Consider the following 288,358-nt stretch of genomic DNA (forward strand, 5'->3'; position numbering starts at 1 on the left):
TCCTCGATGCAGCAATGTCCAAACATAGGGCTTTTTGGAAGTGATTGGATCATGAGGACTGCAACTTCATCATTGGATCAATCCTTTTGATCAATTAATACTTTGGAGTACTGGGAACTTTATTGAGATAAAATGCATATATAGTTCACCACCACTATATATATGCTTCTTTATATATCCAGAATTGTAAAACTATCATCACCATCCATTTTTGAACATTTTCATAACCTCCAAAAAAACCCTCCACCCCTTACACATGAGCTCCAAATCTCCCTCTCTCTCTCAACCTCCAGCTTTAAGTAACCACCAATAAGCCTTACCTTCATAGGTTTGCCTACTCTGGACTTTTACTGTGCATAGAATAGTACAATATGTGGTCCTTTGTGAACTGGTTTCTTTCCCTTAACATAGTGCTTTCAAGGTCTATTCATGCTGTCATACGTATCATTTCTTTTTATTGCCAAATAATAGAAATCGTATGGATGTACTATATTTGATTTATCATTTCATCAGTTGATGGATGTTTGGACTATTTCCACATTTTGGCTACTATGAGTAAGGATACTATAAACTTTATTCATAGGCTAAGGTTTTGCATGGCTATATGTTTTCATTATGCTCAGGTATATATTTGAAGTGGGCTAGCTAGATCATGTAATCACCTGTTTAATCGCACAAGGAACTTCCAGAATGCCTTTGAAAGTGGCTGTACTATTTTACATTTCTACTATCAGTATATAAATATTCCAATTTCTCTATAGATTGCCAACATTTATATTTATCCTTTTTTATTCTAGCTATCCTAGTAGGTATGGAGTGATATCTCATTGTTTTGATTTAAATTTTCTAGATGAGTAATGAGGTTACATATCTTTTCATATGCTTATTGGTCATTTATATATGTTCTTTTGAGAATTATCTATTAAGATCCTTTTCCCATTTTAATTACATTATATTTTTTTTACTATCAATTGCTTGTGTTTTGGTATTACCTAAGAAACTATTACCTAATACAATGTATGAGGATATACCTCTGTGTTTTTTCCTAAAAGGTTTATAGTTTTAGCCCTTATACATAGGTCTTTGATCTATTTTAAGTTAATGCTTTGCAACATTTGAGTTGCATGTGGCTCTCTAGCTGTCCCAGCACCATGTGTTGGACATAGAGTTGTTCTCAGTGTCTATGGGGGATTGGTTCCAGGACACCCTGACACTGAAAGCCATGAGTGCTCAAGTCCCTTATCTAACAAAGTATAGTATTTGAATATAAACTAAGAATATCCTGCTATATATTTTAAATCATCTTAAGATTAATTATAATACCAGATACAATGCAGATGATATATAAATAGCTGTGTACTGTATTTTTTCAGGAACAATGGTAAGAAAAATATCTGTACCTTCAGATGCATTTTTTACGTGTGTGTGTGGGGGGCACTGAAAATTAGACCCAGGGGTCCTTACTGCGATACATACTTCCCCTTTTATTTTATTTTTAAAATAGGGTCTTGCAACATTTCCAAGGCTGGCCTCAAACTTGCAATACCCCGGCCACAACCTCCCCAGCATCTGAGACTATAGGTGTGCATTTTCATGCCCAATTCACAGGTGCATGTTTTTTTCTCCTATATTATCAGTCTGCGATTGATTAAATCCATAGAAGCAGAATCCATGAACAAAGATGGCCAACCCTACTATTTTCCCACACTGAACTATTTTGGCATCCCTGAAGATCAATAGACCGTGATGGTGAGAGTTTATTTCCAGGTTTTCAATTCAATTTCATTGATCTATTTTTCTATTATTATGCCAGAGTCAGCCTGTCCTGTTTACTATAGTTTTGCAGCAAGTTTTGAAGTGAAAAAGTGATTCCTTCAACAATTTTCTTTTGTTTCCAAGTTTGTTTTGCCTTGCTGGCTTCCTTGCATTTTGGGGTCAGATTGACAATATCTCCAAAGACGTCAGCTGGTAATTATCAGCGTGCCACTCTCTTCCTCTCTTACAAGACCTGAAAGTAGACTTCAAACTTAGACTTAAAACTTCAAATATATTTATCCCAAAACCTGGCCACATCAGTAAGTGGTATGCATAACTGAGTCTGGTCTAATACCTGAGTGCACTAAACCAGTGGTTTGTTTATGACCCCCTGCGTCTTTCTCTGCTGCACTGGCAATCTTCCTGCTTACACATGTCATTACCTAACAAAGTTTTCAAAGACCAGTTATCAGAACTCATCCCGAATCTTGTCAGAAGTTGAAAATGCTTCACAGCTGAAATACCAATTTCAAATATCATCCTCATTGAAAGCAAGCAATTCCTTGTTAATTTCCCTCATTGCTGTAATTCTTTGATCCCCAGCCTCTCACAGTGACTGTTTCCATGCTTAATGGATGACATCGCTTCAAGAATTATTGATTAAATAAAAAAAACCTGCATTCCTCACCTTCTTACACCTGCCTCTCCATCCATCTTCTCCTTCACCTCTGCTACTGTGGAGAAGTGTCCCCTCTCCTAGCACACAAAGAACTTTATGTTCTGCCTCTCATTTTCTCTTGTCATCTAAAGATCTAAATTTTCAGTGATTCTTTTCTCTCTCATTATCCTCTACTGTCCGTCTTTTTCTGCAGGGTCATTTCTAAGAGCCTACAAACACACTTCAATATCTTCCTGCCATATTTAAAAATAGACCCTCCTTTGGTAGCACTACCTCCTGGAGCTTCTATTCCAAGTCTTCTCCTGCAATCTCAGTCATATTCCTGGGCAAAGTTGCTACACACACTATCTCCACATCTGCTTCCTCTTCTGTCCAGTAGGACTTCTCCTTCCATTACATTGACAGTCATCCTAACACCAGTAACTGCCCCTGTTGGGAAACCCAATGGTCACACTTCTTCCTTCATTCTATAATATATATCAGAAGCCTTTAAAACAATTGACCATTTTCTCCTTCTTGAAATATTATTTTCTTCTGGTTTCTTGAAGAACACCCTGCCAAATATTTCTTCTCTTATCATTAATTTGCCATTTAATGAATGTAAGAAGATTTTTTTTTCAGTTGAAGTATACATTTGCTAAGGAAACACTACACTTGAGGACAGAGATAATGCTCAAGACTGAGGCAATAAAAGGGAAATAAATAGAGGTGACCTTCTGAAAAGCAGACTACTAGGGCCATTGATGGGCCACTGGAAGTTGTGTTGAGAAAGATGACCAAGGTGACTCTAGCTCTGTATGCTGCCAGCTGCTAAGAGGGTCTTTGGGGGTTCTTTGACTTTACATCTTTATAATAACATCATCACCTTAAATATCCTAAGCATGTCTCCTTTATAATTTAAGGGCCTAACATTGCCATAATTTGTCTATCTGTTAAATTACTTAGGAAGCATTTCTGGAAGCATAATGGCTGCATCAATAAGAATAAACAATTTTATGCTTCTTGACAGAGTATTTATGTATGTTTTCTGTAAGTAGTGAACCAATTCACATTGCTGCCAGCAAAGTGAATGCATCTGCAACCTCACCTCACATGCTTTGGTTATTAACAAAAAGAAAATATTTATTGTATGTTTATTGTGCCTCATGATGAAGGTATAAAGTGTGGTGACTGTTCTGGTTACCAAGCAAAAAGAAAGTGCTTTGTCTCTGGTCCTGGGATTGTTCTGCCAGGATTCTTTGTGAGACTTAATCTTTCATAAAAAGGGATTGTGTACAATGAATCAAAATGCATTCTGATATCATGTGAAACTAATTAGAACAAATACAAAGAATTTTTTAAAAGGGAGATTGGAAAATCACCCTCAGTCAAAGGTCCTGAATTCTGATGGTGTGGTTAAACATGCATGATAAAATGATTATGTGTGCTAACATTTAGTGGTATACAAAAATAGGGCAACTGTTTACTGTATTTATAGACTTACCCTGAAGTGATATGTAGTGTTATTTTTGATATGGTTTTTGTGGTATTTGTTAACAGAATACAGTCTCTAATGCTTTAGTAAAAAGAACATGTTATTGACTTCAGACAGACTTCAGTGAAAATTCATCAATTTCTAGGAGTTGGATTTGAACTGTTTTCCAACTTTATAAGTAAAATATTGCTATTCTTATAGTTTAATGTGATAAGTAAATAAAGTAATACATATACAAATGTTTGATACATTCTTGCTATTCTTATAGTTTAATGTGATAAGTAAATAAAGTAATACATATACAAATGTTTGATACATTCTTGCTCATTGATGGTCTTAGAGATTTTCTTTCCTTTTGGGTGCTCTGCTTTTTCAATATCAATGTTAGCCATTGGCTTATATGCGCATCCTGGCATTGTCTCTGAGTAGGTGAGAAAATAAGGATCATAAACTTTTCCTATTTCTAACTGGCAAAGCAAAACAACCCTGTACTTATATTTGCATATAGAGGGTTGTCAGCTATGCAATTTGTCAGCAAACTTCCTGTGATCCAGTAGCTTAGGTTAAATGTATTTATTCAACTGAAACGGATTTATAGACCATGAAAAATCCATCAATGATGAGCATTTTTTTTTTCAGACAGAGAAAAATGCAAGCATAGGTATCTTAGGAATAATATTTTCAAAACAATCTTAGATAAAAATAAAAGGAGCTAGAAAATAATTAAATATGACTTCCTCCCTCACTCTATTCAATAAGACCCATTCCATCTCAGATCATATTGACTTCAAAGGTTTTTTTTTTTTTGCTCTTGCAATGTGTAACTGTTTCTCCTTTGAATATTCTATTATCATATATGTCTTTCATAAAGTTTTGATGAAAAGTTAGTCTATAGTAGTTTTCTAAATTTCTTTCTTTCTCCAGATACATTGTCTGAAGAACAAGGATCACTTGTTTCTCTATCTTGCAATCCTGTGGTAACTACCATGGTGACTATGCTCACAGTAAATATGCAAATTCTACCGATGATCATATTACTCAAATCCAATACTTCATGAATGTTTGTAACAATGCCACAAAGCTATTCCTATAATTATTTTTAACAATTAAACTTTGGAATCCAAGCAAAAAAGACCGACATTAAAGAAACAGTGAAGTCATGAATGGTCCATATGTATATAATGCAGTTGTTAAAATCAGATTTCAAGAATTTTTAATATGGGAAAGACTTATACTGTTGAAAATAGAATACAAAAATTACATTTAAAGTATACCTCAATTAGTTTCAGAAAAACTACATAAAAAATAATTTGAAGACTTCTGATTTTGACTCTGAAAAATTAGTTTAGAGGACTTTCCTACCAAAAGCAAAAATTGGGGTGCAGAAAACAAGTTATACGAAGGCTTTGGAAAACCACCTTTATAGCCAGTATTCGATGACCCAAGATTCTGAAAGGGAAGAAAAACCCATTGGTATAAGCCTGTTCTTCTGAGCTATTTTATCCCCTCAGTTTTTACTTATTCTTGAAGAATAATAGGGCCAAATATCCAAAAAAAGCCAAGCAAATGGGGAGGCTAAGAGTCAAAGAAGCAAATAGAACTCATGGCAGCTGTCAAAGCTGAAAAGACCAAAAGCTCAGAGCAACCACATAGTCTAGACCTAGAGTGTCAGGATCTCAGAAAGAAGAGCGGAAGAGCACAGCTATAACATTCTGTACCCTCTCACAGCTCAGACCATTTGCTGAATTGTAAGCTTCACAGGTCACAAAAACTAAGTCAAAAGAAAGTGGCAGTTAACAAGTTAAAGAATCTGAGAGCTCTGGGAAGAATCAGTGCTGGGGAGACAAAAAAATGGAGATCTGTGTCTCCCCGTGAGGAGAGAACCTTGTTAAGATTCCATAATCTCAGTTGAACCTACTGAATCATAAACTCAGTTTGAAATGATTTCAATCCCAGAATGGATGCAAGGAACCTAGGCTGACATCTAAACTGCCTGCCAAAAGCAAAAGGAAATTGAACTGTGAAGGAGATAGCTTCCAGACCTTAGAATTATTCCATGATTAAGCCCAGTGTTGAATTAAACACACACACACACACACACACACACACACACACACACACCAAGATTAAGGGGAAAAAGATAACAGAGACAGTCCAAAAAGATATGTAGATATTGCAATTATTAAACACAAACTTTAAAAAAGTTTTCAGTTATCATGTTCCAAAGGATTATCTACATTCAAAACCAAGAAATGAAAATGGAAACTATCTTCTGTAAGAATGGTATCTATTAAAAACTTAATTGAGATAATTTTTTAAAAATTCCCTCAATTTAAAAACTCAATAATTATATTTAACCACAAGTAAAAGAAGAGAGAGTCTGGAAATTTTTATCAGAAGAAATTAGGTAGGCTCAGATACAAAAAATTATGGGTAATTTTTTTTAAATAAAATAAAGTTGTAGAAAGGGTCTCATATATGTGTAATTTAGAGTTACAAAAGAAAAGTAAAGTGAAGAGGACAGCAATAATAGAACTTTCAAAAATTTGATGATTGTATTCACACGCACTCTTCCACCATCAGGACAGGAGAGTTCCAGTTGTTCCCATTCCTTGTCAGCACTTGGTATCTGTCAGTGTTTTCATTTTTGCCAGTCTGGTGGGCGTATAGTGGTAACTTATTCTGGATTTAATTTGCATGTCCAATACTGTTGAGTGTAATTTGATATAATTTAATATCACTCCTGTCAAGAATGTCCTTGAACAAAATTAAATGAATAAATAATTCTCAAAGCAACAGCTTACAATTATTGGTTAAAAATTAACTAAGGGACACTTGAAAGTCAACCCCTGAAAAAAATGCCAACATTTATAGGTATGATACAGGAGACCCCCAAAGCAAACAAGACTTTTAAAAAGTAGCATGTGATGTAGAAGGAACACCTGGGGGTGGGGGGGCGGGGAGTGGGAGTTCTTTTAGAATTTAAGAAAAATTAATTTCTAGAAGCAGAAAATGCATGTTTTAAATATCTCTAAGAAATCAAATAAGATGAAGAAAGATGTGTGGTCATTGGATTTCTCAATAGGTGATCATAGATGTCTAGAATATGGAGGAGGGGCAGTCAGTGGAATAGAGAATATTAGAAAGAACTGGAGACAAAGAAAGCAAGTTTGTGTGTGCAGATTTTCTACCTACAAATTGGCCCATGAGAGAAAGTGGGGACTTGGAAAGGCAAATGGAAGAAATGGTATCAAAGAAAAGTCCTATTTTTATATATATATCAGTATCAAGATACAATATCAGCTGCAACAACCTTGAAGAAGAAATATAAAGTTGAAGACCTTGCCAGGTAACAAGACTTACAAAGCTAAGATAATTAATATAATATGGAATTAGCTCAAAGGTAGGAGAAAAAAATTCCAAAGTAACAGAACAGAGAATCTATTCCTTGTGAATAGAAATTAAATCTTGCCCTTTATGTTCTTGTGTATACAAAATTAATTTCCAAAGTGAAATAGAAATAATAATAAAAGTTTCTTGGAGATATCTTAGAAGAATGCTTCTATTACCCTAAGGTAGATATACTTTGTTAAAATTCAGAGTTCTATTTATCAATAGATACCATTAAGGAATTAAAAGAGCAGGCCAGAGAATGGGAAAGGATATTTGCCATACATGCAGCCGCTGAAGTATCTATACCCAGAGGACATAAAAAATTCAGAGAAATCAATGACATAAAGCATAGTTGAGAATTGAGCAAGATCTTTAACAGCATTTTACAAAAAGAGGGTATACAAATGGATAAGAGATATACCAAAAAGAGTTCAACAGTAGGAGACATGCAAATTAAGGCCACAATTAAATACCAGTATATACCTAACAAAATGGCTAAAATGTAAAACAATGTCACATATGTGTTGGCAAGGGTACAGAGCAACTGGGACTCTACTACCCACCCTGTGCATAGTGGAAGTATAAATTAGTACATCACTTTAGAAAAATGGTTGGAGTTGCAAGAATCTACTAAAGTTGCACATGTTCAAGGCTAATAACAACTACAGAGAAAAAGCCTCAGATTATAAGATGATAAAGGAAGGAAATGGAACCCCAGACACTAATAACATGCTTTCAAATTAGAATTTACAATGTCAGCTCTAGTCTAAAACCTACTAAAATATTAAGAGAATGGGAAAATATTAGAGAGCTGATGATACAATAACAACAATGATAAAACAACAATGATAATTTTAAAATCACCCCTAAAAATGAACCAGGCAAAGATGCTTTCAAAGAGAGTTCTTGACAACTTCACAAATATAGATAATTGTTATATTTCACTTGTCTCAGTCATAGAGAAAAATATTTAAGATTTTAATTATGGATTATGTATTAAATTTTTTAAAATTATGTTTTAAAAACAGGCAAGTACAGAAAAAAAAATGTTAAAACAGCCATTCTGTCTATATTTATGCTCAGAGTAGCAGATGTCAACATTTAGCCACATCTTTGTCAACACTTGGTATTCTCAGACTTCTATAAATTTTCCAATCTGCTTAGTGTTAGTTTTTCATTGTTATTTAAAGTTATATCACTGATTTTTACTGAATTTGAGCAACTTAAGTGGTTATCAGGTTCAAACTTTCTTTTTTGTGTGCTTTGCTACTATATAATCATTCATGCATAATTATATTTATTTTTATTTCCTGTGGATCTATAGAACACAAATTCCAGATAATATCCGTTGGCAGAGACACATGTAGCAATTATTATGCTTGTCATTTGCCTTTAGATTTTATTTATGGTATAGTTTTTAGCCAAAGCTATTAATAGTTTTATAATCAAATGTCAAAATATTTTCCTGTATAAAGTGTGCTTCTTATTTCTGCATTAAAAATTCTTAAATTGATTTTTCTAATCCTTTTATCTCATTTCTTAAATTTTATTTTTTTAAAATTCTAATTTCTAAGGAATTTTCGTTTTTATTTTTCAAACTTCCCATTATATATTTCATTTGAACTATCATGATTTTTTAATATTTAATAGTATTTACTTTTACTGTGGAAATGATCCTTATATAGCTTCCTCATGCATGCTTAGGATTCCAGAGTCATTTTTTAACCTTGATCTAGTGGATATATACAATAACAATGTATGTTTCTAGCTTGCCTGTTGTTTTCTTGTCTTCATTCCTTGTGTATGATAAAGCCAATAGGGGCTTTCTATGAAGATGTGCATTAACCGGTGTATATTGATTGACCGGTGACATGTGAAAGTTGACTTTTGAATGAAAACCTCTATTATTATACCACTATTGATGTCTTTAGTTTTGCTGAAATAAAATTTTAATTTTAAGGCCATTCCTCCAATGTCTGCCACTGCCGTGTCTCTCCACACATTTCCTATTATACTTCTGAAGGTGGTATGTTTTCTTGGAGCTACATTTAATATTTTCTTTTTATCTCCCATATTTACATTTCTACTTTGAGGTTTATAATTGATACTTACATTTATCCTTTATGTTACTAAGATGGTCCTTTTTGAAGTTAGTGCATTATAGTTATATATAATTGTGGGATTCATTTTGACATACTCATAAATGCATATAACATAATTTACTCCATCTCAACTCCCAGTAGAACCCTCTTTCCTTCCCTTCTCCCTCGATTGACTCCCTTCTTCTACTCTAATGGTCTTCCTTCTATTAACTTATTTTTAATTGGTTCATTCTAATTATAAATAAAAAGTGGAATTTGTTGTGATGCATTCATACATGCACATAGCATATTTTGGTCAATTTCATTCTATAATTCTTTGCCTTTCCCATCTCTCCTTTCTATGCATTAATCAACTCCATTGCTCTCCTCCACCATTCTTCCTTCTGGTTTCATGAGCTCCTACCATATTTTTAAATCCCTTATTTCTCTTTAGCTTCTGCATATGAGAGAAAACATTTCACCCTAGACTTTCTTCCAATAAGAGGTCTCATGACTTGCTTTAATTAAAATCTGTTTCTGAATTCACATTTCCTAGAAGAAGATCAGCACAAACAAAAATAAAACAAATGGGTTCCTGTTCAGCCAACTGAATTGACTCCCACAATGTCCATGGGTCCACCCTAAGAATTACCTTTACTTATCTAGACTTAGATCTTTGAAAAACTTCACAGTAACACAGGCAACAGGGCTCAGATATCACAAAAACTATCTTCACAGTAACACAGGCAACAGGGCTCAGATACCACAAAAACTATCTTCACAGTAACACAGGCAACAGGGCTCAGATACCACAGAAACTATCTACTATAAATAATATTGTGAATAATATTTGCAAATAATGCCATGATTCAGGGAATCCCTATACTGAAATCCATGTAATCCCTTAGGGTTTTAAGAAAGAAGATGCAGAAGCCCCTTGATATTTGCTACAAAATTTTCTATGCTTGGACATATATCCATTTTAAAAGTGCTCCATGATTGTCTAAAATGTAAAGAATTACAATTTGGATTTGTATCTATCTGTATGCAAAAAAATTATTTAACAATACCAGCAAATAACAAAACAGCTTGTGGAGTATGATTTAATAATGCATAAAGATTGAACTTAGGGCTCCACTAATGCTAGACAAGCACTCTACCAATAAACTTGCATATTGGTTCTGTGTCAAAAAGAAATGAGAAAAAACGTAATGTGAAGATGAATGATGATAATAATGATCCTGTTTTCTTGCAAGATAATCAAAGCAGATCTTTGGGGTTAAAATCTAGTCATATGTTGTCTTCAAAAACTAACTTCATAAACCAGACTAATGAACAACCTCATCAAGCGATATTACATCAACTGGAGTAATGCATTCAGCGTACTACCATTTTATTTTGGCTCCAAAATAAGTAATGCACAGGTATCATATATTTCCTGAGGAGATAAGTGATATCATCCAGATTTTAAAAGAGTCCATGCTAGGCAAGCAGAGCATTGTTACATAAAGTAGCCTCCCAGGACTCATTTCCATGTGCATAAAAGGGCATCAGGTGGAGAATCCCTATCCCCTGTAGTTCTGCCCCTTGTAAACCACAAATAAGCTGTCTCTGCAACGAAAATTGTAAGTTCTTAATGATGTGCCTGCCTAAGTTAGAAAGAAGGGGAATTTTGACTATTACAAAACAATTCTCATTGCTTCTGTGGGGTGATCAATAAACCAAATGAATGAAACAACATTGACCCACTTGACTTTATTTTCCTACCAATTAATTTTTCATAATTACTGACATCTCTTTATATGATTAAGATAGGAAAAAAAACAGAATGTGTTGAAGAACTAATAGCACAAATTAAGCTTGCCTTTATTCATTTATGTGATGAAACTTCTTTTCATTAAGGTGATTCCTTACACCTGAGCTTTGAGATGCATACATTGTGAGGGTGTACTGAGCCCACCAACTGTCCTCTCTGTCCCACCCATGCCCAGCCCATCCTAGCTTCCACCAGCATCCTCTAAGACATGGAACAAAACAACATCCTATCCCTGTGGAGTTATTTTTATCCTTTCAAATTATTAGGTGCTCACTCCAATAACTTCATATTTTAGTTTCTATTACATTACATATTATTTGTATGTAAGCTTTCACTATGATATTTTATTTATTTTTACATGATATTTTATTTTAGTATGTATTACATTATATTAGGTTTATTTATTATTCTGTCTCCTGTGAATTTCTTTCAAGCAAAGCCATTCCATTCCCATTTGAATTTTTGCTACTTTCAAAGAGCTCAATAGAGGCTTAATAGTGAAATGAAGAAATTGGAATGTGACCTTGGATGCCAGAGAGAGCTATATCTTTGTTCTTTTCACTTTTAAAGGTAGAGTACCTATATGCAGATGTAAGTAAATGTTAAGAGTTTAGGAGGCTTTCTTCCTGAAGCAGTAAGAATTAGTTCCCCTCATTGGGTGATGCTCCTGATTAACAGCAAGGGGAAGAGATTAGCATCTATATTCTCTTACATGGGCACATCGTACTTGACCCTCTACCCCTGAGTACTCAGAAAAAGGAACAACTTTTCCTATTCCAATCCAGTATTAAATTCCTTTTGAATTTCCTCGTGTTCTTCACATCCTATTTAAATTGCCTTGGTTTTTTCTTTCTGTTCTCCTTTCCTTTTTTCTTCTTTTCCAATCTTCTCTTCTATAATCCAACTTCTGAAGAAGAAAAGAAGGATGCTTTGGATTGTGAACAGCAAGAGACAGGAAGGAAAGTACGTAATTTACATTTTTTTTCTTATTACCCCATAAGCATCATTTCAAACTCATTATAAATTTTTATCTGCATAAGTGTCATTCAGAAAAATAAGAAAATGTTGGAGACAGGAACAATTCCCAAAAATCCATAGGTGATTTGTTCCAGGATGCACTCAGATACCAAAGTCCTGTGATGCTCAAGTCCCTTATTAAAAAAAAAATTGTAGAGCATTTTCATAGCACCTATATACATTATCCTTCCCATGTACTTTAGATTACCTACCATATTTAATACAATGAAAATTATATAGTATTTTTATACTCTATTGTTTATGGAATAATGACAAGAAATAGTTTGTACATATCCAGTGCAGATGCATTTTTCCAAATATTTTTGATCTACTACAGATGGAGAGGGCTGAGAATACACAGTTCAGCTTCAATTTTGTCAGTTACAAACAAAACTTGATTGTTTCATGCTTCTTATAGGGGAAAAAAGAAGTATACCAATTCAACAATACTATTTTTTTAAAGATTTTCTTTTCCTGGTGACAAATTGTCAAATAAATTTCTTCTCTAGGCAATATAAAGAAAGCACTCATTGCTATAATGCTCAAGGCTCATCTTCTTCTCACTCTGCAAAACAGGGAGATACCGGAGCTCACTGCTCCTCATAGTCCTGCGATCGCCCCTCAGGGTATGCTCCTTACAAAATTCCCTCTATTTAAGTGTGGCCGGAGATCAAGATAAAATAATACTATTATTATTAAGTTACATTATGAAATACTCTTAGTCAACTAGAAAGTCACTCCCATGGTAGCTTTGAAGAAATAATCTGCCGTAGCATGAGAGGGTCCTGTGGCTAGAACCTGAGAGTGTCTTCTAGCGGTTGAGAATAACCTCTGGCCAACAGTCAGCAAGAAAGCAGAGTCCTTAGTCCTACAACCACAAAGAACCAAACTCTGTCAATAGCTTGAATTATGTTGGAAGCACACTCCAAGCCTCAGATGAAATGGCATTCCTAGCTAACACCCTGACTGGTTTCCTGATGGACTGGTTTCCAGAAGACCTAGCTAACCCACACCCAGAGTGTTAACAAACAAAAATTATGAGATATTATACATATTACAGGTAGGTGATTTGAAGTTACTAGTCTATACTTTGTGGACAATAACAGAAAATGTATGCACACCTCCCACTAGAGTCCTCCACATCTATGTTGAGTGGGAAGGTTGATTTCAGCCCCTCCTTCCCTGTAGTCTGGTCTCAATTACAGTGCATGCAGAATCACATCACTACTTGTAGACTCTAGCTTGTGGAGTACATGCTTTCATAGGTTCCAGGGATGGCGCAAGTCTTTTTGCTTTCCTTTCTTTTTCGTTTTCCATTTTATGTTGTTGCATTTAATTTTATATTCCTTAAATAAGATGAGGGCAAGGAAGGCATATGAATAAACTCATGCTGTCATGGTACTTTGCTGCAGGGCCTGATTCTGGCATGTAGGCATGGAGGAATGCTTATCTTGCTCCTTGTGCAGCAGGGAAGCCCTAACAGAATGCTATGTTTTGGGACAGAGTGCCATCAGAAAACTGGCAAGTGCCATTTCCTTGCTCCTTTGATAAGGAGTTATTTCCCTGTTGGGGCAAGGTAGAGCTTTGTGGCAGTTTCTGAACTTTTGGTGCCTGGACTTCTGTAAGATGATATGTTGTGTATCACCTCTGGCCTGTCATGACTGTTGTATGTAAATTGGCACATATTCACTATAAAAGCTATTTTTGCTGCACAATAAAGCAGATGCTGTTCTCTGAAACTGTCTCTGAAGGGGTTTCTCCATGCTCTCAAGCTCCCCACAGTCGATGCTGGAAGGAGAGCACCCTCAGCAGTACTGAAAGTTCTGAATTTGTTTCCTGAAATCACTTCAATTTTTAAATTAGACAATGAGCTGCATTTTTAAAGGGGTAGGTATCCAAGTTAACAGAGTATGTAATTCTGTCATAATTGTAGCTAACAGTTAATGATCAGATAATAAATTATCTTAACAATGATTCCTTTTATAAAAAAAGAGGAAAATATAAATTGGGTCCATCATTGAAACAGAATGTGTGGTTGGACAGCTATTAGCTAATAGCAACTTTTTAAGAATTAATATTATGATATTTGAAATATTTTTTAAATAGATGATGTCACTTATAAAATTTTTCACAATATTTCTTAATTTATTAACTGAACAAATAATATTAACACAAGAATGAAAAAATATTAATATTGGATATGTAACATAGGGAAGAATTTCTAAAAGTACATTCTTAGGAATCCTGACTATGCTCCTGGTTAAAAGTTTGCACACACATAACACATTGCATAACATTTTATAATCAAATAATTTTGAGAGGTGGTGGCTTAACCAAAGTTAAAAAAAAATGTCATCTGAACTTTTTAGAGGCTTGTTATGCATTCAGATTCATTTACATTAAGAAATTTCTAGGAAACCATTTACATAGCATTTCTCAAACTTGTATTACCACAAAACATGAGCTGAGATGAAACAAAAACTGTTTCCAAGAAAAGTAGGAACAAATTTTCATCATGCTTCTGCTAATGCCTAAATGAGGTAATTTTTAATGCCATTTTTTGAGTAAAATAGGTTCTTCACAGTTTTCTTTCCTTATATTCTTTTCCAGAAATTAATAGGTTATTCAAAATAATTCTGATATCATGGAAAAAGTTCAGACACCATCTCCCCTACAGGATTTATATACTAACCATGTCATATTTATAGAGTTAGTTTATAGCTCATTTTTCCTGGATGCAACTTCTAACTTCAACCAAGCAACATTTTTAAAATTTATTTATTGGTTCTTTTTAGTTGTACATGACAGGAGAATCCATTTTGATATAATTATACAAACATGGAATATATCTTATTCTAGTAGGACACTATTCTTGCAGATATATATTATGATGGGATTCACTGTGATATTTTCATATATGTACATAGTAAAATTATGCTACATTAACTCCACTATCTTCTGTTTTCCTATCTCCCCTTCCTTCCTTCCATTTCTCATTGTCTAATCTACTGAACTTCTATTCTTCCTACCCCTCACCTTATTTAACTTAATGTATGTTTTAATCCATGTTAAAAAATAATAATCTGAAGTCTGTTAGATAAAAGAAGATCTAGATGGAAAGCCAAGACTTTAAAAATAATGCCAAATGTCACACCCTACAGTGTTGAAGTACATTATAAATAATTCAAAGCTCTAATAAAAACCATTTCCAGTGAAATTGTTTTCTGCTTTTTTTTTCTTGGAGGTAATAGAGGTTATTTTTTGACCATTATGCAAATTATTTTCTTTATCTCAATTTTGCTTTGTTTCTTGTATAAGAGTTTTTTTTAAACACTGACTCATTCATCCTGATTTGTAATCTTGTTTATTTACTTATCTGTGTTTTAATATCTGTTTCTTCCATTCAGTTTTTAAGCTTTGTGAGGGCAAGGAATAGGTATATTTTGTTCACTGTAAAATTCTCATAATCTGACACCTCTAGGGACAAAATTGTCTATAAACGTTTGCTGAAAACTTGCATTAATTATTTAGTAGAATAACTATTTATTAGAATAACTTTGAGATTTGTCACAAATATCACCCTAATCCAGTTTAGGGTAGTAGATTCACTTGTCACCAATGAGCTACCCTCCTCTATAAACTAAAACAGAATCTCTATATTTTGCACTTTTAGACTAGCTTGGATCTCCAGGTCAATCCCCAAGCTTCCAGAATGAAAAAAAAAAAAAAAGTGGTATGGAAAGACTGCCAGTGTGGCAGCCTACAAGGATTTCATCCTAGATTTAGGGGTTGATATTCAGTGATACCCATGGGCTGGACATTTGACTGAAGCTCCCATGCAGTAGGAGAACCAGCACCTCTTTGTGGAATGCTGTGCTGAAATTATAATGCATTTGTCTTCAACAACTGTTTTCTTTATCCTTGGGAAGCAGCAAAATGTTTACCAGCTCACTAGGGCTATTTGGATGGTAAAAGTTCTCACCAATAAATCAAAATCCCAGTTCCTTGTTGTCTATAGATATGGGTCCAAATTTATAATAGCTGCATGGTACAGAAACTGAAAACTGGGAACCTGACATAAAAACAATTCCAGGATTACTGACACTGATACATCCTCCTGAAAATGAAATATAGAAATTCTCTGCAGGATCACTTTCACAGTACTTTGGTCAGATAAGGATCTTACCCCATGGAGGGCTTGGTAACCCCTTATAAGAACTAGAGGAACTTTTCTGAGAATATACCCTGGGAAGCGGTATATATACTTGGATATGGGAGAGGCAGAAGGATACCAAAATAATCTAGAAGAGATTCAGCCAGGTAGTAATAATGGAGGTGATGAGAACTCATGGGATCAACAGAAATCACAAATTTAAATCAGACAGAAAATGCTGATATGATGTGGGATATGAAAGATTCTTGTGTCACGTCAGTGATCAAAGAGCAAGGAGAAATAATGATCTTGAAACTGGTTAGAGCCAATTACAAAACATCCAACTACAAAAAGAAAACAAAACTTGAGAGATTAGGAGAAATTTACACGCCTACAGTAAAAGTTCATAATTACATTGTTCTTGGAAATTAATAGAATTTGCAGGAAAAATTTATTTAGGCTGATAAAATATGAAGTTACAATATATAAGCCTGAATTAGACATAAACTAATGCCACATCTAACCAATATACAAAACCTATTTTTCTAAGCAATTGTGGAAAAAATTGATGTACCACAGAGGAAGTTTCAACAGATAAGATTTTCTGAGCATGATGCAATAAATTTTAAAATCAGTTCCACACACAAAAAAAGTTCAAATTATAGTGAACTCATATATTTGCTTTTTCTGATATCTAGAGTAGTATATATTATTTGATTATTGAGATATGAATCTTCATTGTGGGTTTGGGGCAACATATTTGGACATCACATTTAATGCTATTCTTCTAAGATGTCTCCAGTGAAAGATTGGTGGTAGTGCCAAGTTTATAGAGGAAAAAGTTCAGAAAAACTTAACTATACTTTCTAAGTGAAGCAAGCTCAGATATATTTTAAAAATCAAGTTATACATGCTTGATCTTATTTCTTATGTTTAAACTCTGTTGTCTCTATTAATACAATTCTAAATTTATACTTCACCACAACAGCCCTCTTGCTTCAGAAACCTTCAAATGGTTCCTAACACAATGATAGCATCAAACAATTGGCTGATATGAAAAACTTAAGAGAACGCATTGTTTATGTCTAGGACTTGGGAAAAGGAAGACCTTTTGACACTGACTTTTAAGAAAAAAAAATGTGAAATCACTTTTTTAGATTTTGTTTTGATGGTAGGGACTTCATTCTTCAAAGTTCCACAAAGTGACCTACAGGACACAAGAATCTTAGATGCAGAGCTGTTAGGAGCCTATAGTGGAAAGAGTTGACCCTATGCACACTGACTTCTGACACCCCATTGACACCATAGCTGACCTCTGCTCTTCTCATTACCAAATATATCTAAAGAATTTCCCCTTCTTTTCATTTTTCTCAATTTTTTTTCTGGAATAATCCATAAGAGACCAGTTAAAAATAACCTTTTCAACAGTAAATAGGCATGTTTCCTGAAATGAGGAAAAGTGATTTTCATAGATAAAAAAAAAAAACAATAACAAAAAAATCTCTCTAATGCAGAAACAAAAAGATAACAGGAGAGGAATGTGAAAACTTACCTTTTAAGACACTTGAAACCTGATCTTGAAGTTTCAAAACATTTCATCATAACACTGAGAAAACATAGTGAACTTAGTTTTTAATAATAATTAAACTATCTATGCTAAATAATTTTGAAATTATTTAAGTTGTTTAAGACACTTGTTGAAAGTGTACATTAATACACACTAAATGACTAGAACACTTTTATTTTAGAATGCCACCACATAAATCACAACTCCAGTTCAAATTTTCACTATCATAAAAATGGCAAAATATTTGATACTAAAGGTTTCCAGGGTCACAATTTTTCCCCCCACTTGTGAAACTACCAAAATAGAATTTTTGGCATGGCTAAGTAAATGCTATGGGGTCAAATCCAATATTCTTGCTGACTGAAATCTGTGAAGATGTCTGAATTATGTTGGAAATGAGAGAACTAGGTGGCATAAAATTTAAAATAATTGAGAGCAATTAAAAATGCAACACTTTGGGTTGGAGCTGCAGTTCAGTGGTAAATCACTTGCCTAGCACATGTGAGGTACTAGTTTTGATCCTCAGTACCACATAAATAAATAAAATAAAGATAAAAAAATGCAACAATTCTATTGATTTTCCAAAATCCTTAAATGTTTAGTTTGAGTAATTTCTTTGCCTACTGTATCAGTTATGGTGAAGAAGAAGGAAAAAATATACTTACAAGCACTTAGTAAAAGATAATAGAATGGACTATTTCTGGAAAAATAGACAAGCCCCCTATCGGGAGACTAATAGGATGATGAGGCAGGACAAAGGTTCTAGCAACAGATGAGTGATATCCCAAACTCTGAACCTGAAGCGGGAGTGAATAGTGTTGTCAGAGACAGAGAGCTGTAGCCGTGAAAAGAGGTTATGCTATGGACCTAATGCTTTGGTGTCCTGGACATCAAATAGATATTTCTGCATCATCAATACTATTACCAAAAAATGTATGCAAATTCTCAGGGTTCCAACAAACCCTCCAGTAACACTGAGGCACATTCAATTTTGAGAACTGCTATCTATAAAAACCAATACAGTAACTGAATCATGGTGAAGCAGAGAGGGAGGAGAATAATAATCCTGAAATTTTTCTCCTCTGTACATCATATCATCTGCTAGTTTTCCTCACTGGCCAATCTGACTGAACACCATAATCTAGGGAGCCCTGGAGACATAATTTAGATGCCAGCTTTCTGATGCACAGAGAGGACAGAGATAGGCAAGGAATGGAAGAAGGTGGAAAGATGGAATTAGAATATTATCAGTAGTCACATCACTCAGGAGAAGCTTGCCTTTTATATTATTTCTATGAGCCAAGCTTAATATTTTCATTAGGCAGTTGAAATCTGTGAGATTCTGTAGGGTTGAGCTAGAGTCTCTAAATTTTTCTTAATATTTCTTTAGCATATGACAATTTCTGAAAGCTTAGAACATAATCTATACCTCAAGCTGTATTTATCATTACTGCATTTGAGTTAATAATTACAGAAGTGTTTTAAGGGTGCCCATCTTAGAGATGAAGAAAACAAGGACCCAGAGTGTTTAAATAACTTGTTTGAAGTTCTTAGCTAGAAGGTGGAAGAGCATTCAGACATTTTTATGCCAGACCCATGCTCTATCCATGACAAAATAGTGCCACTTCCACAAAAATAACCAAGTTATACTACGCGTAATCAATTGATGCTCTTGTGTTCAAGAATTAAACTTGTTTTGCTTCATTCATAGGATGATTCCCGATTTTGTCAGAATTTCAATTTATGCATTGTCCTGAAATAGATAAAAAAGAGTTCAGGTTTCAATAAGGAACTATATGGTCACTCTCTTAATATGGCAGATCGATTTGGTTCCTCATAAAAATGCAATCCTGGATGTAAAGAGCAAAACCAACTGGATCCCTAGATGGAGAGACATTCCTCACTGCACTTAGCAATTCTAGCAGAAAAAACAAGTTAGACTCCAATTGCAAAAGGCACACTCTCTGAAAAATGTGTTAGAGGAAGAATTCCCCATGTTCCAGACCTAAGGCCATTTCTTGATAAGGTTGTAGAAATTTAAGGTGGCATTCTCTAAATTTTTTTAAATAAAAAGCTTTCTTATTATCATTACTTGGAATAGAACATTTATTACCAGCCCATGGTGCAGACAATCCTTGTGGAGAGTATGTAACATATGTAATTAAAAGTCTCTCTGCTCCGAGGTGCTCCGTGATTAATGCCTCAGGTAGGCATTTTGATTCCCGTACTAATAGAACCTGACTGGCTCTGAAACGCTGGTGTTGTTCAGGTACCTCAGGAGTAATAAAAGGTTGCTCTTGGCTTATTGCACAATTCCTTGAGTCATTAATTATAGCTGCCCAAAGTGGAAAGTTTATAATTAAACATATAATTTACTCTTCTACTTTTGGATGAAGTAAATTAAGGCAATTAGATTTCTTTTGATTAAGCATATGGAGCCATTTACAAAGTGCACAGGTGTGTACAAGCAGAAGGTGGGCTACAAAAAGATCTATGTTTCAAGTGTGTTTTGTCACTTTGTTGTCACTCTCTGGCTGAAGTAATTATGTTAATCCATTTGAAGTGGATTTCTTTGGTTTTCTGGTCTGCCGCTGCTTTGTTTATTGCTTTGCATCCTTAGGTGCTTAAATAGCAGCAAGTAATGATCAGGTGTAAGTACCAGCTAATCACAAAGATAATTTTGGCTAGCAACATCCATACAGTATCATTTTGGTAACACCCTCTGTGCCATTCAACCCACATAAGTCCCATAATGCATGTGATACCTAAAGAACTACAACTGGAGAACAATTAAGCATGTTAACAGTTTCATTGCATCAATATTCTTTTTCAATGTTTGCAATCTTCCAAAAAAAAATCACATCTATCTTCCTGCTGTTGTGCTATGTTATGTGTTTATAGTTCAAACTCAAGATATTTACTTTTGTCAGAGTTAATTTTCCTGGAAGGATATTTCTCCATGTCTCATTGAAGAAAATATTTCCATGTTTCAGAAAACTATCCCCTGAATATCAACAGAATTATCACAAGAAGAATCTACAAATCCATAAATGTTGCAACCGTGGTTTGTAAAATGAATAACAATGTCTTTTACATGAATGTGTCATTATTTTCTAAGGTATGTATATTCTATTATCCATAGTAAAATAAACATAGTTTTAAAAACACTATTGAATTTATAGACGTTTTCTCCTTGTGTATTTTACAAATCAATAACCAGAAATTGTGTAATTGCTATCTTGTATAAAATTATATAATTACTATCTGTATATACATCTAGTTTATATTTTTCAAACATTTTAATTGTCAAAAGAGTGAAAAGGACATCTCACTTCTCTGTGAGATTAACTACCTTTCTTCCTCTCATCACGTGTCTCAGCTACAGACAGTGACTATGAAAACTGCATGAAAAGATAATTTGCTTGATGGACAGACTTCAGGATGACTCTACAATATCTATCTTTTTGTATCATGTGTTTATGTGATCTCTCCCACTTGAGTGTGACCAAGACCTTTGACCCTACTACTATTTGGAAATAGAACATGGCAAAGGTGATTTCACTTCCATGATTACATTACATAGGTTTGTAACTCTCCTTTGAGAAGATTCTTTCCCTTACTATGTTTGAAGAAGCAAGTAGCCATGTTTGCATGACCAAGAACTAGGGACCACCTCCAACTGACAGCCAGCAACAAACTAAAACCCTCAGTCTTACAACTGTAAGAACGTGAATAATGCTGTAGCCAGGTAACCATGGAAATTGATCTTTTCCCCCTTTTACCTTGAAATTAGACCCAAACACTGTCCAATATCATGATTTGACTGCAGTCTTGTGAGACTCTAAGAGAATCAAGCTGTGCCCAAATTTCTGATGAACAAAAAACAGACAATAACAAGGGTCCTTTTAAGCCATTGACTTTGTTGTAATATTGTTACACATCCACAGAAAGCTAATATACTAGGTAAAGGCAAGTCATCAAGAAAAACAGCAAAAATGAACTCATTGTTGTGGAAACAACAACTTCCCCACCAATCAGACCTCCCTAGCTTAAAAGATTAAGATAATACGGTTTCATTCGGAGCAATAAATATAAGAAGAGAGAAATTCCTCCTAAGACCTCCTGGAGTTTGATATCTTAATCTTTATCCCATTCTAATCAAAGTCTTCCTGATGATGATCCAAAGGCTCCTTGATGAAAGCATTCCAAGCAGCTGGAATATCTTTTAAAATAGACTCTTGCTTCTCTGGGGCCTCACTGAAAAGATTCAATCTCAAGTTCATAATAGAAATTTGTGAAGATCCTAATAAGTGGCAAGTATTTCTAGAGCTAGAACTAAAATAAGTTCACCGTTCTGTTCTGCTTAGGAATACAATCGACGCAGAGTAAGCTGCACCAGATGCATTTTGTGCAACTCCTGTAATACATGACTCAACAAAATTCATGGCCTGGCATCTCTTTATGGAATCCAATAGTGAAGAAAGTCTTGCTGAATCACATTTCCCAAAGAAGTATTAGAATAGGTAAGATACCAGAATCAGAGTATTCTTTGCTACCACCGAAACACATGGATGACTTCCAGTTTTAGCTTTGACAGGTGAAAATGTTGGAACTTATTACTCCTGTCTTTACAACAAGAAAATTATTTTAAAAATTAAAAATTAAGAATTTTTCTCAGATCTGTCATAGAACCTAGATTGTAAAGTAAGTTACCATCCTACAATTTCTAGAGTTGTGTGAATGCAGAGTCACAACAAATATCTATTAACCTGAAGCATACACCCCTGGGGCCATAAACTGGTAGCAAAACAAATAATAATCTTGAAAAAAATGCAAAAATTGAATATGAGTTAGCATGGGATCAAAAAATTCCTAAGGGCCAAAACTGTAGGTTTTTACCTCCAGGAAATCTACTTGGTTGTCACCATGAAGAATTAAGAAAGATTGTTTCTATTTAGACATGGAGTGGGGAGAATTAACCATTGAACGCTCCATGGGAATATCTACACTCCAAGGAATAAGACTTTACCAGAGCCTTATCCCATTTGGAGGAAGGTAATTTTCCCAACTCTTAATTCTTTTAATTTTCCTGCCTTACTAAGGAGAGGGGGTACAATTAAGAAGCACCTAATAATGCTCACCACCTAGAGATGTAAGCTTACTAAAAAACTGATATTTAATCACTGTATATGCAAAAGAAAGCTTCTTCTTCCTTACAACTAACCATCAGACCAACAAGCAAAAGCATAATTAATAGCTGTGGATAACAGCTGAAAGAGGTGCAAAATTTGTGTGAGACGATGTTCTTAGAGAAGCCAAATACAATAGATAAAATCAAGGACACTAGAAAAATTTGAAGTTTCTGATGCCTGTGTTTCAGATAAACAATAAACATAGCCTTATTCCTAGAAAAACTAACCTAAAACCTCACACTAATGGCTTTTTACCTCAGTTCCTATCACTTAGTATAAAATGGGAAGCTTTCCAAAAACAAATTGAAAGAAAAAGACAAAAGACAAGAAAAACTCACAATCTAAAGAGATAAAGTATCATGGAAACCAGACTTAGATATAGTATATATTTTGAAATTCCCAGACAACAGAATTTCAAATAACTATGATTAATACATTAAAGGCATTCATGGAAACATGGAGACAATATGTGAGATCAGAAGTGTTGAGAAAAGCAGAGATAGTAATTCTAAGAAAAAAAAAGTAAAAAGAATACTAGAACAGAGGGCAATGAAGGGAAGGGAGGAGTGGGAAAGAGAAAGACAGTGGAATGAATCTGACCTAACTTTCCTATGTACATACATGAATGTACCACAGTGAATCTCATCATCATGTACATCCACAAGACACTAAGGAAAAAAAAAAAAAGAACTACAAGTAAATAGCAGAAAGACCAGTACAGTATAGGAGGGAAGGAAACAGAGGGAGGAAGGAAGGAAAGGAAAAGTACTGATGAGGACTGAATTAAAACAAATTATATTCCGTGCTTTTATAATTATGTCAGAATGAATTCCATTATCATGTCTAACTAAAATTTAAAAAAAAATAGTAGAACTAAAAAAATTCTGAGGCAGAAATGATAAATATCTTTGATGGGCTCACCATGGGTCAGGTGACACGGCCAAGAAAAGAAACATCGAACATGAAGAATATGTCAATGGAAACTTACAAACTGAAATGAAAAAAAAAAAGTATGAATAAAATGTAACAGAAATTCTAAGTAATTTTAAAAGACATAGCATAGGGCTGGGATTGTGGCTCAGCGGTAGAGCACTCACCTAGCAGGAGCAGGACCCAGGCTCGATCCTCAGCACCACATAAAAATAAAAGGCATTGTGTTGTGTCCATCTACACCTAAAAAAATAAATATTTTTTAAAAAATAAATAAATTAATTAATTAAATACATAACATAGGTAAAATTAGAATATCAGAAGGAAAAGGAAAAACGGAGAAGATAAAATATTAGAAACATAATGGCCAATAATTATACTAAGTTGATGACAGACTGCAGACAGCAGATCCAGAGTGCTCTGCAAATGCTAAGCAGGCTAAATACAAACAAACAAAAAGCAGAACCCATGTATATGCACATCAATCAAATTTCAGAAAGCAAAACCAAAAGGGAAAATCTTGAAGAAGCACTGGGAGAAAAAGACTTTACTACAGAGAAACAATGAAGAGAATGACATGAGACTTCCTGCAAGAAACCATGCAAACAAGAAGAGAATGGAGAAAACTATTTAAATTGTTAAAAGACTGAAACCTCCAACCTAGAATTACATATCCAGTGAAAGAATTGTTCAAAAATGAAGAAGAAATAAACACTTCTCAGAAGAAAAAAATGTTAAGGGAATTTATTGCCAGCATATCTGTTCTTCAAGAAATTTTAAAACTTCATGGTGAAGAAAAATTTTATTGCTCAGAAACCAGACCTGTTAAACAAAGAAAAATAGCAGAAAAAAATAAATGAAGGTAAAGTTTTTCTTATTAATATTTGAACTAAATGAAAAAATCAATTAAAGTAACAATAGCAGTGACACACTAAGTGATTATAGAATATGGATTACAGATAAATGAAGTGAATGACAGCACTGTAATAAGGAATAGGAAAGAAAACTTTGAAACAGTACATTATAAAATAATTAGACTAATGTAAAGTAGTAAATCAGTTGCTGTTGGCTTCTGTGACAAAATATCAGAGAGACTTAAAGAGAGACTTACATTCTCTCAGTACTGGAGGCTGAATATCCAATATGAAGGTTCCAGCCCATTTGATTTCTGGCAGAAACTCTTTTTCTGATTTGCAGATGGCAAATTTCTCCATTAAGTGCCCACACAGCCTTTCTTCTGTGCATGCATGTGGACAATGCAATGGGGCAGGCAAATGCAAAACCTCTCTAGTGCCCCTTCTTATAAAGACATTGATACTATAGGATTGGAGCTTCCCTATTGTACCTCATTTAACTCTTATTACTTCCTTAGAGGTTCCACATCCCAATAAAGCCAAAATCTATTAGGTGGAAGGAATAGGGGTCCAACATATGAAATTCCCCAGATGGAAACACAAACATTCAGTCCATAATAAGTGGACTGATTTCATTATATATATATATATATATATATATATATATATATATCTCACTCTGGGTAACAGCTAAATAAATTTGAAAAGAAGCAAAACTGATACGCTAGGAGAGGTCATAGTAAGGAATCATATAAAATGCTCAATGGAAACCAAAAAGGCAAACGGGTAGAAAGAAACAAGGAACAAGTATAACAAAAGTATAAAAACAGTATAACAAAAGAATTGCAAACATAGTAGATACTAATACAACCAAATCAATAATCACCTAGTAAGTTTAACTATGAATGGTCTTAACATAATAATTAAAAGGGAGATTATTTGAGGGGATGAAAAGAGGTATAACTATACATTCTACAAGAAATCTACTTTAAAGACTCATATAGGTTACAGTAAAGAAAGAAAGATATGCCATGCTAATATTATCAAAAGTAAAGAAAGAAGAGCAACTATATTAATTTCAATCAAAGTAAACTGCAAAACAAAGAAAATTATCCAGGATAAATAAAGGCATTCCTATTTATAAAGGGTTCAGTTCTCCAAGAGGATATAACAATTCCTAACCTGTATGCACTTAAAAGAGCATCCAAATTTGTGCAGTGAGAATTGATAGAACTAAAAAGAAAAAGACAAATCCACTTTGTAGTTGAAGACTTCAGCACCTAACTATCAAGAATCAACAAGACAGCATGAATATATATATATACACACACCATAATCAAATAGATCTAATTGTATTTTTAGAGTATTTCATCCCCAGACAACATGCTATACATCCTTCTCAAATTGTCATGTCATATCCATCAAGAAATACCACATTCTGTCCATAAAACACACCTTTATAGATGTAAAATTCTAGAAATAATATCAGTATGCTCTTATACCACAGGGAAATTAAACCAGAAATCAATAATAGAAAGACAGCTGGGAAATCCCAAAATATTTGGAGATTAAGCAAAACAATTCTAAATAACACATGGACCCATGAGGATGTCTAAAGAGAAAATTTCAAATATTTAATTAAATGAAAATGAAGCTTCAATTCACTAAATTTTGAAGAATGCAGCAAAAGTAGTGCCTAAAAAGAAATTTGTGGCAGTAAACACATATTAAGAAAGAAGAAAAAATATAAATTTAAAATCTAAATTATAGAAATAAGAACAATATAAGCCCAAAGCCAGGAGAATAAAAGAAATAATAAAAAAATTGTAAAGAAATCAATGAATTCTAAAACTGTAAAAATAGGGAAAATTGCAAAAGGTGTTTCTTTGAAAATATCAATCAAACTGATAATCCTCTGGAGAACGTAACCAGAACAAAGAGGGAAAGCATAAAAATTATCAATATCAGAAATGGAAAATGGTCACTAGTACTAATCCCATAGGTTTTAAAAGAATAGGATATAAAGAAGTTCTATTATTCCATATGCCAAAATTTGATAACAGAGATGAAATGGACCAATTCTTCAAGAAATAAACTACTAATACTTAGCAAAGAGAAATATGGGAATCAAAATATGTCTATATATATTGAAGAAGTTGAATTTGAAAAATTAATAACTAATAAGTAGATGGTTTCACTAATGAATTTACCAAAATTTAAGGCAGAAATGATACAATGTCTCCTTTATTACCTTCTAAAAAACAGAAGCAAACACTCCTATTTTATTTAGTGAGGTCTGAACTCTGTTAATAATAGAACAAGATAATGATATTACAAGAAATAAAAACTGGAGATCAATATATCTCTCTCATAACTATAGAAACACATTCTCAACACAATATTAACAAACTGAATCAAAAAATGGGATTTATCCCCAGTATACCAGTTTGGTCCAATCTTTGAACATCAGTTAACATAATCCATGTCATAACAGGTTAAAAAAATATTAAATGGGAAATTAATAGCTGTAGGAAATTATTGACAAATACCAAGATCCACTAATGAAAATAAACCTCTCAGCTAACTAGGAATAGAGGGAGATGTACTCAATTGATAAAGATGATCATTTAAGTACCTACAATTAACATCATACTTAATGGTGAGCAATTCAACACTTACAGACTAGCATCAAGAAATAGGCAGTGATTTCTTCTCTCACCACTCCTATTCAATATCATAATGGAAGTTCTAGATACCACAATAAGACATGAAAAGAAACTGGTCAGTGTATAGATTAGGAAGGAAGAAATAAATTCTTTGTTTTCAGATGGCATGAGAAAAAATGGTCTCTACATTTTTAACATGAAAAATCCCAAATATTTAAATTATACACACCCATAAACATGAAACTCCAGGACCTAATAAGAGAATATAGCAAACTTGTATGATGAAAGATTAATCAGCATTAATTAATGCTTTCCTTTATATACCTACAATGGTAAATTGTTATCTGAACTTTTAAAAATTATACAATTTTTTAGTAACAATAAAATAAAATATTTAAGTATAAGTCAAACAAAGTATATATGCAATTCATATGAAGGGAGCAACAAAATGTGATGAAAGAAATTTAAGATCTAAATAAAATGAAAGATAGTTCACATTCATGGACTGGAAGAATCATTATAAGAAAGTTGTAAATTGTTCCCTACTTGATTTAATTAATTTCCCTACTTAGATTTAATGCAATCCCAATAAAACCTTAGGGAGATATTTTGTGAATAATGATAAAATAATCCTGAATATTTTAAGAAAAAACAAAATACCTAGAATGGTCAACCTAACATTGAAGAAGAATGAAGTTGGAGGACTAATGTAACTGCATTCAAAACTTACATGTATGGTAATGGAGACAGCTATTGATGAAATAAAAAAACAAATTATTAATAAAAAATATTTAGAACCCATAAACTGACTGAGACAAATATACTCAATTGGTTATTACAAAGAACAAAAGCAATTCAATAGTGAAGTAATAATCCTTTCAACAATGCTTATTGAACAGATATCCCTATGCAAAACAAAAACAAACCATAAAATAAAATACACAATTTCTCTAAGTAGTCCTTTCACAAATCTTACCTCAAATTGGATTATAGGAATAAATGTAAAACAGAGAACAATAAAATTTCCAGGAAAAAAATACAAGGAAAAATTCACATGACCTGGAATGTAGTTTCAAGTTGTTAGATGTAACACCAAAGCACAATTCCTAAAAGAAAAAAAAACTAATTAGTTAAAATTTTTTAAAACTAAAACCTTCTGCTATGAAAATGACATTGTTAAAAGAATAAAAATCAAGTAACAGTCCAGAAGAAAATACTTATAAAAATAATGTCTTGGAAAAAAAAAATTGCTTTCAACACATGCTAAGAACTCAACAAGAAAACTCAACAAGAAAAACAAAAAACCCAAGTTAAAAATGGGCCAAAGATCTGAATGAAAACATCACCATAAAAGATGGCAAGTTAACTTAGGAAAATTTGCTCAACATCACTCTCATTAGGAAATTGTAAAGTGAAATAATGAAAGATTGGCTAAAGTCTAAAAAACTGACAATACCAATCATGAGTAAGGATATGGAACAACAGGAACTCTAATTCACTGCTGGTGAAATGCAAAATGGTGCTGGTATTTTTGAAAGGCAATATGGCCAGTTACTATAAAGAAAAGCATAGTGTTATCATATGGTCCATGAATGGCACTCCTAGATATTTACCTAACTGATTTGATAATTTCTATACACACAAAGCCTGTATGTAAATATTTATAGCATAAAAGTATTTGTAGTATATATCAAAGTATTTATAGTATATATCAGATAAATATTATTTATAAATACCAAAATCCGTATAAAATTAAATAATTACACATATACATATCTTGATCTACAAGTTAACACACACATATTATAATACTACATATACACACAAGTTATAAAATCATGCAATATTCTGAAAAAGGCAAATCTATACAGACAGTAAAAATATTAGTAGCTACCAGGATTTCAAGAGAAAAAATTAGCAAAGTTAAACATGTGATACAAAAGGGAACTTTTAATGTTGTGAAGCTATTCTCTATGAGATTTTAATTGTGGATAAATGACACTCTGCCATATCAAAATTCAAGAGTATTTACAACACAAAAAATAAAACCTAATGTACATAAATTTAAGTCATATGGATGGTCAGAGAAATGCCCAGATGAAATATAAAATGTGACAAAACAATCTTGCTGAATAAAAAAAAAATTGTGACAGAATCTCACTTAAGGTATCAGAGGACAAGGTTTTGACCTATGTAACTTTGGAAATGAGGAAGTCTGTAAAACTAAAGACAAAATATGCTGTGCAAAACTGTGTTCTAGCTAACAAGGTTATTCCCCATGGGTATACAGTTTAACAGTTCTGATTCTTTGAAGCACATATACTGAAATTGAACAGTTAAGTAAATCGATGGCAGATTGTAGGAGCCAGCTTCCTCCTCATTGTGGTGAGCATTTACAGATAATCAAGAGGACCATGGCTACAATTGTTCATGTATTCATGGATTAGAATCTGGACATTAGTATGAATTCATGTTTAACTTTATCAGATACAAATGTTTAATATAGAAGTGTGTGTGTATACTCATAAGTTTCCATGCTGTGTCAGCTAAGAGCAACTACACTCCAGTAGCAATGAGCATACACATATCTCGGTTTCTAATATCATTATCCCAACCAAAAGAAACCAAGCTTCTTGGAGAAATGGCTAATTCTAGAACACAGACAGAAAAAAATACAAGATGAGTGTAAGTCAGGAAAGTAAAGGAGTGCTGGAAAAATTTTTTTTAAAAAATGAAAAGGAAAGTGCTACAATGATGGGGTATGTCAAAGGGAAACAGAAGCCAGATGGAAGAGGTCACAATAGACATGGCTGAAACAATCTGAGCAAATATATTAAGCAAGATTGGATTTAAAATGAAAGTCTAGATCACTTTTAAGATGTTGAGATATGTTCCTGTTATCAATAGTTTTTCTAGTGTTTTGAATATGAAGGGGTGCTGTATTTTGTTGAATGCCTTTTCTACATCTATTGAGAAAAATCATATGGTTCTTATCTTTAAATCTATTGATGTGAGGAATAGCATTTATTGATTTCCTTATGTTGAACCAACCTTGAATCTCTAGGATGAATCCCAGTTGATAGTGGTGTACTATCTTTTTGATATGTTTTTATATTTGATTTGCCAGAATCTTATTGAGAATTTTTGCATTTATGTTTCATTAGAGGTATTGGTCTGAAGTTTTCACATTGGTGTCTTTGCTTGGTTTCGGAATGAGGGTGATATTGGCTTCATGGAATGAGTATGGAAGTGCTCCCTCTTTTTATATTTCTTGAAATAAATTAAAGAGTGTTGGTATTAGTTCTTCTTTAAAGGTCTTGTAGAACTTGGCTGTGTATCTATCCAGTACTGGGCTTTTCTTGGTTGGTAGGCTTCTAATGTGTCTTCTGTTTCATCACTTGGAATTGATCTGTTTATATTGCGTATATCATCCTGATTCAATTTGGGCAAATCATATGACTTTAGAAATTTTTTGATGACTTTGATATAATTTATTTTATTGGAGTACAAGTTTTCAAAATAATTTCTAATTATCTTCTGTATTTCTATAGTGTCTATAGTGATATTTTCTTTTTCATCATGTACGTTAGTAATTTGAGTTTTCTTTCTCCTTCTCTTTGTTTTCATGGCCAAGGGTCTGTCAGTTTTATTTATTTATTCAAAAAACCAACTTTTTGTTTTGTCAATTTTTTTCAATTGTGTCTTTTGTTTCAATTTCATTGATTTCAGCTCTAATTTTAATTATTTTCTGTCTTCCATTGCTTTGGGTGTTGATTTGTTCTTCTTTTTCTAGGGCTTTGAGATGTAATGTTAAGTCATTTATTTGCTGACTTTTTCTTCTTTTAAGAAATTAACTTTCCTCTTAGAACTGCTTTCATAGTGTCCCAGAGATTTTGATATGTCGTATCTGTGTTCTCATTCACCTCTAGAAACTTTTTAATCTCCTCGTTGATGTCTTCTATAACCCATTGTTCATTCAGTTCCATATTATTTAGTCTCCAGGTGTTGGACTGGAGTTTATTTCTTATTTTATCATTGATTTCTAATTTCATTTCATTATTATCTGATATAATGCAGGGTAGTAGCTCTACTTTTTTTATATTTGCTAAGAGTTGCTTTGTGGCAAACTATTTAGTATTTAGTCTATTTTAGAGAAGGATCCATGTGCTGCTGAGAAGAAAGTATATTCACTCCTTGGTAAGCCCCAGGCCAACATCATTCTAAATGGAGAAAAATTGAAGGCATTCCCTCTAAAAACTGGAACAAGACAGAGATTCCCTCTTTCACCACTTCTATTTAAGAGAGTTCTTGAAACACTGGCAAGAGCAATTAGATGACAGAAATTAAAGGGATATACATAGGTAAAGAAGAACTCAAATTAGCACTATTTGCTGACAATATGATTCTATACCTAGAAGACCCAGAAATCTCCACCAAAAAACTTCCAGAATTAAATGAATTCAGCAAAGTCAGGATATAAAATCAACACCCATAAATCAAAGGCATTTCTGTATATCAGTGACAAATCTTCTGAAAAGATAACAAGGAAAACCATTCCATTTACAATAGCCTCAAAAAATAAATAAAATAAAATATTGGGAATCAACTTAATGAAGGAGGTGAAAGACCTCTACAACAAAAACTACAGAATATTAAAGAGAAATATTAAAGAAGACCTAAGAAAATGGAAAGATCTACCTTGTTCTTGGATAGGCAGAATTAGTATTATCAAAATGACCATACTCCCAAAAGCAGTATACAGATTTAATGCAATTCCAATCAAAATCCCAAAGACATTCCTCATAGAATCAGAAATAACAGTCATGAAATTCACCTGGAAAAAATAAGAAACCCAGAAGAGCTAAAGCAATCCTTAGCAGGGAGAGTGAAGCAGGTGGCATCACTATACCAGACCTTAAACTATACTACAGAGCAATTATAACAAAAACAGCATGGTATTGGCACCAAAACAGACTGGTAGACCAATGATACAGATAATATAGAGGACCCAGAGACTAACCCACCTAATTTCAGTTATCTTATATTAGACAAAGTCACCAAAAAATACATTGGAGACAAGTTAGCCTTTTCAACAAAAAGTGCTGGGAAAACTGGAAATCCATATGCAACAAAATGAAATTAAACCACTATCTCTCACCATGCACAAAACTCAACTCAAAGTGGATCAAGGACTTAGGAATTAAATCAGAGACCCTGCACCTAATAGAAGAAAAAGTAGGCCCAAATCTTCATCATGTCAGATTAGGCCCTAATTTCCTTAATAAGACTCCTGTAGCACAAGAATTAAGACCAAGAATGAATAAATGGGATGGATTCAAACTAAAGAGTTTCTTCTCAGCAAAAGAAACAATCTGTGAAGTGAATAGAGAGGCTTCAATCTGGAAATAAATTTTTACACACACACATCAGACAGAGCACTAATCTTTAGGATATGTAAAGAACTCAAAAATCTTAACACCAAAAAAAAAAAAAAAAAAAAACAACAAATAACCCAGTCAATAAATGGGACAAGGAACCGAACAGACACCTCTCAGAAGATGATATACAATCAATCAACAAATATATGAAAAAATGTTCAACATCTCTAGCTTAGAGAAATGCAAATCAAAACTACTCTAAGATTTCCTCTCAATCCAGTCAGAATGGCAGCTATTATAAAGACGAACAACAATAAGTGTTGGTGGGGATGTGGGGGAAAAATATACACTCATATACTGCTGGTAGGATTGCAAATTGGTGCAGCCAATATGGAAAGCAGTATGGAGATTTCTTGGAAAATTGGGAATGGAATCACCATTTGAGCCAGCTACCCTTCTCCTCAGTCTATACCCAAAGGTATACTACAGGGACACTGCCACATCAATGTTTATAGCCACACAATTCACAATAGCTAACCTGTGGAACCAACCTAGATGCCCTTCAAATAGATGAATGGATTAAAAAATGGGCTATTATTCAGCAATAAAAGAGAATAAAATCATGGCATTTGCAGGTAAATGGATGGAGTTGGAGAATATAATGCTACGTGCAGTTAGCCAGTCCCAAAAAACCAAATGCCAAATGTTTTCCCTGATTTAAGGCTGCTGATTCATAATGTGGTTGAGGGGGCATGGGAGGATTAGATGAACTCCATGTAGGGCAAAGGGGAAAACGGGAGGGGTGGACAGGAGGGAGTATGGGGGTAGGAGGAGAATGAGATGGACATCATTACCCTAAGCACATGTATGAAGATATGAATGATGTGATTCTACTTGTGTACAACTAGAGATATGAAAACTTGTGCTCTAAATGTGTAATATAAATTGTAATGCATTCTGATGTCATATATAACAAATTAAAATTTAAAAAGTAAGAAATAGATAAAATTAAAGTATAAAATATCCATGATGTCATACAGATATAAATAAATGAGGGAGAACAGACAAATCATCCATGCAGAAGAATCCCAAATTATTCTATTTAGATGCTTTGCAAGGAGATGGAGCATACTTCCCTTTTTCTAAGTAGGCTGTGCATATTGACTTTTTTCAAAAGAGTTTAGAATAGCAAAAAGAAGAAGAAAAAAAAGTGGAAAAGCCATACACACACTAACTCGGGTTGTTGATCAAGATCAATGTCCACAAATATCATGTGGTGAAAATGGTGCTTCACTTTATGGTCTTCCTCCCCGAAACAACATTAATCATGAAAAAAAAAAAACATAAAATAAATATAAAACAAATCTCAATAGAAGGACAAGCTTACAAAGGAAAAAAAAACACAATAACACACACATTATCAGTACTGTTTAAAACTGTCAAGTTCACCAAATACAAGTAAAGTCTAAGAAACTCCCACAGCCAATTAATAGTCCATTAATTGCAACAAATATACCACACTAATATGTTGCTAATAGGGGAATCTGAGTGTGGGTACCTGGGAACTCTATGTACTATCTTGTAATTAATTTCTATGGAAACTTAAAACACATCTAAGAAGTTAAATTATTATTTTTTAATTGTACCTAATTGCTTTGTTTTAACAGAAGTAGCAGCTTCATTTAATTCTGGGCTTTTTGACAGTGCCTGAAAATGGAAGTATATTATAGTATAGGTCAGCCTTTCAATAAAAAGGGTGCTTCAGACTGTGTGGAATGTCCCACATTTGAGATGGAAACATATATCTTACCCATTTCCTCCTTATTGCAGTTTTAACCCAAGATTTTTCTAATGAGGACCACGTGAAAGGAATGAGTTGGAAAAGAATGACGGCCACACTGTCTGAGCAAGGAAGATTTTAAGATCATTTCTCTCTTTTCATCCTTTCTTTTCCTTTCCATCTCAGAACTTGTTATACTGCTTTTCTGTATGGATTGTGCAAGTGAAAAACTCCGATGTGTGAACTCACAATGTACGTGTTTAACTTTACTGTGGACTTTACCCAGAAGTAGAGAAACCAGATCTGAGCAGCATCTGGACAAAGCATTGCCAACTTAAAAGAGTGTCGGAGACATGAAACTAGCGCCTCTGAGAGAGTCTAATGGCTGCCATCCAATATCTTATTCCCTCTGTCATCCTTTCTATAGAATCCTCATTTCACTCAGGGTGGCCATGTGGATAGCCCAAAACAATTCCTCCGTCTCTGGGAGTAGTGGTTATCTATGTTCCAGTCACAGTTCTGTCCAAGGAGATGTGATCCGTAGGAAAGTGTTTTTAAAGGGAGTCTGGGAGAGCTGGCATGAGCCACTTTATCCATACCACTTTTCCCTTTCTCCTGCCTGGCACATGCTTGCAGAGCTGGCTAGAGAGGAGAAAAGAGCAAAAGTGGAGAAGAAAGCAGTGCCCGTGACTGAGACAATAGATAACATGCAACCATGGCTGACGAGAAGCAGACATCTGTGTTCTTAATGACATTGTGGAGCCAGACACAAGTCCAGGACAGCCATCTTGGACTTTTTTGCTATGTGGGAAAATAAGATTCTAATGTGTTTAAGTCATTGATGTAGGTCATATTGATTCATAGCTGAATATAATTCCAATCTTTTTTTCCCTCATGGCTGGTGGAAGAATTTTTAAGCTCAAGATGTCTGTAGAAAACAGGTCTCCTCTGCTGCCTTTCTCTGCATATGGTTAAAGCATCTTTCCTACTGACTTTGAGCAAAACTACACAGGCATGGTCGCAGCATGTAGTTATATTTGGGGGTGAGTGTTTTATTTTCTGTTAATCCATTTTCTTTCTGAATGACTGGGAGGATCAGAGTAAATATCGATTATCCCAGACAGTGTAATGGCATTGTTTCTCCCAGAATCAACCTCGGCAGATAAAAAACAAAGCTGCTTTTCTTAATGATCTTTCTAAGCCACATCAATTTTTTTTTCTCCCATCTCTGTAACTTTATCTCTGTTTATTTTTATAACATGACAAAGAAAATACCAGTGATCAAAGGCATACTGTAAGAGCATTCTAAAGGCACATACATTGGCCTTCAAGCTTATTCAAGTTAATTAAGGACAACCAACTATAGTGAAAGTGAAAGAATCTGTGTTTGCTTATTTCCCCTCCCTCAAAAACAGCTGGTAGTTTTTTTTTTTTTTTTAATTATCTCAATAGGTCTTGAGTAGCATAATTAATGAATGAAAGCCTAGAATATAGGTTTTTCACCTTGGCTCTGACTTCTCCACCATCTGGTTTTAGGTACCTGAATATAAAATCAGTATTATTTGAAAGGAAGCAAATTATTGGCCAGAGTGGGAGTGTATAAGTGTGGATCCTGCTCTTGGCCCAACAAAGAAAGGTGAGGGTTGATAAAAGGAATGGATGTTAATTCAGTCCACTATGATTGGACTAGTTCTGAGTTAATACAGATAGTTCATTTATATACTCCCTAAAATCTTAGAGGGATAATCTTCAGCTCATTTATCATACATTAAGACATCTTAACTGTAAAACTGAAGTAGGGGAAAAAAAAATCTAACAAGCTCTAAGCCGTTCAGATAGTCACTCCACTCATTTTCCCCCGAAGGAAATGCTGTAGAAACTCATTCTTAATGCTGGATCAAGTTACACTTTTAGAGTGACATATTATAGAGTTAACTACATTCACAAAAGGAATAATTTGACCCATAGTATTACAATATCTGCGGCATGGCAGGTTCTCTTGGATAATAATCATAATCCCTAGAATTTGCCTGTAGTGAGTTTTTTTTTTTTTAGAGCTATAAATGTGTTTCAAATCCATTATTCTGTTTTCTTGAAAAACTTTCTCATGAAAGTTGGCCATTTTCTGCCAGGCTTGGTGGTGCAACCTGTAATCCCAGCGGCTCAGGAGGCTGAGACAGGAGGATGCAAGCCAGCCTCATTGAGAACCTGTCTCTAAATAAAAGACTAGATAGGGCTGAGGATGTGGTTCAGTGGTTGAGTGTCCCTGAGTTCAATCCCCGGTACCCCACCCCACAAAAAGAGTTGGTCTTTTTTATATTTAATTGACCAGAGAATCAATGGACAACCAGACACACTAGATGAGAGACTGGAGGCTGTCACACAATAAACAGAAGTATGGCTCTCTTTTTATCCTGCTCAGTGATGAACCTCATGAACTGCCCTCCTGCCTTTCTTTTTCCTTTCATCATGAAATACATTGACTGTTCTTCTTTCACTTAAAATGACTATGGCTGTATCTTCTGTCGATGATTCCCGAATCTAAATCTTCTGTCATCATCTTGCATTCAAGTTACAAGCCAATAGTTCCAGCATCTTATTAAGCCATTTTTTTGAAGTTAATCTGTCACCTCAAGATCAATATGTAAAAGATTGAGCTCCCCTAAACTGGCTTTCTCTCCATCACCTCATGTCTGCCAATGACACCACAATTTTCTGAGTCACCCAGGCTTAAAAACTTGAAGTTGCCTTTGAAATAGATAAAGTGTAAGTATCCTATTTCCTTTAAAACGTATATCCTATAAACTGCAAAGAAAGTTTTTCTTTGGTGGAGGGTTTATGTCAACTATTTCTTCATGGTTACTTTCATGAGGATTTCTTTCCTCTTCAACTCCACTGACACTACCTTATGCTATAACTGATGTCAGCTAGCTTTTGCAAGCAAGAGCCAGAAGATATTTACTTCTCTGCAGGCTATTTAGTCTCTGTTGCAACACTTAACAATGACTTATTGCATTAAAAAAATGTATACAATATGTAAATTTATGGACATGGCTGTGTCCAAAATCTTTATTTATAAAACACAAAGCCATCAGAGTTTGGCCCACAGGCCAAACCCTTCCCTATCCTTGCCAGCATACAATGAGATCACCTGACACACACTTCCTGCCTGAAAAATGTCCCCCCCCTCAAACAGCAATTTGTGGGTCAGTAATCTTTAAGAATCATTTGTCTCCATTATATCATTTATCAACTAAACTTTCTCAAGTGGCCTTCAAACAGAGGTTTGCATAACCCTAGAGTCGGGAGCACAGGGTGGGCAAAACAATGTGCTCAATAAAACACAGTGAAAGTTCCTGTAGGGACATTTTGACTCAAGGATTTGGGAGAAATTAATAATTTTACAACAAAACTAACAAGGACACACTATGAGGTAGAATGTAAATATGATGTAAAATTTTAATATAAATAAGACACTGTTTTAGTTCAATTTTTTGCCACTGTGACCAAAAGATCTGACAAGAATAATTTTATAGGAGGAAAAGTTTATTTGGCACCCACAGTTTCAGAGGTCTCAGTCCATAAATAGCTAACTCCAGGTGAGGCAGAACATGTGGCGAAAGGGTGTGGAAAAGGAAAGCAGCTCATGACATGGCACCAGGAAGGAGCAAGAGCTCTACTCACCAGGGACAAAATATATACTCCAAAGGCACACCCCTACTATTCTAGCACCTCCACCCACACCCTATATCCCTACAGTTACCACCCAGTTAATCCATTCATGCAAATGAATTCACTGATTAACTTAAGGCTCTCATAATTCAATCATTTCACCCGTGAACTTTCTTGCATTATCTCACACATAAGCTTTTGGGGGACACCTCCAATCTAAGGCATTGCATAAAGTTATGGGTGTGGGGCTTACCAGTGTCCTTCAGGGATTTGTCCTTGGACTGCAGAAGCTGGCTCCCTTCATCCCTTGGTTATTAGAAATTCTTGATACAAAAAAATTGAAGAATCACCCTCAAGCCTGTTAAGTATAATATGGATTATTGGGTCTTCCATTTCCTGTGACCAGCCCTACCTCACCAACCCTATCATCAAGTTAATGTTTTATTGCCTATTATTCCCTTTTTACTGATCGTATCCTCCTCTTTTAGAATGCTTCCTCTTCTTTCTCCCTAATCCCACACAATTTGTTTCCCAATTCAATTCCTATTTCTTCCATGAACATTTCTCTATCAAATTCATCCATTCTTTGATTCAACAGATATTGACTGATCATTAATTTTATGTAAAGCACCACACTATGAGTACAAAGAAAGCACAGTTCTTGTCCTAAAACTCAAATGAGCGACTCACCCAAATAGAAGCATCACCTTAAAGACAAGCTAAGATCAAGTTCAGCTTGAAGTCTATGCCTGTTTTTGCATTTCAATGCCCTTTCAATTGCAATACATTGCCTAATCTACTTCTCATTTAATTCTTCTAGCTTTATGTTCTGTAGTACAGAATATCACACGGATACACACTCCAATATGTGCATAAACATTGAATATTCCATTTTACTTTTCTATACATTCATGAGCTCATGAGCATATATATCATTGCTTTGTATGTTTGTGTTTCATGCATATCAGTCATCTAAGTATACTTTATATTATCCCTAGAATATAAGAAGCCAATGCATATTTTTCCCCTTTTGAGAATTAAGAACACTCAATCCTTAACTATCAGGACTTAGAACTAAGGACATCTGTGTCAACATGCCTTTTCTATTTGTTCAAGACATTCTAGCCTGGAAAAAAAACAAAACAAAACAAAACTTCACCGTTTATTTCAGGAAATTCCTAAATACCAATGCATCCAGGTAAATAGTTTGTGCATTTAGGCAAACAGCCTCCTTCTCAAGAGTATGAATTGTTCACCTAGGCAAATAGCTGACTTACCAAGCAGGAGTTTATCAAGTTCTGTTTCCAGACATCTATTCATTCATATCTATTCATGAATAGATTATCTATGATGATTTCCTAATAGTAAACTATTTTGCTCTGCCCTCTGCATGAAAGACCCACTTTAAACCATGTGAGCTCAAACCTCAATGTATGATAAATGTCTTTCCAATGTCCTCCTACGATACAGATTCTGGTGTTTTGTTTTTGTTTTTTTGTTTGTCGTCGTCGTTGTTTAAATGCTTGAATCTTGGGCTCCAGTCGCAACAGTTGCCCTCCTTGAGCAGCTGATTAAGTTCATACACCAAGCACTTGTTTGCTGGGCGTTCCTGCTCCTGGTCCCTATCCATCTACCTGAATTATTCCATGGCTCAGTACCAGACAAGTAAAGACAGTCACCATGTGCCTGATCTCGGGGAATTATTTGAATTAGTCCATAGGAAGCCCGTGAAATCCAGCTGACTCCATGGCTCTTACCATACCAAAATTGTACGTTAAGCTCTAGCTTGATACTGTCCCATCCTGGCAGACCTCTCTTATATGGCTATAATCAACAAAAAGTTCTCCTTTTTTTTCCCTGAGTGTTATTTTACTGTATCCCGCCATCAAATGAAATTTAACTCTTATAAAATGTCCCCAAGATTCTACTAAGACTCTTTCAAGAAGGTACTGTCTCTTGCTACAATAAGTATAATAAACTTAGCATTGCTGATCAACAGCCTCTTCTAATGCCCTTTTTAGGAGTTCATAGCCAATACTCCTGTCTCCTAGATTAGATTACCGAAGAATGGAGAATCTGCTAATTGGTAGATGGTAGATTGAATATTCTTTCAATTTCTTTAATTCTTCTATTCTACAGATGCAATCGTTTCCCCTACAGAATAGCTATAGTCCAGAATATCTTGCCACTTACCAATGACTTACCATGGCATAATGGCTATTCATTACAAATCTAGTTCCTTATAAAATATTGGGTTTAAAAAATAACAAGGTACCATTAAAATGTTTCAAGAATTTAGAAATTTATTAACAAGAACAACAAAACATCAAGAAAACATCCATCCCCCAAACCTGTAGGCAAAGAGAAGGGGGAAAAAAAAAAGGCTTCACTTAGCACTTAGGATGAACCAGAGTCTGTGGGAGATACTTTCATGTGCTTTACTAATGTAATCCTGTCTACAACCCAGGAAATAGTCCTGACCCCTGATTCAACAGAAAAAGAAAAGGATTCTCAGGAAGGAATCTGTGGCTTCTTATTTGCATGAGCAGGTTTTACCTTTTCTTATTAACATTCAAATCATTTTCTTTTACTGAAGTCCTGCTCTACATCAGCACTTCACACAACAGTGCAAGACAGATATTATTATCTCCCATTGACAGTGGAGGAAGTAACATTCCAGGTGGGTAAAGTGGGAGGAGGGTGGTCATAGGAGCAACCTAATGGATTCTAAAGCTGTTCCTTGGTCTGAACCTCCTGCCAGACTCAGGGTAACACTTAAAAGCATCTGTTTTCAACTTCCTCCTGCCTGGATGGAGTTAGCAAAGCATATCCCATCTTGTGACCCTTGTCAGCCCAAGCACTCAAGTGACTCTGCCACCCCACCAAGTTGTTTTGCAAGTATAACTCAAAAAAGTTCTTCTTATTTTGTCTCCGGCTCTTCTTTTTCTCTTCTGCTTTTAAAAGGTATTTCTGTTGTTTCCCTTTCTTGAGATTTAACTTCAAAACCTGGTTCTGCTTGTGTTTCATTTTCCCCATGGACCAAAGGGGAAATAATGATGATGCACACTAACTGAAAGAAATGATCATGCACAGAGAATGATCTTATATTTTCAAAGCTTGGCACATTTTGAAATAACACATCCTGCTTACTAGGAAGAACAACAATTAAGAGCAAAAAAGATACAAACAGAAAGCAAGCGACATCAGTTGCTTGGATGCCTTTAGTCATTGACCATCTTAAACTCACCTTCATCTGTGATCATAATATACGAAGAACATTGAATTGGCGGCACCATCAGTAATTGAAATTCACCCATGTGTGATGATAATGCTTTCAGAAGATTCGGGAGTTCTTGTACAAACATTGAATATGTCCCCATTAAAATGTGACTAATACTTACAACGGAATGAGGTCATTTTTCAACACTGAGCAAGAAATTCTGTTCAGTCAAAGGGGCACATTTCCACATTCAGGGAACAATAAATACAAAAACACAAATCAATAAAGCACACTGACATTCTCACATTTAAAAAAAAGATAATATTTTCAGAAACTTTTCTATGAGAGTAATTTCTCATTTTGAATAGCGTTGGTGATAAGTGACCCTGTCTCTTTTATCATCATCCCATAATGCAAATTTTAGAGATCTATTCAATTGGATTCGTGAGGCTGAAGCTGGGGATCATTTAATACATTTTAATTGAACTTTTCAGAGCAATTGAGACCACAGTGACCTGTTCCTTCTTTAAACCCACAGTTTTATTATTGTCTGCATAATTTATTTGGCCATCCACTATGCATTGAGACATTTAGTGAATCATTATCTTGACTTTTTAAAAAAGATATTATTCTTCTCTCATCTACCAACATGGATTTTTTTTATATATATCCTTGAAGGTAACTTCAATACACTGAAGCAAAATTTGGTTTGTTTTTTGTTTTTGTTTTGTTTTTGCCTGCCCATAAATTTTAAAGACTGTTTTTCTTTAACCTTTAAAACTGCAGCTAAAACAATATTATTTATAAATCTAGTTATTTTGGAAATGGCATATTAGAGAATTTTAATTAAATAATTTTCTTTACTCCCTTTAAATTAAACTTATAAGTATAATCCACCTTATTTTTTGTACTCTCGTTGTCTACCTCATAAACAAAAGTTTGCCCCGTACTTAAGTAATTCTTATTACCAATTTTACTTATGACTTCACTCCTTTTAGCATGTCAATATTACTTATATTAGTCAAAGTACCTTATAGTTTCAACTTAAAATCACTAGTCCAAATAAACTACTCAAGTACATATTTTAAGGTTGGTATCAAAATAAATTGTCTAACATATCAACATTTGTCTAATTGTTATATTTTAAGTACTTGAGTATATACCTATTGTACCTAAAGTTAAAAGAAAGTATTCATACCAAGTTTTTAAAAAATTATCTTTACTATTTATGTCTTTAATTATAATGATCTCAAAGTTAAAGGGAATTTACCCACCAATTCATCACTTCTGGTAATCCAGGGTGACCTTCTCAACACTTGCAAAGGCCATGAACAAATGCAATTTTTCCTGAGCCCCAGAGGGAGCAGCTCAGACCTTTGTGTAGTTTTTTTGACCACAAAGACTTCATGCAGTCCTGTGTGTTTACCTAAGTTCCTATTTAGTCACAGATGTTTGAAATCTCCACTAAGATTATAGCTAACTTATTTTAGTCCTTAAATTTCACTGGCATTTTGCTTTATTAATATATTCTAAGTGTCCTCTCTGCTGGTTTTAAACTGGTAGAATGCTTTGTACCACACTACATAATTGATTTATAGGGTTTTTGAACTCTACATTATTTTCATATTTTCTTTGCTTGTGTGGCAAAGAGGATTATTCCAACTACTGAGAGAAGATCCAAATGGCTTGTGCTTATCTCTCAAGTCCTTGTCACACTCTGCAGTCCAGCTAATGGTAACTCTAAGGACCTGAGATGACCCCTGTAGGCATACCTCATGTGTTTCTTTATTTAGTTTCCCAAATGCTTTACATGCAGAACATCCTAAATAAATGTTATTGATTGGACTAATGACTCTATTCTAGTATAAGGTTGTTGGACAACAGTCTGGCTTAAATTTTCTCCAGGTGAAATGATATAAACATAATAGGTCAAAACTAAAATGGATGGAATGACAGATACATGTTTCTTACTTCCTTTTAGGAGCCTTCTGCTTATTTGCTAACTGCAGGGACAGGTGCTTCTTGGGTAAGTGTGGGTATAAGTGCTTGCTTGTAGGTGGGTCTAGAAACAACCCTTTTTTCCTCCCAGTGGTGGATTTGCAGAATTTTAAAAATCAAATTTCTCCTTGTTGATCTTTAAATTATTTGCTTAAGGGAAAATTACTTTTATGAAAAAGCTTTTCAGTCATAATGGTTATTATATAATATTTTGTTTTCTAATATAAAACCAAATGGGCCTTATTTTCTTGTTTAATCATGTATTTATAATTATACAATATATTTGATAATTTCTTTGACTTCAAATTCAGAATTTTTCCTTGACTTTGAAGGTACACTGGCCAAAAATGAATATTCCAAACTACAAATTTGCTTATTGATGACTTCTGGGCACCCTCGTTTGATTTCACAAATTATTAAATGCATCTGAAAAGAATCTTGCCTGCCAAATTATTTTCCCTATGAATATAATTAAATGTATTTTATTTTAATGGTACTTATTTTACCTTAACAAAGATAGAAATTTAAGTTCAAAAGTAAATTAGATCATCTCCCTCTCCAAATTCTTCTGCTTTTCCTGGTCCTTGATGGAAGGAACCCTCTCAGTAATCAATGTGGTGACACTTCTTTCTTTGGGGCTATCTTCAACCCAGAATGTTAAAATGTCCTCAGAATTTCCAAAATTAAAATATCTCAATCAAAATTTCTCATGCCCTACCCTTACAAAGATTTGGGTAAGTCAGCAGGACATATAAGTATGTCACATTTATCTTTCCCACACCTACAAAATTAACCCCCCCAAAATTTAAAACTTTAAGAAATATATGGTTTTCCTTAGCACTGGAAACAAATCCAAACACTTGGCCTCTACCAATTTCTAATGCTTTGCAAGAGATGTTTTCAACTAATCTTAAAACTCCATTCATAATCTGAGGTACTGAGTAAACCTGTCCTGGTTCTCTTCATAAATCTAAATCCCCACTAATGCCAGGTTGCATCTTCTATAGCTAAAACCACTGATCGAGAGCCTTGCCACCTTACAAGATTTCAGAACACATAAGCAGATGCTCCCACCAATGAAGTTGCTAAGTGGTTTTAACTGTAGAAAGGAAACTTATCCTTATTAATGTAGGATCCTGTCAACTCTAAACAGGACTAATTCTAGCAGTCCTCAATTGCACCTGCAGTTAAAATATAACCACTAACAGCTTGTCCCATTAGCTAAGTCCTTCTCTTTCCCATCCCTTTCCATTCACGAGTATTTAGCCAAATCTCAGTTTGCAAAATACATCAAAAGTTGGCTGCTTCCTAAGTGTGTGTGTAAAGTGATAAACAGCAGAAACACAATATCCCTAAAATTGAAACCCCATCCTTCTAAGCTCCATTCTATCACAACCATCCTCTGCTAGATTCCCAGGTTCATTCTAGGGAGCTATATGCAATAGGAATACAGCTCTGAATGCCAATGACATCTCCTAGAGAGAGTAATCACACATTCCAGTTTTCTTGGGAGTACTTCTATCCTAGTGAATTAATATATGCATGTCTCTTTAGCTCTCAGAAGTTTCTAGTTTTGAGATGACATATTTATGGTTTCTCTACTATTGATACATTGCGCTAGTCCACATTGAAATGCACTGTCAAATTTGCGTGAGCAGACAAGCTTATACATCAAAACTTCCTTCTTGGCCACTTTTTCTCTAGACCACACTCAAATCATTCCAGAAGTAAGAAAAGGTGTGTTCAGGGGAAAAAGTGCTTCCACTTTGACAGAGTTGTGAAATAGAGCAAAAATGGAGGACTTTGTAGGATAAAAGAGCAGTGAGCATCATCTATGTATAATAATATCTCACTTATCAGTTGCACAGTACAGCATCAGTTTAACCCATAATATTTGTCAAGATAATTGGGAAAAAGTGAGAGGAATAAACAAATCATTTTTCATCTAAAATTCTTTCTAATCTACGAAAATGTTTGTCTTTCCCCTGAGTCAATCATAATATTACTATGTATAGAATAAATACAAATGCATTAGAAATAAACTAAGGTTGTTTTTCAGGGTTATGTTTATCCTGTAAGATACCTTCCTAGTGGAAATCCTGTAGGATACTTTCACATGTTACTTATAATAACAGCCTAGATGGCTGAGTTGGCAATAGTGGTCTACCATTGCCCTTTATATGCTGTGAACTGCATGCATAATGGGTAAGTGACTGGCCCTGAACTGAGAACTCAAGAGCCATTCTTCTCTTGACACCAAATGGAATGGCATCCAATGTTCTGTAAGTTCTGTAAGTGAAAATGCTTATAAATTGAATTAAATTCCAGGCTAATTCTTCAGTAATACCATATCATACGTGCCAACCCTTAATTAGGGAAAAAAATAACCAGCCAATCCCCCCAACATCAAGCAAATCATTTGAATTTTTCTACAATAAGTCCTCAACATGATTATTTTATTTTACCTTGATTTAGGAAGATAACTTTTGCATTCCCTAAACATTAATTATAGCTGGATTTTCCTCTTCTCTGTGATAGCAAATAGGTAATTAGATGATCAATTCCAGCATCCTGCCACTTATCTCATTGGAGACATTTAAAACAATTAGCTCATCTATTTGTTCCCTTTAAAGAATACCAAGCATGGCTCCCTGTGTCTGTTTGGAGGAATTATCACTAAAAGTGCCAAATGTGGGAAATAAAGTGCAGTGTAGCACATAATGGGGTACAATTCACAGCCAACAAAATGTTAGATCTGAGGGAATACCCAATGGCTCCCAGCTTCTGTCCAAAACACCCCTCACAGGTGCAAGATTCCAGGAGAATAAAAAGATAACAAAAGATAAAAATATTTTTTTTCTTTAACAATTTGTCATTGATATTCTTGTTTAGCCTTTAAGGCTATAATTTTGTTCTATAAAATCTTGGCAAGATAATGTAACATAAAAACATATATTGAAAAAAAAAACCTTTTATAATTGAAACAAAACATGAAGGATATTTTTAAATTATAGAATCTGCCTCCATCTTCTCTGTATTCATTCCAGAGATCTGCAGATAATCCAGCCAATCACAATGAAGAGAGTACTGATAATAAAGTTAAATATTTGGGGAGTAAGAATAAATAATTTTGAAATTTTGTTTCTGTTGGTGTATTTTTATAAACACTGGATTGTTTGCAAGGATTTTTTTCAGGCATGGAGTTTCACGGGATACAGATAGAGAGCAAGTAACTGCCATTTTAAAACTGGTTTTCTTTGAGCATCCTTTAATTGCTAAGGGACCTATACAGAAATTGTCTTGCTTGAAAAAAAAAAAAAAAAAACCTCGTGTTTTCCTGGTATCATTGATGTAGAATTTAAAAGCTTCTACCTCTTCTCTCGGGTCAGTACATCAACTGAAAATACCTTTAAAGAGGACAGAGGCACACAGCAATTCATTTTTTAGAGTTGTAGAGAGAATGTGCTTGGGGAAAAACATATACGATGTTTGATAGGGTTTTCAAGAGTGGAAAAAAGATGACTGTGAACCATGTAAGAACTGAGTCAGGGTTGGGTTTACCCAACTCAGGGTCTCCATGGTATGATTGAAGTTCTAAAGAAAACCCCTCTGCCTCAAATTATTCTTTCCCAAATGCCAGGACCTTTACCTCTTAGAGTTTTGAATTATTTTGAACTTCAGAAATCCTGTAAAATATATTGAGCTATTAACAACAGAACATCCAAACTGTGGGCTATATTGCAGCTCAGTTGCTACTGGAAAGAGACAGGTCCTTAATGTGACAGAGGATTGGAGGGGAGAAATAAGACCCAACAAAGAAAAGGATAAACCTAAGGTGAATCTGGCCTATATTATCATCTTGCCTCATGATTCCTCAAGGTAAAGACTGTTCGAACTATTTAAACTAGATATTTGATTTGTTTTAGGTTTTCACCATGTATTAGTTTTCCTTATGGATCTTAAATAGAAGATGGGGAGTTCCCTATATGTATCATCAGTCCTTATGTAGCTTGGCTATGGCAATGGGACAGACTGATGGAGGCAGAGCAAATGTTTGAGCTTCTTTCCATGTCTGTGTGACTCAGAGAAGTCATTTAATACTTCTGATGTTAATTTAATTTCTAAGTGATTATGAGATTTGATAACCATATGCAAAGTACTTAGCCTGCACAAAGTAATCAGGAAGTGGTAATTAATATTCAGTAGTAGCAGAATATTTGCAGTAGCAGTTGTTTGGATGGAGATGCTCTTAGAAACGTACCTTTCCTTCAAACACTTGGAAATAGAACTGTATATCTATGATTCCTTGCAGGTCAAAGTTAGTGGTCTCATTCTCAAAATCAGAATTATACTCAAGCAAGTAATAGTTAGACAAATTTCTTGAACTAAAGGTCTATCCAGAGATTCGTGTTACCCAGAATTTTAGCTTAGAACTATCAATAGAACAGAGGACAGGGCGGGTGGGGGGGAATTGTGGTTTGGAGCAATCATCAACTGAATAGTATAATTGGAGATGGAGGTGCATTCCTCTACTAAATTTAAGATGTTCTTTGCAACTGTTCTTTAGGCTGTCCACTGTGTCAATTTCAAGTTTTAGAGTCTAGTAGCCTATTCTCAGTTTAAGTGTTAATTCTTATTTCTGTGTTTTATGATTCCCTCATTCCTCTCTCTATTCATTTCAGAGTTCTCAGTGATGGAACTTACTTGCTTTTATTTCTTCCACTCTTTAAAAACTATGTAATTTGAGGAAATTCCATATAGTTTTGCTCTTTTATCAGCACCTGGTCTACTCCTTTCTGGAAAAGAGATCAGTCACTTGTCTGTTAAAAATATTTTCCAGCCAGGATCCTCTTCTGTGATCTGCAAATTTCACTTTCATCTCATACTAATATCCACATTCTTTGGAGGAAAGCTTTTCATTTTTTGATCATACCCTTCCATTCAGTTTATAAATTGTTGACATTTTTTATCACATGTGAGCATGTAATAGAAACAAAATTTCTTCCCAACCATGTTACTTGTCTGCTTTCTCTGGCCTACAGTAAACTGTCCTTGTATAAGCCCCATGATGCCATACATATTTTCGATATCAATAAATATCATTTTAAATACTGCATCTTTCCAAAAAACATCTTATTTTCCTCTATCTTACAATTATTTCCCTGCTCTCTTTTCCTTGTTTCATAATGAGCATTCATAGTGTTGTTATAAATAGCTAATATTTAAATAAGATGAATTGAGCATGAGAACTAGTATGCATTTTGTTGTTTTTATCATCCTGTGGAGTTACTGTAGGAATTTGTTGGGTTATTTTAGTTTCCCAGTAACCAAATAATCTTTCAAGTCATTAAGTAGTAGTCTTGAAATTCTTTAGGGTCATAGACGACAAGTTTGAAAGACTATCTAAAAAAGTTTCCAGAGTTGGTCTGGTAACCACTGCTCTGCAACCCAATTCCTCTAAGAAAGCCCTGAGTTAGTTTCTCATATTATTTTGTTCTAAGGTAACTCTGCTTATGCCTTTGAGTCTGGATTAAATGAAGAATTTAGCTATTCTTCAAATTAATTACAGATAATAATCACTGATATTTTACCAACAGCAATGTCAAATTAGTCATTTGGAGAAAAAAAAATCAGATTTTTTGGCAGGAAAAAGCAGAAATGAGTTGGATAGAGCTGAGTCATTAATCCGAGTTTGGGACTTGAGGCCCACACAGGGCCTTCAACCATGACTAAACACAAAATGTGTCTGAAAGAAGAGTGATTTCCTTAATTTCATTTTAGATAAAATACTCTCCAGCCTAACCTCTTCCAACTCACTCCATGTTATGTCACTGAATATTAGATTGGCAAAAGGCCTTTAAGAAACGATCTTAAGAATATATCATTATAGCTTCATCTTAAATGGGATGAAATTCTTTAGAGTCACAGACGGCTATTTTTAGAATTGTACTTTTTCAATGTGTTATTGGCCACACTCCTTCTAGACAACTTCAATTTGAAATAACTAATTTTAAAATGCACCCTTATTACAGAATCATAACATTAGAAAGCAGATTTTATCTATTTTTCTCCATTGTTGTATTTAATAAGAGGATACTGAGCCTCACAAAGCATAAGTAATTTCTTTCAATAAACCTAGTGAATGACAGATTTGTGATCAAAAAAATATCAAGCTTTTTGACAACATGGTCACTATACCCACTCAGGTATAAAGATGAAATGATCTGCTTTTATTTCTTTTTTTTTTTTCAGGGTCGGGGAGGGGTGGTACTGGGAATTGAACTGAAGGGCACTCGACCACCAAGTCACATCCCCAGATCCCCAGCCCTATTTTATACTTTATTTAGAGACAGGGTCTCACTGAGTTGCTTAGCACCTTGCTTTTGCTGAGGATGCCTTTGAACTTGTGATCCTCCTGCCTCAGCCTCCCCAGCTTCTAGGATTCACTGAGAGACCTTTTAAACCACTACCTAGTTACTCAGGAGTATTTCCAAAGTTGTAAATTTTTATTCTTCATCACATTTTTACTTTCAATTGAAAGTGTCTTTAAATCCTTTTTTTCCCTATGTATAATTCATATAGATAACTCAGTACTAGGTTCTGACCTTTTGACAGATAACATCAGTGTTTTTCCCACTGTACTGTGGATATTTTTGCCATTGATTTCCAACTAGTGATGGGAACATTCAGCTCAGGAAATGGTCCTATTCTTTTTATTTAGCCAATTGCCACTCCACTCTCTCTTTGCTTATCATCATCATATACATAATGAGACACCACTTACCCAAGTTTCCATGTAATATACTGACACTGGGAACATGCTGGGCTGCCGTTCCCTCATCTGCCATTATAGTTCATCTTTCCAGAAATCTTCTGAAGCACCAGCATTTTCACAGTCATGAAAAAAATGGTCTTAATAAGAATGAAACTGTTCAATAAGTGCCTGTCCACCAAGTCCCAACTCACAGATTAACATCTTCCACTTCACCAACTTATTTTTAGAATTGTACTTTTTCAATGTATTATTGGCCACAAGTCTGAGAACAGCAGGGTTAATATAGCACATGGTAGAGTTAGCCCATCTGTTCAGGTTTCCATCCAACCATGTCATTTTATGAGCTCTCGCTAGGAGATTTTTGGTTATCCAATTTGTAGTACTCTCTAATATAAACAGCCTGGTATCACTTGAGAAGCTCAGTGAGCCAAGCCAAATGATGTGAAATTGCTAACAGCAAGTACAGTTAAATTAGAAATGCTTAAAAATATATGTATTACATATAATTTTCTCTTCCTTTTACATTTTGGACACAAGTAATACATGTTTATTATAGAAAAAGTTGAAAATAAAAATAAAGAGAAGAAAGACATAAAAATCATCCATAAGTCCACCTCCCAGAAAGAGCATTGTTATCATGCTGGTATATATTCTCCAAGATTTTATCCATTCATGTGTAGAAATATACAAAAAAGGATTTACAAGAATGCCTTAAATACATTTTTAAAATAAGTGTTTTTTTCACCTCACAATACAAGGTAGATATTGCCTACTATATGTGAATTTCTCCTCAAATATTGAATATGTATGTATTATATTTATATCCAGATGACATTTTTTAAGCTGTGAATAAGTTGAAATAACTGGGCATTTGATTAATATGTGCAGGTTATTGTCACCTACTTTAGACGAATTTTTTCTTAAGAAAATTTAAGTATAATAACATTTTAACTGGGTGCAGTGGCACACACGTGTAATTCCATCAGTTTGGGAGGCTGAGGCAGGAGGATTATGAGTTCAAAGTCAGCCTCAGCAAAAAGTGAGGCACTAAGCAACTCAGTGAAACCCTGTCTCTAAATAAAATACAAAATAGGGGTGGGGACTTGGCTCCATGATCGAGTTCCCCTGAGTTCAATCCCCAATACCAAAAAAAAAAAAAAAAGTCTTAAAAACTTAAATATAAATGGCTCTTTATAGTGTCTAATGTTGAAGACCAAAGTAGTTTTTTGTTTTGTGATTTAAATTTAAAAACAAATGAATGAGTTGACAGTGAGTTCCTTAGCATCACTGATTAGGCAAGTGATTTTATAGGTTTCCTAACTCTAAATGCCCCTCTTGCACACCAAGGGAAGTGCAAGCACACCTACCACAGAACTAGTGGGCCTCCCATTTAGCTGTGGGAAAGCTAAGGGATGCCCACACTGTATAAAACAGACTGTGTGGGGGAAGTGGAAACAGACAAGTCATATTGCATTACAAGTATATAAGACAGGTTCTGTCCTTTAAATTAAGGTTTATTAAAGGTCTCTTTACTTATAGTCGCAAGATCTTAACTAAAAGTGGAACCAGACCCTACAGAACCTTATTTCCCATTTAATTTCCAGCAAACCTTTTATGCCCGGGCCATACAGTCATGAAATTAGTTCTAAAAAAGTATTAAAAGCTTTTCTTCTGACAAGAGACATTTAATTAGAGCAGCAGAGATATAATGCCTCCAGCAATCCTAGCTCTCATCTCCACAATGCTCCATTTTTGATGGAAAATTTTGTGCTGATTTCATGGTGACTTCCTGGAAAAAGTTGACAAATTTTATGGTCATTTTCATGGATTGGAAAAAAATGCAAACAACAGTGATTTAATTATTATTTCATAATAAAATCTCAGTGTCCAAAAAGCTATCTCTGTGTGTCAAGATTGAGGTGGTCTCATCTGTTACATCACTGTGATTTCCATTTCCAGTAAACAGTTCCCAAAATGAATGCTTAGGACTGCTATCATTCACCCTACAGAGATAGCACACCCACTTCAAAAGGAATTATAGAGGCATTTCCTGGAACCATTGTGGCAGAGGAAATAGAATGTACTCCTTCTGCCACCATGATAATTGCCATTCTACCATGCCCAATAAAGGATAGAAGAAAACAAAAATACAATGTGTTATGGTTTATATATGAGGTGTTCCCCAAAGCTTATGTGTGGGAAATACAAGAACATTCAGAGGTGGAATTAGTAGATTGAGTTGTAACCTAAACCACTGATAGAGATTAACTGGGGCCGGGGGCACTGTAGGCAGGCAGGATGTGGCTGGAGGAGATAGGTTACTTGGGGCATGACTTTGGGGCTTATATTTTGTTCCTGATGAGTGAAACTCTCTCTTTCTCTCTCTGCTTCCTGGTACCTTGTCCTGAGCTGCTTTTCTTTGCCTTACATTTCAGTCATACTGTTCTGTCTCACCTCAGGCCCAAAGCAATGGATTCCACCATTCATGGACTGAGACCTCCGAAACCATGAACCCCAAAGAAAATGTTCATCCTCTAAAACTGTTCCCGTTGGGTCTTTTGGTCATACCAGCAAAAATGCCAACCACAACATAGAAACTGGGGTTAGAAATTCTTGAGCCCTGAAACTCAAATTCAAACTCAACCCACCACATGTTAGAGAATCTTGCCGTACAGAGTGAAAAATGAGACAGAATTGGAGGAGGTCACTACATGCCATATCATGCTCTACATGTTTTGGAGAATGCAGCATAGTGTTTCAAGAAAACATAATTAAAGAAAATAGTTTTTTCCCTAATGTATACTTCATATTGAGGCTCACTCTATGGATAAGCAGTGGAAGAAACAGCACCAGCTAATCTCAAGCAGTTTTCCCTAGGTCAATAGTATTTGTAGCAACTCTTCCAAGACTGGGAGTCTTGAATGCTGGAACTCACAAAGGAAAGTGTGCAAGCAGCAAGAATATTCCCTAACCTAGTTTTTCTCTAATGCGTTGGCTTGAAACACTGAGCTGAAACAGGTTGTGCTGCAATGAAGGGATACTCCTCTGGTGAGGCGGTACACACTCCACTCAGTAGGCGGTTAATCAGGGAAGAAATTGAGACTGACCATAGAGTACCAGAGTAATAAAGACCAGACAGAAAACTTCATCCCTATTGTATAAATTTTGCTAAAAATTGAGACAAACTTGTACAGAGGCTCTGTCCCTTGTTTAAACTTTGCATTGCTTAGTTTCCTGTTTTTAAAACTCAATCTACTAAGTTTGCTCTTTTTCTAATTCCTTGAGGTAGAACATCAGGTTGTTATTAGCGACCTTTCCTCCTTTTTGTTGTAGGCATTAATTACCATAAATTACCTTCTTGCTTCTGTTTTTTTGCTTACATCCCATACGTTTTAGTATTTTGTGTTCCTCTTTTTATTTATCTCAAGGTATTTTTTTCAATTTGTTTTTTATTTCTTCTGTGACCCTTAGGTTAAGAGCAGGTTATTTAATTTTCACATATTTATGTACTTTCCTCTTTCAATTTGTAGTTTCGTGCTGATATAATCTAAATAAATACTTGATACAATTCAAATACTCTTAAATTTGTTAAGATTTGCTTTGGAGACTATCATAGATCTATCCTGGCAAGTATTCCAGGTGTGCTTGAGCAGACTATATATTCTGTTGCTATGGGATGGAATGTTCTGTTAGGTTCATTTAGGTCCAAATTATAATTCAAGTCCAATGTTTCTTTATTAATTTTTTTTTGTCCAGATAATCAGTCCATGTTCAAAGTAGGGAGGGAAGTCCCCAATTACCATACTGCAGTCTGTTTCTCCTTTCAGAATACCTAATAATTCCTTTATGCATTTACATTCTCTGATATTTGGTGTATGTATATTGATAACTATGACATATTTTGGTAGATTTACACCTTTATCATTATGTAGTAATATTATTTATCTCATTTTACAGCTTTTTACTTGAAGTGTTTTGTCTGATAAAAAAATATATTGCCCTTGCTTTCTTTCAGTATCCATTTGAAGGGGATATTTTTTTTTACAATACCTTAATTTTCAGTCTATATGTGTCCCTACTAGTAAACTTGATGCAAGGAACTAGAAAAAGCAAAACAAACCAAGCCCAAATTAGCAGAAGGAAGGAAATAACAAAGAACAGAAATAAATGAAATAGAGAGTAGAAAAATAATACAAAAAGTCAATGATACATGTATGATTAAACCAGTGGTGTGACCCTATTTGGGTGCAACCAGAGAAGTTAAAAATTGTGCTGCATTTGTGTACAATGAATCAAAGAGCATTCTGATGTCAGGTGTAACTGATTAGAGCAAATAAATTAATTAAAAGTAAATAATTTAAAAAGTTATTGAAACTAAAACTTGTGATTTTTTTGAAATGATAAAATCAAAACAAAATCAAAAACCTAGGGCTGAAGGTGTTCCTCACTGACAGAGTAGTAGAGAGCTTGCCTGGCTTTCCTGAATTCAGTCCTCAGCACCCCTTAGCAAGATTAAGAAAAAAAAAAAAAAAGAGCAACTGAGAAATAAAAGAGGACATATTATCACTGATAACAATGAAATATAAAGGACCATAAGAGGCTGCTATGAACAATTATCTTCCAATAAATTGACTAACTTTGACATTCCTAGACACATACAACAAAGACTGAATAATGAAGAAACAGAAAACTTAAACAACCAATCATGACTAAGGATTGAATCAGCAATAAAAGCCTTTCATCACAAGGAAATGGTAGGTGTTTAAGGTAATGGGTATGCTAATTGCCCTAATTTGGACATTGCACAATGTGTACATATACCAAAACAATATGTTGTACCTCTTCAATACATACAACTATTATGTGAAATAAAAAATAAAATAAAGCCCATAGATAAAATTATAAAAGGGTTCATGCATTTTCAGAAAGGACATCAATGGCAAAAACTATAGGAAAGAATGAAAGAAAGAAAGAAAAAGAGAGAGAGAGAGAGAGAGAAAGAGAAAGGAAGGAAGAAAGAAAGATATTTTTCTCTCAAACAGTCCAGACCCAGACAGCTTCACTGCCAAATCCTGCCAAATATTTAAAGAACAAATACTAATTCTTCTCAGTCTTCCAAAAGTTGAAGTACAGGGAATATTTTCAAACTCATTTTATGAAGCTAACATTGCCCTGATAACAAAACTAGACAAGAGCAACACAGAAAGTAAAATAGATCAATATGGGTCAATATCTCTGATGAATATAGATACAAAATCCTCAATGAAACATTAACAAACTGAATTCAAGATCACATTAAAAGATTCATTTATCATGATTGGGTGTGATTAATCCCTGGGTGGTTTATCATATGCAAATTAATAAGTGTGATATACCACATTAATAAAATAAAGGATAAAAATATGGTCATCTGAGTAGATGCAGAAAAAGCATTTGACAAAATTCATCAACTTTTTTTGTGATAAAAACTCTCAGCAGATTATGTGTATTTTCAGCCAATTGATTTTGACAAAATTTCTAAGAACATACAATGAAGAAAGTACAGTATCTACAATATATGGACTTGAGAAAAATAAATCCACATGAATAAGAATAGAATTAGACCATTGTCTCAGACCATATGCAAAAGCAACTCAAAATACATTGAGGACTTAATATAAGAAATAAAACTATAAAACTACTTAAAGAAAACATTAAGGGAAAAGTGCCATTAAGGATGGAGGACAATCTGAGTCTACATATAGACTGAAAACCTTTGCCACATACCAGAAGAACCATGTGAATTATCACTATTGAGTAGTTTCTTACACACAGCTTCACTGAGCTTAACCTAAAAAAAAAGGCAATACTTAGTTATTCCCTAGAAGTTTGGTAATCTGAAGATAAAAATTCTTATATGCACCAATTTAAAATTGACTTATAATCAGTATTCCCCTTACATCTTTCATTACATAACAGAAAACAAATAGAGAAATATAAAAAAAATGACTGAGAAAATGCACAAAAAAAATGATGTTTACACATAAAACAATAGGTACACATTAATAGATATTTAAATATCCCTCAAATGTAGTTATCAAAGATCTTCTGAGCATTTGAAGAAGTCAACCAGGAAACTGAAAAAAAGGATCAAATAAAAACATTAGTGAAAGAAAAAAAGTACAAAATGAGTAATAAATTCATACAAACTTTAAATTCATAGGTAAATGTGAATAATTATATTATGTAGAATAAAAAAAAAAGGGTACCAATGTCAGAATTGTTTTCTTTTTGGTAAAAGTATGTATAATGTATGTGGTAATAAACTATAACAGAATCTCTGATTCCATTAGGAAAACAGGAAATACGAAGAGGGAAAGAAAAGAGAATGCACAATTTACTAGTGCCTTTTTTGAAGAATATTCAAGAATTTAAGTGTTTTTCTTGTTTTGGATTGTTAGATATGTGTGTGTGTGTATATACACATATAAAGGTATTTTTTACAAAATGATACTTTAAATAAATCAGCATTGGAATTTCAAGCATACTACATACTGTTCAAATTTCAAGGATTTTTTAAAAATGATAATCCATATAAAAAATGACAAAAAGCTTATATAACAAAAACACCAGGCAAGCAAAAGAGCTGCAAGTGTGGCTGTTTGACCACAAGTATAAATGGCATACGGTCATCTCCCCAAAACAAAAGTGTTTCACAAAAGAACACTGATTTATGAAGATGAGTGAAAGATACTCTTTTCTAAAGTGTCTCAGAAAGATTACAATAAAAGAAAGCGCAAAGATATGCCATATAATGGTGACATTAAAATACAGAAAATCCAATTTGAAGTGTATTCTATGATGGAAAAAAAAAACAAGTTATCATATTGATGCCAAACCCCAAAGATATAGCATCAAAATACCTAAAGGAAAAGCTGTTAAGGATATAATTTGAAATTGTAAGATGAGTAATGGAAGATTTTAAAACATTGTGGTGTTGTCACGTGGCAAAAGAATAAAGTTTCTTTAATGCAGGTGCAAGATGCAGGGAACCTGTATGTTCAACATGATTATGCCAAAGTGGATAACATATATCAGTAAAACTCAGGGAGTCATTCCATCTCCAGTCACATTGCCTCAGGCAATTCTCTTGTGTACCTCCTAACATGCACATTGTAGCACTGTTTCTAATGATAACAGCCTAAATGTCTATCATAAGAAGAATGGATATATAAAATATTGAATATTCATAGGAAGGGCACTTTTATCAGATAAAATAGATGAATTCATGCTATATACATCAGACAGAATAGATCTTAAAAGCATAATAAATAAATGAGAAAAAGGAATAACTGCATATAATGTATAATTCTGAATTGTGATACCTTTAAAATTAAAATACAACAATATATGTTGCTTACGGATATTTATATGAATGTTTAAATATAAAAATCAATGGACAAGAAGCATACATACAAAACTCTTTTGATGATTTTCATCTTGAAGAAAGAAAAATGGATTGCCAAGTTGATTAGTCATCAAAGATCTTCTGGGCATTCTAGGAGATTTTTTATATCATTCTATTTATTTAAAAATGTTGCATATTGGTTAAATGTTAGTGATCTGTTACTTACTGTAACAATGATTTACAGTACAATCTGTACTCAAGAAAACATCTTAAGTACTTTTATAACAAACAAGAAAGAGGAAGATAAACTAGTTCTAGATTCAGCTTGGAATATCTGTTCTACCACTTTAATTCTTTAGCAGAGAAATGGTTTTAAAAGCAAACAGTTAAAACAACAACAACAACAACAACAAACTGCACCTCTCCAGTTAAATTATGTCAACTATCATCCTAGTCATAGATTTTCTGAAAAAAAAAAATTGGATCAGGACAGAGGCTCTATTTGATGACTCTTCTGATCCTAACTACAGTTTGCTGGTTTTTAATGAGGAGAGACCCCCATATTGGATAGGAATGAACCATATTACAGCCTGCATTTGATCCCAATCCAATGAAAATCTGAAAGAAGACCATATTAAGAGAGGGAGAAGTAGAGTGAGGGAGAAGTAGAAGGAGGGAGAGAGGAAGGTAGGGGAGGGAGAGAGAGAAAGATAAACAGATATAATAGAGATGACAAATAGATGATATGGAAAAGATCTTAGAAGTGATATTCATCTTTATTTTTCTTTGCTTAACGAGCTATTTAGATAGTTTTTACTTATATAGAAAATAAAAAACAAAATGGATTTTTTTCATTTACTCTTTATTTCTGTCCTTAATCTCTAACATCCTGTTCTGAGCTAGAAAATTTTACTCTCTTATTAAACAACTCTTTAAAAAAAAAAAAAAAGAGGCTTTATTGGGCTGGGGATGTGGCTCAAGCGGTAGCGCGCTCGCCTGGCATGCGTGCAGCCCAGGTTCCATCCTCAGCACCACATACAACAAAGATGTTGTGTCCGCCAAGAACTAAAAAATAAATATTAAAAAATTCTCTCTCTCTCTCTCTCTCTCTCTCTCTCTCTCTCTCTCTCTCTCTCTCTCTCTCTTTTTAAAAAAAAAAGGCTAAACCTCCATAATCAAAATTCTGTCCAGTTACAATAAGTCTCAAGAAATATCCTAGGAAAGGACCTAGTATTATTTCCTTCCTCTGAAGGGAAAGATTCTTATTTCTTCAGCTGAGTACGATTTCTTAGCCCTTTTCTAGGGTGTTTGCTGGGGGAGCAGAATGGCCTGCACTATCTAAATTCATTTTTCTCCATTATTTTGTTATCTGTTCTCTTAAAGCATGGACTCTGTATAAATTAAATGGTTTCAATTTTGTTTTGCTTAACCATGTTATAGAGGTGTCTATATATTTATTTTGAAATCAGCTAAATTAAGATTGAATTTTGGTTAAACATGGAAGATTGAACATTGCTGTTTATCTGTCTATAAAGGAAAATGCTTTCAATTCTAGTGACATACTGAGAATAAATAAACAAGTCTAAAGGTGCAAGTACAAAAACAATGGGAATCCAGGTGACAGCAGATAGATACTTCAATATAGGGAAGCAGATGTAACAGTGGGGAACTCACTCAGTAGGAAGTGGAAAGCAGAAACCTAACTGCAGAAGACAGGGTCTGGTGAGCTAACCAGGAGCCATATGAGAAAACAGCAAATGTATTCATGTCACAGAGGGATTTGGCAAAGGAATCAACATAGGAAAACCATTTGAAAGCTTAAGTAAGGAGCACTTACAATTTCAAACCTCTGTCCCTTACAACACAGGGACTGTGCCTTCTCCCTTATTGTCACAGAAGACAGTGAGGGGGGCTGTGTTTTCCTTAGCACTTTGCCACTCTGAGGAGGCACACATACAGATCTATAAGCCCCACCCATGTCCCATCCAATAGGCTCTTTGGTTGCCTGAGTCAACTAGGAGCATGGTTAAGTGACAATCACCAACCATTTAAGGATATCTTCTATCCTGAAAGAGACAAAAACAAACAAAATAAAAAAGGAGCTCATAGAAAACAGAGATAATGCTGAAACAAGAAGAAAACCTATAATTGTCAACTATGTTTATATCATGGTGGCACTTACATTTAATATCCTCAAAGGGATGATAGAGAAATATTAAATAAAAGATGTCATTAAAAAAAAACAAAAAAATGTGATAGAAAAATGAGAAACGTTAATGCAGGCATTGACAGACAAAGAAGAAATCTCACACACACAAAAAAAATAGAAAATTAGAACTGACAGATGAAAAACAAGAACAAAAACTTATGATCTAAGAGATTCAGCAGCAAAATAATAATATTTACAAAAAGTAAGAACAGAGAAAATATTGAAGAAAAAAATTTAAGTTAAAATGTGTTTTCTATAGTTAAAAGTCTTCAAATTGAAAAGGTCCATAGAATATTCAGAAAAAAATAAATAAAATTTTTTAAAAATGCTTATCATTTTGAAATGTGAAAACTCCTGGACATATCAACAGTCACTAAAAGGGATATGAATCTTAATATCATAAGACTTCTCCAGAATAAAAAAGTATGTGAGAGAACAATGGAGCAATGTATTGAGCATTCTGAGTAAAAATTTCATTCATCCTAAAATTTCCAAGATGAACCAAATTATCATTCAATTGTGATGATATAATGAAATCACTTTAAGGTAAACAAATTCCAAAAAAATTTACTTCCTATGCATCTGTTCTGGGAATCTAATGAAGAATGTGCTCCAACAGATTGAAGGAGTTAACCAAGAATGAAATTCAGAACAGAAGTCAATGCCATGAAATTCTTTATATGAAAAGTACATAAAGAATGACAACAAGTAGAGCTCCCAGGAGGACTTCTGGATCTCTGAAGAAATAAGCATAGGTTGAAGCAAAGGTTAAGTTTGTTTCTCCAAGGTATTAAGATTAGCAGGCATGTTGCCATAGAAAGTTACAATACATAGTGCACAGTTATAATATATATCTATATACCCAATGGCTATGGATGAAATATGAATGAAAATTCAAATTAAAGTAGTTGCAAAATCAAGTCACTATTAAATGAAAAAACTATATGAAATGAAAATGTGATCATTATAATACGATACTTGCCTCAACTATAGACAATACTTACCTATCCACAAAAAAAAAATAGATGTGGAATATGGACTTAACCAAAAATAAATAATTATGTGAGAGAATAGAATAATGAAATTAAAAGGTTTGTGTGTAGGAGATAAAATATCTGATAAAACCTTATTTTACAAATTAATAAGTAAATAAATAATGTGTAAAATAGAACAATTAAGAAATATGATTACAAAGTTAAAAATAGACATATATACTTAAATATAAAAAGAAAACTGATGATTTGAAAATAGTTATGTCTGAGACAACAGACTGTAAGGTGAGGAGGTATTAGGTAGGCAAATGCTTATTGCTATAAGATATGCCTATGTTTATGTATTATCATAGTAAAAAGATTAAATTAAAAGTTAAGGGGGACATGAATTTTTTAACTATCATCATGATTTTTTTTTCTTTAACTAGTTGTTTCCATACAGGTGGTGAAAGAGTCCTGAGATAATAAAAATTGAGCTACTTTAGTTCCTTAATCATGTCTGATCCAGAGGTAGCAAATGTAGACCCATGGAGTCAACTAGCAAACATATCAAAGCAAATGGGCAGGAGCCAACCATTCTTTCCTCTTCTCCTCTTCTACTCTTCCCTTTCTTATGTAGTTCATCTTAAGACAATATTTATTGTATACTTACTCTCAGTGCTTCTTTCTTGTGACACCTCTCTGTTATTTCTTGATCTCATTATCTTTCACTAGTTGATTCAAAATATGATCATTTACCTCTGTTTTTTTTTAATCTCAAAAGGACCTCTCTAGTATAAGACCTTTTATCTTTCCATATCCCTTTACTTTAGCTGCCTGCATCTCTCTACCTGTTCATAGTCACATTCCTGAGTTGCACTTTGTCTCCTAAGAAAGGTCAATATTGCAATCTGGGTAGAATTCACTATTTTGAGAAAAGATCCTGTCCTAATATATATATATTATATGGATGTAATATTATACATATATAATATATACATGTATAATATATATTATGTCTACTTCAAACAATGAAAATATTGCTTAAAGAGAAGTTAAGCCAGGCATAGTGCCCTATGCCTGTAATCCCAGCGGTTCAAGAGGCTGAGGCAGGAGGATCATGAGTTCAAAGCCAGCCTCAGCAAAAGCAAGGTGCTAAGCATTCAGTGAGACCCTGTTTCTAAATAAAATACAAAATAGGGCTGGGGATGTAGGCTCAGTGGTCAAGTGCCCCTGATAAGTCCCTGGTACCAAAAGAAAAAAAGAGGGAGAGAGAGAGAGAAATTTGATGAGGACCCATTTAATGAGTCATGGTGAGATAACCATGAGCAGGCAAGTAGAAAATAGCATAATCAAATGATTATCACCATCTAACTTAGTATTTATATATTTGAGGTGGTATTTACAAAGCAGCTTATTCATTTTTCCTATGCATAAATGCCTTGAACTCATATCAATCTATAAGACTAAAATATAGCAAGTAGTATTGCCATCTTATTTGCTTTGTTTTTTTTTCTGAGCAAATATTCATTCTGATTAGTTACTAACTCTGTCACATTGTAAAATAATCTAAATATCACCCTGTCATGTTTCTGTAAATGTCTTTATGTTGAATGGTAACAGATAGACTGAGTTAGAAAGGGAAATTTTAACACATAATATCAATTTACTCAAGTCTGAAATGTTCTAGGTGAATTCTGTGTCTTTCCAACAAAGTGCATTCTCTATAGCTGGGTTTTTCAACCTTGTCTGTTAAGTACATTGCAGGATGTTTAACTACCATCCCTGCCCCTTTATCCACTAGACACTAGTAACACTTCCCAACTGTCACCACTGAAAATATGTCTAAAATTGCTAGATGTCCCATGAGAGCCAAAATCACTCCTGGCTGGGACTCACTGACCTACAGAAACAGATTGATCTCAAAACTTTCAATTAATTCATATCCCACTGCTTGTGTTCTCCTTCAAAAGCACAAAAGCATTATGAAGTCTTGCATTCATTTATTTCACATATACTTAATGAGCATCTATTATGTTGTAGACCCTTCTGGGCCTCCGAGATATGATAGTGAACAAACAAATAAAGTAACTGGAATGGTAACACAAATGTGTAAGTATAAACTATGGTAGGTCATGTGATGTAAGTAAAGGGAAATGGTGTTTTGATAAAAAACAAAAGCAAAGCCTCAGATATAACCTGGGATCAAGGAAACTTTAAATGACATTTCAGATAATAGCTAAAGGGTGTGAAGAATAAGAAAAAATGATGTTGTAGAAAAAAAGGAAATTGTAGGGACAAAATATCCTGAGATAGAAGTAAATATGGAAGATATTTTTTTTGGGGGGGGGAATCTAAAGTTCTGTGTGACAGAAATGCAGAAAGTATGAATGGACGAGGAGCAGGATGAAGCTGCAGAAGTAAACTGGCATCGAATCCCATGTTGATACACAGGCAGGATTAAAGATTGCTTATTTTAATAGCAATGAGATTCTGTTGAAGGATTTTAGTTAAACAGATGGTTGACACAATCCAGTTTACATTTTTAAAATATCACTCTCTCTTCAGGATTGGAAACAGATTTGAGAGGGTAAAAGTGCATTCAGAATGAGTTATGAGACCCACCACAATGGTTCAGGTGAGAGAAGGCAATAGCTTAAATGCATGCTACTGAGAGGATGCAGAGAGAGATTCAAAAAATGTTTAGGCAGTAAAACTGTGCTGCTGAGCTATGTACATTTGGTTCCAATGGGATGTGCTCAATGAAGCAAGCCCAGTACTCTATTATCCCAGGAACAACTATGTCTAAGGGGAAACCTTACTTTGGCTCAGGACTGTTGACAAGTGCCATCAATACTTTTTTATGACTTTATACGAAGTTGCAACAATGAAAATTATGATGATAATTAAATTTGAGTTGATCAGTTGTTATCTTTTGTCATACATTCAGAATGATTACTATAACATATGATCTAGTGAGTGAAACTCTTCACAGGGCCTAGAAAATGTTACCAGGGATACAAATGATATGTACAAAAAGATAAACAAATAAAGTACCCAGTCCCTGGCAGGCAAGTGGACCATTTGTATCAAAAACTTCACATTTTCATGTCTTTGACCAGTTAAACTATCTTTAAGGTAATTATTTAAAGAAGTGGGCGTGTTGGCAAAGAAATGTCATCAAGTACATTCTTCAGAAAAAATGACAATAGCACAGTTATGGGAATAATCAGTCTGAGTAAGTACGTGGTGGTTCTGGGCCATAGCAATGATCCTCAGGCCCTGGAAAACTAAGCCCTTTCTCCCTTGAGCCAGGAGAAAATAGGATCCACTCTGTGTAATATTGTCTATCCTCAGAGCTTCATTTTTAATCCCAGTGGTTTATAAGATACTCCTGGAAGTGATTTAACCAAAACCTACCAAAACTTTTAATCCATAATTATGGCAAAATTATATATCAGAGTAATTTCTAAAGTCTCAAACAACATTCCAATTTTTCTTTTCTTTCTTCTTCTTCTTCTTCTTTTTTTTTTTTTGTGTGTGTGTGTGTTTGTGTGTGTGTGTTTTTGTGAAGGAAATCCACCTGATTTTTCCAATTTCTCACTCCACTGGCAATCTTTCCAATCTTGGGCAAAATTTCACAGCCTTTAAAATTTTTTTTTGTACACAGTGGTTGCCAGAAGCATAAAATCATTGTTGTTCCAAAAAAAAAAAAAAAAAAAAGGAAGAGATACCATTTATCTTTGATTTCCAGCATCCTCATTTCTTAACTCTTTCCTCCTCAGTGGAGGTCAATGCATCATGATCTTTTTTTTACCATATCACCAGAAATCAGAAAAACATCGGAAACTTTTTATTCACATCACAGCATGTTAATCCTCCCAAGAAGCCTGTATATTCTAACAAGAATTAAAGTAATAAGTTTAAGTGCTTAAAATAAAATTTGGAATCCCAGTGGACTTATAGTGGGGGGAAAATGCCTACCTATTACAAGTGTAACCCATTTTCTTCTAATGAATATTTCAGTGGCCCTTATACATCAATTTCTTTTACTCAATGGCCTTCTATCGTTCTTCTGAGATGAAATTTAAGGTTAGTTTGGGGAGAGATTAACATTTTATAGAGTGTCTTGCAATATTCAAAACAGGAGTTATACCAAGTCTGAGTGAAACATCCTCAGGATAGAAGTACTGTCCTGTTCATTTGCTCAGAACTTTTTCTGTTTCCCATGTGTATACAAAGCCTTCCTGAATTTATTTATCCGTCTTGTTTTTCACATACATTAGCTTTACGAATGTTGAAGTATATGAAAATTTCAGCTATATTAGAATATAGAATATCATTCAGGATAACTTCCCAGTTTTAGGACAGCTGATCAGCAAAACTTAATTCTATATATAATCTTAATTACCCTAATTTACATGTTCTGGGGATTAGGATGAGGACACCTTTGGGAAGGGAGGACATTGTTCTACCTATCATAGGGGTTAAATTCAAATAAAGAACCTAACAGCCAAATGCTTACATCATGGCGACCACATCTCAGATCCACATTTACTTCCCTGATTGCATAAAAGAAATCTACTTCCAACCTGATGAAAGTGAAGGGATTCAGGGGAAATTATACAAATGTATGGAAGAAAATTCAGACCCAGACAGATGAGATGCAGATGAGTGTCAACATGAAAGCTCTAAAAATATTTAGAAAAAAAATAAAAGGATTGCTTAGTACAGTACTCAATAGGATGAGGAAAAGCTAGAGAAAGGGGGAGACTTATTACAGAAAACAAAAGTGCATTTTAAATAAGATCTACTTTGGCTTTTGCTCTCAAAAAAAAATTTAAAATATTAAATAAAAGATGGCAGATGAAATAAGTAAGCAAGCTGAGATAAAAGGGAACTTGATGTAATATGGGTAGGAATAAAAATATTAGATGGTTGAAAATATAAAATGTTTTCAATAGATTTTAAAATGCCATCACAATATTACAAAAGATACTAACAACAGGACTCAGATTTGCTTCTGATATTTGAATGAAAAGTCAAAACTTTTCCCACAATGTAAATGAATAGGAAAAAGTACACTTTTATAACCTAATGTAAAGCAGAAGCTGCTTCCCAGGAAAAAACAGCAGCACTTACAATTTTGCATAGAATTTTAAAGTTCATGGATTCCCCTAAATAACAAGTTAATTTATGGATCTCAGAGGAAGAATCTCTTTTCTAGTGAAAGAAAATGAACTATAGTTCAGGACTGGAATTAAATAGGATCTATAAATAACTCCTTTTAAAAAACAGTAGGAACACCTAGACCTAGAAATATCTACCTAAATCTTTTGAACCTTGCTGTTAAGCAAGTGAATCTTCTAAGTATCCAAGGATCAGGTTGGGGTAGAAGAGGTATTTCCAGAAGAAGAAAATTCAGCCTAGCCACTGCTATCTTCTATGCAATATTGAAACCTCATGGGAAAATAAGGGACGGGCCATTTTAGTTTGACCATCAGCCCCAGAAATTCAGCTTAACTCAGCCTTTCCTTTGTACAGTCACACTGTCCCTGAATGTGCTTTGATTAGACTTCTCTGGATTTGGGCCAAGTTAGATACAGAAGCTACCTCCCGAGGTAAGGAAAAAGCCCAAGTTATTTGGTTTTCTTTGGGCTTCCTGAACCACTCAAGCATGAAGAGGAGCAACTTTACCTCTTCCTTGACTTTCCAAGTTCCTTTTATGATCTACTAACCGTGAAGAAGCAGGCTTACCCTACTTAACTCATTCCTTTTCTTGATTATCTAGAATACCCTTCATATAATACTCTATCTTCTAATGTTTGGAAGCTAGTAGAGGCTAAATTGTGTGTCTCCAAAATTCATATGTTAAATTCCTAATCCCCAGTAACATAAAATATGACCGTAGTGGTAAATAGGGTCTTTGCAGAGGTAATCAAGTTAAAATGAGGTCAAGGGTAAGCTGCTATCCAAGATGACTACTGTCATAAAATAGAAAATGTTGATACAGAGACATGCATAGAGGGAAAATAACATAAATAGATCTAGGGGGAAAGACAGTCAAGGAGAAAAACCTAGAACAGATTCTATCTTTACAGTTCTCAGAAGAACCAACCCGGCCCACACCTTGACACCCAACTTCAGCCTTCAGAACTATAAGACAATTATTTCTGTTTATTTAAGTTACTCAGTCTGTGGTAATTTGTTATGACAGCTGTAGCAAACTAATGTAGAAACTAATATTATTTATAAAATCTTTTCTCTCTTGATAGTGATTTTTAAGACTACTGGCATGCTTTGGATACACAAATACAAAAACCCTAATTAGACAGTCAAAGCTAACCCCAGGATACTTTTTGTTACTGAGTGTTCACTGAATCCAATGATTCAATGGAAAAAAACTTGAAAATATTACAAATATATGAACCACTCACATTTAAGTTTGCATATTAAAGAAGCTGACCTCACACAAAAAAATTACCACCAAGATAGCTTCTAATAAAACTGTTTTATTTCAAGGATAAAAGAGGTTTACAAGCTTCTAAGGAAAATATGTGTGAATGTAAATATAAAATAATAGTATTAACTTTTGTTGTTGTTGTTGTTTAATCAGGGATTGAACCTAGAGGTACTTAACCACTGAGCCACAACTCCAGCATTTTTTATTTTTTTTATTTTTAGACAGGGTCTTGTTGAGTTACTTAGGGCATCAGGAAGTTGCTGAGGTTGGCTTTGAACTTGGGATTCACCTGCCTCAACTTCCTGAGCTGCTGAGGTTATAAGCATGTTCCCTGTGCCCAGCAATAGTACTAACTTTTACAAAGAAAGAACAATCTGATGGCCTTAAACATCTCTGCAAAACTAGAAGCTGGAATACAAAGAAGAAATATCTATCTAACCATAATTTGAGTAAAATGACAAAAACAATCACCAATAACACTGATAATTCTAAAAACTTTTAAATTTCATTATAGCCAAAATTAAAAGAATCTTGAAAATAAAAATCTCCCATATCAAAGAGAATGAGATATGGTTAAAGCAATGATCAAATAAAAATTCACAATTTAATCACTTATATATGTAAAAACCAGAGAATAAATGAATTATGCATTCAACCCAAGGATTTAGAAAAAGAACCAAAAACAACAAATCCAGTCTACTTTAGGCTGAATGTCTCTAACTTGGGGAGATAAACGATGGGAAAATGGAATTGCTGTATGGAGTAAGACTTCATGAACTGAACTGAGATTTCAAGAAGTATTGGATGGAATTTTCCAAAAGCATCTCTTTTTTATTTATTTATTTATTTTCATGTGGTTCTGAGGTTCAAACCCAGGGCCTTGCACGTGCTAGACAAGGGCTCTACCACTGAGCCACAACACCAACCCCTGGAAGGTGCTTGTGAGAGGGGTAAACTTAAGGACAGGCCAAGTGACATGGGGAAATAAGGTAAAGTCACTTTCCTTGTGAAAAGAGTTGACCCGTGAGAGATTTTCTTCTAGAACTTGGGAAATTACATATTTGTCAATGACTTTAACTCATCTGCCAATTTTTATTTTTCTTTTCTTCTGGGATGTTTTCATTATTAAAATGTATTTCAATTAGCAAGTATTAATTGTATACATTTATGGGGTACAATGTGGTACTTGAGTACATGTATTCAATGTGTAATGATGAGATCCGGCTAACTGGCATAACTATCACCTCAGATATATATTATTTCTTTGTGTGGTTATTCTTCAAATTCCTCTTTAATAGCTATTTTGAAATATTCAATTAATATCTCCTTTTTTTAAAACTGTTACATCTCTTAATAAACTGTGGGTATCTGTGTGTGGCAGAAGTCGGGAGAGGGTAAAGTACTCAAGAAAGAGAATACACAGGCTGAATAGCATCATGAAAAGGAAAGCTTGCCTCACCCTGACTCATTTTCATTAGTTCCAGGGGTGAAAAAAAACATCATTATTTTAAGAGAAGCAGGCTTAGACCAGAGGCACTGCTCAAAGGATAACAGGGAGAAAACTAAAGACCCTGAGGAGTGATTCTGTGCATATACAAGAACATATTAACCCAGAGTCTTAAAATCCTGATACATTATGTTAGGGAACATACACAATTATTTTTTTCATATTTGCTTAATGCCTAGTAAACTGTAAGTACTTCTAACAAAGGGAAGAATTATGTCTGTCACATTCTGTGCTATATGCAGCACAAAATGAAGACTTAGTAGACATTTAAAATCTTAAATGAAAGTGTACTAATTGTCTAGAGGTATCCCTGGACATATGCTTCAACATAAGCCATGAAGAGTGTGTTGGTCACCTTTTCTGTGCTCTGACTAAAACACCTGACAAGAACGACTTAGAGGAGGAAAAATTTATTCTAGGCTCATGGTTTCAGAAGTTTAGTTTAGTGCAAGGTTGGCCAGCTCCATTGCTCTGTGCCCAAAATGAGGCAGAACATCATGGCAGAAGGGCATAGCATGGCAGCTGGGGAGCAGAGAGAGAGAGCACAAAGAGCCAAGATCAAAACATACGGTACCCAAGGCACAGCACCAGTGTCTACTTCCATGTCTCACCTACCTACAGTTTCTAATCAGTAACCCATTCAAATTATTCCTCCATCAAACTGTTTAATCCACTGATAAGGTTCCAGATCTCCTAATCTAACCATTCCTCCTCCTGCATTAAACAGGAGCTTTAGGGGGACATTTCATAGTCAAACAATAACAAGGAGTAAGGTTTTTCTTTCCTCTCTGGTTGCTAAATCCAGACTAGTTTTAGGCTGTGTAATTTAGGATATATCAGCCCCACACCCTGGTCTGTGAAATCTGAACAGAAACCTAAGTATAAAGCTGGAAATAGCTAATTGAATTATTGCTCATGATTAATCATGGGAAATTTGGAAGCAGTCAAGACTGATTCTACTCTCAACCTTTTCTTAAGTGAGTGACAGATCCAATGGGAGTCTATTGCAGCCAAGTGGTGGTCTAGGAGTAACTGGCGGACCTGCCCACTATTCCAGTTCCTGGGGGTAAATTCTAATTATGTGCAAGTCCTGGGGACCCGGGAACAGGAAAGGAAGACCTCCAATTTGACAACTGGGCACCAGTAATGGGACTTCTCCTTGAGTAGCCTTTGCATAAAAATAAATAACTTCAATCAACTCACATGGGAAAAGAGTAAAGAGTAGCTGTCTCTCAGTTCCTTGGGAGCTCCACCTAAGCCTGGGCCCTGATTTTGGCTGAGACCAGGTACCATTCTTCTTGGTTCCTGTGGTATAGTTCTTATTAACAACTGTATTTCAGCGTTATTATTGACTGTGTCCCTTTTCACTCTAAAATTGCATAAATTACATGATAAATTATATGGCCATCTGTTTTGAGTTGAATTGCTTCCTTTTCTTCCTAAATATATTAGAATCCTAATACCTTGCACCTCAGAATATAACTATTTGGAAGCAGGGTTTTTATGGAGATAATTAAGATGAGACTGTTGGGGTAAGCCCTAATATGACTGTTGCTCTGAAGAAGGGAGAATTTTGCAAACATAAAAGGGTAACATTATAGAGACACAGGACGTGATAACCATCTACAACCCAAAGAGGGAGATTTGGAACAGATCCTTCCCTGCTAGCCCTCAAAAGGAACCCCCACTGACACCATCATATCTAGCTTCCTGCTTCCAGAACTCTAAGACAATATAGTTCTATTGCTTCAACCACTGAGCTTGTGGTAGTTATCACAGTTTTAGCAAATTAATGTAACACCCTGCCTATCCAAAACAGAAAAGACTTCAAAAAGGCCAAAAGTACAAATTTTGCTGCCAACCCTAAATTAGGGACTTTATGGAGTACCCAGAAATATCTATATTTGCTTCTTTAGGAGTCTATTCAATGCCAATGTGTTATATTAGTATTATTTTCAATTAGCAAGTTATTACTGTATAAAGTGTAGTTGACAAATGAGAATTTTATACATTTATGGAGTACAATGATATTGAATGAAAGAATTAGATTAAGCTGATTAACATATCAATCATCTCATTTACCTATCAATTTTATGAGACTTGAAGTTTCTCTTAGTTATTTTGAAATACACACTATTATTGACTATAGTCACCTTGCTGTGCAATAGGTCAAAAAATTTATTCATGCTATCTGTCTGAAACTGCATATCCTTTGACCAACAGCTCTGTATTCCCTCCCTCCTAATCCCATCTTCCATACATACTCAGTCTCTGGTAACCTTCATTATACTCTCTATTTCTATAAATTCACCTTTATTAAGCCACATATATGTGAGATAATGTGGTATTGTTCTTTCTGTGTCTGGCTTATTTCACTTAACACATGTCCTCTACAATCATGCACACTGTCACAGATAACAACATTTCCTTCCTAAAGAGTATTTTTTGCATATACATACCACATTTTATTTATCCATTCTTCCATGGATGGACACTTAGGGTCATTTAATATCTTGATCATTGATAATAATGTTTCAATGAATATTGGAGTTAAGATATTCCTTCAAGAGGACCCAAGGTTAAAATTGGGATAAAGAAGATGATTTCTTCCCAATTGTAGGGAATCCTTGTAGTGTTTTTATTTAAGGACTACTTTGCTATTTGTTTCTGAGTTAATCATCATTCTCTTAACTCTTTTCTGTGTGTGTGTTTCCAATTAATTACCCTGAAAATATGGGAAGCAAAGATGAAGTCTCCTTTATCTCTTTACTTCTCTATAACTTAAAACTATTTTTGGTAGATTCTACCTCTGAAAATAATAGCAAAATAGCAAAGCAGGTCAGTGATAAAAATCTCAGTAATCTATAGCTTTAGAACAATTAGAGTCTGGTTCTAGGCAAAGCAATAGGTGAAGCTCAATGTAGTAGTTAACTATTAACTTCTTCCACCCAGCAATTCTGTCTACCTTGAAGGCCTGTCTCCTTCCCCCTTGTATAATATTTTCACCTGGAATAATTAACAATCATAGTATATCTCTCCCTAATCTCAGAAATGTACAGGGACTATTCTATTCTGCAATTTTTATAAAAAAGTACAAAAGTACTGATATATATTACAATATGGATAAAACTTGAAAACACTGACAGGTGAAAGATTCCAGACACAAAAGGTTACATATAATCTGTATGAAATATCCAGAATAGGTAAATTCACAGAAACACAAAGCAGACCAGTGTTTATTAGGGGAAGGGAAAGAAGGGAATTGAGAGTAACTGCTTAATGGGTGCAAGTTTTACTTTGAGATGTTTGGAGACTAGATGGGGTTGATAGTTATACAACTTTGTGAAGGCAGTGACCGTCACTGAATTATTCATTTTGAAGGATAATGGGTTATGCTTTCATAAAGCTAAAGTTACTTACTAATAAATTCAGTATAGAACCTGGATCTCTCGGCTTCTCTTACGGAGTCTTAATAACAGGCTTTAGTAGTTTAGATTCAATAGACTTGGTAGAAAATGGGATGCCAATTGATATTTCTTAAGCAAATGAAAGAAAACTTATGTTGAGTTGTTTGTATGACTTTCCTTTCATATGTATTATTTGTTAATCTCCTGGAAACTCAGGGTCTTCAATCATAAACAAGAAATAACTACACATATTTGATAAAGGGGCTAAAAGCATGCAATGGAGGAAGGATAGCATCTTCAACAAATGGTGCTGGGAAAACTGGAAATCCATTTGCATCAAAATGAAACTGAATCCCTTTCTCTCGCCATGCACAAAAGTTAACTCAAAATGGATCAAGGAGCTCGATATTAAATCAGAGACACGGCGTCTGATAGAAGAAAAAGTCGGCTATGATCTACATACTGTGGGGTCAGGCCCCAAATTCCTCAATAGGACACCCATAGCGCAACAGTTAACAACCAGAATCAACAAATGGGACTTACTCAAACTAAGAAGTTTTCTCTCAACAAAAGAAACAATAAGAGAGATAAACAGGGAGCCTACATCCTGGGAACAAATCTTTACCCCACACACTTCAGATAGAGCCCTAATATCCAGAGTATACAAAGAACTCAAAAAATTAGATAATAAGATAACAAATAACCCAATAAACAAATGGGCCAAGGACCTGAACAGACACTTCTCAGAGGAGGACATACAATCAATCAACAAGTACATGAAAAAATGCTCAACATCGCTAGCAGTCAGAGAAATGCAAATCAAAACCACCCTAAGATACCATCTCACTCCAGTAAGATTGGCAGCCATTAAGAAATCCAACAACAACAAGTGCTGGCGAGGATGCGGGGAAATGGGTACACTTGTTCATTGTTGGTGGGACTGCAAAATGGTGCAGCCAATTTGGAAAGCAGTATGGAGATTTCTTGGAAAGTTGGGAATGGAACCACCATTTGACCCAGCTATTCCCCTCCTCGGTCTATTCCCTAAAGACCTAACAAGAGCATGCTACAGGGACACTGCTATATCGATGTTCATAGCAGCACAATTCATGATAGCAAGATTGTGGAACCAACCTAGAAGCCCTTCAATAGATGAATGGATTAAAAAAATGTGGCATTTATACACAATGGAGTATTACTCTGCAATAAGAAATGACAAAATCATAGAATTTGGAGGGAAATGGATGGCATTAGAGCAGATTATGCTAAGTGAAGCTAGCCAATCCTTAAAAAACAAATGTCAAATGTCTTCTTTGATATAAGGGGAGTAACCAAGGACAGGGTAGAGACGAAGAGCTGGAGAAGAAGAATAACATTAAACAGGGATGATAGGCGGGAGGGAAAGTGAGAGTTAAGGGAAATTGCATGGAACTGGAAGGTGAGCCTCAGGGTTATACACAATTACATATAAGAGGAAAGGAGGAGTAGGAGAAAAATTATATAAGTGGAAGAAACGATTTATAGTAGAGGGGATGGAGAGAGAGTAGGGGAGGGGAGGGGAGGGGAGGGGTGAGGGGACAGTGGAGAATGGGATAGACAGCAGAATACATCAGTCACTAGAAAGGCAATTTGTAAATCAATGGAAATGTAACTGATGTGACACAGCAATCTGTATACGGGGTAAAAATGGGAGTTCATAACCCACTTGAATCAATCTGTGAAATATGGTATAATAAGAACTATGTAATGTTTTGAACAACCAACAATAAAATAATTAAAAAAAAAAAGAAATAACTACACTTCTCAATTATTGAGAAGATCACACAAATAATTCATACATATCCAAAGACAATGTCTAACACTTGGCTTTCTTCTTTCTGGATTGTTTAAAACATACAGGTTTCATACTATAGAAATCTTTGCAATTTTTTTTTTAGTTATTTAATATAGATAAATCTTATCTTCCCAACAAAATCTCTAGTCTATTGGTTTACTTCTTGTAAACCAAGGTCAACTGTGGTCAACAATATTGAATGGAAAATTCCAAAAATTAACAATTCATTCAAATAATTAATTTTTTAAATTCCACTTTGTTCTGAGTAGTGTGATGAAATCTTGTACTTTACCACTCCATCTTACTCCATACTAAATACATGTGAATTATCCTTTTCTCCAATGTATCCATGCTATATATGCTACTTGCCCATAATAGCTATCTCAGTTACCAGATCAACTGGCAAGGTATTGCAGTGCTAGTGTACAAATAACCTTTATTTTACTTAATAATGGTCCCAATGCACAAAAGATGGATACTAGCAATTCAGATATGCCAAAGAGTAGCTTTAAAATTCTTCTTTTAAGATAATAGGAAAAAGTTATCAGCACAATAAGCTAAGAAAAAAGTTGTATGCTGATGTTCTGAAGTTCTAAAATATAAGATATACATTTAAATAAATTTTACCACAGTGTATTACAATTGTTTTATTTTATTATTTATTGTTTTTAAGCTCTTGCTCTGTTTAATTTATAAATTAAACTTTATCCTAAGAATGTATTTATAGGGTTTGGTACTATCTACAGCTTTAGGCATTCATTAGGGTATCATAACTTATTTATCATGTGTAAGTGGGGACTGATATAGTGACAAAATTAAGAACTAGAATCATGGCTTATACATTTTCAGGCTTTTGAATCCTTAGAATTAATAGTACTAAGTGAGTAGTTAATGATCATGTATTGCTTAATTTCTATCCTTAGTGTTTTCAATAGTGAATTTTATTCCAACTGATTTTATTCCTTCATATAAGGCAATTTTTCAGCTCATTTGGATTTTCTCCAACTCCATTGGTTCAAACAGTAAAGGTGAGGCAAATGAAAACATTTTCTGAATAATATAAAAGATTTGTTTCATCTTATTTTATTTCAACTCCACTTTTCTCTATTTCCATTTTTGTAGTCTCATTAATCACAAGGCACCAACAGTGTTCCTCATTTTTTTTTTTGCATTCTTTCAGCTGCAGACTGGATAATTTTAGGTGAGGTCATAGCATGCACACTTCTAGATTTCGTCTAGTATGCCCTTCTTTCACCCCTCCTTCTCTTCAGATCTGAGCAGAGTGAGTTCTGAGAGTCAAATCCCTGTACTTCAAGATTTTAAAGGTTGCAAGCTGTGTCCTCAGAGGAATGTCTTCTTTTACTGTATTGCTGTAGCATTTTATTGCCTCCAACCAGCCTGCTTTTTTACCCATAACCAGTTCAAGTCAACAAAAATATATTATAGGTTCAAATGTAAACCACATTCCTGGAGTGTCTTTACTGAAAAAATCAGAGTCTAAGAAGATACCCAATATAGAAAACTTAACACACTATAAGGAACAAACAACTCTGCTCAAGAAAAGGATGTGATGGGGTTCATTTTAAATTTTATTTTTTAGCTGATATAAAAAAAAACATGAAAATTATTTGGGGTTTATTTTTTTGGAGGGTGGAGGGATGTTTGTTTTTGTTTTTAGACCGGCAATTAAACCCAGAAGCTCTCAACCACTGAGACTCATCCTCAGCTCTTTTTCTAATATTTTATTTTGAGACATGGTCTCGCTAAGTTGCTTAAGGCCTTGCTAAGTTGCTGAAGCTGGTTTTGAACTCATAATCCTCCTGCCTCAGCCTCCCAAATCTCTGAGATTACAGGCATACACCACTGCACTGGGTTCTAAAACAGTAAAATTGTACATATTAATGGGGTACCAAGCACTATTTTGATACATGTATATATGTAATATTTAAATCAGGTTAAGTATGTGCATCACTCCAAACATTCATCTTTTTTTATAGTGAAAACATTCAAACTTTCTTCTTCTAGCTTTTAAAAATATAAAGTACATAATTATTACCTATAGTCACTCTACAGTGTAGTATCACAGACAAACTTCTAGCTACAAGTTGATACCCATTGATCAGCCACTTCTTATCACCCTTGGACCTACTCTTCCCAGCCTTTGATAACCACCATTCTGCTCTCAACCTCTGCAAGATCAATTTCTTTAGATTCTAAACATGAGTGAGGTCATAAAGCATTGTTTTTCTGTGTCTAATTTCACTTAACATAATAATCTCCAAGTTCATCTACCTTGTTAAAAATCACAGGACTCTTTTAATGGAGGAACAGTATTCTACTTTGTATATATACCGCATTTTCTTCATTGTTAGCACTTGTTCTCTTTTGGTTTTTTTGTTTTTTTTCATAATAGTCTTTCTTAATGGAGCGAGGTGATGTCTCAACTTGGTTTTAATTTTCATTTCCCTAATGGTTAGTGATGCTACACATTTTTCCATATATCTATTGGCCATTTGTATGTCTTCTTTAGAGAATTGTCTATTTGGGTATATTACAGATTTATCATTGGGTTGCTTTTATTTATTTATTTATGCTCTTAAGGGTTTTCTTGGGGGGGGGTTAGATATTATATATTCTAAATAGCAACCTATTATCAAATATTCTCTGTGCAAAATATTTTCTCTCATCCTCTAGGTTATCCCTTTCCTTTGCCAGATGTCTCCTTCACTCTGCAGAAGCTTTTAAAATTTGATGTAATCCTATTTGTCTATTTTTGCTTTTGTTTTCTCTATTTTGAGGTGCCTTGTCCAAAAATTCTTTGCACATTCCAATGTCCTGAAGTGTTTCCCCTGTTTTCTTCTAGTAGTTTCACAGTCTCAGGTTTTATATTTAAGTCAATCAATTCATTATGGGTTGATTTTTGTTAACTGGTGAGGGATAGTGCTCTAGTTTCATCCTTCTGCATGTGACATCAAATTTTTACAGCACCAATTATTGAAAAGACTGTTCTTTATTCCAATGATGTTCTTAGCATCTTTGTCAAATATCTGTAGACTATAGATGCCTGGGAATATTTTTAGACTTTTTATTCTCTTACTGGGATTCAAAGCCTAGACTTTTCACCTCTCTCTCTCTCTCTCTCTCTCTCTCTCTCTCTCTCTCTCTCTCTCTCTCTCTCTCCACTGCTTGGAGTTGGAAAAGGGGTGTTACAGGCAACTCTTTCCATCATTCTTTCTTACATTTCTTTCCTTTTTATTATACTAACACCAGACACTATTGTCTTTCAGTTGGCTTACTTTGATCTTGAGAAGGTAGTTTGGCGATTAAATAGCTGTTCAAACTGGTCTGTGGGGAGGTGATTGCCAGAGTTTCTTATTCAGCTACCATCTTCTGGTGAGGATCTTAGCCATGTTTAAGAAAATAAGAAAGTTGGGAATAGATTCCAAGACTCAGTGGACCCTCAGACAAATGGTTATGTTGGAATGCAAAGAGAGGGTACAGGAATGAACAATGGGTGAAAGGGAATGAGAGGGACAGAGGAGGTGAAATGCAAATGGCAGAAGGAAATGGGATTGGATTTCTGAGTGATACTTGCTTCACAGTGTGACTATATTAATGTGAAGACATTGTCATCTCATAGCTTTCCATGTGGTAAGTTAGGTGGTTCCCAATGCACTCACAGAAACTCCATTATCAGTCCTATGTGCACTCATAAAACCTAAAGCAGTCAAATATTGGCATTCCATTACGGTATTTAGATAGTAGTATTAAAATTGTTTTTCCTTTAAAATACAGTAATGTGCTTAAAAGTAAGAGTTAATATTTCCTTATGTACATGTGCTCTCTAAGTGATATTTATTTGGCACTTTGTTTCTGAAATTTTAAATTATATATGCTCATATACTATATGTGAGATGTGTACAATATATAACACTATGATGTATGACATAATGGACTTGTATGAAATATACATATAAAATAAAATATGCACATACATAAGTGTATATAATATGTATATATAATATGCTTTCTGTTTAATATGTGATGCATTACATACAGTGCATAATGTATATCACATATATGAATGTTTTATATAAGTATATATTATATATTTATATATAATATATAAAATTATGTTATAATCCTGCAGTAGTATTATCCTACAATTTGATTTTTTTTAAAAAAACACTATACTTTAAAATTTTATTCTTATTAACATGCATACTATGCTTCATTTATTTTTACCGCTGCTTACTATTCCACTATATGAATTACCACACAGGGTTTCAACTGTGTTTTTCATGTTTTATTACTCAAACTAGGTAGGTTATAAATAGGTTTAACTGTATTATTTATTACACTTCTTTGTAAGTGGTAAATATTTTCTAATAAAACAAAGTAGGTTATCTACTATGTAATTTGTTTCATCCTCTACACAGACAAAAACATAGACTGTGCAACTTTATAGAGGCCATCTCAGGCCTCTCTGCTTTATCCTAGAAGATATTCCATTAACTAACTGGGTTGTGAAAATCATTTTCCACAATATATATGTCTATCATATATCATATCATAACATTATACACCTTAAGTTTATTTTATTTATAAATAATGCCTCAATAAAGCTGAAATAAACAAAATTAAGTTTAAATTAACTTTTTTTAAAATGACAAGGCATGGTGGCACATGCCTGAATCCCAGCGGCTTGGGAGGCTGAGGCAGGAGGATCCTGAGTTCAAAGCCAGCCTCAGCAAAAGTGAGGCACTAAGCAACTCAGTGAGATTCTGTCTCTAAATAAAATACAAACTAGGACTGGGGATGTGGCTCAGTGGTCAAGTGCTCCCAATTACAATCCCTAGTACCCCCCACACACATACAAAAAAAAAAATTCCATATGCTCCTGATATTCCATGATGCTTGTTCTTGGGGGGTGTAGGCAGGGAAGAATCAAGGTAAACAAAAACCAAGACACAGCTGATTCCATCAAAGGCCTATCCTAACTCCTGTGCAACACTGAAAGGTTTTCCCAAACTGAATACTTCCTTCTTTTTCAACCTAAGTGAAGTTTGGTTTTATATGTTTGTCTATCAGAAAAATATCTAATTTTCTTAATTTGATGTTTGTTAGGGATTTCTTAAAGATGTATAAAGAAAAAAATTCAGTTCTACAATACTGAAATTTAACTAATTTTCATATGATTACAATTGCCACTTGTTTATAGAAGATCTTTTTATAAGATTAAATTTACCAGATACAATAAATGTATTTGTGATCTGTTAAGTCAAATACTTGCAGAACAAAACAGAGGGAAAGAAATAGGGCAGGAGTAAAAGATAAGTGAAAGAGGATTTAGCAATGCTCCCCTGAATTTGGATCTGCCTAGCTGATATTCCATCTGTTTATTTCTTGCTGAGGATATTACACAGTGCATATTATTTCATTCATTATTTGCCTGATCATTACTTTATTTTGCTTTACTTCCATAGTTTGCTGCAAAATTAAGCATTTGTCATGTTAATTTAATTTGCATGGTATTCTGTATCATTCTGAATATTTCCTGTTTCTTACGCTTCCTTTCACTGTATTCGAAACCAGGGTTATACTAAAAATCTCTACCCAACAAGAGAGACAGTTTTCTCCCTTGCCCTGGATTCCTAGCCAAAAATTAATTTCAAAGAACAGAAAAGGAGTAATACTTCTTTTTGGATTTCATCTTAATAGAATTTCATATCACAATCACATCTTAGTATGATGAAATTTTCTGCAAAGCCTTACACTCCACATTTTTAAAATGCTTCTCTGAGAATGTTTTATGGGTATTAAACTGCACCTAAAAATTTAATAACTCTATAGGTATATGTGTACATGTGTGTAAGCAAAAACTAAATGTCTATGTTTATGCTTTCAAAACAAGTCCCAGTATATCATAGAATGAACTCCTAATAATTACAAGAAATTTATTTTAGTCATTACAAAAAACAATCTCTTCCTTTCCTACAGTGGTGATTGAGTGTGTTCCACGGAGGACCAACAATTCCCCAGCTTATCTTCAGCCTTGTTTATGTTCTAAGCTAATATACATGGCAATACAGATGTCCCATTTCTTTGTACGATTTAATAATTTACTCATAATGGCTAATCAAAATAGACACTCCCTCAATGGGATTTCATCACAAACTGTGCTCATCTTCCTCTTAAATTAGACAGGCATTTTAAAATCACAGTTGGAAATGGATGCAGTAGATGAAATTTCAGAAACACTATCCTAAATCATGGAGTTCTGCCCAAAATCACAAGTCAAGAAATGATAAATACAGCAAGATCGGAAGCCCGATTTGTGGCAATACTCATCAAAAAGTCTTAAATGATGCATATGTTCTTTCATCTAGCAATTCCACTCCTAGAAATGTATTTTAAGGATATAATCCCAGATATATAGAAATACAACTATGGAGGTGCCATCACTGCCATCTTCACAGGCCTGAAGAACTTGAAATGACTAATGTCTAATGCAAGGCATTTAGTTAAATGATAGTGTCCACATCATTAGATAATAGACAGGCAAAAATGTGTTTGTGGAACAATATTTAATGGGAAATGGAAATAGCATAGAGACTTCCAATTATGAGTATCTGTGATTCTTTGTTCTCTTGTAATAGAACCTTGCTTTATTTGGGATTGCAAGAAGCCCAAAATAAATAAATAAATAAATAAAATAAAAGGATTTTAATGACTTATAAGTAAACATTGTTTGATGAGCATCCAGGAGAACTTTTTAAAAGATGGATATACTTTCTATCTGATATCCCTTTTGTCTATTATCTTTCTTCAAGCCTGGAAAGTAGACTCTGTTGCTGGGGTTATAGAAGCTCTCTTGGGACTGAGAGAATGTCAGTCACATGTAAAATATGGTAAAACAAAAAAGTAGAGGAAGTCTGGTCTCCTGAGAGTCTGTGGAGACATATTTTCCAGGCATGAAAAATGGAATTCTTCATATGAATGAAAATAACTCCTAAAGTGAGCAACTAATTATTAATAACAATTGAATGAAATTTGAACTGACACAACAAATTTTCCCCAAAAGTAAAAATAAAATTCAATTTTTATAAAATAGGATGTATATATATATAAATACATATTTATTATGCATATATATTACACATACACACTAAAATTAGGATTTACATCAAATTGTTGATAGGACTAAAGAGAATATAGGTAATTTTTATATTATAACTTTTGATTACTTAGAAAACAGCATAATGAAAGTTATTTTATATGTATAAAATGTAATACACATATATAAAAGTGACCATAATTTAAAAAAAAAAAAATAGGGTTCTTAGGGCTAGGGTTGTGGCTCAGCGGTAGAGCTCTTGCCTCATATGTGTGAGGCACTGGGTTCAATGCTCAGCACCACATATAAATAAATAAATAAAGGTATTTTGTCCATCTACAACTGAAAAATAAAATTAAAAATAAAATAAAATAATAGGATTCTTTAAAATACCTTATTGAGATTATTTAAAGAAATCACTCTTGGTGAAGGAAAATATAATTAGCCTGTGTTTGCATGGATGAAAGGAGGAGCTTGACTTCAGTTTAATACATAAAACCTTAAAGAAGCTCTACAGCATCACATCTATGGCTCATCAAAGAGAAGTCAAAAGAGAGAAATTGTACCTGGTAGGTTGTGGGTTGTTCCACTAACTTCTGTGATAAGTGGTCTGAATGGGTGGGATGCTCTTAAATAAGAATCCCAAAAGGGAATCCAAAATGGCAGGTCAGAAGGAGGCAGCATTGTGCATGTCTCTGAGGCCCGGACCTCACTTAGTGGGAATACTACTTCTCTGAGAGTGATAGAGGACCCCTATACAGCTGCTCTCATGCAGAAACCACCAGTGCTGTGCCCCTACACAGGACTCCTGGCTCCCAATACCTAACACCCAAAGTTCTAGCCAGTGCAGGGCTCATGAGCTCCTTAGCAGGATCATCTATCAGCACTGCTGTAGAACTCCAAGACACCATCTGCTCCTACACAGGTCACTCAGCTGCTACCTACTCTCAGCAAAATGCCATCGCTGGGCTCCCCCCACCCCACCTTACACCCCAGTGCTGGAAGCAGACTGCCTTCATCTTGACTTACCTTCCTTGCCTTATTTGGTGGGTGCAGCTCCCAGATTGGATCTTCAGCTGACCAGGTACCAGGTTTCCAACACCCTCTTTTCCCAGCACAGTAATCCAGAACAGTAGCTGCCCAACTCAAAACAGCTTTCAGTGGAACGGGTGTGTAGTGCAACCAGGGTGCCGCCCACAGGAGCACCACAGGAAAGAGTTCCCTCAGTTGGGAACTGCTAAGGGAGAGGGAAATGGGGCAAAAGTTTGGAGACTAACAGAGAGACCAGGAACTGGGAAATCTTTAGGCAAGACAGGGTAATAGGACCAGGCACTAAAGTCACACAAGCGGACCCAAAAAGAGATCCTTGAGGTATAGTCTCCCTGCAGGGACTGGTGGGTGCCACTCCTTACTTTCAGGCACCCTGCACCAGGATCAGACTTCTTACCTTGGTTACTTTCACCATCCTGAGGGCAGAGACACCAGCTAACAACAGACAACCCCACCTATTAGATGAGAAGGGAAGTAGGAAAGATATGGATCTCTATAACTAGCAACAATTCTGGTTTCTTCTTTGACAATATTTTTCTCTTTTTTCTCCCCCTCTACCCTCCCACCTTCACATCCCCAACATATATGAAACCAAGAACTTTGCATGAATTAGGATTTTGAGGACTGGGACATCTGAATATAATATATAGGTGTGTATATGACCTTTTTTTTCTTCTTTCATATTTCTTTTCCCCTCCAATTTTTACTATTTTTACATCCTTTATTTTTCTAAATATATATGTATGTTTGTTTAATGTACTCTACTGGCTTCCCACATACTTGTTGGCCCAAAACTACTTTTTGTATGTTCTCTTGCTACTAACCCTTTCCATAAGATTTTTCTTTCACATTTCCTAAGATATATTAACTCTATATCCTCACCTCCTACCCCCTCAGCATATCATCCTATGCCTCACCCTCACCCCCAGTTCATTGTCCACCCTCAGAAACTATAAAACTTTAAAAAATCTACTGATTATATTATAGATAATAATAAAATCCAACATTTCTGTACATTGTGATCAAACTGTAAACATCTTAATAGCAACGAGTTGTTTATAGGTAGTATATTATAATATTGGGACCTGTTAACATTGTTCTTCCTCACAAAAAATGTGGTTTTTGGAACCCTTCAGGAGCACTACAAACCTATAGGGTAAAAAAAAAATAACACCCCAGACACACAGAGCAAGAAGGAAAAACACATAAGCAACATGAAAAGACAAGGGAAGAAAGTACCCCAAACAAATCAAGACACTACATTATTGGAATCCATAGCTAGCATAACAGAAGAAATTATAGAGAAGGAGTTCAGGATGTACATGATTATAATGTTCTGTGAACTGAAGGAAGATATAAGAGAGTGAATACAGGCATCAAAAGATCATATCGACAAGGAGTTACATAAACACATACAGGAAATAGAGGTTCCAAAAAAAAAAAAAAAAAAAAAACCAAACAGCCAAACAGAAATCATTGAAATGAAAGAAAAAATAAACCAAATTTAAAGTTCAATTGAAATCATCACCAAAAGAGTAGACCACTTGGAAGACAGGACATCAGACAATGAAGACACAATTTATAATCTTGAAAAGAATGTAGACCACATAGTGAAAATGATAAGAAACTATGAGCAGAATATTCAAGAAATATAGGATACTATCAAAAGACCAAATTTAAGAGTTATTGGGATAGAGGAAGGCATAGAGGTCCAAACCAAAGAAATGAACAATCTATTCAACAAAATAATATCAGAAAACTTTTCAAACATGAAGAATGAATTAGAAAACCAAATTCAAGAAGCCTACAGAATGTCTAATGTACAAAATCAACAGATCCACACCAAGGCACATTATAATGAAAATCCCCAACATACAGAATAAGGAGAGAATATTAAAATCCATGAAAGAAAGGAATCAGATTACATATGGGGAAAAACAATTAGGATAACAGCAGATTTTTCAACACAGACCCTGAAAGCTAGAAGAACCTGGAATAACATATATTAAGCTCTGAAAGAAAATGGATGCTAACCAAGAATCTTGTATCCAGCAAAATTAAGCTTTAGATTCAATGATGAAATAAAAATCTTCCATGATAAACAAAAGTTAGAAGAATTTACAGCTAGAACACTGGCACTACAAAACATCCTTGGAAAAAATATTACATGAGGAGTAAATGAAAAACAATAATAAAAATCAGCAGAGGTAGGTAGTACTCTGAAGGAAAAAATAATCAAAGAAACAAACAAGTCAAGTTAAATAACAAAAATAAATATGACTGGGAATATAAACCATGTCTAAATAATAACCTTAAATGTTAATGGCCTAAACTCACCAATTAAAAGACATAGGCTAGCAGATTGGATTTAAAAAAAAAGACCCATCACTGTATAGATCTTCCAAACAAAAGTTGAAAAAGGAAACAATAGATCTCAATAATACAATCAATAACTGACTTAACTGGCATATATAGAATATTACATCTTTCATCAAGTGAATAAACTTTCTTCTCAGCAGCACATGGATTTTTCTCTAAAATATACCATATAATATGCCACAAAGCAAATCTTAGCAAATACAAAAATTAGCGATATTACCCCGCATTTTATAAGATCATAGTGGAATGAAATTAGAAATCAATGATAAAATAAAAAATAAAAATTATTCCAACACCTGGAGACTAAACAATATGCTACTGAATGAATAATGGGTTGCAAAAGACATCAAGGAGAAGATTAAATAATTCTTAGAGGTAAATGAGAACATAGACACAATGTACTGAAATCTCTGGGACACTATGAAAACAGTACTAACATGAAAGTTCATTGCATGGAGTTCATTCCTTAATAGAAGAAAAAGTCAACAAATAAATGACCTCACATTACATCTCAAAGCCCTAGAAAAAGAAGAACAAATCAGCAGCAAAAGCAGTAGAAGGCAGGAAATAATTAAGATTAGAGCTAAACTCGATGAAATTGAAGCAAAAAATTTTTGAAAAAATTGACAAAATAAAAGGTTGGTTCTTTGAAAAAATAAATAAAATTGACAGACCCTCAGCTATGTTAATGAAGAAAAGGAGAGAGAAAAATCAATTTACTACATACATGATGAAAAAGGAAATATCACAATAGGCAGTATAGAAATACAGAGGATAATTAGAAATTGTTCTGAAAACTTCTACTCCAATTAAATAGAAGATATCAAAGGCATGATAAGTTTCTTAAGTCAAATTGAATCAGGATGATTTACACAAATTAAATAGGCTAATATCAAGTGATGAAATAGAAGACACCATCAGAAGCCTACCAACTAAGAAAAGCCCAGGACTGGATGGATATATAACCAGGGTTTACAAGACCTTTAAAGAAGAGCTAATACCAATACTCTTCAATTTATTTCAGGAAATATAAAAAGAGGGAGAATTTCAAAATTCATTCTATGAGGTCAATATCACCCTGATTTGAAAATGAGGCAAAGACATATCAAAGATTGAAAACATCAGACCAATACCTCTAATAAACATAGTTGAAAAATTCTCAATAAAATTCTGGCAAATCGAATAGAGAAACATATCAAAAAAATAGTGCATCCACAATCAAGTGGGATTCATTCGAGGAATGCATGGTTGGTTCAACATATGGAAATCAATAAATGTAATTTGTCACATTAATAGACTCAGAGATAAGAATCATATGATCATCTCAATAGATGCAGAAAAGCATTTGACAAAATGCTGTTCAAAACACTACAAAAATTAGGGATAACAGGAACATATCTCAACATTGTAAAGGCTATCTATGCTAAGCCCCAAGCCAACATCATTCTAAATGGAGAAAAATAGAAGGCATTCCCTCTAAAAACTGGAACAAGACAGAGATTCCCTCTTTCACCACTTCTATTTAACAGAGTTATTGAAACACTGGCCAGAGCAATTAGATGACAGAAATTAAAAGGATACACATAGGAAAAGAAGAACTTAAATTAGCACTATTTGCTGACAATATGATTCTATACCTAGAATCCAAAAAGTTCCACCAAAAAACTTCTAGAATTAGTAAATGAATTCAGGATATAAAATCAACACCCATAAATCAAGGGCATTTCTGTATATCAGTGACAAATCCTCTGAGAGGAAAATGAGGAAAACTACAGCATTTACAATAGCCTCAAAAAAATAAAATAAAATACTTGAGAATCAATGTAATGAAGTGGGTGAAAGACCTCTACAACAAAAACTGCAAAAGACTAAAGAGAGAAATTAAAGAAGACATTAGAAGATGGAAAGATCTACCTTGTTCTTGGATAGGCAGAATTAGTATTATCAAAATGACCATACTACCAAAATCACTATACAGACTTAATGCAATTCCAATCAAAATCCCAATGAAATTCCTCATAGAAATAGAAATAGCAGTCATGCAATTCATCTGGAAAAATAAGAGACACAAAATAGTTAAAGCAATCCTTAGCAGGAAGAGTAAAGCAGGCGGCATCACTATACCAGACCTTAAACTATACTACAGAGCAATTATAACAAAAAACGGCATGGTATTGGCACCAAAACAGACTGGTAGACCAATGATACAGAATAGAGGACACAGAGACTAACGCACAAAACTACAATTATCTTATGTTAGAACAAAGGCACCAAAAAAATACATTGGAGAAAAGGTAGCCTCTTCAACAAATGATGCTGGGACAACTGGAAATCTATATACAACAAAATGAAATTAAACCACTATCTCTCACCATGCACAAAACTCAACTCAAAGTGGATTAAGGACCTAGGAATTAAACCAGAGACCCTGCACCTAATAGAAGAAAAAGTAGGCCCAAATCTTCATCATGTTGGATTAGGTCCCAACTTCCTTAATAAGATCTCTGTAGTACAAGAATTAAGATCAAGAATGAAAAAATGGGATGGATTCAAACTAAAAAGTTTCTTCTCAGCAAAAAACACAATCTGTGAGGTGAATAGAGAGCCTACATCTTGGGAGCAAATTTTAACTCCTTGAACTCAGATAGAGCACTAATCTCTAGGGTATATAAAGAACTCAGAAATCTAAACACCAAAAAACAAATAATCCAATCAATAAATGGGCCAAGGACCTCAACAGACACTTCTCAGAAGAGGATATACAATCAATCAACAAATATATGAAAAAAATGTTCATCATCTCTAGAAATTAGAAAAATGCAAATCAAACTACTCTAAGATTTCATCTCACTCCTATCAGAATGACAGGAATGATTTCTATTATGAAGACAAACAACAATAAGTGTTGGTGAGGATGTGGGGAAAAAGGTACACTCATACACTGCTGTTGGGACTGCAAATTGTTGAAGCCAATATAGAAAGCAGTATGGAGATTCCGTGGAAAACTGGGAAATGGAACGACCATTTGACCCAGCTATTCCTCTCCTCGGTCTATACCAAAAGGACTTAAAAACAGCGTACTACAGGGACACAGCCACATCAATGCTTATAGCAACAAATTCACAGTAGCTAAACTATGGAACCAACCTAGATGCCCTTCAGTAGAATGAATGGATAAAAATTAAAATGTATCATATATACACAATGGAATATTACTCAGCAATAAGAGAATAAAATCATGGCATTTGCAGGTAAATAAATGGCTTTGGAGAAGATAATGCTAAGTAAAGTTAGCCAATCCCAAAAATTCAAATGCTGAATGTTTTCTTTAAGGAAGCTGATTCATAGTGGAGTAGGGAGGGGGAGCATGGGAGGAATAGACAAACTCTAGAGGGGTGAGAAGGGAAGGGAGGGGGCAGGGGTTAGAAATGATAGTGGAATATAATAAACATCATTATTCAAAGTACATGTATGAAGACCCAGATTGGTGTGAATACACTTTATATACAACCAGAGATATGAAAAATGTGGTCTACATGTGTTATATGAATTGTAATGCATTGTGCGTCATAGATAAATAAAAAAATCAATTAAAAAAAATAAGGATCCCAAGGCAGATTGGAGACTATTTGTTAGAATTTTGGGTAAGTGCTTCTCTTCAAAGTTTATATTGAGATTTAAGCTCCGATAGAATAGTGTTAAGAGGTGGGGCCTTTGGGAATGATTAGCTAATGAGGGCTCCACTCTTGTGAATGGGATTAAGAGTCTTATAGAAGAGATTTTACACAGCATTCAGCCCTTTTGCCTTTCCACCTTCCACCATGTGAAAGTGCAGTAGTAGCAAGGTGCTATCTTAGGAGCAGTGATACTGGGCACTTACCAGGCAGTTGAACCTGACAGCTGCTTGACCTTAAAGGTCTAGCCTCCAGAACTATGAGAAATACATTTGTTGTGTATGAATTATCCAGTTAGAGTAATGTTTTTATAGCAGTACACAAAGACTGTAGAACATATATCAGAAAAATAGAATATGTGTCAGGAAAAATACTAACAGATCATTGTTCACAGGTTTCAGCCAATTGAAAAAGTCCAGAAAAATATAGAAAACAGACTTGTAAATATTGGAGAGGAAAAATAAAATTTAAATAACTTATAAAATATATGTTTATCTAGAGGAATATATTATGAATTTATATAATTTTACAGAATATTTGAATAAAATATACAGTTATACCAAACACACACAAACTTCTTTATCTTTTCTGTAAGCTGGAAACATTGAGACATCGAGTAAATTGGGGAAAAAAAGATTCCATTCATTATAACCACAAAATACAAAATAATGAGGTGTAAGCTAATAAAGCAAGCAGTACCTTTAAAAATAAAGCTGTGAACTTTTACTTACTTTTACATTTTTTTTTACTTAAAATAAGACCATAAAATGCTTATTTGTTTTTGGAGAGGAAATTCAATAGAAAAGAGTGTACATTTCACTGAAGTTTATATATAGAAATAGAATTTCAATCTAAATTATAAGTAAATATTATTATGTTCCTCTTGACATTAAAAATTAATTTCTGTCATATGAAAACAGAAATGGATAAAAGAAACCAGGAAATTTTAAAGAAAGGGAAACTACCAGATAGTAAAATGTTATAATATTAAAATATATCTTTATGTGTTTCAAATCAATAGATATATTCACACTAAATTTTTTTAAAAATCCTGAAATAGATGTTACTATTCAGGGCATGTTACATATGGCTTAACAAATCTTAAAAAAGGAATTGATTCATTATTAAATTGTGTTTAGATAAAACAAAGTTAAATGTCTACCGTCTTTCTTACATGTAAAATGTAAACAAATTTCAGGTCAACATAAATATTTAAATGAAAATTAAACTATAAACAAATTTAAGAAATATGGGTAAATGTTTTCTATTTTCATGAAACTCACAGCAGAAATCACAAATGAAAGATCAATGTATTTCTGCATGAAAACTGTACAGATAATATGAATATGTATGCAAACAAAACTGAAATAGAAATAAGCATTGAAAAGGTTGCAACCTATATAAGGCTATAAAAAACTTAAAACATAGCACATAAAAGAAGTTAAAACTGTAACATTAATAAGATGGCAGAATAGGAAGCCCCAAATCCTCTTTCCCCTAGGGAGACACCAATTCAACAACAATAAAGTTTCTTCTTGGAATGAATCATTAATTTTTCTTTAAATGTTTGATGTCACCAATGAAGCCATCTACTGTGGCTTTTTGTTAGGCAGTTTTGATTACTGACTCAATCTCTTACTAGTTATTGGTCAATATAGGTTTTCTATTTTTTTGTGATTCAGTTTTGATAGGTGGTGGCTTTTAGGAATTTACCCATTTTTTGTTCCTAATATCAGGAATAAAGCAAGGCTGCTTTGTTCTATTTCTAGATAACATAGCACAAGGAGTCTTAGCTAAAGTAATTAGGCAAATAATAATAATAATAATAATAATAATAATAATAATAATAATAATAAATTAGAAATGAGGATGAAAAAATATCTCTTACAAATGACATGATTTTATATGTAGACAACTCTAAAAATTCCACACCAAACAAAAAATAAAACCATGTTTGAGCTAATAAATTCAGCAAAGTTGCAGGATACAAAACCAACATACAAAAATAAGTTGCATTTCCAATGGAGTTTTATTTAGTTGTAAAGAATGAAATTACACTATTTACTAAAAAAATGGATGAAACTTGAGTAATTTATATTAAGCAAAATAAGCCAGACTCAGAATGTCAAATGTGATATGTTTTCTCTCAACTATGGAAACTACAAAGAAAAAAGAAAAAGGGGAGTTGTGGCATAGATTATTTGACAATAGAAGAAAAGCCAGTAGAGTCGAGGTGGAGACCAGAATAATGGAGGAATGGAGGCAAGGGGGAGGTACTGGAGATTGAAATTGATCAAATTATGTTATATGAATGTATAATAATGAATTCTACTATTATGTATGACTATACTGCCCTGATTAAAAATAATAATCAATTATATTTTTATATACTAACAATAAACAGGAAATTTTTTAAATGTCGTTTACAATAGCCTCAAAAATAATAACATGTTTAGGAATAAATTTAACCAAGAAGTAGAAAAATTTATATGCTGGAAAATATAAAGTATTGCTAAAAGAAATTAGATACAAATAAATGGAAGACATTTATTGTTCATGAATTGGAAGACTTGATACTGTTAGAAGCACACTACTCAAACAATCTTCAGATTAAACATAATTTCTATCAAACTCTCTATGGCATCTTTTGTAGAATTACACATAAAAAACCTTAAAATTCATGTGGAACCACAAAGGACTCCATATAACCAAAACAAGCATAAGAAAGTAAAAGCTGAAAGCATGACAACTTCTAACTTCAAAACAGATTATGGAGCTGCTGTAATCAAAACAACAGGGTTGGGCTGGGGATGTGGCTCAAGCAGTAAAGCGTTTGCCTGGCATGCGCGGGGCGCTGGGTTTGATCCTCAGCACCACATACAAATAAAATAAAGATGTTGTATCCACCGAAAACTAAAAAATAAATATAAAAAAATTCATTCTCTCTCTCTCTTTCTCTCTCTCTCTCTCTCTTAAAAAAAGGGGGGGTACTGGCATAAAAGATACATATAGGTCCATGGACCAAAATCAGGAGTCCGGAAATAAACCCCAAAATATATGCTCAAATTGTCTTTAACAAACATGCCAAGACTACACTAGTGGGGAAGAAATGTTTTGTTTTTTGTTGTTGTTGTTTTTAACAAATGATATTGGAAAAAACTGGATAGCTAATGAAAAAATGAAACTGGATCCTTACCTTGCACCAATGCACAAAATCAACTCCAAACAAATTAAAGACAATGTAAGACCTGAAACAGTAGAGCTATAGAAAACACAGGGGAAATTTTAAAACATCAGTCTTGGCAGGGAATTCCTACACATGATACCCAGGGCAAAAATAGATGAGCAGAACTACATCAAACTAAATAGTTCTGCACAACAAAGGGGAAAATGGGGTTAATATTCAAAATAATTAAGGAATTCCTATAATTTTATAACAAAATTAAAATGACTCAATTTAAAATTGGATAAAGAACTCAAATAGACATTTCTCCAAAGAAAACATGCAAACAGTGAACATGTAAAAAGATGCTCTAACATCAGTAATCAGCAGAGAAATGCAAACCCAAACCACAATCATATATCATTTCACACATTATGATGAACATCTTCTATCCAAAAGAAAAAAAAACTGAAAATAACAAATTTTGATAGGAATATGAGGACACTGGAATCAGTACACTTTGTGTTGCTTGGCATGTAAAATGATACACTAAGGAAAACAGTATAGAAGTTTCCCAAAATTTTGAAAATAGAGCTATCAATGATGCAACAATTATACTTATTGGTATTCGTTCAAAACAATTGAAAAAGGTTCTCAACAAGATAATTTGCATCTCTGTGTTCATTGAAGCATCATTTAAATAATCAAAATGTGGACACAACCTAAATGTCTATAGAAAAACTGAATGGGTAAAGAAAATGTGATATTTATGTAAATGGAATATTATCCAGTGTTTGTAAAAAAAAAAAGAATCTCTCATTATGATACAATATGAATGTAATGAGCACATCAGCTACGTGAAGTGAGTTGGTGATGGAAGGACTAGTACTGCATGATTCTACTTATACGAGTTATCTAAAGTAGTCAAACTTATAGAAGAAGATAATAGAATAATCGTTGCCAAGGGCTTGGGAAAAGGAAAGGGTAGAGTTGTTATGCAATGGGTATAGCGTTTTAGTCATGCCAGGTCAAAGAATTTAAGTACCCAGTACTTCAACAATGTGCATACAGTTAACAATATAGAACTATGGAATTTAAAGATGTGAGGATAGGGCAGATTCTACTTTATGTATTTTTATGCCAATTTTTTAAAAATTTAAAATTATATTGGAAAATTGATAAAAAATCATGAACAGTTAAGAAAAATGAATAGACTGAAAATAAATGACAAAGAAGTTCAGCCTTCATATTAATCAGAGTAAGTCATATTAAATTAACAGATGTATATCTCATAGTACAAATGATCAAAATTAGGAATAGTTGAAGTTAACGAACACATGAAGAATTGGGTACTCTCCAACAACACAGATGGGAGTTTAAATCAGCACAGGCTTTGTAGGGGACAATTTAGCATTATGCATCAAAATCATAAAATCATACAAATCCTTCCACCCAGAAACTTCTCTTAGCTTTTTATACTATCCTAAAGAAATACCTGCACATCATTTCTGGTAGTTTGCTATAGGGTTAAAATATTTACATTTTTTTAAAAAAATTGATTACATTAAAATTGGGCCAGGCATGGTGGGGCAAGCCTATAAGCTCAGTGGCTTGGGAGGCTGAGGTAGGAAGATGACAAGTTCTAAGCCAGCCTCAGCAACTTAGTGAAGCCCTAAGCAACTTAGCAAGACCCTGTCTCAAATTAAAAAAAAAAGGGGGGGGGTGCTGGAGATGTGGCACAGTGTTTAAATACCTCTGGGTTCAATCTTTGGTACAAAAAAAAATTGAAGTCATCGATAATGTAACAGCAGGTAGTTACTTAACCATGGAACATCCACACAATGAAATAGCATGGAATGATTTTAGACTGGTGCATAAAAAATATTTAAAGAAAATAGAAAATAATGACCTAAGTAGAATATGGAATTTTATATGGGATTTCATTTGAAAATTGCTTACTTTTGACTGATTTACACACATGAACAATTCAAATGATTAACCATGATTATTCTGAATGAGGAAACTACAAACTATTTTAATTTTCTTTTGGCTTATCTGATCTTCAGTATTTTACCATTAAAACACACTACCTTGGTAATAATCTTATAGTAAAATGATATAATAAGGAGAGGAATCTGAAAGGGAAGGCAAATCTTGTCTCTCATTTCTCACTTTTAGCATTTAATTTAGTTTATGAGAGTTAATAGTATCATTTCCCAAGTTGGCATTAATGAATTTGCACTGAAAGTTATTGTGATTATTTTCCTTCAATTTTGATGGATGTTTTCTTTTATCCTTGGTAATAAAAACAACAAGCAATCAAAAGTTATGTTTCCAAGCTGCTTGTATAATATCTAGGAATATATGTATCCATTTTACTTTGAAAAATTTTGCCTTGCTTCCTTTAGTCCTCAGGTATAAATCAGTGCCTTTCTCAAGTGGAACACAAAGGAAAAGAGAGCACCTTGATGGATGTTATCTCACCCAGCTACATATTTGATTTTAGTCCCCATCTTTGCATCATTTCATTGCAGACTCTGTGCATATTTTTTCATGTCTGTTATTACAGAGACATATAAGTTACTTTCACCTTCCATAATTTTGCTAGCATTTTAATTACCCATTGCCATCTGCCTACAAATTTCAGAACTGGTTTAAGATGAGAATATAATAAAAAAGGAGCTAAGTATAATGCATTTCTCCCCAATATCTTTCTTCTTGCTTTTGACAAATCTATCGTGTTCTATAGATATTGCAGCTTGCTTACTTTTGATGGATTTACCCACATGATCCATACGTTTAAAAATCTAATATTTAAAAGGAAGTTCGTGCTACAAACTTCCCCTTAAAGTTATGAAAAGCTGTGTAATCCAGGCTGATTTTCAATGATTCAAAGATAATGAATTCTCATTTTACTCATTAATTCAAATGATATAGCATCTTAGCAAAGTGTAGTTTTTCTAAAACTATCAAGTTATGTTCATAAATGATACGGAAAACATATTGCAGATAGCTGGGCACAATTTGCAGGGAGATGGGGTAGGGGTAAGTACTGACTGACTAAAGAAAGAATCTGTAAACTCAAACAACATCTTCCAAATACAGGTTATGTATCTGTCTTCATTTCCCACTTATTAATCTTCCTTGTTCCCATTCCTCCAGGTAAAGTATGTTAAGGTCCTCTAACTCATAAATCTCTTAATAACTTGCCCAGGGAAATGTTGATCTTGGATGCTGCCAAATTAGAACTTGTTTGCAATGATTAGTGGTTCACTTCATAAACTCAGGAGGGGAGAAATTGGAGAATGAAAGTGATTTTTTTTTAAATTTGCTCTGGATCCCAAAAGCCAATGGTGTGACCCCGGAGATCCAGGCTGTCTGATTCGCGCGGCCTGCCCCGAGGCTACAGAAGGCGTGGCGCCCCAGAGAAGGGGTTAACTAGTCAGCAGGGAATTAAGTGGCTGCCACACGGTGGTATCCCACCAGCCAAGCCCAAGCCCGCACTGACCCCCGGGCTGAGTTCGGGATTGTTGACGGGGACGGAAGCGGTACAGCCCCACCCCCCACAAGGGACACTCCACTAAGGTAACCAGCGGCCACCATCTTGGACAGCTGAAGTAACCACCGCCACTCGCCGACAGATTGCAACAACAAACAGGTGTGTGTCACCCAGCTCAGCCCCCATACATAGGGGGATTTCGCTTAAAATCTCTCCTAGACTTTCAGGGGGAGGGACTATCAGAGTGAGCCTGCATAAAGACTAAAGGAGAGCTAGAGGCACCTGACCCCCAACCCCCCCCTCCCATCAGCGGCCAAAACAAAACCTGTCTAGCCAGCGCTGGGGAGGGGCAAGCAGAAAAAATCAAAACCATAGAGTGCCGGGGATCCCAAAAGCCAACGGTGTGACCCCGGAGATCCAGGCTGTCTGATACGCGCGGCCTGCCCTGAGGCTACAGAAGGCGTGGCGCCCCAGAGAAGGGGTTAACTAGTCAGCAGGGAATTAAGTGGCTGCCACACGGTGGTATCCCACCAGCCAAGCCCAAGCCCGCACTGACCCCCGGGCTGAGTTCGGGATTGCTGACGGGGACGGAAGCGGTACAGCCCCACCCCCCACAAGGGACACTCCACTAAGGTAACCAGCGGCCACCATCTTGGACAGCTGAAGTATCCACCGCCACTGTCCGACAGATTGCAACAACAAAACAGGCACAGAGTACAGTTTGAACTGCCGAGAATCATCACTGAGGGGAAATCTGGTCTAGCAGGAGAAACCAAGGCTAGCAGGAGAAACCAGGAGCCTAGAGGCAAGGCCCTCGCGACTGGGCAGCTGTAAACTGCAGGCCCACTGGCGACAGTTCACCCACTGCCCGCGTAACTGGGCGGTAGGAGAACGCCCTCCCGTTGGTGACGGATCACCTGCCCGCGGCCTGTGATACTGGGCGGCTGGAGTCTACCTGCCTGCCACGACCGGGAGCTGAAACCACACAGAGACAGTCCAGTCACACCCCCCCATTAGGGCACCCCGGCAAGGAGACTGGGGCCCGTCATAGCAGAGTAGTGTCGTCACTGGAGCTCGAACGTCGGAATTCCTTCCCAGCGGAATCCACGTTAGCAGTCATACTTCAACAACACAAAGGAGAGACATCAGAGTAATACAGAAACAAAACAAATCTATAGAGGAGAGCAGAAACACGACAATCAAAAAGAGCTGGAAAGTAACGTGGACAACATGAGAAAACAAGGGAAAAAAGGATTACAAACAATGCAAGACTACTCAATTCTACAGGAGGACATAGAAACTTCAGAAACAGGTATAGGGAAAGAACTCAAGGCATACCTAACTCGAATGGAAAGGAATATTAGGGAAGACATGAGACAGCAAGTCCAAGAAATAAAAATATATTTTGAAAATGAATTAAACAAACAAATTCAAATGGCAAAGAACGAGCTCTACCAGGAGATAGAGATATTAAAAAAAAATCAAACAATAATCCTAGAATTACAGGAAACTATAAACCAAATTAAAAACTCAAACGAGAATATTACAAATAGACTTGATCAAGTAGAAGTCAGAACATCAGATAATGAAGACAAGGTTTATCAACTTGAAAAGAATATAGTCAACACAGAAAAGATGCTTAATTCCCATGAGCAATCTATTCAAGAGATATGGGATGTCATAAAAAAACCAAATCTGAGAGTCATAGGGATAGAAGAAGGCACAGAGATTCAAACCAAAGGAATGGACAGCATATTAAATGAAATAATTCTAGAAAACTTCCCAGAGATGAAAGATGGAATGGATTGCCAAATCCTGGAAGCCTACAGGACCCCAAACATTCAAAACCATAATAGACCAACCCCAAGACATATAATTATGAAGATAGCCAACGTACAGAACAAGGAGAGAATATTAAAAGCTACGAGAGAAAAGAGGCAGATTACTTTCAGGGGTAAACCAATTAGGTTAACGACAGATTTCTCATCACAAACTTTGAAAGCGAGAAGATCCTGGAATAACGTATTTCAAACGCTGAAAAATAATGGATTCCAACCAAGAATACTATATCCAGCAAAATTGAGCTTCAAATTTGACAATGAAATTAAAATCTTTCATGATAAACAAAAGCTAAAAGAATTTGCAGCAAGAAAACCAGCTCTGCAAAGCATTTTGAACAAAACACTACAAGAAGAGGATGTGAAAAATAGTGCCCAAAACTAACAGCAGGAAGTATCTCAGTAAAGGGGGAGGAAAATAACCAAAAAGCAAAACTAACCAAACTAAAATAAATAAATAAAGAAGCATGACTGGAAATACAAATCATATCTCAATTGTAACCTTAAATGTTAATGGCCTAAACTCACCAATCAAGAGACATAGGCTAGTAAACTGGATCAAAAAAACAAATCCAACAATATGCTGCCTTCAGGAGACTCATATGATAGGAAAAGACATACACAGGCTGAAGGTAAAAGGTTGGGAAAAATCATACCACTCACATGGCCCTCGGAAGCAAGCAGGAGTGGCCATACTCATATCGAATAAAATCAACTTCAAACCTAAGTTAATCAAGAAGGACAAAGAAGGTCACTATATACTGTTAAAAGGAACCATCCACCAACAAGACATAACAATCATCAGTTTGTATGCACCCAACAATGGAGCTGCAACGTTCATAAAACAAACTCTCCTCAAGTTCAAGAGTCAAATAGACCACAACACAATAATTATGGGTGACTTCAACACACCGCTCTCGCCATTAGACAGATCCTCTAGACAAAAACTGAATAAAGAAACTATAAAACTCAACAGCACAATCAATAATCTAGACTTAACCGACATATATAGAATATATCAACCATCATCAAGTGGATACACGTTCTTCTCAGCAGCACATGGATCCTACTCAAAGATAGACCATATATTATGCCATAAGACAACTCTTAGTAAATATAAAGGCGTGGAGATAATACCATGCACCATATCTGACCATAATGGAATGAAATTGGAAATCAATGATAAAAGAAGGAAGGAAAAATCCTACATCACATGGAAAATGAACAATATGTTATTGAATGATCAATGGGTTATAGAAGACATAAAGGAGGAGATGAAAAAATTCTTAGAGTCAAATGATAACACAGACACAACATACCGGAATTTATGGGACACAATGAAAGCAGTTTTAAGAGGGAAATTCATTTCTTGGAGTTCTTACCTCAAAAAAAGAAAAAACCAACAAATAAATGAACTCACACAACACCTCAAAAATCTAGAAAAGGAAGAGCAAAACAACAGCAAATGTAGTAGAAGACAAGAAATAATTAAAATTAGAGCAGAAATCAATGAAATTGAAACAAAAGAAACCATTGAAAAAATAGATAAAACTAAAAGTTGGTTCTTTGAAAAAATAAATAAGATAGACAAGCCCTTAGCCACGCTAACGAAAAGAAGAAGAGAGAGAACTCAAATTACTAACATACGGGATGAAAAAGACAATATCACAACAGACACTACAGAAATACAGAAGATAATTAGAAAGTATTTTGAAACCCTATATTCCAATAAAATAGAAGATAACGAAGATATCGATAAATTTCTTAAGGCATATGAATTGCCCAGATTGAGACAGGAAGACACACACAATTTAAACAGACCAATAACAAAAGAAGAAATAGAAGAAGCCATCAAAAGACTACCAACTAAGAAAAGCCCTGGACCAGATGGGTATACAGCGGAGTTCTACAAAACCTTCAAAGAAGAATTAATACCAATACTTTTCAAGCTATTTCAAGAAATAGAAAAAGAAGGAGCTCTTCCAAATTCATTCTATGAGGCCAACATCACTTTGATCCCAAAACCAGACAAAGATACTTCAAAGAAAGAAAACTACAGACCAATATCTCTAATGAACTTGGATGCAAAAATTCTCAATAAAATTCTGGCGAATCGAATACAAAAACATATCAGAAAACTTGTGCACCATGATCAAGTAGGATTCATTCCTGGGATGCAAGGATGGTTCAATATACGGAAATCAATAAATGCTATCCACCACATCAATAGACTTAAAGACAAGAACCACATGATCATCTCGATGGATGCAGAAAAAGCATTTGACAAAGTACAGCATCCCTTTATGTTCAAAACACTAGAAAAACTAGGGATAACAGGAACTTACCTCAACATTGTAAAAGCTATCTATGCTAAGCCTCAGGCTAGCATCATTCTGAATGGAGAAAAATTGAAGGCATTCCCTCTAAAATCTGGAACAAGACAGGGATGCCCTCTATCACCACTTCTATTCAATTTAGTTCTCGAAGTACTAGCCAGAGCAATTAGACAGACAAAAGAAATTAAAGGCATAAAAATAGGAAAAGAAGAAATTAAACTATCGCTATTTGCGGATGACATGATAATATACTTAACAGACCCAAAAGAGTCTACAAAGAAGCTGCTAGAGTTAATAAATGAATTCAGCAAAGTGGCAGGTTATAAAATCAACACGCATAAATCAAAGGCATTCCTATATATCAGCAACAAAACTTCTGAAATGGAAATAAGGAAAACCACTCCATTCACAATATCCTCAAAGAAAATAAGATACTTGGGTATCAACCTAACAAAAGAGGTGAAAGATTTATACAATGAAAACTACAGAACCCTAAAGAGAGAGATAGAAGAAGATCTCAGAAGATGGAAAAATGTACCCTGTTCATGGATAGGCAGAACTAACATCATCAAAATGGCGATATTACCCAAAGTTCTCTATAGGTTTAATGCGATGCCAATCAAAATACCAACGGCATTTCTTGTAGAAATAGACAAAGCAATCATGAAATTCATATGGAAAAACAAAAGACCCAGAATAGCAAAAGCAATTCTAAGCAGGAAGTGTGAATCTGGAGGTATAGCGATACCAGAGGTCAAACTGTACTACAAAGCAATAGTAACAAAAACAGCATGGTACTGGTACCAAAACAGGCGGGTGGACCAATGGTACAGAATAGAAGACACAGAGACTAATCCACAAAGTTACAACTATCTTATATTTGATAAAGGGGCTAAAAGCATGCAATGGAGGAAGGATAGCATCTTCAACAACTGGTGCTGGGAAAATTGGAAATCCATATGCAACAAAATGAAATTGAATCCCTTTCTCTCGCCATCCACAAAAATTAACTCAAAATGGATCAGGGAGCTAGATATCAAATCAGAGACACTGCGCCTGATAGAAGAAAAAGTTGGCTACGATCTACAAATTGTGGGGTGGGGCTCCAAATTCCTTAATAGGACACCCATAGCCCAAGAGTTAACAACCAGAATAAACAAATGGGACTTACTTAAACTAAAAAGTTTTTTCTCAGCAAGAGAAACAATAAAAGAGGTAAATAGAGAGCCTACATCCTGGGAACAAATCTTTACCCCCCACACCTCCGATAGAGCCCTAATATCCAGAATGTACAAAGAACTCAAAAAATTAAACAATAAGATAACAAATAACCCAATTAACAAATGGGCCAAGGACCTCAACAGACACTTCTCAGAGGAGGACATACAATCAATCAACAAGTTCATGAAAAAATGCTCACCATCTCTAGCAATCAGAGAAATGCAAATCAAAACCACCCTAAGATACCATCTCACTCCAGTAAGATTGGCAGCCATTATGAAGTCAAACAACAACAAGTGTTGGCGGGGATGTGGGGAAAAAGGTACACTTGTACACTGCTGGTGGGGCTGCAAAATGGTGAGGCCAATTTGGAAAGCAGTATGGAGATTCCTGGGAAAGCTGGGAATGGAACCACCATTTGACCCAGCTATTGCACTTCTCGGACTATTTCCTGAGGACCTTAAAAGAGCGCACTATAGGGATACGGCCACATCAATGATTATAGCGGCACAATTCACAATAGCTAGACTGTGGAACCAACCTAGATGCCCTTCAATAGATGAATGGATAAAAAAAAATGTGGCATCTATACACAATGGAATATTATGCAGCACTAAGAAATGACAAAATCATAGAATTTGCAGGGAAATGGATGGCATTAGAGCAGATTATGCTAAGTGAAGCTAGCCAAGCCCTAAAAAACAAATGCCAAATGTCTGCTTTGATATAAAGAGAACAACTAAGAACAGAACAGGAAGGAAGAACAGGAGGAAAAGACTACAGTAAACAAAGATGAATGGGGGGAGAGAAACGGAGAGAGAAGGGAAAGCATATGGAAATGGTAGGAGACCTTCAAGGATACATAAAATTATAAGAGGCTGTGAGGGGCAAGGGGGAGGGAAAAAAAGGGAGAGAATTGAACAACAGCAGGGGAGATAGAGAGGGAAGATGGGAGGGGAGGGGAGGGGAGGGGGGATAGTAGGGGTTAGGAAAGGTAGCAGAATACAACAGACACTAATATGGCATTATGTAAAAATGTGAATATGTAACAGATGTGATTCTGCAATCTATATTTGGGGTGAAAATGGGAGTTCAAAACACAATTTGAGTCTAATGTATGAAAGATGATATATCATGAGCTATGTAATGCTTTAAATAATCAATAAAAAATTAAAAAAAAAATTTGCTCTGATCTAAGCCAGAGGTAGCTACAAAATGATACATTTGATATTTGTTTAGCCCACACCAGGGTTTATTTAGTATTTAAATAATGTTTAAAATACAAAATTAGAAGATTCTCATGGATATTGAGATTTCTAACTATTCTTAAATTATCAAAGAGTCAACAGGCATAGCAATAGTGATCAAGATTTGATTAGTAGCTGTCATCTTTGGAACAAACAGTTGGCCACATTTTTCACTGGGCTTCTGTGACTACCTCTGTTATCACTCTGGAAACAGTATCTTTTGGATTTTTGCAACCCCAATTATAAGCCTTCAGGAACTCTCTAATAATAGGCTCCTGAATATATTTGTAATGAGGTAATTAACTGTCTCTTTATCTGAGAATGTGTTCTTGATTAGTTAAAAAAGTAGTACTACTTGGAAAACAGAATAATAGAAAATATGCAGGTGACCACATTGTCCAAAAACTACCAAAGAAAATATTTTTGTAAGTGTTGAACAAAAATAGAAATATCATAAAGTCATTAATGTAATTGTGATGCAAAAGGATATATTCTGAAAAATCACAAATTTTTTACTAATATAAATAATAAAAGTCATGAAAACTAATGCATGCTTTATTAGAACTGAATTGATGATGAAACCTTATTCATGCTGTTTCTCACCAGCTGGTTTTCTTATTGTCTAATATAAAAATATGAATAGATTTTTTTTTCTTCTCATGAATATCTCTTCATATTTAATGCTCACATTTTTTCTGATTTCTTCATCAATAACTAGAATTTCTTAGAAACTGAAATAGGGAAAATTTTATAATTTCCTCGAGTTCCTTCCAGTTAATAGTCTCATTATCTCTTCCCCCTCCCTCCTTCTCATTCCCTATTCTCTCCAACCCCCCTTCTTACTTAATTCAAAGTCCACAAGCATCTATCATACCTATGGAAAAGGCCTCATTCTGCTTTGGATATGAGGTGTTCCCCAAAAGCTCATCAGTGAGACAATGCAAGAAGGTTTGGAGAGGATATTATGGGGTCATGGCCTTAACCTAATCAGAAAATTGATTCCTGATGGAATTAACTGTGTGGTAACTGGAGGCAGGTCAGGTGTGGTTGGAGGAAGTGGTTCATTGAGGGCATGGCTATGGGGTATATATTTAAATCTGATGAGTGGAGTCTCTCTCTCTCTCTCTCTCTCTCTCTCTCTCTCTCTCTCTCTCTCTCTCTCGATCATGGGAGCTGCTTCCCTCCACCACACTCTTCCATCATGTTCTATCTCACCTTGAGCCCCAGGGAATGGACAGTGCTGTCTATGCATCAAGACCTCTGAAACCATTAGCTCCAAATAAGCTTCCTCCTTTGCAAAGATCTGGTCAGGTCTCACAGTTGCAACAGCAAAAAAAAGCTGACTAAAACAGGCCTCAAAAGTAGGTGACAGTAAATACATATTAAAAACAAACATTCCTAGGCTATACCCAAACCTATTAAATCAGAATCTTTGGGTGCAGGATTGGGCATCTGCCTACAGTGATTGATGCTCATGATATTTATACTGAAATCCCTGAGGTACAATGATTATTCAGCACCATGGTCAGAGTCACTTGCCCTATTAAGATATTTTAGTTGTTATTTCAATGATAGGGTATGTTTGGGGCAACTGTATACAGCAGAGATCAGAACACAAGGCAACTGTACGTGGCAGAAGGCAAAACAGAGGAGTGCTGTTCAGAAAAAAGCACTTGTCCCTACATCTAAAATCATGTATTTATCCTTCTTTCCAGTACTTTCTCCACAGAACTTGATAACCACTCAGGAGAGAAAATTATATAACTTCTGTGAAATTCTCAAGCTGGACTCTGGAAGATATGTGGTAAAAATATATACTTATTTTTCTGGTTAACAAGGAACACATTTTTTTTTAAAAAAGGCAAACTAGTAGAAAATTTTTAAAAACTCAAAAAAATGAATAAAATAAGTTACCTTTAATTGTGATTTTTAACATATTTCCCTTAATATTTTTTATGTATACAAAAATAAATTTTCTGCTTGTTTTGTAGTTGCTATTATTGTTGCTATTTTTATTCAACAGAGTGGGATTAGTATATAGGCAATTATATTATTGCTTTTCTCAATATTTCATTATTCATTTCTATCAATAGATGTAAACATATAAAATAATGTTCCCAAATACATTTAAATAACTATTCAGGTAATACTATGGCTTTTTAACATTTATTTTTATAAGTATAAATACTGCTGCAATTAACAAACTTAGAAATACATTTTGGCCAATGATATATTTTCTGAGATTAAAACTCAAAATACAGAGTTGCTGTGATTATAATTTATAATTATTATATGTTATAAAAAATGCTTCTAAAGTATAACCTTCTAAAGTATAATGCTTCTAAATTATATACTATGTATAACCCCTATACTAACAGCATATATCCATATCTGTCTCTTCTCATCTTCACAAACATTGAATACATTATTTTCATATATACATGAAAAGCAATTCATTGTTTAAATTTGCACCTTTGCAATTCCAATGATGATGACCATGTTTCCTATGTAAATTGCTATATTTTTATTTCTTTATTTTGAATTGGATCCTCATGTCCTTTGCTTTCCCTTACCCTTTGTGAGATTATTTTCTTGTTAATTTGTAAAACTCCATAAAATTGTCCTGGCATGTCCATTGTACACTTAACATAAATTGGTTTATGGAAATTTTTGTGGTAAAAAAAATTCAGTTTATTCAATACTCACATAAATCAACCATGTTGCTATAGTTTAGATATTAGATGCCTCCCAAAAGCTCATTTGTGAGACAATGCAAGAAAGTTTAGAGGCAAAATAATTGGGTTATGAAAGCCTTCACCTAGTCAGTGCATTAATTCCCTCACAGATTAACTGGATGCTAACTGTAGGCAGATAGGATGTGGCTGGAAGAGGTGGGCCATTGGGGGCAAGTCTTTGGGGTGTATGTTTTGTCCCTGATTAGCATAACTGGTTCTCTCTGCTTCCTAATTATCAAGTCCATTGTTTCCTTCATCACATCCTTCCACCACTATGTTCTGCCTTACCTTGGGCACAGAACAATGGAGTTGGCTGTCTGTAGACTGAGCCCTTGAAAACTATGAGCACCAACTAAACATTTCCACCTATAAAATTGTTCCTGTCAGGTATTTTGGTTGCAGCATCATAAAGTCTGATTAAAACACTTGTTATTTCTGGTTTATATTTTGCATCAGTTTAGAGCTCTTATCAATTTTTTATAAATTTTTAAAATATTCTATAATTTTGAAGTTATTTGGAGTAACATTTTTCCTAAGAAATAAATTATTTCACCCAGTGGTAGAATTTTAGAAAAATATATCTTTTTTATTTAAGAAGCAATTAAGAAATACAGTAGACCAGCAGAACTCTTTCTCTTTCTCTCACTCTTTCTTTCTTTCTTTCTTTTTTAGCAACTTAAAAGCACACATCTATTACTTCATGGTGTCTCTGGGTCCTGGGTCTGGGCACAGCTTAGCTGGATGCTTAGCATCAAAGTCTCTCACAAGACTGCAATTGTCAGCCAGGGCCAGGTCTCATTTGAAGTCTTGACTAGGAAAGGATCCTCTTTGAAGTTCACATATAACTTGTTGGTAGAATGAAATTCTTTAAGGGTTATTAAACTAGGGTCTCAGTTTCTAGTTGGTTGTTGGCCAGAGGCAACCCTCTTGTTCTACCATATGACCTCTCTCATACAGCCACTTGCTTTACCAGTATATAAGCCACAAAGGCAATAAAGACAGACAGAAGTTATAATCTTTTTATTTTTACAATGTTTTATTGGTGCATTATAGTTGTACCTATAGTGTAATTTGTTTTTACATATTCCTATATGCACAGAAGGTAACAATATAATTTGACCAATATTACTTTCCAGTATCCCACTCTCTCCCCTACCCTCCCTTTGGTATCTTTTCTCTACTATATGGCTATCCCTTTGATTTTTGTAATCACCCCACACTTTTTAAAGTTTTTGTTGTTGTTGTTTATTTGTTTAGGGTTTTTTTTGTTTGTTTTGTTTTGTTTTGTTTTTGCCTTTCGGCTCATTTTGCTTACAATAATGTTCTCAAGTTTCATCCACTTTCCTACAAATGACATGATTCCATTCTTCTTTATGGCTAAATAAAACTCCATTATGTAAATGTAACACATGTTCTTTATCCATTCATCCACTAATGGACATCTAGGCTGGACATCATAGTTTGGCTATTGTGAATTGTGCTACTATAAAAATGGGCATGCGTGTATCACTATAGCATTTGACTTTAATTCTTTAGGATAAACATTGAGGAGTGGTATGGCTGGATCATATGGTGATTTCATTCCTAGTCTTTTGAGGAACCTACATATATTACCATAGTGGTTTTACTAATTTACAATTATATCAACAGTATAAACTATTCTTTCTTTCTTCAGATCCACTCCAGCATTATTATTGTTCATATTCTTGATGGCTGCCATTCTGACTAGAGTGAGAGGAAATCTCAGTGAAATTTTGATTGCTTTTTCCCTAATTGCTAACAATATTGAACTTTTATATATATATTTGGTAGTCATTGCGTTTCTTCTTTTTAGAAGTACCTGTTTAGTTCATTTGCCCATTTATTAATTGGGTAATTTGTTATTTTGTGTTAGCTTTTTAATTTATTTATATATTCTGGACATTATTCCTCTGTTAGAAGTAAAGCTAGTGGCCAGGTGCAGTGGCACAGGCCTGTAATTTCAACGGCTCAGGAGGCTGAGACAGGAGGATTGTGAGTTCAAAGCCAGCCTCAGCAAAAGAGAGGCACTAAGCAAAAATCAGTGAGACCCTGTTTCTAAATAAAATACAAAATAGGGTTGCGGATGTGGCTTCGTGGTCAAGTGCCCCTACATTCAATCCCCAGTACCCCAAAAAATAAACAAGAGAAGCTAGCAATGATTTTCTCCCATTCTGTAGGTTCTATCTTACATTCTTCATTTTTCTTGTGCTGTGCAAAAACTTTGACTTCATACCATTTATTAACTCTTGTCATTATTTTCTGAGCTTTAGAGATCCTCCTATTGAAAGTCATTGCCTATGCCTATATGTTGGAGTATTGGTAGACATTTTCTTCTAGGATTTGCATAGTTTCTAGAATAATTCCTAGGACTTCAATACATTTTGAGTTGACTTTTGAGCAGAGTGAGAGATAAGGATCTCATCTCATTATTCTACATATGGATAATCAGTTTTGTCAACACCATTTGTTAAAAAGGTTGTATTTTCCCCAATGTATGTGTTTGGCACCTTTGTCAAAGATCAGATGACCATATCTGTATGGGTTTGTTTTTGTGTCTTCTATTCTGTTCAGTTGGCCTATGTATCATTTTTATGCCAGAACCAGGCAGTTTTTCTTACCAGAGCTCTATACTATAATTCGAAGTCAGGTATTGTGGTGTCTCCAACATTGGTTTTATGACTTATAATTACTTTGGTTATTCTGGGTCTTCTGTTTCAAACAAATTTTAGAACTGTTTGTGTTTTCAATTCTGTAAAGAATGTCATTGGTATTTTGGTGGAGATTGTTTACAATCTCAATATTGCTTTTGGTAATATGGCCATTTTAATGTTAATTCTGCCTATCCCTGATCATGGGAAATCTTTCCATCTTTTGAGAGTGTCTTCAATTTCTTTTTACATTTTTTTTTTTTTTTAGTTTTCATTATAGACATCTTTCAGTTTCTTGGTTTGAATTATTTCTGTGTGTGTGTGTGTGTGTGTGTGTGTGTGTGTGTTTTGAAGCTATTATGAATGAGATTGTTTTCCTGATTTCTCTTTCAGTCGATTTATTATTGCCATATAGAAAAGTTACCAATTTTTCTATGTTAATTTTGTAACATGCTACTTCGCTGAATTTGTTAGCTCTAGCAGTCTTCCGGTGAAGGTTTTAAAGTCTTCTAAGTATAGGATCATATCATCTTCAAAAAGTGATAATTTGACTTCTTCCTTTCCTAATTTTATCAATTTTATTTCTTTCTCTTGACTTAGTGCTCTGACTAGAATTTCTAGAACCACTGTGAATAGGAGTGATGAGAGTGGACATCCTTGTCTTGGTCCTAGTTTTAAAGAAAATGGTTTCAATTTTTTCCCATTCACCATAAAGTTGGATTTAGGATTTTTGTATACAGCATTTGATATTGAGGTAGGTTTCCTCTCTCCAGTGTTTCTTCTGTGTTTTTGTCTTGAATGGCTGCTAAATTTTGTTAAAGCCTTTCTATTGAGAAGACTAAGTGATTTCTGTCCTTAATTCCATTCATGTGATGAATTATATTTATTGATTTGCACGTTAAAACATTCTTGCAATCCTGAGACAAAATAAACGTGGTCACGATGTACAAGTTTCTTAATTTGTTGTTGAATATTATTTGCTAATATTTTGTTAAGGATTTGTGCATATAAGTCCATCAGGGATATTGGTCTATAATTTTTTTTCCTTGATGTGTTCTTACCTTGTTTTTGTATGAGTGTGATGTTACCTTCATACAATGAATTGAGAAGTGCTCTATACATTTATATTTTGTGGAATAATTTGAGAAGCATTTACATTATTTCTAGTAGAATTCAGCTGGGATTTTCTCCCTTAGAAGGCTTTTTATTACTGCTTCTATCTCATTGCAAATTATTGATCTACGTCCTAATCATTCAATTTGGGCAGATCATATGTATCTAGAAATGTATCCATTTCTTCTAGGTTTTCCAATTTATTGGAGTATAATTTTTCAAATCATTAGGGAATGATTCTCTGAAATTGTAATATCTATAACATTTTCTCCTTTTCATCTCTAATTTTATTATTTTTATCTTCCCTCTTTTTCTGTTCTTTATTTTGACTAAGGGCTTATCAATCTTGTTTATCTTGTCAAAAAACATCTCTTTGTTTCATTGATATTTTGTAATTTTTTATTCTCAATTTCATTGATCTCAGCTCTGATCTTACTTCCTTCATTCTACTAATTTTGGAATTAGTTTTTTATTTTTTTCTCAAGGACTTTGAGTTGCATTATTAGGTTGTTTATTGGGGATTTTTTTCTCCTGTAGGCACTCATAGCTATAAACTTTTCTCTTAGAACTTAGCCCCAGAGAGGGTTAGATAGTGATATCACTATTTTCATTTAAGATAAAGAATATTTAATTTTGTCCCTGATTTTTTTCTATCACTCAATCATGACATAAAAGTGTATTGCTTAATCTCCATGCATTTATGTAGTTTCTATAGGGTGCTTTGGTATTGGTTTCTTATTTAATTTCATTATGATCTAATAAGAAGAAACCATATAATTTTTTCACATTAGCTTATATTTTTTTGTGGCCTAAAATATGATCTCTTTTATAGAAGGTTTCATGAGCCACTGAGAAGAAAGTGTATTCAACTGTTGTTGGATGAAATAGTCTATATATGTCTGTTAAGTCCATTTGATTTGTAATGTTTTTTCAGGTCAAAAAAGTCTTTACTGAGCATATGTCTAAACATAACTATTGGTGAGAAAGGTGAGTTGAAATCACCCAGTATTATTATTGTACTGAGGTCTGAGTTCTTAATTTAATCACTGTTTATTCCATGTAGTTAGTTATACCATCATTTAGAGTATAAATAAATATACTATCATCATATTGTCTTGTTGGATTGTGTCCTTTACCAGTATGAAGTGACCTTCTTTGTTTCTTATGATTAATTTTGGATTAATGTCTGATTTTGAATATGAGGGCACCTACTGCTGCTTTTTCCAGGCTCCATTCATATTGCACATCAATTTCTGTCTTTTCACTTTCAGCCTGTGACTATCTTTCCTTGTCAGGTAAGTCTTTTGCAAACAAGATATAATTGGATCTTATTTTTTAATCCATTCTGCCAACTTTGTGACTGTGTCTTTTAACAGGAGAGTTGAAACCATTTGCATTCAATATTATTTAAAGAGATATTTATTAATTCCTCTCATTTTGATTTATTTCTCAGTTTGAATTTGTTTCTATTTCTCATCTCAACTACTCTTAAAATGAGATTTGTTCATGTGTGAACTCTATGGTTTGTGTTTGATTTGTTGTATGTGATGAATTTCTTTAAGTATTTTCAATAGTGTCAGCTTAGTACTCACAGATTCTTTTAGTTATTTTGGAAAGTTTTTATTTCTTCAACAATTTTGAAAGATATGTTTTCTGGATATAGCAATCTTGGTTGACAGTTACTTTCTTTCAAAACATGGAACACATCATTCCAAATCCTCCTGGCTCTTAAAGTTTATGGAAGTAATTCTGATCAACTTGCCTCTAAATGTGACCTGACATTTTTCTCTGGAGGCTTTTTAAAGACTGTCCTTTTTTGTATTAGGCATTTTAATGGTAAAGTGTTGTAGAGAGGTTCTTTTTTTATCTTGTTTGTGTGTAGTTTTGAATGCCTTATGTATCGTGATGTCCATCTCATTCTCAATGTTTGAAATTATTGTTATTACTTCCCTGAAAAGATTATTCATACTATTATTCTTACTATTAACCTGCATCTCACCATCATCTTCAATTCAGCAATTCTGAAATTTGGCCTCTTAATTTTATACCAGATTTCTTATATATGTTGATGATATATACTTTTCTTTTATTTAATACTATCTGTATGTTCAAGACCAGTCACTTTGTCTTCCACCTTTGAGATTCTGTCTTCAGCATGGTCTAGTCCATTAGCGAGACTTTCAACTGAACATTTTATTTGATTTATTGTGTCTTTCATTTTCTGGATATATGCTCATGAACCAATCAGTACAACATGAACACCAAAATAGAGGAGGAGGAAGAGATTATTAATGAAAAATAACAGAATCTTCTTCACTGTGGTGATCAAGAGAGTTAACAAGAATAAATGGTTAGTGCCTATGGTCAACTATCCTTCTTTATCTTCCTTCCTTCCTTCCTTCTTTCTTTCCTTTCTTCCTTTCAGAATTTTCTTATTTATTTGTTCTTATTCGGTCCTGAGGATTGAACCCAGGATCTCACTCATGCTAGGTAAATGCTTTACCACTGAGCTAGAATCCCAACCTTTACATTCCTGTGTACTGATAAAGAGAAGACAAGGGCTTGGAGTTGTTAACCCCTTCCTCCTTCTTTGTTGCTCACCAAGCTGCCAATTGGAGTGGCCTAAAACAAAAGCTGGTTAAATAGCTCTCAGTTTGTATTCTTAAGAGTATAAGGCAGGATGGAATGGGAAGTACTGTCCATTGGGGTTTTGTCTGTAAAGACCAATGTGATACACTCCTAGGGTGGGGATGCTTCAGAGTTCTATGAGGGGAGTTCCAGCAGCAGCTAGGGCTTAGATCTTTTCAGGCCTCAGTGATTTTGCTGGGTGGTATCTGTTTGAATACATTAAATCAAAACACTCATAGGGTCAGGCAGATGCCAATCTCTGTTGGGAGTCTGGATCTTAGGAGTCTCCCAAGAAATCTACTCCTGAGGCAAGGAATCAATCCTTTGCTACCCATAAATACAGTCTTCCCAATATTATTCCTGAGTGTTCAATATCCTCACCCTGTACAGGTGAGGTCACATGAGCCAACAGACTCACATTAGAGGAAATTTGGCTGTCCTTCATTTTCTGATTTGAATCTTCCTGGGTACTATCTTCTTTGTGCCTGCTGCATTCACATTCTAATAGGTACACTTTAGACCCCATGCTAGGTTCTTGCTGGGACAATATAGTACTATGATCTCCTGAGGTCCTGCAGAAGGAAGCTACAGTGTGGCCTCTTCAAGATGGCTCCCACCTCAGCTCTCCATTTGACAGTTGTGAAATACATAGCACTTTTCAAACACCAGTTCATTGGATCAGCCAAATTCAGGGTGATTTTCTGAGCCACTCATTTTTCCATGCCAAATCTGTCTATTGTGTTTCTTTCTCTTTCATCCCTCCCCTCGGTGGTGAAGCAGTGCTATTGCCACTGCCATACCAACTTGGCTCCAATGTACTCTTTCTTATTCTTTGTTCAATGCAACTAAATTTCTGAGTCTCTGAGATACTCCAACTGTACAATATTGAATTTTAGTGCTATCCTTCTTTCACCCACCTTGCTGAGAAGCAATACTCTTCCTGCTTGAATCTTAAGCCATGGAGCATCTGGAAGCACAGCCTACAACACTACTCTAGGGGATATATTATAAGACCTCCAGTGGATGCCTCAAATTGTGGGCACTACTAAATGATACATATTGTTTCCCCCATATATTATAATGTTTAATTTATAAATTAAGCACAATAAAAATGTATCAACAATAATTAATAATATAACAATTATAACAATATACTGTAAAAAAAGTCATGTGAATATGTTGTCCTCTCAAAATATCTTTTTATACTGTACTCACCCTTCTTTTGGTAATAATGCAAAATGATATAATATATGAAGAGATAAAGTTATGATGTAGCAGTAGGCTATTATATAATAGTTACTTGAGCACAGGCAGTATAATACTGCAGCAGCTGATATGATATCACAGATGATTACTAAGTTGATGAGCAGGTAGTATATATAGCATGGAAAAACTATACTAAAGGTTGATTCACATAGGGCAGGTGTGAGATTTCATCAGGCTTTTCAGAATAGCATGCAATTTAAAGCTTATGAGTGATTCATTTAATATTTTCAGGCCATGATGAACCACAGATAACTGAAACCATGCAAAGTGAAACCATGAATAAAGGGGAATTACTCTAGTACCAGAAGACAAATAGATGGACATCTACTAAGAGATGCTTTGGAGAGAAAAACTGGTTAGGTCACGTCGTGACTGCAGAAACAATGACCATTCTAATAATTCATCAGACTGAAAACTTTTAATAGAAAAATATCTGGAGGCTAAATAAATATTAATAACAGCTTATGACAGAAGGATATGGCTCATGAGCATCAGGTTTCTTTGGGGGATGAAAAAAATATTCTGAAGTTCAATAATGATGATGGTTACACAACTAAATATACTAACTACTAAATTGTACATTTTAGAAGGGTATGTTTTGCAGTATGTGGATTAAATCACAATAAATATCTTATTTGAAAAATTTGTCATTTAGATCTAGAAATATCTGTAGATCTCAAGCCTCCCATCATAGGTATAACACTCACTTCCTTAAACAAAGAGAGACAAGAAAGCACATATCCTCAAGCAGGCAGAAGAAAGTATGTATGTGGCAGGGTGTGCCTAGGATGAAGTAAGTACAGCATGTTTGCTTCTTCCTCCTAAACTTCTAGTTGGGAGAAATAATTTGCATCTCAAGGTAGAATTAAGAAGCAAGAGACACACCAATGTTCCTCTCCTGGAAGCCTGGAATTTTCGTTCTATTTAAACATGAGAATTTTCCCACCAAAATCTTGGTTTCTAAATTTATACAATGGAACACAACTAATGCTTCTAGAACAACTATTCTAATGCTTCTCTAAACTGTGTTGGTATCAAAATCACTTCAGAAGCCTTAGGAAAGTATTCATGCCTAGCTGAGTCTAGTGTCAGAGATTCTGATTTCAGCCCAAATGAAGGATCTCAGGGACCAACTTTTTGTGATCCTTACAAGAAAGAGAAGCACTGAAGTAATGCATTTCCTCTATTTCTGTGACTATTTACCTTATATAACTTTTTACTTCTTTGCTTTTTTTCCTTTTTCTCTTCATTTTTACTACATAGTTGTTTCTCTACCACAGAACTTCTCTATGTGTAACTCTTAGGTGCATCATTACCACCTTCATCTGGAAAATTGAATGAAGTTGGGCCCACCCAAATTCCACTAAATCCAAAGGCCTGAGATTCCCAATCATCTCTGTATGTACAAGAACTTCAGGAATTCAGAAGCATGCATGGGTTTGAAAACTTCAGCTCCATTTTATTTGTTGCTTAAATGGCTGTTTATTCCTCCCCTGTTTTCTAAAAACAAAACAAAACAAAAAATGAAAATTTAACTCATGGAATCTGAATTCCCTCACATGAATGTTAAGAATTTAGAGTTGCTTTTTTTCTATGTAATTATTTTTATTTTATTAATTTCTCCTTTCTGTTTTGTTGAGTCTTTAACTTTTTAATTTTTTAAAAAATTTCATTCTTTAGTAAATGCTTAAGATTATGAATTTTTCTCTGATCTTTGGCTTACCTATATCTACTGATTCACCTTTTCATTGTCATTTTCTGAATGAAAATGCTTAATACAGGGACATTGTTCATTCAAATAATTAATATTTTGATTTTTATTGTATTTTAATTTTATTGAATTGTATTCATAAATATGGTCAGCATTATTAATAGTTTTGCAATTTGCTTAAGATTTCTTTGTAGCTAAGTAACTTTTACAAATGTTTCTTAGATACTTAAAAAAGCTATAATCTGTTTTAAGAATAAATGCATATATATGTATGCTTATATATAGTCTACTTTATAAATTATAAATTTGCATGCTATATAGTCTTTTGTAACTTATTTAAGCTTACTCATGGCTTAGTAACTTTTGAAAATATTTCTTAGGTACTTTTAAAAGCCATAATCTGGGGCTTTTGGGTTATAACTCAGAGGTAGAGCACTTGCCCCTCATATGTGAGGCACTGGGTTCCATCCTCAGCACCATGTAAAAACAAATAAAGTAAATATATTTTTTTAAAAGTTATAATCTGTGTTTTATGAATATATGCATATATATGCATGCTTATATATATGCATATCTGTTTTATAAATTATAAATCTTTGTGCTATCTAGTTCATAAACATTCATAGTACAGCTTTATAATATAAAGACCTTCTTTACCATAAAAATTATTCTGCCTTGAATTCATCTCTCTTTTGTTTTGTTCCCTCTTTCTTTTTCTTTGTACCAGCAGGTATATATTTGCATATTGTCGTACTTGTAACATGTCCAAGGCACTTTATGTTGTATGCATTTCTGGAATATGCCATCTTCTGTGTTCTTTTGCAATTCCATCTACCTTCACCCAACAGAACTATTCCATGAAATACTTCAAATCCTCTCACAGGAGCCCCAGCTGCAGTGAACAGTTCCACACAGGCTTATAACATTTTTTTTTCTACAACTGCACCATGATAGTAATTTAAATTGTGCCTTTCACTTTCTGCCCTGAGGTTTCTCTGAAGTCAGACACCCCCTGCAATCTAATCAATTCATTCAGTGTTCACAATTGTGTAGAAGTGTAAGGGAGATGAAACAATTTGAGGCTACCCTTGATTGATTAAGTCAGGGGCTCATGGATAAAGTAGTTTCTTTCTTCCTGGGACAAATTAGAGACATATTCAGGGGTGAGCTTTATAAAGCATCCTTTGGTTGACTCCTCCTCTTTCTTTGTTTCATTCCTCATCCTTCATCACTGATCTCTGGGATACCAGTCCAAAATAAGCAATACACATCTAAGCAGTCTCAGGCTAGATCCCAGGCTAAGATATTCTAAAATCAATCTGCTATCACCCAAAACTACATTCACAGTAACCTTCTATTCTTCCAACACACCACATTCATTTCATACTCTATCTATGCACTTGTTCTTCTCTGCCTCATATACTCTTTCCTCAGTATCTGCAATACTCATGTTGTTTAGGTGCAATTTCAAACACTATTTCCCAAAGAAAACACTAAGATATATGGCTCAAGCAGTCATCTCTTCTTCCCCCAGATGTGTCCTCTAACCCATTTTCATTTTTAATTTCATGAGGTTACATATTATTTCTCTCTCCCATTTAGAGTAAAAGCACAATAAAGTGAGGGACTCTAGTTCCATGCCTTCTTCAAAGCTGTTGGAAATCCTTGTGCTGAAGCATTTTGTTGAATAAATAAAATTAGAAAAGTTTTTATTTTAATAAGAGAGTTTGTCGTTTTCATCGATTCTGATGTTACATATATACATATGCATATAGTGTTGGATTATCATCTATGTCGTTCTTCATTTTATATTTTTATAGTTATATATGGACACAATATTTTTATTTTGTTTATTTACTTTTATGTGGTGCTGAGGATAGAACCCAGTGCCTCACATGTGCTAGGCAAGTGCTCTGTCACTGAGCCACAACCCCAGCCCTTCATATATGTATGTGTATGTGTGTGTGTGTGTGTGTGTGTGTGTCTATATATATATATAAAATGACTTCTCCTCCTTCTCTGTTTCACTCCTCATCCTTCATCCCTGCTCTCTCTGGAATACCATTTCAATAAGCATTACACATCTAAGCAGTCTCAGGCTAGATCCCAGGCTAAGATACTCTAATGTATATATAATCAACAAATATATTTGTTGATGGACCTTTTATTTATTTATATGTGGTGCTGAAAATCGAACCCAGTACCTCATACATGCTAAGCAAGAGCTCTACTACTGAGCCACAACCCCAGCCCCAATGTCATTCTTTATTTTAAAGCTTCTTTGTTTTCTATATTTTCTTTATTTTATTTGTAGTTCATGTATTTCTTCTGATAAGTTGGAAAGCTTCTTGCCATGTTGTGTTACACTGATGTTCACTCTCAAAACTTTCAGTAACATATTTAAGCCCACATTTCTTGGATTCTTACCTTTACACATTACCTATTATCTTCCTACCACAACATGTAAGAAAATTACGACCCATACTTCCACCTTCTCCAGATTCTCCTGATTTTAGTTTGTTATATTGTGATTCTTCTTTTATTCTGATATTAACTGTAGGTGTAAAAATGGCTCTTCTACTATTTGAAATTCGTGGTTCATTTTTCCTAGAAAAATGAATTTCACAAATGTTCCATGTGTCTGGGAAAAAAAGTGTCATTTCTTGAGATTACAGAATTTAATATCTATTGAATTAATGAGCTTTTAAATTATATTTTGGATATTTTTCATACATTTTTTTATCTAATTTGTCAAATAAAAATTTAAATACATGTTTTTCAATGACAATGACATAATTGTCATTTCCCCCCAAACTTTATAAACTATATTAGATTTTTTTGCTTATAATTTTAAAAGACTATGATTTTTATGATTTTTGTTTCTTGATTTCATTCTATTAAGAATTTAATGCTATTTTCTTCCTATTAGGTTCGTTTGACAGTTTTTCCTAATTTATTAAATTTATTTTGCTACCTATCTTTAGATTTTGAAATTATTGGATTAGGATTTTGATTCTCATGGCAGGGGATAATGCACTAATCTTTGCATTTTAATATCTGTGCATTTATCCATATCTTATGTACTACTGCATCAGTTCCTCAGGCTTCCTTTCATTCCTCATGAAAACAAGTTAAAAATACCACTATGAACTGACAAAGTCCAATTGAGCAAAGGCTTTTGTGAGGGTAATTGCTTTGGGAGATTCCTCCTTCCTCACTTTCTTCCATCCCATGCAGCATCTGCATTAGAATAAGCCTAGAGCTTCTTCCCATCAGAAAAGGGATTTTTTTTAATTATTCTTTCTTACATACATCACAATAGAGGAGTGCATTACATTCATAATTTTTTGCATTGCAATTCTTAATACACCTTTATACCACAATTTATCAAATCTCAGTTTGCACACAAGGTATGTTGACACCAAATCCACATCTTCATACATGAATTTTGTATAATGATGACCGTCTACGATTTTTTATGATCTCAGACAAATTGGAATGAGCAGTTCTGACAAATTCTATGCCGTACCATGGAGGACAACATTTTCTAGCCTTTTATGTGTTTTATCTGTATGTTATATTTCAAGTTAGAAAAGAAACAAATTAATATATTTGGAAAATGGCCAGGATGAAAGAGCAGAATGAGGGAGTGAGCATGGTCTGTGTCCAGCTGAGATCTCAAAGACCTCTGACACTTCCACAATATTTTTTTTTTTTACCAAGTAGTTCAGCTCAGCTCAGTGTAAGGTTATTTTGGAATTTGGAGCCCAAATCTCCATAGAAGTTTAACTTTTCCCTTTTAGTTTCTTTTATAGACCTCTCAGAGTCTAGGTGACTGACTGAGGATGGCTTAAATTTTCCACTGCCATTTCTTCTTGTGTGTCTAACTCCCTTAAGAACATCATGATTAGAAGAGGTGATTGGTCAGGATTCATGATTCCCCAAGTTCTCTAGCAATTGCTACAAAACTGTCAAAATGTTACTCTGATCAACATTGTTAGTATTACATCAAATGGAAGAATGATTAGTTTTATGGCTGTCCTCAGGTTCAATTAACTTTTTGTGTTTGGGGATGCTGTGCATTACAATAATGAGAACAGTATTCTAAAAATGTTGTGCCAATAGATTTTAGATCTAAAGTCAAAACCAAAACTTTATCCATATAAATGTAATGTTGAACTGAAATAATGTTAATTCATCCTTTCTACAATAAAAGAAATTTAATTTTTATCAGAAGTTCTTTAAAGTTTAGTGTATCATCTTATCCTTTTTCTCCTAAATTTGGTGTGAAAGAAGACAGGGAAATACTAGTATCTCTACAATACTGTTCTCCCCTCCTTCTTTCCTTCTAAGTGTTGGTTTTAGAGAAGGTATGGAGAAAGAAAGAAGCCCTGAAATAAATGTGATCAGATTTTTTACAAATCAGATTTTTGATACACACACACACACACACACACACACACACACACAAACACCAAAAAAAAAAAAAAAAAAAAAAACAGGGATGCAGTCCTGGTGTTGACCTCCTTGTTTTCAAATCTCAACACCATCTCTTGCCAGATGGTCAAGGGACTGAGCCATACCTGTGTGGAAAGATCACATTGGCTGAAATGAGGAGGGCAAGGCAATCAAGCAGAGGAGGATGTGGGAAGATCCGCTGGAAGATAATGTCCAGGTGAGGGTTTACACGACCTTGACTGGATTGATGGCTTACAGAGAATGAAAGCATTCAAAGATTTTTAGAAAAGAAACTGACAGTTCTTGGGGATGGATTAGATCTAGGTTATAAGAGAACAATGTTTCAGTGATGACTCCTGGTTTTTGGTTTGTAGTGGTTTGGGGTTTACAAAGTTTTTTTTTTTAAAGTTTAAAATTTTAAAAAACCATTTACCAAAAGCACACTTTAAGTTAGACTTGAAATAATGCAGTAGCAATAGCAATTGAAAGTATGATAGACAAGTCTGGAACTCAAGGCATAGTTTGAGGTGAGCCCAAGAGCTTGAAAAGCAAGACTCATGAAGAGCAGAGGCTCATCATAGGATCACATGTTACTGAAAGCCTCAGCTAGGTAAGAGTTAAATTCCTTTGGATTTAATGATGTGAAAGTCATTAGTGATCAGCAAAAGCCCTTTCAAAAGAGCAATAGTACAAATACAAGATTGGAGAGAGTTTTGAGAAGAAAACAGGAAGAGGAAAATTAAGTAAAAGAATATAAACAACTCTACCAAGAATTTTAGATGTAAAGTTTACAAAAGATAGAGGCAAGGTATTTGTTGTCCTTAATTTTATAATAAATATAGACACCATATTAAGAATGTCAATATTTTATATATTTGAACCAAACAAACATGTACTTGTGTGATTTTTTTTTTAAATCTAAATGTGTCATTAATAGTTTGGAAAGAAGCATCACGCGTTCAACTAGTTACTTTTAAATATTTAACTCTAACATTAATTGAGAGATATTGGAGAAAAAAAGAGAAACACAGTTCATAATTTTTCTTTTTGTTTTAAATAAAAACACTGAGCTTTTCTATCACACAGATTCTGCATAGGCCTAAAACTTCTGCAAGATTCTTAACTGCCATCATAATGCTGGGGTAGCAGTTCTGCGTACTCTCTATTTTGATGTCGTTTATTTGGGTGACACCAAAAAGCTCCAGTGCCTTGATATTATTATTCAAGTAAAACTTCATCTAATTTAACATTTGATGCATTACATTAACTTACATTATTTATAAACACACGCTGCCTTGCTTAGCCCTAGCAGATATGCATAATATACATACTGAAGTTAACAGCCCATTGCACAAGAAACATGAGCTGTCCAAACACCCAGGCAAGTCCTCCACAGGCTGAGAGTATGAGAATTTTTATAAGAGATTTATTCTCCCTCAAAAAAATGGTAGAATTAAACTCATACAGTCACCTGCCTTTGCTCTGTACTACTTTTTCAGTCTAAAAAGTCAGACTTCTCTTTGTTCTGCCACTTTTATGTTTCTCTCTCTCTCTCTCTCTCTCTCTCTCTCTCTCTCTCTCTCTCTCTCTGTCTACATGAGTGTACAGGTACATGAGGCTTTAATCCATTCTTCCTTCTGTCTTCATCAAGTCTATTTTGGATTGAAGGAGAACACTGTGTCTTCCCAGGAAATCCCAGAAGTATTTATTTTCTTGCACGTAATAAATGTTTACAGCCATTTCAGTTGAGGACTAAAAGACTATTATTGTTAATAATGAGGCAAGTACTTAGAGCTACTCTTAACAGACTCTGATGGAAAAAGTAAATTCACTGAGAAAGAAGGGTGTTTTTTTTCAAGAAAGAATTAGAAACTAAAGCACAAAAAAATGTACTTCAGCTTTTACATCTGACAGGAATGAGTCCAAAGAAATATGATTGTTGATTATAACACTAATGGAGTGATGTTAATAACAACACTAGGTTCATGTTAATAACAACACTAGATTAGGCTAATGTTAGTAACTATCAATGTTTTTACCTCACTTTTTCTACTTTCCAGAAAAATAAAAATTTTACCCTTCTGAAATATGTTTCAAGTGATATCAAGAAATGAAGTAGAATCTATAAGAAATATCAATTTATCTAAAATGGAAATACTTTTCTGCACCATGAGCTCCTATCAAACATTATACAATCATTTAAGAATATTTCTGATCATTTTATAAGAGAGTATTAACAATTCATTTAAAGCTTTGGCCTCCCTATGTAAAATGTTACTGAGTGGTCAAAATGACTGCATATGATGATTGTTAACGACCCTCTTTACATGATTTGCTATTTCAGAATTATGATGAATTATGATGAATGAATTTTGACTTTTTTGTATTGATAAAATATGTACTTTAAAATTTTACATCTTATTTATTTTCTCCAAATTAATGGAAGATATGTGTTTTAGAAAATACTGAATATAAAAATCTAAGAAATCAAAATCATTATACAATATTTTCTTCACACCAAAAATGCATGGACCCAAAAGTGAAAAGTTATCTATTTTCTCTTTTTGGATTCTGATTCTTCTCATATAATTGACTAATGCTAATGGATTCTTTTAAAATTTTTGTTAATTCTATATCTACTCATTTGCATATTTGTACATATTGCTAAACAAATTTGCATATTTGTACATATTGCTAGACAAAAATATAGACCTTCAAGATTTTTTTTTTTTTGCGGGGGTACCAGGAATTGAACTCACAGTATAGTATTCTATATTATGGATCCTCTTATTTATTTAATTAGTTTCTCACTGATACACTAAAGGTTACTTTTAATTTTTACTGTTAAAAATGATGTCACGATTAACATTCCTGTACAATTACATATTTTATTCATTTCTTTAAAAATTATGACATCATTTAATTGGACTTTTAGTTATGTCTTTAATGTAGGAGTTAAATTTACTTACCCTTTTTATGATTAACTGTCTGATTGGATTTTTTTCTTTCATTTCATGTTTTATGTCAGTGACAATAAAAAAAAAAAACAAAAAACCTGAAAGATATAATCCCAAATGCCACACTTTCAAATGTTGAAATCATGAAAAAATCAAACTGGTCTACAAATCCCCAAATCACAATCCCAAAAGATTAAAATTCCAAATGTGGAAATTCTAAAAGCCAACACCCCAAAAGTGGAAATTCCCTTTGAAAAGAGATGGACATGAAGTAGGAAACTAAATAATTCTGGTCATGAAATGTATGCTTTTCGGATTTTACACAAGATACTTGCATTGTATTGGGTGAAATAAATATCTAAAAATATGGTAAAGCACAATTTGGGTGTGTTTGTGAGGGTGTTTATAGAGGAGATTAGTGTATGAATCTGAGATGACTAGACAGGGAAGATCTGCCACATATAAAATGAACGTGAATGTATTCTCAGACAACTCAGCCCTTAAAAAAAAAAAAAAAAAGACAACTACTCATCATGATGCAAGACTTCAAAATATAGTTAGTGATCATGAAAGCCAACCAGCTTTTATGAATTAAATCTATGCCAGTGCACATGATCTATCTTTATAAGACATTTTCATATGTCAACAGTTCATTTAGCTTTTTAGCTTTTGTTCTTTTAGTTTGTGTGTGTGTGTGTGGGGGGGGGGGGTGGCCTGTTTGTTTTGTTATCTTTTTTTTTAATTAATTTTCACTATTCTTAATTGTCAGTATTAGTTTTTATAACTTACTATGCTATGGATTTCATCTTCACATCATTTCTAATACTGGAGATATAAATTATGTAAAGACTCTCAAAGTGCTAATTATTTTATGCCATTTGAGTTCACAAAAGTGCATTCTTGGGCTGGAGTTGTAGGTCAGTGGTAGAGTGCTTGCCTAATACATGTGAGGCACTGGGTTTGGTCCTCAGCACCACAAAAAGTAAATAAATAAAATAAAATTATTGTGTCTATCTACAAATAAAATATATATTTTAAAATATTTTTAAAGTACATAACACAATCTTGATTTTTTGTATAAACTTCCCCCCCGCCCTCTTTATACCAGGGATTGAACCCAGGGGTGCTGAATCACTGAGCAATATCCCAGCCATTACTTTTTATCTTGAGACAATAGATAGACTCTAGACAATTTCACTAAATTGGTTAGGGCCTCACTAAGTTTCTGAAACATTTTACATAAACATAAAAATATTGACACTTCCTCAATAAATGAAGAGGTCCTTTTTGTATGTATACTATTGTGAAAGATAAAATTTCTGAAGACCTCGGCTCTCTGGTTGACTATATATGCTTTAATAACCCTTCACAGTTTTCATATCTTAACAAAATACATGTCGTCTGTTGTAATATTTAGATGAACACAATTATAAATCTGGGAGCACATACCACCCATAGTTATATGTGTGTAGACATTTTGATTTTTGACCTATTTATACATATGGTTAATTTGTACATAATTATTAAGCCCTGTCATTTGATTACCTTTGTTTTTGCTACAAAATTATGCATGTTACAATTGCCTATTTTCTTTAACAAAGTGGACAAAATAGGGTTCTCTTGTGTTTATGTTTCTTAAATAAATTCTTTTTAAAAAATCTAAATGAATGCCTCTTAAATATAACTATTATTTTTTTCAAGAATTACATTTTTGAAATATTTATCTTTCAGGAGTTTAGACTTGAGTCATTTTGACCTTTTGGCATTTCAACATCCAGGTTTATGGCATTCAGGATTTTATTTTTCAGAATTATGACTCAAACCCATTTTATTTATATTATGTTCATTCATTTATTTTTGTTTTTATTAAATTACTTTTAAGCATTTTTGTTCCATTTTTTCCCTTTCCTGTCTTGAAAACACATACAATTTTTATCTATTCTTTAGCAATTATTTTTTTACATATTTATCTATTCAATAAATATTAATTAGATTTCAACTATGTGCTAGCTATTGTATTTGTTCCTGGGGGTATATCAGTAAATAAATTGACAAAATTTTATGCTCTTGAAGTTTATATTATAGTAAAATAGAGACAGGCAATAAGAAAGGAGATATATATATATATATATATATAGTATTATATATAAAGGAGTATATATATATATATATATATATACGCACATACATATATGTATATATGCAAATGATGTGGTATATTAGATGGTGATAAGTGGTATGAAGTAATATAAATCATCAAGGAGTATACAAAGAATGAGGAGGACAGCAAGTTTAAATGACATTTACAAAGGAGGTCCAATACAACTGTGGGGGAGAGAACTTTCCAAGAGGAGGAAACCAGTGCAAAATCCCTAAGACGGACCAGGTCTAGCATATATAATAACAGCAAAGAGGCCATTGGGGCCAGAGAAAAGAGATGAGGGAATAGTGTCAGGAGACAAGGTCCAATAAGAAGCAGGGTGCCAGAATGATGAAGACTTCCTATTTCAGTGAATTTGAATTTGAAATTAAGCACCAAAGTGGTATAAAATATTTTTCATCAAATATAAGTTTATTATTTTTGGAACTACATTTTACTTTTATGCATTGCATCGTTCACCATGTTGTTGTGTCATAATGTGCATGCCAAACACATTCATTGACCTGCACACTATAATATACATGGAAACTCACCACCAAACTGGCCACTCTCCAAGTCCATTCAATTTGAATTATATTTTCTATATGTTAATGCAAATACTTATTAGCATATTTTAGACAGAGAATATAACTTATATAAAATGTAATTGGCAATCAAATTGAAATACTTATTACTGAAGAGGACCACTTGGTCTCTGTAGCAACCACTTGAGTTTGCCATGATAGCCCAAAAGCAACCATAGGTAATATGTTAATGAATGATTGTGACTGTGTTCTGATCAAGCTTTACTGATGAACACTGAAATTTGAATTTTACATAATTTTAACAGAATGAAACAAAGTTCTCTTGAATTTCTTTTTAATCTTAAGAAAAATATAAAATTGGAGATTCAACATGGTGGATTAGAGGAAGCTTGCATTTCTATTTGCTCCCTGGCTCAGGATTCTGAGGTGGTTGAAAGAGGAAATTAACTGAAATTCAATATCAGACAGTCAGAGTGTCTTAGAGATTAAGAAATGTGGATGCATGGAACAAAGAATAAGAGTACATTGGAGCCAAGCTGGTTATGGCAGTGTCAGTGGTGCTTGTTAACCTCAGAGGAAAGGGAACAGAGAGAAACACGACTAATGAATTTGGCACAGAAAAATCTGTACATGAGAAAAGCAGCCTGAACTTAAATGGTCAAGAGGAAGCACAATGAACTAGAGTTTGAAAAGTGCAAATGTCATCTTGAGAAGATGACACTGCAGCTTGTGGCCCTGGGAACCCAGGAGACCATAGCAAACATTGCTATACTGTGCCAGCAAGCACCTACCTGGTGGCCTAGGATGAACCTAACATAACATGAGTGAAAGAGGCAAAGAGAAGTGGGATTCAAGTCAGGAAAATGGAAGCGAGTGCAACTCACTTTCCCTTTGGGTCTGCTGGCTCACGTGACAAGCTGAAGACAGTTGGGTATAAATATACTCAGGGTCTAAGCCTGGAAAGACCATAACCATGAGCAGCAAATCTGTGGAGGTTTGGCTCCCCTGCTCCACAAGTAGAATTCTTAGAAGGCTCCTTAAATCCAAGTTTCCAGCAGAGATAAGCAACAACCTGGCCCTAGGGGTGGTGTCAATCTAATCTCTCTAGAGAAGATACCACCCAGCAAAGCCCCTAAGGCTTGATTAGACCTAAACTTAGCCCTAACCAGAACTGCCCTCATTGAACAATTCAGCAGTACCACTCTGGGAGTATACTGATCTGGTCAGTGAAGACGAAACTCCAGTCTACAGTACTTCAAATTCCATCCTACTCATACTGGTGAGGAGGGAAGTTGAGAGCTATTTCAGCTAGTTTCAGTTTTAGGCTACTGCAACTGGCAGCTCAGTTAACAATACAAAAAAAAAAAGTTTCTCTCTCTCTCTCTCTCTCTCTCTCTCTCTCTCTCTTTCTCCAGCTCAAAACAATATGCGCAGAAGAATGGTCAGGCTTTGGTGGTGATCATCCATCCTCACTGATGGTTTTGACCACCTCAGTGGAGAATTTTTTTTTTTTTCCATTAAGAATATTTTTGAGCATTTTTTTTAAAGGTGGCAGAGTACAAGAGGTCACATTCCTGGCTCCTCCATGTCATGAAACCAAGAAAGCAGACAGGCAGCTTCTCTGCAAGGTGCATGAATAAAAATAAAGGGGGGGGGGGGCTTTACTGAAATTTAAAACTGGACATTCAAAGCAGACCAGGGACACAGGAGGTTGGACATAATAAAATAAGAATCCCCAGTGGCATAGCCACTGGCCCAGACAGCTGGAATCACCAGCCAGAGTGGTCCCTCCCTGAGCACAGTATAGGGACAAAGGAATTAAGGAACTCAAAATTTGGGGAGGCATGAGGAGTGTCTGGGTATGGAGTGTTTAGAGATCGAGGACATTTCCCAACAAACCTGAGAAACACACTGCACAATATCCATGTACAGAGAAAGAAGCTGCCATTTCTTCAGGCAGTGTGCAGAGGACAAAGGAAGGAATCGTTACTGCCAAGGTGCAGGAGCTGGCAGCTGAGAAAGCCAATTCCTGGCAAACCTATGTTTGGCCCAAAACACAGGCCCCATAAGCACACACTGCAAAATATATAGTGTGCTTAATTGACCAAGAGAAAATCAAACATGGAGACAGGTTTACACAGAGTAAAAACTGGTTATGGATAACTACCCAGCTCTACCACTGCCCCTCCAATTTGACCTGCTATGAGAGGCTCATCTGGCTAGGAATTCTGAAGGGCAGAGGCCAGATAGATTGTTTAGAGACTGAACCCAAGGCCAGAAAATGTGGAGTCCGCAGGTGACTTAGAGGACTAAGAATTGGCTCCTCTCCATATGAGTGGAACCCAGGGAACATCCCTGGGGTAAAGTCTTCCAGCATTGACCAGCAAGTACTGAGCCCTGAAGGTGTGCTCATTTAAAATCTCCAGAGCAACCAGCCTTCTGCAAAGAGCCTGGAGCCTGCCAAAGCCTAAACCCTGTATCCAGAAATTCCACCTACAGATTACCTCTCTCACTCCAGCAATCCAGAGGGTGGTGCATCACACTCCAGAACATCCCACCTAAACTGCTGAGAAGCTGAAAATATTTTGAATTTAAACAGAAAAAAATCTTTAACTTTTCTTCATGATTTTTTCTTTATTTCCCTTATTTTTTATTATTTTTATCTATTTATATTGTAACCTTGATAATGCAACGTCATTTATACATTTTCATCTTTTTTTTCTCATTTCTAGCATTTTTGAAGCCAGTTGTTTTTCATGGATTAGTTTTTTTTGTAAACTAGGATGTTTGGATAGTATATTTTAGTTTTGTTTTTTGTTCTTTTATTTTTGTTTCTAATTTTTATTAAATTTTTACTTTAGATATATATATTTTTTTTCTCCTACAGATTTCCTTTCTCTCTTTCCTTTTGCTAATAATCTCTATTGTTTTCTTAACCATCACACCCTATATCACTTCTGTTTTCTCCCTGCACACCATTTGAAATTGTAAATCCTTTTGGAAACTTGCTGTTTTTATTGTAGACAATAACTGATCATATTATTTCTGTTTATTGTGATAATTAACAGTGTAGACATCATAGTACAAACTATTTGGTTTAATGCTGTATATTGTTTGCATTGGTTGTTGTTATTATTTGTCTCCCCCTAAACAATGAGGTACTGGAAACCTTCAGGGACACTATAAGTTCACAGGGTAGAAACTCTTCTGCCTCACATCCATACTGTTAGATGGGTAGACACACAAAAAACATGAAAAATAAGGAAACAAATCACCCCAAATGAACAAAGATAATCTAATAACAGTATCCATTGACACCACAGTGGAAGAAATGTCAGGTAAGGACTTTAGAATGTACATAGTTAAACTGATTTGCAAAGTAGAGTATAAGGAATGGAATCAGAGAGAATATACAGGAGTAAAAGATCACTTTGAGAAAGAGGCAGAGATTCTGAAAGAAAGACAAGTAGAAATCCTCAAAATGATGGAAACAATAAGCCAAATTAAAAATTCAATTGAAAGCATCACTAGACCACTGCGAAGACAGATCCTCAGGCAATGAAGACAAAATATATAATCTTGAAAATAAAGTTTACCATACAGAGAAGATGTTAAGAAACCATGAATGAACAGACCTTTCAAAAATTATGGGATAACATGAGAAGACTGGATTTAAGATTTATTGGTATAGATTAAAGTGTAGAGATACAAACCAAAGGATTGTACAAATTTTCAATGAAATAATATCAGAAAATTTCCCAAATCTGAAGAATGAAATGGGAATTCTATTACAAGAGGCTTACAGATGTACAAAATTACAAAATTAAACACACCCACATCAAGTATATTATAGTGAAAATCTTTAACATGCAGGATAAAGATAGAATTTTAAAGAATGTGAAAGAAAAATAACAGATTACATATAGGGGAACACCAATTTGGATCTCAGATGATTTCTCAACCCAGACCCTCAATGCTAGGAGGTCCTGGAATAACATATACCTAGCTCTGAAAGAAAATGGATGCCAAACAAAAATTCTATATCCAGTAAAATGAAGCTTTAGAATTTAAGATAATATAAAAATCGTCCATAACAAACAAGAGTTAAAAGAACTAGATATCCTTCACTACAGAATATTCTCAATAAAATATTCCACGAAGATGAAATTTTTAAAAAAGAAAATGAAAACCAGCAAAGGGAGGAACTATACTAAAGTAATAGTCAATCAAAGGAGAAACTAATTCATATTGAAAACCAGAAATAAATCAAAATGACCAGGAATATAAATCATATTTCAAGGATAACCTTGAATGCTAAGAGCCTAAACTCATTGATCAAAAGGAATAGACTGGCAGAGTGGATTAAAAAACCAGACTCAACAATATGTTATCTCCAAGAGACTCAACTCATATGCAAAGACATCCACAGAATAAGGGTGAAAGGATGGGGGGAAAAACATTGCACTCACATAGATTTTGTAAACAAGCAGGGGTTTCTATCCTCATACCAGATAAAGTGAAATTTAAGCCAAAGGTAATCAGAAGGGACAAAGAAGAACATTCCATACTGCTTTAGGGAATTATACATCAATAAGACTTAACAATCATAAGTATTTATATCCCAAACAATGGAGCATCTACATACATCAAACAAAGCCTTCTCAACTTTAAGTATCAAATAGACCACAACACAATAATACTGGGTGACTTTAACACATCTCACTATTGAATAGATCCTTCAAATAACAACAAAGAAACCATAGAACTAAATAATACATTCAATAATTTAGACTCACTAGACATATATAGACTATTTCACCCACCAATGTGTGACTACATTTTCTTCTCAACAGCACACAAATCCTTCCCTAAAACAGACTGCACCTTATGCCACAAAGCAACTCTAAGCAAATACAAAAAAAAAATAGAGATAATACCCTGCATTGTATCAGATCATAATGGAATGAAATTAGAAATCAATGATACAATATAAAGGAGAAGATACTCTAACACCTGGACACTAAATAATACACTATTGAATGATGAATGAGTAGCAGAAGAAATCAGGGATGAAATAAAACAATATTTACAGTTCATAAGAGTGATACAAAATATTAAAATCTCTGGAACACTATGAAGGAAGTGCAAAGAGAAAAGTTCATCACATTGAGTTAATTCATTAAAAGAACAGAAGGTCAACAAATAAATGACCTAACATCAGATCTCAAAGCCCTAGAAAAAGAAGAACAAATGAACACCAAAAGCAGTAGGAAACAGAAAATACTTAAAATCAGAGCTGAAATCAATGAAATTAAAACAAAGAAACAATTCAAAAAAACTGACAAGAAATTGGTTCTTTGAAAAAGTAAATAAAATTGATAAACCTTTAGCTACACTAATGAAGAGAAACTCAAATTACTTGAGAGAGAAAGCAAATTACTAAACTTCATGATGAAAAAAGAAATATCACAAAGGACACTACTTAATAACAGAAGATAATCAGAAACTATTTTGAAAATTTATATTATAATAAAATAGAAAATATTGAAGACACTGACAAATATCTAGAGACATATGCCCTAACCAATATCAAGCAATGAAATAGAAGACACCATCAAGGCATACCAACTAAGAAAAGCTCAGAACTAGATGCATTCTCAGGCAAGTTCTACAAAACCTTCAAAGAATTGACACCAATACTTCCCAAATTATACCATGAAATAGAAAAGGAGGGAACCATTCCAAACTCATTTTATAAAGCTAGTATTATACTGATAGAAAACCAAAGACACATCAAGGAAAGAAAACTTCAGACCAAGATCCCTGATGAACATAGAAGCAAAACTTCTCAATAAAATTCTGGCAAATTGCATACAAAAACATATCAAAAATATAGTGCATTCCGATCAAGTGGGGTTCACCTCAGGGATGCAAGTTTGGTTCAACATGTGGAAATCAACAAACGTAATTTATCCCATCAATAGACTTAAAGAAAAGTATCATATGATCATCTCAATAGATGTAGAAAAAGCATTTGACAACATACAGCACCCCATCATGTTAAAAACATCAGGAAAACTAGAGATAGTAGGAACATACCTCAACATTGTAAAAGCTATCTATGCTAAACACAGGCCAATGTTATTCTAAATAGATAAAACTTGAAAGCATTCCCTCTAAGATCTGAAAGAAGACAAGGATGCCTTCTTTCACCACTTTTATTCAATATCATCCTTGACTCTAGCCCAAGTAATGAGACAGAAGAAAGAAATTAAAGAAATATGAAAAGAAAAAGAATAACTCAAACTATGACTTTTTGCTGATGACAGGACTCTGTATTTAGAAGATCCAAAAAATTCCACCAGAAAACTTCCAGGACTAATAAATAAATTCAACAAAGCCACAGGATATAAAATTAACACCCATAAATGAAATGTGTTTGTATACAACAGTGATGAATCCATTGAAAGAGAAATTAGGAAAACTACCCCATTCACAAAAGCCTCAAAAATATATATATTTGGAAATCAATCTAGTGAAAGAGGAAAGATCTCTACAATGAGAACTACAGAACACTAAAGAAGGAAATTGAAGAAGATCTGAGAAGATGGAAAGATCTCACAATCTCTTGGATAGTAGGCAGAATTAACATTGTCAAGATGGCCATACTACCAAAAGCATTATACAGATTTAATGCAATCCCTATTAAAATCCCAATGACATTTTTCATAGAACTAGAAAAAGCAATCATGAAATGTATTTGGAAAAATAAGAGACCTTGAATAGCCAAAGCAATCTGTAGCAAGAAAAGTGAAGGCAGAGGCATCACAATTCCAGAACTTAAGTTATACTACAGAGACATAGTAACAAAAACAGCATGGTATTGGCACCAAAACAGACACATAGATCAATGGTACAGAATCGAAGACACAAAGACAAGCTCACATAAATACAGTTATCTCATACTGGACAAGGGCACCAAAAACATACAGTGGAGAAAAGATAGCCTCTTCAACAAATGGTGCTGGGAAAACTGGAAATCCATATGTAGCAAAATAAAATTAAACCCCTATCTCTCACCCTGGACAAAAATCAACTTAAAGTGGATCAAAGACTTAGACATTATAACAGAGACCCTGTGCCTAATAAAAGAATAAGTAGGCCCAAAACTCCACCATGTCAGCTTAGGAACTGACTTCCTTAACAAGACTCCTAAAGCATAAGAACTAAAATCAAGAATCAATGAATGGGATGGAATCAAACTAAAAAGCTTCTTTACAGCAAAGTGAACAATCAATAATATGAAGAGAGAACCTACAGAATGGGAGATAAGTACCACATGCACCTCAAATAGAGCATTAATTTCCAGGATAGATAAAGAACTCAAAAAAATTAACACCAATAAATAAATAAATAACCCAACCAATAAACAGGCTAAGGAACTGAATAGACACTTCACAGAAGAAGAAATACAATATACCAACAAATATATGAAACAATGTTCAACATCTCCAGAAATTAGAGAAATGCAAATCAAAACTACACTGAGATTCCATCTCACTCCAGTCAAATGGCAATTATCAAGAATACAGCAACAATATATGTTGGCAAGGATGTAGGGCGAAAAGTGCACTCATACATTGCTAGTGGGATTGTAAATTGGTGCAACCACAGTGGAAATCAGTATAAAGATTCCTCAGAAGTCTTGGAATGGAACCACTGTTTGACTCAGCTCTTCCACTTCTAGTTTTATACCCAAAGGACTTAAAGTCAGCATACTACAGTGATGCATCCACATCAATGTTTATTGCAACTCAGCTCACAAAAGCTAAGATATGGAACAAACCTAGATGCCCTTCAAGAGATGAATGGATAGTGAAATTGTAGTATATATACACAGTAGAATATTACTAAGCCTTAAAGAAGAATGCAATTATGGCATTTGCCAGTAAATGGATGGAACAGGAGAATATCATGCTAAGTGTAATAAGCCAATCCCAAAGAAACAAAGGTCAAATGCTAATTAACAGTAAGGGGGAGGAGAATAGAGGTACATTGTGCTGGACAGAGGGGAGTGAAGGGAGAGAAGAAGGTATAGAGGTAGGAATGATAATAGAATGGATCAGACATTACTACCCTATGTGCATATATGATTACATTACCTGTGTAATTCTACATAATGTACAACCTGAAGAATGAGAAGTTATACTCCATATATGTATGATGTGTCAAAATGCATTCTACTGTTATGTATAACTAATTAGAACAAATTTAAAATTTTTTAAAACTAATATATTAACACAAAAAAGGTGTATTTGGGGATGTTCTTGCTATGATGATTGGCTCATGAATATATGTACACATTTGCTTCTTTTTCTCATTTTTAAGCATTTTTTATGATAATTATTTTTCATGTAATTTGAGGGTTAGGGTTTTTGGTTTGTTTATTTTGGTTTCATTTTTGTTTGTTTGTTTTCTTTTTTCTCCTTTGTTTCCTGTCTGACAATCAAATTATCTTGTTCTCTTTTTATCTCACTTTACCTTGTTTTCTCTATGTTTCTCAAACTTTTTTCAGTGCAGGCCATAAATGAGACTTTCAATAGGAGATAGAGATGTTGATTTAAAAAAACACAAATCTTGGAAATGAAACACAATAAATCAGTTGAAAGTCTCTAATGGACTAGACTATGCTGAAGACAGAATCCTTAGAGCTGGAAGACAAAGCAGTTGATCTTGAATATTCAAACAGAAATTGTTGGGAAAAGGTATACCAGCAGCCACACCCCAAAAAAACCAACATGGCACCTGAGGTGCTTCTCTTCCTCTCTGTCTCCTGCCAGCGCCAAAAACTCCCACCAGCGCCAATGCTCACTCCCGCCGGCGGGAAACCTTAGCCCCAATAAGAACTAATTTTGTGGGCTCCAGAACTGACATTGGGAAGAACCTACCAATAAATGGGTGACCCGTCATCTACCTAAGCCCTGCCACCTATCCTTAGATCTATATAAGCCCACAACCTTTTGTAATAAAGTGGAACTTCTCCGGTGATTTGTCTCGCATTGCATCTTCTTTCAGTAATATAGGAAATAAGTAATTATGACCAACATATGCAAAAACTCTAGGAAAAAATTAAGAGACTAAACTTAAGAATTGATGAAATTGAAGAAGATTGTGAGATGCAGATTAATGGCATGGATAATTTTTTCAGGGAAATAATAACAAAAATTTCCAAACCTTAAGAATGAGATAGACATCCAGATACTGAAGACATTCCAAACTGTAAATAGACAAGACCAAAATAAAATTACCCCACAAAATATTACACTGAAAACTCTTAACATAAAAAACACAAGGATAGAATATTAAAACACTCCAGAGAAAAATGTGTAGTGAGCCGTTTCTGCGAACTGTGGTCGCCATTACAAGATGGCGCTGGCTCGACTGTGGTTTGTGACAAACAACTCCTTAATTGGGAGAGTTGGTGCGTGGTTTTCTAACACCCTATGAGAAAGCTCCACGTGGCAGCTTCGCATTGGGGCTTGAGATGCTTTATTAAGGCTGGTAGGAGCATTCGGAGAGGAAGATGAAGAAGAGAGAGAAGGAAGATGAAGAAGAGAGTAGAGTGTAAGAGATCTCGAGAACCTGAATAAACGACTGGAAGAAGATTCCCGGTGTTGCGTCTTCCTTGCGGGCAAGGGGGACGCGACAAATGGTGCCGAGACCCGGGAAAATCAGAACTTTCAGTCGTCAGGAGTGGTGCACCAATCGTCCCGTGAGTGGACCTCTCGTCCGTGAGCAGACCCCTCGTCCCTGAGCGGACCCCTCGTCCGTGAGCGGACCCCTCGTCCCTGAGCGGACCCCTCGTCCCTGAGCGGACCCCTCGTCCCTGAGCGGACCCCTCGTCCCTGAGCGGAGCGGACTCTTCGTCCCCGAGAGCGGGACCCCGTAGGCCTCATATTTTATTGCAGCTGCTATGTGTACTTTCACTTTTGTTTTCTGTGTTCTTTTTTTGTCGTCTGTGTCTTTCGTTTTCTGTGTTCCTTCTGTTGCTGTGCCATGGGTGCCGCAGCAGCAGATTAATTATGACCCTGGGATCTATGCCCAGGGACGCCCACTGCAGCCGGGAAAAGGGAACAGGAGCCCGCCCCGGCCCGGAAGCCGGAGTGTGCGGGGATGGTCCAGAAACAGAGCAGGCTGCTGCCGCAGTAAGAGCTTGGCCAGGCGGGGAAAAATGCAAACAAAATCAGGCAAGGTGCGGTCGGCTAGGAAATCTTGGGGAACTTTTGCCCTGAGGGTGAGCGACGGACTCCGTGTTGCTTGCATTACCATGGTAACCATGGGCTGCCTGGCGGAAGAGCGGCTTCCTGGTCCCACCTCCCACACTCTTGGGGGCTACCGATTGGTTCTTCCACAGTCACTCAGACAGGACTTTTAGTCCCGCCTTCCAGCCACTAACCTGTACTGCTGCGTTTCAGATTTCTACCGGAGCTACTCAGAAACTGTATTTTTAAAAATGCCTACCTGTAAATGCTAACGGAAGATATCTTTTTCAGACAAAATTTGATTCCACAGGTTTCTATGTTAAACTCATAAGATGATAAATTGAAGACCCTGGCGGAGTCTGTGCGCACTTATGGAGTGGATGCCGCCTTCACACTAACTCAGGTGGAAAGCATTTTTGATCAATCTCAAGTTAATCTCACAGGAGTTTCTTGTTTTGGCTTCGGGAACGCTCATTGTATTAGCCTTAAGACCAAGAATTTGATTAACTGGAAGGACCCATTGCGGTCCAGTCAGGTCTCAGGGAGCATTCTCAGTGCTGTATTGAGCTAAGTAGCCTCAGGGGAACAATCAGGCTCAGGAACCCCCGTAAATAGCTCTGCTTTAAACATAACTACCTTGGCTATTATCTCCGAAGTACTAATCCCAGTGCCTCCTTCTTCTAATAGTCTTTATAATGCCACTCATTTTAAGGCCTCTCCTTACTGTACCCCTAATCTTGGTTTCCCCCCAACATTTACGCCTTGTCAGGATCATTCTTGGGAGAAACGTCAAGTTGCTAAAGGTTTCTCCCTTTCCCCCTCTCTTAAGAGGTATGTTTATAACTTTGACAACAGTGCCAACTCCTCTCTTTCCAGGAATTTAAGCCTCTGTATGATCTCCTCCAAGGAGACCCTTCCCCCAGCTCAGTCAGAAAATCCCACACCTGAGGCTCTACAATCATTAAGACTGATAGAGAAGGCCCTACAAGAGAATCCCACACCTGAGGCTCTACAATCATTAAGACTGATAGAGAAGGCCCTACAAGATATGCAGGTTACCCAGATAAACTATTCTATACCCCTATCATTTATAATCCTGCCATCAAAATTAACTCCTACTACAGTGTTTTGACAAATAGGTCCCATCTATTGGGTCCATTTACCTGCTTCTAACTCTCGGGTAATAACTCCCTTTTATGAACTAGTGACAAATTTGATCTGGAAAGCCAAATATTTGGGTGATGCACTGTTTGGAAAAACTTTTGACATTCTCATTCAACCTTATACCCAGGATATGATTTTAAATTTCCAACAAGAACATGATCTTTGGTGTCTCTTCCCTTGTAATTTCAAAGGTCAAATTGATAATCACTCTCCCCGACATAAACTTCTAGAAGACCTCAAAAAATGTCCTATTATTTCTCCTAAAATTATTAAAGGGGAATCTATCCCGGGAGCTCAGACTGTTTATACAGACGGAGCAAGAGGGGGGTTTGCTGTTGTTTTTGATGGATCTCAAGTAATTCGACACCCTGTTCCTAGACTGTCTGCCCAAATATCAGAAGTTGAGGCTCTAATTATGGCCCTTAAACTATACAATTCCATCCCACTTGATGTGTATACTGATAGTCTCTATGTTGCTAATTTAGCCTCAGTTATTGAGGCAACCCCTTATATTGGCAGACAATCTACTATCATGGAACAATTACAAACGGATCAACTCCTTAGCTCCATGCTAAATTCCATCTAAATGCACAATCCTTACGCTTCTGTGCGGGGTGCTCACGTGATCAGACTCTACAAATTGTTTCCTTATGCCCAGTGTGTGCTCCATTCATTCATTCCCCTAGTCTAAGTGTTAATCCTAGAGGCTTACACACCAATGATGTCTGGCAAACTGATGTTACCCACTTCTGGCAAACAATAGAGGGAGAATCAGATATTACTATTCAGTTTACTTCCAATGGAAAACAGCAGCCAGATTGGACTTAAGGATATCTCTGGGGGCTGCGTATTTACACCCCCGGACAGTACAATCCTGGCCTGCTTTTTCGGCTTAAATTGACCACAGAACAGCCTACTGGAAGTTTAATAGGACCCAATCAGGTGCTCGGAGATCAAAAGGCCCCATCTGGACCCAAACAGCCTATAGTCCCAGCAGTAATATCTTCCCCCAGCGGTCAAACAATAACTGTGGGCTATCAAACCTTTGATTGTGCCCCTGGGCCCATACACCCTGGAACTGGAGATCGTCTTTTTGATTTGATCCAAGGAGCCTTTTTCGCTCTCAATGCCACTAGTCCTAACAGGACCCAAGATTGCTGGCTATGCTTGACCTCCAGGCCGCCCTATTATGAAGGGGTAGCAATACTGTCTAAATTATCCTCTAATACCACTGTAGATCTTAAATGTTATTCTCTACCCAGCTCCTCTCAGAAGTTGTGTTACAAAATAAGAGGGGACTAGATTTATTATTCCTAAGGGAAGGAGGACTATGTGTAGCCTTAAAGGAACAGTGTTGTTTTTATGCAGATCATACTGGGGTAATCCGTGAAACTATGGAAAAGGTCACGGAAAGATTGGCTAAAAGACAAAAGGAGTTTGAAGCACAACAAGGATGGTTTGAACAGTGGTTTAAAAATACCCCATGGTTAACTCCTTTGATATCCACTGTAATGGGACCGCTTTTCGGTCTCCTCCTTATAGCTGCTGTAGGCCCCTGCCTAGGTAAGAGAATGACACAATTTATTAAAGACCAAATTAACATTCTGACTTCTAAGCCAATACAGATCCATTATCAACGCCTGCAGACCAAGGATGATCTTGCTGAAGTTTGTCTCCGACCAATTCGAAGATGATTTTTCTACAATGATCCCTGCTTCATGCCTTCCTCCTTTTGCCCCCTTTTTCTTCTTTATTTTTACTCTATGCCTTGTTGAACCGGAACCAATTAAAGACCCAATAATGACTGGCTGAATAGATACCACTGAACGCCTTGGCAACAACAAGCTGATCTTGTAGTACCCAGAGACGGGCAACTTTCACGCTTGCACTGCAACCTAAGACAGGGGAATGGGGCCTCCCCAAAGACGGGTAAACAGTGTAGGGGCAGTGAACGACCTAAGACAGGGGCTACTTGATTCCCTTTGACGTGCAACAAACAAAAGGGGGGGAACTGCTGGCATGGATTCCCCCCGGCCCCCAGGGCTTGGATCCAGCCCTGATTTTTGTGCATGTCAAAGAGGCCAGCTCACAAGACCTTGAAGGAGCTCACAAGGCCTTGAAAGATTTGTGGTGTCTGTTTTCATATTCAGCCAATAACGGTCATGTGGGAACGTCCTGACCTGTTTGGGTCTGATTAGGTTCCTGGTTGAAGGCTTAGTATGAGTAATGGCATTTCACCTCAAGTCTGGCTTGCACAGATTACCCGTGCCTTTCTTGTAGGGTGTTACCAACTTGTTTGTCGTTGTATTTCTAAACAGCCACAGTTCAGCCTCGGCTATCCCCCTCCGTCCATCACGATACAGGATGCGAGGCAAGGCACTGCACTTGAGTGATCCTTGAAGTGGACCTCAAGGAGAGCATGTCCTATTGCATGCGGGTTAGACGCGTCCACGCCCCGTCCCACGAGAAAAGCGTCGGCTGATATGGTCTCAGATCTGGGGAAGGCCCCTCCTTGGGGCTGAGCCATACTATGCAGCCACTTCTGCACAGTGGGATAGGACCTCTACTCTCGCCTGTATTGTTTTTAGAAAACAAAAGGGGGAACTGTAGTGAGCCGTTTCTGCGAACTGTGGTCGCCATTACAAGATGGCGCTGGCTCGACTGTGGTTTGTGACAAACAACTCCTTAATTGGGAGAGTTGGTGCGTGGTTTTCTAACACCCTATGAGAAAGCTCCACGTGGCAGCTTCGCATTGGGGCTTGAGATGCTTTATTAAGGCTGGTAGGAGCATTCGGAGAGGAAGATGAAGAAGAGAGAGAAGGAAGATGAAGAAGAGAGTAGAGTGTAAGAGATCTCGAGAACCTGAATAAACGACTGGAAGAAGATTCCCGGTGTTGCGTCTTCCTTGCGGGCAAGGGGGACGCGACAAAAATGGTCAGAGCACATTTGAATACAAGCCAATTAAAATTACTTACAGTTGCTCAGCACAAACTCTACAAATCTCAGAAGGATTTTTTAGTGTGTTCTAAGTCCTGAAAGAGAATAACTGTCAACAAAGATTACTATATCCAGTTATGTTTTTCTTTAGAATTAAAAAAAGAAATGAAAATCTTCCTGGATAAGCATAAACTAAAAGAATTCATGAGTACTAAGTAGGCAGAAAATACTTTAAGAAGTACTTCACACACAACAAATCAAAGAGAAACCACAGAGCTCACAAATAAACAAATCTCATTTAAAGAGCAGCTAAGTAAATGAAAAATAGGACCAAATTCAATGTTAGAAACAAATCAAAATAGCAGAAATTAATAAACATTTCTTTATATTAATATAGAATGTAAGTGGTTTCAACTCTCCTTAAAAGACATAAATTGGATGAATGAATTAAAAAATAAGACCCAACTGTATGTTATTTGCAGGGGACTTGTAGGCAAAAACAAACTAAAAGTGAAAAGATGGAAATTGATATACTCAACAAATAGATCCTGATAATAAGAAGCAATAACTACTTTCATGTCCTAATAAAGTAAATTTCAAGGAAAAATTTAGCTCAGAAAAGATGAAGTAGGTCACTTCATACAGGCTAAGAAAACAATCCAACAAAAAGTTATAATGAAACCAGGTGCCGCAGTCCGGCTGCAGCAAACTAACCGGAGGGTGATGAACAACTTGTGTAGATTGATACAGCAGGAGAGGGAGCCGTTTATTGTAGGACAGGAGCGGTATTTATACATTCCACACAGCTTATCTAATTTACATAAACTGGATACAGCAGTCAACCAATAAGAAATCTCCACACTTAATGGCTTGCTGGCATTACTTCACAAACCACTCCCTCTGGCAAAATGCCAGGCGCCATCCAGACTTGTTTACAGACTCTAAAAATTACCCCTTTTGTTTAATTTAAATAAGGACCATAGTAGTTTTTACACAAACACCATAAATAATCTGCTACAAGCAGAAGGGGAGGATACAAAATGTCACAATACCAAGCCAATTGATGGCTCCATGCAAGAAGCCCTTGGAAAAATTAATGACACCGTTAGCAAAAGATACCGAGTTACAATTTGTTGTAAATTACAGTTTGTTGTCTCAGTCCAGGTAAAGCAGTGTCTCAATAGATTAACTCACAGTCCAGGTAAATCACAGTCCAGGTAAGTTCTGCAGGCAGCTAGCTTGATCCGAAGTCTCATCCGTTTCTCAGCAACACTGGAAATTCTTCCACCCTCGTTTTCATCGGCACTAGGATGAAGGCAGGAACTCCAGCAATGATGCTAAAGAAAATCCTGTAGTATTCCACTAAGAAAACAACCTTCGGAACAATTTAGTACATTATCTCAAGGTTTTTTTACATTTGAAATAAGCCTTAATAGTGCTCATTATTCATCAGCCTCCAGGTGTGGGAGAACCATTGTAGCTTAGTTATTGGCATTGAAAATGACCAAAACATCAGGGACGCTGGTAGCGTCTTCTGCATCCTGGGCAGCCCCAGATGGCCCCTGGGAGAGTCCGGGGAGTGTCCGGGACTCAAACTGCTACTGGGCACAGGGAGCAAGAGCATGTGAGACTATGCCTCCCGGTCAAGTCTAGATTTGGGCTCCCGGCACTGGAAGAGCCGGCTGCCGCTTAGAAAGTACTTGCTGCACCATGACCTGCTCCCGCATGTGGCGGCCGCTGCAACAATTCACGCACCCTCTGGCAATGAAAAGTATTCAGTAATAGCCTTTTGCTGCAACTTTTTTCCTGATAATCCTTCTTCTTCTGAACTTTCTTTTTCTTTCTGCTTAGAATTCCTGGGCTCTTATCAACACATGCCCTAACTGCTCTTGGTTCCACTGGGGTGCCTCTTTCCCTTATCAATTTACTTAACACCGCTTCCATATTTTCATCACAAAGACAATACAATACACTGAGACAAAACAAGACACAAACATACTGTATCAATCTTCTCCATTTTCTCGAAATGCCCATTTTTCCTCTCAACCTATCTAGGGACGAGCACATTTGCTCCCATCCTATCTATGGACGGGCAGCTTTTTTTCGTCACTTACCCCCGAGTGTCCCGGGGCTCCTGGTACGGGCGAGTGTCCCGGGGCTCCTGGTACGGGCCACCATCTGCCGCAGTCCGGCTGCAGCAAACTATCCGGAGGGTGACAAACAACTTGTGTAGACTGATACAGCAGGAGAGGGAGCCGTTTATTGTAGGACAGGAGCGGTATTTATACATTCCACACAGCTTATCTAATTTACATAAACTAGATACAGCAGTCAACCAATAAGGAATCTCCACACTTAATGGCTCACTGGTGTTACTTCACAAACCACTCCCTCTGGCATTATGCCAGGCACCATCCAGACTTGTTTACAGACTCTAACAACCAGGCAGTGGCTCAAACCTGTAATCCCAGCAGCTCAGAAGGCTCAGTCAGGAGGATTACAAATTCAAGGCCAGCCTCAGCAACTTAGCAGGGCCCTAAGCAACTTAGTGAGACCCTGTCTCAAAATAAAAATATAAAATTAAAAAAAAGGGAAGGGGATGTATGTGGCTCAGTGCTTGAGTGGCCCTGGGTTTAATTCCAAGTAGAAGAAGAAAGAAAAGGACAATTGAAAGGAGAAGAAAGGGGAAGAGGAGGGTGAGGGGAAGAAGGAGGAGGAGAGTAAGAAGAAGAAGAAGAAGAAATAATAATGATAGTAAATATTTATGCTCAAAATATTGGTGAACCTAATTACATAAAACAGTACTCAAACTACAGTCTCCAATAGACCCTCAGTACAATAATATTGGGTAATTTCAACCCATCTCTCTTACCAACAAATAAGTCATTTAGACATAAAGACTTTATGACCTGAAACAATTATGAATTAAATGGACTTAACAGAAGTCTACAGAACATTTCATCTAACCACTGCCTAATACACTTTCTTCTCAGCAGTTCATGGAATCATCTTCAAAATACATCATATTTTAGGCCATAAAGCAACTCTTAGCAAATATAAAAACCATTGATCTATTTCCTTGCACCTTATCCGATCACAGTGGAATGAAATTTGAAGTTAACACCAAAAATCCTTTCAGGAACCACACAAACTCATGGATACTAAACAATATACCTATGAATAATGAATGTGTGATTGACAAAACTGGGAAAAAGTAAAAGTCCTCAGAATCAAATGAGAATATTTATAGGACACACCAGCACCTCTGGGACCCTATGAAGGAAGCTATAATGGAAAGTTTATATTTATGAGTGCTTATGTTTATATTTATGAGAAAAATCAGAATGATATCAACTAAATACCTAATGCTGTATCATTTCATAAATTATAAAGGTCTGGAACACTTCTAAATTCATTCTATGAAATTCATACCAAAACCAGGTAAGGGCACCACCAAGGAAATAAAACTACAGACCAATAGCCCTCATAAATTTAAATGCACATATCCTTAATAAAATATTAGCAAATCATATTCAACAATATATTCAGAAGATTGAGGGCTGGGGTTGTGGCTCATTGGTAGAGCACTTGCCTCACACGTATGAGGCACTGAGTTTGATTCTCAGCACTGCATACAAAAAAAATAAATAAATAATTTTAAAAAGAATATAAGCATCCTAAAAAAAAAAAAAAGAGTAATAAGAAGAAGATTCAACATCATGACCAAGTTAGATGCAAGGATGATTTAACATATGCAAATCAATAAATGTAATTCATCACAAAAATAAAATTAAGGGCAAAAATCATTTAGTCATCTCAATAGATGCAGAGTAAGCCTTCAAAAAATTGAGCACTCATTCATGATAAAATATTGAAAAAACTAAGGATAGAAAAATTTACCTCAACATCATAAAGGCTATATAGAGAAAAACCAAAGTAGACATCATAGTGAATAGGGAAAAACTGAAAACATTTCCCTTAGAATCTGGACCAAGATGTGAACATCTAGTGCGTTCAGGTCCCTGGGTAAGGGTCGAGAAATAACTGGGACACAGGGGATGCAGAGCAAAGGCAGCAGTTGCAACTGCATGCTGAGGTTTATTTGCAAGTTCCTTTTATATTCTTCTTCTAACAAAGCAAGCAATTAACACTTTACCGCATTGCCCAAAAATCATGCCTCAGCGGGTACACAGAGCTAAATTCAGATTGTTCCTGTTCATTTGATAAGTACCCTCCCAAAGTTCTTTGTAAACAGTATCTAATCCCCGAATGTACTGTTCCCAGGTCCAGTATGCAGGAAGCTTCTTCCTCTTGGCCAAACCTTGCAGAACTTGTGACTTGCGATAAGGGGAAGAGAACTTTTTCTCCTCCTAACTGAGGTTTGCCTCAGCTGACCTAAATCACAACCACAGCTCTTGCAACCTGTCAGGCCTGAGGGAGCTAAACTCTGCACACTTAAACCCCAACACCAAGATAAGGATGTCTGCTATCACCACTCTTATTCAACATAGTACCAGAAATTCTAGCCAGAGCAATTAGCAAGAGAAGAAATAAAATTGATAAAAATAGGAAAATAAGTCAAATTATAACTATTTGCAGAAGGTATGATTCTACATTTAGAAGATCCAAAAACCTCCACCAGAAGACTGATAGAGCTAATAAATTAAGCAAAGATTCAGGTTACAAAGTCAACACACAAAAATCAACAGCTTTCCTGTATACCAATAATGAATTTTGTGAGAAAAAAAAATCAGGAAAACAATTTTATTCAAAATAGCCTTTAAAAAATTCCTAGGAATAAATGTAACAAAGGAAGTAAAAGATCTCTACAACAAAAACTGTATAACAATGAAAAAAATTTGAATACTATAGAAGATGGAAAGACCTTCCATGATCATGGATTAGCAACCTCATTATTGTTAAAATAGCCATACTGCCTAAAGCAATATTCAGATTCCATGTAATCTCCATCACAAAACCAAGGACATTCTTCACAGAACTAGGAAAAAACAGTCTCAAAATGTATTTGGAGGAATAAAAGACCCAGAATAGACCAAGCAATTCCAAACCAAAGAAGCAATGCTGGAAGCATCACAATGCTAGACTTCAAATTATACTACAGAGCTATGGTAAGGAAAACTGTGTGGTACTCCATAAGAGCAGACATAGACCAGTGGAACATAGACAGAGAGGCAAACTCCCACAGATACAGTCATCTGATTCTTGAAAAAGGTGCCCAAAACTTATGTTGGAGAAAATACAGCCTTTTTAACAAATGGTATTGAGAAAACTGGTTATCCATATGTAGACTAATGAAACTAGGTTATTGTCTATCACCTAGTACAAAGCCGACTTGAAATGGTTTGAAGATGTAGGAATCATATCAGGAAGTATGCAACTCCAAGAAGAAAACATAAGGTCAATATTCAAACATAAGTACACCAATGACTTTCTCAAGAGAATATCTAGAACTCACAAAATGATGCTAAGAGTTAATAAATAAAATTACATCAAATTCAAAAAGATACTGCACCACAAAAGAAAAAGTTAAAAATGTGAAGAGAGAACCTACTGAATAGGAGAAAATCTTTGCTAACTCCTCTTCTGACAGATGATTAATATCCAGAATATATAAAGAACTCAAAAAACCTTAACATGAACACCCAAAATCCCGATAACCCAATTAACAGATGGGCAAAAGAACCAAACAGATAATTATCAGAAGAAGATATACAAGTAGCCAACATATAGATGAAAAAACATTCAATATCACTAGCAATTATGAAAATGAAAATCAAAACTACACTGAGATTTTATCTCACTCTAGTCAGAATGGCAGTCATCAAGAATACGACTAATAATAAGTGCTGGAGAAGGGTTTGTAGAGTAAAAAAGGAACACTTTACACTGTTGATGTGATTGTAAATTAGTACAACAATTATGAAAATCCACATGCAGTTGTTTTTTTTTTTTTCAAAAGCCTAGGAATGGAAACACCATATTACCCAGCTATATGAATCCTTTAGTGTGTATCCTAAAGAATTAAAGTCAGCATAGTATAGCAATATATGCATGCCTATGTTTATCCAGCATAATTCACAATAGCCAAACTATGAAACTAGATTAGGTATCTATCAATGGATGAACAGATAAAGTGTGTTACATATACACAATGGAGTTTTATTCAGCCATAAAGAAAAATGAAATTATGTCATTTGCAAGAAAATGGATGGAACTTGAAAATTTTATATTAAGCAAAATAAGCCAAACTTTAGAAGTCAAGGATCATATACTTTCTCCCATATGTGGAAACTAGAGAGGAAAAGGCAAAGAGAAGTAGAAGGGAAAATCTCATGAAAATCAAAGGGAGATCAGTAGAGTAGAGGAAAGGGACTAAAGACAGGAGGATGGAAGGAAAGGGAAAATACTGGGGAATGAAATTAGCTAAATTATATTGTTATATTCTGTGCATGTATACATGTATGAATATGTAACAACAAATCACACCATCATGTATGACCATAATGAACCAATAAAAAATATGGAAAAAAATTAACACAGTGCTTTGCACACACACACAAAAAAAATACTTAAGTAATAACAAACTGTGCTTATAGGTTAGAAAATAAGTAAAAGTAACTAAAATTTTATTTTTACAATAAAATATTTAGGCATATTATTGGTGCAGAATCAAATGGTTATACAAAAGCTAGTACTTCAATCAAAACAGTAAAGGAAAAAAAAAAGACTAGAAAAAATATATTGCAAATTTCACAATGAATGAAAATTGCAATTTGCTGAAATATACACAAAAATATTGTTTAGAGAACATTTAAATATGTCTGGAACATCAATGATATATATATTTTTCGAAATATAAATGTAGATCAAGTCATTCCAATGAAAGTTTAGTATTCAAATTGAAATACAATTTAAGTACAAAATACCCTGGATTTCAGACTTGGTACAAACAAAAATATAATTACTACATTGTGAATAATTTTATATTGATCCCATGTAAATGTGATATTTTATATATATTTGGTTATATTTAATATGTTAGAATTAATTTTACTTGCTTCTTTTTAGTTTGTTAACATGACTAGAGAAATTAAAATTTCATGTATGGCTTGAAATTGTATTTCTGTTAGAGAGTATTGATCTGGATCATCTGGGATAAGATTATACAGTTTTACAAAGGGCTGTCCTGCATATGGCAGAATACTTAGTATTCCTAGCACCTGGTAATTACATGCCAGTAGAAGTCCCTAGTTGTTGCAACAACCAACAATCTCTCCAGTTTCAACTGAGAATCACTATTTATACTGAAAGAATTCTCATAGCTAGAAATCACAGACAAAGCATGTATATAATTTAGAATAGTCTTAGAATTTTTAACCTAAAGAAAAATGCATCTGTTGTCAATGACAATGTTTTAGGAGAGAAATGCCCTCTATGCTCTTGCATCTTCACCAATTACACACATAATTTTCCCATGGCTCTTTCCATGTGAATGTTGACAGAAGGACTGAAATTTTCCAGGATTTTGTGATTGAAGATTTGCTCTTAATTCTACAAATTTCTTCTATATGTTGTATGCAATTATTTCTGCTATTTTTTTCATTGATGCAATTCTATTCACTTTTATGACATCTAAAATGTTCTCTGGCTGAGGGTATAGCTCAGCAGTAAAGCACCCATATAGCATACATAAGGCCCCAGGTTTGATCCCCATAACAACAACAAAAAAAGTTCTCAGAAAGAATTTCTTAAAATTCTTGTTAGGTTGTGTTACTATACTCCATCAGAGTATCTCCCTTCTAAGAGGGAAGTTCAAAGTTCATTGGGTATGCTCAGTGTACTAGATTAGTTACTATATTTTCTAACTGGTGATTCGGGGAATGTAGCAAATTTGTAGAATCTTTGATATTGTGTAGTAGCAGCCACCAGGCTAAATTATGCTATTTATCTATTGATAGATTAATCTGGAATTTCTCAAGCAATAATCACACCAACTACAAGTGAAAATACTTTTCTTATTACTTCTAATAAAGCATGTCTTTCCCCAAGAACTTCCCAAGCAGTGTTGTATGATGATGATGATGATAGAACAGAACTTTGCCTTTCTTCTGGACTTAAGCAGAGGTTGCTTAAGGCCAACCTGCTGAAGGTCAAATTCTGCTTACAAGTATGTTTTATTAAACTGGCCCAAATTTTTGAATTTTAAAACTAAGCCATTTAAATGGGCTCATACTCTCTAGTTTATCACAACACCCATCTTTCCCTATTACTTTATTGATAATCCATTTCATTTTCAGTCTCCAAATGAAGACACTGCAGTTTTTTTCTTAATTATTTTATTGACATTTGAGTTAACCCTGAGGAATAATGCTGGCTTAAAATCTATGTTGTTCTCAAATTAGTTTTGTTGATACTATCAGTATAAAAGGGAAATATATAAAAGTCAAAGAAATTCTTTAAAATACAAACAAGCAAAATAGAGAAAAGTAAAACTGTAAACTACAACCCTAGGTAACTACTTGTAGCATCTTAATAAATGTGATCTAAAAGTCTCCTTCTCTTCTCTTTCTCTTCCATTCTTCTTGCACCCTCACCCTCTCCCCCATCTCTAAATGAATAAATGAGCATGTATGTGTGTGTGTGTGTGTGTGTGTGTATGTGTGTGTGTGTGTGTGTGTGTGTGTGTGTGTGTGTTTAAGGAAATAGGCAACTATAGCAGATTATAATAAGACTTGTGTAAAGGAAGAATGGTATATTATGAGAGCAAAAGGAAAGGCTTACAAACCCAATATCACAAAATTTAAAAATTCTTCCTATAATCCATAACATCTAAGATGAAATCTTAGGTGTGAAGAGCAAAGATATAGCAGCATCAAAGTATATATAATTTTAATACATTTGTGTACATTATCAAAATGCCTTCCAAAAAGATTACACCATTTAAATCTTTACAGAGAATGTGTAAGACAGTTTAGCCATAGCATCAAAAATATTGAATAACACTTGTGCCAAATTGGAAATGAAAAGTGTGTCTATCTTGCTTTAATTTGAATTTCTTTGACTCCTGGGATTGAATTTATTTTAATTTCTTTATGAATTGTTTATATTGCTCTTCCAAACCATAAAGACTTACTTTAGTCTAAAAATATTCTTTTTCCAATATTCTGACTCTTCTTGAAGTAAGACCTTTGACAGCCTGCTCAAGTGAACATTCCTCACTATTAACCTTAAATACCTTAGGGTTCAAAGCTGGTGTGCACTTTCCATTTGCTTTTGTTATTTTTAATATAATTCTTTATTAGAGCTTTAGGATTAAACACCATACTTGGGTTCATCCCAACAAACTTAAACATGCATGGAGATTGATTTCAGTTGATAATCCCTCTTTTTCCTTTACTTTCCCCTCCCACCTCACCCATTTCTTCTTCCACTACTCTCCTAGACTTTCTTTCTATAAATGTGTATTTATAGAAATTGTTCTATAAATAAATTGTTCCTTATGTAATCTTATCTTTCTCTCCCCCTTTTCTTTATTTTACTCTATTTTTTGCATATGAGATAAAACATTTGAGTATGTGAGTTTTGCTAATTTCACTTAGCATGATATTCTCCATTTTCATCCACTTACAGGACTTTAAATATTATTTTCTTCTTTTCCATGTTGGGCATTTTGATTATGTCTCAGTGAGTGTCTCATTTATTTGTATCTATTTGGTGTCCTCTAAGCCTCCTATACATGGATGTCTATCTCTATATCTATCTGATATGGAAGAAGTTTTCTGTAACATATTGAAAATATTCTTTATACCTTTAGTTTGTGTCTCCACATTCTCTTCTAGCCCAATGATTCTCATGTTTAGTCTTTTAAAGTTGTCCCAAAGTTCTTGCATGTTCTGGTTGTGTTCTATATATTTTTTTCCTTTACTGCTATCTGTGTATTCAACATCATATATAACCTACCTTCAATGCCTAAAATTCTGTTTGCAAGGGCTGAGGTTCTATTTTTTACACCAGCTAGTCTTTTATTGATGCCTGAAGTGGGTTTGTAATTTGATTGATTTTGTCTTTCGTTTCTAGTTCTGCTTAACTTCTTCGTACTATTTTTGTTTCTTTATTAAAATGGTCTTTCATCTGCTATATTTGCTCTCTTAATTCCTTCTTTAGATCTTCTTTTAATTCATTGAACATTTTTATAATCAGTTTCTTTTAATCTTTCTCTAGGTTTTATTTACTATGAATTTATTGGGGGATTGTGGATTTTGGGGGGAGATTTGTTTGCCTGTTTTCTCATGTTTTCAGAGGTCTTGGTCTTGCACCAATTAAAGTAGGTTCCTCCACCTCATGTCCTTTTGTGTATAGTTATCTTATTTGTTTGGGGACTTTGCTTTGTTTTTGATGTATGATTAAGTGTCCAGGGGTGGGACCTAAGTTCCTTCTATGATTGTTCCTCCTTGGGTCTATGTTGATGGTTTGGGGATTTTGTCTTTTCCCTTCTTTGAGTTGGAGTAATGTGAGGGAATATTGAGTTCTGCTGCAGAATCTCTAGCTTATGAACTTTTAGTGTTCCTGTAGGTTCTAAGTACCTCAGAATGAGGACAAAATAAGCAATCCTAACGATTGTTGCAAATAACAAATAGTAAATAATGTTAAATATTCAGATCCTACTATTATGTCTTCAACATTAGTTTCCACCAATAAACAGGAATAGTGGGTTTAGCAATTGTCAGCAGTGAACACAGACACCATGAACTAGCTCTAGCTTTAAAGCAAATAGAGTTTTCAGCTATGTTATCCACAATGGTAATGATTGTATTAGCCTTAATGGTGGGGACAGGGATGGAAAAACCATTTGGCTATTAATGATGGTAAAATACAATTAATTGGATGAAAAAGAAATGTATTAGGAAGTTAGAGAAGACTTCACAATTTCACAAAGCAAAAAAGAGAATGCAGAAGAGCAGTAGCAGGTGATGTTTATACAGAAGGGGGGGGGAATAGAAGCAGCACAGTATTGGGACAGAGAGAGAATGAACAATGGAATTAGGCTGATAGCAGGAGAAGATAAGATTAAAAAGGAAATAAAGAAAAACATGAAAATAAAATCAAACTAAGATATACAATCTAATGAACCAAATCCTTCACAAGACAATACTAGGATAAGATAATTACATTTTTAAAAATTCTGAATATGAGAGAAAACAAGACACATAAGTGTTCATATATACATCCCTAAAAGAACCAGGATAGTCAGAATTGACACACGTGAATGCATACACACACACACACACACACACACACACACACACGAAAGGAATAAGAAAAAATAATTATTTATAATATATGAATATTATATATGTATATATACACATGTACATATTAAAAAAGAAATAAAAATCCAATGTCTTGATGTAGACTGAAGGGATGTTCTCCAGCGAAGTCGTCAAATTATTTGACCAGAATTGGTGGTTGATGTCTATGTCCAATAGTCTTTCTTACCAATTATTCTTGAATAAAGGTATTGATAGAAAAAGGATTGAGGACATTCACCCTTTCCTATTATTGTGTTGCTCTCTGAGTTACCAGTTGGAGTGGCGTAAAATTGAAGTTGTTTGATATAAGACTCTGTTTTCCTTCTCACCAGTATGAGGCAGGATGGGTTAAGATTTACAGTTGGTTCGTGTTTTGACCCTTCCTACCAGATCTGTGCATTCCCGAGGTACTGTCTCTGCCTTCCCCCTGGGTACGGTCTACTCCACCCCCATTTCTCTCATGTTATACCAGATACCGCCCAGGTCCCTCATATGTGCCTGCCGGAATGCTGTGGATGTGTGTGGGATTTTATTCATTTTCTCAAATCTCCTGAGTCCTGCAGATGTCACAGGGCAGGAGGCTCACCCCACGATGCCTTCTGCCTCAGCTTTCTGTAGCCAGGTGGGACATAGCACTCACTTATTTAACATCCAAGTGCACTTGTCAAGAACATTCACAGTTTGCTGCCTCTTAAGGCTTCAGGTAAGTTCAGGCACCTTTTTTGATCTCAAATTTCTCCCCATGGCACAACCTGAAGTGCAGCTTTGTCTAGTCCCCCTCCTTTTATCCACTGTGGGTCAGCTCTGGCAGCCACCTGTGATGGACTTTCTTTATTTTATTATATCCAACCTTCTGAGCCTACCCCCCGCAGCTGCTCTGAATGTCCACTATTAAATCCCAGTGAAGTCCCTCTTTCACCCACCTGGCTGAGAAGCTGTGGATCCTCTAAATTGGTCTCAAGCCATGGAGCAGCGTGGAAAGCAGCCTCCTAGGCTCCACCATCTCCCACCCTTCCCTCCCTTTGCTCTTCGAATCTGCTGTCAGGTTCTTCTTTCCTTGGGGCTTGTTCTACTCAGAATTATCAACTCCTCACTGCCCTGATTATGAACTATGTCATCCTCCCCACTACTTACATTTCTATTCATATTCTTTCCTATCTCACCAGGCACTACTATCATTTGGTAAACTTGAATGCTACTTGAACCATCCAATGGCAAGCTAATATCTCAGAATTTAACCCCAATATCTTTTCTTCCCCACCAGAGTTCTGTATTATTACACTGGTACCCTGCTTTGATACTGCAGAATTAAACACTAAAGACTACCTTACTTTTTGGAATAAATAGAATTTCTGCTTAAATTCTCATAGGGTACCTTTTCTTATTTTTAAAATCTAAATGTATTTGTCATGAAATATGTATGCCTGAGTTCCTTTTCACTCACTATTCTTAGACTAGATTGAGCCTTCCCATTTTGCATATATAAGTTATCAAATTCATTAATTTTTTTCATTTAAATTCATTTAATTATTTGTTTTGTTCTCTCCTTCAGGCAGATTTATTATTTATAAGTTATGCCATTCTTGTCTACTTTTAAATTTCTGCTTGTCTTTTTGCCTTCAAATTCTTGATTTTCTTCTTATCCCTGACTGATTGTTCTATAGCATCAGTTTTCTTTATTGCAGAGGGCATAAATTTTAATTCTGTTACTAGATTATTTTTCTGAGGTATTTTTTTTTGTTCTTTCAACAAAATTTTTCTAATTTTTCTGCTTCTTTATCTGTTTATCTTCTTCTCTAGTGAGTCCCTTTTCTGTTCTCTGATGGAAGTGTGAGCCTCTCTGAAACTAACTTCTAGACACTTCAGTAGTTCAGTGAGGCTTGGGAATGTGATTGCCTTTCCTCTGGTCGGCGATAGTTTCCTCACACATGGGAAGGTTTCTGTTTGCTTTCTTTGAATGAAGCAAAGAGCGATCCAAAAAATTGACTCTCCCCTCCAACCTACTCCCTCCATATGTTTGGATTATTCGCAATGCCTTTCTCAGGACACAGATGAGTGGAAGGTTGATGTGCTTCATTCTAAACCCAACTCACAATTTCTAGCAGTTCTTCATCTAGTAAAACTCTGACAGTGAGAATGCATAGAATAGGAACTCTAAATATCTGGCAATGGGAATTTTTTAGAGAAAAGTATCATATTAATAGGTCTCCATCTCTGCTCCTGTCCTCTACACAGGACATTTTATATTGGGGAGTTGGGAGGAGGAAACTATCTTTCCTAAGATAAAACACATACATCCACAATCTCTGATTTTCTAATGTGTAGTGTAGTTGAGTTAAAAATGAACTAAAATTTCTGGAAATAGGAACCCAAAAAGTAGTCCCCAAATCATCCAGCCCACTGAAAACAAGGATACAGAAATAGGAAAAATAATTTGTATGAATTTAGCTCCCTGAAGAACTGACCTAAAAACCCTTTTTCGGGAGGCAAGTCCAGTCTCTTCTGTGAAACAATGCCACCCATCCATGTTGTCTTACTGTAGGCAACGCTTTCCTTGCCTGGAGAATGACACCTCAATTACCTTCAGGGAAATAGTCTGAGTGACAACTAGAAGTGCCAATGTCTTGGCTGGGCACAGAATCACGAGCCACCACACAGCTTTGTAGATTCAAACAGCAATTCTTTATTCCCGAACTCACACCAGCCTCCACACACGCTCTGGGGCAATCCCAGTTCTGCTGCCGCCCAATTCACCTACTCCACGAGGCTTTTTTCCAATCTCCTTTGAATCTCACGAGAACTCAACGGGAACAAGCAGCAGGAACACCCTAATCCTGGCAGCAATAATCTTCAACCTCCAACTTCCCTAAAACCCCTATTGTCTAAAACCAGGAACGCCCTAAACCCAAGGACCGGGATACTTCCTCAAACCTGTTCAGCTCTAAACCCGGATCCGCCTTGGTCCTTGAGCAAGGTCACCTTACATGCAATGTCTACAGCGAAATCCATTTAACATGGGGTACGCTAGCAAGGAAATTTTGATGCGTCATTCCTACTTGGCAATGGCCCTCAGCATATAAGAAGAGTAGAACTGTCGTCATGTCCATCAATTCTCACTTCTGCAACTGTTATTAGATAGGCCTTGCCAGACAAAGGCCTTTCTCCACATCAAACATTCTTCATATGCAGCAGAACACTGAAATTGTTCAAGGAATTTGTTATGATTTAGATATGAGGTGTTCCCCAAATTTTCATGTATGAGACAACGTAGGAATGTCTAGGGGTGAAATGGTTGGATAGCGAGAGTTGTAACCTAATTCACTGATAGGGATTAACTCAGTGGTAACTGGGTAGGTGGGGTATGGCTAGAGGAGGTGGGTCACTGGGACATGACTTTGAGTTTATATGGTATCCCTGATGAGCTCAGTGTTTCTTTCTCCTCTTTCCCCCTCCCTCTCCTCCTCCCCCCCCCTTGCTGCCATGTACTGAGCTGCTTTTTCCTGCCATGCCCCTCCACCATGATGTTTGCTTCATCTCAGGCCCAGAGCTATGGAGGTGACAAACCATGGACTGAATCCCTGCAACCATGAGTCAAAATAAAATTTTCCTTCTCCAAATTTTTCTCATCAGATATTTTGGTCACAGTGACAAAAAAGCTGACAAAAACAGGATGATTCCAAGAAAAATTTGGGTTTCTTCCTTCTTTTATCCCCAGCTCTATATTTTAAATGTGTGCTATCTGGGAGTTACTAACTACTCATTTTGGGTCAAAGATCAAAGTTCCAAGCTAAAAATATTTACAAATTCATGAGAATTATAAATAAGTGCCAATATTATTAAATGAATTGAAATTCCAAATTTGAAAGGTCAAATAAAATTATTCACATTTAACAATAATGAAGAAGGTTATATAAAATGACTAAAGTTTTTTTTTTTTTTTTTTTTTTTTTTTTTTTTTAGAATGAAGAAGAGTACTATATGTGTGTTCCATGGGAAAGCTGTAGAAGACTATGGAATGTCTGTCCAAAATGTTTCTATAAAGAGTTTTACAAATCCATTCCTTCTCTACCTTCTCTCCTTATTATAATAGTGCGGAAAGAGGTATAAATTTATGCCCATATTTCATAACTATCGCACTTTGAAGAAATTATGTAAGCCTCCAGTTGAAATTCCATAATAAGTAGGAGTAAAAACCCTACCCAAAAGCACTATATAGTTGCCCCTATGGTCTGGATATGGTTTTTCCCTCAAGGGTTTATGTGGTAAAGGCTTGGTCCTCATGTGATGATGAGGAAATAGTGATATCTGTAAGAACTGGTACCTACATGGTCCCTGGATCACTGGGGACAGAAAGAATTCATATAGCTTTCATGGGACCCAAATTCATTCATATGAGAGGATTATTATAAAAAAGTGATTCTGACTCCTGAATTGCTCTCTGGCTTCCTGTCTCACAGTGTGATCACTCTCAACTGCCATGGTATCATTCACCACGAGGTCTTTATCAGAGCTGACTTCAGCATCATGCCCTTGAACCTTCAGAATGGTGAACTAAATAAACCTCTTTTCTTTATAAAGTATCCAATCTCTAGTATTTCACTACAGTAACAAAAAAATGGCCTGATATAATTTCTGTGAAATAAAATATATATATTATATATGTATTATATATATGTATTTATTACATTATATATTTATTACATGTATTATATATATATATATATATATATATATATAAAATATGTGAAACTCCTAAATTCATTTGTATAATCTGAGCTTTTCACAAATGTTAGTCCTTTACTCTTATATAGAGAAGAGTTTGAAAAACCAGACACAAATAGTAAACAAATAAGTATGCCCCTAATAAGTCTTTGGATTAAATGTTCTCGTTCCTTTTTAATCACAAATTTATCTTATTTTATGCTGTAATCATTCATTCATGGAATATTTTTGAATCCCTACTATGTATCAGGACTGTTCTAGGCATGTGGCATATTCAGTGAACAAAACAGAGAAAAAAACAATTTCTGATTTCATGAAGGTCACATTCTAGAGCAAGACAAATAATCAATAATAAATATAAATAAGCATATTTACAACTGGAAAATGCTGTGCAATAAATAAATAAACAACAACAACAACAACAACAAAAAACCCTCAGATGCTGCATTGCCTCTTCCCCAAACAGTATTGATCACATAACTCAAGAGATTTAAAAATATTAAACATTTGGGGCTGGGGTGGTAGCCCAGTGGTAGAGCGCTTGCCTCGCACATGTGTGAGGCACTGGGTTCGATCCTCAGCATCACATAAAAATAAATAAATAAAGGTATTTAATATATATATATATATATATATATATATATATATATATATCATTCAAAGTTTACCTCCTCCTGAAAGTAAAAAGAGAAACTGAGGAACAGTCAGGGTGTATGGAGGAGGAGTCTTTCATTTTAAACGCAGAGATCAAGTCAAGCCTCATTTGAAGAAGGTAAGGAAGGGAGTCTATGGAAAGGTGCTCCAAGCAAGAGGACCAGGCAGCTTGAATACCCAGTGGGTGTGAGAACAAGAGGGCCAGTGGGCTGGGGAGGCCAGCAGGGGGTGGAGTGATAGGAGAGGAGGATGAGGGGGAGGGGAGAGTAAAGCAGGAGGCCAGATTACACACCACTCTTATCCTTTCCACTGGGTGTGGCATTTGAAACACTAAAGCCAGGATAGACTGACATATCATGATGTGGTAGAAGGAATATACAGGCTTAGCATCTGCTTCTCTCCTCTCCTACTTACGTGAGTTAGGCCAAATCACGATTCTGTATGTTAGCTCCCCATAAGGATTTTAGACTAGTGGATTAACAAGTCTAAAATCTACATTTTCTTGGAAAATCATGAAAATTTTAAATCCCTAAAGAAGTGAATGAGAAAACGAGTGTGGATTCTCAAGTAGGTGGCTGAGTGTGGTAAGCCAAAATTTTCTTAAATTTCTATGTCTTTTCTCTTTATCAATCTTGTTTTGTCACCCAAAAGTGTGAAGAAGAAATGCCAGGGCTTTATTGATTTTAATTTAAAGGTCACATCTTTTTTGGAAAAGGCAATGTAATTGGCACTTTGGGTGTTTTCTTTATATTTATCACAACTTAAAGGCTCTGGGAAAGTTAGAAAAGTAGTGAAGAAACGTGATTTTAGTCATAATCTCTCAAATCATGTATGCACTAAAATGAAGAGAGAAAAACAATCCAATGAAAGTAATGTGGGGTTTTTTTTTGTTTGCTTGTTTGTTTGTTTATCTTATTGTTCTTGGTCTCATTTTAAGGTTGTTAGACTGTCTAAGAAAGAAGGATAAGAAACTTTTTGCATATTCACTCTGAAAATCTAGTTCTCACACACTGCATGGCCTCTGCCCCAAATAGTATTAATCACATAACTTAAGAGGTTTAAAAATATTAAAAAGTTTACCTCCTACTGAAAGTAAAAAGAGAAATTGAGTTTTCTTTATTGTTATTTTATGTCTTAACACTTCAGATAAAAGGCTTAATTTGGTATCAATTGGAATGGACAAAGTTATTATCAAGTATCACGTGACCCTAAATTTTGATTGCTTAGCATAGAGATCAACAAACTCTTTCCATCGTTTCCAGACGCCTGGCTTTTAGTAATAGAATTTTACTTTTTGTTGGTGTTAAAGCAGACTAGCAGGGAGCTCATTTCGTAGAGGTTACTGTGACATTTATAAATGCCCCCAAAAGTACCATGATAGTGAAAGAGAAAGTGTTGGATCATATTCTGCCAGAGTTTCCCTTGGAAATAGCACATGTCGATTCTACTCACATTTTATTGGCCAAAGTACATCTCATGGCCACACCTCACTTCCCACCATAAAATACCTGGAGGGCATCCTTCCAATCTTTCTCAAGACCACAAAGATCATTAGTTGATTGCCTTTCTGAACTGCTTGTCCTTGGCATCCATTCTGGATTATTTAGTGTTCACAGAGTGAGGTCATCTAAACCCTAGATTGGGGTGAAATTAAAGTAAATGAAAAAAAGTGCCAGGGAGCCTCATGGTCCCTCAGAGGCCAGAAATCTCTCAACAAAAAGTTATTGCACAAATGAACTCAACAGCCTGAAATTTTACAACAGCAAAAAAATGTGTCTAAGGTGCTATACAATTCCCATCACTCTTGCTCACCACTCATGTCCCTTTGCCCCTGAGTAAAATGGACTCCACGTCTTCAAATTGTTTTAAGAACTACACTGCCAATTGTCATTTATCCGCAAAATTCAATTGTCTACAATAATGACACACATACACAAAGGCTTTTAAAAACTTATCCGAGAAGCAGAGTATATCACACAAAATATCAAGATGAAATTTAATAATAGGAGAAATAGTCATACCTTTCCTCGGTATCTGTTATTTCTTTCCTCTTGGTCTGTGAAATGTTATTTGTGAATTCCCAGATGGCATGTCCATTTGTCGGTTGCCTCCTAATCATTTGTAACTCAATTATTTAATGAGAGCACCTAAGTTCTCTTTTGGGAAAGCCCTTTTACAAATTCTCAGCAGTGTAATTTCAGTGAGATTTCCCCCAGCTCCAGCCCCAAAGAGAACCTAATAAAATTAAGTCAATCAGGGTGTTTATTATACCTTTTCCCTAGCCACAGTGATGTTTTAGGAGATCATGAGTCACAATTTCTGTTGGTGATTCAGTAGGAAACTCTTGTTAGAGGCATCAGGGGGAAAAAAAAAAAAAAAAAAAAAAAACTTCCTCTGGCTCCTGTGGGAACCATCTAGAGAATTAGATCCTCTTGACAGTCTAGGAAGAGAAAGTGGGAGTTCTATCAAGTTGCTTCACTGAGTCATCCCAAAGACAAACCTAAGAGGAGGAGGATGACAGGATCTGAAGAGCCTTGAAAAATACACCTGGAACCACTGCTACTGGCAGATCCCTAATCCAATCTCCTCTTATGGTATAGATGTAAGGTGTGCCCCAAAAGTTCAGAGAACCCAAGAATGTTTAGAGATAAAATGATTGGATTATGAGAGGTGCTACCTAATCAGTGAGTTAATCCACTAGTATGGATTAAATGCAGATAATCGTAAATTGATAAGGTATGGATGGAGAAAGTGGGTCATTGGAGGTGTGCCTTTGGGACTTATATTTCTCCCTGGTGAATAGAGTTTTCTCTCTCTCTCCTTCCTGGTTGACATGCCCTGAGCTGCTTGCCTGTTCCACATCCTTCTTTCTGCCTCTGATATTGAACTGAACCTCTGAAATCATGACCCAAAATATGCTTTTATCCTCTATATTTTTCTTGTCAGTCTTTTGGTGATAGCAACACAAAGCTGACTAAAACATCTACTATTGGACATTTACATTGTATGAATCAATACATTTTCTCTTATTTTGTCCAATTTTGTTTGGATCTCTGTCATTTGGATCCAGATCTTTCTTAGCAGGGGCATTGTTATACACAGAAGGGACAACTAATATTAAATGTTATTTGTGAATAACACAGTAATTCTGTTAGTCCAGGAGAAGTGCCAAGAGGCACATGAAGCTTAGCTAGTAAAGAGAAGGAAACCAGAACTGGCTTGGCATCCAGGAACCCTTGGTGAGAATCACAGATCTGTCCAATCTCCTTGTGTTTCGGAGTTTAGTTTCATAAGTATTTTACCTTTAAAGGAATGGAATTGTATTTGATCATTTCTTAGGTTCTACATACATTTTTAATTATATGATTCTATTAATAATGTGAATAAGTAAAATAACTCAAAAAGACCATTTAGGATAAGGGTAAATAATTCCTAAGAGCCTGTTTACCCATTTGCCTGCAGTGCAGAAATCAATATCCATAATCATGCAATCAGGTCACCAAATAAAGTTCAGATAATCAATTGCCTCTGTTTATAGCATAATATATTTTAGAAAGTCTCAAATATAAATGATTAAAATAAAGAAAGGAACCAGAAGTTACAAACATGTGCCTTAGATCTTTGTGCATTGCATATGCAACATTGTAATAATTAAAAACAAGGGAAAATATAAAAAATGGTGAGTGGCAAAATATATAGCACAGTAAGGCATATTTCACAATGATTTCTAAGGGATAAAGAGGACAAGGAGAAAAAAAAATGTGTTTGAAAGGGAAAGTGTAGGATCACCACAGGTCCTCGTTTTCCTGGAAGAGAATCAGTTCATGTCAGCATAATTATTAAGAGCTACCTTTACATTCTAAAAACAAAAGTAAACTCCTTGTTTGGAAGCTACATTTTATACTCAACTTAGCCAAATGATAACTTACTTTCATCCATTGAATAAATACATTGCTCAGATATTTTATAGTGAAAATATATTTATATATTACCTTTGCAATGAAACACAGTAAAAATTTCATGAAAATAGTTTGAACATCTGGAATGGTGGTTTTTGAACATTTGTAGGATGGTGAGGTCTGACATTCAGACAGCTTACTGAGAAGGCTGATAAGTGGCACTATTTCAGCAGAATAGGAAGATTTGTGGGTCTCCACCCACTTGCTCACCTTTTCTCTCAGTGGCATGCCCAGAGGGGATGGAATGTCTCAGAGCTGCATCCCGCCTCCAAGTTTTTGCTCCTTGGATTATTTGAGTCAAGAGGGAAATGAATATAAGTAGATGGATAATTATAGCCATTCTAGCAAGGGTTTCAAAGAAGGGGCAGAAGCTGAAGTCATATATATAATTTTTTTTTTTTTTTTGATAAAAGGCCAACTTGCAAGGAAAGAAAAAGAGGAAGAAAAAAAGAGAAAAAAAAAGAGGAAGAAGTCAATGAACATTCTTTAGATAATCTCTTGCCTGTCAGAGATGTTCTTAATTCAACCTACCCAACATAGCTCAAATAAAAGAAAAAAACTATCTCTGAATGTGAACATCAACATCCTCCCCTGGGGTGCTAGTTACAAAGAGAGAAGGCTGGTCACCACCTAAGAGTGATTAAGTCAGAACCTTTGAGAAAGGGATCCTAGAATTTGCATTGTTATTAAATGTTCTTGGTGGAGTGAAGGCTCTGTAAGGTTTAATGTACTAGTTGAACCAGTCTTCCCAGGAGTGGAGTGTGCACCCCCACAGCAAAGGATACTCTTTTTTTTTTCTTCTTTTAAAGGATCACCTTATTAGATCTCACCACCAACAGCATATAAACTGAATAAAATAGAATAGTGCCACAGCATTGTCTACTGGTAACAAGACCTAGGTTTTAAAGATGAGTTGGTATTCCCAAGGAAATAACCCATTGTAACAGTCTAGAAATACTAGCAGTCAAATCATGTTTTCTAACACATAAAATCCTGTTCTGATACATTTAGCTTGATACAAAGGCATAAATACCAGACATGACTGTTTTAAGAGAATTACACCATATTTACCAGCTGAGCCAGGCCATTTGTCATTTCTTAAAGGTGTGTCATCAATTTTCTGCTATTACAAAAAGCCAGACCTCTTCTACTACCCAGATCTATTTTAAATCCAACACAATTTATTGACTGTCTTTCCTGTGCATGGCACTCTGCTGAGACATATAGACCAGAAGGTAGATGGGATTCACATTTACGGGATGTTTATGTTGCATTGGGCTACTGAATCTTTACTCCAAATTGGAATAGGATGCTTTCTGAGAACGTCTTATTTTTTAAAGGACCCTTTGTTAATACTGGAAATGTAGAATATTTTTTACAAAGAGTAAGTACTAACAAGGGGAAGTGACCATGCCATAATTATATGGCAGGTAAAACTCATCTAAATTTAAAACTACATGTTGCACAGAAAAATATGCCAGAAAAAAAAAACCCAAATATTAATCAAAACTGTCTCCTTTTCAGGGATTATGAGTGAGGTCAATAATATGTCATATTTCTTATATTAGCCAAATTTTAAGAAATGACTTTTTAAGAGAGAGAGAGAGAATTTTTTAATATTTATTTTTTAGTTTTCGGTGGACACAACATCTTTATGTTATTTTTTATGTGGTGCTGAGGACCAAACCCAGCGCCCGGCGCATGCCAGGCGAGTGTGCTACCGCTTGAGCCACATCCCCAGTCCAAGAAATGATTTTTTTTAAACTTTAAATAATTATAAAATTAATACAGAGTACAAAACAACTATATAAAACATTATTAGCTTTAGGTCATCAGCTAATATATGCAATTTTAATTTTTAACAAATATTGCAGATTCTCACTTATATGTTGATGCTAAAATATTGACCTCAAAGAATAATAGTTACTAGAGTCTGGGAAGGGGTGGAGGTGAAGAGAGGATGTTTATGGGGTACAAGAGTGCATATTCATAGAAGCAATAACTTCTAATGTTTTATAGCATAATAGAATAAATATGATTGACAACAATTAACTGATATTTCAAATTAGCTAGTAGAGAGAATTATTATTGTTTCTAACACAAAGAAATAATAAATCTCTGAGGTGATAGATATGCCATGATCTGATCATGACACATTATATACTTGTATTGAAATGTCATACCATATTTCATAAATATGTACAATTGCTATGTGTCAAATAATTAAAAACAAAATTTTAAAACATTTATTTTTCATTTTTCCTGCTAAAGTCTCATTTTCTGGTACCTGTTGAGACGTCTGGATTCAGTATCACATTTTTCTTTTTTAAAATATATTTTATTCATCTTTTTGCAGTAGTATTCTTTATTCAATTGTTATGTTTGAACTATGTATATCAAAACAATGTGTTTCAAAGGTCCTATCTGTTCTAATTATAGTTATCAATCAGCATCCATAAGAGATTGATTTCTAGACCCCTGCAGATAACTGAATCTGCAGAAGTTCAAGTCTATATATAAAATGGCACAGTATTTGCCTATAACCTACACACATTCTGCCCCATGTTTTAAATCATCTGTACATTACTCATAATACCTAATAAAATGTAAATGTTATGTAAATACTTGTCATACTGAATTATTAGAGGAATAATGACAAGGGAGAAAAATCTGTACCCGTTCAGTACATACCCAACTTTCCCTTTTTGAATTTTTTGGATCTTCAGTTGTCTGAACCCATAAATATGAAGGGCCTACTGTAAATATTCAACTAGCCCCAAATTTTCCCTCCAATCCTAATTCTTTAGACTTCTAGCATAGCATACAAAAATGAAAAGTGCACCAATTAACAGAACATAGACTGAACTAACTGTGATTCCTCCTAGATTGTAGGAACAGAGTATTTCTTGTCTCAGATTCTTACTCAGGAAAGTCGACCTTTATATGAAATTTCTACATGACATACAATTTGAGAGATCTTCAGGAAAATTCTCCTTAAATTCATTAAATTCTTCTGGTGCAGCCATGGTGAATATATCCCTCTCTTGATTGTAAAGAACTATATTTGTGATTCTTCTTCCCAACTGGGGTATGCCTCATTGCTGTGCCCTTTCTCATACAGAAAGTTCCCTATTTATACAAGAAGCATGAACAACACGTATAAATTCCATCCATTACTTGAAGAACCCTGCTGATTGTATCTGTGAAATGTGTGTCTCTCTAACCTGTGGAGGGAGGTTATTGCTTTGTTTAAGATTTAGGAAGATTGCCTAGCAAGGACCTTACCCTGAAGAGTAATGATGTTAGACTCTGGTAAGAGGGGAGATGGGTTTAATCATTGCTCCACTGCCTGCCCTGTCAGGCCCCACAGTTCAGTGCCCTGCAGATCATGGCATCTCTACTGTCTTTCACCCCCAATTACCAAGGAAAAAACTGTAGTTACAGCACAGGGCAGAGCCTAAGACCACCACCTGCAGGTCTGAAAGTAGTGTCAGTAACATCTCTGTCTTGTTTGGGAATTACAATTACTAGAGAATAAAAAGTCATATGAAAACCTTTGGCTACTGCCAGCTCTCTTGATTTTTTAAAATTTCTATTTTAACTGGGCACTGTGGAACAGACCTGTAATCCCATTGGCTTGAGAGGCTGAGACAGGAGGATCCTATGTTCAAAGCCAGCACCATCTTCAGCAATTTAGCAAGGCCCTAAGCTAGTGAGGCCCTGTCTAAAAATTAAAAAAAAAAAATAAAAAGGTTTGGAGATGTAACTCAGTGGTAAAATACCCCAGGTTCAGTCCCCAGTACCAAATAAATAAATAAGTTCTATTTTAAATTAGATAATCAAAATATGGTCTCAGATAGAAGGAACACTCCTGCCTGACTTGAAGCAATTCTTAAAATAACCTACATTCATCTGCAGTGTATTCTCCAACCTTTTCCCACCCTTTCTCCTTCTAGCTTGAGACTTAAAGGGGTTTTAAAAATCATACTCCACGAACTGCACCACCACTAATCACCCAATTTATAATTTCTTTTCACCCTATTCCAGTTTTAGATTTTTTATTTTCCTTCAACTGAACAACATATGTAAAATAATAATAAACCTGAGTTACACAGATTTTTATATAACAGATAATCAAGCATTCTTTTCTCTCCCTTATCTATGACAATAGCTATAAGCTATAAGCAGGCACAAGCAAAATTTTCATCATGAAGACTTTCTCTTGATGATAAGGACAAATATAGAATGTGAAGAAACTGTCACTATGGAATAAAGGCTTTTGACTAGTGAAAACTAGGAGAGTCATAATGCACACAAAGCTTGCCAGCCTCAGAGAAAGGGCAACTCTTTATACTAATACATGATTAAGACACAAGAAAGAGGAAGTGGGGAAAAGCTTCTAAAGCCTGTGCCCTTTAGTACAGGCTTCCTTTGATTCTGTTTGAACTAGGTCAGTACAGCATTGGGCCTCTGCCACACTGATACTTATTAACAGTTAACAGGGAGTTATTTTTAACTATACCTCCACTCAGAAACTTATCATTCACACTAGGTTTTGCAAAATACACTTTCTGGGAAAGAATATTGATGCTGAAGGAAGGGCAAATGTTAGTTAAATGAATAAAGCCGATGTTAAATTCACTCAGCATTATTGATTTGCTTCTCTTTTCAGATAGGCTAAAGAAATTCCTGCCACAGCAGAATCTTTGCAGAATCTAACTACAAATACAAAATAATAATAATAATAATAATAATAATAATAACAATAACAACAACTCATCAGAAGTTTTTTTGTTTTGTTTTGTTTTTACTTTCTCTGAGTCAATTAATTAGTAACAGACTTACTGAAGTCATAGTAAAGAAAAAATAAAGGAGGCCACAGTTTAGCTATACCTAAAGACCAATCACACACAGCCCCATACTCAAGATTTAAGTACACTGATTTCCCTGAAGCCCTATCTCTAAGCATAAAGGAAACACAAAATGTAAGTTTTACATCCTTGTGAGCAGTGAAATTAAACCAATCAGCTATAGACAAATCATCTTAAACACCTCCACTTGCCTTGAAAAGAATGTTAACTTATAACAACCAAGCACATAAAAGGTCAAATGCTTCCTCCTTTATGTTTAATAAATTATTCTGTAACTGCTATAAGTGAATGTTTTACCACTAAATTGGTGTCTTTTAGTTGATAAACTGTTATTTTCTATACACCAAAAACATATGTTTATAAATATATGAACATATATGTTTTTATTTGATTTGATGTTTGATAATTTGAATAAGAGATACCTTATTGCAATAGATAAATTATCAGTGATAATAGGGTAAAGCATAAATCCAAATACCTAACTTTAAATCAGTTCAACTGATTGCTGCCCAGAACATTTCTCCAGAAACATGATAAAAATCAATGAGTATCTATAGAGCTCTCCTGCAAGCACAGCAATATGTTAGTATAGTTAGGGAAAGAAAAAATACCAAGCAGGTAGACATAAATGAATATAAACAGCATGCTAAATTAGAAAAGCCTAGAGGAGCAAAAGAAGCTTAGTAAATGTGTAAGTAATCAAAGGAAATTGGCAAAGCCATCATCATAAAAGATGACTTGGACATACAGCTCTCTGTCTTTGACAAATTCAGAACAAAAATAAAGAAATGGAAGCCCGTGATAATGATACTATGAACTAAGTTGAATAGATATATCTACTTAAATTATATACCCTCTACATATCACTTTTATACACTATTCAATGTCAATGGAACATTTACAAAAATAGTTTACATAGCTATAAAACAAAACTCAACACATTCCAAAATGTAGAAATTGTACAGTTTATGTTTGCTGACCTCAATGCAATAAAAGGCAAATTATATGTATGATTTCAAAATCAAAATAGTAAAAAAGAACACAGCACCTCGATAAAGAACAATACACTTTGACCAATGGGGTTTTAGAAATATGAATGGCTTGATCTCATAAACACAATTATAAACATAATCTCATCAACACAATTCAGTAGTTTAATTAGTAGGAAAAAATTCAACATCCTCATTCTGATTTTTTTACAGCTTTAAATAATCACAAGTTAAAGGATACATCTGTGATGTGCTGAATAATATAATTTTTTTAAAAAATGACTTTATATTTAAAGTTAAAATCTTTTGACTTCTCTAATGAAATCAAAGAGAAACAAAAAGATTGACCTAAATCCAGCAATATCATCCAATGATGTCCTTAAATTAAGATAAGAAACACATACATTGACAAAAAGTAGAGAGCATCATTGCTTGCAAATCTGACTACCTTGAATATTCATTTGAGAATTACTGGACAAATATCAAAACCAAAACATATTTTCAGGAAGGTTAGCATTTATGAAATAAAGATACAAAAAATAATAACAATATGCATTATTATTTTTGTTTATAATTACAGAATATTTCAGTCTCTCATCAATGCCATTTCAATAAAATCATCATCAAACCAACACCAACCTTCTTGAAAAACTACTCATGGTTTCTAATTTCCAATATCCGCTTGTGTGAAAAAAAAAAACATGATAAATTAGGGCTCTGTACTTATATGCTTCTAGGGCATACAATGCAAAGATGAAAATGTAAGCAACATGTCCCAAATGTATTTTTTAAATGGCATTTCATTATTTATAAATGATCGAATCTTTCTCTTGAGACTCCACTCTTGATAGTTTGAAAAAAAAAATCACCTCCTTCGTTCTACACATACTTTTATTCTAATTTAGTTACTTTAGGAAAATTGTTCAATTCAAAATTCAATCTTTCTATCGGAGCTGTTTCTCTTCCTTCAATGGGGTTTCTTTTACCTTCCTCCTCCTAGGAAAATTTATAGGACCTCCCTTTGGATTTTCCCTAGTCGGTGCCCTGTGATGGTTTGGTCTGGTCCTTAAGGCTCATCTTGCACCAGACCTGTTAAAAGCAACTGGCTCACTATCGTGTGTTTATCTCACATTTTATGATTCTTTCTCTCCATCTACACCTCAGAGAAAATAAGTACATCTCCAGAATCTTTCATAACTTCTTTCCATATCAGTACATTTTCTTTGCAAAGTTATAAATTAATATGCTAAAAGCAACAGAAAGACTTCTATACTCTATTTCACTGGATATTGCCACTGTGGGGAAAATTGTTATCTCAGCAGAGAACTATACAATGTCTATATTACAGAGGACCTTAGGAGCTATTTTATAAGTCTTAATTGAGGATAACATAATGATTCAAAATAATGTTACTCCTATATATGTAAATTTTGTCCTATCTAGTAAAGGATTACTTGAAACTCAATCAGCAGGTCATCTTTTTTTAAATTTTCTTCTTTTTTAATATTTTCTTAGTTGTCAATGGACTGTTATTTTTATTTATATATATATGTGGTGCTGAGAATCGAACCCAGTGCCTCACACTTCAAGTGCTCTACCACTGAGCCACAACCCAGACCCTAGCTGGGCATCATTTTAAATTCTAAATCTTCTCCAATTTTTTTCTTTCTATTTGTTCATCATCCAACACTTCCTGAACAAAATTCAGTTTTGTCTCAATTTGCACATTCATTTCAATATTCCTGATCTATAACTTTGCCTGTTCTTTGGCTTCTCTTTTTGTACTAATTTTAACATCTTCCCTGGATTCCTCATTATGTAAATACAATTCTTAACTTAGGTTCATTTTTAAACATTTGAGGTTCATAAAAACATGAGAATCATGATTTTACCCCCATTATTGAAAATTACCTTTCAACACCTTTCTGCCATATTTGAAGATCCTTTGCTATTCTCCCATCATCTCAAAGATGGAGGTGCTAATACCTTGGGGAACTGCACCAATGGGAATGTCAAATAATTGAAATTATCCTTTAGAGGGTTATGTAACAAATGAGACATTATTCTATCCCATAGAGTTCGTGAGGAGTTAGAGGGGGAGAATTCCCACCAAACTTTGGGCTAGCCTTAATTATAGAGACCAAGAAGCAAAAAGGCATTGTTTATTTTAATAGACTTCATTGTCTAGCAGGTGAATGAATTTGAGGTGAGTAAAGCATGTGAAGCAAGCTTAAAAACAAATATTTTGCCCAACTAGAGCTGAGTGGCAGGAACCTCATTTCAGTGACATTATGATGGATTGATGTAATGCAACTGAATGAGTACACTGCTTTCTCCATCCTGGGAATATTTGATATCCTCAAGGCATTTTACCACTTCTATAGCAGCATAACACATCATAAAACAGCTAATATTTATTGCTTAGAGGAAGTTGATCCTAATTTGTGTCCAACTACACATCAAGAGAGTTTCCAAGATGGAAGAGAACTCTGGCATTTACAGACCCATAGTTGTTGACATAGAGGCCCTTAGGTAATGAAAGAATCCTTTCTAATCAACTCAGAAAAATAACCCTACTGCAACCATTGGAAAGATAGATGTGAAGATATACATTTGACTGCTGTAAAATACTCACCCTTTACCTTAGGATGTAATTTTCCTGCACAAAGTGCTGAAAATAAGTGGATTCCAAAGGTTATGGCCCTTTGATGAGATGAGGCTGAGGAGATCCCAAAAAGAAGGATGCAGGATATAGTGCTCATTATATTTTGATTCATCATCAAGTCACTAGAAACCCAAACACTGGAAACATGGACATATGTTTTAAAAAGTAAAATTTAACAACTATGTTTTTACCATCCACAATACTGGGAGAAAATCTTCACTAAAGCAATGTGTTAAGCGCTTTGATAGTGGCTTCAAACCCGGCAAATCTGAGATAGGTTTTGTAGAGATTTTAAATAAGGTAATTGAGAAATATATTATGGTTGAGTGTGTTTAGGGAATATTTTGGAATGATAAACATCCTCCTGAATCTACCAGAACACAAGCTAGGGATCAAGAAAATTCCTTTTCAGATAATTATCTGAACTGTGGTAGCTGTTATGTTCCCCAGAACTATACGTCTAACCAGGGGTTAATATTCAGAACACATGAGGAATACAAGCAATTAAATTTTAAAAAATCCAATTTAAAAATGGGCAACAAACTACAATAGATATTTCTCAAAGGAAGATATAAAAATGGCAAAGACGTTCCTGAAAAAATGTTCAACATCACTAATCATCTGGGATATGCAAATCACACCCACAATGAGCTATCACCTCACTCCAGTTAGAATGACTATTATGAGAAAAACAAAAGATAACAAATGCTGGCAAGGATATGAAGAGAACCTTGCAGGTTGTTGGTGAGAATGTAAATTAGTATAGTCATTATGGAAACAGTATGGATGTTTCTCAAAAAATTAAAAATAGCACTATCATATGATCCAACAAATTTTAATTTGGATATATATCCAAAGGAAATAAAATTGGGGTGTCAAAAAGACACTTGGAGTTGCATGGTTTGTTGTAGCACTATTCACAATAAACAGGAAATGGACCTAAACACTCACTGGACCTTAATGGACCCATTAATTCATTCCTAAGTATGAATCAATGAATGAATAAACAAATAAAATGTGGTATAGAGAGATAATAGGATACGATTTTGCACTTAAAAAAATAAAATCCTGTCATTTTTTGACAATATGGATGATCCCAGAGAACATTAAGTGAAATACAACATGTATAGAAAAGTAAGGACCATAGGATGTCACTCATATCTGGAACCTAATAAAGCCAAACTTAGAGAGTAAAAAGGTGGTTGGCAGAGATTGGTGGATAAAGGAGTTAGGGAATGTTGGTCAAAGGACTTAAAAATTTAGTTAGGAGGTATAAGTGTAAGAACTCTATGGTATATCATGATGACTATATCTAATAACAATATTATATAGACTTAAAAATCCCTCAGAGTAGATTTTAAGTGATCTCATTACAAAACAAAATAGTATTTGAACTAAGACCACCTCTGCTGACCCACATGGGAGCTCAGGTCCACCCACAGACCCCCCCTGAGAGCCCAGGCCTAGCCCACCTCCATCTCAGAACACTGCAGTCATGGCCATAACCATTCCCATACAGTAACATCCACCTTGTGACAACAGACAGGGCCTAGAAGCAGCTGCATCTTGGAATAGGCAGTCCAAAACTATTGTAAGGCCCACCCTATTAGCCCCATCTCTGAAAGAGGTTGCATCCACCTTGGGACACCCCCATTACTATTTTGAGTTACCTCTGCTATTACCACCACCACCTTTAGTTGCAGTAGCATCCATCCTGGGATACCAGCTGGGGACAGGAAGCCTAATACCAAGATGAGGTAAAGATAATTTACCTGGACACTACCAGATTTTAGGGTAGAAACTGTAACACCTCAGATCCACAATGCAAGAAATAAAGAAACATAGACAACATGAGAAAACAAGGGAAGAAAGTGCCCCAAACAAGCCAGAATACTACCATAGTAGAATCCATGGACAGTGTGATTGATGAAAAATCAGAGAAGGAGTTCAGAATATACATAATTAAAATGATCTGTGAACTAAAGAATGATCTAAGTGAGCAAATACAGGCAAAAATGGATCATTATAACAGAGAGATAAGATAGCAAATACAGGCATCCATTGATCACACTAACAAAGAGATAAGGGAGCAAATACAGGTAGCAAAAGATTACTTCAAGAGAGAGATAGAGACTCTGAAAAAAAATCAGAAATTCTTTTTGTTTTTTAAGAGAGAGTGAGAGAGGAGAGAGAGAGAATTTTTAATATTTATTTTTTTTTTAGTTCTCGGCGGACACAATATCTTTGTTGGTATGTGGTGCTGAGGATCGAACCCGGGCCGCACGCATGCCAGGCGAGCGCGCAACCGCTTGAGCCACATCCCCAGCCCCCAAATCAGAAATTCTTGAAATGAAGAAAACAATAAACCAAATAAAGAACTCAATAGAAAGCATCACCAACAGACTAGATCACTTGGAAGACAGAATATCAGATAATGAAGATAAAGTATACAACCTGGAAAATAAATTTAATCACCCAGTAACAATAGTTAGAAACAATGAATAGAACATCCAAGAATTATGGGACAGCATCAAAGGACAAATCTAAAAGTTATTGGGATAGAGGAAGGCACAGAGTTTCAAACCAAAGGAATGCACAATCTATTCAATGAGATAATATCAGGAAAATTCCCAAGCATGAAGAACGAATTAGAAAACCAAATACAAGAGGCTTACAGGACATCAAATGTACAAATTACAACAGATCTACACAACAGCACATTATAATGAAAATGCCTAGCATACAGAATAAAGATAGAATCTTAAAGGCTGCAAGAGAAAGGAATCAGGTCACACATAGATGGAGACAAATTTATATCTCGTCATATTTTTCAACCCAGACCCTCAAAGCCAGGAGATCATGAAACAACACATACCAAGCTCTGAAAGAAAATGGATGCCAACCAAGAACCTTTTATCCAGAGAAATTAAGCTTCAGAGTTGATGACAAAATAAAACCCTTTAATAATAAGGAAAAGTTAAAAGAATTTATAGCAAGAAAGCCTGCACTACAAAGTATTCTCAGCAAAATATTTCAGGAGGAGGAAATGAAAAACAATAATGAAAATCCACAAAGGGCAGAACTACACTAAATGAAAGGCCAATCAAAGGAGAAACCAAGTCAAGTTGAAAACCAAAAATAAACCAAAATGTCCAGGAATACAAATCATATTTCAATAAGAACCCTGAATATGAATGGCCTAAACTGTTCAAGAGACTCATCCCATAGGAGAATATGTCCACAGACTGAAGGTGAAAGGGTAGGAAAAAATGTACCACTCACATGGGCCATGTAAACAAGCAGGGGTTTCCATCTGCATATAAGATAAAGTAGACTTCAAACAAAAGCTAGTGAAAAGGGTTAAAGAAGGACACTTCATACTACTTAAGGGATTCATACATCAACAAGATATATCATAAATATCTATGCCCCAAACAATGGGGCATCTATGTATATCAAACAAACCCTTCTCAAGTACAAGAACCAAATAGGCCACAACATAATAATACTGGATGACTTTAATACACCTCTCTCCCCACTGGATATATCTTCCAAACCAAAACTAAACAAAGAAACCATAGAACTCATTAATATAATCAATAATTTGGACTTAATAGACATATATAGAATATTCCATCCATCAATGGGCGAGTACACTTTCTTCTCAGCAGCACATGGATCCTTCTCTAAAATAGACCATATGTTATGCCACAAAGCAAGTCTTAGCAAGTACAAAAAGAGAGAGAGATGAGAGAGAGAGAGAGAGAGAGAGAGAGAGAGAGAGAGAGAGAGAGACACTAACCTGCATTCCATCTGACCATATGGAATGAAATAAGAAACCAATGATAAAATTAGAAAGAGAAGCTACTACACACCCTGGAGACTAAACAATACGCTGTTGAATGATGGAAAACAGAAGACATCAGGGAGGTAAATGAAAACTTCGATACAACTTATCAAAATCTCTGGAAAACTATGAAGGCCTAAGAAGAAAGTTCATTGCATTAGGCTTATTCATTAAAAGAAGGAAAAGTCAACAAATAAATAACCTGACATTACATCTCAAAACCCTAGAAAAAGAAGAACAAACTAACAACAAAAGTAATAGAAGACAGGAAATAATTAAAATTGGGGCAGAAATCAATGAAATTGAAACAAAAGAAACAATTTAAAACTTTAAAAAACAAAAAGCTGGTTATTTGAAAAAATAAACAAAATGGACAGACCCTTAGCCACCATTATGAAAAGAAGGAGGGAGAAATTCCAGACTATTAAAATTTGTGATGAAAAAGGAAATACCACAACAGACACTATTGAAATACAGAAGACAATTAGAAACTATTTTGAAAACTTATACTCCAGTAAAATAGAAAACCTTGAAGACACTGACAAGTTTCTAGAGGCATATGATCAACCCAAACTGAGTCAAGAGGATATATACAATTTAAATAGATGAATTTTTAGCAAGAAAATACAAGATGCCGTCAAAAGCCTAGCAACCAAGAAAAGCCTGGGACCAGATGGATTCACAGCTGAGTTCTACAAGATCTACAAAGAAGAATTAATACCAATATTCCTCAAATTATACCTTGAAATAAAGAAGGAAGGAAACCTTCTAAACTCATTCTATGAGGCTATTATCATCCTGATACCAAAACCAGGCAGAGACACGTTAAAGAAAGAAAATTTCAGGCCAATATCCCTGATGAACATTGATGCAAAAATTATCAATAAAATTCTGGCAAATCGCACACAAAAACATATTAAAAAATAGTGCACCATTATCAAGTAACGTTCATTCCAGCAATGCAAGGTTGGTTCAACATATGGAAATCAATAAATATAATTCATCACATCAATAGACTTAAAGAATCATATTATTATAGCAACTGATACATAGAAAGCATCTGACAAAATACAGCACCCTTTCATGTTGAAAACACGAGAAAAACTAGTGTCCTCTTTACCCACTTCTATTGAACCTAGTCCTTGAAACTCTAGCCAGAGCAATGAGACATATGAAAGAAATTAAAAGGATATGAACAGGAAAAGAAGAATTCAAACTATCATTATTTGCTGATGACATGATTCTACACTTAGAGGATCCAAAAAACTCTATCATAAAACTTCTAGAATTAATAAATGAATTCAGCAAAGTAGCAGAATATTAATACCAATAAATCAAATGCATTTCTATACATTAGTAATGATTCCTCTGTAAGAGAAATTAGGAAAACTATCCCATACTTGTGAACCAACTTAATAAAAGAGGTGAAAGACCTCTACAATGAAAACTACAGAACACTAAACAAAGAAGTTGCAGAAGACATTAGAAGATGGAAAGATCTACCTTGTTCTTGGATAAGCAAAATTAATATTGTTAAAATGGCCATACTACCAAAAGCACTTTACAGAATCAATGTGATTCCAATTAAAATCCCATCATCATTTCTTATGGAAACAGAAAAGGCAATCATAAAATTTATTTAGAAAAATAAAAGACCCAGAATAGCCAAAGCAATCCTTAGCAAGAAGAGTGAATCAGGAGGTATCACAATACCAGACCTTAAACCATACTACAAAGCTATAGTGACAAAAATGCCCTGGTATTAGCACCAAAATAGAGATATAGACAAATGGTACAGAATAGAGGACAGAGACAAACCCACATAAATACAGTAATCTCATACTAGACAAAGGCACCAAAAGTATACATTGGAGAAAAGATAGTCTCTTCAACAAGTTGTGCTGGGAGAATTAGAAATCCATGTGCAGCAAATGAAACTAAACCCCTATCTCTCACCATGCACAGAACTTCAAAGTGCATCAAAGACCCAGGAATTAGATCAGAGACCCTGCGCCTAATAGAGGAAAAAGTAGGTCCAAATTTTCATGACATCGGATTAGGCCCTGACTTCCTTAACAAGACTCCTAAAGCACAAAAAATAAAATCAAAAATTATAAAATAGGATGAACTCAAACTAAAAAGTGTCTCCTCAGCAAAAGAAACAATCAATGAAGTGAACGGAAAGCCTACATTTTGGGAACAAATTTTTACCACATGTACATCAGATAGAGCACTAGTCTCCAGGATATATAAATAAATCAAAACACTTAACACCAAAAAAAAAAAAAAAAAAAAAAAACAATCAATGGGCTAAGGAGCTAAATAGACATTTCTAAGAAGATATACATTTGATCAAAAATATAGAAAAAATTGTTCAACATCTCTAGCAATTAGAGAAATCCAAATCAAAACTACTCAAAGGTTTCAAGATTTCATTTCATGCCAGTCAGAATGGCAGTTATCAAGAACACAGACAACAATAAGTATTGGCGAGGATGTGGAGGTAAAGGCACACTCATGCATTGCTGGTGAGACTACAAATTGGTGCAACCACTCTAGAAAGCAGTATGAAGATTCCTTAGAAAACTTGAAATGGAATCATCATTTGACCCAGCTATCCCACTCCTTGGTGTATACCCGAAGGACTTAAAATCAGCATACTATAGTAACGCAGCCACATCAATGTTTATAGCAGCTCAATTCACAATAGCTAAACTGTGGAAGCACCCTGGGCCCTCAATAGATGAATGGATAAAGAAACCGTGGTATATATACACAATGGAATATTACTCAGCATTAAAAGAGAATAAAATTATGACATTTGCAGGTAAAGGATGGAGTTGGAAAACATCAGGCTAAGCAAAGTAAGCCAATCCCCCAAAACCAAAGGCTGAATGTTCTCTCTGATAAGTGGATGCTGATCCAAAATGGGCACAGGGGGGCATGGGAAAAATTGGAGAACTTTGGGCAAAGGATAGGGAGGGGTGGGAAGGGGCCTGGGAGCAGGAAAGATGGTGGAATGAGATGGACATCATTACCCTAGGTATATGTATGACTACACATATGGTACAACGTCACATCATGTACAAGAGAAATTAAAAGTTGTGCTGCATTTGTATTCAATGAATCAAAATGCATTCTGTCATATACACCTACTTAGAATGAAAGAATGAATTAATTAAAAAATAAAATAATGATGGAGAAAGGTTAAGAAAAAGTATTTGAACTAAGATATATGCTAATTGACTTGTTTGGTCATTCCACAAAGTATACAAACATCAAAAAATTATTCTGTTTACATTAGTATATATAATTTATATTTATCAATTAAAATTAAAAAGGAATTGTATTCCCTGGAAAGATATGTAAAGTGTCTACAAATGTGTTCTTACTTGGAAACAGTATCTTTGGAAATGCAATCAAGATGATATCATACTAGGCTGGGATGGACTCAAGTTCTTACAAGAAGGAAATTTGGACAGACATATAGGGAGAACACCTTATGAACATACAGAGTATACACACACACAGAGATTGGACTTGACTCAACCACAGCGGAGAGTGGAGAGATGCATGTGTAAAGCAATGAATGCCAAGGATTGGTGGCAACCTTTATATATTAGGAAGAGACGAAAAGGATCCTCCTCTCTAGCCTTTAGAAGGTACATGGTCCTTGCTCCTGCCATCTTGATTTCAAACTATGAGCCTCAATAATTGTGAGAAAAATAACATCTATTGTTTTAAGCTGCTTAGTCTGTGTTACTTTGTAATAGCAGCTCTGAGAATCTAGAACAATAAACATCATTAGCTCTATCACAGGCAGGTAATGTGAATGCTTTCCCAGCGGCATTGGTCTAGCAAATGAACCTGGACACCAGTGGTTCTGGAAATAAGTGCAGGACACTATTCTTATTTAGGAGGTGAAGGTCTTCTTTGCACCAAGTGGGAAGAGGAATAATCTTAAATCTAGATTGGGGTGAAGAACTTGGCTTTTCCAGTAAATGCAGTAATTTGCCATTAACGTGCCTCGACCCAACTGAAAATGATTATTATTGCTTAGGGAATTGTGGGGACAAGTGCATGTAGTACTGCATACATGGCATCCATTAAGGGTGTCTGAGTGGCAAACCACTCCCCCATGCTAGGCTCAGTGAGTGGTAAACCCCTCACCCCATTGGCACAGCCCTGGGCATGAGTGAGGCCAGGAGTTGCAGTCCCTGCACTTGCTCCAGGACAGCTCCATGATTGGTAGCTGCAAGGACAATTGGCCAGAAATTGTATTGGTGGCCACCTGTAGTCTGCTTAGCTACTGCCTGAGTGTGTGTGTGTGTGTGTGTGTGTGTGTGTATATATATATATACATGGTAACTGCCACAATAAAATCAGACCTGCTTCCTGCTTGGTCTCTGGAGGTCTTGATTAGCAACTCTGTAGCCACACTCTCCTCTACCGTGTTCCATGGACCTCTTCGCTGGATGACAGAGAGCCTACACAGGGAATAACCTTACCCCAGGAGTGGTTTGTAAGGTCCAAGTAAGCTTACTAGATTTATCTTTCTTTATCCTGATGGTCCTCTCTGCTTTCATGGATGCCAAGTTCTTCCCAATAGTCATTGGTGAAGCAAATTAAATGCTTTCCCTAGTTGCACTGCATTTCTCAGAGAAACTCTGCTTCTTAGGAAGACCCTAATTCTGATGAGCACCCTGCTATGGAGCTGCTAAATCTCCAGCTTGTGCTTTCCTTTACTGGTTGGTTCTCTTTACGAAGGGAAGTCTTTGGGGTTCCACGTTCAATCTCAGAGTTTGTCTGAGTTTGTATTAAATCTTTTAGACTCAGAAGGAGGAGGGAGGTAGTTTTGTTCAGCATGGGTTTTGCTTGGCAGTGAATGAGGTTGATAGCTAATGAACCCGCTGGTGGGAGCTACCACCAGAGGAAGCTGAGGCAGGAATTGCCTCTCTGTTGATGATTTCCTCTCCAATTTTGTTGCCATAAAACCATATTAGCAGGGACAGGACTCCATTTCCATCCAGCGGGTGGCATGCTCTCACAGCAGTGCTGGGCTTTCATCTACTTGCTGTCGTCCCCAATAAACTATGAAAAAGTCCTCTAGCAGGATCGCTGTCCCAAGTGCTATTTTTCATTTGCTCAATTGAACGTTTCACAGAGTGCGCTGTGGCAAGCTCGTATCATCGGCGTTCCCAGAGGCTGGAAGTGTCACCAATAGTGTATGTGCTAAAAAAAGGTTAAATAATACAGACGTATCCAGCAACACGACCGAAGCACCCTGGTGACGCGGGGATGCCGGAGGGCAAGGGGAGGGAAAAGACACCACTGGAAATTGAAGCATTTGCTAATGTTTGGTGTTGAATCTTGTCAAGGGTGAGAAATCTTCTCCATCCCCTTCACCCAATATCTGCTAGAAACCTTTAATAGAATTCAAGATCAGGACCACTAATGGGGGTAAAAAAAAATTATCTCAGCAGAAGATCATGTGATAAAAATCACTTTGTTGTATTAAACCAATCCCTGCACCATAAAACTGGGTGTCTCGTGAAAGTGCTTGAGGAAAACAGCGGATGAAGATATTAAACTGCATCATTAAAAGAGAGATAAAATTGTCAGAGCCTTAATTTTTGCCTATTAAATGAAAGGGAAATGTCTCTTGAAAGGATTTAGCAAAGTTTACAAGAGAATAAAAAGTCTGAAGAAATAAGAACATAAAGAAATGAGGCAGTGATCAATAATTCATTCAGCAAATATATCCACATCTCTGTGGCAGGGACTGGGATACCGTGAGGAATAAACCTAGACCCTGGTCTCATGAAGCTTGTAGTCTAGTGGGGTAAAACAGGCATGGAATAAACATTCCCACAAATCAGTTATGCAAATGAGGCTTTATACTACAAAAGAGTAATAATAATGTCTGAAACAGAAAGTACTTGCCTGTGATAAGCACTGCTTTAAGACAAGCACACACAAAAACAGATGTGACCTAAGTTAATATGGATTTGAAAAGCTAAAGTAGATAATTAGATATTGTCAGAGTACAGACAGTAATACCCTGTTTAGCTATTGAAAATCTATAGATATGCCATTTCAAACCTGTAAATAAAGAAAAACAGAATAATCAACTTCACAGTCTCTCAAAAAAGTGGATTAATAAACTTTAATATCTTATTAAAAAGAAAAGTATTTGCAAGCTGAATATAAAAGAATACTTATTGAGATGATAAATTGTACATATATTAAGTCAAAATTCAGTATTGAACTTTGTGTACAGCAGTCAAGAGATTAAACCAAAAAGAAACAAAAAAGAAAAGAGGACTAATCACAGGAACTATTACCTTCAGATTGTAAAATGTATTATAATAACCAGACATAATTAAAACTGAGAAAATGCCTCAGAAAGAATAACCACACCAATAGATCAGAATAGGAAACCCAGAGGGGAAGAGATCCCCTACTCAGTGATAAAAATGACATTTTCAATCAATAGGAAAGGATGATTAATACCAACTACCGATCTTTGCCTCAATCCCTAAGCTTCAAAATAATAGTGATAAAATATAAATTTTTCATTATAAAAGGTGAACTATTTTCTAAAATATAGGTAAGTATTTTGCAGTGAAAGATACTAAAGTAAAGTCACTAAGGTAAAAATTGGTCAATTTAACCATATTAACAACTTTCTTATACCAATAAAATCCTAAAGAAAATGTAAAGGCAAACTACAGCCTTCAAGAATAATTCACAATATATACGATGTTGAGTTAAAAAGCATTAAAATATAAATCTATTTACAAATTTTAAAAATAAAAATAAGGTGTTAACCTTTCAGAAAAATGGCCAAAGATCACAGAACAGTAAATACATTTACGTTCAACAAACTTGTATAATTATCAGTTTCACTAAGAATGAAATATAAATAAAAGTACAATAAAATAAAATTAAAACCAGGATATAAATACAATGATTAAATTCCTTGGTACTGATAGGAATACAAGAAATATTTTCATTTTGGGGAGGGGGTACAAAACAGTTTAAATTTTTTTTCTTTCTCAAGCAATTTTATAGTATTTTAAAACATTTTAAACCCTATAATTTTTAAATTATTAGATTCTCTTCTGAAGATATGATTATAAATATGCCCAAAGGTATAGGTATAAAAATGTTCACTTTAAATAGTAAAGTACAAGATATTTTAAAAAGTGAAAAAGGCTATTTGATGATATGGCATGGGAAATTATTATGATTTGTTATTGTGTTTTAAAAAAAATCATGAAAAGGGTTCACAAAACAACATAAACAGATTTTGTATTATTTTTATTTTTTATTTATTTTATAACATTATAAGTAATATGCATAAAACAATATGAACTCATACATATACAGAGGAAATACTAAGTATATACATAAAATTAATAGTACTTATCTTTGGATAGTATCTTCTCCTTGCTAATTTCCAATTTCTAAATTTATTTTAATAATATATATTATTTTTATAAAAAAATAAAATATATAAACTATAGCAACATGTATTACATTTAAACATTCTAACTTACAAACAAAAAAGGGTAGCTATTGGACTAAAACAAAAATTCTGGTAAATATTTTTCAAATTCTGGAAGATAAATTTTTATAATTAAAAGATCAATATCCCTTATTTTCTTCTTATCTCTCTTTCATTGTATGTGTATTTCTGAATGTGTATATGGGTTCATATGTTTGTGGGTATGTGTTTACAGGTTGCTATAGTTTAAATGTTGGGTCTTCCCCAAATCCATATATTGAACTCCTAACCCTTAAGTTATGGGGAGATGTATGGTCACAAAGGTAAAACCTTCATGATTGAAATTAGTACCTTTAAAAAAAAGAGGCCTCAGACAGATTCCTTTCCCCTTCTACCACATGAGATAAAACTTCCATTTATTAAAAACCTCCCAATCTATAATATTTTGTTATAGCATCTCAGAAGGAATAAGACAGTGCTTGCTTATAATCTCAGTCATTTTTACTAAAAACTTTTATTTTCATAAGTCCTGGGAAATGTTATCTATCTTACTGTTTAATTCAGTGCCTGTCAAAAGCCAAGATTTCAAACAGGATGCTTTGGGATGTCTGACATTGTTCAGCATTTTTCATATATTTTCCTTATCTATGTACTAGGCAGTTTACCTGAATATTCTTTATCTAGAAATAGAATTAATTTAAGTAAAGTTTGCATAGAAATGAAGTAAAAACTAATTGTATCTGCTCGGATCTGTTCTAGAAGATTTTCTAGTACAAAAAAATAACCTCTGAATAGTACTTCGATTACGCATATTTTACTAACTGAATTATACTGGCAAGTGCTTATGGCTGGTCTGCATTTTTCCATTCTCATAAAGAAACACAATTCCAAAACCACATATTCCCCTCTGACTCTGAGGGCCCTCAGGCAGTGGCTAACAGAGCTGGGTTTATCCTTCATGTTGAGATGAATAATGCATGGCAGTAAAACACCAGTCTGCCAGCACTACCACTGAAGGCAGACAATTGATCAGATTTGACTGAGGGGAGCCCTGTGCACGTAGAACATGTGGAGAGATCTCTTCTCAGGGGGCTCCACTGGCTCATGGCACCAGGTTCTCACTGCTTCTAAAACACAACACAGAAGGACTTTTGCTCTTATGTACATCCCCCCGCCCCCTGTTCTTATGCTGAAATGCAGTCTCCATGACTCATTTACTGTGGAAAACAAAATAATTGATATGCTCAACTCCTACTTTGGGCTATAGCATTAGAGATTTTTAAATAAGTAAAACTAATACCAAATAATCAAGAATTCATATTATCTCACCCATAATAATTGGCTATTTCTGCCAATTGTTTAACTTCTTACAATGAAGTTTATTTCATACTTTCTACTCACTGTTTTCTCCAATTCAAATTCATACTGCACTTTCACTCTCTAAAACAATGAGTGTCCACCTTGTTATTGTCTCCAATTGATACGTTTAAAGATATTCAAATACTGCAGCCAAACCTCTCTTTTAAGCATCCTCTAGAAAACTTAGATTCTTTCATGACTTCCTGGATTCTGTTAGATATATTTTGTAATTGACTATCTTCTTATTTCCATTCCTTTTCCTTTTTTGCAGGAAATGCAGCCTACTATAATGTAGTTTTGCTAGCATTTTCTCAATATTAATTTCAATTTAAAAGACGTACTTGAAAATAACATTAGGAGGCCGGATGTGGTGGCTCATGCCTGTAATCCCAGTGACTCAGGAGGCTCTAGGCAGGAGGATCATGAGTTCAAAGCCAGCCTCAGTAACTCAATGAGGCACTAAGCAATTCAGTGAGATCCTGTCTCTATATAAAATATAAAAAAGGACTGGGGATGTGGCCCAGTGGTTAAGCACCCCTGGATTCAATCTCCAGTACCAAATAATAATAATAATAATAGGAAATTCTGGCTTTAAAAATCCCATATGCCACATACATTATCCTAAGTGTTTCTTATGTTTTGTTAAATTTTCAAAATAATTTAATGCAATTGATACTATTCTTATCCACAGTTTATTGATTAAAAAAATAAGTTGAGCTTTACACAAATAACTTGTCTGGGATCATAAAATGAGACAGAAGCAGAACTTGGATCCAGAGGCAAGGATAATTCCAAAATCATGGCTGTAAGTGCTATCCTTGATTACCTTCTAATAATTCAACTAGGGCAGAGAATGGAGAGTCTGTATCTACTGATTTTCCTCTCATTAAAATAATATGGCAAAAGAGAGCTGATGCACTACAAATATTACATTATAAAGAAAGTGGTTTCTATCTCATTTGCTCTCGCTTTCTTACTTTCTTTGTTGCTTGTTCTGATGGAGGCAAGCTACCATGTTGTGAGGTGGACATGTATGGTGGCCTATGTGGCCACACATTAAAAGAGGCCTCTAGCCAACACTAAGTAAAGAATTGAAACACTGCTCCAATAGCCCATGAAGAATTAAATCTTACCAACGACCACTTGAATGAACTTAGAAGTCAATCTTCCCCTAATTGATCCTTTAGATAAAACCACATCTTCAGTGCAGAGGTTCACTGCAATCTTGGCAGGACTTAAGCCAGTTACATTGATATTCCTGGCCCACAGAACCTGTGACTTAGTAGTTGTTGCTGTTTTAAGTCACAAAGTTTTGGGGTGATTTATTATATGGAATTAGATTATATACTAAACATTAGAGAAGTATGAATAAATGAACATCTCTACAAAGTAAGTGGAAATGTGAATTTGTATAGTCATTCTGGATGATAATGTGGCAATACTTAATTAACGTATGAATATCTACATGCTATGATTCAGCAGTTCCACTCCTGGGTATATGCTCTAAGAAATTGTCACAGACATCCAAAATGGCTATCACAAAAGGATGTCACCGAGTGTTTTACTTTCTATTTTTTGTTTTGGTTGTGCATCAAGAATTTGGGAGCTGCCTAGATGTCTATCATCCAGGGAATTGATAGAAAAAATGTGACATTATAGTATTATATATCACCATGTACTTGGTCTAAGCAGTGATCAAGCAAAGTGAAAACATTTTTTAAGAGTACTGATAAAAAAAAATTGTTTAAAAATTATATTAAATCTATAATAATACTATTTAGGGAAAACAAAAATCTTTGTCCAACAACAATGTATTTTTCAAGGATACATACATATACTAGTACATGCATCAAACACATTAGACTAGTTGCTTTTGTAAAGGGATAGGAGTATGGATAAAAAAGTAAAATAAGGAACACTAAAAGAACCAATTAGTTGTGTATAATAAAATATGGGCTATGGCTAATTCAGCTCTGCTCTTAAAACATCAACAGACAAGCAAACAAAGGGTGTGATAACTCCTTTTGTTTAATTTTCATATAAAATTTAGTTCAGAAGTTCTTCCTAGCATACCACATCATTATATCCCTTCCAGTAAATTGCTGCAAAAAAAAAAAAAAAAATGGAGTTCCTCTGAATCACACAGGTGCTTTTTCTTTCACTTTCTTTATTCTGAAGTTTCACTTGAAAGAAATGAAAAGTTTTCCTAAAGTCAAACTGCTGAAAAGCACCAAATTTAAATCAAGAGAACTTTGAGTGACTACAAAGGAAATTCAGGCAAAATATATAGTTGGGATCGCAGTGAATTAGTGCAAGTATGGTAGGATTATTCACTTTCCAACATGTGGGAGCTTAGAGGATGGAAGATTCATCAGGTGATACAACATATTCCCAGTTAGTCAGCCCAGCTCAATAACTATTTATCAATCTACTATCAATTCATATAGTATTTTTCCCTCAGACAATTGAGGAAATACAAAGCATATGACAAAAATGATCCATGTCCCAAAGTAGCTTATTTTAATTTGTGTTGGGAAAGCACTATTGACAGAAAGAGTAAAAAAGAAGAGAAATAGGTAATAAGTTACAAAACATCACGAAATGTGAAGACACATTATTATCCCCATGCAAAAAAGCATCTTGGAGGATTAAAAATAATTCACTAATAATTAGATCAGTAATCCTATTTCATGGCTTGGCAATACTTTGGAGATGTGATAAGTAAACTGAGAAGAGTCTGAGATATATACAATCTCTGTATGACCAACTTACACCAGCAAATTCTAACTTAATTCCCAGCTTTAACCATTAGATAGATTTCTTTTTATCAACTGTATTTTCCCTAGAGCTTATTCTGTTAAAAGATAAGAAGTTCTCTGGCCAATGGGTGGTTTTGAATAGAGCAGAAGGAAATAATTCCATGCAATTGGATCAGAAAAGTCTGTCATTGTGTTGGGTAATATATCCTGTTGGGAGATTTGGTCTTTTCAGGCAAAAGATTTTAAAAAGACACATCACGTATGTGTTTCTTATTATTTGTTTCTCCAACCACTAGCTTAGGAAGTCAGTTATTTCTGACAAAGAGCAATTATCAAGTATTCTAACAGTCTTGGGAATCTTTTTCTTTATAAGTAAAAAAAGAATAACAGATAAGAATGAGTAGTATTATTGAAAAAAATATTAGAATAAGCCATGAAAGAGATATGTTTCTGAGGGAAATCATTTAGAAAGAAAGATGATTTTTACCCCAACCTGCAATATGGAACATGGGATAAATCTTAGAAAGATGTTCTTTTTTTGGCTAAAGGTAGATAATAATAGAATTTCTAAATTAAGGTTTGTCTTCCTTTTTTTCCCCAACTCTATCCTATTCTTAATATGTTGTTAAAATTAAAAATAAGAAAAAGCCTTCCAGCTTGGGTTAACAGGACTAGCTGCACCAGCCTTCAAAGTGGTAGAACACATGGACCCGCTCAGTGTCCTGCAGCTGTGGCTAAGGACTAGGAGGCAGATGAGGCCAAGAAAATCTAAAAAGCAATATAAATAGTCTGAAGCAGACAGGCTCTTCAAAGGGAATAGAAATAAAATCTGGGAGTAAGACCAGACAGAAACGGTTTAGCAAAGTCCTCACATGTCTGAATTTTCTTACATATTAATACACTAAGAAAAAATATATATGTATACTTGTTTAATAAATCATATTTAAACTATGTAATTTCCTATTTTAGCTCCACTGCTCTATACTGAAGGGGACATTCCCCTTCTAAAAGAAGACACTTGTATCATATTCTTTGTAAGTAGAACCATCTCACACATCCTAATTTTAGATAAAAGTATATTAAAATCTGCTTGTCTCTCTTCTGTACAGGGACTATCATCTTTGGACCATCACCCACACTAATAACAGAGTTTTTGTGCTTAAACAGAATACTTTTCATAACTACACAACTATTAATCAAAGAAACAGGATTACGCTCATCCACAAAATATTTTTTGTAAATTTTACATTTTCCTACAATGTATTTACATACTATTAAATATTCAGTAACAGAACAGAGTCATCAATTGAAAGATACCACCAGTACTTTATTTGTATTTGTGCCAGACTGTGTGTATATGTGTTTGTGTATGTAATTTGTGATATTTTTGTCATGCTAAGGATTGAACCCTCATTGCCTCATGCATGTTAGACATGCAATCTACCCCTGAGATATATGTGCAGCCCTGGAACCATGTTTCTTGATCAAGCCAACTCTCCAAATTGAGTGCCCATATTTTCCCTCCAAAGAAAATATTTATTGCTGCAATTGGGTCTTTTTATGTTAGAGAGAGCAAGCTTACAATTTACAAGAACACTCCCTGAGGTTAAGAGCAGAGAAACAATCTTGAACACCTACTTAATAATTTGCTCTTAAATAAATAGCCATGACTTTGGCTGTGATCTTTTCATTTCAACTGGGCTGCTAATTACTATGGTAGATTATTAATTCTAAGCTGAATGTTTCAGGGTGTCATAACCTGCTGGGGCAGAACTGGCTAATCTAATGGCAGCACCAAGGTCGTTAAAGGGTGTGTGCTGCCAACAAGAATGAACATGTAAATTAGTTCAGGAAATGACACTCATGAATAAGTGGGTCTTATAATTATATTGGGACTTATTTACATTTCCAGGCTACAAATGGGCAATAATCCAAAAGTTCACAGGAAGGTTAGTTAGTGGTTGAGAACAAGAAATGCACAGAAACAATTCAATTAAGTGGGGCTTAAAATAAGTCTAACTTGCCTACAAAATCTACTTCACCAACAGTGACTGAATGACTATAGGTTCTCATTTAAAATATGTACAAAAGCAATGTTGTTGTAATTTTCAAAATGAAGAGAACCCAAACGAATAAGAAATGGAATGTGTATATGTGCTTCTGTGAGCGTGCACTTGATTCTAAAATAGAAAATCACTTCTAGATTATCTTTCAGGCACTATCAATGTAAACTACTCTGGTTCCCTGAAGCAAGAGAGATGGATGAGAGAGTTCATAGATATGCATGTCACAAAGCAGTACCTGATGCTATTGAAGGAACCCTAAAATGATAACCCCTCGCTACTCTACCTAAATTTGTCTTCTAACCCCCTACCCCAGGAGTGAATCTCTAGCATAAAGCACAACCCAGCTTCTCCTCTCCTAGGAACTAGGAGAGATTGGGATTCTGTGTATGTGTGCATGTGTGTGTAGACTGGTGTGAGGGAGAGGAGAATTCCTCACTGTGACCCCAATCACATCTATTTAGCCCTAAGGTCAAGATACACCAGTTGCTCTCTCTAAAGGAGTTCACATCTATTAACAAAAACTAAGCCCTGGGTATACTGTTTACCTTCTCTCCTCTACCTTGTCCCCTTACTTTTCCCTCTTCAAGTCCCTGAAGTAATGTCCTAAGACACTGAAGACTTAGCAATCTCCTATTTCTTATTTGACCCTCCTGATACACTTCTGGGAGAGTGAACCACCAGCATATGACCCTTGCAGTCCATGCTCTAAAAGAAGGCATTTTTATAATTCTACAAATTAATTATACAATAATCCCAGATTTAAAATTGTATAGAGACACTAAAACTTCATATAATATCATAACTGTAACATAAAGTTATAGAAATCAGGTAACCCTCAAATGTCCAGGGTCATTCCTGAAAGTATGTTCCACATCACCTTTTGTCTTCCGACTTGTCATTTAGTAGTTTCCAAAGGCCTTTTCCTCTCTCAGATATGTCAATAGTAATTACCATAATTGTTACAAATTATCAGATAAAAGAAAAGAGTTTAAATCACTGGTCAGTGATCCATTCACTTCCTTTACTGTAGGAAAACCTGTAAGGTAGAGAAAAATGATAGATGAACTCATTTAATTGCCTTGTCATGGGCTTTCAGATCATTAGACTAATGATAATTCCTAAGAGAAAGAGACCTTATCTGCAGAATGCCCTTAGCAGAACATCCATGGCTAAAGGATTATTCTTAATAAATAAACCCATTTACCGGCAATAAGTAAATTTGATAATCACATCTCCCTAAAAATGTCACATGAGCTATATAGTACCCGGGGGGTATAAATGGGTAATGTTTTATAATTTATATAGTCCCCACTGTGTGAAAACCCCAAAACCTCACATGTAGACCTCATCTGTTAGCTACCCCCAAAAGAGGATATTTGATACTTGGACCTGTGGAACCATGCTTGATGTCTTAGGTCTCTCTTCGTTTTGTCTACACCTCTTGATTTTCTATATATTTGAGTTTATTAGAAAAGTTTATGTGTTAGTCAGCTTTTCATTACTCTGACAGAATACCTGAGAAAAACAACTGAAAGGAGAAAAGATTTAGTTTGGCTCAAGGTTTCAGTCTTTGGTCACTTGGCCCCACTGTGGTGGGCCTGTGGCGAGGCAGAGCATCATGGGAGGGAGGGCATGGTGGAGCAGAGCTGATTACCTCATGGCAGTGGGGAAGCAGGGAAAGAGGGTCAGGGGACAAGATGTAAGTCCTCATGGGCACACACACACAAGTAATCACTCCCTTCATGTAGGTCCTACCTCCCACAGTTTCCACTACCTTCCACTAGTTTGTTTAGCTATTAGTACATCAATCCATTGATGAAGTCTGAGCCTTGGTGATCCAGGCACTACCCAGAAGTCCCAACTCTGAACATGATTGCTCATGGAATAGCCATTTCCATCTTAATCTTGCCATCTTCTCCTCCCAGGCCCATGCCCTCTGTTCCAATAGCCTCCAAGATTCCTCAAATTCTGTCTCCAACATCAATTTTCTCCTGTTGTTAAAAGAAATTACCACAAATGTAGTGACTTAAAACAACATAAATTTAGTATCTCACAGTTCTGCAGTCAGGAGCATTTTAGCGCATGTTACAATGAAGATGTCAGCAGGTCTATATTTCCTAACAGGGTCATAGGTTCCAGAGATTAGGATGTGGACATCTTTGGAGGATCATTTTTTTACCTACTAGAGGAGCCCAGCAGAGTATCCTTAAAAGGCTTAAATATGTTCTAAAAGATTCCTATATTCTAAAAAACTCTTTGAATATGGGATTTTAAATGCATGAATGTGCCATAATTTATTTAGTAATGCACTCTTATTATACTTTCAGGAAATTTCCATTTTTCAACATAAATCATAATATGAAACACTTTTGTACATGTAAATCATTCTGTGCATTTTAAATTCATTGGCTTAGAGTAAGTCCTAGAAATAAAATAACTAAATTATTAGTTGCAAATGTCTTTTTAAGATTTTTGGCACTGTGTTTCTCTTCCACATGAAGAGGAATCTGAAGGTCCTTGCTGTTGAATCTGTCCTGAGGAACAGGAATGGTGGGACAATCACTCTTATTCCTGGATGTGAGTCCCTTAGGAAAATTTGGAGCTCAGTTTTGAAGGAAATTGCTTCCTTTTTTCTCATAAAATTGTCCTTGGATTTGCCTTTTTATCACTAACATTTTCTGGAAACAACCTTTAACACTATTCACTTTTTAAATACAAATTTCAAAATTAGCTGCAATCTCACCAATCACTATTTGAATTTTTAATGTATATTCTTTTATACATTTTGTTGTGTATGTATACATTCATACCATATATGTGTACAGATGATGCAAAATATATCATTTATATTATTTGATACATGTCAGATCAATTTTTCACAAATGATATTCCAAAGTAGAGCTTTATAATGAAATAATTCTGTCCATAAACTTGTTATTTTAAGACAAATAATCAAAAATGTGTTTAAAGAAAATGAATAGGCATTATCACATTGATTACATCAATTAACTCTCTCTAGCATCAAGAGATCTCTCTTTCTACTGCTGATGACCACATTTTTACTTTTAAACAGTGCTTATTTTATAAGTAAATACAGCATGTCATTTAAATTTGGGCTTCTCTTGCTCCTCAAAAATTGAAAATTGAACTTTCATATGACCCAGCAACTCTAGTACTAAATGTATATTTAAAGGAAATGAAATTAGTGTGCCCAAGATATATCTACACTTCCATATTTACCGAAGTATATTTACAATAGCCAAAATATTAATAAATGAAGGGAATACTCTTCATTCTTATAATGGGTAGAGGCAATCCTATTATTTGAAACAACATGAATGAACCCAGAAGACATGATGTTAAATGAATTGTGCCAGGTCCAGAAAGACAAATACTGCATGATCTCACCTATATATAGAATCCAAAGAAGCCTAACTCAGAGTTTAACAGTGGTTACCAGAGGATGGGGAAGGGAAAGCCTGGGGAAATAATGATCAAAGAATATGAAAAATTCTTCAGTCAGGAAGAATTCAAGGGATCTATTGTACAACATGGCGACTATGATGTAAAGCATGACATCGTATTCTAAATGGCTAACTAGATGAAATACGTTTCGTATATTTATTATTAGTTTTTATATTTCCTTTATGTTAGTTTTTTATTTCACTTGAGCATTTATTCTAGGTGGACTGATAAAGTTTACATTGTGCATTTCTAGGTGGATTGATAAGTTTTAAAACCTAGGATGACTAAGGAAAGGATATATAGGTTGTTAACATTTTCATTTGTCTTTTAATCACATTAGAAGTATTTAACTAGCAGAGAGAATCTAAATTTTATGGACATATTTAATAAGATTTAATTTAATGCTCCTAATTTTGTTCTTGTTCTGCAATTCAAGCAAGACCTCTTCAAGTTATCCTGTTCTTTTCTCTTGCATTACATAACCACTCTCTGGAAGAATCCTTAAGCACAATTCTCTAATTTCAATAAAACATGACTTGCTACATAATTTGTGTTACTCAATGCAAAATAAAAATTGAACAAGGGAGTTATGAAGAATTTTCAGAATACAATTGCAGAGCATTAAACCAAGTATGAGGACTTTCTAAGCCCTGAGCCCTGTGGGATTCTGGATGTCACCCACCCATGGAGCTGGCCCTGCCCCAGCTACAACTACAACAGTAGAGTTATTTGACCCAAAGGCAGCAGATCTAGGCTGACCTGTCCCCATGAAGTCTGGTATGAAATGCCCTATACTGAGTAACAATGGGTGGAATCAATCAGATTCATAGTTTTATAGAGATTATTTAACTTGAGAGAAAGAGAGATACAGAAAAGTATCAACCTATACTTTTCCCTATATGTTTAACTATTTGTCATATCATGAACACTACAAAATCATCCTTCTTTCCACTGCTCACCTTGAATAGATACTTATGTCTGGCATATATACTATTGGGTTATTTTCCTGAATTTTAAATTCTAACTATTCTAATAAGAGTCCTGTACTGATCTCAATTACTTTTTGATTTTGTATCCTCATTCTTCAAGGATAAATTCTAGCTTTGTTAATTGAGGCACTAGATGCATGGTGATACATTTACTAGGATGGAAAATGTCTGGAAAGGAGTAATCTTTAGAACCTGGGTGTTTTAGTCAGTTTTCTATTACTGTGACAAAATACCTGAGATGGTCAACTTAAAAAGAGGAAAGGTTTATTTGGCTCACAATTTCAGACATTTCAGTCCATAGTAGTTTGGCTCTATTGCTTTGGGACTATGATAGCACAGTACATCATGGTGGAAGCTCATGGCAGAGGAGGCCCGTTCACCTAATGACATTTGGGAAGCAAAGAGAGAGAATAAAAGGGATCAGGGTCTCAATATCCCCTTTAAAGGCATGAGTCCAGAGACCTAACTTCCTTCTACTGGGTCTCACCTCTTAAGGATTTCACCTCCTCAGAATAGCACAAACTGGCAACCAAGTTGCTACGTTGCTACATGGGTCTTTGGGGGATACTTTCAAAATCTAGCTCTGGAAATGTTACCTAATATAGAAAAAAGGATTTTGCAGGTGTAATTAAGTCACTATCCTTGAATGGGGACACACCATCCTGAACTATCCAGATGGATCCTATTTGGAATTACAAGGGTCCTTACAAGAGAGGCATAGAAGGAGAGAGAAGGTTATATGATTATAGAAGTGGAGGATGTGCTTTGGAGAAGAAAGAGAAACCCACAAGAAAAGAACACAGGCGAACACTAGAAGATAAAAGTGCCAGGAAACAGATCCTCCCCTCAGAGTCACCATAAAGAACCAATCCTACCAACCTTGACTTCAGCCTAGAGAAGCTTATTCTGGAGTTCTGGCCTCCAGAGCTACAAGTCAATAAATGTGGGTTGTTTTAAGCCATGGAGATTCGGTGGTTTATTCCAGCAGCCATTGGAAACTAATGCAAAGAGGGATCATCCAAAAGAGACAGGGTGTGGAGATGGCTTCTAAGGTTCTGTAGATGCCCCATGATCCAGGGAAAAATGAGCTAAGTTATAATTGCTTTATAACTAACACACTCTGCTTGTCATTTGTCAGCTGCAAACTACTCTGGTAAGCCACCACCTCAGAGCTTTCCTCTTCAATAGACTTCATTGACATGGCCCTGGGCTGACCATCCAGTTTTGGAAAAATATACTTAACCAAAAAGGCCCACAACCCTACAGCTGTGGCAAAAAATACAGTTCCATGGTTTCAGGTTAGTTACCTAATAGTTCCTGTGTGATTAGTACCACTTAATATATTTTACCAAAAAGAAATACATCTATCCCAGACTAGATGTAGTATTTTGGGTAAAATTAAATTTGCTAACACAGATGTTCTTGAATTACAATAAGGTGATATCCAATAAATCCATTGTAAACTGATAATATAGTAAGTAATAGTGTATATTCAATACACCCACCATAGCAGAGCATGGTACACTGTAGCATATTGGTTGTTGACCATCTTGATCAAGGGACTGACTGGGTCCTTGCTGCTGCTTCCCAGTATCTTGAGAGAATATCATGTCACACATTGCTAACCCAGAAAAAGATCAAAATTCAAAGTACAATTTTTGCTGAACAAGTATTCCTTTCACACCATCATGAAGTTGAAAAATTGTAAATCAAACCCTTCTAAGTCAGGGACCATTCATCCCAATATTTGTCAGAAATAGTCAAAGCTTTCAAGGAATAGCAAGTGCAAGGGAAGAAAGCATGAGATAAAGTTGGGGAGAGGAGACAACACTGGGTCAAGAAGAAAAAATTAACAGTCAAATAATTTTTTTTCAAAGATCACCTTAGCACTTTGATTAAAGACTAGATTGTAATGCAGGCAAAAGGGAAGTCCAGTTTGAGGCAATCAGCAGCAGAGGACTATGAATTTGAAACAGATTCAGAGAATGGCAAGATAAAGTGGTAAGAGCCAGGCTGCCTGGGAGTGGTAGTCAAGCAAGGGTGTGCTAATGCAAACCATCCATGGGGCATATTCGGAAGTGCTTTATTTTAATTATAATAAGAGTCTGTATTTATTTTGCCTAATTGATCTCGCCGGTTCTCTTTTGGATGGATGCCCCAGTGGTTTAGGATGGTGTTTTAGTCAGCTTTGTTTGCTGCTGTGGCTAAAAGGTCTGACCCTAACAATTTTAGGGAAGAAAAGTTTGTTTGAGGGCTCACAGTTTCAGAGGTCTTAGTCCACAGAAGGCCAGCTCCATTCTTCAGGGCTCCAGGTGAGGCAGACATCATGTTGGAAGAGTGTGGTAGAGGGAAGTTGCTCATGTGGTGATCAGGAAGGGGGAGGAGGTAGAGAGAGAGAGAGAGATCCCCACTTGCCATGTACAAATATATATATATACCCCAAAGCCACACCCCCAATTCCCACTTCCTCCAGCCACACCCCCAATTCCCACTTCCTCCAGCCACACCCTACTACTTCAATTACCATTGTCTCACAAGTGAGCTTTTGGGGACATCTCACAACCAAACCATGACAGATAGCTTTCTGGGATTTGTGAACATGAACAAAGTGAAATAATGTGGCTTATTTTAGAATCAACTTGGTCATATTTTACATTAGTGTCCAGAGATCTAGAGTGTGCTAGATTCCCCCACTGTCTCCTTTTTCAGGTAGTTCTTTCTGACATATGCGTTTAGTATTTTTGCTGTATCCCACAAATTTTGGTACGATATTTTAAACTCAATATGAAAATAGAGCTTAAGAGTCCCTAGAGACCTCTTCTTTGACCAACGTGTTATTTAGACTTGTGTTGCTTAATCTCCAATTATTTTAGCATTTTCCAGCTGTTACTGATCTCCAGTGTGATTTTATTGTGTTCTGAGGGCATGCTTTGCAAAATTTCTGTTCCTTTAAATGCATATGGTGTATTAAGGCTCAGAATGTGGTCTATCATGGTTAATGTTCTTTGCAAACTTGAAAAAAAACCACAAATTATTTCTGCAAAATGATTTGTGTAAGATAATCTGTAAATATCAATTAGATTGAGTTGATTGATGGTACTAGTCTGTTCAACTGTGTCTTGACTGATTTTCTTCCTGCTCTGTGTCAGTTTTGAAGAAGAGTGTTGAAGTCTTCAATTGTAACAATAGATCTATTTTTCCTTGCAACTCTATAATTTTTGCCTCATATATTTTGAGGCTCTGTTGTTAAGCACATACATATTAAGGATTGTCATGTCTCCTTGGAGAACTGACCACTTCTTAATTATATAGCAGCCTTTTTTTTTTCCTGCAGATAATCTTGCTTGTTCTCGAGTCTGCTCTGTCTGTAACTAATATGGTTACTTGCATTTTCCTTTTATTGGAGTTAGTATAGGTTATCTTTCTCCATTCCTTTAACTTTTATTCAGTGGATTTTGATTTAAGGAATATTTCTTATAAATATGCATAAATGATTTTTGTATTCTCTTTTTAAAATTTAATTTAGTTGGTTCCTCTTAGTTTACATAACAGTAGAATCCATTGTGTTAACATCAGAAAAGCATAGACTATATCTAATTCTAATTAAGACTCCATTCTTGTGAGTGGGATTCACAAAAAGAAGGGATGGGGATAGGAAGAGGAAAGACAGTAGAATAAATCTAACATAATTTTTCTATGTAGACATATGAAAATATATGTCTCTTGTCTTTTAATGGGTATGTCACTGCCCCTTTTGGAAAATAAATTGATATTGGAATATAGAAAATAATATGATATTGGAATTTACAGGTACTTTTTTAATACAATAGAGTTGAATAGTAGCAATAGAGACTGTATGACCCACAAAGGCAAAAATGTTTATTATCTAGCTCTTTACAAAAAAAAATAATTTTCCAAACCCTATAAGATCATAGCCTTCTATTACTTAGTTCTTTTAAATGATTCATGATAGTTTGGGTTTTGTTGATTCCTTATCCCCAAATGGAAACAATTCAATAATCAATTACTCTGGGTGGATAATGTTAGAAATCATATGTTCTTCAAGGAGTTTCATAGTATGTGAAAGAAAATGCCTATTTACATGTAACCTATTGTTAATAAACCACTTCTGGGTTCTGAAGCAGATTTTTTTCCCATCCACCAGATATAAGTTTGCATGAGTCTCCATTTGGGCTTAAACCAATCAACAAAATCTGATGTTGTATTAATCATATCCTGGCAATTTAAATGGATAGAATTTAAAAGAAATTCACTTTAGCAAGACAAACGATGAACAGAATTCCTCTCTTAGTAGCAATCACATGCTGACATTAGCTTTCATGAAGGAGCTTCTCCAGGCATCCATGTTTCTCCCAGCCACAGTTGTGACTTAACAGAGACCTAACATTGCTACCCATTAATATACTATTGACCCAGGGATATTGATGGTGACAGGACCAGCCATTATGCCACAATTAAAAGCTTCTTTCAAATGAGAAAAGAAAAATCACCCCAAATATGCATTTTAAAATGTGGCATGAAACATTTATGAGAAATGCCCCCAAGATGCTGAGTTTAGCAGTTGCATAATGAAAGTGCCACGTACTTTAGAGAAAGATTATTCCCCACTGTTGCACAATCAAGGAATTTTTAAGTGACCTATGAGTAAAAGAAAAAGGAGGGGGAGGGGTGATTATGAATTAATAAAGCATGTAGTACCATTTGATTACCAGCCACTGCAGTGTGAAATGAGTTGGTGTTAGTCCAGCTGTGCAGAGTGATAGTTATCATCAGCTTCCCCCTATGAGTGCCTGATAAGTGGGCCCCACCAGGAGAAGCCTTTGGAAGAGGTGGAGGAGTGAACGATGATGAAGCAGGTCAGAACTCTGTGTGGGAGCAAACATTGGAGTTTCCATCAAGGCTAGAGTCGGCATGCTTTGTGGCCCTGAAGGACACAGCCACTGTGGAGACTGACTATGAAATTAGAAAAACTTTCTGAGAACAAAGAACATACACACACACAAAAAAATAAATAAATAAAAATAAAAATGCTCTTCATTTCAGAGAGTCAAGTGACATGGAGTTTCAAGTGACCTTAGAAAGCATCCAGTCGAGTGGTCTTTTGTGCTGACTTATCATCAAGATGGTAAATCACCTTCCTATTTCTGAACTCAGTGCCACCATCCTGCTGAGACCATACCACTGGCAACGGGGCCCAGGAGTATGATTTAAAAACAAAATGCGCAGTTTGATAAGTGAAATGGCCTTCTATCCACATTCTCGTCATGACCTCATTGTGGGTAGAATATACTTCTCCACTCTGACACTATGGTTTGCTTGGGATCATGACATTGATCAAAAATGACATTGTCATCATGCAATTTCAAACCTACACTGTTAAGAAGTCACACATACTTCTGTTCACACTCTGTATCTCTACCATTAGTACAAAAGGAACATCTATGACAGCTTCAGAGTAGTCATGAAATGAATACATGTGGAACAGAACCATTCCAGGAAGTCCCAACTGACCACATGCTATGTACACAGGAGGTGGAGTTGTTCCAGCCTGTGACTCAGAGCAGTAATCATAGCTGAGCTTCAGGCAAAGGAGCCACAACCCCATAATGTGGGACCCAGTAGTTGAATCCCATACCTGTGATAAGTAATACTGATGGCTGTAAGTGACTAAGGTTTGTTTGTGACTGCAATCAATATGTATAATGCACCCAAGAATCCAATCATTACTCAAGTTTGGAAACTAGTTAACTAGTGCATGGGTCAGCATACCGTGGACTCCTAGGCCAAATCCAGCCAGATGTGGGGTTTTGTAAATGAGGTTTTATTGGAACACAACCACACACATTCATTTATCCATCATTCACAGTAGCTTTCTTTCTACATTTTCTCAAGTCCTGATTATCAGTCCAGAGTCTTGAATTTTAACACAAGTATAGACTTAGAAAGAATAAGTTTTTTTTTTGTTTTTTTTTTTTTTTTTGCCAAAGTAACAGAGCACAGATTCTGCTAGAATTTAGGCCTCTAAATTCTTAATGTGATGTTCTTTTCATAATGTTTGTTTTTAACAAAATTTGAGAATGTTATTTTTTTTAAAAAAAGGGGTTCTTAGGCAGCACTTTTATTTTTTTCTTATCCATGTTCTTTCTCTATTTTCAAAAGCTGCTCTAAGGCAGTTTCTGATATAAAAAAAATGAACAGATTTTAACCAAGGTTATTAATGGAAGAGTATTTTTGTCCTCTTTTTTTCTATGCTATTCAATAACATTATAGCACAGGGCTTTATTTGGCCCCTCCAAAAATAGAAAACTTTGGTGTTTTTAGATGCCAACAGCTGGCCAGTGCTGGAGGAATGTGGCCATCTGTTGCAAACATGGAGCTATACATCTGACTTTGGCCTCTGTGCCTCAAAGAAGAACTATATAGTCCATAAATATATCATAATGGATTAAAAATTCCTCCAGATGAATTAAGAGAACTCCTCAATGACCATCATACTGTTCAAAAAAATTTCTTCCAGTTTGACCTCTGGTATCGCTATGCCTCCAGATTCACACTTCCTGCTTAGAATTGCTTTTGCTATTCTGGGTCTTTTGTTTTTCCATATGAATTTCATGATTGCTTTGTCTATTTCTACAAGAAATGCCATTGGGATTTTGATTGGCATCGCATTAAATCTGTAGAGAAGTTTGGGTAATATTGCCATTTTGACGATGTTAGTTCTGCCTATCCATGAACAGGGTACATTTTTCCATCTTCTGAGATCTTCTTCTATCTCTCTCTTTATGGTTCTGTAGTTTTCATTGTATAAATCTTTCACCTCTTTTGTTAGGTTGATTCCCAAGTATCTTATTTTCTTTGAGGATATTGTGAATGGAGTGGTTTTCCTTATTTCCATTTCCGAGGTTTTGTTGCTGATATACAGGAATGCCTTTGATTTATGCGTGTTGATTTTATACCCTGCCACTTTGCTGAATTCATTTATTAACTCTAGCAGCTTCTTTGTAGACTCTTTTGGGTCTGTTAAGTATATTATCATGTCATCCGCAAATAGCGATAGTTTAATTTCTTCTTTTCCTATTTTTATGCCTTTAATTTCTTTTGTCTGTCTGATTGCTCTGGCTAGTACTTCGAGAACTAAATTGAATAGAAGTGGTGATAGAGGGCATCCCTGTCTTGTTCCAGATTTTAGAGGAAATGCCTTCAGTTTTTCTCCGTTTAGGATGATGCTAGCCTGAGGTTTAGCATATACAGCTTTTACAATGTTGAGGTAAGTTCCTGTTATCCCTAGTTTTTCTAGTGTTTTGAACATAAAGGGATGCTGTACTTTGTCAAATGCTTTTTCTGCATCCATCGAGATGATCATGTGGTTCTTGTCTTTAAGTCTATTGATGTGGTGAATAGCATTTAAAGCAATAGTAACAAAAACAGCATGGTACTGGTACCAAAACAGGTGGGTAGACCAATGGTACAGAATAGAAGACACAGAGACTAATCCACAAAGTTACAACTATCTTATATTTGATAAAGGGGCTAAAAGCATGCAATGGAGGAAGGATAGCATTTTCAACAAATGGTGCTGGGAAAATTGGAAATCCATATGCAACAAAATGAAATTGAATCCCTTTCTCTCGCCATCCACAAAAATTAACTCAAAATGGATCAGGGAGCTAGGTATCAAATCAGAGACACTGCGTCTGATAGAAGAAAAAGTTGGCTACGATCTACAAATTGTGGGGTCAGGCTCCAAATTCCTCAATAGGACACCCATAGCCCAAGAGTTAACAACAAGAATAAACAAATGGGACTTAATTAAACTAAAAAGTTTTTTCTCAGCAAGAGAAACAATAAAAGAGGTAAATAGAGAGCCTACATCCTGGGAACAAATCTTTACCCCCCACACCTCCAATAGAGCCCTAATATCCAGAATGTACAAAGAACTCAAAAAATTAAACAATAAGATAACAAATAACCCAATTAACAAATGGGCCAAGGACCTCAACAGACACTTCTCAGAGGAGGACATACAATCAATCAACAAGTACATGAAAAAATGCTCACCATCTCTAGCAATCAGAGAAATGCAAATCAAAACCACCCTAAGATACCATCTCACTCCAGTAAGATTGGCAGCCATTATGAAGTCAAACAACAACAAGTGTTGGCGGGGATGTGGGGAAAAGGGTACACTTGTACACTGCTGGTGGGACTGCAAAATGGTGAGGCCAATTTGGAAAGCAGTATGGAGATTCCTGGGAAAGCTGGGAATGGAACCACCATTTGACCCAGCTATCGCACTTCTCGGACTATTCCCTGAGGACCTTAAAAGAGCGCACTATAGGGATACGGCTGCATCAATGATTATAGCGGCACAATTCACAATAGCTAGACTGTGGAACCAACCTAGATGCCCTTCAATTGATGAATGGATAAAAAAAATGTGGCATCTATACACAATGGAGTATTATGCAGCACTAAGAAATGACAAAATCATAGAATTTGCGGGGAAATGGATGGCATTAGAGCAGATTATGCTAAGCGAAGCTAGCCAAGCCCTAAAAAACAAATGCCAAATGTCTTCTTTGATATAAAGAGAAAAACTAAGAACAGAACAGGAAGAAAGAGCATGAGGAAAAGACTACAGTAAACAAAGACGAATGGGGGGAGAGAAACGGAGAGAGAAGGGAAAGCATATGGAAATGGTAGGAGACCTTCAAGGATACATAAAATTATAAGAGGTTATGAGGGGCAAGGGGGAGGGAAAAAAAAAAGGGAGAGAATTGAACAACAGCAGGGGAGGTAGAGAGGGAAGATGGGAGGGGAGGGGAGGGGAGGGGGGATAGTAGGGGATAGGAAAGGTAGCAGAATACAACAGTCACTAATATGGCATTATGTAAAAATGCGAATATGTAACAGATGTGATTCTGCAATCTGTATTTGGGGTGAAAATGGGAGTTCAAAGCACAATTTGAGTCTAATGTATGAAAGATGATATATCATGAACTATGTAATGCGATAAATAATCAATAAAAAAAAAAAAATTTCTTCCAGAAAAATACCTAACTAAATTCAACACACAAAATAATCATCTTTTTGGTATCCAACGTTGCATGCTTGTTCATTCATAGGGCATTTACCCAGTCTATATCTACGAGGAATCCTTCAAACTAAGGTCAAAGATCTAACAACAACCATCAAGGATTGTTTCAGTGACTCTGAGTAAGGATGACTAAGATCAGGAAAAAAAAATTGGGGTGGAGAATCCTGAGAACACAGATTATATCCAAATAGCACGCAGAAGGACTTGGTGGCCATTGAATTCTTTGAACACACTGGAGGTCTTCATTTATGTATTAATCTATGATACTTGTTCATCTTTCTTTAAAGAATTCAGAAGGTTTACTTAAATCAGAAACTAAGATGGAGTTATACAAATAACACCTGCCTTGCTCCATACATTTCTCATTTTTCTCATCTCACCAAATTGCTGATCAAAAGGTATAGATAGAAATATCAAGACAATAATAAGTTGACAATTCATATAGTAGGTTTAGTTGAAGCTTACCTTCATCTATTTGTGCTTCTATAACATAATACCACAGATTGAGTAATTGATTAAAAACAGAAATTTATTTCTTACAGCCCTGGTTGTTGCAAAGTCCATGATCAAGGTGAGAGCTGCCATCTGCTTCCAGGAGGGTGGCTTGTTACTGGATCCTAGAATATTGTGTCTTAGTGTGGTGCAAGGCAGAAAGGCAAAAAGACCCTGAAGCTTCTTTTATAATGGCCTTAATCCCCTTCAAGAGGAAGGACCCTCAGAGCCTAATCACCTTAAAGGTCCCACTGTTAATACTGCTACCCGGGCAACACCTGAGTCTTAGATGAGGCACTGTTTTATCTGCAGCAAAACTCAAATTCTTAATCCAGTCTAGTTTCTAAAATATGTCCTTAGAAATTGTTCAAACCTAAGAAAAGAGGAAACTTTTTTACCATTCTAACCTAGCAACCAGCTTAGAATATACCATTACCAGGCATCCTAATGCCTCATGTCCTATAACCAGTCACGTCTTAAGACTGTCATTCCCCTAAGAGAAAACCATGATGTGTTTGCATTTATAATCTGCATTATCTTCAGCATGAAGAGTAGCTTATTTAATCCTCATGAAATGACAGTGAGAACCATATACTTTAGGTGGAGAAATTAAGGTTCAGAAAGGTGAATTTATAGAATCCAAGCTGATATAAATGACAAATGCTAGAGAGTCAAGCTCTACAAGACAAAACTGTCTTCCCCTGCTCCAACTGTTTCCCTCACCTCCCAAGACACTGTTGCCAAGAGCTCAATGACAAATCTCTCTTCTGAGTCTGTTCCCCAGGAAACCCAATCTCTAAAAGTCTAGTTCAAGTCTTAGAAGGACAGTATGTCTATGATAACTAGCAATTAATCTAAAAACTCATATTAGCTTTGAAATTTCTTTAGTGTATAGAATCTAAGAATTTGAAAACTGCAAGTGTCTTCAGAAACTAAATAAGCCATTGGTTCCCATAGAAAGAGGTGAGTGGATATTTGTACTCTTCCCATCTATCAATTTTAAAACTTAACCGTGACTGCCATTACCAACCATCTTAATTTCTGAAGCACTAATACACAAACTAATAATAATGTTTCACATTTACAAAATACTTTTATATTTATTTTATACTTTAATGTTCACCACCATTTTATGAGCAAAATAATCATCAAGCCATTTTATAGCTAATGGCACTGAACTTGAAGTGGGTAAAGTAATGTGCTCTTGGACTTGTAGCTAGGACAGAGAGAACAAGAAGATAAAATCAAGTTTCTCCAATTCTGATTTGTGTTCTCTTTTTCACAATTCACAGTGGCCTCTGTATATGGATGTACCTTCACTTGCAATGAATTTAAGTTCAAGCCCAGAAAAAAAAAAGGAGAAGTTTTATGGGGTAGAACAAAAGTAGAGAATAAGCCAATATTTTAAGTTGAACTGAGCTGGAATTCCATTTGTTAATATAAATCTTTGCCTGATCTCAGAGTTCTCTTTTAGCTCTTATTTCTAAGTTGCCAAATGTGCTTCTTAACGTGAAAAGTAAAGTCTTGAGACTTCTTGAGTTATTGGACAATTCCCAGCCTTTGACCTCTGTAGAAATAATCCATATGATATTTTCTCCCAAGAAAATCCTCAGGGAACTACCTAGTAACATAAATATGAGTGTGTGTATTTAGTTCACCCACCCCAAGATTCTATTAAAAGGGTTAACAGAATAGTAAAGCAGGGGACAGCCAGCGTGTGATGGAGAAGTAATGGGGGAGGGGGGTGTCAGCTCAAACAGAAAATTGAATAATGTATATTAAGTGTGCAGGTGAAACTGACTGAAGAACATCAGAGAGGTATAATTTCCATTTCTTCCTCCTTAAAAAGCTGACAGAAAGCTGTCAAGGAAACGGGAAGATACCAACTAAACCTTCCTAATCTGAAAGATTATGTATCCAGAGAAATGTTGACCATGGTAGAATAGGAAATGGCTCTGTTTATAATTTAACTCCCCACTGCATAAAGCAAATAAATAGCATCTTACTAAGAGCATTCAAAGGATATACAAAGACCCCAGATTTGTAGAAACTGATCCTGCTAGCTGAAAGCAGAAATCAGCTAACAGTGGAGCCATCAGAAGGACAGGACCTCAGGTGGAGACAGATTAGAATTTTTGATACCTAAAGTGTTTATGTGCTATGAATGAGAAACGATGAAAATTATGAAAACATGTAACACAAGATCTGACCCAGATGGGTTGGAAATGGAGCCATAAGGAAGAATACCTTTTTTATTATTTTTTTTAAGCTGTCAACTCTGAGAGGTAAGTGGGAAGTAATCAAATGAAGAAAGAAATCTCAAATAAGACTTTTTTTTTCTTATTCACGGTACGACAAGCCATTCTTAATTTTATTCCATAGACTTTTTTTCCAATTTCAAGTACTGTATTTAATATTACTTGTAAATCAGAAAGGGTACATGTTATAAAAATTAAAATTTATGAATGAACTGCTGGAAAATAATTTTTCCTTCCTATTATAGCTTCTTTCTAAATGATAGAAACACATTTTGCTTGAAAGACTTGTAATCCTCAAGGTTTTTTTTTACAAGTTTTTCTTGGAACCTTCTGGTTTATTAGTAAATTAAATGTCAAGCGAATCAAGATTTTTGTTGAAATGAAAACGTTATTATTTGTTATTTGTCAAGGCCTAGCAAAGTGACTGCATGTATAGGTGTATTGAAAGGAAATAATGATATTCGGAGAGCGCAACTCCCCTTAACTATAGGTGGATATTGATTCCGAAGTGGCACACAAGAAAACTAGAAATGTAATGCAGAGTGGGACAGGAAAGCAAATGAGAAGGAAGAGGAAAGGAAGGGAGGGGAAGAAGTAGAGGGGGAGGAAGAAGAAAAACATAAACAGATACCTTGGTGCACAAAGAACAGGCTCACATATACCTGGTTATGCATGGAGCCAAGATTTACAAATTGCCAGTGCCTCAAAATAATGGAACATTAAAAACCTTTCTATTTTATTTATTTGGTTTTGCTAACACAGCTCTTGTTCATCAAAACAGGAAGAAAACCAATAAGCACTTGGGGTTGCCAACATAACTCAAAGTACATTGAGTTTTCAAGCTCACAGATATTTCTAAGAAATATAATTTTCTCATCACAATCTCCTGCACAAGAAGTAGGAAATATTTTATTTGTAAAACTTCCTTTTTTGTTTGTTTTTTGATGCAAACATAAATCCAGCAATATTTCTTTCTTTCTTTTTTTATTTTTTGGGAAATTAAGAAAATTTAAATTTTCTATACTTTCACCTAACAAGTTGACAGTTATGCCAATATTTGGTTTCACTAAAGATTACAACTTCTGTTCCTAACATGATGGCGGTTGTAATGAATAGGATAACAGAAAAGGAAAGGCATGGTTTCAGAATCAGACTGATGTGACTTTTCTAGTATAGAGAAAGTCACTTAGTCTTCCAGAGCAATTGTTTCCATCCATAAAGTCAGCTGTGTCAAAATGACATGACACGTGAATGTAAAGTTACAGTTTCTGGTATACAGTAAATAAGCCAATAAAAGAAAACTGGTTAGTTGATAAATTCTATGGTCACTATAAAACAATTTTAACTAAACTTACTTTTGCTATTTCATCATTCTACTTTTTAGTTAAAATTCAAGAAATGGCAAAGCAGTTTTCTGTGTCCAAAATTTGTAGCTTTGTATTCCGGGAAGATTTTGCTAAGTTGACAATATTTCTATTCAGAATCATGAAAAATAATCTTCAAATGAAGAAAAAATAATTCTGTGTATGTCATATTAAATAAATAGGATCTCAGAAAATACTGATTTACTTAAAGCCAGGAAAAACTGTGAGTACCTATTTTTTTGTAGACAATTTCCTTGCAATGAAATACCCTATCGTTGAGTTACAGAAAAACCCTGATGGGGAAAAGCATTAATATTAACTGAGGGAAGCCAGACTACATTTTTTACTCACAAGATTTAGGTTTGAGCTGATTAAAGAGCACTTAATAAGTCCACTTGGGCAAAGTTATGGCACTTGGGGGGAGATGTGAAATAGGACTATAATTGTGAAAAGTTCATAGGATGCCAATTCATACCACGGACTATAATAAAAGTAGCCAGAAGTAACAGGTCTGGGACCGTGGTTCTGATAAATTTTCCAAGTTAAAGCAGCACAAAAAAGGTGTCACCCACAAAGATAGAATTTTCTTTCATGATTCATAGGAGCACAGGCTTTCAAGACACAAAGAACCTAGCAAGTGAATGGATAATAGTGTGTTTACTACTAGAAAGCAAAAAAAGAAAAAATAAATAAATAAGAAGCTGAAGATGGGTGGCTTAGAATAAACTAAATAGAACTAAAATGATATGTGCTTTGATATTCACTAAGCTAAATAAAAAGGTTAGACTTTAGGACTACAGAGAAAGGGTTTTTTTGTTGGTGGTATTTTTTTTTTCTCTTTCACTTGACTTGTTGGATTATGTAGAGCAGAGCAGCCTTCTGCTTAAATGGCTTGCTACACATTCATCTATTTTGGGGCAGAATGTGAACATTCTAAACTGAATAAATCCACCCCGTCTCAATGGCAGGTCTGATGTAATATTTATAACCATTACATTCAGTGCAACTCCTGGATCCTTTGTCCACAACTGGCAAGCCTTAGGCAAATCCTTAAACCAAAGTTCACTTGACTCTCAGAGCGGGGCTATATATTTAGGAATCACCTGGGAATCTGTTAAAAATGAAGGCTCTCATTCCCCACTCTCCAGGGTTTCTGATTCATAAGTTCCAAGATAGGTGGAAGTTAAGAAATATCTGACCCAAAGGGGGTCCCAAAGATGGTGACCCACAGGCTGCAGACATAGCCTAGAGAATAATAGGAGGCTCTTTACTCATGCATTGTTTAAAGAGAAAAATGAAAAGTTCATTTAGATCCTAATTGTCCAACTTTTATCATACTCCTCATCTTTCAGATAAATAATAAAATAAATATGAAAAGATTATTATAAATCAGATAAATAAATAAAAGAAGATTTCTCAATGGATGCTAAAACCAGTAGGTGAAAGTTTAATAATTCACAGTGTATTTACATAACCTCGAAGTAGTTGTGAAATATGTTTTAATTAGGTACTTAATAATAAATAGGAAAAAATAATTTTAATGATCCTAATAGTGAAGAAATTCATCAGATATCATTTAAAAGTGATAAAAGTTACCATCAACAGAACCCTTCTATTGAATAAAGTATCAAGCCTGTGATATTTGTGTCAAAATTGCAAAGATTGAATTGGATCATGAAGAAATATTTGACAAATATGTAATGAAATTCACTGGCCTCTGCACTTCAAAAATATCAAGATGTGAAAGACAAGGAAGAACTGAAATTTTTTTCTAGACTGAAGAGACTGAAGGAGACTGAGGAAATTTGACAATTAAATCCTGTGCATGATTCCAGATTGAATGCTGAACTGGAAAGGAGAGAAAGTAATGAGAAGAGGTTTTGTTTGTTTAATTGATTCTTTGTTGGATTAGTACAATAAATGATATCTTTGAAATAGTGGAAAAATCTGTACTAAGTCTGAGGGTCAAGTGATCTTATCCTACAAATGTTCATTTTCTGATTTGGATGGATGTGCTGTGGTTATAAGAAAGTCTTCTGGTCTTAGAAGAATATATGCTGAACAATCTAAAGATAATGGAACACCATATCTGAAATTTATTTTCAAGTGGTTCAGAAAATATAAAGAAAGTGATACAGACTGACAGAGAAAGAATATCAATGAAAATCTGGTCCAGTATCAATAAAGGTGAAATGCTAGTGAAGGGTACGCAGGTGATAGTTCTGTGACTTTGAAATCACTTCAGAAATACATGGAAGAGGGAGAGGGAGAAAGAAATCTCAATTTCGCCCTTATAAAATGGCACCATGAATTCCTGGTGACAGTCACAAGTACTAGGCTTTCTATTTACCCAATTATGTGCAGTTTACAAGGGATACATCCAATATACAAAATCACAGAGATGTTGAAAGTCAATGATATATATGCTAAGTATTAAACAAAATAACTTGGCACACGAATACTAATTACAAAGAAAGTACCAGCTTAAAGAGCATTTCCAGAAATAAGGACGTGTTGGGCACCATGGTACCTGTAATCGCAGAAGCATGGGAAGCTAAAACGGAAGGATCACAAGTTCAAAGCCAGCCTCAGCAACTTAGCAAGACTGTCTCAAAATTAAAAAATAAAAAAGGGGTTGGGAATATATCTCAATGGTTAAGATCCCCTAGAGTCAATCCTCAGTACCAAAAAAGAAAAAGAGATAAGGATGTGTGTAATAAGATGGTTGATTCATCAGTTCTCAATTTAGATATGCACCTAACAGGATAACATAGAAATAGAAGATTTAAAGCAAACATGGACAGTACCCTAGACAGAAGTAGAGAAGTTCATACTGAAGTAGGAGTATTTAACCTACCTCTCTGAAACCTATAGATCAAGCAGACAAGAGTCAGTTAGCACACAGGGATCTAATCTTGCTGTGAATTTAGGTAGAAAACTGCAATCCACAGTTATAGAACACACATTATTTGAAGTGTATATGAAACACTTATAAAAATGTCCCAAATATTGCACCATGTATATAACAAGACTCATTAAATTTTAATGACCATCACACAGAACACAGTCTCTGATCAAATTGCAGACAAATAAATCAATAAATGAAAAGTAGCTAGATAAATGATATATAATTAGAGTCCCCTTTATTGGAGAATTCCAGATCTGGTTCACCACAGTCCTTACCAGTTCCTATCGAACTAGAAACTAAAGCCAGAATAAAGTGGCTATTCATGAGTGTGGCACCAGTTCTGTTTTCTTTTTAAAATAAATAGTTTTTCTTGATATGCATGTCACTATTTAAAATGGAATGAAGACTAACAAATTAAGGGAATATGTGCTTTGAGAAAAATGTCAATATGATGTGTTCACTATGCAAAGAAGGTATCCGAAGAATATGACAATACATCTTTACAAAATGAACCATGTTAAAACTAGGATTGGTATGCAGAAAAGATAAGTGATGAAAAATAAATGAACTTTGAAGAATTGAAATTTCTCCACATTTTAAAGTGAATAAAATAAGCAACACTACTGGGTAATGCCATTAGGCATTAAATAGTGAAAATTTCCTCAGGCTTCAACGTCTTTTGCAGGTGGTGAGTTTATTTTAAAAATCTGCAGAATGCCTCAGAAATTATGTGCATCAAGAAGAACTAATCAATTGCAAAAGTACGTTGAGCCAGAAATATTGTGGTTCAATGTATTGTAGCCTTGGCTAAGATCTTACAGGACACAATGCATGAAAAAGTTAAATCTTTTGTGGCATATTCTATTGCAGCTGATGAAAGCACAGATATAAATAATACCACCCAGTTAGCTATATTTATTCATGATGTCGGAGAGAATTTTGATGTGACCAAAAGACTTTTGGGCAGAGTGCCTGTGATAGGAATAACATCAGGAAATGACTGGATTTTGTGTGTTAGGAAAATTTTTATGTTGGACTATTCAAAATTAGTAGTCAAGACTACAGACAGTGGTCCTATAATGGTCAGTGCTATGCAAGCTTAATTCAAAGAGGCAACATGTTCCAATATTATAGAACATAAGCCTGACCATTGCATCATTCACCAGGGAGATCTTTATGCTAAAAGTTAAAAATGAAACTCATTGTCAAGGTAGCTATTACCATTTGGACTGTCTGAATCACAGGAAATACAGTGATTGGCTTGATGAATGAGATGCTGTACTGTTTGAAAGCAGCTGGCTTAGTGGTGTCATGGAGCTGGGGAGATTTTTTTTTTAACTATTCAAAGAAATGTACTTGCTTGTATCATCCAAAGAAAACCTCCAACCTCACCAATCCAAATACTTGGATCATACTTGGTATTATGGCCAATCTAAACCCTAAATGTTTCTTTGAATGGGAGTTCACACGGGAGGTTGGAGAGTAGATGCTAAAATGCAGTTGCATAGGAGTAATGAGTTCTAACCTTCGTCACAGTAAGGTGAATATAATTCACAATGATTTGTTACATACTTTACAGGTATGATGTCAGTAGGTGGTAGGAATTTTTCAGCTCCATTATAATCTTATGGAATGACTGTCATCTATGAAATCCATTATTGACCAAAATGTCATGATGCAGTATGCTATTATATTCTTTTATTATTTTTTTTTTAATTTCAAAAATACCTTCTTCAGTTTTCATATGCCATGTCATGTGTTTGCCTCTGACCTCACCCATGCTACTTACACGGCCCCTTTAACCATATTTGTAATCTCAGTCACTGTTTCTACCTCTACCTCCAGATCTACATTCTCAACTACCTACTAGACACGTGTATTTTAAGGTCAAATTCAACCATTCGAAAACTGACCTCATAAAACCTGCCTCAGGAATTCAGGTTCATTAAATAGCACCTTAATCAGTCATTTGCATTGGTTCCAAATCTGTAATCCACCTAGAAGACATCTTTCCCCATCATTTAATATAGCCAACTTTCTTCACACTCACTCTCACATCTGACTTCTTTCTGGGCACAGTGCCTTGATTTAGTTCCTAATAATTCTCAGATGGAGGTTGTTGTGGTTTAGATACAAGGTGTCCCCCAAGAGCTCAAGTGTGAGACAATGCAAGAAAGTTTAAAAGCAAAATGATTGGGTTATGAGAACTTTAATACAATCAGTGAACTAATCCCTTGACGGAGATTAATTGGCTAGCAACTGAAGGCACATAAAGTGTGACTGGAGGAGGTGGGTCATTGGAGGCAGGCCTTTAGGGTATGTATTTTGTCCCTCTAGGTGACATAGTCTTTCTCTCTGCTTCCTGGTGCCATGTCCTAAGCTCTATTCCTTTGCCATGCCCTTCATGGTGCTATTCTGCCACATCCTAGGCTCAGAGCAATAGAGCTAGGTGTCTATGGACTGAGACCTCTGAAACTGGGAACCCCAAGATAAACTTTTTTTGTTCCTCTAAAATTTCTCTTAGCAGCAAAAAGGCTGACTAAAACAGAGGTTTTTCTGAGCTCTCCTTGACAGACTTCCTATCTTCAAATTCTGTGATATACAGTGCCCCAGAACAATCTATCTCCAACACATTGCCCTGCTCCCACACTCCTACTGACCTCACGTTGCTTTCAACCACCCACAAAATGAAGGGTTGTTTGTTGCTTGCTAAACAGTCTCTGTGATTCACTCTCACCCTAACTCTCACAGCTCCAAGGTCCATCCCTGCTCACCCCGCATATTTTTAGGTAACTAACTGATTATATGATGTACCAGAATGGTGTTATACCTTTTTTATTCACAAATTTTTTCTTAGTTCATGACCACCATGCCCTTTGGTTCCATTTCTGCATGCTTCTTTCAAAGGTTAATCTCTAAATCCCTCCTCTATGAAGCCTACATCGAACCTCCCAATTGAAATAGCTATATTTTTCTTACACACTCCCATTGTAACTTATTCATGAATTTAACAATTACTATCATCATTATAAGAGTAGTTTATATAAATTTCCTTTTGTCCCTACTGGGCTAGAAATCCCTTAGAGATAAGAATTATATCTGACTTGATGATGTGTCCCAATGATTCTTCTTTTATAGATTTTCATATAGCGTGTTTGAATTGAGGTTGAATATTAAAGAAAGAAAAAAATGGAGCTTCAAAGGATTCACATTGCCAGGCATGGTGGTGCACACCTATGATACCAGCGACTTGGGGAGCTGAGACAGAAGGACCTCAAATTCTAAACCAGCCTTCACAACTTGACAAAACCATTTCAAGTTTTTAAAAATTCAACCAATAAATAAATAAATAAATAAATAAATAAATAAATAAATAAATAAAAGGGGAGCTAGGAGTGTAGCTAACAGGTAAAGTGCCCCCTGGGTTCAAATCACTGTAAAAAAAAAAAAATCATACTGGTAGTTTTCAGTTAATAGTTTCCAAAATTCTATTTGTGTTGTATCTAGGTAAAGCAAGGACATTTGTTCTTATTTGGCAACTCTACATCATCCATCTTCTACTAACTTTATCAGAAACTTGATTCTGTTTATAGAAATCACCAAGCCTCTCATTATATGTATTCTTTATAGATGAGAAATTCATGATTTTGTCATCTCTGCTCTGCCTGGCACAACCTAAAAAAGGGCAAATGGCCTAATGTTAGCCAATTGGATGCTTCCTCCTGGGACTTAAATCTTGATTCAGTGATGAAAGGAATGGAGAGAACTGGAAATTATTAATTGCAGTGATAGCAGCAGAAGTAATAAAACAAGGGTGATAATTCTGGCAAGAAAGCTTAGCCCCAAGGCCATTACCAGGCCTCTGACATTCTTCCTGGCTCCTCATGATACCCCAAGCTCAGTCCTGCTCTCTCAGGCACTGTGACCTCCATAAGCCTGCCAATATCTTGCCAATAAATATCTTGTTTCCTACTACCTAGAGTTGGCATCTATAGCTTATAACTATGAATCTTTGCTTCTACATTGTGTATATTTACTTTCTGGGGAGCAATTTATAGATATTAACCAGTTTCTCAAAAGGATATATACTTTCCTCCAAATAAAAAGTACTATTATGCCAAAGTTTCCAGGCTGTAACTTGCAAGGAGAAGAAGCTAATGGTATCACGATTCTATTCACATAGCAGCTACTCGGTAATTATTTTTTATCATATTCTGAGTACTCATTAAAGAAACTTCACAGAAATTTGTCATTAAAAGTCAAGAAATGAAGATGATTTTAAATAAAATAATGTCTCCATTTCTTAATTATTTTATAGATATAATTCTTCCTTTATAAAGGAAGTTGAGACTGCTGCTAACTCTATCTGATGACATGGAGCAGTGAAGATATGTAAAAACACTGCCAAAGGCAAAAAAGAAATGAAAGAATATTAGGGGAGATTTTTTAGGGCAGTGAAACAACTCTGTAGTGTACTACAGTGGTTGATCCTTGTCATTAGACATTTGTCCAAACCCACAGATTTTATAATACCAACAATTGACACTAAAATAAACTGTGGGCTTAGGATGCTAATGATGTTCCAATGTAAGTTGATTGATTGTTAACAAATATACCACTCTGGTATGGGATGTTTATAATGTAGGAGGCTATACATGTGTAGGGACAGGAAGTATGTGAGAAATCTCTCCATCTTTTGTTTAATTATGGTATGAACTTAAAGCAACTCTAAAATTAAAAAAAAAAAAATGGCTGGAGGTGTAACTGCCAGTTACAGTTAGCAGAGCACTTGCCTACCATGCACAAGGCCCTGGACTTTATCCCCCAATACCACTACCAAAAAAAAAAAGAAAAGAAAAGAAAGCCTTTTAAATCAGAAAGTGAATAAAGCACCATTTAAAACAAGAACAGGATTCCTTTGGTTTCTTTTTAGTTTTTTTTTTTTTAATCCCTGTCTTTATCATATAACTTGTCATGCTATAACATTACCTTCTGCGTGGAAGTTTAAAATTGCTAAGATGTCAAGTTAAGGTAAATCTGCAAGATTCAAATGAGCTTAAAATCCTACTATCTTTGGTATACTTTTTATTTCAGACTTAGGAAATATTATGATATCTGACTCATTTAGGTTTTTTTTTCATGCTTCTTTTTGGCAGGGAAAAAAATAGGTTTTAGAGAAGAGATTTTATGAACTGAACTTCACAGTTGTAAAACATGTTTGACAGAATCCTAAGAACTCAATTTCTTGTGGGTTTATGGAAAAAAATGTTGCTTTTTTCACATGGAAATTAAATTTTTCATCAGACATAATTTATTTCTCAGCACTTCAATAGAGAATTTTTTTTTCCGAATGCTGACACAAAGTGGGCACTGAGCACATATAAGAAATCAGTATATGACTGACCGGTTAATTTATTTATTGACTTCTTGGTTACAATAAGTCCCATGACTCTGGTTAAGAGCCTTCCATGAGAACCAGATATTTTCTCAGAACTATTATAAAATAAAAGAGTATATTCACATGCATCTTTTATACTTTCATTCAGATAATTTCCACAGCCTATCTTATACCCTGGAAGAGGGGATTATAACCATAAACTCATGGATAAAATCGAACCTGCCATCTATTTTTGTGAGTAAAATTTTATTGGAAAACAGGCATATTTATTCATTTACATTTGGTCTTATGAGTGTCTTTATGTTTAAATGACAGAGCTGAGTAGTTGTGACAGAGATGATGTTAATCATCACTTGTCAGAAACTTCTTACTGTACCCTGGCTTAGAACATGGCCTGTTCATCAAAAATGGCCCTTGAAAGAATTTCTAGATTTATGACTGAAAGAAAGAAAGAAAGAAAGAAAGAAAGAAAGAAAGAGAGAGAGAGAGAGAGAGAGAGAGAGAGAGAGAGAGAGAGAGAGAGAGAGAGAGGGAGGGAGGGAGGGAGGGAAAGAACTTTTTAATAATGTAGAAAAACAATGACTATTGATTCAACATTCACTGGATTTCAGTGATGTGTAGGGGGCTGTACTAGATGATGAATAAATATGGTGGGAAAGAAACAAAAACACAGATGATCCTTACCCTCATGGAGCTTATGGTCCAGGGTGGAATCACTGAACAAACCAAACAAAAATTCCATGTACACAGAGGCAGTGGTCAGTAAGAAGCTGTTCAGAGCACACCTGCAGCTCAGGAAAAGGCTACAGGCAGCCGGTTCTCTCTCTAATGAAAACCTGGGTCTGCAGTTGATTCTCTCCACGCTGCCCTGAAGGTGAAAGGGGAAAGGAGGGTGGGACAGCACAGCCAGCACCAATTCTTCTTCCGTCTGAATTAAGTTAAGGGGTTGGCAGCGGGTAGGAGGCACAAGCAAAGGTTTGTGCTGGAGAATGGCAGAGTTTAAAAATCAGGCATTCGCAGGAAGGTAGTTTTTCTAAAGTATTCCCATGGCTGCTTTCAGTAAGGTCCTCATTAGCCTTGAGGCGGGTTTCCTCTGATAGTGCCCTTTACCCTGACTTGGAGACTGCAGCTTTAAAGAGACAGTTCAGTCCCCACTGTGGCTCAGTCCTTGGCCTAATTTAGGTAGTACAATAATTCCCTCCAGCTGTGAAGATGATGAGATGGTTTCTCTGTGATTTCTCGTTTGAGAATTGGTGACCAAAATCTACAAGGAAACCACCCAACCCGAGCATCTTTTGGACTCTGCTGCAGCCAAGCTGGTGTCTTGTTGATATAACAGGCTCATAATGGGGCTGGTCCAGAAGCGAGACACCCCTGCTGCTCCCATACATACCTGTTTCGGAGAATCACAGCCTTTAGAATTTGAAAGGTCTGACACATCATCTGACCTAATCCTAACATTTGAAAAAGAGAGAGAGAAAATGAGACCTGAGAAGGCTAAACAGTTTCCATCTGACATATGTCAGAGATGAAGATATTTATTTAAGAGATGAAGATTTTATTTAAGAGATGAAGATATCCAGGATCTCAATGCAACCTGATTTGTTAAAGTGTGACACTTGTATAAAAACTTAGACTCTCCCTTAAATGGTATGTAAAAATTTAAGGTGCACAGAAGATACCTCCTGACATTTGTACAATCTTTCATGGCCTTAATTACATGTGAACCATGGCATTATACTACATCTTCCAAATATCATTTTCCTATAGGCAGAGTTCTTTTCCATGGCCCCGGCCACCTGATCTGGCTATCTCAATGAGAGGGCACACTTCTCTAACTTTCTCACTGAACACCATTACTGAAGAAGCACTGAAAATATCACCTTGACTTCAGACCTTTGAGGCCAACACACCCTATTTGTACCCTTAAACACTAAGTGTGTCTTTTAAAAAGCAGTATAATGAGAATAGTGTATAGTCACTTGTTCATTTTTCTTTAATAAATGTGCACAGGGAAAAAAAAGAATAAAAAGAAGTTTGTGTCATTCAATCATTGTCAGAAAGTCAAATTCTAGTATTAAATGTGCTTTGCCATGACTGCCTGTCAGTATTCAGATGCAGGGATCTCTAGAACAAATATTTATATGACTGATGATAGATAGATAGTAGATAGAGAAAGAGAGAGAGAGAGACATAAAAAAAAAGAAGAAGAAAAGCAGGAAGACAGACAAGGAAAGGACAGAAGGCCAAATATTTGATATTTATTTAAAACTCTTGAACTTGGGGTACCTAGTATAAATTTTATTTAAGTCATAACTTTCACTAATTCTGTACTGGTTTCCCTCTTTTGTTAATGACAGCCTGGATTCTGTATACTTCTAAATATATTCAGTTATTGAACTTTTCCAGTTTGGTTGAAAAGTTTAATCTCTTATTTGTTCCAAAGCTCTTCCTATTCTTCATTATAGAGTAGGCATAAGGCAGGAAAACTTGATGTGGGAAGACAATATGGCGGCTGCCATAGTTTAAATATGTTTTAATTGTGTCCTCTCCGAAGTTCACATGATTTTAGTCTTGGCCTCCAGGATGGCACTACTGGGGGGTGCTCTGAAATCTTTAAGAGATGGGGCCTAGTGGGAGGTCCTTAGATCGCTGACGGTATGCTCTCAGAAGGTAGTTCTCCTATAACCCCTTGACTTCTTACAAGAGGCTGTGATGAGATGAGAAGTCTGGTCCCAGCCAGTTCGCTCTGCTTCCTGGCTCAAAATATGACCACCTACCCCATCCTGTACTCCTACCATCTCCTTCCTACCATGGGGCACTCACCAGAACTCAGCCAATGCAGGTGCCATGCTCTTGAACCTCCAAAACTAGGATCCGAACAGATTTTTCTTTATAAATAGCCTGCATCCATATGTTGTTGTAATAACGAAAAGCTGATCAATATAACTGCTCACGGCATGCTTCCACTCCCTCCCTTAAGCCATGTCCCACTGTTGTTAAAAAGAGACCATGAGGGAAAATAGCAGAAACAGGGTGATCGAATGTAAATGATATACAAGGCAGAAGGATGCTTCTAGCTTTTTGCTGGGCAAATGTTTTCTATTTACTGCTGGTAGCCCAAGGTGGTAGCCTCTGTATGGGTGATACTTAGTGTCACTCCAGCTTTCTCCTTCTTTGAGGATATTTTATTATTTATTTATTTATTCAAAGAAAAAAAAATTACATCTTCCTTCAGTCCTGCCAAAGATACACGCCCACAGTTCTTCTCTACCACTACTTCCTTGATTAGCCATTCAGAATGCCCCATGGATCAGGCTATTTCCTTGACCTCCCTGCTCTTTCACTTGTATCCACGGGAACTGCTGGAGTCCACTGCTCAAACCTCTGAGAATCATAGGGCAAAGTACACCACCATCTTTTTAAGCCTATTCTATGGGCTCTCAGCACAGACCTTTTCTCCTGAGCTATTTAAGTGAGCAGTAGATATTAGCATCAATCTCTATGACCATATGCATCCTCAGACTAAAGGAGTCTCATGTCAAGCTCTGTCAAGAGCCTTCTCACCCACCCTGCTATGTCCAAGGCAGCACCGAATAGGTTGTAGACCATCCACATGGCAGCATTTTGTTAGAAGTAGTTGCTAATACTCATACCTGGCAACACCATCAACCTTTATGATTGATTCTCTTGGAACCCTTTTTTCTTGCTTCAGAGAATAGGGAAGTCTCTCACTACATCTCTGTGCTCTGTACGAAGCTAATGTCTCCCCACTTCCACACACCCCTCACTGCCTAGATCTCAGACTTCTCTTTAGGAAGACGGGGGGAGGTGGGAACGTGGTGATTAACAGTCCTGAACATACATTTCACTCTCAGAAAAGCCTAGAGCTGAAGTGTCTGGTGGCTCAGCAGGACAGTGTTTGTGCTTTTTTCTTGGGGTTTTGTGTCCATAGTATGGGAAGTCCTAAGAACATGCTCAGGCTCAATATTTCCCTAGAAGGACTCAGAGAACCTAGCAGAGCTGTTGTATTTATGGTTATGGTTTATAGTTATAAACCATAATAAAGCAAAAGGATTAAAATTCTAATTAGCAACAGGAAAGGCTCAGAAGGCAGGATCCAGGAGAGGTTCAGGTATTAGTTTCCCATTGTCCTCTCCCACAGAACCAAGTGCTTACCTCTCCCGTCAATGATGTGTGGTTAATAGGCACAGAGTATTACTAACCAGGGAAGTTCATCTGAACTTTGATGTCAAAACTCTGTATCAGGGTTGTTCATGAAGCCATAACTAACCTTCACCTCCAACCTCTACGGAGGTCAAGGTGCTATCCTGTGGTTCAAAGTTCCAAACATAAATTGCTTTGTTCATGCAGACTGTCTAGCATGGCCCATGGGCCCAGGGGGCAGAGGGTAGAGGCAACCCTTACTAGGCCGAATATTCAAGATCTTAGACGTCACTGAAGCCAAAGGTCAAATCTTTAGTTGAACAAGGTTAATCCTGTGCTGAACAATGCCTTAGCTGAAATTTTCAGATAATGGGAAAAGATTCACACCTGAAGTCTTGCTAAACACAGAATTCTTACTGCAAGATTTTGGAGAATCTGAAGACCTTCTATTTCAAATGTTCCTTAGCATATTAAGAGGTTTTTCAGTCAAGCTCAGCCAATTTTTGTTTTAGATGAAAAGTTCTGCTTAAGGTGTTACTGTGGTTGATTAGAGAGAGAGAGAGAGAGAGAGAGAGAGAGAGAGAGAATTTTGTAGCTACCAAATACTCCAAACTTATATATAAAATCTGTGCAAACGAAAAGTTTAAAGATGTTTCAGCATTGAATGGGACAGAACCAGGAATAGAATGAGAAATAACCACAACCTTTTTTCTCCACCTGATTCCAAGTTGGTGCCTGTACCAACACAGAACTTTATTATACTTTTCTGACAAGGAAGATGGCTGGAGCACCTACCAGGGACTGACACTGAAGTAACTGAAAAGTTACTACAAAGGGCAAGTAGAAGGTATGGTTTCTGCCCTTGGGGAGATATTAGAGTTATAAGCCACAGAAGTTATCATGAAAATAAGAGAATACGTGTTCTGGACAAATACCGCAAAGGAAGTAAAGACCACTAAAGGCAGCATGTACTCAGTGGTGTACCACAGTGGTGGTACACTGTTTTCTGTTCTTCATGTACCTCTGCAACGAGAAATAACCACCACCTTTTTTCTCCACCATTCAAAGCTGATAAATACACAAAATCTTCAAATAACTAATCCTTTTTCTAATTTAATCTCATTTAACTCAGCCTCACAACATCTTTATTTAAGCTTTTCCTGTTTTTTTTTCCTCATCTTGTATCTTCTGCTTGTCTTTTTAAATTTAATAACAATACTTATTATTACTGACTTCCAATTACATTTTCTTCAGCTGACATTTCTCATGGAATGTTTCATGAGCTGTGTTTAGCTTATTTTGGCCCATGTACCTTCTCAAAAACAAAATTTATTGTTTTCCTCTTTTCTATTTAAAGGATTGAACCTGGAGTTTCAAAAGTTTTAATTAAACAGTTAAAAATCCAAATGGAACTATTAATTAAGAAATGTGTCAAGCTAACACACAGGGGAAAATATTTGTCACTGATGATTCATAATATTCCTGTAGCAAACCAGTATTCATTTATTCAAAAAATATTTATTAAATGCCTACTAAGTTTTAACATGGGTTTGTCATCTTTTTGGCTCTATGATCAAAATACCTGACAAAAACAACTTAGAGGAGGAAAAGTCTTTTTTGGGCTTAAGGTTTCAAAGATTCAGTCCACGGTTGGCCAAACCCATTGCTCTAGGCATGAGGTGAGACAGAGTATTATGTCAGAAGTATTGTGTTATAGAGGAAAACTTCTCAATTCATGGCATTCAGGAAGGAGAGAGAGAGAAAGGAACCAGGGAAAAAGTATAATCCCCAAGTGACTTACTTCCTACAGCTATGCCCTCCCCACCCTACAGTTACCATCCAGTTGACCATTCAAATTATTAATCCTCAAATGGATTAATCCAATGATGAGGTTGCTGTTCTCATAATCTAAGCATTTTGCTTTGAACATTTCTGCATTGTATAGCTTGTTTCCCACATATGAGTTTTGGGGATACTTTATATCCAAAGTGTCTTTGGGGACACTTCATATCTAAACCATAACAAATCACTTCATATCTAAACCATAACAAATCATTAATGTAAATACTGGCTATAGAGCAGGAGAGTGAATAAATCAGATAGAATCTGTGCAGTCAGAGAGTTTAACTTTTCATTAAAGGAGTCACAAAATAAACAAACAGACAAGATAATCTTAGACAATAAGTCCTTAGGAAGACCCCAGAGTACAGTGACATAATAAAGAGTTTAGTGATAAATAGACTAGCTAATATAGGTCTGGCTTTCAAAAGGACTTCTCTTTCAGGAGGTGTCATTGAATGTAGCTTTGAATAATAAGAAACTTAGCATGAGGAAATCAAATCTAAGGAAAGAGAATTTAAAGCTAAGTAAATATAAAATGCAAGATATAATGGGAAAGAGTTGATGTATCCAAAGAACAAAAGCCAGTGTGTCTAGAGTGCATGAGGCAAGGGAGAGAGGAGATGGAAAATTGAGGTGAGGTCACAAAAGTAGGCGGAGACCAGCTCAGTGAGAGCTTTATAGGCCATGTATTGGAGTTTGGATCTATCTTAGGCAAAAAGGAAAGTCACTGGAGTGTTTTATACTATAGACTTACAAGATTAAGTTTCTATTTCATATTTTAAAGATAACTTCTCTGTGACGAACCAATTGAATGGAGGCAAACATGAAACCAGGGGACCAACTGGGATGTATAGAAATAATCTAAGTAGTTTCCGCTGGATGACAGTAATGCAGAGTCAGGGGGGACTCAAGAGTAATCGTCAGGACAGAAAACAGAACTAGCTTGAATTTGAGGGATGAGAATAGAGAAGGGTTGAGGATGACTTCTAGGTTTAAAGTTTTAATAACTGGTTGGGCAATGGTGTAATTGGCTAAGAGGAAGAAAATTTGAGGAAAAAATAAGTTGGTTATAAGTGAAAGCAGAATTTTAAATTTGTTAGCTTCATTTGGTTTTGGTTTCTGTTGTTGTTGGTGGTGGTCATTATAAATCTTTAATGCCAAAGAGACAACCAATGAAAACATCAATAGGTATATGAACTAGAATTGGAGTCAAAAGAAGAATTTAAATCAGAGCACTATCAACATAAAAATTATACTCAATGTTATGGGATTGAGGAAATGTACCTAACTTTTTGGTAAATGGTATAAACTGTACTAAGTTAAACTATGAGTTTTATTTATATTAGTGGTATTGGACTTCTTAACCATATATTCTTTTCCCTTCTAAGTATTTGTTGAGATAATTGGTTTATAATCATGAGTCTACTTCTTCAGGGTGAAAAGTGAAATTGAAGCTACATACCAAAGCAGAGTTTCAGAGTTTCAAACCTGTGATTTTGGCTTCATTAACAGTGACTTCTAGCCAACTGGCAATGCTAAGCTCAGACTAATTCTGTAAAGGAAGTATTTGTTCCTGTTTAACTATTTAGTAGTATTCAAACCCAACAGATAAATTGTATTAAATGGGATTTTCAAATAAGCAGAAACAAGAATGGGAGCCTGTTACTTTTTAACAGGTGCATAATTTCCAAAAAGCTACAAATGCTCTCCAAAATTTGATCAGAAGACTTAGACTCACTTTGCTCCATTTAAATCTTTGCTTATTGCTTTAAATGATAGATGACATTTAAGTGAGAAAAGCAACAGAATTGGATCATTGCAGACTAAATTGAACTAAAAAAGTTTGCACGTTTATGACAGGCAAAAATGAAACATTTTTATTACAAAAAGCACCACATTTTAATTCTGCCTTGAATCTTATTCATGAGGTTTTACTCCTTAAAACAAATAAATGTTTGTATTAGTGAATTAATAAATAAGTTTTAGATTATTCTTGAAGCTCAAGACTACATAAGTAACAGTTGACTTCTACTACCAAATTTATCATCAACTAGGAGATGGAAGTAACAATTGGTAGCCAAGTCAAGAATATTGCTCTAAAAAATTTTACCACACTTAAATATGAGACAGGACAATGGTAAATTCTCTTATAATTATAAGTAGTAAATACAGAGGGTGCATTTACTATATACTCCAAGGACTATAATTCACATAGACTAGGATGTAGGTGACACCTCTGGGAGTCATGAATATGAACATGGTTCTAGATATTCCCAAAGGTTGTAGATACCCTGAAGATATGACACCTCTGAAAAAGCAGTTTCTAACTCTTTCTAGAAGGGTTAAATAAAACTTTAGAGAGGAGATCAAAGTTGTACTCATCCTTGAAGGATGGATAAATGATTTCTAGAGCTTTCAAAAGACGACATGGGATACACTAAGTGCTAGAGGCAGGAGACAGTTTATAGCCAATAAGCCACAAGTTTTTCAAAATATCCAAAGGACTTTGGGATAGGTGGAATACAGGTAGAAAAGTAAAGTAAGCAGATGGACATTTAGATTCTGGCTCACAAGGGGCTTTATTTATGATGTGCTCAGGATACATAATCTGTCCTACATGAGAAAATGACAATGATGAGTGTATTTTATTCAACAGGTGAAGGACTCCATAAGGAGGATACTCTGGTTTGAATTAACTTATTAAACAGGGAGGAAAACATTTCCATTATTGAACGCTTAAGACTGTCTTATGAATAAGCCTGCAAACACATAATCTTAAAAGAACCAGGATCTCAGGGCAGATGGTGCATTTAAAGTCATCAAGCTCAACCCTACTTCAACCCCATGCTGCAAACTCCTTACAGCATACCCACACCGATATACACACACAAAGGGAAAAGAATTAACATTCATCTTTTAGAGTTAATTAAGGTTCCTGTTTTTTTTTCCATATAATTTCCACTTTTCTAATCTCGTAGACATAATTGGACATATGGGAAAGACAGTTGCTAAGCATAAATATGAGAGGGAGGTGAGAACTTTCTCCCAACCCACCTGGTCTGCACAGGCTTCTTGCAAGAGATGGAATTTGTGAAGATTTATGAATGAGGGCAGAAAGGTGGCCTGGAAGATAGGAGAATGAAAATAGTTCTAGTCTCATTCCTCTCTATAGGAAAAAAGAAAAGGAATAAAAATGCTTTGCCTTAACACTTTAATATTTTCAAAGGTGATTGACCTACATAATTCCATTTGACCCTTCCATTAACTTTATATAGGCCTCTTTCCTTTCTTATTCTTTTATTCATTCATTAATGAATATTTATAGAGTGACTAGTATGCTCCAGGAAATGAGCCAGGCAGTCAAGAGGAAACAGTCACAAGACCAGCATGCTTCTGCCTTAGAGAGGTTAGACACTTAGAGGGAAAATGGTACCCAAAGTAGGCAAAGAGGCCAATAAATAACTATAAAACAATCATCATTACTCCAATGAATAAAAAAGTAATCACTAAGATGGAGAAAAATGGGGTGAGGACCAACAGTGTATTTCATTGTAGTTATAAACCTCTGGGGAGGTTTGCTTAAACTAAAAAATCTAAAGGAATTGAGAAAACAAACTACAAAAGAAATGGTGTAGAGATTTCCAAACCAACATAACATGTCCAGGTCTGGAGATAGGAGTGAATTTAGCAGGACCAGGAAATAAAAATGGATCAACATGACCGGGGTATAACCAAGGTTGGGATGAGAGTGGTGTGGAATTCTGGTGGAAGCTAAATCGGGTTGATCCATTAAAGGCCGTGTGAAATCACTGGGACTTAATCCAAGTACAGTGGAAGCCAACAAAAATCTTTCAGCAAGAGTGACATGGAACGACTTAAGGCTTACATTCAAAAATGTCACTTAGGGGCTGGGGATGTGGTTCAGTGGTGGAGTGCTTGCCGTGCTGAAGGCCCATGCTCAGCCCCCACGATTGCAGGGGAATAAAGGTACAGGAAATATTGGTACCTAGGCTCTGATTTGAGCAACAGGGAAGCTGATATTTCCATTTTCCAAGAGAAGAAGTTACAAAGTGATGAGTGTTGAGGATGAAAGGCAAGAGTTTAATTTTCCTGATTAATGTTTAATTTTCCCATTAACTTAAGAGTATCTCTAAGACATCCAAGTTGAGAGTAAAAGCAGGAAGTTAATTAGGTAAACCTAAAAGTGTTGCTGATGACTTCAAATTTATCAACATGAATGTGTTAGAAACCTGTAAGGAAAGGAAACAAACAAACCTCGGAGAAAAGGTAAGTAAAGAAGAGAAGCTAGAATAGAACTTCAGACCACTCCCACACACGGAGGCCAGTGTGGGGAAATGCATTAACATAGGAGCCTTGAATAATATCCAGGGAAATGGAGAAAACCAAAAGGCAGATGAGTAAATCTGCAAATCCAGAGGGTGTGTCTGGAGGAGAGCTGGTTGACTGTATGGAACCAGGGAACAGACAGAGCAAGATGAGGACAGCAATGGGTTAACTGAATTTAGCATTTTAAAAAAATGATCCTGCAAAGAAAAGGAAGAAGAAATGACTTTCACCAAGGGAAGGAAGAGAAGATGGAAGTAAATTTTAGAAGGTTTAGAGTGTTCCTAGTGGGAAAAAAAAAAAAGATGACAGTTCATTTCTTAGGACTCCTACATTCTTCATAAAGTTTGAGGCAAGATGTTCACTGGATGTGAGAGTAGAAACTAGATTTTGGAGGATTGAACAGAGAGTACTCCTAAGAGACTAGTAAAGTGATCCTATTAGAGGAGAATAGTTGGATTTTTTTGACAGTATTCGGTGTCAAATTGAGAATTGAGATGTTTACAGTGAAGTTTTAATCATGAACTGTTCCCCAGCCCTGTTCAACCTGCACAAGGGCAGACGTGAGGAAGATAGACAGTAATGTTTACCCAATGTTTTGAGTTTTTCCCCAAACAATAAAATGTAGGGGAAAAGATACAGTACAACTATGTTATTTGCAAGGGATGCTTCTAATGGCACAACGGGATTTGATCTGAGTTAGGAAAAGAATGAAGCCAGCAGATTACTGGAGAGAATGCTGGGATCAAAGCCCTGGAGGTCTTGCAGATCACCAAGGGAATAGAGAGGAGATTTGGGAGTGCAGAGTGAGTGAGGAGATGGAGATGATGAGAATGGCATGGGAATGGGGGTCAGAGTCACTGAGGCAAACACAGTTGTGACACACAGCAGGGTTAAATCCTAGTGTCTCCTTAAAGTCATGCTGCCAGGCTTCTTTGCTGGTACAAACAGATAATAAGCAACTCCTCCATGCCTGGTGGGAGCCAACAGGGCCCAAGGACAAATGAGAATTCATCTCTTAGAACAGCTTTATGACTGTACCAAGGTTTCCTGGCCAAGACAATGATGGAATCAGGACTAATGTGAAAGTTATCTAATCCAAATCAGCTTCTTTTTTTGACCATCCCAAATTTCACCGAGAGAAGTGCCAGCTTCGGTCAAGAAACAGAGATAAAGGAAGTAAAACATGTATAGATTTTCTTAGTGAGAATAGCAATGTATTTAGAACTTGAGTGGGAAAAAGAGCCTGTTCATTTTTAATGTACCATTTTGACATTTGAAGTCTTACTTGTCAACAATTTTACCAAAAGGTAAACTGAGTCATAGAACACAAAATAATTTGCTCTCCATTGTTCAGGAAATTAATTGTAGAAGCAGGAACAATGATTGCTTTTTAAGCCTAGAGCATAAGCACTTACTCCCCAAAACAGTAGGCTAAATAAAAGGCAAGGAAAATTAGTTTTGCTCTCTGTACCCTTGCCTGGTAATGAAATATCCAATTAAAAGAAATTATGAGCCGTTAAGGATGATTGCTCTTGCACAAAGTGAACTGAAATGGAAATTCATAACCACAATCCCATATACATCATAGAAGACTATTAATTGGAACAATTTTCATAAAAGCTTAGGTTGAACATTCTCATTAGGAAGGCATACCTTTGTGAAGCAATATCCAGCTTCAAGTTTGGAAAATGTTCCAGGGCTCTCTGCCCTTTGAGCCACAGGATTCAGAATTGCTTTAGAGATGTCATTTGTGGCAATGTTCACTGATGTAAACAGCTGAGACCTTGGCCAGGCCTTGTTACATAACATTTCCAGAGTTTTTCCTGATAAACACAAAGATTTTTAAAGGCTTCAAGAAAGGAAATTAGGTGGTTTGCCTTATATGTATAGTATATGTAAATTTTTGATGCAGCATATTCTGTGCATTTAAATTTAAACAATATATTTTGATTCAATTTTATATGATATCTGGCACAATATAAGATGTCTGATATGTTATTAGGGAGTCAATAATTGCTTAATTCTAATTATCTAAGCTTTAAGAAAATCCTAGTTTATGACCCTCAGACTCCTTTTAAAAGCATATCCATAAAATATTTCTGAATCAAGGTTTGCTAACATAAATGAATTCACAAATAAGCCATGAAACTTCATTTGGCAGGTCTAATATTTTTTTTTCAATTCAGTGAATACTTAATCTCTGTTTTTGTCAAATGCATATGGATATGCAGAGTGGGAGTTCTTAAACTCATTGAATGCAGACTGACATTTAATTTTTTTCTCTAGTTTTTCCTGTGTACCATTCTACATAGAAATATTGTTTGCTAATTAATCATGTATCCAGACAATTATATATTCTGCCAGGATTTTGATGCATCCTCACCCAGTCAATGCCGACAAAGGAAGAAAGTAAAAATTTGACTCCAAGTCTGTGTATGCTTGCTGGGATTTGGCTCCTGTTGAGAAATATGTTTCAGTTTTTGCATATCAAAAATAAAAATGAATGGCTACAAGGAAGAATGAGAAGAATTAACCATAACCTTCAGGATCAATCAGAGAATATGATAGTAGTAGTAGTAATAATAATAGTTAAAAATCAATTGAGTTCCTATTGTGTTTGAGAAGCTCCTCTTATTTGTTTTGCGTATTAACTCCTTAAAACTTACTAAGTTTGTAGCATTTTAGGGCATTTATAGACAACCTATAAATTCTAATGGTTTCTGACATCCATGAAACCAATAGGCAAATTATTATAGAATCCATCAGTTCTACTTACTAACATTACTACAACAGCTTGATTTTGTAGATCAAAATAGGCACTGTGCAAGCAACTCCTAACCTCAATTGTAAGAAAGAGTTGCTGTATTTTTGTTCCAGAGACCATAATTTAAGTCTAGGAAATTCTCAACTAAGACCTTACATGGCAAGCAGGCTTAAGATCATCTACCACATTTGCTGAATAATTTATATACAAGAGGATAACATCAAAGGTTAAAAAAAAATCCATGAGCATCATGGAAACTAGATTCTTGGGACACCCACAGGATAAATGGTCACTTCTCATTGACAACTAAACTAAAAACTTAGCATCAAAATAGGATGACAACCCTCCAAGTACCCTCCCCTAGAAGAGTGATCCATGAGAAAGAACTAAATCCAGTCTATTTAACCCAGAATAGATGAGAGAAGTGCACAGATTGCAAATCTGGACAGAAGAACAGAGGTAGAAAGCACTTTGACATGACTCTGAGACTGTGTGATGTTTTTCTTTATCCCTTTAAAGAAAGAAAATGTTAAGTCCCAGCAAGAAACCAAGTGTGAGAGGCTCAGGGTGAGTGGGAGGATCTTCACAGACGATGGGGTAGAGAGAATTGTATGAACAAATTTTTTTGAAGCCAAGTGGAACAAAATGATCCCTCTAGCTGTAATGGGTGAGATAAGTTCCCACAGTGGGAGCTTGTGGGTTGCCATAGAGATCTAGTGCCTCAAGGAAGATGGCGGTTTAACATTAAGGGATTAACCACAAATAAATGGTGTTGTCAATTACTGTGAAATTGAACAACATCACATTAGAAGAGATATTACAATTTAGAGATTTGAATTTCACTCAAGCAATTTATGAAATCAAGTGGCAATAAAATTCTACAAAATCTGTGTGTCCTTGCCTCTTTGTAGAACTCTGACTTTATGATTGTTTCAAGTCTTACTCCCAGTTTAGGAAGGAAGATATCTCTGGAACTAAGGGAGGAAGGAAACTATATTTAAAAAATGTATATTACCCATGTGAAAGGCAGGCAGAGTGAAATACATTTCCAGAATGACTAATAGTAAAGGCTCTGCAAATATAATTTTTCTGTAAATATCCACGTAACTTTATTTTGCTTTTCAAATTGAGGTTAGAAATTTTGGGATGAAGATTCTGTCCTTTGAAAAAAAGACCACGAATGAAATTTTATGATTGTGTTTGGCTGAATATAAAAATGCATGCTCAAGAGTTAAAACAGCCTATTTGCCAGAGGATTTAAATGTCTCCTGAAATAAATAATGGCAGCATGTGATTGGGCAAAATGATCTCTCCCAAACCATCTGGAAGTATTCATAACAAACTTGGTCATTTGAGAAGTCAGGAGTCACAATAGGAAATTCTCCTTATTTTACTTTTTTTTTAATAGAGAGAGAGGGGCGGGGGGAGAATTTCAATATTTATTTTTTAGTTATTGGCAGACACATCTTTGTTTGTATGTGGTGCTGAGGATCGAACCCGGGCCACACGCATGCCAGGCAAGCACGTTACCGCTTGAGCCACATCCCCAGCCCCTTATTTTACTTTTTACAATAATATATTTGTGAAAAAATGTTAAAGAAAAATGTGCATTTATCAGGCACAGTGTTGCAGGCCTGTAATCCCAGTTACCTGGGAGGCTGAGGCAGGAGGATTGCAAGTTCACAGCCAGCTTCAGCAACTTAGCGGGGTCCTAAGCAACTTAGCAAGTCTGTGTCTCTAAATGAAAAATTTAAAAAAGGACTGGGGATGTGGCTTGGTGGTTAAGCACCTCTGAGTTCAATTCCTGATACCAAAAAAGAAAAAAGAAAAATGTGCATTTGCAAAAGCTGAAAATTTTTATTCTGTTATCTCCTCGTTTTAAATGTGTTACCCTCACACACACATACACTCACACCCTCAACACACATCTATCACAGAGAACAATAGACATGCTCTTTTCTATGTGCTTGTCCAAGTTCAGCAAACTCAGGAGGCTGACGCAGCAATTTATCCAGCCCCTCACCAACTTAGTGAGACCCTGTCTCAAATTAAAAAAAAAAATAAAAACACTTTTGAAAAAAAAGACTGGGAATATATCTCAGAGGTAATGCGCCCCTGGGTTCAATCCCTAGTAGAGAGAGAGAGAGAGAGAGAGCGCAAGCAAGCAAGCGAGTGGAGGAGAGAGAAGGGAAGGGGGAGGGAAGGGAGGGCAATAAAGAAAACTTGGTGACTGAATATAAAATGAGTTCTGTCTTCCTGTGAATAAAGATATGTTCATCTAATGTGCTTCCTGGTTGGTAAAGACAGTTTTGTGACCAAACAATATAGACATAGCTATTCTGATTGAATGATAACACTCATCCAATTCTCTTCACTAACTTGGTTTATCCAATATCTTCAAGTGCCTTTTAAATATATATATTATATTGCTAGACTCAAACTTTCTAAAATGTGAATTTCTTTTTCTTTCCTGCTTCAAGATTCCCTACCCTTCTAGCACTAAGTCCAATGATCCTGCCATACATGATCTGTCCAAGGGTTCTCTACTATTCTTCTTGACACCTCATCAGGTTGTTCTACTAGTGAGGCCCTCTGAAGTCTGATGCCTTTCATGTCTGCTGCAGTGCCTTGAAGCATGTCTACAACTCTAGTCTGGGAGCCAAGGAGAGCAAGAGGAGGTCACCTCCATTGCTAATCTCTTCTAGAATTATCCAGGTTATCATGGCTGCCTTCCCAATGCAACTGGCACCTGCATCAGTAACAGTTGCCCAGTTACAGTGTACCCATCATGGAAAATTTAAAGTGACCATAAACTTTTTTGCTACTGCTTCCATCAAGATGGTATCTCATTGACCTTCTTCTGACCTTCTTTTTAATCTGGCTGTTACTTTATTGACCTAAAGAATGCCACAAAAGGGACACTTTGGGGCTTCCACATCAAGGCAATTAAAAGTTTTACAGTTTTCATTTAGTTTCCTCAAATGTTTGTTCTCAGGGTGTATGAGAAGTCCAACCACAGGGATATCAAGGTGCAAAGAACTCCAAGTAGCTATACAAAGAAGCCATGTGGAGTTAGAGTGAGGTCTGCTGTGCTAGCATACTAGTCAGGTATGCAGGTGAGGAAACCATCTTGGACATTCCTGTCCCATCATATATGAAGTAGAGAAAAACTGAGACCCCAACTTATGGCCCCATTGGGCTATTTCAGCTGTGTCCATCTGTTCAAATCTCCCCACCTCATTTTGGAGTAGAAATCACTCATCTCCCCTGAACACTGACCATATTCCTGATCCACAAATTAATAAGCATAATAGTATGGCTATTGTACTCCACTGTTTTGTGAATGGTTTATTATGCAGCAATAAACAACTGAAACAAACTCTCTCTCTCTCTCTCTCTCTCTCTCTCTCTCTCTCTCTCTCTCACACACACACACACACACACACACACACACACACAGCTATTTCCCAAGACCTAGCCTTGATTAGCATTTAGAATATATCTTGTTTTTCTGTTTGTTCCAACATACATTTCTCCCACAAACAGTACATTACCAGTAGATTTTCAAATATCTACAATTGAATCTAGAGTTATCTTTTTGTGTGGGTGATTTTTCCCTCACCTCACCTTGTCAAAAGGGAAAAAAGAGTCTTCTGACGAATGTCAAAAGAGGAGCCACATCCTGAACTGACATGAATCTGTCAACCACAAGAGCTGGAGGGCTGAGATGAAGCTCCAGGATGGTTGGAACCACTACTAGGAAAGATCTAAATGTGGTGAGGTCGGGCGGGGGAAACTTGGGACGGGTCAGGGAAAGGAATCTAAATGCCCCACAGCCATAACTAAAGTAAATTGTCAGAGCATAATGGATGGTTTGAGACTTCACTATTTCCTGGGATTTTTCTCTGTGCTTAGAGAAAAGCAAATAAACAGCAATCTACTTTTCTTGACCTCTTTGCTCAGCAAGTGGGTGTTTCTTCCCCAAAAGCAGCTAAATGCCAGCAAAGTCACAAGGAAATACATGCTCCTTTAAAGCATAGTGAAAGCTGATACTTCGTATTGAAAATTAAAGGTTAATTGTTATAGAATTTTTGAGATACTGTTGAAGACTGACATTGTTCCATGTTGTAGAAAATGTATGAAATAACAGAAGGAATTATGCAATTAGACTAGAAGCTTTAAATTGCATAATATTTAAATAATTCCTCTTTTTTGTCTTTTTTTAAGGATATCTTTGTTGGTGTTCATTTAATAAGTGAACAGTTTTTTATTAGGAAATATGTGTTCTCAGGGGAAGGATACAAGCCACCTTAGGATCTAAGGCTTGGGATGCCAGCACAGTATTCTAATTATGTGACTATGTGCACAGAAACTGCTACAGACTTGATTAAGAAATGATAAATACTAGCTGGGACGTAATTTTAGTGTTTGATTTTCTTTGGCCAATATTTCTGGGATTATGCCAAGCTTCACTGGGAATTAACCACTGTGGTCTTGGGTAAAATCTAAATGTAATCTGAGCGTGGACCTGGGCTACTACTGTGTGGCTTAGCATATTGTTTCACATCTGGCTTACAACTGCACCTATAATCTTCCTCTCTGAAGGACACGGATTTCCAGTCTCGATTTCAACTACACTTTCTGCTTTGATCTTTAATGATGAGTGACAGCATTTAAAAAAATGGTTTTGTACAAATTATCCAAGTTTCTGTTTGGTTCAGTATGCTAAATATCTTCTCATGCCTCTTTTTTTTTTTTTAATTTGATTTGGTTACTGTTTCATTTCTATCTATAGATAATTGTCAAAAAATTTAAATTGGCTTAAAAAGAAGAATTTTATTTTGGTTACAAGTTAGGGTGGAAGAATTCAGGAATGACTCAGCTGGGAAGTTCATCTCTGATCCCTGTGGTTGGTATCCAATAGGGCAATTAGGGTGGAGGAGTTACTGCCAGTCTAACTTTTTCACCCACATGTCTGAAGCCCTGAAGGTTCTTGGTCACTCTGTCTCTGTACAGTATTTCATCTTGTCAGGAACTCTCCATGTGGCTCAGGTTTCTTATAACCTGGTGACCTCAGGACATTGACATTCCTACACAACACTTGGCTTCCAGGAAACCCATGCAGAACTACAAGACTTCTTAAGACCAGACTCAGAAGCCCCAGGATGGCATTTCTGGGCAGTGGGGCACACACCTATGATCCCAGTGGCTTTGGAAGCTGAGGCAGGAGGATAGCAAGTTCAAAGCCAGCCTCAGAAAAAGCAAGGCCCTAAGCAACTCAGTGAGACCCTGTCTCTAAATAAAATACAAAATAGGGCTGAGGACGTGGCTCAGGGTTAAATGTCCCTGAGTTCAACCTCCGGTACCCCACCAGCCCCTCAAAAAAGGCAAACCCAAATACAAGGGGAAGGGAACTTGACTCCTCTTCTCAGTGGAAATATAACAAAGAATTTGTAGTCATCTTTAACTTACCAATTTACACTTATAATATTTACCATTTTATCATTTTATCTTTCAAAGTGTCTTCAAGAATGCTAAATTAAGGGTACTGTGTTAATCAGCTTTCTATCACTGTAATGAAATAACTGAGATAAATAACTTATAAAAAGAAAAGACTTATTCTGGATCTCAGCTTTAGAAATTCCAGTCCATGGTCAGTTGGCCCCATTGTTTTGGGCCTGGGGCAAGGTATTGCATCATGGTGAGAACATATGGCAGATATGAGCACTGGCCTTATTAAGAAGAGGGAAAAAGGTACCAGGTCCCACAATCCTCTCTTCAGGGGCATGTTCACAATAACCTGAGGACCTCCCATGAGGACTCACCTCTCAAAGCTTCCACCACCTCTCAACAGCACGCTAGAGAGCAAGTTTTCAACATATGATTAAACCATAGCATTCTGCCACTGGTCCCCAAGGTTTGTGTCTGTACCACAGTACAAAATACATTCATTCTATCCCACAAATTCGAAGTCTTAACTGTCCCAGCATTGCTCAAAAGTCCAAGTACAAAGTTTCCTCTGAGACTCAAGGCAAACTTAACTGGAAGTTCCCATTCCAAAAGACAAGAAGTGGGGATACAAAGGAGGGATTGGCCCAAGGCCAAACTGAAACCCAGCAGGACAAACATTAAATCCTAAAGCTCCACATCTCCATGTCTGAGTAGGGCAAACTGTGGTGGGATGTGTGTTCCTAAAGGCAGAGGCAGCCCTGATCCCATGGCTTATGGGTTGCAGTCCACATGGCCACTGTCTCAGGAGGGTTCCCCTGCTTCCTCCAGCTTGCCGGGCAGCTGTTACATGTTGCTGCTCTCTCTACCTTCTTAGAATTGCCACTGCAGCTTTAGCTTCCCACAGCTTCAAGCATTGCCCCATCAGGGGCTGCTTGCAGGATTCCCACCTCACAAAACCTGCCTAACTTCCCAGGCTTTCCTTTGACTTCTCAGTGGAAGCCTCATGATTCTGTGCTTCTTTCTACTATCATTCCCAAAGCCGTCTTAAGAAATTGGATTCATGTGAGAAATTTTTCTATTAAACAGCAAAAAACAACCACTGAGAATTTTACCTGTGATTGGTCTGATTTAAACCCCTGGTGAATTCCAATGAGAAACCATTTCAGGGATCCTCTTGGTGTTCTCTGGCTGTTACCTTTAAGATCCCATTCTGGTTCCTGAAAACTTCTGCAGAGGAAACTTGTCTATGTGTTTCAGAAATGTGCATTCGAACCTATACAGAGACCCAGAAAAAAAAGATAATCCTTAATTCCAAAACATAGGGGGACAAGGACCATGTGCAGGGAATGACTAAGCCTACTGAATTTTTTTTTTAAAGAAAGGGTAAGGAATGTTCATAGATCCTCCAAGAAGATTCCCAAAGCAAGAACGAGGTCAGTAACAGAATGTCCAATGACAGAGAGGTGAGAAATGCCACTAAGGAAAGGGGGAAATAGGTTTTAAATGCAAGTTTCTAAAGGTTTGGTTTGTACAACTCTCGGCCCAGACAAAAGAAGAGTGAGAGCAGGATTTTGGCAATTTCCCCAAACTAATATTTTCTTCCAAGATATTCTAGGTATATGCTGTATCTTTGGAATCTTTATTTTTCTTTGTGCAAAGCCTGGGTTTTCTTTATTTTTGTGGACTGTGTGTGCTACCATGTTTGCTGGCTGCTACATGAACACAGACACCAACCGAATCAATCCCGAGACACTTCATGAGGTTTATTAAAAATTAATTCATAATTACTTGACAGCCCCTCTGTTCAGGATGTATCCTGGGATTCATTTATACATTAATTCTCATTTGTAAACCACATTAGTCTTTCCTGAAGGCAGGAATAGATTGGGGGATCTAATGTGTTTGTAATTTAATGGACTTCACTATAAAAAGAAATTGTCTAAAGAGTTGTAACAAGTCAGAGTGCATATTCCCAGAGAGGAAGAAGAAACAGAATATTAGAATAATGCTGACCCTGAGTCCAACCCCTTAACCACAATAGAGTAGCACAGTGATAGGCAGTAAACTCCCCTAGAATTAAACTAAACCAAAGATACATGCTGCTGTGTGTGCATGAGCTTTTGCTTGGCTTCTGTTCAGATGCGTGTGATAGACTATGAATAACAAATTTAAATATTTCATTCCATAGAGCTGGGAGAAAATCAATGACCATACCAGGCATCCACCTAAAAGTATAATGAAAATCAACCCAGGGTAAATCATGTGTGTGCTCCAACTCCATGAATCTCAGCAATAGAGGGATTAGTACCACATGTTACCCATATGAATTTTGGAGAAAGACATTTATATCTAATTTTGAAGGACCCCAAAAAATACAACGTAAGAAGGGAAAAGATTAATTGTGATCAACTATTAGGAACTCTGTGTGCCTTGGGAAACAGACCCTTGGTAGATTTGGGCTACCAAAACTGGACTTCAATTCCAAGCCTCGAAATTCATCCTTGAAATCGGAGTTGACCTCGGTGTAGCCTCTTTTATAAAAATGACTTTCCATTTGAGCTCAGTGTACTTGGATCTGAAAAGAAACAGTTATTCTATTCCAGACTCCAACACACATAATGCATTTTATATATTATAAATTCTGTAATCACAAACAAAAATGGTGCAAGCACCATTTTTGATAGACATGTTTGGTTTCTATGGCTAATGATCATGCTCTGAGTTTGATGTGTCTGAATAAATAAAATAGAAAGAAAACAAGAAATTAAAATAGAAGATAATCTATACTATCCTTGGAAAGTAGAAAAGGGACTTTACATTCTCAAGAATAAGTAGGGCTAGCCGGGCAGTGGTCCACACCTATAATCCTAGTGGCTGGGAGGCTAAGGCAGGAGGACAAAAAGTTCAAAACCAGCCTCAGCAAAAGAGAGGCACTAAGCAACTCAGTGAAACCCTGTTTCTAAATAAAATACAAAATGGGGCTGGGGATGTGTCTCAGTGGTCAAATGACCCTGAATTCAATCCCCAGTACAACTCCCACCCCCAATTTAAAAAAAAAAAAAGTAAGGCTAAAGTGAGAAAAGGGATAGATGAAGTACATTTTTCTTTAGGAGATATCTTCTTGGAAATCAAGTTAAAGTGATTTTCTATAAGGTATAAAAAGAATGCTTGGTAGCTATTGCTAGATTGTAAAATTCAATTACAGGGCCCCACCCCTTATCAGAAGTTGTGTTTTCCACTGTTTTAGGTAAACATATTCAAAAAGTTAAATAAAAAACTTCATAAATAATTTGTAAGTTTTAAATTTCATAGTGTTTTAAGTGGTGTCATGAAATCTGTTATAGTTTAGAGGTGGTGTCCCCCAAAACCTCACATGTGAGACAATGAAAGAAGGTTCAGAGAAGAAATGTTATGGGCTGATTTGAAAGGGACAGGCTGACTCCATCTTGCTCCTACTTCTCACCCTGTGTGGGGAGTTGGCTTCCTATAAGAGCCAACTTGCATAGAAGCTGACACCCCCACCCACTTGCACCTTAACCACAATGTCTTTAAACTATGGAGCTTGTGCTGCTACTTTCTGAGTAGCTACAAGAGGTGCAAATTTCTGAGAATATACTTATGACTCTACTTGCCTCTCCTACCCCGCTTCTTTGTGGTTTTCTGTTTAAATGGCACCTCCACCTGCCTTCAGTGTTGTAGGCTGCAGAATTGTCTGCTTTCTGCCCCCTTGACCCTGGCCAGAATAAATCCTTTGTCTTTTCTTCAAAAAGATCTGGAGGATTATTTGGGATTTTGGAATAGCACCTTAACAAACCCAATCAGTGAATTAATCCCCTGATAGGGATTTGCTAACTAAAACAAAATCTCACACCATTCTGCCCTTTTACACCTCAAACATGAATCATCCCTTTGTCCAGTGTATCCATGCAGTATGTGCTACCCTCCCATTAACCACATAGTAGCCCTCTCACATATCAGACTGACTGTTGTAGTATTGCAGTGGTTGTTTTCAAGTAACACTTACAAAGCAGTTTAACACTGTATCACAATGAAGATGTCATTCACCTAACTTCATTCTCATCATGTAGGCACCATATCATCTCACAGAGTATAATATATATTTTGAGAGAGAGAAACTACATTCATGTAATCTTCATTATAGCATATTGTTTAATTGATCTATTTCATTATTAGTCATTATCATTAATATCTTACTGTACCTAATTTGTAAATTAAACTTTATCAGAGAAATGTATTTGTAGGGCAAAACAGTCTTTATAGGATTCAGTACTGTCTGGATTCAGGCATTCACTGGGGGTCTTGGAACACATTCCCCATGGATAGGGAAGGACTAATATATGTCTAAATGCAATGGATATTCTGAATTGGGTTCTAGAAGAGAAAAGAAATCCTAGTGGAAATACTGATAAACCTGTGGTTTAGTTAATAGTATTATCCAGTATCAATTTATCGGCTATTATAAAGATAACAGGGTTATGTCAAATGCTAACATTATTGAAGCATATGCAGGGACTCACTACTACTAATTTTGCAATTTTTATAAACATAAAATCATTCCAAAACTAGAAGTGCACGTATGTATATACATATATATATATATATATATATATATATATGTAAATGTATATTTTTAAACCTAAATTATATGAAAACTCCTCAGAGGAGTTAGTTACAGGTACCCCAAACAGCATGATGTCAGGATCCATCCTTGATATTTCTGGCTGCATTTTTTGTCTAGAAAGTAGAGGTATCTAACAGAGAAGTCCTTTGGATGCAGACTCCTAACGAGCACTGCCCTTCCTGATGGAGAATTGTGAGCACCAGGCCAGCTAACATCAGGCAGCCTCAACAATCACAGCAATGTAATCATCCAACACGGGCGAAGCTCCCTCTCAGAGTCACCACCTGGAGTGGTGTAATCACCCTCTTTCCTCTTCCTAATCAGATCATCTGACCTTGCTAAGGATAACCGAGCTATATCTAAGCATCGCTTGTCTCCCTTCTTCGGAACCCACGGCACTCCAAGTGCAGCACACAATTGTGGATGTGAGCAAACTGAAAACCAAATGCCGTACTGTGTCACTGTGTCAGAGTGGGTGAAGGAAAAAGGAGTCATCGGATCTATGATAAGATTCAACAGTTCCAAAGAAGAGAACCAATTTCAGGAACTTGAACACATTTTCTAACAAGCAGAGCTACTATAAGAAGCAGGAAAAAAAATTGGAAAATGACTATTTCATATTCTCATACACATTCCAAAGAACTTTTTATCTGTGGGACAAAAGCAAGAACTCATGGAGCTAGGAAAATTGGATATTGATTAGGATTGTTTGGAGAGGAAAGACATAAACACACAATTTAATATTTCAGGAGAGATGACAAACAGAAGATTAAAGATTACAGGATTTGACTAAGCAAATTAGAAGATGAGCATAAGAAACCAGGCACACTAGTCCACATCTGTAATCCCAGTGACTCAGGAGGCTAAGGCAGAAAGATCCCAAGTTTGAGGCCAGCCTCCAAAACTTCTGAGATCCTCCTAAATTTAGTGAGAACCTGTCTCAAAATTTTAAAAAATACATGAATAAAAGGGCTGGGGATGTGGGAAAGCACCCTTCGGTCCAATCTTCAGTGGAAAAAAAAAACTCCAAGAATTTGTAAGAAAAGTATTATTATGATATTTTAGAAGTTGAAACAGTTGGGAGAACTTATCAAATATGCACAAAGGTATATATGTTTCCTTATATTCTCAGTACAGCAATTTCCATTAATTTGCTGAGTAAAAATTAACATTTGTTCTCTGGTGACCCATTTTCTTTTGGTTATACATTCATAGGATTTTTTTTAAATCCTTGGAATTCAATTTTATAGAAGCATGTTTTTCTTATAGTTTGACTGTTATTTTTCTTCTACAAGAGAGTTATAAATAAACAGATAAAGAAATATGCACAGTAAAAAGAATATATATACACATGTATGCATGTAATATAAACAAACAGATGCACAGAGACATATGTGTAATGTGTGTATATAAATATATATGGTTTGTATTTATGTTTACATGTAAGTTGCTTTTCTCCTATGGACTACATGTGTCAATAAGCGTTGGTGTGATGTGTGTTTGTGTACTTATATACTAGGATTTCCAAAAGAGAATTAGGACAGTAACAAAAATATATTCCAGTAACACTTTAAATATCAAAGATGAATTTTTAAGCCTAATGAATATATAAGTAAAATCAAGCTAGTCACCTGCCGTTAGATATGAATTTTCACTCCCCTCACTTCTAGAAGTTCATCACAAGAAAAACAAGAAAAATTAGTTGCAACATTATTAATTAAAAAAATAGAAACCGAATATTTCTTATTTATGGTAGTATGTTCCATTCATATGATGAAATGCTATGTAGACATTAAAAATGACATGTTCGATATATGACAAAAATGAGTGTGCAACTTATTTTGCAATATACATAGAATGATTACTTATTTATAGTACTTTATATATGTATATCATGCATGCATATGTGCAGAAAATAAAATATTAGAAAATGTTACCATCATTATCTCTGAGTGGTTTTTATTTGTGATTTTATTCCTCATTTCTCACTTCTAATTTCACTGCATTGAATATATGAGCAACATATATGCCATGAACATGTGTGACGTGTGCAATGACTATCCATGTAACACAAGTATATGCACATTTGCCACAAGAAAATGGTGTCAACATATATCTTGTGCAAAAGGACGGATTTTTAGAGTTCTGCTGTGTTCGGTTATTCCACTCAGATTCTACATTCCCTTAGCCTAAAGGAGAACAGGGAGAAGCACTGGAAAAAAAGTTGGACATACTCCTGTTTCTTTCAAAGTGTAACTTTTTATGTTCTTTCTGATGCAGGTGCATTATGTTCCTGTCTAAGAGGAAGCAAATATTTTTGTTCTTACCGTTTTATCTTTCCTTTCCACTTCAGGATTCATAGAAACATTTAAGAGTTGCTGGGTGTTATATGTTGTGTTTTTTTTTTTCCTCCCCCAAGCTTGACTATTCAGATCATATCCCACCGTGCATCTCAAAGGAGTCTTATATAATTCAAAACCTGGATGTGAATAAAATGTCAACACAGTTTCTCTATAAGCTCTCAGCAAACCAGTGTCAAACACTGTTGGCGCTGCTGGAGAGAGAGAGTAAATGATTTTTACGCGTTGTGTGCTTTTATTCCTTAACAAAGGCTAAAAGAGGAGACTGCTCTCTCCCCCTCCCCTCTCCCCTTCCCCAACATTTCTCTCTCCTCTGCCTCCAGTGCCCTTGAAGGCTGCATTGAATCTGACAAAGGATAGAGTAGCAGGGAGTGGGGGGGAAACTAAAGATACCAAGGGGCTCCGACTGCCTGTCTGAGAAATCTGTTTATACAGCACCTGGGTCACCCTCCTCTGATAGGCTTTTCTGTATGTGTTATTGTGTTTATGTCAAGGAAAAAACTGCCTGCCTCCCTGGCTGCTGAGCTGGCTCTATAGAATTGCACCGCCTTCGTTTTCCACTTACTCCCTTATTTTGTTTGAAAGAGGCTGCCTTTCCAGCTTCATCTGTGATCACCCAGAACACACAGCCTCCCCTTTGTTCAACTGAGTGACCTTTATATTTGACAAAGGAAGAGACGTGCCTTGAAATCTAAACTAATTTTGGCAAAGAGATCTTTAGCGCGGAAAAAAAAAATTTGTAACTGAGACTGCCACGCGCAAAAATAAACGCTGCTGTTTTTGTTGTTATTCATCGAGTGTTTCTCTGTGCAGTTTGTTTAGGAATTTAAAAGTACAATGCCAGTGTTCAGAAATGAATGCGACATCACAGGCAGGAGCTTCCCTGGGGTACAGTGAACCAGCGGGTGACAGCCCAAGCACCGCCTTGGAGTTATTTTTATTTCTTGGAAGGGGAGTGGGTTGAGGAGGAGTTGCACGCTCCTGCCAACATCAAGTGGCTTTCGAGAGTCAGGCAGCTGGACAGTCACCTGGGGAGGGGAAGAGGGGAACGGTTTGGCACTGAGGCGTGACACAGATGACATGAAACTCAAATGCATGTCATATAACTAGTTCAGATAAGTCAACAACCTCTGATACCCAGAACTGCTCAGCAGAGTTTTCTTTTATACACATGCTCTCCAGGGAGGATCTTTGAAAGAACAGGCATCAAAAAGTGCAAATAGTCCCTTCCTAAGCAATCTTGGTTCTCCTTCCTCCCCACCCCTGCACCTCCCTTGCCCCACCACACATACATCCTGCATTTTTATATGCAGAAAAAAAAATACACACACACACATAAATTTGCTAGGCACAGTGGTTGGTGCACACCTGTAATCCAGAGGCTTGAGAGGCTGAGGCAGGAGGATCCTGAGTCCAAAGCCAGCCTCAGAAGCTTAGCAAAGCCCTGAGCAATTCAGTGAGACCCTGTTTCTAAATAAAACAATAACAACAACAAAAAAGGCTGGGGATGTGATTCAGTGGTTAAGTGCCCCTGAGTTTACTCCCTGAGTTAAAAAAAAATGCAAATTTGATGTGAATAAATGGCCAAAAAAGAACTCTTAAGATGCTGGACTTTAGAACAAGCAAAAAGTCCAATTTACTCTCATGCTAGGCTCCCAGCAGAAGAGATCTTGAACTTCATACCGTACCCCAGACCTGGCCCACAGATGGGTGCCCTTCTTCTAAGGAGCACAGCCATGGAACCCGGTTGGCAACTAAAAAGTCAAAGGAAAAAAAATATATTGTACTAGAGAGATTAAAACCTTGCATTGAGATATCCAGTCAAAGGATAAATAAATCAAGATGGTGCTATAAAATCACTCTAGTGTATAATAGATGAATATTTTGAATAGTGTCCAGAAAATGAATTATTAAACTTCTTCCCATTTCTGTTCTTCAAATTGTACCACTGTACCACATGAGAAAAAGTGTACCAGAAATATAAATATGATTCTCTGCATAAATTCCACTATTCCCTGTGAATAAATTTAGACCTATACAGTGTTTAAAAGTGTCAAGAAAAGTCTAGCTTATAGGATAACAGATAAACCTCCAAATGGCACATACAGCAGAGTATGAAGCACAGGCTTAGAAAAACTCATTTTGCAAAGTACTTAAGAGATGATCCCTTTGGTTCTGTAGCAGAGAGACCAGAATAGGTCAAGAAGAGCCCTTGAGGCTAGAGATTAGCTCAATGGTGGAGAACTTGCCTAGCATGTCAAAGGCCATGGGTTCAATCCTGTGCACTGCAAAAAGTACAAAATAAAGTAATAGTAGCACTTGGGGGTACTCTATGTTGGCATTCAGGGCTCTGGGATAACATTTGCTATTACCAATGCATGGCTTCTAAAAGCACACTGGGCATGGACATCTAGTCAACAGATGAGGAGAAAGAGGATCTCAGAGTGTTGGTTATGGGCCAGGCCAGGGAGGGGTGCTCATCCCTCTCCCCTATACTGCATGGCTCCACTCATCAGTAAAAGGGACTCCCATGGGAGGGGAGTTTCCTTCCAGATCCAACACTACCTTATGGCAGGGGAACCCAAACCAAGGCTGGGTGTGTCTGCCACAGGACCCAAGGGATCCCCTCTCTCACTGCTTCACAAAATGACTTCTTCAGAGCCCTGAGCCAGTGCTCCCTACTCTTATTTCAACCAATTGCACATCTATCCATTTCAGTTGTGTAGGTTACTTTTGAAGATAAGTTTCCATGACTTTAAAAAGTTTCAAAAGTAATTATTTTTCAAGTGAAATCATGGCCCACAGGATGAGTGGCATATCCAAAATAAAAGACTCAGTGGCAACTTCAGACTTTCACCAATAATAATGTCAATTCTTATACTTGTCTCTCTTTTTGTTCATTATAGAAATTCTACCCACACTTTGAAGTCAAAGTGGAATTTCAAAAACACAAAAAGAATGAAATAAAAAAAATTACCTATAATCTCCTAGTCTAGTGGTAACCAAGATTTGCTATATCATATTTTCTCACATCTGCACATATACTACACAAACTACACATACTGCTTTGTAAATCCTTTAATCGTGTAGCCATAAATGAATGTACTTAGAAAGTTCATTGTTTTTACTGACTAAACAATATTCCACCATGTGAATACACCATGATTTAATTAACTGACTTTTTAAAGTTGAACTCGTGTATTCCAATTGTTTATACTGATAAAGAAGAGAGTTGTGATTCCTTCACTCATTCATTTATTCATTCAATGAATATTTCTTTATGCTAGAGGTAAAAAGAAATATTACAATGAAAACAATTTGAAAAAAGAATGATTCCTGCCCTTGAAGTTCTTGTGTCCTGGTGAAAAGGACAGACTGTAGATACGATAAATAAACAAAATAAATGGTATATTAGATAATGTTAAGAAAAACAATAAGAGGCAACGAAGAAAGGGAACAAATAAATCTGAGCCTGGAAAGGGATGCCAGAGAAGGTCTCATTGAGGAAGAAATGTTTGTAAAAGGCCTAAATGAGGAAAAGAAGTAATCTGTGAAGAAAAGAACATTCCAGAAAGAATGAACAGCAAGTGCAAAAGCCCTTACACAGAGTGTCCCAGCAGGTTGGGAGGACCAGAGTGGCCACACTGAGTAAAAGAAAGAGTGGTAAAAGAAAAAATCAGAGAGGTGAGGGTAGAGGGAGAGTCTCCACCTGTTTTCCTAACACATCTATAACCCAGGTACGCTCCACCACTGAGCTGCATCCCCAGCCTCCATTTTTTATATTTTTATTCTGAGATGGGGTCTAGCTGAGTTGTAAAGGGACTTCCTAAATTGCTGAGGCTGGCTTTGAACTCATGATCCTCCTGCGGCAGCCTCCCAAGCCACTGGGATTATGGGTGTGTACCACCATGCCTGGCTCCACGTTCATTCTTACACATGCCCCAGTTTGGGTGATAAGTTAGAGAGTGGCCTTTCCTATGGGCCATTATTATAAGGTCTTTGATTTTTTTGTAACCATTTTGAGCAAAAAAAAGGGACATTTACATTTTAGAAAATGTTGGATTATAAAGAAGTGAACACACACGGAAGCAAGAAAAGCACTCCACAGGAGGCTGTTGCATTCAACCAGGCTAGAAATGTGATGGTTTAGATTCAGGTGGTCCTAATGGAAGGGATGTAAAAGGATCAGATTCTTGATACATTGGAAATGTATAGCCTACAATACTTGCTGACAGAGTGGCTACAGAATGAGATAAAAGATAAAGAAGGAGTCAAGAATGACTACCGCTGGGTGCAGTGGTGCCTGCTTGTAGTCCCAGCACTTGGGAGGCTGATGCAGGAGGATACTAAGTTCAAGGTTAGCTTCAGCAACTTAGTGAAACCCTTTATCAAAATTAAAAAAAAAAAAGTACTGGGGATGTGGCTCAGTGGTTAAGTGCCCCCCCCAAAAAATAATAAAAATACAAAGAATTACTCCATCCTTTTTCAGCCTGAAAACTGGAATTTCCATGTCCTGAAGTAGGAAAATTGTAGATCAAGGAGGTTTATGATATGAGATGTTAGAAGTACAGTCTGGACATGTTAAGTGTGAAGTGTCTTATCAGATGTCACCAAAACTTGTAGATTAAAATTCAGAAGGGTGACCTGGCTGGAGACCCCTCAAAATTATCAGCATAAATGGTATTTAAAGTCATGGGAAAGAATGAAGTTCACAAAAGAGTGAGAAACATCCTTCTAACGGAAAACAAAACAGAAAACTCTTTCAATCCTTATTTCTTTGAAAAAGTCCTTGGAAGGTGAATGGCTAGATCAAGTTTAAGTAACTTGAAATATCTGGCAAAACTGCTATGCAAAACCAACTGCACATTCCATATATGTTGCCAATACGAAATATTATTATTTATTTTTTTTCAGATAAGTCAAAAAGTAGGACCTCATAATTGTTTGAATTTGTTTGTAAGCAAAGCTGAACATTTATCATTTTCACTTGGGCCATTTTCTTGCTTTTAGTTGAATCACATGTAGTAAACTTTGTTTTTCTACTGGTCAGTGTGCAATTTTTTTCACTGCTTTAGAAGTGAAAAAAAAATTTATATTTTGATGTGATCAGAATTTCATTATATATGGTTCAAATTTTTTAGAAACTGTTTTCTTGTTTGGCCATTGCATTTTACCTTTAATTGGAGTGTTTTGTTTAAATGCTTTATTTTTATTTATTTCTTTAGTTCATTGGTAAGTTATATTTTTACATAGATGATTAATTAAAGCTTGACTTTACAGGTTCTGTCTTTATTTTTGGTTTAAAAACAAATGACATTAGAAATTCTTATCATATCATTGTATGCTGAATAATGCCCCCTCAAAGATATCCACATTCTAATCCCTAGAACCTATTAATATATACCTTATATGAAAAAAGAAATCTTTCAAATGTGGCTAGGTTAGGGATCTTAAGATTAAGAGACTCTCTTGAGGTACATGTATGAGTCAGGGTTTAGCCAGAGAACAAAATCAGTAGATGATATATATTGAAGACTTATTGCAAGGAATTTTTTTGTGCAATTAAAGCAGCTGGCAAAAGCAGTTGAAAATCCATAAGACAAACTGTTAGGAAGTTCAGCCTGAAATTCTGTATACAGGATGAAGTTTCTGCCCAAGTGTGGGATTTTTCTTTCTTTTTTTTTTTTTTTTACTATATCCAACAAAGTTATACTTTATTATCCAAAAATAATAAAGCAATAGAGACCTTTTAAGATAAGCAAACAAACAAAAAAGAAATTCATGACTAACATTATAGAAGATAATTAAAAGAATCCTAGACACAGAATAGTAAGAAATATTCTGTTTGCAAGGTCTTTCAATATATTGAATTAAATTCATATGGATTATCTAGGATAATTCATCCCCCTCACTTAAAGTCAACTGATTACGGACCTGAATCCATCTACAAAATGCCTTTAGAGCAACACCTAAATGCATCCTTGATTGAATTATCGGGAATTACAGTTTAGCCAAATTGATGCATACAATTAACTATTACAATCAAAGTGAGCCCAGGAAGTTCCTTATAAAATAAAGGAAGAATTCAGGAGATGAGGCCATAGGAGCAGAGGTCAGAGAAAGACGCAGATTTGGGGATGTATGCTATTGTCTTTGAAGATGGAGAAAGGAGGGGCCATGAGCCACAAAATGCAGGAGGTCTGTAAGAGGTGGAAAAGGCAGGGAAATCAAATCTCTCCTAGAGCCCCCAAAATGAACCCAGCCCTCCTGACTCATTTTAAACTTCTTCTCACAACCACAGGATAATAAATCCATATTGTTTTAAATCACTAAGTTTGTGATCGCTTGTTAGAGCAAAACAGGAAATAAAGAAAAAGAGATGGATAGATAGATGTAGAGGCGTGTGTGTGTCTGTGTGTGTGTGTGTCTATGTGTGTGTGTGTCTGTGTGTGGGTGTGTGTGTGTGTGTTAGTTACATAGGAAGACAGAAGAGATGGAGGAAGGGTAATAGGAAGGAGGGAGGAGAAAGGTGTGTTTGTATGTGTATATACAATCTCTTTCTAGATTCCCTGTTTGGGTATATTAAGATTAACTCATCCATTTCTGTACCAATGTAACATTTTATCAATATTTTAATATCCAGTGGAAAAATTATCCTCTAATCATCTTTAATCAAATTGTTTGGATTATTTGCATTTTCTCCATTTTTTAGACTAAGATAAATCAAGTTTCCATGTGAAAAACTCCCCTACAAAAAATAGCTATTTTAATTTTTATTAAATAAATTAAAAATAAGTATCTTATGGTTTTTAAAATGGCATTTTTCACTTCAACTATTCAAGTATTCAATAGGTTTTAAAAAATGTGTAAACACATGCACAGATATGTAAATATACATATTGTAACAGCAGTGGGTACCCAAAGGTTATTGTATGTTCTTAATGGACAATATTTTCTTTAAAATTTTATGCATTTCCCAATTTTTCTGCAGTATATTTTTGTAGTAGGTTGTATAATGGCTACCCAAAGATAAACCTTATTTGATTAAGGGTTCCAGGGCTAATCCCTGGAATTTATAAATGTTACTTATTGAAGGAGTTACAGATCGAATTAGGTTAGGAATGTTGAGGAGAGCACCTTCTAGATGGGCCTAAATGCCATCACAAATGTCTTCATGAAAGAGACAAAGAAACAGAGGGAAGTATGACCTCCAAAGCAGAGATTGGAGAGAAGAGGCCACAAGTAGGGAACCCGTGGAGTCAACAGGAGATGGAAGAGTTGAGGACTAAATTCAGAGAGAGTGTGGCCCTGGGGACACCTTGATGTCAGACTTTAGGCCCTGAGGCCTGTGGCAGAAATGTCTGTCCTCCTTTCAAGTCATGCAGTAAGTCTGTGGTAATCTGTGACAACAGCCTTAGAAAAGACTGTATGCATCTCCTCCATCTATTCTGGAATCCTTGAGCGAAGTCAAGAATCCTTGAAAGAAGGATATTGAAGTCAAAATGTTTGAGGACTGCTCTTTAAAGTTACTGCTATTTTTATTTTTGATGTCCTGTGAAACCAGACTCAATCCTCCTGAAAATTTTAGATATATCTCTTTAAATAACTTCTCTGCATTTATTTTCAATTTATTTTTAAGTATTTTTTTTATTTTGCTGTTGTAATTAGGAGATTTTACAGCCACCATAACTCCTAACTAGTTATTATTGGTATAAAAAGTCATTAACTTTCATATATTTATTTTATAACAGATCATCTTAGGAAACTCTCTCTGCAATTCTAATAGCTTTTTAATTTATTTTCATGTGTTTTACAGGTAGACAACATACCATTTGCAAAGAAAGATAATTTGGTCTCTTTCCAGTATTTATTTACACAATTTACATCTTTCTTTGCCTTATTGTTTCACTCAAAATGTCTAGAACAATAGAGCTCGTTACAGTCATCCGTGCCTAATCATAGGTGATTCTTGTAGTGTCTAATAAAAATTTTTTAAAAAAGAATGATTTTTATTTCAGAGGTTCTTGTCATATCAAGATAACATCTTTTTTTCCCCAAGGATTTTTCTTTTACTGTGTAAAGGGCCTTTAATTCTGCCAGTGTCTATTAAGGAAATACTGTGTACTATCTCTTTTTATTTTTGCTATGTTAATTTCTCTTGCTTCCTGCCTGCAACTCCTCTTGGTCATCAGCATGGCTTTATGAATGTTCTGTGGTAAAATACCATTTAGGACTCACACTTATGCGTAACTATTGCATTTTACCGTTTTAAATGGAATTACCTATTGTATTCTACATTTTTAAGTTTTTAACTGAGAGGTTACTACTATAAAATCAGATAGGAAATATTCCTCCTCTCAATACTCTACAACATTTTCTATTTATTTCCCTCTTTGAAGATATATTTATCTTTATCAAACAATACATGTATTCAATAGCTATAGAAAGAAAAAAAAAAAAACTTCACTAAAGGATTTCTAGTGAAACAAAACAGGATTCAGCCCAGACATCTCCATACAACTTAGTCTCATTCCTACATTCAACCATCTTAGCCTTTTTTTTCTGATATTTACCTTTACATCTCTACATAATTGTTTATGCTATTGTTTCTAGGCTTAACAAATGTTAACCTTATTTGTAAACTTCTAGTCATGGAAAGTACTCTTTACACAACTATCCCTTCCATTAAACTCTCAACATAATTATAGAAAAAATACTTGGTTAAATAAATAAATTATGGTTATATATTGTATATAGCTGAGATAGAGTATTCTTTGATTATGCTACTTTTCTAATACATTTTTTTCTTTTATCAATAATTATCATTTTGCCTTTGGCATAGCTTCCTCTGTGCTTTCCACTGTTTTTTCGAAGTTTCTCATTGATCTAGCAATAATTTTTCCAAAGGCTTAAATACAGACACCTGCATTTCTTTGTGGGCCAGGTACATGATAGTCACCTACAGACTTCCTTCATCAATTCTAATTGATTAATGAAGGATTAATTGATTAACCTGAGATTAGTGCCTGGATTTTGTGTCTTCCTTGGCTTGATTTTTCCCCATGATGTTTTTAAGAATTTAGAATGTCTCAATAACCCCTGAGAAAGAATTCCTCAGATGTGAATTTTTTGAGTGCTCTTCTGTTTTACCCCTAGATAGGTAGGTTGTCTGGGTGTGCAATCATCCAATGAAAGTAATTCTCTCTCAAATGTGAAGACTTTGCTTGCCATCATTGTTCTATTTTTCAAAGCTTCAGGGTCGTCTGGTTATCATTTATTTGTACATGATTCTTTTCTTTTCTCTTCAGATGAAGCCTAAGGTTTTTCCCTTAACCACCTGTGTTCTAAAATGCCATGGTGACATACTATAGAGCACTCAGGATGCTCTTTTTCCATTCACAGTATTGGGTATTTGGGTCCTGACTACTAAAGACTAGAAATATTGGCTTCTGGAAAATTTTCCCCACATTATTTCTTTGAGAGTATTGTCAGATGTCTCTTCTTAAATTGCCTTTTATATGAAGATTGGATCTTCTGCACTGATTCCACAATTTTATCTTTCTCACCCTGTTTTTACTTATTTATTTATTTATTTATGGTGGTGGGGAGTCTTGTATTCTAATTTCTAAGAAAGTCCCTTCACTTAGCTTCTAACAACGCAATTAATTTGGTGGGGAAGGGTCTATTTGAAATTCCTGAAAGTCTCTATATCCTATATTTGTCTACTGTATTTGGCAATGAGAGATTTAGAGGATTTCTAATGGCTCACTTTGAGAAATATTTTTATGAATGCATTGTTTCTCACATTTTTTCCTCTCTCTCTAACCATATAAATGACTGTTACAGGTTACCATTTCCTTCTGTTCCCTGATTTTATTTCCTCGAAGATTCTTTTTTCCTAATGTGTTTGTATTTGTTTGTACTATTCTCCGTCTTTAATGTTAAATGCACCCTGCAAGTATCTGATTCCCTTGTCTGTCTCATCCTTGATAAGTGAGGCAATAAAATGTGGATAGCAGCCCGGTTCGATGGCACATGCCTGTAATCCCAGCGGTTTGGGAGGCTGAAGACAAGAGTGTTGCAAGTTCAAAACCAGCCTCTGCAAGGGTGAGGCACTAAACAACTCAGTGAGACTCTGTCTCTAAATAAAAGAAATACAAAATATAGCTGGGGATGTGGCTCAGTGGTTGGTACCAAAAAAAAAAATGTGACTAGCAAGCTCTGTGAGATCAGGCAGGCTTACTGGGTGGCAGTCAGTATAATGCCATGGGGCCACATTCCAAATTTTTTGACATAGTCTTAATATCTTGCATGTAGGCTCTTTCTTTGGAGTTGTGCAGCTTCTCCAAAGGACTATCCTGTACTCTCCTGTGTGAGGAATGGAGGGCAGATCTTTGCTTGACTATATACTTGCTGGGGATGTAGGTAATGAAGGGGAAGCTGGGAGCAAAGGAGGCTGGAGAGCTCACGGATCCACACTTGCCATATTTTTAGCTACAGCATCTCTTTCCTGTCCTTCACCATTCCCAGTTTTCTTGAGTCCAGGGTGTCTCTGGTTCTGTTTCTCCTTAGAACATGATTTATTATCTGGAGGTAGTAATGAAGTAGTAAATCAATTACAACTGATGGCTGGGTGCTCATGAAGCCATTGAAATTTCTCTATGGACTTTTGAGTAGTCAGTGGTATTTACCACTGAATTTCATACTCTCTTCCAGGATGCTAAGTCGTTTCTGAGTTCTATTGGGAAAAACTCTGGGCCTCACTTAACTTTCCCTCTTTGCCTATCTTAAGATTTCAGCTTTCCTGTGCCCTACCAATAAACTTGCCCTTCTGTAGCAATCTTCTAAATCTTTCTCATTACTGTTCTTTTTCCTTATCCTTATGGGTTTTCTACCTTTTTATTATTAGGGGAAGCAGATTACATGCATGTATTCAACTTTATTTAACCTGGAACACTTTTAAATATTGTAAGAAAAGACTTTTTTTTAAATATTGTAAGAAAAGACTTTTCTTTAAACATTTTATAGAATTAATCATTTTGTCACTTAGGCCTAATGCCTTTTGTTATACTAGCTACATTGATGGTGTTTTCCACCCTATTCCATTTAGATATGTAGATTTTATTCTTTTGATTTTATTTTTCTCATTAATATTTCCCTAGAAAGTCTATTTCTTCAACATTTTTGAACTATTTACTAAAGCACTACACCCAGCCTTCTGTTATAATACTTTTTATAAAGAAATTTATCTTTTTATAGATGATTTTTTCCTATTTTTATTTATTGTTCCATTATATTTAGTCCAGCTTTTGAGACTACTTTAATATATTCTCATCCTTTCTGCATATTATATTTCTTCTGTCCATTCATTCCCCATTTTTTATTAGCTGTTTCAGGAATTTTGTCAAATGTTCTAAGTAACTGGATCTTATATTAAATACATATAAATATTTATTTTGGTTTATTTTCATTTTCTAATTAGCATAAATCATTGTTACTTTTCTTACTTTTCCTAAAATTATTTTAATGCCTTTCTCATAACTTCTTCAGTAAAATGTGGTTTTGATTTACTTTCATTCTCTCTTGTTTAATAATAAAACATTTAAGGTTACATGTACTGTCTGTGTCATTTATTTCTAAATGGTCTATAAATGAAGTTTTGATTTCTCTTTGACCTAGGATTTATCTATTAAAAGTTTATTACTATTATTATTTTAAAGTTCAAAAGTATTACCACTCTTTAGTTACTTATAGATTTATTATTTGTGTTCAGAAACTGTGATCTTTATTATTTCTGATTTGGGAATCATTTTAAGACTTTCACTGTAATCACAAAAAATTTTTTCCCAAGTATTCCATAGGAACTCAAATATATTTCCTCTTTGTGAGAGCCCACAGTTACATATACTTATAAAGTTAACCTACTGGATTTCTCTATCATTTTGCTGAAGCACATGCACTATGGCCTCCTGAGAATAAAAGCATGAAAAGGAACTGTGCTGAGTGTTTGAGTGTCTATTTTAGACTCGATTGGTAATTTGACTGGATAGACAATTATATATTGGAAATAATTTGGAGGCACTGTTCCATTGTGTTGTAGCATCCAAAGTCATTTATACATTCTCGAGCCAGATTTATATTTGTCTACTTTATTTGTCAATGAGTCAGAGAGGTTTTAGAGGATCTCCAGTTATTGCATTTCTGTCAAATTATCCTTGTTCGCACAACATTTTTCCTTTCTCTGTTTCAATGTAATCTTATTTGCAGAATAAAGGTTCATGATGCTTTATTTATCATGAATTTTATTCTCTATTATAAAATAATACTCACTGTCCTGTTTAACAATATTTTCTGTAAATGTTATCTTTCACATATGCCGATTTTCACTTGCATTTACCTAACTTACTTTTGGCAGGCCTTTATTGCAAACACGCCGTGTCATATTATTTTAAATGTATATTCTCTTCTGAGAGGAAGATACCATTAGATTTTGTTTTATAAGCCAAGACACTTTGTCCTCTTGTAGATAAGCTATTTTTACCTATTGTTCCTTACATTCATTCCCATGTCTGACTCATTTTTTAATATGCTTTTGCCCTTTTTTACATTTTTAATACTTCCTTACTGTTTTCTATCTTCTATTTATTTCATTTGCTTGCATTTTTTCTTCTGGTTGAGACAGTATATATAAAATCCATTTTTAATTCTAATACTAAATTTGAATATTGCTTACATTTAAAATTTTATTAAATCTGGGCATAGTGGCATATATCTGTAATCCCAGCAGGTCCTAAGCAACTTAGCAAGACCCTGTGTCAAGATAAAAAAAAAAAAAAAAAAGATCTGGGTATGTGTTGAGTGCCACTGGGTTCAATCCCTAGTACCAAAAATAAATAAATAAATAATTCTCCAACATATATTCACTTAGTAAACTTTGAGTCAAAGCTAACATTTTTGCATTGTTCTCTTAGGTATTTGTGCTTTTATCCTTTACAAATATTAAACAATGGTTTTCTTTAGCCACAACCATTACTGCACAGTGCAGGGCACATCATATTTCATCACTGAACACTTGCTAGAAGTTGATGAAATCATCTTCAGTGGGTCTCTGCAAAAATAATCACTAAATAAAAAGTATTCGTTTTTCTTCGCTTTCTCCACAGAATTAAAGATACAGAATGATGGCCATGTTTTATATAACAAAAGTACTTGCATAAGTATTTGTGCCTATTTAGAAGTCATTAATAGGGGCCCTCCTTAATCATGGATACTTTTTATTGAAAAATTGCTAGTAACATTTTAGTTGGTAAAACTTTATATTCTTTCCCATTGAAAGCCTACTCATTCGTCTATATTAAACATGATTTAAAGTAAGTAGAGAGGACATAATTTCAACAGTGTAAGAATGCTATGTAAGGGGGCTGGGGTTGTGGCTCCGTGGTAGACCATTGCCTAGAATGTGTGAGGCAGTGGGTTCAATACTCAGCACCACATATAAGTATATAAATAAATAAATAAATAACCATCATCAACTAATAAAATATATATTTTTAAAAAAGAACACTATGTAAAAGCAAACAGAAGAAAAGGATGTATACTAACATTAACAATGTATAGTTCTGAGTGCTGGTGTTCTATAACATGTTTTTCTTCTTTATGTGTATTATCCAATTTTTACTTAGTATGTATCACCTATATTAATAAATTTGCATATAGTATGTTATGACAATCTGTTTACTGCACCATAAATTCTAAGGACTCTACAACCTTGAGGCAGAGAAACATGGAATTTCTTCATTTACTCTAAGTTCAACCTAGCAAAATTTTTCTATTTCTCCCATCCAAATTCTAACTTCTTGCTGATAAATATTAAAAAATACAAAGAAAACATTGACTCAATTTCTGCTTCTGGGTATGATACAGTTCCTAGGGACAAATTTATGCTCCTATTGAGGAAAGATAGGTAAAATATTTTAAAGTTAATATAAGTCTGTTTGAAGACATCAGTGAGTTGTTAGGAAAATCAGGTTGTAAAAAGCCAAAATTATAACAAAAAGAGAACCACAGACTTTATAGGGACATTGCATGAGCTGGATTTTCACCTTGGGACTTTGCAGATTCTTAATAGCAGAGAGTTGGAGAATTCAGGAACAGGTCTGTGGCAACAAGGGCTAGAAAGGTCTCAGAACTTTTGTCAGTTTCACAGAAATGAAGAGCAAAACTTGGAGTCATTTAGGACAAGAAAGCCAAGACTTCAGACGCCAAGATGCTGATAAAAAGGGAATCTTAGAACAGGTAACCTGACACTTGGTGGCTTTCTCTTCCAACATCAGCAGAAATCTTAAGTTGAACAGAGAAGGAAGCTGAGAAGAAAGCTGTGGCAGAGTGGAGAAAATTTTCCAAAGTCTCATCACAGCTTTGAGGAAATAAAAATTAGAGTACAGAACTCCCCAAGGAGAAGGGGCCCAACTGAAATTACTAGAAAACTAGAGAGCCAGAACAAATGCAAACTAGAAAAATGGAGAATGCTGCACTTCATCCTTGGGTCCACTTACTACCTGACTGGACTGATACAATCCACCCCTATCCGCCTGTGAGAGGAACTCTCTTGGGAGGAAGATATTACCATTCAGTGTCTCTTCATCTTTTTCATAAACAATGGCTGACATTTTGCCCTTTTTACAAGGACAAAAAGGAAAAAAATAGACAATAGAAACAAATTCATGGATGCGTCAATTGACGGCATAACAAATCAGAATTTAAGAGTAACTGTGATTAATGTGTTCCATGATGGAGAACTTCAGGGATTTCAATTGAAAATTAAATTAAAATTCTATTTTAAAAAAGATGAAGTTGAAAATGTTCATGGATGGGTATGACAGCAGATCAGACCTACCAGATAAGAAGATGAGAAAGAAAATACATGTATGAGGAGATAGCCATTTAATAGCCACTTACATATAGTCATGTACCACATAATGATGTTTTAGTCAATGATGAACGACATATACCACAGTAGTTCCATAAACCATATTTCCCAGTGGAGATTTAGCCATCTTCATTTAAATACATTCTGTGATGCTAGCACAATGACAAAATCACCTAACAACACCTTTTCAGGATGAATCCCCATCATTAACTGAAGCATGACTCCGTTCATGGAACCTACAAGCTAAAGTTTACAGAAGGAAACACAGACAAGAACATAAAAAGATATATGGAACATAGAAGGAAAGTCTACCATTCAGAAATGGAGTCTCATAAAACAAAACAACAACAACAACAAAAAAGATAAAGTGAACAAGAAACAATGTATGAAGAGATAATGATGCAGAATTCTCCAAATCTGCACTAATTCACAATGTGTAATTGCATTCTAACTCTCAACTGGTCTATTGAAATCTTACATATATTATCAGGAGTGCGTGCAGCCAGGGTACAGAATTTTACCCAAACCAGAGTAGAATAAAGATTAATGTAATTAGAGGCTGAAGGAGTTTTCTAAAAACACTCCAAGAGGGAAGGCCTTCTGAATCTAGGTATAGATATTATGCACCTCCTTTTATGCTGATTTGTGCTTTCTTGCCCCTGCTCTTCTTTGTATCCTTTTTCTGTAGTAATTCTTTCAAGAGTCTCTCCCTCTCCCTCTCCCTCTCCCCCTCTGTCTCTCCTTCTCCCTCTCCCTCTCCCCCTCTCTCTCTCCCTCTCCCTCTCCCTCTCCCCCTCTCTCTCTCCTTCTCCCTCTCCCTCTCCCTCTCCCCCTCTCTCTCTCTTCTCCCCGCCCCCCCCTCTGTGTGGGTATGTGTGTGTGTTCCTTTTGGTTTACACAATCTGTAAAATTAGCACACACTTATTCAAGAAGCTTCATGAATCCCAATAGTATAGAGTTTAAAAAAATGACTACTAGACACACTTCAATAAAATTACTGAAAACTAAAAACAGGCAAGATGTAGAGAGATGAGTATCTGGTAGGGAATACCAGCACAGATTTGTGTTACACTATATTTTCCAAATTATCCCTAATAACTTTACAACATCTATACATGTTAATGGGGGAAACTAATTAGATAACATGTCATTTTTTCCTTACCCTTACCCACACTGAAGAAAGTGATTTTTAATGCAGACTTCTCACTACTCCCCTCACTTCTCCCTCAAATTCCAACGCACACATTTCTATTTTCATTAGTATTATCTTGGATTGAGTCCAGTCTTGTAGCTTTGAAAATGTTTAGTACTTCAGGTTTTACATTTCTCATGTTTATTCTCCAACATAGTGTCTGAAGATAAGTAGGAAAGTACAAAGTCCTCCTGACAAACAGACCCGTCCTGTTTCTTGATGGGCCTGTGTGGCCAAACATGGGCGGACACTCCCTCTACTGATGGCCACTAAGATAATTGGCTCCATCTGGTACTGAGCAAATGAAGTCTCTGACTCTGAACTTTTGCCTCTTGTCTCCAAGAGAAGAGAAATTCATCAGACAATGTCCAAAGGCAGTAATGGAGAGAAATAAAACCCATTCCTGATTACTCCTTCACTGACTTTAGCCTATTCAATAAAATGATAGCATGCTCGGAGTCAAAACAAATGCATGTTTTGTTAATCTTGAAGATAGTCACAGTTTTATGGCTGATTTCATTATTGAGTTATGATCATTAAATGCAATAACCATAAATTTATGGACTTCGAGAGACTGATTTCTGTTGATAATATTGTGGTTATGGCTTTTTCCTCTTTACAGACAAATGAACAACACACTCCTACTTCATTAACTCTTTAAATTCCCTTCTCCTGTACCTTTGCAAATTGATTAAGAAAATACTTCTTACACAGTGTAAGTTTTTTACTAAAATTATATCCATTCACTCATAGTTGCATTGATGTATTTGACTTGAAGCAGTCATCACCAGTAGACAGAGGAGCAAGGCCAAGCCCTCCTAGGCTCTTGACCCCATACCAGATAAGTATGAAAAATCACAGGATGTTTTCAAAATAACAGTCAAATTTTAAAAAAGAAAAAAAAAGCTTCATAAGAATATGAATGCGTTAGGTCTGAAATGGTGTCTAAGGATCTGTATTTTAAAAATATCTCTCCAGGTGTTTTGTAATGTGCAACCGGGTTTAACAACTACTTTAAAGCACTCCTTGTTTTTAACAATGACCTTGAAGTACTGAGTCATTCTTGTCCACTCAACTAAGACTTTCAGGGCAGGTTCTTTGTACATTTTCACTTTACCAGATGAAATTCTTAAGATATAACATGATCAATAAAAATTAGATGAATTCTTTCTCTAGTGTTTTTTTTTTTTTTCCTCTTAAATAGTATTGGCAACCGATGTAGGAAAACAAGCATGCAGGCAATCCTAAGCCAATACGTAACAATTTCTGTTCAGAAAAAGCAGTCTATCCAAGTCTTTTACAATAATGAAGGCAGGCTCAGTGGCACACACCTGTACTCCCAGAGTCTCTGGAAGCTAATGCAGGAGGATCCCAAGTTCAAGGCCAGCCTCAGCAACTTAGAGAGAACCTGTCTCAAAATAAAATTTAAAACAAAGCAGGGCTGAGGATGCAGCATAGAGGTACAACCCTGGTTTAAATCCCTAATACCACAAATAAAATAAATTATGAAATAAAGTATGCACATTTTCTCGTAGAAAGTAAAAATGCCAACTTTTACAAAAATGAAACAAGTACCTAAGAAAATCGTATTCTAGGCCCATGTACCTCTGTCTTCCATAAATAGCCAAAATCTCTCACAACTGGTGGCATTTTCTCTGTCATCCTGTTTTTCTTCACTCACTTGGTCCAAGAAACTACTTCTTTCTATTAAGATCCAATTGAAATGGTACAATCTTTATGAGGCCTTTCATAATCTTTTACACAGATATAATCTGTCTCCTACAATGTTCATTCATTCATTGATTTTATTATTTAACCCTGGTTTCGTGTTACTCAATCTGTCTGCAGAGTTAAATGCATGCTCCTGTAGAAATTGCCATGTTTTGTAAGTGTATATAGATAGTGCTTGACCACTACTGAATAAATGCTATTTTCTATACAATGACAGTTAAGACGCATGGTCCTAGAGTGCTTTTGAAGAAATAATTTCATAAAGCTATATATAAGATCCACCACATTCTTTGAAAGTTTCCTTAAAAGGTTGTTCTTTGCAAACGGGAAAAACAAAGTGCGAAAGCAAAACTTTAGAAAATAATGGGTTAAACTCTAAGAAAATTGCCAATACTATATATTTTTTTTTAAAGATAGATTGAGAGAGAGAGAGAGGGAGGGAGGGGGAGAGAGAGAGAGAGAGAGAGAGAGAGAGAGAGAGAGAGAATTTTTTAATATTTATTTTTTTTTTTTTTAGTTTTTGGCGGACACAACATCTTTGTTTGTATGTGGTGCTGAGGATCGAACCCGGGCCGCACGCATGCCAGGCAAGCGCGCTACCGCTTGAGCCACATCTCCAGCCCCGTATACTATATTTTTTGATCTACAAAAAATTATAATGCACTTCAACCTACATATAAAGGGAAAAATATACTTGACCATTTCTCTATAATTTTAATGTCCAATATTTTAAGACAATACCTAGCATTTGGGTGGAGGAACTTGCTTTATAAATACTTCAAGCTAATAAACCCAAGGTCTATGTACTGAATCATTGATCAAAAATTGGGAGAGAGCACTTGAGAAAATGATATAAAAATGGCCTTCAAAATTTCTCTCATACATAAAAGCAACCAGAAAACTGGCAAAAGAAATTGTAAGCATCAACTCTGTTCAAAACTCTGGAAATTAATCAAAAGCTTGCAGCAATCCAGAAAGCATTTATGCAAGAAAAATGGCTGACTCTCAGGAAGAACAGTGAGCACCGTGGCACTTTTACTTGTCTGGTTCTCATCCCTATTTCTCCATTTCTGGAATAGCCTTGAACGCCAACCGCCTGGCAGCTGCCTCTGGGTACAGAATGAGGCTGGAAGATATCCAAAGCCTCCTTCCCAGAGAACTGTCATTATTTAACCTGTCTAGTGGCTCTCTAGAAGGTGCCATAAGCAAGAGTTGTCTTTATTTGTCTTAGCTCAGAGATCACCCATTGTGAAAAGTCTTTTCCCTGTAGGTGTTTGTAGAAAACAATTTTGTTAATTTTTTAACTTCATAGATGCCTGGGGTGGTGGATAACTGATAGGGCAAAGAATAGTCTAACCAAAAAATTTGAAAGGAAAAGAATGAGATGTTCATAGCTTTGAAAAGTTCAGCTCTGACATATTCCTGGGAATCAATAGGGCCACACAGATGTTTGGAGCTTGAGAATGATAAACAACAAAGATATGAGGAGTTCTTAAGATCTCATTATGGAATACCCTTCAGATTTATACTAATAGGAAGTGAAGGCTAAGACAGAGCTGTCAACACTCTGATTGTTGAAGGCATGTCTTAACATGCACACAGAGGCTTCTGGTAAAGTCTGACAATTTATTAGCTTCAAGTATTTAAGATCTCTCTTTATCACTACTGGCCACTAAACAAGCAAAACTTCAGTGACTATACATGACAAAGAATACAGACTGATTCTATTTAATACAGAAAAGTCACTAAACAACAAAAAGCAAAAATAATAAACGGTGAAAAAGAAGAATCTGATTTCTAGAATTGCCACATGAATTATTATGATGTTCAGTTTTCAATTAAAAAATGTATGAGATGTATAAATAAAAAAAGGTCCACACACAGAAAAAGGAAAAAAAAAAGAAAGAATATTAATAGAAACTTTACCTGAGGAAGCCCAGACAATGGCATTATTGGGTGACGACTATAAGTAAATTATTTTAAATATGTTCAAAAACATAAAGAAACCCTATCTAAAGAACTGAAGATTATTATGAAAATGATATCTCAACAAAATGAGAATATCAATAAAGAAAATTATTTTATAAAGAACCAAATGAAAATTTCAGTGTCAAAAAAATGTAATAACTGAAATGAAAAATCCACTAGAGTTCTTTGTGGTAGCATTTCATGGCTATGAACAAAATTTCTGATAAAAACAACTTAGAGGGGGGAAAAGTTTGTTTTGGCTCATGGTTTCAAAGGTTCAGTTCATGGTCAACCGACTCCATTGCTGTGGGCCCAAGGCGAGGCAGAACGTCATGGTGGAAGGATTTGGCAAAGGAGCACTGCTTGCTCACAGCCTGAAAATAGTGAGAGGACAGTGGAAGCGGCTGCAGAGAAGATGAATTCTTCCAGGGCATGCCCCTAGTGACTCAACTCCTCCAGTCACTTCCCACCTGCCTCCAGTTGCCACCCATTTGATTCATTCAAACTGAGATGGACTGATTAGGTTACAACTTTCATCATCTTTTCAACTCTGAATATTCCTGCATTAACACAGGAGCTTTTGGAGAACCCTCGGATCCAAACCATAACATTGCTCCACAGCAAATCTGAGCCTTCAGAAGAAAATTCAGCAAACCTGAATATGGTCAACTGAGATTATCAGTCTCAGGAACAGAAAGAAGAAAAATTAAGAAACATCAATAAAACCTCAGAAATCTGTCATTAAAATCAACATATGCATAATAGGAGTTCCAAGAGAGGAAAGAAAGGGCAGTAAGGATAATTGAAAACTTGATGCCTGAAATGTTTGATTGTTTCATTTAAGAAAAAAGTAATCTGCATCTAAGAAGCTTAGTGGTTAAGGTAGAATGAACTCAGAGACCCACACTTTGACACTATATTTAAACTACCATCAGCCAAAGACCGAGAGTCTTGAATATAGCAAGAGAGAAGCAACTCATCACACATTTGTATCTTCCATTGTTTTTTGACAAGGATGCCAAGAAATGGAGAAAGAATAGTATTTTCAATAAATAGTCCTAGGACAACTGGATATCCACAAACAAAAGAATAAAATTGACCTCCTATAGTATACTGTATATAAAAATTAATTCTAAATGGAGCAAAGACCTACATACAAGATTTGAAACTATAAAACCATTAGAAGTAACAAGTGTCAATCTTTGTGACCTTGGATTAAGATACGAAATTTTAGCTATGACAAAGAAAGCACAACCCACCAAACCAAAAAAAAAAAAAATTTATAAATGAGACTTGACCAAAATTAAGACTTTTGTGTTTCAAAGAACACTATCAAGAAAGTGAAAGGGCAACCCACAGAATGGGAGAAGACACTTGCAAATCATCTATCTGAAAGGAGTCTAGTGTGCAGATTATAAAAAGAGCTATTATAACTCAATAGTATAAAGAAAAATAATCTGAAATAAAAAAACTGGCAAAGGATCTGAATAGACATTTCTAGAAGTTATAAAATGGCAAATAAGTACATGAAAAGAAATTGAACACTCCATCATTCCTAATAGGAAGTACAAATCACAACCACAATGAGTTACCCACAAAGATACTTAGGATCAAAAAGATAGACAATCACAATGATGATAAAGATGAGAATGTAGAGAAATTGGCACTTCCATACCCTACTGGTAAGAACGTAAAATGATGCAGTCACTTTGAGAAACACTGGCAGTTCCTCAAAAAGAACATAGAGTTAGCATAAGAACGAACAATTCCACTCATGGGTAACATAATATCTATATTATACCCACTAAGAGTATTGAAAACAATGTTCAGACAAAAGCTTGTACATGAGTTCCATAGCAAAATTGTTTTTTTTTCTTTTTAAGATGTTTATGGGCCTTTATTTTGTTCATTTATTTATATGTGGTCCTGAGAATCAAACCCAGTGCCTCACACATGCTAGGCATGTGCTCTGCCACTGAGCCACAACCCCAGCTCCACAACATTGTTCTTAATAGCAAAGTGTAAACAACCCAGTTGCCCATCAATTGATGAATATATTAAGAAATTACTAAGAAATGTGTACCCATACAATGCAATAGTTTTCAGCCAGAAAGAATCTAAATCATGCTGTCCATTGATGAACCTTGAAAATATTATGCCAAGTAGATGAAACTAAACACAAAAGGATAATCCCAGTTAATAAAATGTGCCAGGTAGGTAAATCCAGAGAGACAGAAAGTAGGCAAGGGGTTGACATGATTTGGGAGGAATGGTGAGTAGATATGGGAGTTTCTTTTAAAGATAAAGAAAAATTTCTGGAATTAGGTAGTTTGCACAACCATTTAAATATACTAAAAATGCTGAATTGTATACTTTCAGAGAGTAAATTGGTTTCTCATGCCTGTAATCCCAGTGGCTCAGGAGGCTAAGGCAGGAGGATCACAAGTTCAAACCCAGCCTCAGCAAAAGTGAGGTCCTAAGCAACTCAGTGAGACCCTGTCTCTAAATAAAATACAAAATAGGGCTGGAGATGTGGCTCAGTAGTTGGGTGAGTTCAATCCACAGTATCAAAAAAAAAAAAAAGTAAATTTTACAAATATTTTAATTATGTCTTAATTAAAAAATAAATAAAATTTGAATTTCCAAAATATTTTCCAGGCATGTTTACAGGCACTTGGGTTTTAATTGGAGTAGTTTTTGTTTCTTTTTGGTAGATTTTCTGTGTCTGCTTGCTGGTCCTTGAGCAGATATGAATGTCTTTATTCTAAATATTCCTCAGGGGAGTTCCAAAGATGTTCAGGAAGATATTTGCATAATATTTAGCAAGTTTTAGGAGAGGAGAACTAAAAGGAGGCTGAACTTGTCTTCTGAGAGCTCGGGCTTCACTATCCCCTGGAAATCTAACATGGGATCCTACATAGGTCAAGGAAAAATAGAGCCATCTTTTCGTAATCATTCAGAGATTGAGAGATGTAAGGGGCCATCTGCCTTATACTCTTTGTGTCCCTTACGAAAAATCTTGGATTATGGTAATCCTTGGAGGATTTTCTTTTTCTTTTTTTTTCAGAAATCATGTAAGATAATACTTCCACAAGTAGTTGGGGAGATGGTGGGGCCTGCAATCAGGGAGTGAGCATTGCTGTGTCAGTTGCTGTAGGGAGAGATAAGACCTGGGACAGAAAAATGGGACTCTATAGAGCAAAACTCGATGGAAGGAAATGGACTTTGATTTCTCCATGTGACTTGCTACTTCATGAAACTTAGGCAGGTTTAAAGAATGCTCCCAGAAGGTATAGGAAAGAGACTTACTGCCAAGCCACCAAGTAGGTCTGGGAGCCATGTGGAAAGTGGGATATCTTCTAGCTAAGTGAGAAAGCAGCCGGGTGAGAATGTGTCAAGGCCCAGGCATACCAGACAACCCAATTTTTTAATTATGATTATATTAGTTTATTCTAATTATATGTAATAGTGGGCCTCATGGTACATATTCATACCTGCATATAATTTACTGCATTTCATACCCCAGTAACCTCCCCTTCCCTTCCCTCCTTCCTCCCCTTATCCCCTTCCTATATGATACTAGTTTCCCTTATATTTTATGAGATCTCTTTTTATTCCCTTTTTCTCTCTAGCTTCCACATATAAGAGAAAACATTTGACACTTAACTTTTTGAGTCTGTCTTCTTTCACTTAGCATGATGTTCTGCAGTTCTATTCATTTCCAGCAAACAACATAATTTCATTATTTTTTACCATTGAGTAGAACTTCATTTTATATATCATATAGATAGATAGATATAGATGTAGATATAGATACAGATCACATTTTCTTTATCCATTCACCTGTTGGGCTGTTTCCATTACATGGCTATTGTAAATTGTGCTGCTTATAAACATTGGTATGTATGTATCACTGTTCTATTCTGATTTTCGTTCTTTTAGATTAAACAAAAAAGAGTGGGATAGCAGGACCCTATGGTGTTTCCATTCTTAGTCTTTTGAGGAATCTCCATACTAATTTCCATAGTGACAACCAGAATTATTTATTATGTTACTTTCTATGTTGAATTTCTTAAGTTTTTCCCTGAACTTAAGAAAAGTCTTTATCAAACATTAAACCATGATACTATCATTTTCCAAAAGAAAATTAATAAAAATATTTATGCCCACATTTTCTATAATGGGAAGAAGAAAATTGTTACTACTTTAAAATGAATATCATAGAGAGAAATGGACTTAGAGAGGCAAGAATCAGCAATGGAATGGCCTTTTCCCACCAGGAAATTCTCTTTACATTATAACTGAAGATTAAGACTATCATTTTATAAAGCAGCCAATGAGTTTTCCTACCCAATCCATAAAAAGACAGAAATCCAAGAGTTTTTTGAGATAAATTCTAATCTCTTGAAAAAGACATCTTCTATTAATTTCACTGTTGCCACCCTCACATATATGTTGAAAAGCATAACATATTTTGGTCCTAATCATGCTGCTGTTGAAATTAAGTTTTAATTATATAGTATTTCTGTCCACCCCCATCACAATGTAGCACACCATCCTCTTTCATTTTCTGTATGGCTCTTATTGACATCTGGATCTATCTTTCCCATTGATTTGTTTATTAGTTCCCCTCCCAAAATGCAAATGCATTGAGACAGGACCTTGTCTTTCTTCTTCATTTCTTTATCTTCTGTACCAAACACATAACAGTACTCAAAAATAATTATGGAATAAATAAATGAATGAGTGACCTTTTGTCCTGTATTTTTAGATGGACATTATTCTAAAGAACATGCACCACTTTACAAATCAGGAAAATCAGTGTTTCACGGAGAAGCATTTTGTTGCTGGAGAGTGTAATATAATGTACGCTATTACCTGTTTCATCATCACCATTGCTAAGGAATGGTATTTTACTCGAATTTTCATCATTGTGACCAAAAGACCTAATAAGAATGATACAGAGAAGGAAAAGTTTATTTGGGGCTCATGGTTTCAGAGGTCCCAGGCCTTAGATGGTCCTACTGCACTGCTCTGGGCCTGAGGTAAGGTGGAACATCATGACAGAAGGGCATGGTGGGGGAAAGTAGCTCAGAACTTACTAACCAAGAAGTAAGAGAGAGCTCCACTTACCAGCAACAAAATATACACTCCAAAGACACACCCTGTTGGCCTACAGTTACCACCCAGTTAATCCACATCAGTGGATTAATCCACTGATTAGGTTGCAACTCTCATAATCTAATAATTTCACTTCTGAACATTCTTGCATTGTCTCACACATGAGACGTACTCTTATAGATAGGTTTTGGGGGCATCTCATATCTATAAGAGTATGTTTGAATGGACCAACAACATTCTCAACTACTTGTTAGCCATGGCTAACATCTGAGGCAGCATACTGCAAGAGACATGCCACCTCCTCTAAGAAGTTCCCTCTGATTCCTGCTAGACAAGTACAAGTGGACTTTTTCCTCCTTCAGTGTGCTTTGTTATAAGACCCCATTTTGGCAATTGGTATAGAAGATTGTTTTCAGTTGTTTGCTTTCCTTCTTTGCCACATGCTATATCCTTTTTCTACATTCCTAGTAACTGCCAATGGCAAGAAATCAATGAACAATAGTGGAATAACTGACTCCATGAGGTAGAAATCACATTTTTAAAAAAATATTTTTTAAAATTGTTCTTTGATTTCTCCTGCTTTGTAATATCCCCTTATTATGCAAGATGATATAAGGAGATTAGAATTATCACAACAGGAATTTGAAAAAAATATATTGGGGGTTCAAGTTTTGGCATATATACAAAACAGGATTATTTTAAACTCTGGGTATGATGTAAGGCAAAGCATTTGGCATCTGTGAAAGGGAACTAGCCCAGGCTTCTACATGAGGGGATGGTGGAAAGAAGAAAGAGAAAAGGCAGAGCAGTGTGTTCAAACCCTCCTAAGGTTTATCTGCAGAAAGGTAGGGGAAATTATTACAAGGGGTCACACTAGCACATGTGAACAACTCAAGGACAGTAGCCCACTTCTATGGGCATCATGAGAGAAGACTTTGAGCCTCTAAAGGATTGCTACATTCTGTTTGATGACAAATCCCCTGGCAAAGGCGGAGGGACGCAGATAGTCTGAGACCATCACCTGTTTCCCCAGGGCTTTTGAGTGGCCCACAATGGCTCCAGGAGTTCCCCTGAGCCCCAGTGAGGGGACACAAAGGTGACAACAAGGCAGAAGATACTGGGCCACCAATACTTCAGTGACACGAGACGAATGACTCTTGTCAGGTGATACCCCCAAAGGCAAGATGATCACAGGGGGACCCAGCAGACTCTAGAAGAAGAAGAAAAACAATCCTCCCTTCTCAGTGAAGGTGGCACCTAAGGCCTCCTGCACACCACTATGGGATCCCCATCCCACCACGCAAGCTCATATAGGTGACTTCCCCTCCCCACTAAAATTAAGATGCTTAATTGGTAAGGAGCATGAAGAGGTGAAGAAACCAGAAAGGTTAAACATTTGCCTGAAAGAGGTTGGAGTTGTTTAAAGAGACTACATACATCAGGAGAGAAATTGAGATAATATCATTTGGTAAATTTAATTTTTTTCTCTCTTTTATGCAACAATTGAGTCTCTTGGAATAGAAATTATTCAGTTATTGAAAATTAAATATTTTTACATCAAGGGTGTGGCATTGTGTCCAACTTTACTAAAATAAATGGACCAGGAACCAGGGGCCTGGAGTTCTCTTCCCATTGGCCCAAACAAGCTGTACAACCCTGATCAAGGGAGGACTTAGCATCTCAGGGCACTTAGTGTCTGTTTACTGTCTATAAAATAAGATAAAATGAAGACATAGGGCAAGGGATCAGCTCCAACATCCTGGATTCTCATGAACACTCCAGTTAGTGAAGTACCATATTTAAGAAGAGCATTTATAAGATAGGTGGCTACTCATTTTTATATCAGGAGAATGATACTCTTTATGATGCATAATAATCTAAACTCTAAATCTCAACTTTATTATTATGCTACCTAATGATATTAATGATGTGGGTACCTAAATTAAGAGCATTACTTGGTCCATGAAAGATTCCAAAGTATTTGATCTCCATAAAAACCTCCAGTCTAAAGACCATGGGGAAAATAGCAAATCCTGAAAATGCTTTCTGGAAAGAGTAGCATAAATTTCTGTTTAAATGGTATGGTCATGATCTATACCCTACACAAGGGGCAACGATGAATTATTTTAGATGCTTCCTTATAATGAGCAGTTTGGGGTTAAAATACATGACTGCACCTCATGATAGTAAGCAAAATTTCTCTGAATAGAAAAAATTCTGGTCACTTCTCACAACAATATCTGAATGAGTTTAAGGTCGAGGAATCGAGAGTGGCTAGAGAGAGACAGAAAAAGAATATGAACTCATGCTAGGAGTCTTTTAGCCACAGATGAAACATATTGACAACAGAAACATGTTAAATCAAAATTCGGAATATATATATATATATATATATATATATATATATATATATATATATATATATAGAGAGAGAGAGAGAGAGAGAGAGAGAGAAAGAGAGAGAGAGAGATATAAAATGAGAGCACACACCTTCCACAAAAACACCACTAACCATCTGCTTTCCTTTAGAGGGTGCACTTTAGGACTTTTTTCTCTCAAAATCAAATGAACACCAGCATGGAAAACAGAAAAGACTGTGGCAGCAGAGGAAAGAGGAGGGCACCCAGGCGACATCATATGTTGTCACAGAAGTCATTTGAAAAGTAATCAGACATGAAGCCAAATGGATGGAAAAGCTGTGATGTTATGAATCTAATTTGATTGCAATTTATTGTACATTATCAAGGAGATAGAGTGTTGATCTTACAATATGTTATTTTGCAGCATCAACCTAGTATGGAAGATTAAAACTGCTGTGTGTGTGTGTGTGTGTGTGTGTGTGTGTGTGTGTGTGATGTGAAGAAGGCAGGAACCCTGTGAGCAAGCAAAACTCTTAGCTGAATCTTAACCAAATGTACCAAATGTAAAATTATGTGCCCTAAGTTTTACTGCTGGTTAATTCCAACAAAAACTTGCAACAGCTCTCTCCAAGAAACACAAGAAGAAACAAATAACATATTTCTCATCATCTCCACATTTATCTTACATGTCTCTTTTGAGGAATTTGGGATATAATTAGCAAAGCCTAGAAACTTACAGAATTAGCAAAAGATCTTGCACTTTTGTTTTTAATGCCTTTTAAGCCAGCATTTCCCCCCATTAAAGTAAGTATTATTGTTTTATATTCTTGTTACAAAAATAGACCCTGTCTTAGTCTGCTCCAGTTGTTATAAAAGAAAAAACAGAGAGAGACTGGGTGAATTAAACAACAGATGTTTATTTTCTCTCAGTCTGGAGGCTATAGAGGCCAAGATCAAGGTCCCTGCAAAGTTGGATTTCTGCTAAGGGCTGACTTCTTCTCACAGTATCTTCATGTGACAGAGGACAGGAGCTCCCTGGTATCTCCTCTTAAAAGGACACTAATCCTACTGGATCAAGGCCCCATCCTACAACCTCATCAACCTTCCTTAGTGGCTCCAAGTATACTAACATCAGAGGTCAGCATTTCAACATATAAAACTAGTGGGGTGGGGAGACCCAAAGTTTCAGTCCATAACACCATGCTAAATTAGGAAATTTAGAAAGTAACAGTAAGCAAATAACAAGGAAAAAAATCTCAACCATAATCTCAGCCCCCATGGATGGCCACCATCAATATTATGGTATATTACTTTCATTTTTCATTTTAACCTATACAGAAATAAAAATATTTTAATATTATTATATTAAAGGTAATGTTTCCCAAATATTTTATTTAATAATATTACACATTTTTAGCAAGGGAAATAGTAGAAGCTAGCATAAGATGAAAGTGCCAACAGAACAAATCCAGTAGTTATGCCCAGACTCAATTTTGTCCTGTATATCCAGTTGAAATCACCAGGTTTCTAGGTACACTCACAAACAACTGAAATAGCCTTTCCTATTAACTCTACCATTGCTCCAGGGTATCCATCTTCTTTGATGGCTTTCAACCATTTATGTTACCCAAGGGGTAAAATGATTTTGTCTTATAGATATCCATTTGTTCTAATTTTTGAATATAGCACAAAAGCAATTTAATGGAAAAAAGTATAAGTCTGTTACTCAGTGTTAACCAAAATGAGAACCAATAGGAAATCTTTCTCCCTCTCTCCTCTCAGGATTTGTTACAAGGAACTGTTTATAAATGCAATTGTGGGAACTGGACAAGAAACCCTGACAGCCACAGGCAGGCAAGAAGTAGTCTAGAACCCCAGGAGGATGAGTGGGAAGTCTGGAATCATGAATTGACTGCAGTGCCCAATCTGGTACCCTCTGAATTTGGTGATAAGAGTATCACACAGAGAGCTCTTCATCATAGAGCTGAGCATGTATAACTGGCTCCAGAAGTTAGAAGAAACTGAAGAAGGTAGTGCAATTGCAGGCTCAGATGCTGCTTCCTACCAACTTGGTAAATCAACCAATTTGCACCAATAGGTAAGTAGAGAAGTTCCAGAATATAGAAAGACTATATAGTTTTTCTTTCCACTTTATATTTGTAAAGTCCTTGAATCTCATGTGGAGGGCTTTAGTTCCTCTTTCAAAATCTTCCACTGAAGTCAAACCTACCCAAGATATCGCTCCCTTTTGATTAAGTCAGAGTCAACTGAAAAATCCTTCCTTTGTATATACTCAAACTTTATACAGAAAATTAATTTAAAGTGCATCATAGATATAAAAGGGAAGTGGAAAGCTATACAATTTTTAGAAAACATAGGAGAATTTTTTTAATCTAGGGGTAGGTGGAGTTTTTACATAACACAAAAAGAACAATCCAAAAAAGACAAAATTGACAAATATGACTTCATCAAAATTAAGTATTTGGGGCTGGAGTTATAGCTCACTGTTAAGAGCACTTATCTAGCATGTGAGGCTCTAGTGCCCTGATAAGTAAAAAAAATTAAAACCAAGTATATGAGCCAAATAATCATTTAAAAATAAATAAATGGGGTGGATGCTGTGGCTCAGCAGTAGACACTTGCCTGGTGTGTGTGAGGCACTGGGTTCAATTCTCAGTACTGAGAATTTATTTATTTATAAAAATAAATAAGGGTCTATCAACAACTTAAAAACATTTTTTTTAAAAAAACAAGTTATTCTTTAAAATAATAAATAAATTGTATTTTTGTGCTATAATAAGACCATAATAAGATTATGAGAATGCAAGCTACAGATTGGGAGAAAATATTTACAAATCATATATCTGACAAAGGAATTTTCATCTAGAATATGTAAATAATTCTCAAACCCAACAATTAAAAAACCAAAGGCTCTATTAAGAAATTGGGCTGAATACGCTGGCACATTCTTTAACCCCAGTGACTCAGAAGACTGAGGTAGGAGGATAGCAAGTTCAAGGCCAGCCTGGGCAATTTAGTGAGACCCTGTCTCCAAATGAAAAATAAAAAGGGTTGGGCATGTAGCTCGGGGGTAAAGCTCTTCTAGGTTTATTCCCTAGAACTGGGGGTGGGGTGGGTGGGGAGATGGCAAAGAACCTGAGGAGAAGATAAGAATGAACACATAAAAAAAGAATCTTCAACATTGTAAGCCACCAAAGTAATTCAAGTGGGAAAAAAAAAAACATGGTGAGAAACCAAAATACAGCCAATAGAATGATTAAATTTTAAAAAATACTGACAATTCCAAGTGCTGACAAGAAAACAGCAGAACTGAGTGTGGTGGTGTGCACCTGTGATCCCAGGCACTCAGGAGGCTGAGGCAAAATGATCACTTGAGCCCAGGACTTCAAAGTCAACCTGGGCAACATAGTGAGACATCATCTCAAGAAAGAAAGAAAGAAAGAGAGAGAGAGAGAGAGAGAGAGAGAGAGAGAGAGAGAGAGAGAGAGAGGGAGGGAGGGAGGGAGGGAGGAAGGAAGAAAGAAAGAGGGAGGGAGGGAGGGAGGGAAGGAGGGAGGAAGGAGAAAGAAAAGAAAGAGGAAACAGAGCTACTAGAACTTTCATAGAATGTTAATGGTAATGCAAAATTGTACAACTACTCTAGAAAACAATTGGGTTATTTTTGTTCTATTTATTTATTTATTTATTTATTCCTTCATTCATTCATTTATTCATTCAGTATTGTGGATAGAACCCAGAGCCTCACACTTGCTAGTCAAGTGCTCTCCCACTGAGCTAATCCGTAGGCCCTTTTATGTTATTTTGAGACAGCTTCTGGCTAGATTTCCTGGAAGCCTTTGAACTTGCCATCCACCTGCCTCAGCCTCTGGAGCAGCTGGAATTATAGGAGTGCACCACTGTACCTGGTCCAGAAGGTTTTTGTAAAGTAAAACGTAGACTTAACTTTTAACTCGTCATTTCCCCTCTTGGATATTTGCCCTGGAATAATAGAAATTTACTATATTTGTTTTCTAAGGCTGCATAATAAAGCACATCAAAGGAAGTGGCTTAATAAAAGAAATTTATTTTCTCAATTCTTAAGACTAGGGGTCTGAGATCAAGGTACTGACACAGTGGGTTTCTTCTGAGACTTCTCTCCTTGACTTGTAGATAGTCATCTTCTCCTTGTATCTTCACATGATCTTCCCTCTATACCTATATATGTCCACATTTCTCCTTTGTATAAAGATGGTTGGATCGGATTAGGGCCCATGACCTCATTTTCAGTTTATTACCTCCTGAAAAACTCTATTTCCACATACAGTCACATTCTGAAGTACACATTCTGAAGGGTTAGGACTTCAATATATAAACTTTGGAGGCAACAAAATTCATTCCTTACCCTCTATCCTCCCCAAAATTTATGTCCTTAAATATATTCACTCCATCCCAACAGCCCTGAAAGTCTTCGCCCATTCCATGTATCAATTGTAAATCAAGAATCGCATCAAAGTATTATACAAATCAATTATGAATAAGGCAAAAAGCATAATTCTTCCTTAGGTCAAATTCCTCTCTAGCTGTGAACCTGTGAAATAGACAAGTTCCAAATTAGATTGATGAGACAAGCATAGACTAAACACTGCTATTACAAAAAGGAGAAAGAAGAAAGGGGTGAGACATTTCAAGCTGTCCAAAACCTACCAGGGCAAATTCCATTAGATTTTAATACATGAAAGTAATTCTCTTTGATTTGATGCTTTGTCCTCTGGGCCCACTGGTATGGCCCTGCCTTTAGTGTCCAAATGTGTGGTGGCTCTTCCATCTGGTTGGTGTTAGCAGCCTGGACTGTTGAAACTGAAGAGTTGACCCTTTTTCTGAAACCCAGGAGGTGGCCCCTATCTCTGGGCCTGTGCCCACTGGGTCTATGTTAATAATGGCAGCCCTACCAATCTCAGAACCTCCTTAAGGTTTATTCTTCCCTTCGCTTCAAGGTCATGTTAAAATAACACATGTTCACAACCAGATAGCTCTATTAGCCTATCTAATAGAATCCCAGAAGTCCGACAGCCTTCTTTCATTTTATCTTGTGTCTGTCCTCTTCCATCCAAGCTGGAAGCTGTTAAGAAGCACAAAGGGAGACAGATACAAGATGCAGAGGCAAAAAGAGCTGCTTGTCTAAGTGGCCATGTTTATTTATATTAATAGGTTACATTAGATCATTAGGGCCATAACTACATTATTGTTTATTGTATCACTATGGTTGCTTATTCTACAGTTACATTCTATAGTTACAATATGCAATGTTAGGAGCTTTGTGTGGCTCTCAAGAAAGTCCATTGTTTGAAGTTACTGTTAGGTGGGCAGGTCCAGGAGCAGCTGAACTTGGTGAAACATTGCAGTTATCTAGGGAGCAAGTTACTTTATTCCCAGGAGCTATGCCTAAGATCAAGGTCAAGGCTGATAAGACTCTAGCACAAAGCCTCCTTATGGAGGGCATTGCTAAAGCAGCCATGTCCCGTGTGTCTTTCACACAAACTTTCCTAGCAGGTAGGCATCTTGTACTTTTGTACAGAAACTTTCCCAGCCACCAAGCATTCCACAGCCACGAAGTCATCAGAGACCCCAATCCCAAACACAGAACCCTTATAGGCAGCATCTCTCCTGATACAAAATTCTCAAAAACCAGTTGATCTTCAATGCAATCCATGGGGATACAAGTTATCATACAAAAAAGTTCCACCACAGATCTTTCCTGAATAACTGCATCTCTATTCCTGGCTTCTGCTGAGATGGTTGATTGGATTCATGAGTCATACTTTTTTTTTCTTGTATCTTATAATATCAGCTAAGAACTTTTCAAATCTTTAATTTCTGGTTTCTTTTTGCTTAGCAATTCCTTGTTTGATTTATCTATCTCCTCTTGCATTTTATTATACGTAGGAAAAACAAAACAGACCATATCATACCTTCACCACTTTGCTTAGAAGGAAACCTTCTCAGGTAAATATCCAAGTTCATCATTTACAAGTTCTACTTTTCATAAAACATGAGAACACAATTTAGCCAAGTCCTTTACCACATTATAACCGAGAGCACCTTCACTTCAAATATGAAACTGGACAAAAGTTCACAAAAATCTGGACATAATTTCATATAGCAACCATACTCAAAATTGACAAAACATAGACACTATCTAAATATGCTTCAACATTATACCATGTAATATTACTAAGCAATGAAAAGGAATGGACTATTGATAAACATGGTAACTTTAATGGATCTCAAAAACATTATAGGAAGAAATCTTTCAGGTTATACATCATATGTTTCCATCTATATGATCATCTCAAAAAGATAACACTATCTTAGTTGCTGGAGGTTAGGGTGGTACAAAAGTATGACTATAATGGGATGCCAAGAGAAAGATGTTTGAAATGATAGAACTGCTCTCTAACCCTGATTGCAGTGGTAGTTTTCTGAATCCTATTTATATGTTATAATTCATAGAACCACACACAAGAAAAAGTCAATTCTACTATATTACATTTTTTTAAATAAAACAAATTGTCAAAGTTTTCAAGAGAACTTAATCTTTCTTGGCCAAAACTTCTAACCCTATTCTAAAGAAATGGTTTTATATACCACAAAATTCTCCTAAACTTTCACCACATGTAATTATTATAGACAAAAACCTGTGAGACTCAGATTGACTCAACTTCTGACAGATTCTACCTTGCTGCATTCTAACCTTTCAAGGTTCTAACAAAAATTAATATCACAGTTTTATGCCCAAGAGGTGCAAGTTATACTTTCAAGAATCCCCAGGCATGCCTCTACAGTATATCCAATAAGGAAGGAAGATATATTGAAAGAGAAATAAACAAAAGTCTGACTTAAGGGGACCATTTCAGGTACTTTTCAGCACAAATCTTCCTCTTAAATGCCAGGTCATACAACTGTATTCTTGTTTCTTGATGTAAACCCTGGTCAGAATCCTACAACATGGATGTCTGTTCCCAGAGGAGGTCAAACCCAAAGGCTCACTAAAAGGATCAGAAGAAATAGATAACTTCACAGGAGTGAGTTGTCAACAGCTTATTGTTCCCTTCTCTACTCAGAATAGGAATATTATTAACTCTACCACATATTAATTGGAGCTTAGGTCCCTACAATTAACTGCTAGTATCCCCCCCAGAGTCAAAAAAGAACTTAAGAAACATCAGGAATAAGAATGGTGGTAGTCCAGTTATATTCTAGAAGTTATTTAGAAATTGGCATATGGTATATTTAATTCCACGTAAGATGTTTGTCCTCCTCAATGAGACTAATTAAGTCCAGGCAATTATATGCACTGATTTCTTGTCACAAATAATATATTTATGTCCCTTCAATGTGAATCCTCAGGAATATTCTCCTCAGGTAATCAAACGTCCCTCTCATGCTTAGCAAACACAATAGAAACCACCATCACCACCCTGGCCCCATTCCTGGTGATCATCTTTCATTAAAAATCCAACAGCCAAACATGATATCACACACCTGTAATTCCTGCTGCTCTGAAGGCTGAGGCAGACGGATGGCAAGTTCAAAGCCAGCCTCAGCAATTTAGCAAGGCTCTAAGCAACTTAGTGAGACCCTGTCTCAAAATAAAAACAAACAGGACTGAGGATGTGGCTCAGGACTTGAGCATTCTTGGGTTCAAATCCTGGTACAAAAAAAAAAAGTTCAACGTTATATAAATTTTAGATGTTGGATTTTACCAGATTTCTGCTGGTGGTTTGAAGTGTATCTCTAATTACCACCCAGAGAACAAATGAAATGGTTCAAGCTCTAGAAATCCAATACACCAGCATAACCTTACTGATAGTACATACAAATTTATACACACACTTCAACACACACACACACACACACACACACACACACACTATAGACAGATAGATAGATAGATAGATAGACAGACAGATAGATACTTTGCTACAGATATATATATATATATATCCTTTCTACCATACATATATAATAAATTTTATTTAATCATTCTCTAATGCAAAATTAGGATGATACTTTGCTACAGATATATATATCCTTTCTACCATACATATATAATAAATTTTATTTAATCATTCTCTAATGCAAAATTAGGATGCTTTAACTATTATAAAGCAATATTATGGGAAATTTATGAATGTACATTTCCATTATTACATCCTTCAAGGATTTTTTTAAAAGTAGATATGCTTGATAAATGAGTAAACAAATATTAAAAATTTGAAAGAAATTACCAATTTCTTTTCAGGTAAAGTTCTACCAATTAATCTTTCTGTCAACAATATAGGAGAGCATAATAGGACTAGAAATTTTTGTTCATTTTAATCTTTGCCACTTGGAAAAAATAAGAACAGTCCTGATTTTTTTTTTTTTGCCTTTTATTGATTAGTCTTTAGCTTGAAGTCTCTTAACTGTGTGTACCATTGGTATTTTAAGTTCTCATCAGTTCACTTGCCTATTCATGTGTCTTGTATACTTTCCCTTTTATAATCAATGATGATAACTTTGCATACATTAACATTACATGTATTTAATGCAGCAAAATTTTACAAAACTATTGTACTGTCCACAGCTCATTTGTGCTGGTACAATGGGATAGGTTGCTGAGAGATCAAAGAAGACACCAGAGAGGGGATGTGACATAAGTTTTACTGAAAACTGTTTACAGGAGAGATCCAGTGGTGACAGGCTGAACAGGTGCTCCACTGCAAAATAGTGCTCTGACCCTCTTGACACTTTGTCCAGTAGCAGCCAGCTGGATGAGCACTTCTTTCCCTGTGGTACTCTGTTCTGCACCAGTTAGCACAGGGAGTTACCTATAGGTTAGGTTCTAGTAGTGGCATCATCAACTTACCTTACTTTGTCCCATTGTATGACCTGCATCACATCACAGGAAACTTAATGTGTATGCAAAAAAGCAGCTTGCTTGCATTTTTTTTTCTTCTGGTACTGAGAATTAAACCCAGGGGAGCTATACCACTGAGCTACATCCCCAGTCCTTTTTATATTTCTATCTTGAGACAAGCTCTGAATAAGTTGCCAAGGCCAGTCTTGAACTTGTGACCTCCTGCCTCAGTCTCCAGAGTCACTGGGATTACAGCTGTGTATCATTGCACCAGGCAAGAAAGAAGCTTTCTACAAACAGCACCTGCTTACCCCAATTCTCAGCATATATGAGAGAGAGCCAGTGTCTTTCAAGACTGTATTTTTCTGTATATTCTTGCTCATATTCACTCTTATTGGTTCCTTGGCATTGGCTAAGTTCTTGGGAATGGAATTTCAGAAACATAGTGTTTTATTGTCTTCCTTTTATCCAAGAATGACACACTACAAACCTATGTACCCATTGCACTTATGATCTCATTTGAAATCACAATGAGAATTTCTATGGAACTTGATAATTTGATCACAAAATTAATCCAAAAGAATAGATACATGAGTTTAAACATTTTTGGGGGGGGGGGGGGAATTCACTTTCCCTACCGAATATATATTATATAGCAGACTTTTAAACCAGAACAGTCAACTATTCATAAGGGGGGCGGGGAAGGTGTCCTTATTCAAATGATACAAAATAATATTTTCAACGTGGAATTAAAATCTAAAACTAATATCCAAACTAAAACACATTCAAAGAAAATATATAGTTTTAATTAAACTTTTTACTTTAGGATAATTTTAAACTTACAGGAAAGTTTCAAATATATACAAAGGACTCCTGTAAATTCCTCACCCAATTCCCTCTATTGTTAACATCTTACAATACTCTGGTAGTTGTCAAAACTAATTATCAAAACGTTGATATGTTATTATTAACTAATCACCAGATGTTATTCAGATTTTACTAGTTTTTTCACTGCTGTGCCACTTTTTTTTGTACAAAGGGAAATATCAATGTTGGAAAAACTTTACTAAGGAAGACATGAAACTCAGACACTATAAAAGAAAAGGCAGATCTGACTACATAAAAATTTAAATTTTTCTATATGGAAAACCCCTTTATGCACTGTAAAAATATCAGTGCATATTTCTTTCCATTCATTTCAAAAGTACTAAAGAGGCTAACTCAGCCTTAGAGAAAGAGCAGTGAATAAAATAGACAAAATATTGTGTATCACTGACACCGTGGCCTAAGAAGAAGGAGGGACAAAAGACAAAATATCAAATCGGTTAAGAGGTGATAAGTGCTATAGATTTTTAAAAAAAAAAATTAGGGGAAATTGAGGGATTGAGAGTTCCAAGTGGTGGGGACAGGGTGGATATATCATTTTAAACTAGGTGGTCAAGGTAATCTTCAATAAGAAAATGGCATCCAGGGGAGACTGAAGCAGAAGGTTTTCAAGTTCTAAGGCAGCCTCAGGAATTTATCCAAGCCCTGGTAACTTAACAAGACCCTGTCTCGGGCAGGGATATAGCTCAGTTGGTAAAGTGCTTGCCTTGCAGGCACAAGCCCCTGGGTCCAATCCCTAGCACCACAAAAATAAAATAAAAGACCCTTTCTCAAAATTAAAAAAATAAATAAATAAAACAAAAGAGCTGGGGATGTGGCTCAGTGGTTAAGGGCCCCTGGATTCAATCCCCAGTACAATAAAAAGAAAAAAAGAAAAAAGAAAAGTAGCATTTAGGGAAGAAAAAAACGCTAAGCAGAAAGAAAGAAGAGTATTCACATATTTGGGGGCATCAGTCCAAGCCAAGAGGATAACCAGAGAAAACCCCTGAGGACTATTCCCAGGTGGCTGGAGTAGAATGAGTAAGGCAGAATTATCCTAGTTAAGATCTGCAAGATAACAGGGGCCAGACTAAGAAAAGTCTAGAAAGCCTCTGGTGGGTCTTTTTTAGTGTGGGTTTTAATTTGTTTTCGTTTGGTTTACGGAGTGTACAATAAACTAAAATTTAATATTCCTAATATATAAAGCACATCCAAATAGCCAGAATAATATTATCAGCAAATCATGAGGAAAGATGCAAGTTAAACCTAAGACACTTTAGTTCTCCCAGGTGAAAATAAGGAAAGAGATCTGCCTCCCCTTATTTTTCTTAGAGCATTTACTTTAGGTCACTTGTAATGGTAAGGTACTTTCTCCTCTCTTTGAAATGTATATAAATCCTTTTGAAAACTAGATAGGTCTTTTGTCAGGTTTATGTCCCAGGCACAACTTTCTCAAGGACCTGGAAGCCATCCTTTTGAAATGTAATCATCAAGGGAAATAGCACTCCCACACCCCCATCTCCCAGTTTCCTTGGAAAGCTAGGAGCTTAACTTTGGTAGACACCTTGCTCCAAGTTGGAAAACTACCTCTTTCTTAAAGAGTTCATTTTTCCTCTGAATAAAGCCATCACATATGTAATGAATTTCCCCTGTTATGTATAATTAAAATGCACCATATTTTAAAAAAAAAAATTAAACTAGCACACATGGTCACGATGACCAGGTAAATCTAAGAGGAATTAGTATGATCAATGGGTGCTCTCCTGTCTTCTTATTTGAAGACTACTTGTCATCCATCTTGAAAACATGTATGCAACGAGTTTCGACTATTGGCTACGTGAAAAGGTAAGATTCCTTTCTGTTTTTGCAATCTCCTACTGGATTCCCTGTGATATGCATTGCATTTTGGTTTAATGCATATTCAATAAGAAACTGCTTTCTTTCTCTACTACTCTCATGGAGAGATTTTTCTGCAAATGTTGTTTTTAATTCTGTTTCTCTAACTCAACCCATATGGAGTTGTTGGGCAATGCCCTAAATCTATATTTTTTTTTTGGCTTACATAATCAATAAGAAAATTTAAATCTATAGGAAAAGTAAAACAACCCAGTGGAAAATTAAAAAATGACATCCACATGCGACTACCAGAAGAAAATTCAATAGCAGATAAACATGAAAAGATGCACAATCTTTCCTTGGGATCAGAAATGAAAACTAAAACAATTAGGTATTTTTTTTTCCTATTGGACCAAAAATAAAAGAAGAAAACCCATAACAAAAATGATAGTGATGTCCATTGTCTGGCAAGAACAAAGAAAAAGAGCCATGCTCTTACACTACTCTAATACATGTTAGAAATACTGAGGTGCCAGAAAGAATGGAATACTGTGCTCCAAAGCAGCTCAGCAAGGCAAACTTCACTTCTGCAGAAGGGTATGCTACCAAATAAAAGTCTGGCAAGCAAGCACACTTGGACAGACAGTATCGTTTTTATCCCTAACACAGCACTGCCCCTTGTTCTCACAGGAGGAGCTCAGGTTACAATCTACACAACTGGCTAATTTTGAAATTTGGGCAGGCAAAGGGAAGGGCTATAATTAAAATGGCTATGACTAGGTACAGGTGGGTAAACTCAAAATGGCTACAATTGAATCTTACATCCCAATTAAGGCTAAATACTATATTCTGAAAAATGGATCACCAGACCCTATTTCTCACATATAATTTTAGAATAAATTATCAGGAACTGTAAGGTTTTAAATGTTTTAAATCAGAGACATACACATCTATAGGTATATAATATCTTTAGGTATATACTTTTTAATGTGCGTGTTTTTTCTTTCACCTTTCCAAATACAAGACTTTTTTCCCCCCCTTTTTCCTCCTGAATTATCTATCTGCCTAGAAGAATATTTACGTTAGTTAAAACGTAAGAAAAAGAAAAGAAATAGGAATAGTGAGAAAATGTAAATCTGTTGCCTTTCAAAATAGAAATAAATATGTAACAGACAATAGTTTGGCATGTCAGGATATTGTCTTGGTTAAGTGTTTCTCAGATTCCTTCATCTTCCTTTGTAACAGAAAAGCAACCAGGGTTGGAGAACTCCTTCCATGGAGTTCTTTTGTAATCTAAAGGCTATCTAAATGATCTTTGGTAAGCCTGAACAGGGTTCAGGAGCAAGCAAGATACTACACAGGAGAAGCAAAAGGAACCTTCACCCCTCTAAGCTGGAACTTTTGGGGCCAGGACACAAATAACCAGAGGAGTAATGGAAGCATTGTCCCAGGCCCCATCCCACCTTGATTAGCAGAGCTGATGTGAGCCTAAGAACGTCCCTTTTATCCTGCCTCATGGCATTATTAAAGGAGCTAACTTTCCTGAAGTATAAACAGCAAGATCTTGTTTTGCAAAAGATTGCCCAACCATCCTGAGGAACATCCCCAAAGACCCAAGTTTGAACTAAAGTAACCTAATAAGGAAAAGCCCCTGTTTAAGATCCCATATATATTACTTTCATCTGTGCATCCAATGTAAAACCTGGGGATGAGCATTTGGCACACGTGTGATAAGCTTTATGGGTAAGGCACTGGAATCTGTTAATCACCCTTTGCTTGGCATAAAGCACTCCTAGTAAAAAGCCTGCCAAAAGTTAAGAAAGAACTCAGAGGCACATATAAACTCAGACCCCCCTGTGAGTCTGCAGAAGGATGTCTTTGTCATCTACCTGCTGTGAGTGCATCACATATCTTCCTCCAAGGAACTCTCTTAACTGCTTCTTTTTGTCTTGGTTAATTCTCACCATCTGTGCACCACTAATTACCCAAAAGTCCCATGACAGTAACCATATTTGCCATTTTAGGAATTAACTCAGAAAAGAGAAAGTATATTATATAATTTAGGTGATAGTGAAATAAAAAAAGAAGAAGGAGAAGAAGAAGAAGCTATTGCCCCTGCCCATTTAGAAACCCGGAAAGAACCTTTCAGGCTTCTTCCCCACCCAAGTTGAAACCACAACGATTGGTGATGCAACATTATCCACCAGGAGCCTTAACCTTCTCAACCCATTCTCAAGTCCCAAGTAACTGGACATAGGTTAGAAATCATGAGATTTGTCCTAGAGGCTGCCATAGCAGGAAAAGGTGGCACTGCTAAGATGGGCATTTGGGGGATCTGGGGATACAGAAAAAACAAAGATGGACAGAGTCTCTAAAAAGAAGTGCCCTTGAGCTATTGGGTTGCTGGAAATGCCCAGGGAGCTTTGGAAAGCAAAATATGAATTAGTAAGCCACTCAGCTTATGTGCTTAGACCCAGCCCTTGACCTATGCCCTTGCCTACAAAGTGGAACACAAGGGCAATATGCAGGGAAAACTAGCACAAAATTGTGTATCACTGACCTGATTCTACATCTAGTCCACCCTGAGCAGCTGGCCCTCTATAAATACAAATAACTCACGTCATTGCTATCTCTCCCTCTGAAGATAGTCCACATTCTCCCTTCAATATACATACTTCTTACTTTGCCCTAAAGACATCTCTCCCTTGAAATAGCCCACATTCTCCTTTGAAATGTGTATCTGCTTTCCCAAATCAATATGTCTGTGTCTCTGGTATTCTGCATTTTTTTTCACTCAAGGACCACACTTGTCCTGGGAATTCCTCTGGTGACAGTGTCATAGAAGTTGGGGAGAAACCCTCTCTTGGTAGACTCATAGAGAAGGTAGGATTCACACAAGTGCTGCAGGTGATGGGATCTGAAATAGAGCTGAGTCAGCCAGGAATACCACAAAGCCCCAACTGAATCAAGAGAGAAACAGCTTGCCTTATGCCAGCTGCAGATTCTAGCCAGCCATAAATATCAGCAGGCCAGTGCCTGCCACAAGAACCACCTCAAACACTTGACTCTGACCCCTCCAGACTCCAAAGTTCAATTTCACAACCCCAGCTGAATGCCTTTACAGAAGAAATTCCACTCCTAGAACACTTATTCTCCAGAAATTCTTGCAAATGTGTCTAAAACATTTCAGTATAGAATTTGTTTATAATAGCCAAATATGAGGAAGAAATGTAATTCCCAAATAAAGGAAAATAAAATTCAATACATTATGAAATCACCATACTATACAGTGTAAATAGGGTGTAACTCTTCATATACTGCCATGACAAATATATATACTGTTTCACATAAAAATCAAGTTTCCTGTCAACACATATAAAATAAAACGACGGTTGAACCTTTCATTGATGTGAATAATCTTGTGTGTTACTTTGTACATAGTTTTCCTTGCCCTCAGAGCAGATATAAGTCAGGGAAAAGCTCCACTATTGTAACAAAAGAGCCAATGGTGACTTGAGAAAGAAGTTTATTTCTCACTTATATCATAGTCCAGATGTCAACCATCTAGGTCAGCGAAACAGCCATGCTCCTTGTTAACTGAGACCCAAGTTCCTTCCTAAGGCTTTGTCTCCCAACCACCTGGGCAGTGTTGCCATCGCATGATTAAAGTTGAGTTACTTCCATGTTCAAAAGGTCATGTCTGGTATCTTACATTGCAGATCTAGCTAAATTTCTAGATCACTTCTGCTTTCACTCTGTTTATAAGAAAGTATCCCCAAGTCCCATATCAGCAAGTGCTAAGTGTAGTCTAACTGAACCACCATGAATCCAACTCCCATCCATTTCTTTGGCAGGAGGACAGAGCAGTTTTCAGTGGACAATGAATCACACCAACCCTTCCTCCTCTCTTTTAAAGAAATAATCTAGGGTTTTAAAATATATTATGTACTATATCTTCTATTATGTTTTATTTTTAATAACTCCACAGTCATCACAATAAACATTTAGCTTTATCTCTGTGTGTTACTGGCTTTGTTTCTCGTGACCATTTAATTTTTTTTCCCATCTGTCCCATTTCTTCATTTCAATGCATTTCTCAGTTAGTTACAAATATTTTATTGATTTATATTTTCAGGAACAGCACATTGGTAATTTGCTTTCTGTTTTCTCCCATGTCTGAAAATGCCTGTCTACTGCTCTTGCACATGAATAATCTTTGGCAGCTATACAATACTTGGGTCACAATGATTTTTGCTGCAAATTCTGTCAGTACTGTTTCATTGTCTTCTGGAATTGAATATTTCCAAGGGGGAAAAAATTTGATTGGCAGTCGCAAAAATTTTCTGCCTGGATACAGAAATTTCAACAACATTATCTAAATATGGATCACTTCAATTAACTTTTTCCAGTTATATAACTGGTCTGAAGATTCAAGTCTCTGGAGTTTTAGGAAATTTTGCAAGTCTTTGTTTATTTCTCCTGTACCACTTGTCTCTCTTCCTCTGAAATTCCCTCATATTTGATGCCCTAAATATGTTCATCAAAACTCATTTTTTAAAAAATTTATGGTAAACATCTCTGTATCATCATTAACTTCTTTCTCTGCATCTTTGCAATCATAGTCACCTTTCTTCTGTAGTCTATAAGGGCTGCATATGCACAGTACTATATGCTAGGGAAGGAAATATTTTAATTTTGATAAGATTTTAAGAAAAGAAATGATTCATTATGGTATTTTTATTTTATAAAGCATGAAGCTGTATTTTTTTATTATTCCTTTCTTTATCTCAAATTGTTCTCTTTTCATAGATGCAGTACTCTTTTAAGTCTTTTCAAAAACGACAAAAATCAAGTTTCTGAAGTTATCTCTAGTTCCACAAAGTAAGTTCACTTCATAGGAAGATTTTTTGCTGTGATACTTTAAATCCCTTTCTGATGAAGGACTGAGACTTTCATATGCCTGTTGACTTTTCTCTGTTTGTTCGTCCTTAAAGTGTAGGTGACTGTTGGTGTCTGGTGGAAGGAAAGGAGCTAGCTGTCTACCATCCAGAATTGGAAGACGAGACTTTTTAAAGGGTCACCTTGCTCTGTAAACTCTCCGTGGTCCATGGAAGAGGAAGAAGGCAGTGGTCTGTTTCCACAGATGAAAGCAGAATTGTTTATGAGGAGTCAAAAGAGAGATGGGCAGAGGTGGCCTCAGCTCAGGATCTCTACACCTGGGGTAAAGAGTTTCTTTTTGAAGTTTGTCCCTGGGTCCCAAAACAACAAGAGCATCGCCCTATCTTCTATAACTGACGAGAGTGCTCTCATTAGGAGTAGATCGTGAGCAGGACCACCACTCTCTGTGGCCAATTCTTATTGGGGATTATTAGGAAAAGCACAAAAGGAGTAACAAATACCCCCTGGTTCCCCCCATGAAATAATTTTTCCATTTTGTGGGAAATATCTTTAATTTTTTATGTAAAATGTTTGTATGTTTGATGTAAAAACCATTGTTTCTGGACAAAGTATGACACAATTCATTTAAGAAGCCATGTGGGTGTACTGAGAAATAAGAGCATATGCAAATCCCACACGTGCTGACTTTTGATTAGGAAATTTGTAAATGTTGAATTCCCTGTGGTTTGAGAGGGAAGCTGGAGTTTTATTTAAATCAAATGACATCCAATGAGACAGATACAAGAGGTCTTTACCTGAGAAGAGGCTGTTATATTAAGCTTTGGACAGCTGTAAATAGATTTCAACATGGGTCAAAATCTCTCACCTCTGTGCCCTGGGCAAAGGAGCTGTAGGTTAGCGTAATGTTTCCATGCCCACCCACAGACTCAGTCACAGGCCTGTACATTCCTCTAGTATGATTACTCCAATTCCGAATTCTATAAAGGTGTTAGGTAGATGGCCCAGCACTAAGGAAGAAGCATTTCTGCTGTTGGCAGCCCCTGTGAGCTCACTCCTTCCCCATGAAATATTAGCCAAGATTGCATACGGATGCTTGCCACTATTTGTTGACATGCACAGAGCACAGTTCCTGGAAGAACTGAGATCTGCTCTCCACCTTGTCTTCCCTCCAGATCTTACTTGTGCTTTTAGCCGACACCAGCTCCCAGTGCAGCTCTGTATCTGGGACTGGATCCACCCACACCTCAAGCCAACTTTTGCTTCTATTCAGTGATTCACAGGCTGGCCAGGGTCCCTTCTGGAGCTCATTGTCACTTCAACTGCCTCTTACTGAGATGCTGCTGACATACAGAAGGCACTTATCTTTGCTTTGCAACTCATATAGACTTTCTCCTGTTTTTGTATTCCTTTAATACATTTATGGGATTTATGAAGGGAGCAGGAATTAAAATCATGGGGTCGGTCTGCCTTCTTGAAGCAGGCTTCAGATCATTTATTTTAGACTCTTGTCCTGTGAGTCCTGACAGCCCATTTACACGGTGTTAAGTGCAGGTGTTTGGCAGTCAGCGCTTGTGGTATGGCCACTGGGCCTGATTTACAGAACACACTATGAAGCTGAGATGAGGAGGAAATAAAAGCTGGTGTTTCACAGAACTGGGAATTAGAAAGCCCTGAGTTCTTGTCTTTGGCACAGTGTCAGGCTATAACTCAAGGCCAATGTCTTCATCTCTGCATCTGAACTTCATCACCTATAAAGAGAGGAATGCTCAGTATAGTCCCTAACACCATCTGCAGGCAAACAGCTGTGGACCAGAAGGGCAGGATGATAGACATTCACAAGTACATAGGAGTTTGCCACCTGGCATAAAGAGGTGAAAATTTTTAAGTGTTTGTTCATCCTCAAAGTTTCTGCTTAATGTATCAGTCTGATGAACACAGTATATTTTTATTTATTTGTGTTTATTTTTCCATCTTTCTTCCTTCTTAGGAAGACCTTTAACAACATCCAATTATGTAGAAATGAACCCAGGCAATTAATCACATACTTCAAAACACAAATGAACATCAAAGGGAAAGTATGATTCTGGAATTAGTGATCTGATTCGTTTTTCTGCTTTGAGAGCAAAACACCAAACACACATTTCTACAGGTCAGTTCCTACTGCACTCAGATCTGGGTGAGTTATAAGAGGCTACCACTGGAAATTGAACCCACATTTCTTCTCTGACAACATAGCATATTAGACTCTCATCACTCAGTGTTACATTGTTATTTACTATTTTCCTGCCATCCACATTCATGTATATTTATGTGAAGTCCAAAAATATCCAGCAGCACTTATTTCGGATGATTATCCATGTCCTAATCAGAAATACTAATCAGGAAACACATAACATACTCAAATCCTATTGTGCAAGACAAACAACATCCGGAATACAGAAAAGAAAAAAAAAACTGCTTGGATAAAAGTGCTCTTCAAACTATCTTCCACTTTTTACAGCAAATAAGAAGAGAAATAAAAAGCATTTGTTGCTTATTTCTAAAGTTTAAAAGCAACAAAATGTGAAAAATGGGTCCTCTACAGGATCCACTAACCAGAGAAGGGAGAGATCAGTAGAGTGCTAATTTAGACCCACGTTTTCTCCATGTTTTCTACCATGGAGAGTAAAAGTCAAATGCAGAGATTCTCAGATCCTTTCTTCTGAACATGAATCTCAACTTCAAAATAATATCACAGAATTCAAAAGAATGATTCAGTCATTCTAAAGCATTTTCACCACTACTGACAAAAAAAAAAAAAAAAAAAAAAAAGCCTTGACAACCTAAGGATTTCCCTAATACATCCAACTCAAAAAGAAAAATATTTGAAAAGAAGAATTATGGAGTTTTATTTATTGCAAAAAGTTTAACCATCTGGATTTTTCAATCTTCAAAGCAATTCTCTGTGTCCATTTAATGTTGCCTTTTTCTTAAACTGAGTAATTTTTCCTTTGACAGACAGTTGCTTAAAAAATCCTTTTACATGATGCACAGTCACTTCTTCAAAGTTTCCTCCAGGTGTTGACAAATGGTCACATTTGTCTTGCTTTCTTACAGCAACAGAGATGGAAACATCTATATCAGAATGTTGGTATCAGGCCACCTACACAAGTTTTAAAAGACTTTCCTACCATGTCCACACACTCCCCTCAAGCTCCCCTGAGATTGCAACTTAGAATTATTCTCCCATTATCTGGATTTCCCTAAAAGACACTGATTTTTTTTAACTATATGTTATGTGAATTCAAAATGGTTAGTGTTTGCAAACCAAAACCTATAACGAGTTCTCCAATGGTCTTATTATTCAGAGTACATGGTCATTTAGGTAATAACCCAGCTGAAGATAAACACTTTTAGAATGGTGCAATGTTCCTTCAGGAAGCTATTTAAATAACATTGATTTATATTTATCAGGAGTTAGGCTATGGATGATCACATTTTAAGAGGAAATTGTTGCATGGTCAATCTGGCTGTTTAGGGCTCACTCTGATGGTTCACCTCTTAGCCAATCCAGTTGGTTTCCATGCAGTTGCTCACTGATAGAATTGAAAATCTGACCTTGACTGCTTTGCTATAAATATTGGTCATGGCAAGAAAACAGAGCCATAAAGTCTGTAGTAATTTATGGAGAACATGCTAAATTGAAAATAGGATAAATTCAACTTCATCCATACTAAAAAGTCACTGTGTGACATTGAAAAAATAAGGAAAGTAGCCACATCTCTCTATGGTTCGATTTATCATCTTAAAAACCAGTTTCTATGATTTTTATTTCTGTCACTTGTCAGTAACTCTTTACCATTAAGGTAAAGTCAACCACTTTAAGTTGATTTTGAAAACAACCTATCTAACATTTGTGAGAAAATAGCATGTACCTCATTCCCCCCAATATTTTGGTAGTTATAACCCTCTTAATATCTTAGATTAGCAGCTCCAGTAGCTACAAAGTATTATGAATTAAGAGTTGCACTTTCATAATTCAAATAAATTTGGAGAATAAATATATTAAAGACATTATTAAATATGGCAAATTCAGTTTCCCTCCAACATGACATCTAGTCCAGAAAGTAATGCTGAGAGAATAAGACAAAAGGCTTGTTTGCTAAGATGTGAACTAAATGTGTAGAAATATTTAGAATATAAGGCCCCAGACCACATGAAGTAACTGAACAACTGGGTTATACACTTTTATGAAAAGAGAAGGAGATACAGAATACATAATAGCAAAGACATCAACAAGAAATTTGTCCTATTTTATAGTTTTGCCTTGGACTGAATCCCTATGTCAGATAAGAGTTGCATGCAGTTAGATGCTTAATTATTTGGTATTTCTTCGTTGGTTGTCTGCAGCTTGAACCTCCATACTAAGTTTCTGAAGTGTCTGATCAAATGAAAGACTCCAGGAGTATGCAGCTGACACCTTCAGTATGACAATCATTGTCACACTTGCACAGGCAAGCAAAGGTATAGGTAAGTAGATGGTGAACAGTCCTGTGGTAACTGCTGCAAATCATTTGGAGGTAAATGTGGGTCTTTGAATTGCACTTGCAGATGTCTTAATGGCTGACCCTTCAAAGCAACCAACCAGTCAGCCCAATTTCATTTATTACAAAAACTGACTTTTCATCATGGCAGAAGACCACCTGAAAATTGTTTCCCATGTGCTAACCAAAGCATATTTATCATACTAGCCTCTTCTGAGGAAAAAAAAACAAAACAAAACAAAAACAAAACCTAAAGAAATGCTGTTACTAAATTTAGTGACGGCTCCAGATAATAAGTGTTCCTTAGAACACTAAGAAAATAGTTGAGGCTCAAAAAATTTTTCTTGAGGCTGGGAGTGTAGTTCAGTTGTTTACCCTGGGGTCCATCTTCAGCCATTCCCCCTCCAAAAAAAAATCCTAAGAAATACTTTGACCAGTTACATCTTTAAAATTTTATTTGTTAAGAAGTTTGACTTAATGAAGATACTCCTAATTAATAGCCATCCAGCTGCTTTGAGATATCACTAAGAAGTAAACATTAAGTATCTACTGGAATACAGAAAAATCTGAGGATTATCAAATCATAGCCATGTCTTAATTTTATGATTTGTATAAACTGCAAGTAACAGGAAATCCAATTTTTATTAATTTAAACAAATAAGGGTTTCCTTTTCCCAGGTAACCAGAAATCTGAAAGTAGATGATTACATGCTAGCTATTCAAAAATACCATCAAATACCCACAAGTATTTTTATTATTATTATTATCATTATTATTGTTATTGATATTTTTGTTGCTCCACCTTTAGTATGCTGTTTTCATTCTACATTTATCATTCAATGATTACAAAATGATTGTTTAAGCTTTGGGCATCACATTTACATTCAAATACTACAGAAGTAGGGAAGAGAGAAATACTAACAGCCCCACCTGTCCTCTTTTGTATCAATGTTTTCTGTCAGTTTTTTCATCTTCCTGAACTGCTATAACAAAATGCCATAGACCAGGAGGTTTATACAACAGAAGTTCATTTCTTGCTACTCTGGAGCCCAAGAAATCCAAACTCCTGGTGCCAGCAGATTTGATGTTCACTGGTATTTGGTGAGAAATCAGTTCTGGCTTCTAGATTACTAACTCTTCACTATGTGCTTAGGTGGTTTTTCCTTGATGCATCACAAGATTTGACCCTCATGATCCTTTCCAAAGGCCTTACCTCCAAATACCATCAAACTGAATACAGGGGCTTCAGATAAGAATTTGGCACCACGTATGGGACAGGCATTCATCCCATAACAGTCGGAAAGGCAAAAATGACCCAGGAACACTCAGAAGAATTCAGCTTCATCTTATTAGTTCATATGATCCCTTAGAGCAAAGGCTGGGAAAGTGAAGATTTTCATGGAAGCACATTTCTATCTTAAACACCATTAAGGATATCCTAGCAAGGATAAGGAAAGGAAAAGGAAATGGATGCTGGGTAAGTGACTACCAATATGTCTACACTTGCCTAACGTGATTTACAAAAGTTCTAGAACTTTTGTGTTAGCTATTCATCGTTTTGACAAATGCCCAGTGAAAACAGCTTAAAGGAGGAAAGATTTATTTTGGCTCACAGTTTCAGAGGTTTCAGTCCATGGTTGGCCAGCTCTCTCAGGCGAAGCCAAACATCAGGACAGCTGGGAAGCAGAAAGGTGGGGAGGGGGTGGGCACAAACATACCTATCCAGGGTACACCCCTAAAGGCCTGCTTTCTTGAAGTAGGCCTTACCTCTTACTGTTTACACTACTTCCCAGTAGCCCATTCAAACTATGAATCTATCAAATGGATTAATCCACTGATGAGATTATAGCCTTCATAATCCAATCATTTTAACCCCCCCCCTCTGAATACTGCAGCATTGGGAACCAAGTCTTCAACACATGAGACTTTGGGGGACATTCTGGATCTAAACCATACCAACTTTTATTAGCTCTACTGAAAATAATGCTATTCCCAAAGCTTCACAGCCTGAAAGAAAATAGGAGACAGGAAATACTCTTGGAACAACTAAAAGGGTTTTTTTTTTTTCCCTCTAAATTACCATTATCTTGAACTTCTGTGATGTTTCTAAATCTCATCATAGATACTGTAAATAGCAAAAAAAAATTGACTTTAGAAATTAATCAGTAATTTTAATGATTTCTTCATTGTATTCATTTATGGAATTTATGAAGATTATATCATGAGACAGAGGGCAGTATTTAATAAAGTACTATGTCTGAAGAACATCATAAAATATTTCTTACTTATAAATGAAAACAACAGTGTGAAATAAAACCCCTGCTAGCATCAGTCCTTTTTACTTGTGCTTAAATTCTCTGTTATGGAGAATTCTAGAAAAATATGTTCTAATTCTAGGGTTGAGGGACAGAACTAACACTGTCCATCAGGGAGTTCTACGGGGCTTTTACTGCAGGTCATTGTTATGTCTCAGGGACTGGAAGTAGGCAGCTCTGTATCTCAATATGGGTAATAAGAGTCTGGCTTATAACAGTGTTCTACTCCACTTTTATTTTAAAGTAATGTCCTGAAAGAAATAAAAATAAATTTCCAAAGTGAAGTAAAGAAAATAGATCCCATCATGGTTCCTAAAGCAAACCGGAGTCTATCATTGTGGCACTGAGCGTCCTTGTTGAAATACATTTGAATTTGCTATTTCTGCCATGTCTTATCCACAGGAGAGCTTGTTAGATAAGAGATGGGCTCTCCTGAGCATGTTTGGCTTCTGGCAACAACAAATTTCTTCATCACTTGCATTCATTTGTCTATCCATTCAAAAGGAACTACTGTGGATCAACTGTGTACTGAGCATTGTGCTAGAATATGGAGATACAGAAAGAAATCAGACATTACCTGCCTTTAAGGAGCTCAAGATCTATGAGGGGCAACAGATTTGTAACCCAGCAGAGCCCACAAGCCTGATTATAGTCACATTCCACCGAATTTTGATTATACAGCCTCTTTCTCTCACAGCTGTCTATTGATACAACAACCTTTCAGAAAAATATATTTCCTGCCCTCCCTGAGAAAGATCTAATTTCAAATTAAGTTCATAATATCTTCCTAAATGACACTCAGTGCTATTCAGATAACATTTGATCAAATCTTACAGTGTGCCTGCTACTTTCTCAAGTGACTTTATTTAATTGTCAAAACAGCTCCAAAGGTATTAGCATCCCCTTTAGCACCAGACTGAATGAACACTAGGTTGCATATTTTACTCTGACATAAGCAAAAGCAAAGCACCCAAGGTCAAATTCTCCCCAGACCCAAACTCTTATTTCCCTCACATCTGCAAACTATTTTATGTGTATGTCTCTGTAATTCTTGAGTTTGAAGAATTCATTTCTTTAATTCTTAATTGTGGTACATGGAATAGATAGATAAAGGGAATAGAAACACAAGTTCAGTGAG

The sequence above is a fragment of the Spermophilus citellus genome (genome assembly GCF_964194105.1).
Source record: "Spermophilus citellus genome assembly, chromosome: 13".
In the NCBI taxonomy this organism is placed as follows: domain Eukaryota; kingdom Metazoa; phylum Chordata; class Mammalia; order Rodentia; family Sciuridae; genus Spermophilus; species Spermophilus citellus.